At 36.3% G+C, this 288,358-nt stretch overlaps 24 protein-coding genes across 31 annotated transcripts in view; 7 read left to right on the top strand and 17 right to left on the bottom strand.

Annotated features, from left to right (window-relative positions):
• The window catches only part of LOC117781230, a gene marked incomplete at its 5' end in the record, with an annotated part of 9,779 nt that extends 5,619 nt beyond the window's left edge, over positions 1 to 4,160 (bottom strand). The window contains 2 exon segments of the mRNA XM_034617984.1: positions 2,460 to 2,595; positions 3,921 to 4,160. Coding sequence (XP_034473875.1) covers positions 2,460 to 2,595; positions 3,921 to 4,160 — 376 coding nt within the window.
• Positions 3,153 to 3,830, bottom strand: LOC117781707 (eisosome protein SEG2). The gene has a single exon (XM_034618512.1). The coding sequence runs from the start codon at positions 3,730 to 3,732 to the stop codon at positions 3,256 to 3,258; it is 477 nt and encodes a 158-aa protein (XP_034474403.1). The 5' UTR covers positions 3,733 to 3,830; the 3' UTR covers positions 3,153 to 3,255.
• A 20,137-nt stretch (positions 4,161 to 24,297) lies between the features above and the next one.
• Positions 24,298 to 26,125, top strand: LOC117781229 (4-coumarate--CoA ligase 1-like). Its single transcript, XM_034617983.1, has 3 exons — positions 24,298 to 24,441; positions 24,501 to 25,012; positions 25,078 to 26,125. The coding sequence occupies exons 1-3, from the start codon at positions 24,298 to 24,300 to the stop codon at positions 26,030 to 26,032; spliced, it is 1,611 nt and encodes a 536-aa protein (XP_034473874.1). The 3' UTR covers positions 26,033 to 26,125.
• A 50,676-nt stretch (positions 26,126 to 76,801) lies between these two features.
• Positions 76,802 to 102,898, bottom strand: LOC117782097 (transmembrane protein KIAA1109). The gene is given in 24 exon segments (XM_034619048.1): positions 76,802 to 78,029; positions 78,095 to 78,225; positions 78,309 to 78,509; positions 78,570 to 82,269; positions 82,510 to 83,430; positions 83,560 to 84,166; positions 84,361 to 85,231; positions 85,354 to 86,148; positions 86,207 to 86,262; positions 86,489 to 86,597; positions 87,296 to 87,497; positions 87,557 to 87,721; positions 87,813 to 89,021; positions 89,081 to 89,235; positions 89,238 to 89,416; positions 92,150 to 92,730; positions 94,090 to 94,210; positions 94,273 to 94,535; positions 94,821 to 95,361; positions 95,417 to 95,620; positions 95,767 to 97,406; positions 97,408 to 98,927; positions 99,366 to 99,645; positions 102,325 to 102,898. Coding segments are annotated over 24 exon segments (15,255 nt in total). The 5' UTR covers positions 102,439 to 102,898; the 3' UTR covers positions 76,802 to 77,339.
• LOC117782098 lies at positions 100,313 to 101,280 on the bottom strand. Its single transcript, XM_034619050.1, has one exon. It carries the CDS (start codon positions 101,190 to 101,192, stop codon positions 100,488 to 100,490), a length of 705 nt encoding a protein of 234 aa, XP_034474941.1. The 5' UTR covers positions 101,193 to 101,280; the 3' UTR covers positions 100,313 to 100,487.
• A 402-nt stretch (positions 102,899 to 103,300) lies between the features above and the next one.
• Positions 103,301 to 104,143, bottom strand: LOC117780516 (transcription initiation factor TFIID subunit 10). Its single transcript, XM_034617073.1, has 3 exons — positions 103,744 to 104,143; positions 103,536 to 103,685; positions 103,301 to 103,466 (listed from the first exon to the last, which is right to left on the bottom strand). The coding sequence occupies exons 1-3, from the start codon at positions 103,987 to 103,989 to the stop codon at positions 103,359 to 103,361; spliced, it is 504 nt and encodes a 167-aa protein (XP_034472964.1). The 5' UTR covers positions 103,990 to 104,143; the 3' UTR covers positions 103,301 to 103,358.
• A 481-nt stretch (positions 104,144 to 104,624) lies between these two features.
• LOC117781855 (ATR-interacting protein mus304) lies at positions 104,625 to 107,833 on the top strand. 2 transcript variants are annotated; one of them, XM_034618727.1, is made up of 4 exons: positions 104,625 to 105,332; positions 105,513 to 107,028; positions 107,085 to 107,264; positions 107,567 to 107,833. In XM_034618727.1, exons 1-4 carry the CDS (start codon positions 104,742 to 104,744, stop codon positions 107,803 to 107,805), a joined length of 2,526 nt encoding a protein of 841 aa, XP_034474618.1. In that variant the 5' UTR covers positions 104,625 to 104,741; the 3' UTR covers positions 107,806 to 107,833. The 2 variants fall into 2 exon arrangements, with proteins under 2 accessions (XP_034474618.1, XP_034474619.1); XM_034618728.1 differs by lacking the exons at positions 107,085 to 107,264; positions 107,567 to 107,833 and having other exon boundaries at positions 104,625 to 105,327; positions 105,513 to 105,547.
• Positions 107,834 to 108,273: 440 nt separating this feature from the next.
• Positions 108,274 to 116,345, bottom strand: LOC117781149 (dedicator of cytokinesis protein 7). Its single transcript, XM_034617887.1, has 14 exons — positions 116,187 to 116,345; positions 115,933 to 116,017; positions 115,695 to 115,864; positions 114,067 to 115,634; positions 113,130 to 114,005; positions 112,481 to 113,073; positions 110,752 to 111,948; positions 109,948 to 110,679; positions 109,725 to 109,856; positions 109,487 to 109,667; positions 109,100 to 109,276; positions 108,572 to 108,944; positions 108,450 to 108,488; positions 108,274 to 108,355 (listed from the first exon to the last, which is right to left on the bottom strand). The coding sequence occupies exons 1-14, from the start codon at positions 116,234 to 116,236 to the stop codon at positions 108,334 to 108,336; spliced, it is 6,195 nt and encodes a 2,064-aa protein (XP_034473778.1). The 5' UTR covers positions 116,237 to 116,345; the 3' UTR covers positions 108,274 to 108,333.
• A 13,183-nt stretch (positions 116,346 to 129,528) lies between these two features.
• LOC117780387 (T-cell acute lymphocytic leukemia protein 1 homolog) lies at positions 129,529 to 135,062 on the top strand. Its single transcript, XM_034616899.1, has 2 exons — positions 129,529 to 129,997; positions 133,180 to 135,062. The coding sequence occupies exons 1-2, from the start codon at positions 129,925 to 129,927 to the stop codon at positions 134,196 to 134,198; spliced, it is 1,092 nt and encodes a 363-aa protein (XP_034472790.1). The 5' UTR covers positions 129,529 to 129,924; the 3' UTR covers positions 134,199 to 135,062.
• A 9,341-nt stretch (positions 135,063 to 144,403) lies between these two features.
• LOC117779526 (galectin-8) lies at positions 144,404 to 146,858 on the bottom strand. Its single transcript, XM_034615754.1, has 2 exons — positions 145,069 to 146,858; positions 144,404 to 144,565 (listed from the first exon to the last, which is right to left on the bottom strand). Exons 1-2 carry the CDS (start codon positions 146,213 to 146,215, stop codon positions 144,522 to 144,524), a joined length of 1,191 nt encoding a protein of 396 aa, XP_034471645.1. The 5' UTR covers positions 146,216 to 146,858; the 3' UTR covers positions 144,404 to 144,521.
• A 104-nt stretch (positions 146,859 to 146,962) lies between these two features.
• Positions 146,963 to 150,949, bottom strand: LOC117779525 (galectin-9). 3 transcript variants are annotated; one of them, XM_034615752.1, is made up of 3 exons: positions 150,846 to 150,949; positions 148,380 to 148,495; positions 146,963 to 148,313 (listed from the first exon to the last, which is right to left on the bottom strand). In XM_034615752.1, the coding sequence occupies exons 1-3, from the start codon at positions 150,933 to 150,935 to the stop codon at positions 147,287 to 147,289; spliced, it is 1,233 nt and encodes a 410-aa protein (XP_034471643.1). In that variant the 5' UTR covers positions 150,936 to 150,949; the 3' UTR covers positions 146,963 to 147,286. The 3 variants fall into 3 exon arrangements, with proteins under 3 accessions (XP_034471643.1, XP_034471642.1, XP_034471644.1); XM_034615751.1 differs by lacking the exon at positions 150,846 to 150,949 and adding an exon at positions 149,801 to 150,449; XM_034615753.1 differs by lacking the exon at positions 150,846 to 150,949 and adding an exon at positions 148,895 to 149,075.
• Positions 150,950 to 151,625: 676 nt separating this feature from the next.
• On the bottom strand, positions 151,626 to 158,051 carry LOC117779524 (muscle M-line assembly protein unc-89). The gene is made up of 5 exons (XM_034615750.1): positions 157,405 to 158,051; positions 157,094 to 157,343; positions 155,312 to 155,443; positions 152,573 to 155,241; positions 151,626 to 152,263 (listed from the first exon to the last, which is right to left on the bottom strand). The coding sequence occupies exons 2-5, from the start codon at positions 157,229 to 157,231 to the stop codon at positions 151,960 to 151,962; spliced, it is 3,243 nt and encodes a 1,080-aa protein (XP_034471641.1). The 5' UTR covers positions 157,232 to 157,343; positions 157,405 to 158,051; the 3' UTR covers positions 151,626 to 151,959.
• A 9,786-nt stretch (positions 158,052 to 167,837) lies between these two features.
• Positions 167,838 to 206,836, top strand: LOC117781588 (transcription factor SPT20 homolog). Of its 2 annotated transcripts, XM_034618364.1 has the most exons (12): positions 167,838 to 167,985; positions 189,841 to 190,427; positions 191,077 to 191,273; positions 191,552 to 194,146; positions 194,937 to 195,486; positions 195,949 to 195,995; positions 202,431 to 202,517; positions 202,951 to 203,144; positions 203,706 to 203,931; positions 204,480 to 204,917; positions 205,088 to 205,286; positions 205,353 to 206,836. In XM_034618364.1, exons 1-12 carry the CDS (start codon positions 167,892 to 167,894, stop codon positions 205,518 to 205,520), a joined length of 5,382 nt encoding a protein of 1,793 aa, XP_034474255.1. In that variant the 5' UTR covers positions 167,838 to 167,891; the 3' UTR covers positions 205,521 to 206,836. The 2 variants fall into 2 exon arrangements, with proteins under 2 accessions (XP_034474255.1, XP_034474254.1); XM_034618363.1 differs by lacking the exons at positions 194,937 to 195,486; positions 195,949 to 195,995.
• An 828-nt stretch (positions 206,837 to 207,664) lies between these two features.
• LOC117781754 (sodium/hydrogen exchanger 8) lies at positions 207,665 to 210,435 on the bottom strand. The gene is made up of 2 exons (XM_034618572.1): positions 209,618 to 210,435; positions 207,665 to 209,146 (listed from the first exon to the last, which is right to left on the bottom strand). Exons 1-2 carry the CDS (start codon positions 210,310 to 210,312, stop codon positions 207,880 to 207,882), a joined length of 1,962 nt encoding a protein of 653 aa, XP_034474463.1. The 5' UTR covers positions 210,313 to 210,435; the 3' UTR covers positions 207,665 to 207,879.
• A 985-nt stretch (positions 210,436 to 211,420) lies between these two features.
• LOC117782295 (S-adenosylmethionine synthase) lies at positions 211,421 to 219,641 on the top strand. Of its 4 annotated transcripts, none has more exons than XM_034619376.1 (7): positions 211,421 to 211,558; positions 212,625 to 212,793; positions 215,307 to 215,384; positions 215,694 to 215,816; positions 215,930 to 216,042; positions 218,091 to 218,770; positions 218,852 to 219,641. In XM_034619376.1, exons 2-7 carry the CDS (start codon positions 212,661 to 212,663, stop codon positions 218,955 to 218,957), a joined length of 1,233 nt encoding a protein of 410 aa, XP_034475267.1. In that variant the 5' UTR covers positions 211,421 to 211,558; positions 212,625 to 212,660; the 3' UTR covers positions 218,958 to 219,641. The 4 variants fall into 4 exon arrangements, with proteins under 4 accessions (XP_034475267.1, XP_034475268.1, XP_034475271.1 ...); XM_034619377.1 differs by lacking the exon at positions 211,421 to 211,558 and adding an exon at positions 211,634 to 211,759; XM_034619380.1 differs by lacking the exons at positions 211,421 to 211,558; positions 215,930 to 216,042 and adding exons at positions 211,880 to 212,135; positions 217,049 to 217,161.
• An 830-nt stretch (positions 219,642 to 220,471) lies between these two features.
• Positions 220,472 to 226,101, bottom strand: LOC117782294 (ATP-binding cassette sub-family G member 4). The gene is made up of 10 exons (XM_034619374.1): positions 225,536 to 226,101; positions 223,818 to 224,156; positions 223,631 to 223,754; positions 223,482 to 223,569; positions 223,323 to 223,424; positions 223,090 to 223,235; positions 222,230 to 222,743; positions 222,005 to 222,173; positions 221,692 to 221,948; positions 220,472 to 221,195 (listed from the first exon to the last, which is right to left on the bottom strand). Exons 2-10 carry the CDS (start codon positions 224,026 to 224,028, stop codon positions 220,767 to 220,769), a joined length of 2,040 nt encoding a protein of 679 aa, XP_034475265.1. The 5' UTR covers positions 224,029 to 224,156; positions 225,536 to 226,101; the 3' UTR covers positions 220,472 to 220,766.
• A 3,083-nt stretch (positions 226,102 to 229,184) lies between these two features.
• LOC117779945 (ATP-binding cassette sub-family G member 1) lies at positions 229,185 to 236,919 on the bottom strand. The gene is made up of 7 exons (XM_034616300.1): positions 236,413 to 236,919; positions 232,995 to 233,112; positions 231,799 to 231,988; positions 230,678 to 231,517; positions 230,322 to 230,490; positions 230,152 to 230,252; positions 229,185 to 230,079 (listed from the first exon to the last, which is right to left on the bottom strand). The coding sequence occupies exons 1-7, from the start codon at positions 236,603 to 236,605 to the stop codon at positions 229,579 to 229,581; spliced, it is 2,112 nt and encodes a 703-aa protein (XP_034472191.1). The 5' UTR covers positions 236,606 to 236,919; the 3' UTR covers positions 229,185 to 229,578.
• A 4,385-nt stretch (positions 236,920 to 241,304) lies between these two features.
• Positions 241,305 to 243,633, top strand: LOC117782359 (glutamine synthetase 1, mitochondrial). The gene is made up of 2 exons (XM_034619459.1): positions 241,305 to 241,552; positions 242,200 to 243,633. The coding sequence occupies exon 2, from the start codon at positions 242,207 to 242,209 to the stop codon at positions 243,404 to 243,406; it is 1,200 nt and encodes a 399-aa protein (XP_034475350.1). The 5' UTR covers positions 241,305 to 241,552; positions 242,200 to 242,206; the 3' UTR covers positions 243,407 to 243,633.
• A 5,953-nt stretch (positions 243,634 to 249,586) lies between these two features.
• On the bottom strand, positions 249,587 to 250,341 carry LOC117782178. The gene is made up of 2 exons (XM_034619174.1): positions 250,204 to 250,341; positions 249,587 to 250,147 (listed from the first exon to the last, which is right to left on the bottom strand). Exons 1-2 carry the CDS (start codon positions 250,282 to 250,284, stop codon positions 249,647 to 249,649), a joined length of 582 nt encoding a protein of 193 aa, XP_034475065.1. The 5' UTR covers positions 250,285 to 250,341; the 3' UTR covers positions 249,587 to 249,646.
• Positions 250,342 to 250,394: 53 nt separating this feature from the next.
• LOC117782176 lies at positions 250,395 to 251,896 on the bottom strand. Its single transcript, XM_034619172.1, has 3 exons — positions 251,006 to 251,896; positions 250,714 to 250,927; positions 250,395 to 250,652 (listed from the first exon to the last, which is right to left on the bottom strand). Exons 1-3 carry the CDS (start codon positions 251,820 to 251,822, stop codon positions 250,451 to 250,453), a joined length of 1,233 nt encoding a protein of 410 aa, XP_034475063.1. The 5' UTR covers positions 251,823 to 251,896; the 3' UTR covers positions 250,395 to 250,450.
• Positions 251,897 to 252,015: 119 nt separating this feature from the next.
• LOC117782174 lies at positions 252,016 to 254,178 on the bottom strand. The gene is made up of 5 exons (XM_034619171.1): positions 253,089 to 254,178; positions 252,989 to 253,030; positions 252,831 to 252,932; positions 252,656 to 252,767; positions 252,016 to 252,279 (listed from the first exon to the last, which is right to left on the bottom strand). The coding sequence occupies exons 1-5, from the start codon at positions 253,900 to 253,902 to the stop codon at positions 252,069 to 252,071; spliced, it is 1,281 nt and encodes a 426-aa protein (XP_034475062.1). The 5' UTR covers positions 253,903 to 254,178; the 3' UTR covers positions 252,016 to 252,068.
• Positions 254,179 to 255,243: 1,065 nt separating this feature from the next.
• Positions 255,244 to 256,294, top strand: LOC117782177 (RNA-binding protein 7). The gene has a single exon (XM_034619173.1). It carries the CDS (start codon positions 255,317 to 255,319, stop codon positions 256,070 to 256,072), a length of 756 nt encoding a protein of 251 aa, XP_034475064.1. The 5' UTR covers positions 255,244 to 255,316; the 3' UTR covers positions 256,073 to 256,294.
• A 177-nt stretch (positions 256,295 to 256,471) lies between these two features.
• LOC117781228 lies at positions 256,472 to 266,199 on the bottom strand. Its single transcript, XM_034617982.1, has 9 exons — positions 264,283 to 266,199; positions 262,624 to 262,971; positions 261,558 to 262,051; positions 261,411 to 261,489; positions 261,309 to 261,342; positions 261,060 to 261,249; positions 260,779 to 260,996; positions 260,623 to 260,719; positions 256,472 to 258,172 (listed from the first exon to the last, which is right to left on the bottom strand). Exons 1-9 carry the CDS (start codon positions 266,197 to 266,199, stop codon positions 256,642 to 256,644), a joined length of 4,908 nt encoding a protein of 1,635 aa, XP_034473873.1. The 3' UTR covers positions 256,472 to 256,641.
• A 1,496-nt stretch (positions 266,200 to 267,695) lies between these two features.
• Positions 267,696 to 287,896, bottom strand: LOC117781227 (cadherin-related tumor suppressor). The gene is made up of 7 exons (XM_034617981.1): positions 282,464 to 287,896; positions 278,818 to 279,132; positions 278,523 to 278,756; positions 278,255 to 278,456; positions 277,901 to 278,193; positions 271,204 to 277,526; positions 267,696 to 270,863 (listed from the first exon to the last, which is right to left on the bottom strand). The coding sequence occupies exons 1-7, from the start codon at positions 287,894 to 287,896 to the stop codon at positions 268,157 to 268,159; spliced, it is 15,507 nt and encodes a 5,168-aa protein (XP_034473872.1). The 3' UTR covers positions 267,696 to 268,156.
• Positions 287,897 to 288,358: the final 462 nt, after the last annotated feature.

Here is a 288,358-nt window from a genome sequence, read left to right as displayed (position 1 = left end):
TTGGTCTATGGTAACATTTTCGTTTATCATTTATAGTTCTTAAATGTATTTTAAAAATTGTATTCCAGTTCATTTCGTGTGCATTTTTTTTCTGCTGTTGACCGCTTTTATTTATGTGTTTGTGCTTAAGCTGCAGCACATTCATGACAAGTGTTATCTCTGTTATCTTGTATGTATGCTTGTCAATTTGATTACTTATATGATCACAACAGTTAAAACATCAATCTTTGGTTTCCGTTGCTATTTTGCGGGTAAGTTTTAACACATACTCGTATCTTTTTGACAAAGTATCAGAATCTTCAATTATTTTTTAGCTTATTTGAGCTACTTCTCCAGCATGACCATATATCTCTGGCTGGCCATAATGTCTTTTGATTTGTGGCAAATTTTCGTTAAAAACATGTTTGTACCCAATCAAAGAAAAAGTAATTCTCTATTTTGGAAATACAGTCTTTTTGTTTGGGGCACAGTTTCTGTGCTTCTACTAATAACAATTCTGGCTGATCATCTGCTGGACAATCTTGATATTGATTCCAATTGGAAAATGGGCTATGCCTACTACGAATGCTTTTGGAAGGGTCAGTCTTATGCTAATAAAATTTAAACTTATGACAAAAATGTCTCATAAAATAATTTTTTTCTGCAGTGAATGATTCGTCAAGTATTCTTTATTTATTTGCTCCTGCGGCCATAATGGTTTTCATAAATATGACATTCGTTATCACAACTGTCTGGTGCGTTCACATTGAAAATCGAAAAAATCGCAAACAGCTTAAGGTACTGGGACAACACGATATAAAGAACAATATTAGGTATATTTATAGAATTATTACTAAGCTTCATAATACTATATATATCTTATGAATTTATATCTTAATTTAGATTTACATTTTATCTGCGGTTCTTTTTAATTGCATTTATGGACTGGCTTATCCAAATCGTTGTGGTTGCTTATAACCTTGGGGGCAATACACCTAAATTTGTTCATGGGGTTTCCATGAGTGTGTTTCATTGCTTTCTTACCTTCGCGGTTACCATCTGTAGAAAAGATGTTTTGCAAATACTTAAAAACTGGTAATTGCATCGATTAACTCTTGGTGACACGGGTACTAACGTTTACAATTTATTTCATTATCTTACAGGACTTCTCAAATTAAAAGTAAAATGGTGCCGATTACACATAATTCAACATCTACTTCGAATTGTTAGGACTTTTATTTTTCATATTATAATATATATCATTCAATCTTATTCTACAAAGGATTAGACAATCTGTTAATCTTCAAATGATTTGACACTCTTTAGAACGAAAGTTGTTTAATACAATAAAAAAGAGTATTTAATTATTTATAGGATTAAGTCTTATTGAGCTTATTTAAGTACAGTATCATGACGATTTATAGTTAGATGTTGTATTGAAATATTATCAAAAATAAATAAAGTATCTATGGTATATCAATTTAATTCTATATCATATATAAGTGTAATCATAGTTGGTTATAGTCTTGCATGAAACTTCATTTCATTTATGTGTTAAGCATCAAGCTTGCAAATGCAACTTTAGTCGGCTTCCAAAAGGCTGGAAGGTTTGACGAGGCTTGCTAGAGTTTCAGCGGCCGTTGCGACTGTTATTAAACACGTTTATTCTAAGTTTTCCCCAAAGCACTTTTTCATATTGCGTTTTGCCATATTTTCGCCATGTTTTGTTGGATTGCGCAAAAATTTCAAATTAAGTTGCTGCACAGCCCGGCAGCTTTAGATTCAGCTTCAGCCCAGAGCCAAGCCCAGAACCAGAACCAAAACCAGCCCCAATCCCCAATCCCCATCGCAATACCAGACAAAAGCCATAGCCGTGTATGGAGCAGTCGTAGTAGTATCCGGATTCAAGTCTGCAGCTGTAAGTGAGCAACAGAATTGCATCACGTACATGGGCAATTTGCCAGCAAAATAATACAAAACATACGCACACGCACACACACTCACAGACAGATGGGCAGACGTTGTCTGCGTGTGTGAGTGTGTGTGTATGTTGGTATCTGTGTTAAGGTTGTTGAACGCAGCCCAACTGGCCAAGTGCCTGACTGCGTAGCCTTGCAATATCAGTTTTATATCTCTTTTTGGTTTATTTTTTTCTATATATATTTTACTTTTATTTTTATTATTTGTTTCATTTTTGCTTTTTTTTTGTTTGTTTTTTTTTTTGCACAGGTTTCATGCTTGAGAATTTGTAAATCGCAGCGAGAAACAATGCCAGAGCATTAACTAAATAAATGTGAAATATTTTATAGGTATGTATGCGTTTGTTTGTTTGAGTAAATCTCTGTGTGTGTGTGTGTATGTGTGTGTGTGTGTGTGCAACTGAATATGTGCACACTCTATACAAAGAAACAGATTACTTTTCATCGCTTTGTCCGTGCTGAGCAATTAATCTTTCTCGTTCTTTTGCTCTGTTCACTTACCCACAACAATCATGTCCTCATGACCGGAAACTGTCTGGAACGAAGGCGCCTCGCCGGACACTTCGCACCGATAACGACCCGTCGACTGTAGGCTTACCGAGCGCAGGACAACGGCAATGTCCGTCGAGTTTTGCAACTGCAACAGAAAATACAAACACAAATAGATAAAAAATAGAAAGACATGAACTAAGTAAAGGTCAAAAATCAGCACGTGGGTCATTAAAAAAACGACTTTCACTTTTAGAAAAATATTTATACATGTATTTTTAACATGTGTATTAAGAGTTTTTAATGACAATTGTTGATCGAAATATTTTAAATACAAAAAAAAATTGCAAATTTCAAGAAAATATATGAATTTAATAATATATTTTACTCATTTTCCAATTCTTCAGTACATATATTTTAACATTTGAAATCTTAATTTCAGTAGCATCGTTAATTACTTTAGATTTTAAGATTTTATTTTAAGAACATGCATATTTTATGTAATAATAGTTCAAAAAACAAGAAAATATACATATAGTACGGCAAGAGTCTACATTAACCTATACACAAAAATGCATATTCTATAAAGACTTTTTCACATCATATATAAAAATTGTTTCACAACAACAACAATAATACAAATAAAATCTAAATTCACATGTCTCGATTGCCTGCAAATAACTTTAATTTCAATAATAATTTTTGAACTATTCTCAAATACAAAAAATTAATAAATAAATTGAATCCTTTTGGAGGTGAATAACTAATACTCATTTCAAAAACATTCTTTGTACTCATTCGAATGTGCTCAATGTGTTTTATGATTCACATTGTAACGCTCGAGGGTGTCATCATCGCCTTCATTGATGCCACCAACTTTATCATCATTATCATCAACATCATCATCAATAGCATCCTCATCATCCTCGTCCTCTTCATCATCATCATCTTCATACTCAGCATCATCGTCATCGTCATCGTCCATCAATGATGTTGATGTCTCAACCAATTCGCTCAATTCCTTATCATTGACTGGGAAAACACTGTCCAGTTGTTCCGGCGTGGCATCGAAATGTTCCATGGCAGCGTGAAGTTTCATTTGACTCTCCATATGCATAATGCTGTGGTCCTTGTCAATCTTGCCCAGACGCAGACCGACCTCAATGGGATTGCTTTCTGGCTGTCGCACCATTTGAGCTATCATTTCAATGGCTTCCTCATGGTTGAGCGGCGGCACTGACTCCTCCAGCGTCTGCAGCACTTTCGATTTATTCTTGGAGTACATTACTTTGAGTTCCGAAAATGTTACCGAACGTATAAGCTATTTCCTGCCTTTCTGTGTTGGTACAAGTAATTGACTTTGATGACTTTGGGAATGAAAAAGAAAACAGCCTGCCTACTCGACTCGACTCGTCTCGTCTCGAATTGAATTGAATCAGTTTTAGATGATGTTCTAGCTGAATGTTTACTCACCTCCACATCGACGCCGGGCAACGGAAACACCTGTCCAGGTGGCATATCACGTGGCACATAACGATAGAACTCGAAGCCATCTTTATACCATTTCACAGAGTACAAACTCTCGCCATCCAAATCGAATTTGCAGCCCAGAACGGCATCCTCATGTCGCATGATGTGCTTCGGTATGCGAATCTCAGTCATTGTCAAACTCTCCACATTTACTGTAAAAGAAAGGAACAAGAACAGGAGATTAGTTATTTAAAGCAGCTATACGATTAACTAACTAACTAAAAGACGATGTCGTTTCGAGCGCTTTAATAGGAATTAGAACAAAGACATTTCTTGCCTGCAGTTCTCAAGTTCTACTGCTTCTTCATCTTCTTCTTCTTGAACGAATTCAACGTATTCTCCTCAATGCCAGGCCCATAAATAACTTGCAGCAAGTGCATAAAAGTCAAGGAAATCGAAAGAAATTCGCTGGCGAGCCAAAACAATGCGCTTTTGTTTTGCCAACACAATGCCAACTAGCAAAAGAATGAAAGCTGGCAACTTGAGGCGTGCGAAACGTGACTTCTCTCTCGCTCTCTTTTTCTCTATCTCTCTCTCACTATCTCACCGCTTTTCACTATCTCGCTGATGAGAATTCTGTTGTGTGCACTCGAGACAACGAAACGAAAAGTTGCCGACTTTTAAACGCACACAAAAGCCCTATAGGTAGGCTTAGACAATTTAGGTCAAAGTTATGACACGAAAATCAAGATATGAAATTAATATTGCAGAAAAAATGAGCATGAAAGCTAAGAGAATGAAAGAGAATTTACCAATTGAACGGGGAATGCTTTAAGAATATCTTAAGCTCTTAGGTGAAAAAATAATTTGGAGAAAATATTGATTAAATCCGATAATAATAATATAGGGAAAGTTAATTGAGCATAGAAATCTCTTGTCTTATATATTGGATCTTTAGTTTCTAAACATTTTAAATTAACACATTTGCACTATTTATTAAATATTACTATCACAGTCCCTCACAGTCCCTCAATTGGTTGATGGAAATTAAGACTTATTTTTGTGAAATATTCAATAACTATAAAATTATTCTACTATATAAGCGAGAATTACAAATAGAAAGAATTTATTTTTGTAATTTAGCTAACTAAACTAATCTTTTTAATCTATATATATATAAAACTATTATTAAATAAAAATGTATCCTGCTTCATTCCTAGCAGTCTTTCTATATTGGTTGGACACTCATCAAATTAGCTAATGCAGCTTTACTACTAACTAAATTAGTTAATTGTTAATGTAAAGAGCAATCAGTATTACCAATATATCATTTAATATATATGCACCCGTCTGATGGTTGTGCTATAAATACGACACAATGCTCAATTCCAGTTGTTGGTTGTTAGCTTGGCTTTGTTTTTTGATTGTTTGCTGCGTTGGCATTTTGCTAAAAATAAAAGGCTCATTTTCATTACGTCACTGGAAGAGGAGGCATTAAAGGCATTTGACCGACCAACCAAAGCAAGCGCCAAAACGCCCGACAGCCTTTGGCGGTAAAATAAACAAGCACAAAGAACGTGCGTCGAGCACAATGCACAAAGGCAAACAGCCGCCATTGAAGTGGCGACGACGCCGGTGAAAACCAGTACCAGGACCAGGACTAGAAGCAGGAGCAGGATAAGAAGCAGAACCATAGCCGTGACCAGTAGTAGGGCGTGAACCAGAAAGATGTACAGCAAGAAGAGTTGGGATACTAAGTTGAGTCTGATCATTAAATTCAATTGTTAAATTTTAAATTGTAAACGAAGTCAGTCGATTTATTAATTTCACGAAGTCATTTCAATTTTATTTTTGTGTTTTTTTTTAATATTTGGTTTGAGTAAACTTAAAAAATGCTATTATAAAAAAATATATATATTATATATAGGAAGCTTTATTTTAATTATATTAAAAATAGCTTCAAATAATATTTAATAAATTAAATTTTAAGTGATCATCTGAGCAAAATGAACGAACTGGTTCATGCAGAACGAAACGGTACAACCCTAACAGTCAGTGAAAAAAAGAGTCGGCAACTCGTGCGCCTTTTGAGTCCAATGCGGTTTGACGGCGTCGGTTGCCGTTTGTTTTTCCTGTTTTCCCAGGGCTTTGGCCGATGTTGATGTGTTTGTTTGTGGAGAACACTTTGAGTCAAGTATTTATGACATAAAGCATGATTTAGCATTATGCACTCAAACCAAAATGCATTGCAAAAGGCGGACAAAAGTATGTTCCACTTTTTAAGGCACTCTTTGAACACTCGGCGGCTTTTTGCTTTGATTTCTCGCTCTTTATGTTTAATAAAGTTTAATTTCAGCCAACACAATGCTAAAGTGACACATGAAAGTCGCTTTTCAGCTCACTCAATTTGGCCATCAGGCTATTTTTTCAATGAAAATCAAATGCTGCTTCTAAAAGTTTTTTACAAGAGCTCAATCTGAATGCCGCAATTTGTTTTTCCATTTTACACTCAAAATAAACACGAGTCTTGCTACCTATTTGTTGCTTAACATGAAGGTTTTTGTTATTCTGACGATAAATGATTTATTTAAATTGAACAAAACACACTCTGCGAAAAGATAAAATTAACTGACCTAGACAAATGACGTCAGTGAAAATCTCGTCAACAAGATAGAAAATGACAAAAACATGTTGTTTAAAAATAATATTAACAAATACCAAGTGGGCGGCAGCATCTGAGCCAATCTTGATGGCTTGCTACCAACGGAGCGGCAATTAAAAATGGAAACCTGTCTAATTATTAAGCCAACGACTTGAAATTCCATGCAACATGATAGTTTTTTTATCCAACTGGCGCTTAATTAAGATATGATCTGAAAAAGTTAGGGTAAGGAGAAAGGGTATAACAGAAAGTGAGTTCTTAACACCCGCACAAAGTCATTCCGAAAGTTTTGCATTTGGTGTCGTGTTACGGTCTAAATACTATTACCTTGAAATAAAGTTGCCGCACAGAAGTTCACAGCTAATTATTGTTGATTTTTAAATGATTTCATTTGCATCTAGAGGCCAGATGTCAGGCACAGGAAAAGTTAAAGCGTCAACGCAGTAAGCTTGTTGATTTAAGACCTGAATCGAGTAGATCAGAAATTTCCGCCGTCGGAAACTTTTTTTATGAAATTGTTGTCAAATTCTTCTTCTTTTTTCGGCACCGTATTTTTTATATGGAGTGTATGTTAAGCCTACCAAAACGTTTTCTGGTCTACTCAATACGGTTCTTAAACCATTAACCAAGGCCAAATCCAAACTGTTAACAAATTAAGTGTCAAGTAGAGACCGTAAAGATGACAAAATTGTATATATAAAATAATAATTTTTTATTTATTTATAATAATTTAATTTCAGTAAAAGTCTATGAAGTATTTAAATTTAATTAAAAACTGATATTATAAATAAACAATTCAATTAATATAATCTATAAATTAAACAATTAACAGAAAAAAATATATTATAATAATTTAATTACAAGTAGTAAAAATAGAATTGAAAATAACTCTAAGTTTCATTATATATTATATAAACCATTATCCATCATAAACCTTTTCCGTTTTTGACCATTTTAAAAGAAAATAGAAAAAAAATTGAATCCTGTACTCAGAATTTGCCATTTAAAACTAGGATACCGAGTATACCATTTATTTAATAATTTTAGACTCACAGCTCTTATCTGCCATTACTGGTATCAAACGCAGTAAAAAAAAATCGTAAATCTAACATTTTTGATAAGAGTTATTATAAAAAAAAAAGAAACCAAGCTAAGAGAGATGTCTTTCCCTTACTCGGATTTTTGGCTTCAAAATTCAGATGCATTTGAGATGATGATTTATGCCGACTAAGGATCAGTTAAGACCGGATGCCAAGCCTTGAGCAAATAAAGATGTTTTTGCATGTTTCGAAAACGCCGGCAGCATCAGTACGCATCAATTCCGCCCCCTTTTCAGGCTCAGCTGATGGATAGACGGAGACAGACGAGCCTGGAACGTGCTTAATCTGCAATCACAAGCGGAAGTTCCTCTCAGTCTACAATGACAACAACGGCAGGCCGTTGTCTATTGTCTATGTCCCTGTCTGTGCCCCTGTCTCGTATCCCTGTCTGTGTCTGTATCAGGCTCGTTTTCTTTGACGATGAGTGCGTACTTTTTGTCTGGATTGTTGTTGTTGCTGCTGGAAATGGAGCACGTTCCTCGCTCCCTTGCTGCATTGCAGGCGCACTTGCATTTGCATATTCCCTCAGTTTAGGAGGCGAAAAACTCGAAAACTTTGCAATCGATTTGAAAGCCTGCGCATAGCAATGCAAACGACTCTGAATCTATCTCGGCTACAAAGTCAAAACTGTGTCGCGTATTTATATTTCAAATTTATTTATTTGCTTCAAGAATTGCACAAGAATTTTGCTTAAAAAAACTTTTTTGTGTGAACAGTTGTAGCATAAGAGAGAGAGCCTTTCTCTCTGTCTCTGCTGTAAAAATTCCCAAACAATATTATTCTTCATAATTAATTGTAATTGAGTAAAGCAAATTTCATCGCCCAGGTTAAATGTTCTACATCATTGCTAATCATAACGAAATAATGTCGAATATAAATCAAACCAGCTGTGACAATATACAAATTGTGATTGTCAAATTGTCTGAGGCCAAATACAACAGCACCTATTTTCTTTAATTAGGATATCAATTAGTGCATACACACATCGAGCATGTCCGTGTGTAAGTATGTGTAATAATATAATTAAAGTTTATTTCGAATTGTAAATTGGCTGATGGCAAAAAGTGCTTGCATCAACCCAAAACTGATTCATAACAATGCCAACGTATATACGAAATCGATTAATTCAATTAAATTGAAAACATCAATGTGGCGTTTTATGATTAATTACATGTACAAGAACACACCATGTTGATAGACGCCATTGGCAATATGTAAAACATTGTTGCATGCTTTTAGGCGCATTTAATTTGTTAGTTTAAAAGTTATTCAAAAAGTGTTTGCCACACAATTGATGGACGCAATTTAGTTGCAAATTAAGTAACATTCTGAGTAATTGATTCAAGAGACTTATCAAAGTATTTGCAAAACAGTTAAGCACGAGTAAATATTTCAATCAGTTTTGCTTTAATAAACTCAAAGTAGCCCTCTCAATGAATCCTGGACTACTTTTCATTAAGTGGTAGTTGGTCTGCGTGTCGGTTAACATTAGTTTCATGTACTGCCAATAAATATGTACTTCCTTCTGACTGCTTTCCTTTCACTTTGTTACATTTGACCAAGTGTGCGCCACGTTTGCTTAATTTCATTATTGTTGCTCACTTTCGTACGCGCTGGAATTTTCTGTTTTTCTTCTCATTTTCCCCTCTCACTCAATGCTGTGGCATGCGTACGTGACCTCATAATAACAAAGTAAGATTTTTATCTATAATTCAGTGACGCGCTTTCCGACCGAATTAAGTGCTGCACAGAAATCGCCGGCGCAGTTATAAGAATCATTTCTTTCTTTCAGCCTGTCTAGACGAAATTGTATTTGTCAGTAATTATTTGCCCCCAATTGAACAAATTATCCGCACAAAGCAGGAAAACTCTACTTCTTCATAGTGCCTGCTTAAATAATGAACAGAAAGTCCACAAAAACTTTTGCTTTGACAATTTCAGCATCCATTTGAAGCATTGGAAAAAATGAACATATATATATTATTGAAACAAAAACTTGTGCATGTTTATTTATTTAATTAAGTGCGACGCCGAGAAAGTTTTCTATGAGCACTCGAAAACTAGCGCATCCATTACGAGGCTAAGCAATTAAATTAATTAAATGAAGTCAAAAGAAGCTAACAAAAAATAGCTAGCCAATCATTTAATTTGTCATCCAAAGCTAATGAATAGAAATGTTTGTGCCAAGCAGGAATATTAATCAACTATATTATCGCCAGATCTGTCCCAAAATCCATCAAGAGAACTCATCGAATTGCTCTTATAAATAATCGAAATATTCCCGATGTCGTTATAAAATAATAATCTCCTTTAAACCACAGAAAGTTTTTGAGTTGGGTTTGGCATTGCGTATACGCAACGGTTGCTTTATTCAAAGATATTGTCTTTTGGCTACCAGCCTATTAGTCGTATCTGTGTCGAAATGAGTTTACCACAGCGACAAGACGCCAGTTAATTTTGTTTATATTGTTAAGTAGTTTGATGAACTTAATTAAAAATAAGGCAAACTTATTATTAATGCGCAAGCTTGGAGAAGAAGCGAAGGTCGTGCAGAGGTTTAAACATGTCACCAAAGTTTGTCGAGTCAGCTGAGATTTGAGCCATTGTGGTTAATGGATTCAAAGGTTTCTACTGTCTGTCTGTCTTTGGCAACTGTCAAAGTTGTTTGGCATCTCGTAAAAGCTCTACACGGCCTTAAATCGATTAAGTACTCGTAATCGAAGTATCAAAATGTGCCACATAGTCTTTAAGGGCGACAAAATGTGGCTGAAACTTTGTTATGCTTCGACTCTTGCACACATTTTGGGGCAGGCAACTAATATTGTTGGCTAAAATATTTGCACGCCCAAAAAGCTGAAGGCGGAGCGACGAAAACAGCAAACTTTTGGCCAATTTTTGCCAGGGCTCGTTTGGCGTTCGCCGTTCGCCGTTCGCCAAAGTTGCTAATAAATTAAATAAACATTCAAACCCATGCCCAGCCGCATTCCCCACCCCACCGCTCTTTCCCCCCCTCTCGTAAACTACTCACCGCCACAGAACAGGGTTGGTAGAGCCAGGACGAGCAGCAGGTTCCAGAACGTGAAGCAAAGTGCGGGGCAGAAGGGGCAACGACAGCAGAGACTCTGTTGCTGGCAACGTCCACGGCGTCGTCTATTCAAAGTTGCGCCCATTTTGTTGCATTAATGTGTTCCGTTGCGTTCCCTTTCCCTCGGCTTCCTCTCTCCTGCTTTGCTATGTACTTATTTTGGTTTCTCTCTTTGCTGGCTGTTTGTAACACTTTTGGTGCTTTTTCTTGGCCAACTTTTCTTTCGTCGCTTGTTGTTGGTGTTGGTAAAACTTTAATTTTTCAATTTGTTGCGGTATTTTCGGATATTTTTCTTTTGCTACAATTTGGGGCACGCAGCGTTATTCCCTTTTCCCGTCTCGTTTTTTTTTTTAGTTGTTTGCCTTGCGTTTTAGTTTGCCGTGTTTTGTTGTTGTCTCATTTGTGCAATGCAATAAATTTCACTTGACCGCCAACGAGGGAACCCGTCATCCACAAGCAAACTGATGTCCTGTTCCTCCTTCTACTCTTTCCGTTTCTCCTTCTCTTGTTACTCTTTCTTCTTCTGTTTTCTTGTTGCTTTCAGCTGTGGCCTGCGTTTTGTCGTTTGGTATTTATTTTTATTTACCATGCGCTCTTTGCTATTTGCTCTTCTTATTATGAGCTCTGCATACACACACACATACACCTATACAGTTGCAAGTGTATTCACAGTTACATTTACATGCGTCCTGCCTGTGTTTGTTCAGCAATTTGTGCTTGTCTATTTGAACGCTTTTGTTTTTGCTTCCTTTTCATTTATTTTTCAGCTTGTCTCCTTTACTTCTTCTTGTTGTTATTCTTTTGCTAGTTGCTATTGTTATTTTTATTCCTCTTCGCTAAGCGTGTGCACAAATTAATTGAAGCGTCAGCAAAATGTCAACTAGCAATCACACATATCCAAAATCCGAGCATTGATCCAAGTCGAACAGATTCAGCTGCAAAATGACAAAAAAACAAGTTGAAAGCATTAATGTTTAATACTGTCATCTGATTTTCATATTAATATTTTTAACTTCGAATATATTTTTCAAAATACCAAGAACATTAAATTGTATTTAAGAATTTATAATTAAATTACCTTAGAGCTGTAAACAGAACGAGTACATATTTCATAACTAATTTAAAAACCATATATATTTAGCTAGCAAATTTTATTGTTATCAGCCTAATTGGAAATTTAGTACTAGTAATACTTAATGAAACAATTATTATTTCTGTATTCAAAATGAAGTACAAATTAAATATATAAAATTACCGAAGTACTATGTAGTACTAGTAGCTCTCTGTTAATGGATACAAATCTATGCAGTAATCGAGCTAACAAAGGCCAGCATTAAATTCCAATGTGCATTGTTATAAATAATAAATCAAAATGCCATTGTCTTGCCTATGCAAAGCTTACGCAATTCCATATTAAACCCCAGATTAAAGCCTTACAATTGCACCAAAGTCTATGCCTCTCTTAGCGCTGGAATTGCTGTCTTACATTTACATTAACTCGATATTTAGGTAAGCAGAACTACAACAGATACTCAAATGATTTAATTAATTAATCACACATGATGGTCTAGAGCCATAGTACACACTGTAGGCTTCATTCAACTGATACTTGGAGTCACATAAAGTGGTTGTATGCTGGGCAACTCGAGGGCTCCACATAATAAACTCGATTTGGCAGTTTAAAAACCGAATGACAAACATAAATAAGTGCATAAGTTATTATTGTCTTTGCAGACATAAAAGCGAAATATGACGATAGTTCGGCTCGTATATGAGTGTGTCGATGTGGGATAAATTAAATTTACATAAAATCAATTAAACACATACTCAGTCGAACAAAGCGAAGCATAAGAAAGACATAAGCCCAAAACCCTTACACAGACACAGATATATTTACAACAACTGCAACCGAAGAAAGTTTTCAGATGAAAATCAAGTTGCGTAATTAGAAGCCATGAATAATTTTATCACCTTGTTCTCAGTTATTTAAAACGAAACTGGCTAAATGACTAAATGACTGACTGACTGACTGACTGACTGACTGACTGACGCACATGCCCCGGCCAGCTCATTGAGTGGCTTATGCAAAATAGTTGGACCACAGTGCGTATTCTTGATGCTGTCTCTATGTGTATGTTTAAAGAGTCTTTACTAAAGACAGAGCAGCTCAGACAGATTTACATAGGCAAGCCATCTCTCTGTTTCTTACAGCCTTTTGCATAGTTAATTATGTGACTAGAATCGCGTCACCTTGTTAAATATGCAAATATCCCAAGCGTAGGACTCCAACGGCCCCCAAGGACGCCTCTTAAAGGTCACTCACATGCTGATGTTGATGCTACTGTCTTGACTACCAGTTTATAAGACACTTATCAGTCTTTCACAGAATTTGAGGGAATATAGTTGACAGCTTGGCTTAGGAAAATTAAATTGCGCATACGACGTGTGTTTGCCGTAGTCTCAGTTTAAAGTTTACCTTTAAATCGTTGCCGCAAAAAAAAAGGTATTTCTATTGCTCTGTTCAATGCAATACAAAGCATGCCGCAGTGCAAACACCCTCACACACACACTTACGCACACACACACATACACACACACAAAGCTCAGTGAGTGAGTGAGCCTAAGCGCATGCTGTTATGTAGGGCAAACTCAGCTGAATGCTGAATGAAAAAAATCAGTGAATGCCAGCACAGACTGACTATCTGACAGACTGACTGACTGACTGACTGACAGACTGACTGACTGACTGACTGACAGACTGAATGACTGACAATTGTGGCCCGGTACCCGGCCATTTGTTTTTGTCCCAACCCCATGCCTACCATCAGTTAGGGCCATGGCCAACGACATTCTCCCCTTGGTTGGATTTTGGGCAAGTGATTCCCTTAAATTCAAGCGATGAAAGCTACAAAAGAGTTTCAAAAGACTTCAAAATAGGCATTTAAATAATTTAATATTTTTTTTTGGAAAGTAAACTTTATTTAAACATGAGATTCCTATTAATTTGCTCATTTTTTTGAGTTTAAGAAATATAAACAATGACATTTAATTGAAGAATTATGTGCATAACGAATGGATTCCATTTTTTAGGCTTAGTTATTACTTATTTATTATTGCAGAGTTTTTAATCTGACTTAATTAAACAATACTGCATTGATGTCAGCATATATATTTAATTTACTGATACAATAAAAAACCAAATTTTGCTGCAATTGATAAAATATTTTAATATATCTTAATTAAATTTATGTACACAACTCATGTACTTTATTTATCTATGATTTAGTAAACCTTATTAAGAACATGTGCACAGGCATTTTAATAAATAAATTGGGTAACAGGGAAACAAGTAATTTCCCAAAAATAGCAGCAATTATACTGTAGGTAATTTAATTCTGCTGCCAATTACGAAATTGGCCTCATGAAATATCGTTTTATCGTTCTACAAAAAAAAAAGTAAATTAAAAGGCATTATTTTAGTCATTTTATAGGTAGAATTTCATAATTATTATAAATTATGTTGACACCTGAGGCGCGTGTGCAAATTGTGGCACAGGACGAGTAAAAGTTCAGCTGAAATTTGTGTGCAGTGCTATTACAAAAATGTGCAGGACATTCTAGGGACCAAAACATCCCCAGGGGAAATATGGCTTAAATTGTGCGACTCATTTTAATACTCACTTTTCTACGTTTTCTCTTGCTCTCTTAGTTTTAATATGCTTTGTGGCCAGGAAGTCGACGATGTTGGCAATGAAAAGGCAGCTTTGGCTTAGACTTTTTGCTGCTTCTGCTACAGATGTTGCTGTGTTGTTGTTGCTGTTATTATTGTTGTTGTTGCCGGCAATTGGCATATTTTTTTGTTTAGCTTAAGGAAGTAGCGGACTGTTGGCCTTGTCTGGACAAGTTTAAGCTGATGTTGAAATTGATGTTGTCGTTATGTGTAGTTGTAGTGGAAGTTGAAGTTAAAGTTACACACGGGGTGCGAAGTATTTCGAGCTGGCGTTCTCTATGTGCATTATAATAATAACAAATGATTAGTTGTCACGCACGTAACGGTACTTTCGTTCATAATTTATGCATTTTAATTTGACAAGCGAAATGTGCCACTCACACACATACACTCACTCATATACTTTCACAGCAAGAGGGAAAAACAAAGTAAAATATACACAAAAGACGGCATCTACTTATGAATATGAATATGAGTACTCGTATGAATATGAATTGTACTCGCTTAGTCTTTGGGTTAAAGTTTCAGCTGCAATCCACTTATCGAGCAATTGCTGTTGTTGCTATAGTTGCTATTTTGTTTTTGTTTCGCACACACTCATATATTCATAATTTATCCATTTAACTGCTGATTCACTGACACACTCACACACTAACGAATCATTATCGTTGTCGTTGTCGTCGTCGTCGTCGTTGTTGTTGTTGTTGTTGTTATTGTTGTTGTCGTTTTCGTAGTCGCTGTCGCAATCGTCGCTGTCTCCTGTCTCGGCCTCGGAGCCGTTGTCGTCGTCTCAACCACACAGCACCAATAACCGACCAAGACTAAAAGCTTTGCTCTCCTCATTACCTGGTTTTCACTTGGACACCAAAATAATACGAGCCACGAATTGCCGAATGGCGCATCATGCTGCCAACGACCGGATATCAGGATAAGAAAAGCCGAGCCAAGTTGCCCAAAAAGGAAATACGCTCGCACAAACCTATTTCACATTGTCTGAGGTTGTGAATTTGCAAGCGAGAGAGTCAGCCAAAGAGAGAGCGAGCAACAGAGAGAGAGAGAGAGAGAGAGAGAGAGAGGAGAGAGAACGAAGAATTGAGAAAGCATTCGTGCCCGAAGTGAAGGCCGTTCAATGTGTGTGTGATTGGTGGAATTCGTCTGTGCTCTTGCCTGTTTCGATTCCATTTTGTTCCGCAGCTTTTAATTGTCAGTTGACTGTTACTATTTAAATAATATTGGGAAATTCTTTTCGATAAAGAAATTGTATTGTATAATTCATGACTTAAACTTAGAAATAAAACAAAATTTAATTAAATTAACATACATTTTCGGATTCATTTCAGAATTTGTATTAGCTATAAATGCTCTGTACAAAGTAATTTTATTTAATGAAAGCAATTTATCTCTAGGCATTTGTTTCATATTATATTACATTGAATATAAAAATATTTTTGGTTTTAAATGTAATTTTTTGAATGTGCAGGTCTTAAGATACAAATATTTTAAAATAATTATTTGTTTTTTTTTTTTTTAAATTACTTTAAGTAAATAACTTGCATCAATACACACTCACACAAATAACCAAACACACACCCACATCAGCTACAGGCTGTGCATCAATAGTTCAAAAAGAAAAAACTGCTGACTGCCGCATATTGGCAGACTGAATTCAAACTTGGCCAAAACTGGCCCACAAGCTGCGGCCCCACAGCCAAAGTTGTTAGTGCAAATGCTACGCGGAAGTTTGAAGTTGAGGCCCAGCTTTGGCTCATTGACAGTCATAACGCTGAGACGCGTCTCAACTTGAGCTAATTTGAGCGCAATTTGTGAGTAGATGGAGACAGAGAATGAATGGTGAGAGAGAGAGAGAGAGAGAGAAAGAGAATAAGAAGTGTAGAAAGAGAGCTAAGAATTTGCACTTTTGCTTAAGCACAGAACTTTATTTTTGCAGGTTGCAATGCAAACTAATTTAGTCACCTCTTTTTCTCTGTATGTGAGGCCCAAATGAAGTGAGACAGCAATGGCTAGAAAGAGAAAATGGCAGTGTGAGAAAAGAAAGAAAAAGGCTGGCAAATGAACTGAAATTGATTGCGTCAACTTTTTCTATACGCACACTGACTGTGTGTGCCTGTTTTGTTTCAAGTTTCCTCATTCTTGTTTGCAAATTGCATAAATTTGATTATTGAATTTCTTATCCATATCCTTGCTGCTACTCCTTTATCTAGGTACTCCAAGTACGTGCCGTGTACAGCTGTCGAGTCCTTTTGCCAATCGCTGAGGCAGCTAAAATTCATTTAAATCTACGCAATTGTGCCTAATTGGCGTCTGTATGCTGTATTCATGAACTGATTGAATCTCTTACACTCCACAGGCTTTATTATTTAACGTTTCAATTACAAGACAGCCAAAGGCTGACGCTGATGCTGATGCTGATACTGAAACTGAAACTGAAACTGAGACTAAACGACCAAGAGCTGACAGTTCAAAATCAAATTTGGACTCTCGGCTTATTTTGGCAGATCAGACAATGGGTCGAGTCTATGTCTATGAGACCAAAGACTTTGTCTTGACTACCATTTCAACTGAAGCAATGTGAGTGCGTAGTCATCAACGGATTTAGTCAGTTGCAGCTATTTAGCATGTAAATGTAAGGCAGTGCCAAATAGTGTATCTCAGTCTCTATCTCTCTCTCTCTCTCTCTCTCCCTCCCTCCTTCCTCTCATAGCTCCTCTGACAGTTGCTCAGCTTCCAACCATCTATTTTGCATACAAATTACTTTTCTTTATGTTTTCGTTGTGCACAGAGGCAACCTACAAAATAATTTAAATGTTTCATTTGATTACAAAATGTGCTCTATGTAATTTTAGTCCTCTTTTAATTGTGTATCCCAAAGGACAAAATATGCAATTCTTCTAGATCGAAGAGATTGCGACCATAACTTAAAAACAAACTAACATACATAACTTGATAGTTTTATTTATTTTAAGATTTTGGATGTTCACTAATATATCCAAGAGATAAGCGTTTAATTAAACAAAGCAAAGTTACAGCTAATATTTAGTATGCCACATTTTTTATTGCAATCAAAATTATACACTTTTCGCTCGTTTTACTGTCTTGCCAAGCAGTTGAAAGTGTTGGCAGCAGTTAACAGCAGCCAAAGGATGCGTCTGCCTTAAATTGTAGTTAAAGTCAGCCACACATTCATTCATACCCTCAACACACGCACACACATACACACCCACAAAACAAAAAACAAAGAAGTCGGTCATTGGGTTCACAAAATGCAGTCAGAGCACGCCCACATTTGCGTCTGCTGCTGTTAAATATTAAACAAAAAAAAAGGAAGAAAAACACGCACAGGAACATAAAGCACACTTGCACACAGAAGAAAGTGTGGTGCAGGCGACAGAAAGAAAATGTTACGAATACGATTTTAATAGAGTAAAATAAAAAGTAAAGATATGAAAGTCTGAACAAAAAAGAAATTTCGAAAGTAGTTTAGGCAAGTTTCAATCAAATTGATATTAGCTATTTGCAAAATGATTGTAAAACTTTTGCCAGTTGTTGGAAGTAACTACAGAGTACATACACACTATATATGCCCATTGTGTGTGTTGAAGTCATTGCACGCTGGCGTATAATGATTACAGGCATATTTTTACTTGACACACTGGACTCCAAGGGGCAGACAGTCCCACGGAGCGAAGTCTCATCAACAATGCAAGAGTTTTCTATTTTCTATTTTCCATTTTCCACTGCAATTATCGTTGGCTTTATGATGTGTGTAAATGCATGATGAGGACTCGCTCACACATCCTAGCGAAGGACTTATTACTCCAGTCGCTTCTGTTTTGAGTAGAGCGAACATAAAATGGCCATAAAAATAACATTAGATGCCCTGCGGGATTCGCTCATCAGACAAAACAATGCGGCAAAGTCGAGTTGAGTCCAGGCGACACACATCCGTGGACCGAGAGAAGTTTGTACTTTACACCCTTTCCTGTTTCCACTCTCTCTTCACTCCTCTCACCACCACACCTATCTCATTTCTACTGCCATCTTTTCAGTCTATTCATTGTTTGCAAATCTTCATGTGTTATGATTGTTTGTTTGATTTTGGTCGCGTTTTGTTTGCATTTGCAGCTCATTGTCTGATTGTCCCTTTTGTCTGGCATTTATTACACTCGAGCGCTCTAATCAATGTGACCCACTGATTAATGTGGATCAGTCGGAGCCACCAAGCACCACAATTGCATGGGGCGTATGTCGCGCTATTTATAAGCTTGCGGCCTGGCAAAACACTCCGGCATTCTAATGCATTGCCTTCAATGAATAATTAAGCGGTTTGCACGCATTCATCAGCTTGCCACAGAGCACATCGAACCGCAGTCCACCCCCTTTTCACCCACATTTCCTCATTTTTCCTCACACAGATGTCAGCAGCGGAAAACCACAGCGTCTTTAATTTGAGTTCTCTGTCTTTGGATGGCTGTGCCTGGCTGACTGACTGACTGTCGAGCTGCTATACGGTTTCGCTTTTATATTAATTTTTCACTGCTTCACGTGTGTCTTGTGTGTCGTTGCGTATACGACGCATTAGCCGCCATTTCGATCCAAATGCAAAGCCACCAAATTTATAGAACAAGTCGCCTATTTCTCAAGCGGAACAGCCACAAAGGAACACATTTTGTCACGTTCCCAAAAATGTAGACATAAAATAAAAAGATGGAAAAGTATAGGGTGTGAGGAAGAGCGAGCGCAAAGAGCATCAATATTTTTCGTTTACTTTCTTCTATTTGCGTGTACTTTTAATTTATTTGCATTTGCTTATTGAAATGCTGCACAAATACATAAATACACGCGCCCACAGCCATGACGCCCACTTCAAATGCCACAAGACCCAAATAAATGACAATTTATGTGCTTGCTCAACGCACGCCTGTCATTTTTATATGCGATATTTTCGGCACCAGACAAAATACTACAAAAAAAAAGTTGAATATCGAAGAAAATGAAAATAAAAATATTAAACGAATTTTAACATGCAATTTTTACCTTCACCCAACCCGCTGTCTGTCATAAATTCTCGTTATACAATTTAAAACATTTGCTAAACACGCATTTCCTGCATGGCTATGGCATAAATTTACTTTCTGGGTTGCCCAATGGTCGCCTCCAAGGGATGGGTGGAAGGGCTGTGGGTCAGAAGTGGACCAAAGTGGACACCATAGCTGGGGCCCAAAATGGCTACTCGCATTCGCCATTGCAAAGATAAAATTGTCAAATGTTTGATGAATGCGTATCGAAAATATAAATACAAACGAATACATGAAAATGAATATATTTTTGCCGTACATTTTTGGAAAAACACGAAAAAAAAAATACATTCACAAAATCATAAAAATATATTAAAACTCATTTGATGTTGTTTATTTGCGTATAAGTAAAACGTTTTAAGTTAATTTGCAATGAAAAGTTTGAATTGATATCCTTTTAGCTGTTTTATTTTTATTAGTTAGCTTGTATACACTTTCAATGGGTGCGCTTTTTTTTTAGTGAATAGTATTTTTTATTTAAATTAAGTTTTCAAAGTTTCTTTTCTTTTTATCTACGTTTCTACATCAGGAATTGCATTTCTTAAGCTCTCCTCTTCCATAAATTCTCAACATCAACTCTCCGGAATAACTTCAGGCAACTCCAACCTCTCTGTGGCATTGCCATGCCAGTTATTTCGTTGATATCCGACTGACAGTCATTTCTTAGACTGGCCGCCTGTTCGCACCTCTGCTTGAGTAAATCCTCACGCTCTAGCTCATCTTTTGGGTGAGGAAAGGCTACAATTTGGTAGTGTGCTCATTGAACCACAAAATTAGAGTGAGTTAATTTCCAGCCATCATCAACAAAGCACACATTTACAAGCACAACCATAAAACACACATATGGCCACATACAAAACACGTGTCAGCTCTCACGCATAGAAGAAGAAATTGGGAAATATAGGGAAACGGACAACGTGACGCGCTGTAAGCCTCAAAAATATATTAACACATGCCAATCATAAAAAAATGAAAAATCGCACTTTTATTAAAACAATAGACGGAAAACAACGCCTCGTTCCCAAAAACTTTAACATTACCTAATTTTTTTTAAATATTTAATAATAAATAAAAGACAAATGTAAAAAATATAACAAGTCATTAAGTCAGCAAATTTTTAAAATAATTTCAACACATCTGACAAAGGCCCAACTTTGGTCTAGGCTCGATATTACAGTCACGTTTTCGATTATGAAAAATTTTATTTCCGTTCTTTGTTGGAGCTGTTTTTTTTTTTTTTTTTGCATATATTATTATTTATTATTTGTTATTTATAGCCCGCAGACAGCGCAAAAAATAAAAAATAACCATTTTCAGCATTTGTCCAAGCTTACAGATAAAACGCTGTGGCATACTTTGTTGCGTTGCACTTTGAACGGCAACACGCGACGTATGCGTAATATAAGCCGGCAAATTATATTGAAAGAGAAAAGACGGAGATATAGAGAAAGAGAGAGATAGTGAAGTGAGAGAGAGGGAGAGATAGGGGTAGGAAATGCTGTTGAGAATTAGTATGGCCTGCGGCTTAGTTTGTTTAAACTGTTAATTGATTTTGTCTTTGAACTAGTTCTTCTTCTTCTTTTGCGTTTCATGCTGCTCTCGAATTTTGCGGTTTTTGTGCAACAGAGCGCGGTATTAGCTAAGCTGGACATTGAAACTGCTTAACTTTCATGCAATTTACAGCTAAAGTAAACTACTTTCAACTGTCTCCTATTGCCCCTTGCCACAACCGGCATAAATCTAAGGCAACCAGCGAACATTTTGCTCAACGTACAAACGACAAACAATTTTATTGTGCTGGGAGACAAACACACACACACACACACACACACACACACACATGCATGCACAATGCGATATGAGTGAGGTTAGTGGCCAGTAACAACGAAAATTGCAAAAGGATATGACTTTTCACAGTGAGAGGAAGACAGAGAGAGAAAGACAGAGAGAGAAAGGGAGGCACACACACTTGCGGTTGCAGTTTTATGCGTTGGCATTGCTGTTGTGGCTGCCACGCCCGCAAAACGAGTTGACCCCGCAACGCCCACTGTCACAGCGTAGTCTATGTACAATGAGAGATAGAGAGAGAAGGAAAGAGAGAGAGAAAGAGGGAAGATTTAGAGGGACAAGCACAGCTTGATCCTTTTTTATCTTCTATTTGATTTTCATTTTTAATACGAAAATAAGTTTAGCTTAAAATTGAATTATTTGATTTATTTTGCTGGCAAGCGAAAACGCACACACACGCTCTATAAGTACTATATATATGTATGTATATATATATATATGTGTATGTGTGTGTGTGTGTCTCTGCAAAAGTTTTCTGATTTGGTGCAGTACACCGAAAAGTGCTTCCTACAATTTGCTGGCCATTTTGTCTGCGCTTTTGACTTTGAGCATAATTTAATCGGATATTTGCCGTTGCTTCTGCTCCCATTTTATATTATTTAAGTTTATTTTGCCAAGTTGTTTGTTATAGATTTTTACAGATTCCATTTGGCCAGATAACCAACCATAAGCGCACCGACAACAACTTAAATAAATAAATTCAATTTTAAACAAAATTCGGCTTTGGCAACGCCCAGATTTCAAAATGTTGTATTGCCAATTTTCCTCAGAATGGACCACAATGAAAACAAAAGATTTTAATCATCTTAATTAGTTTACGGTTCTGTTTACAACTCAAATCAAAAAGAAACATACAACGACAAAAATATGTGAAATATAGTACATTCAAACTAGTTTGAAAAATTGCCCTGCCAAACAATTGTGCACTTGGCTGCAATTGGTTTTTGTTACATAGTCGACGTCTCCAGCTGCTTTTTGTATGTTTTCTATGTTTGTGCAACGTGTTTGTTAGCCAAATTGAATTTATGACCTGTGGCGTTGCTCTGACACACACACACACTCACAGACACACAAAGAAAGAGAGAGAGAGAGAGACAACTAACTGGTTAGGTCTGAGCAGCTTGACTTGCGACATTGTTAAATTTTTGCTTTCTAATGGCCATAAGGTGTTGCAAGTGTGTCTGTCTATCTGTCGGACTGTCGACTACTTGCTAGCTGTACTGCATGTGGTATGTGCCTGTCACTGGCTTCAAATGGTTACACGACTCTTTTTATATGCAATCTAATGGAGTTTTTCTTGTGTGTATATCACGCTGTCAGAATGGACACCTCTACAAATTGCATTGGCCCTTAGATTTATAATCTACTCAGATAAATCACTTTCCTACTGACAATGCATAATAATAACAATAATTTTATTTACTTTTCACAAAAACATCAAATTACAATAATTATACAAATTTTTTTATTTTTTAATTAAAGTGAAAAAATAAAGTGGCAGCAACAGACAGAATTTGTTTACCTGATTTAAAACATATAAGTATAAAGCAAAAATCTTCACTAACCTTTGTCTCCATAAACATTTTTTATGAAATAAATTCCATTTCTATCAGACTACAAATTAAAAAAGAAGCATTTTCATTATTTTTATTAAATGAATTAACTTCTTTTATTTTATTTACAAACCTCATTAAAAATTGTAAGTATTATCTTGCATGTACGTGTACACCCTCCATAAGTGTACATTAGCTTAGAACAATTTTCCTATCTACTAAAAATTTTTGATAACACATTAATTAATATACGAAATTTACTAACTTATCTTTGTTATTGAAATTGAAAGTGAATGGAAAATATGGCTTATCATCTTACAATATGTATGTTTGCTTTGATTAATTATAACTATAATATTATAAGACGGAAAGGGAGTTCCAACTATCTATTGGGTAAACTAAGTCATTCAAGTGATGGTGTGAATAAGTTATTTTACAAATTTGAATATTGATTAGAAACTTTCGACTTTACTGGTGTATTACATTGCCATTCATAAAGATAGCAAATAGTTTACTTTATAAAGATAAAGACTCTTCGGATAACTGGAGTGTGTAAATTCGCTCAAGGGTGCTTAAAAATCGTCATGGTTAAGATTAAATTCTAAATGGATTTACAGTCAGATTTCCATCACAAGAATTCCTCAAAATCAAATAAAAGTTTACCTTGATGTAGTGATGTAACCATATCCAAAATGTGAATTTAGTTTAAAATATTTACACCTTTTTCTATGTATCATTTTGTTATTTTTTGTTTTGGGAATGTGTCAAATTATATTAAAGCTGAAGGAGAAGTAAAAATATATTTTTTTTGTTTATTTATTAGTTCATTCCACTGGGAGACTAATAATGAGCTTGAAAGTATTAACATGAATGTTGAGAAAAACTATTATTTCTACTCGGAGCAAGAAATTTGGATAAAAGCAGGTGGAAGCCTAGAAAATATAAACTAAATGTTTAGCTAAAAATATGTCGATTTTCAGTTAGAGGAGTATAACTGTATCTATCAGTTATCTTTAGACTTACAAAAATTCCACGCCATCCATGCTGAATTTACGATATCATTAATTTTTTGCATTGAATGATATCACACGATACTCCAATATAGAATCCAAATCGCAATTGAACTTTAGACTCTATTCCGAATGCGGAACAATAGAAGATACTAATTAAAAATATTGATTAAATGCACCGCTAAAATAGAAGAAGTGATAAGAAAAGTGATAAGTGATTCCAGCATTATGAATATAAAGCCAACGTCAAATTGATAATCCTCAGCAGTTGCTAAAGTCAAGTGGTAGTGATCAGAATGCGTTTCCTGCCAGAGGTTAACTATAATCCGGATCTGAAGGTGTGGAGTGGAGTCGATGAGGATCCGATCTTTGATCCTAAACTCTCCTTGGGCGAGATCATCTTCACTGAAATGCGTCGCCATCCACAGCTAATTGCGCAAGTGAGCTAAAAAGGATATTTAAACAAGTGAACACTATTAAAATTAGGTTTCTCTCATAGATCTCGGCTACGGAGAATACCGTCTTGACCCGTGAAGAGCTCTTTCTGAATTCCAAAAGTGTTGCAAGCTATTTACGTAACATGAACCTCCAACAAAGTGATATTATTGGAATCGTTGCCAGAAATACAACTCACTCTTCTTCGGTAGCATATGGCTGTCTTTTCAATGGTCAAGCCTTCCACAGTCTTAACGTTAATCATGCCCAGGCGACTATAGAAAGGCTCTACGATATAACGAAACCCCGTGTGATCTTCTGTGATGGCGATGAGTACGAGAAGATTAGTACAGCAACTGCCAAGTTGAATGTGAAGATCGTTACTTTACGCAACCATAAACCAGGATCTATTTCCATCGAGGACGTTCTGTCCACTCCAATTAAGGATGGCTTCAAGCCTTATAAATTGGAGAAGGGCAACGATCAGACCATGGCCATCATCAGTTCTTCAGGCACCACAGGGGTACCAAAGGCTGTAACCAATTGCGGCACCCACAAGTTCTTCATGACGACCAAGTAAGTGATAGAGAATTGAGTGACCTTTTATAATCAAAACTCATTTCACACCTACCCTCTAACAGATATCTGACCACTGCTGATGTGGCGTATTGTCACAGCACTCTCGACTGGGTTTCGGGTGTGACAGCCACAATTTCCACTGCTGTTCATAGCACAACACGTGTCATTGTCGATGGTGGTTTCGATCCTGCTCTGATATTGAGCCTCATTGAGAAGCACAAGATCACTTGGTTCCTGGGCTCACCTCCCATGATGGCCATGATGGCAAATTCTCCGAATTTTGAGAGTACCAATCTTGATAGCCTTAAGCACTTCATATATGGAGGTGCGTGTGCTTCTGTTGAAGTTCAAGATCGTTTCCGTAAACGACTTCCTCGCGGTGCCATGGAGTTCGGCTTTGGGTTCTCCGAGCTGAGTTCGTCGAACTGCACTATAAACATGTACTACGATGAGAAGCCCAATGCAGTGGGACGTGTTTGCTCAGGCACTAAACTGAAGATTGTCAATCCGGAGCGAGAGGCCTTGCCACCAAATCAACTTGGCGAGATCTGCATTCACCCGGGCCACTATTGGGATGGATATTTTCTAAATCCTGAAGAAACGCAGCAAGCCCAAGACAGGGAAGGATGGTTGTATACCGGAGACACCGGTTACGTGGATGACGATGGATTCTTGTACATCTCTGGTCGCATCAAGGACATGTTGAAGTATCAGGGACTCATGTATTATCCCAGCGAAGTCGAGGATATCATCACTAAGATGCCAGGCGTGGCCGAGGTCTGTGTATTTGGTATTCCTCACGAAACCAACTGGTATGAGAATGCCGCCACTGTTGTGATAAAGCGTGGCTCTAACATCACCGCCGAGGATGTTGTCAAATATGTGGCAAATAATACAGATGCTAACTACCTACAGCTTAATGCTGGTGTACTAATTGTGAGTGACATAAAGCGTCTTCCCAATGGCAAAACGAATCGCCAGGCTGCAAAAGAATATTTCTTAGCCAATAAGAATTAATTAGACTTATCAATTGATTATCGTTCAATCTTTCAACTAACTAAAACATTTAACCATTTATCGGTTCAAATACATTGTTTTCTTTTCCTATAATTTTAAAGAGGGTACACATTTTTTATGAGTGTAGCAGATTCTATAACTGATTAGGTACGTATTTGTTGTTCAATTGCAGCAAATGAAAAAACTAAAAATATTCTAAAGCAAATATTCAAACAAATAAATATAAATTTAAATAATAATTTGTATATTAAACGACAAATAAAGAACTAATAATACAATATTTACAAATCTAGTATGATTAATAATTGGATAAAACTAGTGGAAAAGGGTATAGTCAAAATCCCGACCATAGGTTAGGTTACTGCATACTTTTAGGTGATTGTATTGAAATAATAACTTTATTAATAACTTTGGTTAGCTATTACTTCCGTTCTATTTGTCCGATCTTGCTGCGGTTTAGCGATATTATAGATAACGTTAATTACCATAAAAACTGTATTATTTAAAAACTGTGAGTGTGGTGATAGCTGATAGGTCCTGTTCCACTTTCTTGAGTATAAAGCCCACGAAAATTGTTTGATCCTCAGCATTTCCTAAAGTCAAGTCGTAGTGATCACAATGCGTTTCCTCCTAGAAATTAAATATAATCCGGATCTGAAGGTATGGAGTGGAGTCGATGAGGATCCGATCTTCAATCCCAATCTCTTCTTGAGGGAGATTACGTTTAATGAAATTCGTCGCCATCCACAGCTAATTGCTCAAGTGAGTCAAAAAGAACAAATATTTTTTAAGAAGGGCACTATGCCAATTTCATTTCTTTCACAGATCTCAGCTACGGAGAATACCGTGTGTGGCGAGCTTTTACGCAAGTTGAAATAACAACAACAAAGTTATATAACTGGCATTATTCACTTCCTCAGTAGTTTACGGCAGTCTCTTCAATGGTCAAGCCTTCCACAGTCTTAACGTTAATCATGCCCAGGCGACTATAGAAAGGCTCTACGATATAACGAAACCCCGTGTGATCTTTTATTTTACTTTACGCAACCATAAACCAGGATCTATTCATATCGAGGTCGTTCTGCTCTTCAGTTTGCCTCTGGTTTCTCCCAGCTGGGTTTCTCAAATTCCACTTTGATGAGAAACCTAATGCACTGGGCCGTGTTGTGCCTGGCATTAAACTGAAGATCGTCAAACCGAGGAACGTTCCCCTGCCACCGAATGGACTTGGTGAGAGCTGCATTCATCGCGGGAAGTGCAAGATAAGCAGGGATGGATGTACACTGGAGATACTGGTTACGTTGATGACGATGGATTTCTGTATATCTCCGGTCGCATGAAGGACATTTTGAAGCACCAGGGCATCATGTATTATCCTCTTACATTCTTCTTTGTTTAAATGTTTATATTAATACAAATATTTCAAAAAGATTTAATTTTGAAATGCATGTACATACTAGATATATCTATGAATATCATTGAACAGTCAAGACAGTTTAACAAATTACACTCATAGCCACATACTATAGATATAAAAAACCAGGTTTATATGTTTCCATTCTAGTCTTTAAAGTTTTTACTAAATTGTAATGAAGTAAGCTGAAGTTCTCAACTGATCCTGGAATACTCTCCATTCACATCCCTTAAACTCTTTCCGTTTCCGGTTGTTGGCTTAATTAAGACCAACCCTGCCCTCTCTCTCTCCCTTTATATCTCTCTATTTATCTCTCATGATATATTTGCACAATGGGCAACCGCTTGGGGGCAACTTTGCAAGTCAAGTTTGCTGGTGTCAACTAGCTGCATCAATATGTTGTCCACACCCAAAGTATCCATTGCTGGGATCTGCCATATTGTCAATGTGCATAATTTCACATCACACAACAGCAGCAGCAGGACAAGGACAAGGACAACAACGAGGATGGAGGCTCAAGTTGAAACCGAGGTTCAAAGGCAACAACGCGATGCAGATGCAACCAAGCCATTTGTATGCATTTGCTCAACTGAGCCCCGGCTGAGCACGTATTGGTGTCTTTGTCTTGGCAGCAACAGCAATGGCAGCAACGGCAGCAGCAGCAACGGGAGCAACAACAGCAACTTGAGGAGCAACTGGGTAGCTTCTGCTAACTTGCTGTGGGTGCTGTGTTTTGGGCTCATTGTTGATTTCAACACAATGTAGTGTCTTATGCCATGTGTAGAATGTTGTTGCTGCTGCTGTTGCTACTGTTGCTGCTATTGTTGCATGCAACGAGTTGGAGCTTTTGCTAAATACCTGCACATGGGCAACAACAACGTATGACATGACCCCGAACATAACCCCTGCCTAAGCAAACAAGGTACAGCATATGCACACACACAGGCACACACACACACGTAGATGCATGGAAAACAAAATGAGATGCATGTTGATTAAGTCACCTGTACACACTTTTGCAGTTTATATGAGAGAAAGAGGAAGACCCAAAATGAGAGAGACTGAGGGAGAGAGCAAGCTTTACGGATTTACCAGGAAGTTGAGTTGTTGCTTTTTATGCAGCTGCAGTTGCCGTTGTTGCTGTTGCTGTTGCTGTTGTTGTCGCTGCAACTTGCTGCTAAAAATTGCTTCATTAAGTGTTTCTTGTTAGCTCTCTGTAGCTGTGTATTAGTAACGCTTTTATGCTAATGTCCTTCGACTGTCCCCCCACTTCCCACTAATAGAACTGAACCCAAGTCCAACTAGAAACCCAGAGACAACCAGACCAATTTGACACTCTCTCGTGCAAAATATGCGTGTTTTGAGCCAGCTTATGCATGTTCTGAATGCCATTACCCTCACAATACGTGTGTGAGTGTGTGGGGGAGTGTGTGTGGGTGTAAATGTGAATAGAGTAGCAATTTTTTGGCAAATTAACTTGGCAGCTCTTGAGGGCCAATTGTGTTAAGACGTTCACTTCTTCGACTTAATTGACAACCACGACAACAGCTCGACGTTGTGCATGCTCAAACTCTTCTGGCTCTTACCGTTTTAACCTTATTCTTTATATTTGTATTTCACTGTTACAAATTATTAAATGCAAATATTTCCTGCAGTAAATATTTATGAATATATATTCATATATTAAACTACAAATTTTTAACACAATTTATGACCTCATTTCAAAAATATATCTTAAGTTTATTTTCATTTCTTATCTGATACAATAACATTTGCAACTCTATAAACTCATTAGAAATTACAGTTAACAATCAGGTGTGTTACAGAAATCTCTAGATATTTTAATGAGAAAGGTTTTTGAAAACAACCGATCGAAATGTTGGTGTTCCTAAAATGTCAGAGATTTAATATAATCAAAATTATTTTTTCCATTTTTATTCAATTTAAAGATATTTCAATTCAGTTTAATAAATATTTTATTTTGTCGAATCTCTCAATGGTTTCTTTTTTTTCAGGAACAACAACAATTGCTTTTGGGTTGCCTTAGCGCTTTTATAAATGTGTAGAACAAACCTGAATTGTTATCAATAGAGAAAACAGAAAGTTATATCGAATGTATTTGTGTATAGTATGCTAAGTCAACTATATTCAACACTTATATGATATTCGACTGTCTTCATTCCCAACAACTGTCAATTGGGCATAAAGTGTAATATATCAACCAAGATACGGCCAAAACTGACATGCACGTGTCAATTTAAGACAATCTTAGATTATGATAAGTGACTAGATATAAATAATTCACTTGGAGTAATGTCCTCTTTATAAAAATTTATCACCCACGTTCCGCTTATCGCAAAACGTTAAACGTTACGATTTGGCCGTCAAACTAAATAAATATTTTAACACAATTTGCAAGATTCCTGCGATTTACAAACAGTCGCGTCTAAATCTGAGATTTGAAAAATATAGTAAATGGGACTTTGCTGTATAAATTTAATCTAAATTGGGAACAAAAACAGAAACAAAATTGGATAATCCATTGAATCAAGTTTTAGTCAACACTATATCATTTAGCTAATATGCCCTCTATCCACTACATAGATGGTAATACATAGATGATATTATTTGTACTATTTTCATTCATTTTAAAAACAGGAAAAATAAATGTGCAAGCTCGAAGACAAAATTACATAAGCTTTCTAGTGAAAAAATCGACTCCATTGTCAATAGAATTGCAATAAATAAAAAAAGAGTTATAACTCTATAGAAATGAAAAACTTTTGAACTTACAGAACTCAAATTCTAATATCTAGCATTGAATAAATGTTCCTCTGATATCGTTTTGCATAACCTTAATCCTACAGTTATCACTGCAATGGCACGATGGTCGATATAGCAACTGTTAATTTTAGCTTTGTTGTCAGACTGTTGTTAACTGCTATATTTATTCTTGCAACAACTACAACTACTTGTCAGCTAGTTAATTTCTACAAAAGCAGAAGCGAAGCTCAAACACATATGTTCAGGCAGCGCTCCAAATGAAATGAAATGTAAATTGAAAAATATGCAGCGAGCTGGCAATCAGGTTGCTATTGTTGTTGTGTTGTTGTTGCTGCTGCTGTTGTTGTGGGGACGAGGAGGAGGACTTGTCGGTTGTTGGCTCTAATTGTCTCAATTTAAGCAGCCGCATAGTTTCAATTAGGCGACAGACGTTGCCGTCTCCCTTCCGCCGATTGTCACCTCCTCTTGGTAATTTTAAATGTCAGTGCACATATGTGTGTGTGAGTATGTGTTTGCATGTGTGTAAACGTGTGTATGCAAATTTTTAAGCTGTTTGCTGAAAATTATGCCGTCACCGCGCACAGCTAATAAAACGCGCAACAAACTACGCAACGCTTGACTGATGAGGCAGCCGAGCGTTAGCCGTAATTTATGTTGCGGCAAACCGACCAAGCGCCCGCCCATCGCAGTTGCCTCACTCATCGCGCATCATTCCTCATGCCACATGCCACCCAATCAGTCGGTTACCTTTTCAGCAGCCTCGACTGTTTATATTGCTTATTTAATATGTGCACGGTTGCCTGGATATCAAACTGCCAGCCATCCAAACATCCTTGCCACTGGCAGCGTCAACAATGCCTTTTATTGAGTTATGCCGCTCATTTGGAGGCGCCACCATAACAATGAGCTCATTGCGCCAGCATTAAATAGTGGCGCGTGTCAATTTGGCGCAGGTTGAGGCATTAGCTTTACCTGCCACGTTAGCTGGTTTAGAAAACAGCAACCGACAACTGGCAACTGCAACAGCGCACCCCGGGCGAAAAAACTATATTAAATTTCACGCCTCAGATGCTCATTTTTCGTGCCACAAAAGTGTGAGCGACACGCTTGTTGTGCTGGATTTGTAAACCAAATCAATCACCAAATTATAAATTCCAAACTGCAAATTAAATATTAAGTTATATAGAAAATAAAGCAAGCAATCGTGAGAGTTGATTAATTTGATTCCTCATTTGTTTTAAGAACATACAATCAACAAAGTTTATCTACACTAATATTAATCACACTTTAAGTATAAGAACAATGGATAAAATTGTTGTCCTTAATTTTTTCCCCTATTTATTTTACCTTCAAGTAATTAAAAAATACTTTTTTTGTTATATATTATATCAACTTGTTAACATGTGTTTTATTTATTTAAATTATATTTTTCTTTCTGCTATACCTTGAATGTTATTTTGTTATTGTGGATACATTTTTTTTAATAATTTTATACATCAAAAGTGTTTATAAAATCGATATGAAATGGGTGTACTTTTCTAAAAAACGAATCCATAACATTAATATATATAGATGATATAAATACATTCTAACAGTCCATTCATATCTGTGCAAAAAAAAAAATAGCTCTCGTGTCGCCTTATTATTTTGAAGAATGGAGTACAACTTGAAGCTATTACATTACATTATTATGTCAGTTTGTGTTCGCAAGTTTAACAAACCATCAATAGTTGTTTCTTATCACACATTTACAGCCACTTGGCCGGTTGGGTACAGTTGAGTTGAGTTGAGTTAGGTTGTGGTTAGTCTACGCCGGCGAACATTGCGTATACGTAACTTTTGCGTTTTGGCCATGTGCAGTGACTGCGCAAAACGCAGCCTAACTGGCTGCCAACGACACTTGCCAAGCAGTTTTGGGGTTCAGTTCATTTTTCATGCATTCAACGGCCACACAAAGCAACACGCCAGACACTGGACAGCATCAGAGGCAGCAGCAGAGAAAGAGGCAGAGAAAGAGGCGAAGAAAGGCAGAGAGGCAGCAGCAATGCAGCTGCTTGGCGTTTGGTTCCCTTTGTGCATTCTGGAGCGGTGGACTGGGCAGAGACTGCTTTTCATATAACAACAATATTTTATGCTCAACTGTCTGGCTTTTTATGCATTTGTGCCGGCTCAGTCGCCGCTGCCATTGCCATTACCACTGCCGCTGCTGTTGCTGCTGCTGCTGCTGCCTATATGAAAAATTATACAAAAAGCCAAGAGCTAGAGCATGAGAGGGCCAAGTGTTTGCCATGCACTTGACTGTGTTATTTTTGCGTCCTGCGCTGGTGCATAAATCAAGCTGGAGACCAGCCTTGTGTCAGCGCCTGGGATAACTATTAAAGTGATCCTTAAAGATCCTTTTTGGTAAGGCAGGCAATAGGAAACGACAAATTTGATTGAGCTGCAGGCTCAATGAGGCAGAGCATACATTGAAAGTTTCGACGAAGCAATAGAAATGTATTTAAGGTTGACTGACTTGGTCATTTGCATGCATGCCAAAGGCGTAACTGATGCCAGGGCCAAGACCATGGCCAGAAACAGAACAGAAGGCAAACAGAGCACAAATCAAAGCTCAAATGCAATTGCAATTGACTAACGCCGAAGCAGCAACTATAGCAACTACAACATCTACAACATCCTATAGAGCAAAGAGTCCGATTTCAAACAGTAAAACAAACTTTGGCAGTACACTTTTTTTTATATTGCTGTCACAGTCATCGGAAATGGCAACGGAAACCGAAACGGAAACGGAAACCAGGCTGCCCGCAGCATACCGCCCTCTTCTTTGTGTGTCACTCTCTCTCAGCCTCTCTTCCTCCTCCTCTCTCTCCCTCTCTCTCTATTGAACGCTGCAACTTGGTAACGTTGTGCTTCATATTTATTACACACACAAAACTTTTGCACATTAAAAAAGTCAAGTTTTCTTTCTTTCTTTCCCCGCAACCCTCATCGTTGCTTTGATAGCGCCACGTTTATCTTTCCAGCAGAGCTACATGAAATGGGTTTGGTTTAATTAGCCAACAAAACAAACGGCAAAATTGTCTAAAAGACCGAGTCAGCTCGCTGTATATGCTCAAGACAACGAACGCCACAATTTGCTTATAAGCACATAAATTTCTTCCAATATCTTATTAAGTTGTGTGTTTATTTTAAGTTGTTTATCCTAAGTAGTTTGAGGGATATACTAATGAGTTGAAATAAGTGGGACTTTGTAAATAAATGTATGAAAATTAATAAAATAATAAAAAGAGTACCGTTATTAAATGTATTTTTTTATTTTTTTAAACAGCATTGCGAAGCCACTAATATACGTATCACCTGTCATACATTTTTATTAAATTTACGCACAATTAAAGATCAATTGATTGTTATACTCTTTGGAAAGAAATTTATTAGTGCCATAAATATATTCAATTATATTTTACCTCATATATCTTATTCTATATAAAAATGAATTGAACTTATTTAAATAAACTGTTCAGTTTTTTTTAAATCTCAACATATGTACATATTTTATATTGACTTTTTAAAGAAAGATAAGTTTGAAGTACAAAGAAAATTTCTTTAACATTGATTTTGAAATATTCTTCTGTGTTCCAGAAATCTCTTTGTGATTTTTAAAAGAATTGTTTTTGAAAAAACCGTTTGAAACGTTGGTGTTCCTTAAATATCAGAAATTTAATATTTTCACAAGTTTTTTATGTATTTTTATTCAATTAAAAAAATATTTTAAATAAATTTAATAAATATTTAATTTTGTCAAATTTCTCAACAATTTTTTAGACATTTGAAAGCAATGCTTGCATTCAGGAAGAACAACAATTGCTTTTTAGTTGGTTTACCGCTATTAGAGATGCGTAGAATACACCTGAGTAGGAGATTTCTAGAATGTGTCTACCATGTTTGATAAACAATGTTGAACATGAAATAGAGTTTAAAGCATACTCCAATGGAATAACTTAATAAAGTTAACACTGAAGACGCATTAAGTAAGTATCTGATTGCCTACTTTTAGATGTTAGCTTAATAAAGAGGATAAGAAGGTTCACTTCAACTGGTTTTTGTGCTAACTCAATTTGCTTGTCCTTTAATAGAGCCAACAAAACTTTAGCCCAGATAAAGCTAAATAAACCCAAGATAACGTTACGGGTTTAGTTTGACGCACAGGTGGCTCAGATCCCCTTCGTTAGCTTTTTTCAGGGTTAAGGCAAACACTTGGCGAAATTTGATGACAATTACCGAGCGGTAAGTAGCTATAATGGTATGTACAACTCGTTATTTGCTTAATGCGGCAATTACGGTCTTTTGGGTTGTGCTTTGTGTTAGTGTAAGTCTATCTGCGGGTCGTCCAGGCAACCTGGCAACCCAACAAAGCCCAGCAAAACACTGACAGCTTACACACATCGAGCAAATGGGAGCACTGTCATTGGAGTGATTTTTATGCTCACAGAAACTGCAGTCATTTCTTTTGATAATGATTACCAACATGTGGTACTCATTTCACTGTTTCTCCAACTATCTCCCATTGCCATCTCCATCTCTTTCTCTCGCTGAATTTGCATATTTGCTTTAACACTCTTTATAGCATTTTTAATGCCACATGAAATTTAATGCAAAATTGTTTAAAGCTTTGTGACAAATGACCTTGAGCTAGATGAAAATGTTTAGCGTAAGAGCATGCAATACTTAATTTAGAAAGATAGAAATAGCTTGTAAGACATCTGAGAAAGATTGTAAAATTTAATGAAAACATTAATTGGAAAATGTGGTGCAAAAGTTACGAGCTTAAATTAATTTGTAAATGACACTTTATTCAATTATTATTTTAGTAATTAGTATTTTATGTTCCTTAAATAGTTTCAGGATTTAACTGACTCAAGGTATTTACCTGATATTAAGTATATCTATAAAATTATAGTTAATATGGTCTTAATGTTGATATCTAAAAATTAGGTTACACATTCTTTAAGTATCTTAAAATATATATTTTGATTTTATTATTTATATTATTTATATTATTTTCAGTATTCTCACTTAGTCTCAAATTCAGCTTTATCCTGTCGGCCACTTTATGACATCAAATTCAAGTGGCAATTGCTGAGCGGCTACTTGTTTAATTTCTGTTTAACATTACGCTTAATGCATTTACACAATAACCATGCGTTGTGGCAGATCTTCCCCCAGCCCCGCACAGCGCACTGTCCCATTATAAAGCATTGCTAATGGCCTTATAATTACTGTCCGCTTTCTGCGTGCAGCCACAACAAAATAATTGCCAAGTTTCACAAATGGTAAGCTGCAAAAAAATGTCTGGAAAAATACGAGTATATAAAAATTGCAGGGTGTTTCATTAACTAAACTAAGAAACTGCCAAGTGTCTCAGTGACCACCCTTAAAGTCGACACAGGACTGCAGTGAGAGCAAAAAAAAAATAAGTGGCAACAGCAGATGCATCCTTGGCCTTTTAAGCAGCAGCCCAGTACACAACAACAAACTTAAAAGTATAAAAAATTAAGGCTTGCCAAAGTACGAGTATAATATGAAATAGCAATATTGTAAAATTTAAGAAGCTATTTTTATACTGCTTTAAACTTTTATCAGAAATGATTTCATTTTTAATATAGTATCTCTTTTCTGAAAATAAGTGTAACTTTAACAAACTATTTATTGACACAGTGTAAAAGTATGCAGAAAACACAAGAATAAAAGTAACTTGCATCAGAAATTGGAAGAAAAGTCAAGTTTACTTCGAAATTGGAATGCCATCAAATTAAGATGCTTGTAATTATGCTTAATTATAAAGTTGACTTAGTTATTTGGCACCTTCGGCAAATATATGATATATGATATAGTGGTCCGATTTGAACCAACTTTGGTCACGATTTATAAAACCAAGTTAAATGCATATTGTATCATTGTGGTTGATATATCTCATAAAATCAAAAAAATTTTTATACTTAAACTTGATTTTCGGCCAATTGTTCCTATGGGCGCTATATGATATAGTGATCCGATCCAAAAAAAAAAAAAAACAAGTTTGATCTGCCTACATACCAAGTTTGGTGTCTCTAGCTCTTATAGTCTTTGAGATCTAGGTGTTTACACAGACGGACGGACAGACGGACATTACTATATCGACTCGGCTATTGATGGTGATCAAGAATATATATACTTTATAGGGTCTGCAAAGGCTCCTTTTTTGTAAGTACAGGTTCTAAAAAGAAGCTCGATGCAGAACTATCTAATTTAACAATGATCTCAGCTAAAAGTGTTACAACTAGAATTCCGAAAAGAAGAAATTGAAGAAATTGCCGCAGCTGCTTGTCATGTATGTAGCTTTTTAAAGAAGTGGTTGTTGTTATTGTTGTTGTTTTTGAGTCTTGCAACTCGTTTTGACGTGGAATGGTTAGTTAGAGTCTCTGACGCAGCGCCAATTTGAATTTGTAACAAGATGCGCACTCGGGACAATTTGCATTTCCGGTTGCCCATGGGTAAATTGGCTCAGTATTTTCTTTATTTTCCAGAGCTTCGCAGCGCAGCATTTTGTTGTTTCATCCGCTTGAAGGACTTCAATTCACTTTGAGCATGCTTACACGTATTTGGCGACGGTCTCTTTAAAGTGAAACCAAACACAAAACTAAATGCCAAACAATGCACTGAAGCCGAACAGGCCGACAAACAATGCAACAACAAGGACAATTGACTAAAGCAAACAACAACATTTGCTGGCAGTTTATAATTGAACTGTGTGCCGCTCGAGCGGATCGAATGCAAACGTCCGCCCGTCTGGCATGCAAAATAACAAAAATTTAACTTAATTTTCAAGCAGAATGCAAAATGCAATGCACATTCAACGAATAACAGAGGACAAGGGAAGGAACAAGGGACAGAAAAAAGGACGAGTATCATCTACATGCATTAACAACACCCTGCAGCCAACATTGACAATTGCGACAATTTCAGCTGTAGTCTGAGCCCAGGCTCAGTCTCATGTTCGGACTCGGACTCGGACACGGACTCGGACTGAGGCTCAGACTGGTGCTCATCCACAAAGTGCATCAATAAAATGTAGCTATAAAGGCTTTCATTCAGCCCACAGAGATCTGAGGCCATAAAATCTGCCCACACTGCGAATGCTTGATATGTGCTGAATGTCTCTCTTTCTTCGACGCTCTTTCTCTCTCTCTCAGTCTCGCTCGTGTGTAAATGAGTGCTTGTGCGTGTGTGGGCGATACATTGCCTGTTGTGTATACCCTTTAGAAGCAGGTGTCAATGGGGTATGTTCACAAATGATTAAACTCATCGTCATAACATAATAAAGACTCCAGCAGCTGTTGACTCTTATAGCTTAAGAGGAATGTAAAAGTTGTAAGCTATGAAATATATATTCTATTAATATTAAATAATTAAACTCAATTTAATTAATTTGATTTTAATCATTTATTATTTCGATGATTAACTATTCTGATAATTTTTAGTTGGCTTGCTTCCATTAAATTCATAACTCTTATTTGCAATCATTGATCAAATAATGATTAATATTTATTTCATTTCTTCTACTTTGCAAAATAGTTGAGCAAACTTATGAATACAGCTGAATACATTTTTATCAGGCTATAAGTAAATGTAGCCCCAACTTAATAGCCCTCATTTAAATATTATTTCGAAAACTAAATACTATTGAAATAAGAAATAAGTTTATAATATTTCAAAAACCTATATGTCACTTTCAACAAAAAAGAGTTGAGTCTCAACTAGAATTCCATTCCATGCAATTCATTTCATTATCTGTACAGGGTACGTCCTTGTTTCCACAGAAGTTTTTATTTTGGCTTTTGTCACTGCACTGGGCACAATGGACACTAACTAACTGCAATGTCTGATTTGAATGTAATGTCATTGGTTTTTCAGCCACCAATGCCCCTTGTTCCATCTCTCCCTCCTCTCCCTCAGTAACACTTTTCGCTTTGACCAACTCGCAATTGGTGCCCAAAATAACAATTTGCGGCCAGCACATGCACATACACATACACACAACACTCTTACACTCAGACACACATAGACGAATGAGTAGTTATCAATCAGTTATGCTTTGCTTTGACTTCAAGTTCTCTCTACACTCGCTTTTAACTGTTTTCTTTATGCCTGTTTATTGGTTTCTCCTTTGGCAGGTGAACACAAGCTTTATGAGCTTGTTATTGTTGTCGTTGTTCCCGAAGTTGTTTCTGAGGACACGACACGACTTTTGTGTCGCCATAAACATTTTTTTATTATTCTTGTTATAGTACTTGTTAGACTGTGGGACTGGTCAGCTTCTAATTGGATGTTCTAAATTTCATTGTTTGGCTTTTAAGCTTCAATTGTTTGCGGTTAAAATGGTCATAAATATTGAGCGTGTACATTTATTTTTGGCCTGACCCGTGGCCAATCAATAGGCTGGGCATTATAAAACCCGTTTACGAGCTTGCCAGTTGACACAATGAGTCCTTTGGGAGGCTTAATATTAAGTGTTTAAGGAAATTGGCCAGTACTTTAATGATAAGCGAAAGGATCAACCAAATATATGACCAGGCACTTCTTAAAGATTCTCAAGCATAAATCGATTGTTAATTCATGAATATTGAAGTATATATTTTATTTCAATCTTTGCTTAGGCCAATGGTGGCACACAATTTTGATGCTGCAGATTGCGCATAAGCCACGCTAACCGACAATCAGTAAATGGAGTTCTGTATACTATTTCGACCGCAACAGCAGCAGTTAACAAATTTCAGATTTCGGTTTGCAAATGTAAATCATTGACCTCTTATTAAAAACTTTAAGACCCACAAATTATCTTCAGTGCGAACTTTGAAAACTTCCTTTGCCCCAACTCAGTGAACCACAATGGCCCTGACCGGGGCTAGGCCAGCTTTTAGCCATTAGCGTACAAAAGTCAACATTTAACACACATACACATACATATACCAATACACACACACACATACTAATACACTTGCAGTCGTCTGATTCAGCGCACACTTCAAACAAAACCAAATAATCTGAATAGCAAGAAAACTTTTCAATTTGTAGGCTGCTCTGCAAAAGTCGACAAACGATTCAGGAATCAGGACTCAGTTGGATATTAAGAAGGGAATTCAGGACTCATGCTTTGGTCGACAGTCGACTTGCAGTACTTTCATTCCGGATGTTGCGTTAGATTTCTTGCGTTCTTGCTAAAAATTTACACAGCCACTTGGACTTCCGTCGTTTTGGACCGCCAACTGTACCTCACCGTAAGGCACCACATGTCACCGCACCTCGGCGTACGCAAATTCTATTTACTCAAGTGTAATTTCTTAAGTAAAAGGTAAACACTTTTAACGGCTACATTGCCGCAACTGTAAATGTAGCCAGGGCTGCCAACTGGAGAGCGCAATGCAAATGACAGTGGTTGGGTGGTTGATCATCCCCCTTCCAACCTCTCTCAAGTTCAGGCTGAGTTGAGCCACATCACTTGCAGCCTATGCTTTCTTCTTGCCATTCCCCTTCTGAAGTATTTGCAGTTCAATTTGTGGCTCTGCATCGGAAATGGCATATAAAAAAACACATTTTCACAGAATTCATTGCAAGCAAAATGTGAATCACATTACAAACTACGATTTCAAGGGTTGAGCGGAAAAAGCTCTTAACTGAACATTGTAAGCCAAAATGTGTCGTAGTGTACAATCCCAACGATAGCCATAACACGTAGCACGCAATACTTATACGTAATATGTAAACATTAATGATGGCTTTCTGTACTTCTCGCTGTACTATTTAACAGCTTGTGAAATAAACTTTAAGGCAGCTGCTGTAAAGATTTCGATTGTAGTAAATGAATACATCAAGAAGTGTTTGCAAATGACACCTACATAAAGCTAATCTGTACATTGCACACATATCTGAATGACCTATAAATGAACAATAATTTAAAATAGGAAAATGCAGGGAAATAAAAATACTTTCCAGAGCGTTTGCCGATGGAATGGGTCAATATGAATATTAGCATTATGTATTTGATTTTTACTACAATTTGCTTGTTTTGAATAGGTACAGTTTTTTTTACAGTCGAGTGCATTCGACAGACTTCATTTATAGTATTTAAAGTTGTCGAGAATGTATTATTATTTATATTTTACCTAAATTAGCATTTAAGCACAATTAATACACAGTTCCTCACAGTTGACATTGCACAATATTTTTCAACAATTTCTATACAAAAAAGGGGGCTCCGCCGGACAGACGGACATGGCTCAATCGACTCGGCTGTTGATCCTGATAAAGAATATATATACTTTGTGGGGTCTGCCTCGCCCCCTTCTGCCTGTTACATACACTCTGCCAAACACATTATACTCTTTTTTCCCAGGGTATAAAAATATTCCACACATATCTTGTCATAGGTTCTAGGGTCACGTACCCGGTAAGTTGACGATTCAATTGCATTTGTCGGATTCTGAGACCCCAGGTGCAGCACAATACTTTCTTTTTAGTACCTCCTCCTTAAGTTTCTTCAGCCGAATCCGCTGAAACTCTTGTAGCTGACATTCTGTTAGGTTGGACTTAACGAGCACGCTACACCACTGACTAAAAAGTAATACAATATTTATTCATACAAATATATTTATAATATATTATTTGATCAATAATAAAAATATTTTGACTTACGCTCTTGTCGCACATTTGCAACAGCAGCTATTTCCCTCAACTCCCCCAACAGTGCACCTCCTTACTTGTTTTGATTCATCTTTATCACATAAAATCCTGTTCCATTCTTCATTTTCATTTAAACGAATTTGACGACAGCAAGATATTATTTCTTCATTGTCCAAGGTCTCGCATGTTTGCATAGAGAAAATCAACAGTTGCAGAAACAACAAAGCTAGCCAAAGAATGACATTCTTACTTCAGAGATTCACAATCGACTAACGTCTCAAGAAAATATACGACTCCTCTAAATAATGCATTTATGTAAAATATACAGTCCCATTATTTACCGAAACTAGTTTACAAATTTTCCAGTTATTTAATTTAATAGTGCTCTGTCAACCGATTTATTAAAATAATATGGTTCGGCTCAGAAAAATAGTTATTTAACCAAATTTCATTCAGTTTTATTACTGTGACATTATTTGAGATGTCCACAATAAAGTCATTTAAAAATACTTCATAACCAAATCGTAATCATTGGCATACAATTTTTTTTTTTACTGATTTTCGAACTATGGTTTCTTGGTGAATTAATCGTAGATTACGACTTTGGGTTACTATTTCTAAATAAATTATAAATTAATACAAAAAAATCGCGAAAATTGGCATTCCGCACTGGCAAAAAGGTTGAGCTACCACGTGTTTATTTTGTATTCATTTATATTTTTATTTCAAATTTTTATGTTAAACTAAATTTTGTTCGTCTTAAAATTGTATATCAGAAATTTTGTGGCTGAAACATGCTTTCGTCACTAGACTTGTGTGTGATAAATATGTCAGGTTGTTCTTTAGGTGTGTGAGAGACTTGTTTATTCTGTCAATTCATGTTACATAACAATCTGTACTAATTTATTCAGTTCACCTTTAAGTTGCTCGTTCCCTTTTTATCTCTTTTCTCTCTCAATCAGTCTGAGAAATTTATGCCATGATCATAAATGTTTATATTGTAAGCCGAACTGCAAACAACCAACAAATAGGATTACAGTCAAAGAGCAAAACGAGAGATTGTACACCCGTATTGTACTCTTACTCGTTCATTGGTTGATTTTGTGAAACTTACTTAAATATACAGCATTCAATGAATTTTCAATTAACTTTGATTGGCACTTTTCCTTACACACTTCACTGGCCGTCAGCCTCTGTGTCTTTTTGTTTTCCTGTCTTTCTGTCTGTCCCTATGTCCTCAGAGATGTCCCTCTAATGGCCTGGCTGTGGTTGTTTAATGAAATGATGCCTCCGTTTGGGATATGCTCAAATGATAGACTTTGCGCTTGGGATTTTATGCTAAAATCGTATGAGCAAACAACATTTCTCTTGGAATTTTAAACAGAGCAACAGCCACAGCAACAGCAGCTTTGGATTTATTATTTCAGTTGGTAAATCAACAACAGGAAGGCATGTCAAGTTAACAAACACACACACAGAAACAGACAAAGGTCTGGCAAAAATTGACCAATAAATCAGATTACATATCAAAAATTAATACGACAATATCAGGTAAAGGCATCAGGCAAATAATGACTTTTCTGCAAAGGCAGACGATACAAATACAAACACAAATACAGTTAAACAAACTATTTACCATGTAAGCAGTTTAATGAATTTTACAATGTTATACAATTGCATATTTAAGAAAATGCGTTGAGTGCTCATTTTTAGTATAGTCATTTTAAAATGATGATAATGGCTTTTAAATTCACTGCTAAAATGTATCATAAATAAGAGAGCATCGGGATTGCTCATACTACCACAGAAAATGAGCTGAGAGTAATGTTTGTAATACAAGCTCGTTTTAGTATTTTCCACTTGAATAAAACAGCTTTTTTTTGTTGTCTTCATTCTTAAAAATTGTGCCGGTCAAATAAAATAAATAAATATGTACATACTGAATTTTATGTTACAATATTAAATATAATACGTTGTAAAATTTCATTTTTCTATTCATTTTGTTTATAAATCAAATGAATCCAATTTTGGACAATTCATAAAATAAGTACACAACCCACACATATTCGACAGTAAAAAGAAGACTTTCAATTAATCAAATCGTATTACGATACCATATTCGATATTCAATACGATGAAAGCACAAAAGCCAGTGCAGCCTTGGGAATGCATTCGTTGGCCCTCGAATTTTTAGCGCTTCATGCTCAGAGCGGAAAAAAATATGATGAAATGAAATAAAACTCGCACACACAAATGCCAACAATCAAAATGCAAAGCTGTTAATAGAAAAAACATATATGTATATATGCACGTGTTTGAAAAAATGGGGAAGATGCGAACGGCAGGGCAAAAGGCGGGCACAAAGAAACAACGACAAGCGCGGCAAAAAGGCTTATTAAATGCGCATAAAAGAAAACGGCACGTTTACAAAGCAGACGCACACACACACACACACACGCACGCAAGCTTTCATGGACCAAAACAAACTAGTACACACACACACACACACACACACAGACACCCACTCCACTTACATATGACCCGTTATATCCCCATAAACCCCACCCATCGTGTATGGAGCACTCGGGCGCATAAATCCGCGCTAAATGAGTTTAACACTTGGCTTAATAGTTTGGTTTTATGAAAAGCAAAAAAAAACTCAAAAGGAAAAACAACAAAAATGAGAAAAAGAAAACGAGAATGTTTTGAGCAAAACGTCATGGGAAAAAATGTTCCACAGCATACTTTTATGCGCAATAGAAAACTTGCAAATCGCTTTTTGTTTTCATTGCAAGCAAGCACTGTAAATGGGCGGGGGTTGCACTGGTTGCAGATCGGAAGGTAAGGAGAATAGAGAAGGGAAGGGAAGAGAGAGAGTCAAAGCCTTTGAGCATTTAGCTTGGCTTAGTTTGTGTGCAGTTTTGTTTTTATTTCTATTAGCAAACCAGTTGGCCGACCGGCTAGGCTAAATGAAAAACTGCAGAGAACGAGTGCATGTGCCAGTGCTGGCAAATGTGGCAGGAGCGAGGGATGGGATGTGGGGTAAATAGGAAAATGGAAAAAAACATCGCATTCAATGAACGGACGCGAGCACAGGCAAATTTGCTGCGGCCAAGGCAAATCGTTGTTAGTTAATTGTTGCAAAAGCAACAAAAATAAAAATCAGCAAATTCATTTTAAATATTAAATTTAGAACACACACAACGAGTATTGTAGTGTGCGTGTACATGGATGTGTGTGCAGGCTTGCAACATGTGGCATGCAGCAGTTAATATTTTACAAGCATTTTACTTTCAACATAATTACAGGTGGTGTGTCTACGGCAAGAAAAACTACGACCAGCTTTTGCCAAGGCACTTTGAAAAACTATTTGCGCATAGACACACACTCACACTCATGTATATATATGTATACATATTCAGACACATACATACATAATTTAGTACAGCACTTGGACAACATTAATGTGTATAGTTGCTGGCGCTGAGTGCTTCGGCTACAAGACGAAAAAGCGGATGCACCTCATGAGCTCACGAATACACACAAATACACACTCTCTCTAACATTCTCCACAGAGATAGTGGCAGTCTGCAGCTTGCAGCACCTGCTGTGCATATTTTTCAGCTAATACATATATAATTTTTTGCCGCTTTTACAATTTTTTTCCCTTCATAGCATTTTATTGCAGCCTTTTTTCTCTCAGTGTGTGTGTGTGTGAGTGTGTTGCTTGGTCGCTCAGCGTGTTTGTTTTTAATATTGTTTGCTTTAGCTACTTTATGGCTAAGTGCAGCTGCCATATCCATTCTTAAACGGAACAACTCGAATTCCAACCGATGACAACGTGCAAAATGTTCATTGTTTTTCTTAAGGCTTACTGCACTCACTTTATCTGTTTTCTCCACTCTTTTCTTACCCTTTTGGGCCCCTTTTCCTTTCTTCGCTATCACAAATATTATTCATACAAAAAGCGCATGCAAAGCTTTTATTTCAACCATAAAGCAGCTTATGAAACTGAAAACATAAAACTCTTAAAAATGTTCACAAATATTGTGGAATATTTATCAATGGTGCCCATGAATATTTTATTTAGCAGCTAAATGCAGATTAATTTTCGTATAAAATACTTTTAATGGCATCTACACTCAGAAAAATATGCCATCCTAAAATTAGGTACGACCGTACTTAAATTTATACCGTTTCGTTCTTAACATTTTTAGATTACTAAAAATCTTGAATTAAGTACAAATCGATCTTAAATTTAGAATTCTGGCTTTAACAGACTTGAATTAAACCCAAAACGTACTAAAAGTATCCCCGGAATATCTAGTTTTAAGATTTCCGTACTCGTGAAAACCGAACTTTAAATAAGATTTTGGTTCTCAACTTTAGAAATTCCGAACTTAGACAGCTTTTGAGATCATTTGAAATCTTGATTTTTTTTCTGAGTGTAATTTATATTCAGTTTTTAATATACTTGTTCAATTCCAAGGTACAAAAGTATGTTTAATTTTAAAAAGCAATAATTATTACGCAATATAATGGGTTCCAGACCTTAAAATCCTCTTGACATGCAAAGTTTATCTGAAAACCTTTGGACGTACAAATTTTAATTTTTGAGCATGAAAACGATTAAATGAAAAAAATGTATATGTAAATAAATATATAAAAAATTTGACTTTCCGATAAAAATGGACAATGCTAAATATAATTGTGGGTCTAAGAACATTATTTCAATAAAATAAACCGAACAAATCCAAATCAAATTTAAAGAAAAACTGAAAACTGTAAAGTTTTTATTCTCTGTATTTTCTAGTAAGTGGAAAAGCAGGACAAAGTTTTTTATCTGCCATTGGGCATTAAAAATTTAAAAACAACACAGTGCAGTGCATATGCGGGTATTATTCTAAGCAACATATTCGAATTAATTTCACAGATATGAACAATACATTCATTTAAAACCATCAACTTAAAAACGAAGACATATTTTAATTTGACGTAGTCTGAAAAATAGGCTGAAAAAAATCTTTGTGAAATTGATACAAAAGTGTTCTTCGGAACAGCATCCAATTAAATTTGACTTTTCTCTCTTTGTCGCTGCTCAACTTGTCTCCATTTTTTGCCAATGCATGTGTGTATGTAAATCTTAACAGCTAACAATTAAGTCGCATCATAACGAACGTTTTGCGTAAATTTAAAAACTTTTTAATGCCACACACTTGCGGGCTTTTTGAACTTCGCCTCACTGTCAGATAAGCGGCTCCAAAAGTTTCTCCATACACAAGCTACAACTAGAACTTCGAATGCGAATACAGCTGAAATAACTACAAGCATAAATGAAAAGCGTGGCAAAAAACAAAAAAGGGAAAAGGGAAAACGAGCCAAGTAACCAAACTACAGATGCAATTAATTTCTGGCCAACATTTTGTGGCCCGCTGCTTGACTCCTTCTCTTCCAGTTTGAGTGTAATCGGCGAATAGACAGTCATAAAACGTGCCTGGTTGCTATCGTTATGGCTGATCTGATGCCATTTAAATAATCACAACTTAACCAGCAAACTATCCAGCTAAACACACTCAACATAGCAGTCAGTTTTGGTCTTAGCTTTAGGCGGCTCTAATAAGCATTATGTAATATTATATTTATACTTGCTTTTCCTGGTTTTAATTATATGATTTGTAATTTTGCAAAAATTTTTAATTCTTATCTATAAGTACCGTTAGCTATGCCTATTAAGCTCAACGATTCTGTGTATATCGACGGTATTCTAGATTATTAATTGTCTACCAAATAATTTTGTTCTATCTAAATTATATACACCCATCGTCACTGTAGTCTGAGCTTGCTTAGAAAGACACTTTTTTGAAAAATTCATCGGATTCGTATGAAACTCGTTATTCAGGGGCTTTCCGGGTCGCTGATTACGAATTTGAAGTCAATTTCTATAAATTCAAAATGGCGGATTCAATGTGGTGAGTTTTTCAAAAAATCATATTTGATGGATCTCTTGGTGATAGTTTTTCTTACAGACCAAAAGATTAAGCTCTTAATGCTTAAATTATCCAGAAATATTAAAAATAAAAATTATTTCACCTGTTTACTTTATCTACAGGGTATATACAACACAGCTTCCTCCAGGCAGAACATTTTTAGTTGCTTTTCTCCAAAGCTCTGTGCAATATTTTAATACCAAATTGACAGGTCCGCACAGTTATGTGTTGCTATTGTCGTTGTTGATGTATTTGTTTCGGTAAATGTCAAAAGAGAGATGTCCTGCTGGCTGGGGCCAATTAATCACGCAGCTTGCCCCAATAGATTTAAATTGTCACATCGTTTATCAAGCGAACAGAGTTGGTGCATTGCAAATGGCAAGTGAAAAAAGTTGTATTAAATATTTAATAATAATTTATTGCTGCGATTGTAGGAGAACTATTATACATAAAACCTAGTTTAGTAATTAGACAGGTCTCTATTAAGCATACAGATTGGAATAGAGCTAATAGTGCGATAACCATTGGCAGTAATTTGTTGTTAATCCGCTTAAAAGCAATTGGAAAAACTGCTGGCAAACACCATTAATAAAATGTAGACAATTTTCGAACTAATCATGGCAAATTCAATAGCTATTTCTGCGAGCATAATATTATATAATTTATGTGGCTGACAGAAAAGCAAACGATCCACAGAAATGTATCTGAAATGCTTCAGCAAACAATGAAAACTGTGAGGAAAAGCGTTTCAAAGAGCTTAAACAGGTCCGGAGAAAATGTTTGCTGGAAATTAAAAGATAAAACAGCAATTAGTGGATCTTGTCTTAAATTTTCTAGTTCTCTATCTTATGTTCATTCAAACAAACAACATTTGTCACAATTTATGCTAGAGACACGTTTGCAGCTTATGTGGCACGTTGCAATCTTTGCAAGCTGCCGTAAAAATGTGTATTTAAATTTTGGAATATTCAAGAGGCCAAACAAGGCAATGCAATCAGCAACAAGAAGTGTTAAGTAAGCATTGTGTTTGACAGTATCGGCTGTTCCCCCTACCGAATATTCCCTCCATTTACACACACTCTCTGTCAGTGAACGGAAACGGATGTGTGCCACAAAGCAAGTTGCATTTTAGCCTCTTCCTTTGATATATGTGAATATGAATGCAACAGCAGCTCATCGCAAATATCCACACATGTCCTTCATATACGAGTACACATAATCTTACATATGCATATTTATTTATATTTCTAAGCAATTTTTCCTTTCTTATTTTATTTGAACACGTCTGGCAAATATTTGAATATTCTCGTATTTGCATCATGATGCAAAAATAGAAATTGGAATATTTTAAAAGCCACAATAAACTCTGAATACTCTGCATCTATTATGTTTTTTTCTCGAACTCGTTTCATATTCACAAATCATTAAAATATATCTCGAAAGAGTTTACTAAATTGGTTTATACTATATATTTTATCTGAATTAAGAGTACATTTTTATGTGTCAAAATCACTACTATTTAATTTTTGAATTTTATCTTCATTATGCCAGCGAAAGCTTTCTATAGATGTTTCACTTATTTAAAATCTGTAAAATTTCCTTCTGAATACAAAAGACTTAGATAGATTCTAGTAAGATAGCCTTCTTCATGGATATACACTATGTATTGACCTCCCCATGATACCGTCCCTCTCTCTCTTTATTTTTTTTTTTAAAACTTAAACGAATGCAGTTTATAGCTGATAAGTTATGTAAGACCAGCAAATTGCAAAGGGATAGCACGTTAACTGAAATCAACTTACGAGGATATTTGACTAAAGTCAAGAAAACTCAATCAGCATGGAGCATTGCTTCGTAACTTACGAGGATATTTGACTAAAGTCAAGAAAACTCAATCAGCATGGCACATTGCTTCGTAAGCAGCGCAGCGGCGAATGCAACGAATACACAATTAATTAAATAGTTTTTAATGTGAGGCAAATAAACAAAAATAAAAGTTTCGTACTTGGTTGGGTCTATCATTTTAAGTGACCATATTGCAACATAATTACGACTTAAGCTGAGAAAGACAGACAGATAATGGCAGAGGGAAGAAGATAGAGTAAGAGGAGAGAGAGAAAAATATTGAAATGATTCGCGAAATATGTGCAATAAAAATGTTTTAAATAAACGACACACGACTTTACCATAAGTGAGGTCCAAGCACTTGGCATAAATGCTTTGTACACACAACGAAAACAAACTGAAACAGACTGAAAGCCAATACATATTCACACACTTACACACATGAGCACATGTGGGCAGTTATGGGTTGAAGGAAACAGTGCTTGATGGGGTCAAAGCAGGCTTTCAGAAAGGATGATAAATGAGCATAAGAGTTAAATGCCAGAGCCAAGGCGGAGATGCAATCCAAACGACCGTCATTAAACCTGTTTTATGGTCAACAAAAGCAGCTGAAATAAAAACTCAAAGTGACTGGGACATGCTTAATTGAGCATCGACCATCGACCATCGACCAACGGCCATTGGCCATCGTCCTTCGTCATCGTACGAGTAATTGACATTTTAAATGTGAGCATTCGCTTGCTCTCAGTCAATTCAGTCAGCCAGCTCACATGGCGTATGATTGATGTGAACTCAGCTCGACAGCATATGGAGCGGCTAAGCAGCTTACAGTTGGCAGTATGCATAAGTAGCTGAAATTAAATTTGGTAAGCGCAACAAGCAATGCCCTATATACTTATAAGTAGCATGTATCAAGTACTCCCTTCTTCAGTTGTGACGCATGTTTATGAAAAATTACTTAAGCTGCAGCAACATGAAAATGTATTTTTCAACAGCGCTCAGTCTGCGTCTGACCTGCTGTCTTAAGCTGTCTTAAGCAGTCAGGATAACAAACAATACGCAAACATACACACACACACATACACACAGCACATGCGTAAGCAAAAGATGGGGAAGAAACTGCTGCAGGAATCGCAGCCACAACAGAAGCTAATAAATAATTGTCTGGTTAGCAAAGACAAAGCATAGACGCCTATATAAGCGCTAGGACAAAGGACAACAAACGGCGACGGGTTGAAAAATTCCCACAGCAATGGCAACATAAATAAGCATATATAAATCATGCATGTCTTGGTTCTGCTCTTGGGCCTCTCCAGTCGTCGTCTTACTTATGCAGTATAAATACTTAGCAACACTCACTGTTAGAAATTAACGTCTGTGACCGAGTGTTAAGCAGATATCGTAGACACATAATTTACAGACTAAACAAGAACAAACAATATAGGCAAAGGGATAACTAGAGAGAGAGCAATAAAGTCAAGAGAGCTTAACACTTGATTAAAAATTTCAATGTTCGTAATGAAATTCTGGCATTAATTTCTATAATGTAAAATATCTCATAAATATTTTCTACTTAATTTTGACGTTCAGGAAAAATCTTAAAAGAAAAAGATACCCATTTCTTAAAAGATTATATTAAAGTGACTTATAAAAAAAAAATAAAAATTATAATATTTAACTTAATTAAATATATTCTATAATTAAACTTAAATGTTATTTATATTTGTTTAGTCCAATTGTAAATAAGATTAATACATGGATTTCGTATTTAGTCCGAAAAAGCAGTTTAAATTGTAACATAAATCGACTGAAAATAATTAGGTACACAAACATCTAATGCTCACTGTATTATTTGGCATAACAACTGTTAATTAATTCCAAACCATTTAACTGTAAACAAAGACTGCCTAAAACGTGCCCACTTAAACAGAGCAGACTTATCTAATATTTTACAACCCATTTGAAAATGATACGCCAAGCAGGCACTTTAAATGACTTTAAGAGAAGTCGCGTTTCATCGCGTCACCCTTAAATAATTAGTACCAATTGTTGGTCGTCATTCAAGTTGTGTTTGGCCAGAACAAAGGGTTAATTATGCAGTCCGATTTCAGTTGTCCGAACGACAACAACATTCCAGAAAAGAGTATGTAAGCAAGACAGCTTATAAGTCAATTCTCAAGATACAAATTTAAATAATTAAATCGACACAAAGTGTTAAATTAAACTTTCCACTGATGGCTCCAATGACAGCGATATGATATGGTAAGTCGATTAAACCACATCATACCTTTATAACACAGGGTATTAAATCCACGAAATTTTCATTTTATAAATTATGCGAATGAATACGATACAATTTTTATTATCATCCAAACTGATGACTATTATATGTAGTTCAAGGAATAATATAAGGATTACTTTCATCAGCATACTATGTCGTAATTTTTAAACCGTTTGAGTTTCTTGTTCATACATATTATTAATATATTAATATATTGTGTAAACTGAAAGTATGGGTCTTATGTTTCTTTTTGTTCAGGATATCTACTGTTTTATCATCCTGTTCCAACTTGGTTTTATTTTTTTTTGATATCATTTTAATTTTGTTAAATAATTATATTTATTTTATTTTAATATTAGATTCTTAAAAGTGCTTCTAATTTTAGTAGTATTAAATTTTATAGCAATTTATTTATCCTTATTATCTTACTAATATTAAAGTTGGGCAACAAATTGAGGAACTAAATTGTCCCACAATGTCTACAACATAAAGTGCCCTTCTTGTTTCGGTCAATGCCCAGAAGCGATTTATAACTGAACAGAAACAATACTTAATTAGATACTTTATCCGGGCATTAGCCGTAACACCTATGAGAACAACAATAACATTGCAGGGAAGGCTAAGAAGTTATGGCAGCTCAGTCTGTGTGTGTGTGTGTGTGTGTGTGTGTTTAGCAAATTAGGTTAGCAAACTAAGAGATACAGACATGAAGCATTTGTTGGTGGACTACAACTACAACTTCATTAGCTAATTCAATGCGGCCGTTACGTGAGGCGATGTTCCAAGCCGCAATGCGCTCGTCGTATGCCAATAAACACAATTTTACGCTAATTGGGTAACAAATATAATTGCCAAGAGCAGCGTAATAAACCACAAACAAACAACCAATATGCCCACACACTTGAACCCACACTCACACACATACACACACACACACACATCTGCAATTGCATAAATATGGGAATTGTTGTGAGTATTTTGAGGCAAGTTTCTGCCTGTTGATATGGCGGAAATGTGGAACCAAATCAAATGCCAACCTGGCATCCATTATGACGGATCAACCTCAACAGGTTCATTAGGTAAGTATTTAGCTGAAGTCGCCGTTGACCTGGCAACCCATTGTACTACTTATACAGTAGGCTCCATTGTAATTAGCCTGTAGTAAAGGGGCATAGAAAACGCTTAGACTACCCCCTTGTCATGTGCCACATGCCACCGCTGCCTGCTTCTGCCACTGTTTGCTGCCGTGTAATGAGTTTCTCAATTCATTATTAATTAAAACCTAAACAAACTCCAATGATGAATTATTTGCAATTCAACAGGCAAACAGCCGAAACAAGTCCCTATCCTACCTCTCACCATTTCCCCTAATTTCTCCTTTCCCAACTACAAAGTGAGAAAAATTTGCGAGAAAGCCAAAGCTCAAACCAAACGTTTGCTGTTTGGTTGCTGTTTGCCTAATGCTGGCTCGATTTATTTGCATTTGCTTAATTGAAATAATTGTCCTTAATTTGTTTGTGCCTGCGAGCATCAATTTTCCCTACCTATCCCCCTTTCACGCCCTCTCACACATTATCCCTAACTTCTTTCGAATCTTACGCAATTGATTGTCTGCGATTTGTGCCGCTAATGGCGAACAAATCAATTATTTGCCAGCACTTTGGCTTCGCGCACAACAAAAATTGATTGAAATTGATTTGCCACAACCCCCAAGACAAGTCACAAAAAGCTACAAAAGCCAGACATTTACCAACTTTTGACTGCATATTTAATTTTACTAAAATTTTGCGGCGTCTCTGCATAACACAGACAATTTTTGCTCTCGTATATATTTTGAAATATTTTCTAATATTAGTCCAAAACCTTAAAACAAAACATTAATTTTTCAACTTATATTTCGCTCGGAAAGGTCTAAAATAATTCTAAGTAGATACTTTACTAATTGGGTAATGTCAATATTGCCATCTTTAAATATCTTCTTATTTTAAAATGGATTTTATTTAAATATACAATTAACGCCACAGACAGCCAAGGATTGAGAGTAAGCTCATGATCGGGTTTTGATCAGCTCAGGAAATGGAAAGAGAGCTTACACTTTAATACATGCCTTATCAAAATTCAACGAGAATTTGTAGCGAATTCGGAATAAGTTCAAGATAATTTTCAGATTACTTTAATTCAAATCAATTATTCAAAAGTCCTTAAAAAGCTCCTGATATTAAGTTCCTGATATTAAAATCTATTTTAGATGAGTCTGTGCTAATTTGAAAGCACCCCATTTAAGATAATCAATAAGGTTTTTTCCGGTAAGATGCCAAATTGTAAAAGTTCCTAGACCAAATGCATCAACCTGATAATCAGCGTGTGTAAATTATTTGCTAATTTGGAAAACACCAAAAATTCATTTGAATTTATGTTAAGTCAACAATGCACTAACAAACGCACACCCATTCCATTCAACCTCATCTAATGCAATCCCATGCAATTCAGTTATATTCTATGGGATGTGATCTGTGAATTTACATTATATGAGCTAATGCGCAGACATCAAAGCTAAAAAGCAGGAAAACCAAACCGCTAAGCACGCACTACGCCGCACCACGCCGCACCACACCGCACCAAAGTGCACCGCAGCAGCAGCCACAAAAAGAATAACACATCACGCATACGACATGTAAGCCGCATTATGAATATTTTGTTAGCTAAGCGCTCTTGGCTGCTATTTTACACCCCTTCAGCTCCGTGCAAATATCAAATACTCTTATAATCAACATGTAGCGAAAACATTGAAAATGCATTTCAGCTCATTTGATTTATGAATATAGCGCGACAGTTGACATTGCTATATTTTTTGGGTGGTTCATTGGGTTGAATTGTCGGGTGGTTGGGTGGAGAATACAATATTCGAGCTAATGCACCAATTATATCCCTGGGTTGCAGGGCATGAAAATGCAGCATGCAACATGCTAGCAACATTAGTACGTAAATAGAAATAACACCCACACTTTGCGGATATGGCTGTTTAATTGCTGAATATTATTATTATTATTGATTTTACCCATGTGCGTTACTCCAAATGCATTCAATTCGAATTGCTATTGCATTTTTCCCTTCGTTTCCCTCATATTTTTGTTGGTTTTGCAAAAACCGCAAATGTTTTAATACCCTCGACATGCCAAAGTAATGAGCATAATAGTATAAGAAATTTCAGTTTATTAATATAATTTGTAAAGGGTATTTTTGCGTCGTGATTTCGCACCAAAATGTTCGCAATGAAAATTGCACAAATTGTCTAAAATAGTTTTGGAATTGCCCGTCAAGTTTATTGTGCGTAAGCCCGCAAATGCAAATGCCAAGTGCAGCATCAGCCAAATCAGTGCAATTTAACGAACCGAATTTTCAAGTTTATGCCAATTGATTTGGTCATTTTCATTGGCCTGCCTTTCTAGGTTCGATTATTACCGCTATTAATGCCTTTTAATGAGACCTGTAGCCAATATTCAGTTAATTGAATTTATTGTGCGCAATCGTTGGCCATCTTTGCCTAAATCTATATATATCTTTGCCATAAATAATATTACTTGCCTCGATTTTGGAAAAGTGCTTCTTAGATTTTTGTAAAATTTAACATTTTATAATTACCGAAAACTTAAAACAATTTGTTTTTCAATTTGTGCGAAAAGTTGTTGTAAATATAAGAAATTTTTTATGTGTGTCAATTTATGGGCAATTTTAATTTAATAACGATTTTCCAAAAGTATATTGTCTTCATTCAAGTGTAAAAAAACTGTAAATTGGCTCCAGAAAAGAAAAAAATTAAGCAATTCGACACACTATTCAGTTTTATCAGCTTCAATACATGCCAAGTGAGCTGCATAATGGACTGCCATAGTCTTATCAATGCACTCCCATCGCCCTAGGGGCAACACAACAGATGTCCAACCAAAATGCCTACATTTAAACATTCATATGCATTCCCATGTGTTCATGTGTGTTTGTGTATTTTTCCGAGGTTCGCAAGGCAAGCAGCCAAGTATAAAACCATAGCATACTTTTCGGCTGCACGAAAAATGCTTCAAAATGTATACGTTGAATTGCGATTCCCTCTTTCCTGGCCGGAATGACTCGATGTTGTTGTTATTGTTATTACATATATGCATATATATATATATATATATAGAGCTTACTTTTCATTGTTGTACTTTCTAGACTGTGCCGCATGTTGCGCAATCAAAAAAAAGGCCGCTACAATCGTGATATTTCAGGTGCGCCACAGCTGGCCAACAACAAAAACCTCAAACTACAACAGTAACAATAACAACAACTATAGAAACAACATTGGCCACAGAACAAAAAGGAGAAGAAGTTCGTGAGCAGAACATATTTACTTACCAATATAGTGCAAATGGAATGCGGCATCATTGCTTTGTATTGTTTATATTTTCCATTCACTTATTGTCTCTATTGTTATTGTTTATTGTTGTAAAATATAAATTGATATATTTTATAGAAAAAGGTAGTAAATAATGAATGCAATCAAGCTAAACTTGTTATTTATTGTTTAAAGATTTGATACAGCCTAAGTGTGCCCAATTTATGGAGTTTTGTGTTGTTGCTTAGTAAAACAAGTTTTCTTCTCAGCTGAAAAGATTTATATGACAAATTAAGATACAGAATTCTAACAAAGTTTTGATTCTTGATAACTACATATTCATGTAATGTAATACTAATCAATAAAAACGGATTTTATTAAAAGTTTTATTAATACTATTAATTTCAAAAGAAATTTTATTTTATTTCTATATCCTTGGACTGCACTTGCCCTGCACAAATTTCTATTGAGGTGTGAACCTCACTTGCTCACTTACGAGGCGTATGCTTAATGGGTTGGTTTCTAAGTCAAATACAAATACGATAACGCAACTACTTCAAAATTAATTAACTGCCAATGGGAAACTCACTTAAGTACCAACTGTTTTTGGCCAACATTTTCCAAACAGCAGCCAAAAAATTGAATACTTTCATCACAAGCCAGAGAAATAATTGTAATTTGTGGCTGGTAACTGTTAACTGGTACCTCTATACCTGAGCTCAAGTACAAGGTAAAATCAGAACCAAAGGCAAAGGAAATGCCACAAAAATTCAGTTTTCCCAATTGCACGTTGAGTTGAGTTTGGATTAACGTAAAGTTGCCCATGTTGAAAGCACACACACACACACACTGATACAAAAATCCAGCTGAGGGTAAATCAGTTTTAATTGATATTTACCAAAGTACTTCATGTAAGCAAACACTTTTAATTTGCGTCTGATGCAAATTTCATTGCCGAAGATATTCCTGAAGAACTCAGTTTTGAGTTCATGAACCAAAAATTAAAATATGCTGTAAATTGCCAGAAAAATATGCAAAGCTTTTATAATATTGCAGCATTTTGTAATTGTCAGCTTGTATGTGAGTGGATGACTGTGTTGCAAATGAATTTTGCAACAATTTTCATTTTATTTGGCATTTCTCATTTCTCATTTTCATTGAGGCCATTTTGGTTGTTATTGAAACAATAAACCGCGATGTTCTCTCTGTGCTGCAGTGTTGACAAGTGCTCGCCGGAAAAGTAACGTTTTACCGCAAAAACTGTTCGCCTGGCCAAAGTCCAGAGCGCTGCACATTCCAATTGCACTGTCAACACTCGCACACACACACACATAGATACATATACACACAGTAGTACATCCACAAAATTGTTAACCGAAAAACTGCAGCAGTTGAGTGGTTGTCAGTGGTTGGCGCACCACTCGCCCAGCTTCTATACTCATATACATTTCTGTGTGTGTGTGCGTGGGTGTGGGTGTGGCTTTTGCGGTATTGCCTTTGCACACACATTCAACGTTAATTGATCCAACAGCAAGCAGCAATAAAGGATTTGATTTTCCAGCATGACAAAAGGCAATCCCAGTCCGTTGCAGGCTCTATCATTTGCTTTGCCAAGCCAACCAACCAGTCAATCACTCAGTCAATCAGTCAGTCAGTCCCTCAGTCAGTTAGTCATTCAGTCAGTCAGTTAGCCTCGCAATCAACTTGTGAGCCATTGCCTTGTAATTGAATTTTAAACTTTATTTACTGTTTGCTCACGGTGCGCACTGCATTTGCCTAACGCTAGACAATTGCTTCTGTTTCTGCTTCTTCTTCTTCTCCCAGCTCAACTCAAAGTGGGCGTGCCTCTGAACCACACACAAATCTCGAACAGTAACACAAATGTACTTACAGTTCAATTACACAAAAAGAGAAATAGAAAGAAAGCCCCAAAAAAAAAATACATATATTCACATTCAAGCATTACATGTTTTTTACTACACTTCGAAAAATACAACACTTGGCTGAGTTTTTTTTTTCTGTTCCCCGTTTTTCGCTGTTGCCTGTCAATCAAAAGAGCACACAGACAACACTCACAAGATGGCAGAGGTAAAGAGGAGGCGTGGCAGCGGCAGACTGAATGAGTTATGGTTATCTGTGGGCACCACGGGGTGCAAACGAACTCACAGTGGTTGCAGCCAGTCAATGCCCAGCGGGGATTAGTTCCGTAACTGCTAACCTGGTTCAGGAACTCTTCACAAATTCACAAATTGAAAGGAAATATTATCTTCTAAGTAGGTTCCTCGAAAGTCAGAATTGCTGATATTTATGATATATAGATCTTGTAATTATAAAAAGCACATCAAATGATCTGCAATAATTAAAACAATAAAATAACATAAATAAATAGGTTTGTCGAAATAATGTGCTTGCTGATGGAACGAAATTTATTAATAGGATGGTTGGGTAAATATTTAAAAACAAATGAATAATTGCAATTGGTGCTGAAATTTTGTAAACGCATTGATGAAAATATGTAAAATAAATAAAAAAGTGCAAATATATTGTAAAGGAGTTGGTAAAAACAGCTATATCTTAGAGAGGAGTTATGATGCTGAATTTTAGGTTATGAAGGGGTGACTGAATAAATTATGGTCCAATCAAAAAGGTATCTCCAAAGGGTAATGATCACAAAAAGTACTTAAATTGTTTTTGGCATTGTTTGAAGCAGTTTGTTACTACTGTCGTTATAGGTATGCAGTTGTTGGCAAGCTTTTTTTTACTTTTTGCGCCGACACAACAAAATAATTTTGTGCTGACTTATTGTTGAAATTTGTAAATTTGAGCTGAGCTAGGCTAGACATGTCAGACAGACAAGCAGACAACCAGACTGCCAGACAGATATTAGAGACAGACAAAAAGTAATTCAGATAATCACAAAATCATTGACAGTTGAGATTTGCCCAAAACGCTATAATAATAATAAATGCCAATAGATTTAGCCAAAAATACAAATAATGAAAGGAATACGTGTACGATTGTCAGACTGATTACATACGATATAAATGTCTATACATGTATCTATCTGTATACGTGTATGTTGTCTGTGGGTAAATTGTGAAGTGGAGCAAGTCAGCAGAAAAATGCATTATTAATAAGCTGTTAAATTTGCCGAGCAAACAGAATACAACGCATAAATAATTCACTCGTCGACAGTCGGGGGCAGCAAAGGGGGAAGACGGATCAAAAGCGGAGACGGGTTGGTTCAGTGGGGCAGACCAGCATGTGCCATTTTGCATTTGCACAAATCGAAGTGGAAATTATGCACATCGAATGCTGAATTTTCCAGGAGAACTTCAGTTCAGCAATTCGCAGTTCGCGCTGCATTCAACGTTTACAATATTTTGAATATTTAATGCCACAAGCGCTGATTGCTTGTGGCAGACAGACGACTAGATACCCTGGACTTTCGAATGGTCTAGCTGCCTGGTTGCCTGTCAATGGCTGTCGCTGTCAGTTGTCCCATCGTGTGGCACACAACGTTGTCAACGTGTTGTCCTTTTTTCCCTGTTGCCTCTCATAAGGCGAGGACAGCTTCACCTCAGTGTTGCCATTTTAGCTATTAAAAAGCTAGACTTAGCATTTCTGTAATTGTAAAAAGTACTCGTACTAATAAAATGCTGTTAACTTAAAAGCTGGAGTAGTTTTCAGATTGTCCGATAACTTCAATATTTAATGTATTCTTTGTACAATATATTAAGGCAAACAAAATAATAATAAGTGAAGTATTGAAATATTTTAATAATAAAAATATTTATACGATATGCAGGTGTTTTGGAGTACAAAAATGACAAACATTTTAAAGACTTTTTTAATCGAAGAGAGAATTTGAACGGGCTTTTTTATACATCATAGTTATATTATTCTACAAATTTTTTTTCTATGAACCTAAAAGAAGTTGAATGCGTTCGCACAATTAACACACTGCTCAAAATTATTTTTCAAAATTAGTTTTGAATCCAACATATTCAGGAGGGCCACAAAAATCCAAAACTCCATAAATCATTGGTAACTTTTGGGTTGCATTCGATATCTGTAAAACCCTTTATAAAGATTTTGTCAATAATGTGGTTGATATACCTACACGAAAAAGCGATTGTGTTAAAAGATCAGAATAATATTTTGTATTTTATTTGCCACATCATTCATTGAATTTTTTTGTTTTTTTTTTCCACTTTTATTAACATTTTAGCCATATAAAAGATTCTTTTTTCAAAATATCTATTTTAGCCCTTGAAAGTCTGGCATCACTGTTTTTACTTCAGAATTCAATGTGCGCAGCTGGCACTGGAATAATATCAAACTGTGTTTATGCATTTGCAATGCAGCAGCAACGGCATCAGCTTCTTCTTGTGCCACTCGAGTGCCTTGATGTATGCAACTTGGCCGCATGCAGCACAGCATAACCTGCCCCAACTCCCTCCCATCCCATTCACCATCCACACTTTTTTTTATTAAAAATTCATTTTTCTGCGTGTTGTTTACATTGACATTTCATTTATGTTTGCTTATGCAACTGCAGATAGGTTGACACACACGCACAGTCAAAGTCCTTTCGGGTTTTGCTCGATTCGATAAGTAATTGATACGGTTTTCAGGTTCGTTGCTCCTCACAGCCAACAGTATTTGGAGCAGCTGCTGTTCCCGTTAGCCAAAAGCTTAGAGCTGCCTTTATCTTGCAGCTGGTAGCTTCCCAACTCACAGCAACAAACATAAGCATAAATATTGCAGAGGATGTTGAGTTGACTTTAACTTGGTCTACTTAAAAAAAAGATACAGACTTAAAGCTAAGCGTTAACAACCATCAATTCATTCTGAGCTCCTTTTTTAACTAATTTCATCAGCGAATCTTTGACCTGCTTAACATAAGTATTAAAACGCATATGTGACTTTTCATACTCTAACGAATTAGTTTTAAGGATCTTTAATTCCTTCCTATTATTGATATTTATTTCAAAATTTCAAGTTTTGTCAGTTAAATGAGGTTTTTTAATTTAATTCTAATATTGTTTTCCAAAATATTCCGTCCATTCCACCATGAAGACTGAATAGAGGGTGTAAATTTAATATTTTTCGGATTGAGTAGGCAAAATAAAATAATATTATCATAGAAATTTGTAAAATTTATAATGAATTCTAATGAAATGAATTGAAATTAACATTAAAATTTTAACATTAATTTTTCAACACAATTTTTGAAGAGAAAATTCTTGAGCATAAACCACTAAAAACAGGCATACGTTAAATTTCATAACAGCCAGCAGCTGGCATCGACTAGGGAAAACGAATTAGACAGCGAGAAAGGGAAAAAGAGAGAGTGGGAGCTGCGGACAAAGCAAGAATTACAAAAAAGAAGTGTCAATTACGCCCTAATAGCCAAAGGATAACCAAAAAGGCCGCAGCAAAGTGTGGCATGGTTAGACTGTGGTGGCGTTGGCTTCACTTTTCGTAGTTCATGCTGCTGCTGATGTTGCAGTGGCAAGTTGCTGTTGGTGTTGTTGTTGTAGTTGTAATTGCTGTTGTTGCAGCGAAAGTGTGTGAAAAGTGAACGAAAGTGAACGCGCGGTCAGACGACGATATTATAGAGCTTTGAAGTGACCAGACATGATGACAATGCTGACGACAGCAACTGCAACAGCAACAATTACAGCAATAACAACAACAACTACAACGGATGCCAGCAAAAAGGGAAACAGGAAATGTCGCAAACACTAAATCAGTGAAGTGCCTTAGAGCAAGTGGGCGTGTGTGTGTGTGTGTATATGTGTGTTGGGCCAGGATGTGCCTTTGGCGTTGGCAGATAGCAAATATTGATGCCATTTGTGGCAAATGAAATGAAAGATCTTCAGACATTATGACGACAGAAAGCTCATAAATCACTTGTCGGAATCGCATTTTCAATTTCATTTCATCAGCTTGTCTTTGAACTTAAAGTCGCAATGGAAATTAGCAAATACACATACACACATACACACATACGTGTGGCTTGCAAAATGGCTGATTACGTGAGAGGCAGCAACTCGTGCGTGCAACAATGGCAACAACGCCCAGCGCCAATGTCAAAATTACCCGCAGACAACGCGGTTTGCTATTGTTGACAGTTTCCTGTCGTTGTTATCCTTTGTTGTTGTTGCTCTTGTTCTTCTCGTTGTTGGTGTTGTTGTTGTTGCTGATGTAGTAGTAGTTGCTCATTGTCATGCGGCTCATCAGCGAGGTTGCAAGAAAACAAAAAGGAAACCATGCGATCCGCTGACAAAACAAAAGCTGCTTGTGCACATAGAGTAGCATATATAGAACTACGTATATATGTGTACATATGGGTGTGGGTGTTGGTGTGGATGAGGATGTGGATGTGGATGTAGGTGTGAGCATGTGTGTTTGTGTGGTAGGCGTGGCCAGGGACTTTAAAGTCTTCAAGACGATTTCAGGCATCACAACGGAACTTGTTCCTCGCAGAGCAAGCCGAGATATCACACTGAGAAAAAACAACAAAAATCTGGTTTCTAAAAAAAAGAATATGGTTTAAGAAGAAAATTTTTTTTTTTTTTTTTTTTTTTTTTTTTTTTAGTATATACCTTTCATATTCTCATAGTTACAAATTGTATATTTGTTACCCGAACAATTGCCAACAAATTGAAATATGTTATTATTAAAAATATAAATATGCAGTTAAAAGTACGTTAACTTTTATATTTGGAAAGGAAATAAGCCGCTTCCGGTCTGAAAAAAGTGAATCTGCCCATTAATTTGTAATACTTTTCTATTTGTTGTAAATTGCTCGTTTGTATTTTGTCATTCTCTGTGAATTCTCTTGTCATTCTCTTTCACATAGAAAGCCGCTAAGTAATCACTTGTTTAAGCAGAGTTGCTAAGAGGAAAAAACACTTTTAGTTTGGGAAATTTTTTTCTGAAACTTAAAAGCGAACTGCAGTGTGCAGCATTAAAAATACAAGAAAGGGCAAAAGAGATGCCAAAAGGGAATGCAAAATCAAAGTATGATGACGCCAGGTGCCCAGTGTCCCATTGCTGTCTACCTGCCTGCAGTTGGACTCTGGAACAGGCCGCAATGCGGTCGCAGCAAGGGAGACAGAGTCCGTCCATTAAACGTGTCAAAAGACGTAACGCCCAAGGGATACACCTCTAGATACAGCTCGGGGGAAGAACGAAAGAAGTTGTACAAAGCAAACGAAGTCAAGTTGCAGTTTTCTCTCGCCATTGCCCTTTTCTCACAATCTCACTTTTTCTCTACCCCCCTCTCTCTCTCTCTCTCACTCTCACTCAGTGATTTTTGTATATTTGTTTGTGCGGTTATCGCGTGTTGCGCTACTCAAGTGCCCCTTTCTTTTGGCCAACTAGGCGTACCAGCAAGGATGCTGGCCAACAAATAGCTACCACTTTTTTGTGTGTATATTTCTGTGTGTTCCGTTAATGTGCAAACTGCAGCGTTCAGTGACACTCTGTGCCAAGTCAAAACATGGGGCAACAATGCGGATCTCGATTATCAGACAATTCGCTGACAGTTCTCCATGGTGAATAACTAAACAAACTTGAAAGTAAAACACATTTATAAAAGAAAATTAATTTAAATTAAATATTTTTTTTCTAGTTATGTCTTATATATCTCTGATCAAGCAAGACTCTCATAAAACTGATCAGATATAGAATTCGAATTTTCTGAAATAAGAAAAAATTAAACATCAAAAGTTATAATACCCATTGCTCGAAGCACATTGTATGATAAAAAGAATTAGGGAATTTGTGAAAATTTACTTAATATATAATTCACCTTGCATTTGTTGTATTATTTGTTCATTTTCTTTTAGTGTAAATTGATCTCAATAATGAAAGAGTGACACATCTATATATTATAAGTATAAGAAAAATAAGCTGTTACATTTATCAAACACCAGAAACGTAAAAAGTAATTTAATTATCTGGTAATGGCGCATAAAATTCTGCTGTCTAAATGGCAAGGTTGAAAATGAAATACTAAAAGATCGAACCGTTGGGGAATGAGTTTTTAATTTGAACTTTGCTCCTGCATAATTGCAGCAATGTCTGTGAATTGATGTTTTTTTTAACTGTTATGCTAGCTGTGATTGCCTGTCATATAGGCTGCCAGCTGAAGTGAAAGCACTTTGCGCTCGACTGCGGAGCAAACAACAATTTTATTGACCATTTCAAAAAGGGCCACAGGACACAAAAGGCGCCCAAACTGACTGGACACAGAACAAAAAAAACAACAAGCATAACACACAGTTAACAAACGCGTGTAATGATGCCAAACAACACACACACACACATACACATGAGACAGAAAGCAATAACAATGCCAACAACTAGACAACTATGTGGAACAAATGCATAACTAAGATTTCCTATTTCAGTTAACAATTTGAAAACAACAGCAACTGGTTTTTGTGTCAACAGTCAGACAGACGAGAAACGAGAATTTCTCTAGATTTTTAGCTGCCTCTCATTCTTCTACTCTCTCTTTCCCAATTCCCCGGTGCACTGAGCCATGAGACGAACAATGGCTAACAATATGCCATAAAAATGGAGCAGACACACATACAGAAATAACAAACAAATAGACAAACTTCTTGCAGGCTGCTTTCTAACTGCATTTTTTGTTTTATTATACCCTGTACGCATAAAGTAACTACAGATAGGTAGCTGCTATTTAAGAATATATTTTTTGACATTTAAAAGTACTTGTATAGCCAACATAACATATAACAAAGAAAAGCTATTAATAGAAAAATAAGAGGAATCACTTATATGTGCTTTACTTGGCTGCTGAGTATTTGACAGTCTAGCACACTCTATAACTCAAAACTTTAACTTGTTTTTACAGTGTGCAGTCAGAAGGCAAAGAGCTAAACTCAAAGCATTCAAACGAATTCATTTGAGAAATTGATATTAGAAAGCAATTAGTAACATTGCAAAACATCAACTACTCCCAGGACCAAGGCTCATACAATCAGTCGCAATTAACGCCTGACAGTCAGTCCTCCTCAGGGCAGGGGTAGCACATCTGGTTTGAGAGGGGATCTGGATGGGGATAGGGATGGGGATAGGGATGGGGACATTCCCTGCACTCGTTAAGTCTTAAATTTATGCCCGTACACAGTTTACTTATTTCTGATTCGCATTTCTTTTTACGTTTTACGTTTCTTTTTCACTTTTATTTTTTTGTTGTACTTCTGCTTACACGCAATTGTCATTTATCACTTTTTATTGATTGCTGTGCATTTATCAATATCCGCTTTTACCAAGTACAACAACGGTAGGCGCCCACTTGGCGTATACGTAACAACTTTTAATGCCTCTCGATGGGTCGCCAATTTTTTCATTCTTATTCTCATTCCGAGTATTTTTGTTCAAGGCATGAAATTGATGCTCTTTATATGTAAGTTTTCCTGTGTGGGCGTGAGCAAAAGAGGGCGTTACGCTTAATGTGATTATTTAAAACATTTTTACAGGGATAGGCGTAAAAGGTAAATTTATCAAGAAAATTAAGCCATTAAAGTCTTTAAAAGCAACAATTTGTTTTACGTGATCAAATGTCAAATTTCAGACTAATATATTCAGATATTAATAAGTTAAATCAATTAAATAATTGATATTGATTAAAGCCTGAAATGCTAAATAATCAGCGAATGAACAAGAATTGCATATTTTTTCAGTGGTAAACATTATAATTTAAATTTATAAAATAACCCAAGTACCTTATAAAACTAAAATAAATTTTAAATTTCCGCTCGCAGGGACGTGCGGCTACAGTCGAAAACGCTCGACAGTAGGATACCCTGTGCCCAGGTACTCTGTACTAAAAGTTAATTGATATAGGAAACCGATCTGAACCAAATTTAAAAGCTCTATCAGTTCGGTTAAGATATCTCAAAAAAAAAAAACTTTTACATACTCTCTATTGCAGCTATAGTGGATAGTGGACCGTTTTGAACAAAAATTTGGGCAGGATGTATAGTACCCAGATGTAAATTGTGTTAGATTGCTTGAGATATCTCAAAAAACAACCAAGAAGTTTTTCATACTATAACTTCATTTTCGTCCTATCGTTCCTATGGCAGCTATATGATACAGAAGTGCGATTTAAAAATAAAACAGATTTGCGTGTGGTATCCAGGATCATACATGCCAAGTCTCTAGCTCTTATAGTCTCTGAGATCGACGCCTTCAAACAGACAGACAGACGGTCAGACAGACGGACAGGACTAGATAAACTCGGCTGTTGATCCTGAGCAAGAATGTATATACTTTATGGGGTCTGCCACGCCTCCTTCTGCCTGTTACATACATTCTACTATACACATAATACCTTTTTTTGCCCATTTTTTTGGGCACGGGGTATACAAATATAATTATATTTATGATTATAGAATTTATAAATATTTTAGTGGTCTCAATGAAAAAGTTAAATATATTTATAATACGTAAAAAAACTAATTAGTTTTGGTTTATATTTTAAATTAAAATGTTCACATTCTTTTTTATAATATGTACAAAACTTTGGGATAAAAAAAAACGGTTGAAACCAATTTGATGGCTATTACATACACATAAGCTCTAACATATTAGATCTCAGCTTGGGATACAACGAGACACACAGTTGCTCCTACCAGGTTGTCTTCCCCTCCTCTTCCCCTAGGGCATAAGCATGGACAACCCTTTCGTTCTCCAGTTGCGCCCATTCCAGATTTCTGTTGGAATGGCAGCTTAAGTCAGTTGAAATCCAAGGACTTTACGTTAAGACCAACTCGCATGCAATTTAGCCAAAATGTATTACATTCAATTTGAATACTAAGCCGCTTACCAACACTAAAAGTTTGATGTGCACACAATAAACAGGATTTCTGGCTACAATTAGCATGTAAGCTGGAAGCAAAGGACACACCAGTCTATAGCCCATGCATAAAAAATGGTGAAAGGTCAAACAGAAAAGTTTATAGAGAGATTGCAGAGAGAGAAGGAGGGAGGATTTAGTAGGAGTACATGAACCTCGAAATTGGCATTGTGCTTGAAGTGAACAACCGCAAAACTGGCAGTCAAAGTCGCACTAACCAGCGCAATTAACACACAAAAGGAATATCAAAAAGGGGGCAGCAAATGCCAGGATACGAGTACATCCTGTGAGTGCAAGGACGCAGAAAGCAGCGAAAAGAAACGGATACTTATTTAAAATTTATGTAGCGTAATTACAAACGATTTAACCCATTGCTTTAGGGTCCCCAAACCCGACATCCCATCAAGCAAGCTTCACGCAGTCCCAAATTGTAGGCAATCCTTTCGAGTTAAAAAACTGAAACACAAATGGAAATGGAAAAGTACTTTTTTCGGTATCTGCCAGCTGAGTACGTCCGTTAAGCATATAAATGATGCAGGGTGGGGGATCAAAATGGAAATGGAAATGCGGCCTACCGCACTTTAAGATACTAGTCTATAATTTTTATTGAAAACAATCTCGAACCCAAAAACCACAAAAGTCGTTTGCCTTTGGCTTAAGCTTTAATTAGTGGAACGCTGTTTATTCTACCCTGTAACTATAAACATAACTACGATATAATAGGGTATTCGCATACTTTGGCAATGCACTATCTGACTGGAATGTTTAAAAAATTTGAGATTTGATGTTATCCATAAATTATTAATTAATTAATTTTCAAAATGTACATATATCATTTTGAGTTAAATATGCTAAAAAAATTACCAAATTGGAAAATAAATTTGACTAAAGGCTTGACCAACTTCAAACTTTATAACTTGGTCAAAACTGCACCGATATTCAAGGCAATATCATTTTGGTTATGTTTTGGCCTCTAAATTCATGCTTCATAAAAAATTTAATTAATTTTGTAAAAATGGTTTTAAAATATTAAAGTGTGAGAATTTACTTGAAACAAACAAAAAGACCAGATTTGCTGCCAATATTTATATCTGAATAAATATTTCAATATAAGAGATTGTCAACATTAATGACAGGTTCTCTACTAGTCGATCATGCACAACCAAATCCACTTTAGTTAGCTGGTTCTTCTCACTGTCGAGGGCAACAATTGGATATCGTTGTTTGAGCCCATTGCACATTGGGCTGATAATGAACTTAAATTATTTATACAAGAGACAACAACAAAGCCAGTCCCAAATTTATTGCATTAGGCGCGTTTTAATTACACCTGCGGCAACACATACAGATAAACCAGGGTGAGGGAGAGGGGGACGAGAGGCTAATAGAGGGGAACATTGGAAGATCTGTTCAGTCAAGAGCTGGATGCGTATAATTTAATTAGTGATACCCACAAATGCAACAAGAACAATAACAACAACCGCAACAGGCAGCAGTTCGGTGCCACGCCCATACCGCCTATATCCTAATGATTTTCATGCTTTCGCATACTAATTTCGTTCAGGTAGCCCTGGGAGGTGTCCTGCTCCTGCCAGTAAGTAATGATGGCATATTACACCATCGTATCGCATCGCAAAAAAGAAAATTACTCACCATTTGATGATGAAATTTATTGCGTTTGGTTACTGTGGGTAACTGTATAAATGGATGAGTGGGATGGTTGGTTGGGTGGTGCTCAATGTGGTGCCGACTCTGCTCTCTGATAATGAGATTCAAATCGCATGCTGATTAATGCGTCGCACAAATTGAAACTGAATCAGACTTAAAGTATTGTATTTCTTCGCTTTCTCTATACAGTCATGCCAGCTGCCAAATTGCTGCCAAATTCTAGTAATAATAAAATTGTACCTATTAACTGATACTTAAATACATAAACCTTCTTCTACAATTACATTCATGAGTGTAATTTGATTGTAGTTATTGCATGCGGTTCACATGGACTACGACTTTCTTGGAATCTCCTTCTTAAGTTCAGTTAGCTTTAGGAGAGTAGGGATGGGTAGATAGGACAGTATTAAAGATGGTCAGAGATTTAAGATTACTCGTAGATGTTGATACAACAAATTTTTCTAATCCTCTCTTAGCTAGATTAACCTATTATTAACTGTAAAGAAATTGTCTTTGATTTTTCTATGAGTAAATGAAAGTAAATTTATACCCAAGCAACATTAAACTGGTTTTTTTTCTTCTCAAGGAGGTGCATATTTCAAATTCGGAGAAACGTTTCAATAAAAATTAACTTAAAGTTGCGTATAACATTATTAAATTATTTCGTTTTTGGCAGTTGAAATATTTGAAATAATAAAATTATTATAAACGAAATGTTATATAATTAAAAAAACTTTATAATTTGTAAGCAAATTTTAATTTACTTTCAAACAAAAAATTTTCAGTTACTAATAAGAACAAAATTTAAATATGTAATATTCCAATCATTTCTCTTAGAGAAATTTTTTTTTAAGACAATAATAGTTATAAAATTTGTACAATTTTTAACCATTAAAAAAAATGTTGCTTAAAAAGCTTGATGCTGATGTTAATAAGAACAAAAATGTAGCAAAAAACTAATTTTTAAATGCTTAAAGAATAATGCTTTAAATACAAATTTCATCTGCTGCAAAATCACCAACTAAAAAACCTATTAAGCATCCCATTTCAACTGTCTGCCCACTCTACTCAACACTCAACTCTACAGTATTTACAATTTTTCACATTTTTACGCGCGTTTTTTAACGTTCTGCAGTTTGAGTTTATTTTATGCTGTTGGCTGAGTGAAAAAATAAAGAGAAAATGCCGCAGTCACTTTGTGCTAATCATCATATAAATGGTTTGTAAAATATTAGATAAGAGCCAGAAACTGTTAAATGTTTTGGAATTAAATGCGTGATTTACCCCGTTGCCATAGCCGGGCAAGCTCCTCCTGCTCGCAAGGACGCGCTGCGATTTTCCATTAAATCCTTGAACAGCTAACGCGCTTGGCTGTCGCAACCACAGCCAAGGCATCTCTGCTACTTAGATGTGACCCAAGCTGGGAACTGGGAACTGGGGACGAAGCTGGGGAAGCTGAGCTGAGGAGCTGAGGAACCATTGCCAGAGCTTATGCAAAAATTTTGTTTTATAAAATTTTCAAGTCAAGCGCCTAATCCCAACACTTATTCTTATACACTTCAATGTCTTACACTAACAGAGAATGGTACGCAGAGGGGGGTGGCTAACAAAGGAAGGGGAGGAAGAGGTGTGGCTGTGCAACGGTTTGTCTTCTTCAGAGGGTTGCGGGATGACAACGCATTGAAAAGTTTTTCTTTTCTTACCAGACAATATTTTATGACAAGTGCTGCAAAGGGGGAAGAGTGGGTGATCGGGGGTAGACTTAAGGCTGTGGCCTGAGCAGTTGGGCGTGGCAGCACATTGGCACATTGCCGGATTAGGCCACTGAAAAATTCATTCATTTGCTGCTTTACTTTTCGCGACAAAACACAACTCGCACCACCCAACCACCAAGAAAACCACCACCCACTCCAATACCCCCCTCTTCACAGCCACAACACTTCGTAATATATAATTAAGATTACAAGCTCCTTTGGTTTAAGTATTTTGAGGCTGGCAGGGCAAACAGGCTTATACTTTATGTACGTATATCTTAACTTGACTGATAACCGAGCTGCCAAAATTTATTCATGGCCTGGCGGTTTCCTCTCGGCACGCAGCCGCTTTCCAGCTTATTTGCTTGTTTATGTCAGGCAGCGACCCTTTTCGGCTACTCCACCTCCTCCCTTTACTGCTATTACTCCATAACAGTTTCTAAATTAAATTTATCCACTGCGCGATTATTAAATCTTAAGTGTGAACTTTGACCGACAGCTCTTTGCCGGCAGTTTGTTAAGCCCAGACAAAATTCTCCAATTAGAATACCAATTTAATCATCTAGCATTGCTCAGAAAGGCAAGCAACCAATCAAATGTCAAAAATTGTATTAAAAGATTTTCAAAATTTTAAATTTATTAAACCAAATTAATTTAATTTTTTAAGTGAATAAAAACGCATTAAACTAATTTTGAATAAATCATAAGTCCTTTACGAGTGAAAGAATAATTATATAAATATTCTTTCATTAATTTTTTATATAGTTGAAATATTTGTTTTGCTGACTTTTATTATTTTTCTCCGAAAAATATAGTCTAACTTCTAGCTTCAGTTTTAACCAGGGACCAAAACAGTTATGAGAAATAAGCAAAAACAAATCACTTTCATTGGTTATTAAAAGACTTTTATTTTAGTTACTTGTGATTTAAAAAACAATTTTAAAATCAATCAATAATAATAATTATTTAAAATTTTTTTACAAGTAACTATTAAATTTGTTTTATAAAATCAAGTCTTTAAAATACCAATAAAAGTGATATTTCTTTTTATTAGTCTTAAATACAATTTTATAAGCTGTTTGCAGATATATTGATAAAACAAAAAGTTTGGTACATTTGAAACAAAAATTAAACTTCTTCTTATAGTTGATTTTTTTAGATGATATTTTTTTCAATAAAGATTATTTTAAGTCCCTGGTTTTAACAATAACAACATTTTTTTCAAATCTTTAATCTTGTATTATCTTAAAGTTTTGAGGCTCTAGTCCACAAAAATGTTATAAATAATTGCACACTTTGCACCAAAGCGGATGTCACCCGACCATGCAAATTAAGTGAAAAATTACAAGGCAAATAATAATTACACACTTTGTATGCACTTCAAAGGGCGTGTGCGTGTGTATTTGCGTAACTGGAAGTGTGTCCAGGGGTCACACAATGCCATTTATGCTTGCATAATTATGAAATTACTTGCCGCCAAGTGGCAAACAACGCGCACTTCCTTAATTCATTCTTTTGTGGTTCACACTCTATTCCTTAAAGCAAGCATACAATAAAAAGTGTATATGTATGTACTATATATAAGTAGATAGGTTATCTAAGGATGTATACTTAATTCTATTCTTAAAGTTTCATTTTCTGAATACGCAATCGAAATAAAATCGATAATGACTTTTTTCCGAAGTTTCTGTATCATATTCGATATTCGATTCGATATAAGAGCAATATCAGTGTAAAAAAAAAAACATATTTTGTGTAGGTGGTGCATTGACAATCTTAACTATACATGTTTTTTTCGGTTTTGTTAATGTATTTTTTATCAACTGTAGACACTATTAGGTAAAATATATAAAAAAATATATCATATTAATATATCATACCATAACTCAAGTAGTAAGTATTTTAGTTATATTATTTTAATATAATCATTAATATTTAATATAAGATAATCATTTTGTAAAATAATCATATAATATATATAAGCGAGCAGATTAATTAGCTAGCAATGCTATCTAAGGGCAAGTAAGCTAATAACATGTTGCATGTTGCATGCTACTTATGTATAAGGACTTCCCCTTTGTAGGGCTATCAGGAAGGGGTCCGTTTGTTACGTGTGAAGTTCATTAACAGACGTCAGGCGATCACCTGCGTTGCATCATATTTCAACGGTTCGTCCTGCTGAGTCTCACACTTGCCGCACTTGCCACACTCGGCACTTGGCACTCGGCTCACACCGGGGGACTTGGCATTATAGCCCGATATGCACGGCCACTTGGCCTCCAACAATATCAAATGCCGATGGCTGGATTTTCTTATTCGACTGCAGCGAGCCATAAAATTATTATGCAAATACTGAGGGGCAAGGTGTTCGAGATAGAGTAGCAAAAAAGAAGGGGGAGTGTGCACATTAGACGCACAAGCCGTTAATATGCAAATGCATGAAGCTCATTCATAAAAAGCAAAAAAAAAGGGAAAGAAATATAAAAGCAAGCTAGCACAATTTTTCCACTTTAAGTCTGGCGTCTGTGTGGGGAGACCATTCATTTGGAAGGGGGAGGGGCGTATTCAGCCTACAAAGCTGCAACTGGGCAGCGGAAAAGGAGCACACAATTGAGCACAGTTCTTCAGTTGGGCGGATCCAACGAGCATGTGCATAGTTTGTAAGACTAATGAGCAGTCAGAAGTGCCGTTGGCTTAGACGTGACGGGGGGAAGAGGGACGGCAACAGGGGCGGCAATGGGGAAACCGTTAAGATGTTGCATTGTGTGGGTCAAGAAAAAGAAAATATGTAGGGGGAAAACGGCTTTATACAAAAACTGCAACTATAAACAATTTTCTTTCTTAGGCGGCAGAGTTTTAATTGATTTTGTTTCAAGGCAAGCTCTTGAATTCCATGATAACAATTAATTGTTTAAATTTCGTTACAAAGTGAAAAAGTAATTTTGTTAAGAGATGGAAAACTTTAATTTTGAGCTACTATGAGATGCTGATTTCTTTTTTTCAATTTTTGATGTTTGGGGTCGAAATTTTTAATGAATATTCCACAGTACTTGAATTTGCTTAGTCTGGCAATCATTTGCAATGGGAAGAATATATAAATATTACATTTGAATTCAATATGAATTAATTAACATTTATTTAATTAATTGTCATTATTATTTTATAATTGATTTATGGTCTTTCTTCAAATGCTTAAATGAAGTTCACAGTACAAAGTAAGTACAAATTGAGAAGAAGAAGAAATATACTTACTCTCTGAAGTGATTATCATTTTGTTTTTTTTTTTTTAAATCAACTTTTCCTTGTATTGGCTTTGAATTATATTAGTTATTTTTAATATTCTTCTAAAAAAATATGACCTGTCAAGAGTTCGCAATAGATTCATGATCTATCCATTTAACAAAATATATTCGATATTTGTATATTAATAGTTAATTGAGATACTTAACTCTTCGTATTAAATTTACCTCTAACAGCCCAAATCAATTAAAATAAGTCGACAATTTTTATTTTAGACTCAGCTTACTAAAAAATATACTCCCATTAATCTAAAATAATTATCTACAGTTGCTTTATTTTCTGTTGTTGTTGTTAAAATGCTAAGAAACCACTGAAAACCCAAAGTAACTCCCAGTTGAGTACAGTGGCGCATCATTAAAGTTGACAATGTCCCAGTTGTTGAGTGCTTTTTATGGACCACTTGATTATATGCGCCACATAATTGTGCTGCTAGGGAGGATTGGGGGTTGTCTGCAGCGGGTGACATACATTTACATAATTATTAGAAACAGTTAAATGTCCACAAATTGTAATCGTACTACAGCAGCAGGCCAAGCACACGGGGGAGTCGTTATTTTGGCCAGTTGACTGACTCAACTGTCCAATGGGGACAGATCGGGGCCACATTATTCAAAGTATGCGGCGTCAATGTCTCCAAGATGTTGTTGTTGTTATTTTTGTTGCCGCTGCCCACGCAATCTAAGGAACAAAAATTACTTGGCGTAATTTGTGAGTTGGTTTGCTCCTTCCAAAAGCCTTGCAGTCTGTCGCCTGTTGATGTGCGTGCCTTTGACTATGTATTTAAAAATGTGGTGTTTTTTTTACAACAACAACAACAACAACAATAAGAAGAAGAAGAAGAAAAAAGATGAACAACCACACAACATACAGAAATAAAATAAAATGTAATTTTTATTATGCTCAGTGGTTTTTATTGCCTGCTTTATCGTTCTACAAGTTCTTATTCGCATTGCCCTTGTCTTGTCTTGTCTTGTCTTGTCTGATATTTGTCTGTGGCATGTCGCTTTCATGGCATGTGGGGCATGCCACAATGGCCAAACATAGACACACACACACATAGATAAATAGACAAATGGACTTGGACATAGGCAGGCGCTTTGACTTGGCCTTTAGCTATATATTTTTGCTTTTTATGGCATTTTTATTGACTTGATTATTATGTTGCTGCTTGTTTTCGACCAACCGAAAAGTTTTCTTAGGCTCAACCCAGAGAGAAATTAAAAAATAATTTAGCATCCCTCGCTGCCCCCCTCGAGGGTCGCTGCATAAATTTAACAATGTCTGGTGGACTGGCACAGGCTGTGTCTGATTGCCTTGCGGGTAGCTACATAAATAAAGCCCAGTTGCCATTTCGCAGTTCGTAGTACTCGATATCCCAGCAGCAGCTTCTAATGACACCTTTTGCAATTTATATACGAGCTGCAATTGTTTTGACAGCCTCGGACTCATATTTCACAGAATCTGTAGAATCTGTAAACCAAAACCTATACGTATTGGCCCTCACATGCCACTAAGCAAATCAAATTTGCCAAGTGCGTACCAATAAATTGTCAAAAATTTTCTAGTTTTTTTCGCACACATCCACATTTAATTGAAAAATGTTCCGTTGCCAGACAACAGGCGCGTTGGCAATTTATGAACTCAAATGGAAATGTGAGAACTGACTCGTGCAACTTGCCAATGGCCAAAATGGCCAATAGCCAATTCACACTAAAAACTAATAAAACAGTGTCCGAGTATGAGTGCAGGTATTGTATGGCCAAATATCCATCAGTGGCATCAAATATCCACTGAACTGACACGCTTTGGTCTACGAAATCCTCTTGCTGAGAAATCAAATGTCCAGCAGTCGATACGTTGCGTATACTTTATGTAAATAAAAATATGTTGCTCATACGCCTATTTTTTTTTTAACAAACAATTAAATTAATAATTGTTTTAATATGAGCAAATATTACACATAAAGTTGAAACTAAATAAAAACATATTCAAATGTTGTGTTGAAACTACATACAGAAGACTCATCGGACTCCATCAGAGTCACTAAACTCAATAAAATTCTAAAATTATGTAATTATGAATTATTTGTATTACTTTTTTCCTGCATAATATTATCTAATTGAATATAATAAATACAAAATACTATTTAAAAAAAAAAATGAAATATGGATATTATTAAAATACAAATATGTTACGCCAGGATTAATCTGTGAATATTAAGGTTTCTGGTGATAGATAAATTATAAAAATTGTGGATTAAAAACTTCTACATTAGAAAGCTTTTGTGGTTAAATAAAATTCTCAGAAAAAGACAAACTATTATTTATGCGATTTAAAGTTCAGATTTGTACTTTATATTGTCAGTTGAGTTTAGGATTAATTATGTGTGCTCTCTGTATCCCATTTTAGTAAACTTAAAATTAAGCTAATCTCTTTATTTGGTTGCTTTTTAAAAACCCATTTTATAAGCCAGCATTTTGACTGCCTGCGGCTCTGGGCCAAATGACAAAAATTAACTGCCACAACGTCAAGATGCAAAAAAAAAGCCACAAAAAATGTAAGAAAAACAAAATACAGAAATGAAAGACCAAAGCAAAGCAGAGCATACAACGAGAAACCAAGTCTCATAATTAAAAATTAAGCCATTCGCCTATTAGTTTTAACCCTCATTAACTTTAGATAAACTAATCTCCAAAGTAAACCACTCGCATTCATGGCCTTTTGTGTGTGTTGGAGCACGCGACCCTGCCCGAGGGTTGGAGGCCCCAGAACTGCCACGCCCACACATCTCCACAGAGAGCCCGCCCATCCACAGTAAGTCGACTCTGACTCAGTGGTTAGTCCGCGCCTACAGTGCGTGAAAAGCTCATCAAATGGGAGCGCGTTCTTAGAAAAAGTCAACGAATTTTTCTTAGTCGCTTTTTTCCTTTTTTTCAGCTGGCCAAGCTGCACAAAATGATGTAGAAACAGGCCGAGCCTAATAGTATGCTAAGCAACGACAAAAAATAAAGAAGGAAAAAAAAAAGCAGTAGAAACACAAAAAGCGAAATGAACTCAGCGCAACAAGAGAAAGGAAAAATAATTAAAAACGCAACCTTGATGAAAATGAAATGTTTACATAGACACAAGCGCACAAAATAAAGAACTGTGACAAGAAAAAAAAACCATGAAATTGTTGAAAGGCTAAAAAAAAACACGAAAAAAGAACTAAGAAAAAAGCAAGCAACATTTGCGCTGCTCAAGCAGCGTCACAAAACGAAAAGGAAAAGGAAAACAAAAACGGATACACGCAACGGATGCAAAGTTTACTCAAGCAAACGAGACGAGGGGGGCGAACGTCAAGCAGGGGCGTGGCAGTTTAGAGAAGGATGAAAGGAGGGGAAGCAAGTCTAAGGCAACTGAATCGCAGAATGCAAAGTCAAGCAAAAATTAACTAGAATTTTGTTTTTCAGTCAAACAATTGGCAGTCGCTGTACAATTTATAAGCAAAATAAAGTCTCCAATCTTTTAAGACTATAAAGACTCAGCTTATAATCCAAATCTGCTTAAATTGCGCTGTCGGCAGCCAAATCTAAACAATTTTTATAAAACAAGTTTAAAATTTAAAAAGATTCTTAAAAGAGGTAAAAAAAAGAGAGTTAAATTAACTTTGTTTATAAAATTACAAAAATTATTAAGAGAAAAAACATTACAATATACCCATGTACCCGAAGAGTAACGGGTAAACAAAATTATAATTTTCTTTGTTTTTGGTAAGTATGCACTTTGAAAAGTTCACTTTATTTTCTATATAGAAACTTACACAGTTTGCTTCAAAATGTATAATGTATATATCAATTAGAGCTACTTATAGTTTAAACATTGGCTTTGCTCATGGGGTTGCACAATCTATCTGTTTACAAACGATATAATAATTAATTTATATGACAGTTATAAAGCGCTAAAATTGAGCAAATTACATGAAGCACTTGACTTTACATTCATACATTCATTTCGAAAAAAAGAACGCGAGCAAAAAAATTACAAATTTACAGTTACAACAAAGCTGCCTAATTGGCTAACATTAGTATTAATACGAGTATCTTGAGTTTAATTAAACATTCTCAAAAGAATTGAAATCGATATGCAAATTACATAATTAATAAATTACAAATTACAAAATTACATTGGCAAAACATTACTATACATTGCTGATTAAAATTATTTAATAAACATATCCAAAGAATTGGTAATTGTCATTGATGAACTGCTCTCAATGCTGGCTTATTGCCTTGCCATGGCTAGTTTGCAGCAGGTCGATGATTCTGCTTCGCATTGCCAGAATCAGATTTATTCTCGCGCACCATCAACAGCAATTGCAGCATGATGAGTGCCTCCACCTTGTCCAGTGGATCCATAAAGCCGCGTTGTAACCACTTTGGTATGGTGGTGCGGGCATGACTGAAGCCCAGCTTATTGAGTATATAATCGACGCCATAGGGTTCAATAGACTTTCCTGCCCAGGATAACAGACGCACTGTGGGCTCCAGATGCCACGTTTGGCACTCAAAGTGACGCCAATCCCGCACAAATGACTCAATATCAAAGCTGGGCAGTTGAGCATTTCCATCTGCTCCTGGCTTAGCCTGTGCTCCTCCAATATCTTTGGCATCGCTTGTAGACACATTTGCTGTTGTTGTCGCTGATGGCGTTGTTGCCGTTGTCGTCATCGTCGTTGTTGTCGTTGTCGTTGTGATTGCTGCTGTTGTCGTCATGTTTGTCGTTGCGTTCGTCGAGGTGGCTGAATTTGAATGACTGCCTTGCAATAGCTCCAAACTGCTTTTGCTTTCGCTCAGCTGCTTGCCCTGCACAGTCAAGTTCGAATTAGAGGAGCATTTCTTCTCCTTGAGGATCTCATCTGTTAAATATGTCTTCAAATTTGCTTTCTGTGAGAGATTTGGCGAGGCTGCTCGGGCGGATTGTGCTCCAATCTGTGGACATTTTTTAAATTTAGTTATAATACCTTTTTATTGGTTTTCATTATATATATACACACCACTTTCTCCTTTTCAGTCACATAGGACGTTATCAGATCGTGTAGAAAGAAGAATGCATCTGCATCCACTGTGACAAATATATGATCATCGAATTCGGTTATGAAGCTACACAATACTTCCGGTTTGGTTTCTGTAACAAAAGGGAGATAAGAATTCTAAGTTAAGTTTTACCAAAACAAAAAAATTAATAATAAAATAAATATAAACACTTACCACTTGGTTCTGGGGTGCTTGGTCCCTGCTTGTGCTCGGTCTTGAAGTGCAGCTGCAGACTGGGCAGGGCAAAGATGACCTCACGATTGTGATTGTGCTCCTGCGATTTGGCCGAGGTGCTGCTGCCCGAGGCTCTCGTTCGCTCAATGGAGTTGGAGGCTATCTCACGCTCGCACTCCAGCATGGGAAAACGGTCCACAGCTGGAAAGGAAAGTAAGAATCAATGTCAAAGAATAATCATTTCAATAGTCTGAGACTCACCATCGATCTCGCTATTGGCAAAAGCGTAATGGAACCACTCGTTGAGGGTCTTGAACTGCGGCGGAAAGATGATGTTCCTCGTGATGCGACTGACGATGGCCATGGAGTGATTCTGCTGCTGCTGCACCTCCGTTGTCTGTCCCAGACAAGAGGTGAGAGTCTGTGTAACAAGCACCTCGCTGGTGTCCTCCAGTTGACGCGCCTCGGTGGCAAAATTAATTGAAGGTGTCTTTAAGCTGAACAATGCCCAAGCCTTGGACTTGAAGTTGATGCCATGGAAGCAGGCAAGGGAAATGTGCTGACCTCGCAACTCCACGGTGCCGCCAAGAACGTTGCCATGTCGCGGCAAGCGAGTCACTAGCGATGGCACCACCAGACCAATTGCCTGAGCCAAGGGCTTCTGCCAATGCCGATGATGACGTGCATCCGTGTTGTCCACACCATTCAAATTGCCAGCTGCAACAGGAGCTGCTGGCAATTCACCATTGGGTTTCTTTTTCAGGTGCTGGCGACGCTTGATGCTCGCTGTGCGATCCTGGAGACGCGGCTCGAGGCTGGAGAAGACACGCTTCGAAGACTTAAATTGTTGCGTAAAGAATTCCTCCAGTTTGTAATACATTTTCATAAGATCCGCCGTTGTCGACTTGGAGATCATGATCTGCAATTGATCCCAACTGAGATCACCATGTATAAAGATCAACGCACGTGGCTGATCCTTGCCACAAGCCGCAGCCTGTGAGGCAGTTCTCCACTCGTCCTTCATGGCCGCGGCAAAGGTGCTGACGCGTGTCATCAGCACGGAAGTGCCCATGTAATCCAAACGCAACTCCAATGCCATAAAACTCAAGCCAAGCGTGTGATAAGGTTCCATGCCGGATTCCTCCTTAATGTGAAATCGTTTATTGATTTTATTCACCTCAAAACTGCCGCCCACAATACCACCCTTGGCATCCAACGCTGATCCTCCCAGATAGATGCCTGCATACATATTCTTGCAGCCCGTGCTGCCGATGGAGAGTCGTCCATCCGAGCGAAAATCCTTCGTTAGCCACACCACATTGCCACACACATTGCCAATGTTCATCTGGACATTCAGCTTGGTAAAGTTCACCGCAAAGATTACTAGAGTTTCCCATGCGGTTATCTGATTCTTCTCCGAAGGCGGCGTACCTGAGGATTCAGCGCTGGAGGATTTACTCAAGGATTTGAGCTTACGCACAGCTCCAAAATGTCCCAGTGGTTGTATGGCTGGCGGAGATTGCTGTGCTCCCTGTTGATTATCAAAGTCCAAACGCAGCTTATCCTTGCTGCGCCCCTCACTCGACGTGGGCGTGGCTGGTGTTGGTGTGGGCGTTGGCGTTTCCGTGCCAGCCTGCTGCTGCTGTTGTTGTTGTTGTTGCTGCTGTTGATGCACACTTAGATCTCCAAGAAAAAGACGCCTTACAATGCGACGCCTGTACCAGGCTTTGGGGAAAGCCAAAATCTCAGTGAGACGACGCATATCGTACTTAAAACTCGCACTGCCAATGTCCACAATTGTGGAGAACCTAATGACAGCACGAGATTGATCTAACGCACGCTTCGAGCTGGGCAATGGTTCAATATAAACTTTTCTACATCTTGTGATATGAAACTTGACAAATTCCACGTTAATGCTAAGGGAATCCTTGCGCTCGCTGTCGCTTAGCGGTGAGAACTGTGTCTCCTTGGACGTCTTTTTGCCGCCATAAGGATGAAAGATGTATACATTAAAGTCGGCCAGGCAACCGGTTACGCTTAAGCCACCGGTGGGCAGCTGCTGTTCCGAATGGGATTGCGAGGAGTGCGTCTGTTGTTGTTGCTGTTGTTGCTGCTGATCCTCGTCGCTGCTGCGCTTGGAACTAAATACTATGTCCAGACTGGGAAGCTGGAGCATGCACTCCACTCTGGAAACAGGCAGGCAGCTAAAGCGAAATGTGGACGGTTGCATATGGAAATAAACAATGACATCCACAGGGAAGGAAGCGTAGGTCGCATAGTTCGCTGGCAATATATCCAGATTAACTGCCGCCTGATGCGAGGGCGTGGCAGGCACACTATTCGCCGCCTGTCGCGTTGGAATCGGTTCGAGAGTTTGCTCCAAAAACTCCAAGATATGCGGCGATATGATTGTCTCCTCCGGTATGCTCTGCAATGTCATCCAGGCACTCAACGTGGCGCGTTTGTTGCCGAGACGACGTCCGCCCGTCGAGGGCGTCTGTTGCTGCTGCTCCTGCGACTCGGGCAGAGTCCGGGATTGATAGTGCAACTTGACATCCAGGCCGGGTATGTGGAAGATCGTGAGATCCGCCAGCAGCGCATTGTTGTGCGCATTTGCAGTGTATCGAAGTTTGCTCTTATCACGCTGCCGTCTGGATGGAGTTGGACTTCCCCAATCGTTGCCAATGCTGCGTTCCCGTTTATGAGTCTTGACACTGGAGGCAGCTGTGCCATAGCCCGCTCCACGTTCCTCAGCGCTGTTGTTCTCCTTCGTGTGCAGCACACATTTTCCGGAGTTCACCAACACCTTGACATCCAGCTCAAAGTCTATGTTGGGCTCTGGCTGCTGTTTCTGGGCATGCGCATGCTTGCGCCGCATCTCCACGGAGGTGCCATCCACATCCATCTCACTGGGCGTTCCATCGCCATGTCCAGCTGTACGCCAATCCAATTCATTGTCTGCTGTCTCCGTATCTGTGTCCGCATTGGGCAGCGATGTCTGCCGCATGGCATCCGTGAAGGTGACGCGTCCCACTCCTGTTTTGAAGGACGCACTCCGCGAATGACAAGAGGCGGGCGTGCTCTGCAGACTGGAGATCTCATCATTGGAGGCAATGGTGTCCAGCCGTCTGCCCGCATAGCTGTGACTGCCATTATCCAAGGGCAATTCACGTGCTGCACCGACAGAGACGCCAGCAACGCCACCACTGCCAATGTACGAATGGGAACGACTGTAATTCTTCAAGGACCGCCTCAGAGAGGGACGCTTCCATTTCTGTATCATATCACGACGGAAGTACTTATAGCAAATAGCCTGCAGCTCCTGAAGACGTCGCTCCTCATGAGCCACCGTATTATGGGAAGCTCCCAACGTGCGCAGATCATTTATAATCTTCAGCTGCTCGGCCATTTCTTTCTCCATCATAAACGAGCGCTTCTTCGAGTCAATCGTGGGATCGAAAACAAACGAGGGTAGATTATCAAACTCCCCACGTCGCCGCACATACGTATCCCGACAGCTTTGATCTCCCTCATCGCTATCCGGGGATTCCATTTGTGTCTCATCCTCCTCGAAGCCCGTGAGCATGGTGAGTGTGTGTCCCAACGAGGACAATTGTTTGCCAATGTTCACATCCAAGTGAATGTCGACGCCTTCCATTTGCCACTTTACATTCAGCAGCCACTTGGCATTCTCGCCCTTCTTTGCCGCCGTGGTCCGAGAACACACCTCAAAGGTGCCCTCGGACACAACGCACACATTCATAATGGGCTCCACACAACTGGGCTTCCAATCATCCAGATTTGTCTCGAAATCATCGGCAAAGCGCAGACACAATCCCTGGAATTTGCCCTTCGACACCAGCGACCCCGAATTACAGGCCGAGATTATTGTATTCTCAAGCGTGATGACCACCGCACCTTTGGCATCGAAGTCCTGGTGATACGGACGGGATGCATATGACTGTAAAAGATAATAGTTTCATTAGTACATATATTTAAACATTCTTTATTGTTATCTTTAATCAATTAAATTAAATCTCATAATAAAAAAAGTTAAATGCAGAATCCCTTTAAAGGCCAAAAGGTTTAGTTTTAAAGTAATGAGAGGTCAAAGTTTTTTAAAATATATCAAGATATATCAATAGTTATCATGACTGTATTATAGAGCATTGTTTTTGAGTTAAATTTTCATTATACATACCACATTATTGACCTGTTTTAGTGGCAAACAAATGCCCATATCCTCGACGGTCAATTGAAGGAATAACGTTGACAGATTTGAACTGGCAATCTGGCCAAAAGCAACACGATCGAAGACCTGTTGGGTTGTGTGAGGCGTGTGATCGTAACAGAGATTGGCACGCTTTTCTGCCCAATATTCGTAGGCGTTCTTGTAATTTAACCAGACCAATATGGCCTTGTCCACGGCTATCGGCTGTACGTAGACCAGGGGACGCTTAAGCGTCAGCAATATGAGCTCCTTGTCTTCGTTTGGCAGCTCATCCTGGAAGGCATTACGCAGACCGATGGTCGTATGGAAAAAGGCATATTGTTGGAACTCGGGTTCTGCCTCATCAAATATCACATTTCGTATAATTTGGCCAAGCGATAGATTAAAATCGATATGCGCTTTGAAGAACAATTTTCGATTGCTCAAGTCTCCCAGATTCTTGACACGATTTGACAACTGCAACTCCAAAGCTCCTGTCTCAAAACGTACAGCCGATGAACACGGCGTTGTGGCTGTCAACTGTATCCGCTTCATGGATATGTTAATGGAGAAGAGTATGCGCTTCAAGGTGGACTCCTGCACGCTGGCATTATCACCACTTTCCTCCGTCCAAAGGGGCACAGGCTTTTCACCTCCGTAAACCTTTTGCAGCACCTCGTTAATTTCACGCATGAAAACCTTCTGCACAAAGACCAAGTGATTGAGTAGATCGGTGGTCAGACATCTCTCAAATTCTCCAATCTCGGCACTGGCATTCACATAGCCTCCTTGTCGCAGCACAATTCCCTCAATACTCTCAGTGTTCTCCTGTCGATTGTCTGGAATATACTCCGCAAGCACGTGCACAGGTGGCAGTCCAATGCATGCCTCTGATGGCAGGTTCATTTCATTCTGTAAAGAAGAGATGATATTAGTTATGTTACCTTAATAAAGTGAGTACTTACAAATCAGAATCAGCTAGAGTTTGAGTTCTTATTTGGGAAAGTTTCTGTAGTTTAAATATATTACTCTTTTAATTACCTGAATTTTGGTGTTAAAGCTCAGCGTATGCGTAGGCAAATCGATGACAAACTTGGCCCTTTGCCCTGTCACGCCCATGGAACTGACATGATTCATGCGATACTGTGCCTGCAGTGAAGGTAATAAAGCTGCGTTAATGGACAAACTCTGCAGCAGCACATTGAACTGCATCACAAGCGGCTGAAGCAATCCATTTTGCTGGGCAGCCATTGGTTTGGATTGTGCCAGTCGAGCTGCACGACGTGCAGCCATCTGTGGTTGTTGTTGAGCTCCACCGGAAACAGTTCTCTCCCTCATTTCACTGGCATTCCCTGTGCCGCTGCCTGCTCCTCCAGAATAACGCGCATGGAATGGTGACTCGGGCTCCTCTGCAGTATGAGAACGCAACGTGGAACGACCTGAATTTCGCTTAACTCGTAATTCTTGAAGCGTGGATGACAATTGCTTGGAGCTGCGCGTCATCATGCCGTGTAATGCCACCGGATGTTGTGGTATATCAATGTTTACAGCACCAATGGAGAGCAGACCGCTGTTTTTATCCTTGCCGCGCTTGGAGAGGCTCGAATAGAGCGTCTGACTTTTGCCCACAGTAACCTTGACAACGGTTCTGTAAGAAAAAAACAAAGTTTAAGCCAGAGAACTCAACTATATTTTGTTTTAAATAAAAATATTACAACAAAAATTATTTCATCATTATTGTGAATACCTAAACAAATAATTTTAAAATAAAAATTATCATAATAAAAACAAATTTAGATTAAATTATGATTATTAGTTTTTTTTTATAGTTAAAGTACTTACTGCTGACTGGGTGCCACACCCTCGAGCAGCACAATCATTGCTCGTCCAACTTGACCGGTCAGGGAGCATTCTAAAGAAACTGGACGCGCCTTCTTCCGCCATGTTGCCGTGCTGTTAAGCGTGGTAATCTCCGATTCCAGCTTCAATCCGGATAGCGTAGCCAACAAACGCGTCTTGTGTATTTTGGCAACCCCAAAGACTATCAAACGGGTGCGTTCCTGCGGCACACCATCTAGCAAATGCATCTCGCGATGCTGTGGCAATGGAGTCGGTGCACTGGTCAAGTCATCGTCATCGTTGTTGCCAAATGTAGGGGCGGGTTTCTTGTGCTCATTTAACGAACTACGCTGCACCACAGTTTTGGTCTCTGGCATTGTGCCATAAAGCTCCAGCAGATGATAGATGGTCTTCCAACAGTTGGGCGTCTCCAGCAAAGGAGGCATTGCTAACATGCCCGACTTGGTCAACGTGTTGTTGTAATCGCCACTGACGCTTGTGGCGCAGCCGCCATTTAGCGAAACCTTCGATTCGGTTGACATTTTGAGTATATTCTGATCATGCAGCGATAAAGTGGGACTGTCTCGCATTGGTGACGAACTCGATTCATTAAGATTTGTGTAGCCAAGTTTTCCCTTGACGGATTTTCCCGTGGAGCGCAGCTTCTGTGCAAAACTCTGTGGTCGGTTCTTGGCATTGGGCGAAGGCGTCAACTGTATGATTGGCGTTAGGCCACTTCCACGATTTCGCGTTCCCGGCATCGTAGGCATTGTCTCATTGAACTTGTCATAGCGCTCATCCGAGAAACTACCGCCGTGTCCGCCAAAACGATCTGCAATTGAAGCAAAAGGCAACAAATCCGTTGGCTCAGAGGCTGTAAATGAATGGTGTCAAAGTATTATTTGAAAATAACCTTAAGATTTCCATTGTTATTTCAAAACCTTAAGTTGTTGAAATAAATTGAATTCTCCATAAAATATTTATTCAATAACTTACCTAAACTACACTCATCCTTGGTCTGACTTTTCTTGCTCAACTCGGGCTGATCATGGAACTCGTTCTGTGCATCCTTGACATTCTGATACATGTTGCAGATTTGATGTAACAAGCGAAGAAGCGGCATGTTAACCTGTTGCGAAATGAAGCGCACATTTAGGCTGAAGTTAATCACAGTACTCGTGTGTTTCTTGAGCTGACGACGCGACATGTAGATGACATTCTGGCGTGCCTGATCCACCATGCCATCGGACATTTTCAACACCTCCAGTTCAACTCCAACGCGTTCACACAAAAACAATGGTGTGTCCATCATAATAGAGGCACGTCCACCATTTGATTTCTTGCTCAACTTAGCTGGTTTCGTATTTGTGTTGTTTTTCTTGTCGCCCGCCTCACTGACCACAATGTCCACGCGTATTGAGTCAAAGGTGCCAATTAGCGACAAATTTGTGCCAAAGTTTTCAAGAGATGAAATGTCCGCATTGGAGAACTTGTTAATCATTTGTTGTGGCATAACGCCTAGACATGTGAGCAGCGGCTCAAAGATCAGATGAGCATCCAGCAGCTTTATAGAGTCCTGCATAATGCCATTTCGTGTCTGCGTCTGGCCAGGAAGCTTTGGTGGCGAAGGACGTGTATGTTCCTTTTCGGTTGTGTGCTCCTTCTTTTTGTTGCTATCTTGCTGCTTGGCCATCCAAAAGTACAAGTCTTCCTTATGATTCTCAGCGCCAAGCCAAAATTTGTTCACCGAATTTGTTGAGCTCAATGAACCCTCCTGCAACGCGCCGTATTCTAAATAGAAACTTGATTAAAAACGCTTTCTTGGGATTTAAGTATTTTCTACGCTTACCAAACTCTGGCATTTGCTTTTCCACAAGGCCTGAGATAATTGGCAACATTTGTATGCTAGAACGAGATGAATTGCCATGTGAATAATTCGAGACTTTGCTGTGCACTTTGCTCAGACTTTATTATCATAAGCATATTGAAGCGCATAAAACATGAAGACATATTGATGTGATGGGTTTTTATAGTGTTTCAGATATCAGGAGAGGATTATGAAAAGAAAAACATAACACAGGCAAATGGCATTAATATACAAACATGCACCAGTGATTTAACTGAAACTTACCCACGACGTGTGTGATGTATATTGGGCGATGTCGAAGTCGAACGCTGGGAAGATGGACCTTGATGAGCAGCTTCATGGGCGTAAGACATGCCACCATATTGCGTATTGTCTAAATGTTGGTAGGAAAAAAATATTGAGTATTTGCAGTCCAATTTAAATGAAATGTAATCATATATCAATTTTGCACTATTGTGGAGTTATAGACAACAATTTAATATAATAGAAGAGCTGTGTGTGAAATGATAATCGGTAATAAAATATTAACATATTGAATTAAAATTTAAATAACTTCACACACATCACTTAATACATAAATATAGCTTACATTCTGGAAAGATAGAATAGCCAAAAGAAAAAGTTGAAAGTAACATTGAATATTTGAACACAAGGCATCAAACAATATGAACTCATGAACATTTAAAGCATTTTTTTACGAGGAATTATGTTAGAAAAGTAGGAAGAAAGTAAAGTTAGACAGATAAAGAAAACATTTAAAACAATTAAAGAAAGTGGAAAAGATAACAATTCGGACTCTAAATGTAACTTTTTTAAAGGCTGTTCCTTAAGAGCATTTTTTGCTAGTTAAAGAAACAAACACGAAAACTTTTCGAAAAGTAACAACAGATACGTGCATAAGTATAACACAAACGAGAACAAAAAAAATATATATCTATACATATCAAATAGGTTATAACAAAAGGAGATAACTGCACTCCGTTAGAAGTTGCAGCTGAACAGCGTTAATCAAAGGAATACCAATGTGAGTTCGATGATGCTGTGTTTGCCCAAGTAATAAAGCATTCTCACTCTCTTCCGGATTCTCGCCGGCGCCAGCATAGGCGCCCATCTCAACATCACCTTCACACTCATCAGCCTCGCATTCTTCCTCGTTCTGCGGGAACGAGAATGTCACATTGATGGGACGTGCCAATTTATTCTTATACTGATGCTCAAATAGTATGGGATTGTACAATGTATTCTTCCACTGGCGACTGAGCACGATGATGCCCTAAAAAACGATATATTGGATTCAATTGATATTTTTGATCGATTTTAAAAGTTTCTCACCTGTCGTAGGGTATTCAGATGCGGAACCTCGCCATTCTTAAATATCTGTTCGATGCGTTGCACGCCTTCGTCCAGCACCAGTTTCTGCATTATATAGCACAGCTGACAGCTGGGATCCTCCTGTAGCGTCTTGGACAGCAGCGTATAGTTGTTGGCATACCGACTCTATAAAATATTATAGAAATAAATAAATGCAATACTTAGCTCCTCAATTTAATTTGCCATTAATAAATAAGTTCTTTCAACTGTTTCTCACCTTCTTAATCTTTGGATTGCGCTGTATTTTCTCATTATCCATGGCGTCAGCCATGAGACAAGCGGCAACTGCAGTTTGCCGTGTGTGCATTGCTTTCATCAATGATACAATTTTAATGGCTAAGCGATTGCTCGGATTCATCCAGGCAGTAATTGCTGGCGAAGCGGTGCTCAATAGATTCCAATCAAGGCGAGTCAAATCGATTTTGCGTGTGATGGGCACACATGGAGGCGCCGCAAAATTAAGCCACACGGATTTTAGTTCAATAACACAAGAAGACGTCTTGTCGGTGCCCTTGACATTTGACAGGGCCTTGTCGTAGCCATCCTTGGATGCATTGCCAGAAGCATTTGGCTTTTGGGTGCCTGCACTTGGGGCTCCACTGGCCGCTGCTCCCTTCTCCACATCCTCATCGGGCAGCGGCTTGGATGCACCCGTTGCAGAGCTATCACTAACAATGATGTTGTCCAAGGCATGCTGGAATTTCTCTTTGGGTGTTTTAGGAGTCGGTGGCTTCTTGGTTATCAGACGCCAAGCAGCTTCCGCTTTTGAGGTGGCCCCTGTGGCATCGGTAGGCACAGCTGTGGGCTCGCCACCTGCGTTTCCCGTTGTCCCCACCAGCTCGCTGAGGTTAAAGCCACCAGCAGCTGTTGCTACGCCCTCTGCACCGCCTGTCATTTCCGCGAGCTCCTCCTTGCTGTTCTCCGACTTCTCAAAGTGCGAACGCTTTACAATCTTCACTCCTACTCCTTCCAGACCACATTCAAACATAATGTAGCCAATGCTTTCGATGCCTGTGCTCTCGGGCATCTTAAGGCACTCAAAAAGAACTTTACTCTTGTGCTCCGGAATGGCAGTCACAATTACAGGCGTCTCCGGCGCACACGATTGTCCCTCTGTTTTGAGGCGACGCAACTGTGCATGAGCACGTCCAATGTCCAGTGTTATGACCAGCTCCTCCAGTTGCTTCTCGGATGTCTCAATGAGTATGGGCTCTCCCTGGACATTGTCGGGTCGCGTCTGTGATGAGAGATGCGCCAGCAATGCACGCGTTCCCTTCATGATACCGCCCTTCTTATGACTGCTTCCCGATTGTACCGTCTGTTGTATATAGACATTGTGCATGGAAGCACGTGTGGTTTTCCCCAGATGGAACTTAGTCGAGATCCCTTCCATATAGAACGTAAGTAACGACACACAGCTCAGATCCTGTAAATCAATTACATCTGTGTTTATTCAATTATAGATATCAGATATAATCCACCTACCTGAACATTATCCAACGCTGCTACGGATATAATCTCCTCCACAATCGATGACTGCAACATGGTTATGCTCACCTTGGGCAACACAATCAATCCCTGTGTCTTTGTCGATATACTTTCCTCATAGACATCACTCAAGAACGAATCTCCAGGTCCTGCAAATGGCGCTCGGTTGTCGATCGCTTGGAATTCGAGTGAACTTGTGACCAATAGCTAAGACTCTGATCCCGCTTCAGTATATTATCATTCTTCACTTTGGCTATGCATGAAGAGTGTATAAAGTTGACTACCGAGAGAAGGTGCATCGACTGTATGGTCGGTATGGCTGCCTCTACCATTCTGTAATAAAATAATATAATATAATTTCAGCAACTGAATAAACTGTATACAAAAGAAATTAAATCAAAAATTTATCATTGTATTGTATGGTATGTATTATTGTATTATTGGTATGTGCATTCAATAAATTTAAATAAAAATAGAAATAATTTTAGTCAGGTAAAATATATTTTTAAGATGAAAATGTTTGAGATTTTCTTAATTTAACAGAAAGAAGATACAATACTTTCGCAAGCGATTATTCCATTTCAACAAGAGAAGTGAAAAATAATTAAAATGAACTCCTCCTAAAGCTAGAACCGAATTATTGTATATAACATATGTGTAATGCATCATATCCCCGATCAAAGTAAACATAGATGAAATTAGCTAACTTTGTCTTTTAAATTCACTCAAATAATATAGAAATTTAAATTGTAAAATGTTGCTATTTCGGCTGAGTCTGATATTGTCCTTGTTGTCATGTTTGGCAGCATATCCAGTGGTAAGTACACATTTGTCTATAAATAATTCTTTGATAGGAACATAACCAACTAGGAGACGCAAGTGAAACGGGAAGAACAGAGTCCAGGAATTGATCCTGCCGATTATCCGGATTTAACAAATGGCTTAAGCGATGCCGAAGTCGAGTCCACGCTAAATGATCTATCTTTGGAGGACCTCAATGAGCTTAACAAGCTGTTGGATGATGCCAATAATGGTCCTATCGATTTAGAGGGTGGGTACTAGAGAGTTTAGGAATTTTCCATTAATAACTTACTTCCTTCAAAGCAAGCAAGCCTAAGAGGACATCATAGGCAGGCCAAAAAACAACACTACGAGGATATGGAGAATACCGATGATGATCTGGACAGTGCTCTGAACTCGGGCAGGCAATCCGCTGACGATAATTGCCATGACGAAGATGATCTCGATAAGGAGAAGGATCCATGCACAATGCGACCCAAGTGCAACAAGCAACCCACTTGTCCATCCACAAAACGTTGCACGTCCACCCGAAGATGCTTTACTACATCATGCAAGTCCTGGATGGTCTTCTTAACATTAATCTCGACGGTGGACGCGCCAGTAAAATGAAGTGTAAGAAACTGAACTCCAAGCCGCTGGAGGATTGTGATCCTGAAGACGCCATGTGTCTACAACGAAATCAAGATAGAATTAAGCAGCGACCAGATTTTTCCGAAATGTCACTGAATCAGGATCACAATAATATTGATAGCCTGGAGAAGCTGGCAGCAGAAGCACATCGAGATCAGTCCATGAAACAACGCAAAGATCTCGATGGCTGGCAACCCAAAGATGAGCCCTCATCAGATACATTTAATATGGATCCATACAAGGTGCACAATTTGGATACGAGCGACTTCAAGGAGTTGCAAAAGCTGTCAGGCGGTTGGGCTCACGGGAAAGTGGCCGAAGATGAAGGGCAGCCAGCTCAAAACGAAGAGGAGAGCAAACAAGGAGAAATCGAGATGCCTTACGAGCGACATCAACTAGCGCGAATGGCACATGAGCAGGCGCGCCATGAGGAAATGGCAGATGAAGAGAAACAGCAGCTAGAGGAGGTCGATAATACGGCTTTGGAAGATAATATACAAAAGAATGCGGCACCAGCTTTGGGCCAAGACGAACAAGAGGCAGAGGGAGGAGGGGAGCCTCTACTCCTGGACAACAACAACATGGCAGCCAACGATGGCGACAGGTTGGCGCCTTAAATACACTTGTAAAAATTACAACAAATCCACTTACATTTACACTGTATTTCAAACTCCAAATTCATAATTCAAATCCTGATTTGACACGTACCCGTTATCGTTGAGTTTGTTGCAGTTTTATTGCGAAAAATGCACGCGATCCATTGCGTTATGTCATTGAAACCGAAAATGGATTTATCAAGAGCGAGAATGAGCTTGGAGAGCATAGACTGCGCGCCGATAAACAACACAGCGAAATGTTGAACTATGCAACCTATCAACTTTCCAAGGATGCCAATCCTCAGCAGGATCAGCTACAATACAGACGCTTCAAGCGAGACAACAAGAAAACCGACGATGCACCTGTGGTAAGATGACTACAGCAAGAAGTATATCACAAATTAATATATATTAACTTTGGTTTTTTTTTTTTTAGAATACAAATGAAAGCTATCTAAAGAAACTGATGGACTCGTTTCCGCGAGATCAGATCAGCCAGACTAATCTCAAAATAGCCATTAGGGAGGCGAAACGTGCCCATTTACGCGTTAAACGTTGTTAACTTTTAATTATTGAATTTGTTAAATTTTTGTGACTTATATTTTCTAAGCATTTGCAAATAAACTCTTTGATACACTTGCAAATAAAAAATAACAAAGGGATGACCCAATTAAACGACTTTCTCATTTAACAGCTAAGTACTTAACACATTTCTGAATATTATTAAAGAAAATCCAATGCACGTTTATTTGTTAATTTCCCAAATGAACATATTTAGACACAGGAATATATGACAATCCTTTAATAAATCGGTTAAGCTTTGAAAAAGTTATAGGAGTTCAAAGTCGTTTAAAAAGTGTCAAGGAGTAAGTATTAAAATAATGGATGTATGGTAAAAAAATTTAACAAAATTTGAATGAAGAATTTTGGACCCAAATCATAATCTTATACCATAACATAGCAAATATAACATAAATGATGGTCATCAAAACTTTAATTTTCTAAATTAAAAAAAAATGTATCAGAATTGGAGACATACCGTTGCAATCCTTCCAAAAGCAGCGGGGTGAGGAAGACATTTAGTTGCCCCTTGAGTCTGGCCACCACGGAGGTACAAGCTGCACCGCCTTCTGCCTGCAGACTCATAAACTCGCCGTCATCGAAACCATTTGTGGTCTTATCAGTCTCTTCCTCCTTGAGTAGCACACTGGGATCCCAGGGATGAGACTTTGGACCGCCCATGAAAGTGGCCGAACTATTACTGCCTGTGGTGTTCTCATAACGTGGCACAACCTTAATCTCTCGCCAACATGAATACAAGTCGAAGTGTGGGAGCATTTTGCTACCAATGTAAGTGAGACCACCGTCTTCGTTTTCGTGGAAAAGTGGTGTGGAAAAGACATCGGGACCCAGTGGAAAAGAGCAACCATTCCAATTGAAGCATTTCACCTGCGACAAATGATTCAAATAGCTGGCCATAAGCAGCGGTGAATCAATAATGGGTCGATTGACCTGTTGATGCAAATTGACCAAAGCCACATCTTCCTGCGATGACATCGCCGAAATAAACGAGTTTGATGACAAGGAAGGCGTGCCCGAAGACGAACCTCGCGAATCCGCCTGTGAAATGGAAAGCAACCATAAAAAATTAATTAACAAATCAACAACAATAATAATAACAATATTTAATCAAACCAGGTGGCACAAGCACAAGTTGTGGGAATATGAAAAAAGTGCATCTAAATGGTGATAATCAAATTCATATCAATACACTTAAAACTAAACTATGAAATTATTCAACTTAGACTAGTTCTAAGGACATGCACAATTTTAGAACATGCAACCATTGTCAGACAGTTTTTAAATCCTTGCAGACTTTAATTTAATTTGGGCACAACTATACGTTATAAGTACACTCGATAAAAGTTATGTAGGACTTAAATCGAAATGTATTTAAAAACTATTAACAAATGTATTTCCTTTTGGGGAATACAGTCAAAAATGTTTAACTCGAATGCAGTGATAATTCCATTTGAAACCAGCAAATTATACTTGAATACTAAATCGATTTTACGGAAATGATGATCAAGATAAATAACCAGAAAATTATTGAAGAGTGCACTTCAAAAAGAAACGAGATGTAACCCTTTTGGAGAAAACAGATTCTAAAATAATAAAATGGCATGCAATTCCGGGTCCCGGTCTTTTTAGGTCATATAGAAATAACGGACTTTACTGCTCTGCAAAGGTATTTAAGCATCGGAAGGCCGAAGAATATATGTACTTATTTAATTTTGTTTATAGTACTAAAATCTTTAAATTACATTAAACATTAAAGTTATTTTTGCTAACGTAAAGATTTAAATTCAATTCGCTACGTGGTTAATTAAGATTTAGTAATTAATTGGTTTTTAATTTACTGTATTGGTTTGATTATTGCTGTTGCTAAAAACTACTCACATCGTGAACAAAATGTCGGTACTCGGGGCGTGATGAGATATTTGTTATTTTTCTTATTGGTGTGGCAAGACCGTGTAAGCGTCTCGCGTCTTCATTCTGGATGAGTTTTTTTTGTTAGTTTTTGTTTTTTATTTTTTAATTTTTTATTTAGTTTGAATGAATCGAAAGTTTAAGTTTGTGGAGAGGAATAGAATTTAGGTGTGGATTTTTTATATAGTATATAACATAAATTACAGTTGTAGAAAGTTAAAGATAGAACTTAAAGATACTTATAGAAACATGCAGAAATATATCATCATAAGTTCAAGTCTTTTAAAGAACTTTTAGCTTTCGCTGAGACGTTTGTGATTTTTTTTTTGTAAAAGTGAGACATAAACTTGGCCGCAAAAGCAAAAAAGCCCAACGCCGTTTGTGTATAAAGTTTGGAACTTGTATAATATATAATTAAATACGTAAAGACCTAACACTGAGATTGTACAATAGATATAAGTAGCTTGGTTTAGATGTGATTATTTTTACCAGTTCTGTGGTGCTTTGTGGACGTTTCGGCAGTGTCTTGTTGCTTTCCGGCGCATGAATCTCCAGATCGCTGCGATATGTGGGCAGAGTATGACTGGCATTCTCGTTCTGCGCCCCAATGCTGTCAGATAGGATAAGATAACATGAGTACTGTATTCACTCTAGAATTCACTAAACACTTACCTCAAGTCGGAGGAGAATCGTTTTTTGCCTGATAAAATAATGGAGCCATTGCCGCTGCGTTGTTTCATGGATCCACGTTGTGACATAACATTGGAAATATCCTCCTCTGCGGAGAAGAACATTTCCGATGGGTTCTCCGAGGTCAACGATATAGTGCGTTGCACCTCTCGTGGCAACTGATCTCCAGCATGCAACACAATGTCTGCAATCTCAAATTCAAGCGGATGCGAATGCGGTGCCGAGTGTGACATTTCATCGGGTATCTGTGGAGTAAGAAAAAGTATATTAGAATAATGCAAAGCAGCATGGCTAACTGAATTTTAAGTCAGAAACACAAATTAATCAGTTAATTTTTTTAAACAATTTTGTTTTCAATTTGAATGTTATACTTAATTCAATTTTTATTTAAAAGATATTTACATAAAAGACATTTTTGCTGAACAAATTAAAAATAAATGTTATTCTTATTACATTTTTCACAATTCAAATACCAATAAAAAATTCAGATAATAGAATTATTGGTATAGAATTCTATTATTCTAACTTACCTCATGCTCATCATCAATTGCCACTTCTCCCGTCAGTCTTGAGTCCGATATACTTGTCTTTGGCGGCGATACGCGAAGTCTGTGCGAATCTGAGCCACGCCTGTTACTGCTGCCGTTGCCTCCATCGACGGAATCCTGCTGCAGTTGCAGCTTTTTGGAAGGACTGTCCAGTAGACGAGAATAAGGCACCTCCACAGATGTCTGCCTTGTACAGGTGTAACGTTTACTACGTCGCTCCAAAGTATTGGGTGAACCTATGCTTTCACGTGATACGTTTCGGCTGCTACTGAGCTCCGGTTTGTCCACAGCTCCCCCGCCTATTTTAAACTTGGCGCCATCGGGCAACGAGCAGAGGTCGGACTTCTTCAAGCTGCCATTGCGCAAATCCACAGCGGGTTTATACAGCTTGCCCTTGCCATTAAAATCAGCCGAGTCATAGAGAGACACGCAGTGCAGGCTGTAGGGTGGCGTATGGAAGACTAGTTGACCCTGATGAAGTATACTCTCGCCGAAGCCAAAGTCCTTGTTATTGTTGATGATGCTGCAAAGAGAAACATTTTAAATTCACACAAATTCACAAGAGTTCGTTTACTCACAAATAGCGTGCAATATTATAATTGTCATTGACGTCCTGCGCTGTTGGCTTAAAGAACTTTTGCCCATTACGATTGCTGCCAAAGAAGGCACAGCCACCAATGCAACCACAACGAGAGATTTCCGTGCCCGAGGTGAGAGCGCTGCCATTGTTGGACCAGAGGAACCACAGTCGCTTTAACTTCGCATCATGGTCGCGCAGAAAACTAAGCAAGATAACAATTGTAATTAATAATTCATAGCTGTTACATTTAAAAAAGATCTTTTGTTGAAATAAATACAGCATAATTAAATTCAAGATTAAGTAAACTTTAAACTATTAATTCATACATAATGTCAAAGGTTAACTCACTTGTGCTGCACGAGATGCAGTTCGTGATCGGGTATGGGCAATGCGGAGGCACCTTCGAGGAGTATGGGACCGAGTGAAGTGCAGCCCACCTCCACCCAATTCTCGGAGAGCTCTGCCATCTCAGGTGCACGTTTTGGATGCGAATCTGTAAAGTTCTCACGCAGTTTACTACGTGTGCCATCCTCACGTGAATCGCGACGCTGGGAAAATGAGTTGGAGCTACGCTTGCCGGCCTTATGGCCATAGTGAGAGCTACTGGGTACATCCTGTGACTTGAGAGAGTCCTGATCGGCGCGACGCAGTTTGCCAGAGCGATTGCTACCGCTGGTGTTGGTGTTGTAGGTGCTATTTGGCGCATTCCCGGCATGCAGCATGAAGAGACGCAGCAAAATGGAGGGCAATAAACCCGATATACCCGACTTGACACGTTGTCCGTGCAGATTGCAGTTGGCCAGGCGTATGGGAGAGATCCAGGCATGCAATGCCGTCCCACTCTCGATTAGATAAACATCCACAGCATCCACAGAGACACGTGTCATCTTGTACTTGATATCCTCGGATGAAGGGCACTTGTACTTGTTTTCCTCCTTGGTTTGCGGACACAAATTGCTGGGCACACCGTGATGGCAGTTGCGCACCGTTTTCGGTGACTTTAGGCAGTTCTCCGGATCGATGGCCAGCAGTATGAGTGTCTCCAAGCCAGTGACAACATTCACCAGCTGTGGCAGTGTCAATTTTCCAGTCAGTTTTCCCAGTTGCACCTCCACCAGCCATGAATATTCGAGCGTATCCTCATCCAGGTTGCGTCCCTCATTGCTGAACATGGCATGTCCACGCACCTGAACCGCCGACAGCAACAGATGACCCTGTTGGATGTGCTGCTCGCGTCTCTGACGCTGCAATGTGTCGGATGTGAGCAGATACGAGGGACTTACGAGCACCTGAAGCGTTGTTTCATGATAACGTTTGTTCATCTCAAAGCCAAAGCGTTCAATGAGCACCACCGGACAGGGTGGATCATCTGGATTGCAATTTTTCATCACATGCGCTTGTATGTCATGCACAATAACCGAAACCATGACCTCTAAGGGTCGATACAGACGCGGATCGAAGGGTTTGCGTTTCTCCTCGGGTGCCGCTGCCTCCGATATGGATTTGTTAGCCAATTCCTTTTCTTTGGCCAGCAGTTGATCCTTGGGATTGGGCGTGGCATTTGTCTCCTTCAAATTCACATTCGATTGCTCCATGTCCGTAAAACTCTGATCCTCGCCAAATATGTTTTCCTTAAGGCTAATAAAATTACGCAATACATTGCCATAGGCCATCAGCACAGAGCTTCCAATCTCTAGTTCGACGGTTACATGATCCGCAGCCAAGGTGCCCGGATCGAACTTATTGTTTTCAATCTGTTGCCAATTTCCACTTACTGGAGATTTGCGTACTTTGGGTATGCGCATTGGACTAAGTAAAATCTCCTCCTTTTCGGGTGTTGTGATATCCGCCTGGGGATCGGGTCCAAGCGGCGGCACAGGATGATACACATATTGTATGGACAAAGCTAATATGGGCACAGCCCAGCAATCAATCCAACCGGCGCTGCGTTGACAGATTTTACGCCATTTCTTGGTGTAGAGCTCAGGGGCGTCGTATAAGCTTTCCCTCGCGGGTTAACAGTCTTGCGTTCTCGTCTATCGCTAGGATAATAGGTCGCACCGAAGAAACCTCCGGTACGTAGAGACTCAAGTCGAGACCTTCGCCGTGTATCCAGAACTTGAGTGTCACAGTCTTTGGGAGGAAATCATCAAAGGGCAATGCGAAGCTCATCTCAAATACATCGCCACAAAAGGCCAAATGATTGTTCTCCTGGTTGGCGCTGCTGCAATCAATCCAATTGTATTCATTGCACAGCATGAGGATCTCAAACTCATGCAGACGTATATTGAAATTGCATGTGTATGGCACAAAGCTGAGTATATCAGGTCGTGCCTTATCGCCCCAATCTTCGATGAGATCTTGGAAGAAGCACTTGTGCTTATACACAATAAATGCGCTCGTCTTGCAGCCGGCCAACGAAATGTTCCAATCCTGTGGTGCATTCCATTTCGTTGGATAATGTATGCGCACCTTGTACTCCAAGGATTCAAACTCCGCCAAGCTGCGATACTGTAACGAAGTCGTGGCCTCCACATGGAACAGTTGTCCCTGAATCTTTGACGTATAGCCATCTTGTAGCGTTACCCAGGGAATTGTCACCTCCACATAGGAGGCGGGGCCAACAGTTATATGCATTGCATTCGTTTCTTTCTCTTTGGAGAAGAGTATATCAATTGTCGCCTCGTTCAGCACACAGAGCGTCACATCAAATGATTGATAGCTACGTAGTTCTCCAGGTTGTGGTGTGGGCGTAACTTGAGCCTCTTTCCAGTCGGATGGATAAAAGTATTTGTACAAATGATCGCGCTGTCTATCCGCCCAGGGACCGTAGCTAAAGTCCGTGCCCTTCAGGCAATGCGCATTGATGCCCCAAACTGGTGGCGATGGTTCCACCACATCGCCATTGGCCAGCACAATCTGTACGGGCTCCTCGGGTACAACGCCTGGCTCATCCATGTAGAAATATAAATCCATTTGATTGGACATCATGACCACAAAACCTTCGCCCATATAACGTGGCGGCTCATCGATGAGACCCGTATACTTGGGGCTGGGGCAGAAGAGAACCTTGGCATTCTCCACTTTCGCTTTCACAAAGTGCATGAAGTGATCGAGCCGACAAACTGCCGGCTTCGTGCTGTAGGTGCAATGGGCTTCCTCCATGGAAATGGAGAGTGTGGTCGGGGTCAGGCGATTGCCAAAGACAAACCGACCCGAGCTAATGTCTATCTTGATCACAGGTATCAAATCACGCCATGTTGTCGCCTGCATGGCCTCAGAGTTCTTGACGGCATTCACACGTTGACTTTGCCGTGCATTCTCCATGTTCATGTTGTGCTCTCGCAGTTTATTACGCTCCTCATTGCTCAGCACATCCGTCGGTATCAGCAGCGATGGCTCTAGTCCAAAATTCTTCTCCAGCTTGTCATACAAATCCGAGCGATTATAAATATGTAGCTCGTATCCGTTTAACTGCACGGACAATCGTGTATCCGAGTGCGAGAGATCTGCAAAATATAATTTAATTCATTTAAAAATTGATTTTATACTTAATATATTTAAAACTCCATGCAAAATTATTTAATCATTTTAAAACATTTTAATTCTTGTTTTTGATCTAATTACAAAAAGGTATGACCCTATAGTTGAACTTTAAATTTATTAATAAATCATTAAAAGAAATCTAAATTTCGAATTTTATTAAAATAAAATAAAAATACGGAAAATTCATATTTTAGTATTTCTTATGCATTTAATCTTCAATTTCATTTTTTATTAAACAAATTTTATTTGATTTAAATAACAAATTTAGTTTATTTATCACATGTGAAATTTCAAATGATTAATAAAAACAAAAATATTTTTCTTAAGATTAATAGTTTAAGAACTCGAATTTTTTTATTTCTTTTTTTTTGTATTTAAATTGATTATAAATTTATGTATACCTTCGGAGACATCCTTGGGCACATAGGATCGCCACCAGCGAAATATGAAATATCCATCCTGCACGCGCATCGTATAATCATACGTGATGTACACAAAATCGCGAAACATGATCTTGCCCGCCAAAGGATTCAGCGCCACAGATCCGATCTTGAAATATGCACCCTTAATAAACCAACGATTCGCAATCTTTGTGATCAGCACTCCGATCAGACGCGAATTATAAAAGTTATTGTAGGTGACCCAGGTGATGGTGGTGAGCAAAGAGCAGAGCAGCCATATCTGTAAAAAGTAACAAAGGTTTCTCATATCATTTTAAACTAGATTTAATGTTTTTGTGACCCTCTCGAATTCAATAGTAAGAACAAAAGAACAATAACAATATATGTACAAGTATATATGTACTAGCCGTTTATTACTCATAAATTTACAAGCCTAAAAAGTTATTCCATTAGTCACAGATCTTGAATTGCGCTGATTATAAAACACATACATAAAACGAACCATTGTTTGGTATAATAAGAAATTCCATATGTCGCAAAAAAATTGTTTTTGAAATATTAAATGACTTATATATTTATTTTTCAATTGTAAAAATTATTTAAGAGTAAACAATAAATAAATTTTATTTATGGTCCTTTAGCAACACAAAAATTGAGAAAGTTAGACAACAGTATCTGCACATATGCAGAAAATCAAATACACACTTTGGCAAAGGAGCAAAACAAAACAAAAATAATGATGCGGAGTTAAGGAACTATTCTCTTAGTATTATTGAGCTTCAAATAAAAAACTTTATTAAAAAACCACTTACTTAACAACTACCAAGTTTGCTAATAAAGCATATTAGATATTTCCCAATCACAACTTATCTTTATTAAAGCGTTATAAATATTAACAATTTGTTAACTAAATAATACACATTTCCCAATAAAAAACTCAGCAACAATCAAAGTTACATATCATTTATTTAGCGAACACTCACACGCATAAGTATGTACTTATTTAGTCTAACCATTAAACTGAAATATAGGCTAAGAACCAAATTAGGTTTTGGAGGACATAGACAAAACAGATGTTAAAGTAAATGAATGTAAGAGCATTGATTAAGAAATTATGAAGGATTACTCAAAGTAACTGACTGGCACATCGCTAAAAATGGCACCAGCAAAAGTGCATCTTTTGGCCTCCTTAATGACGGTGCAGCCATGGACTTCCTTAAATATCATATTGTGACCCAGAGAACGAGCTTCATTGTTCAGCTTTCGACGGGCAGCGGGTCGAAAATAAGCACGTCCAGTGAATGGATTGACAAAGTCCGACCAATAGCCATCCTGCATGAATTCGACTGAATATTGAGAGGCGATGAGGACAAATGACTTAATGGCACTATTCACATCACTGTCGAAATATAGATTGAATATGCTAAAGTTAACCGGTTCGTTTAGCTTTGAGCTGGGAATCACAAACAGTCGTTTCATATGTGGTAGGAGCAGTTTGGGACATCGCACCACTTGGGCTCTGATTGGCTTAATGCCATTCCAGCCAACTGATTCTTGATATTTGGTCAAATCGAATTGATCGGCAGTCGTTACAAGATCCTGATAGGCCGGACCCACACTTTGAGGCATATAGAATAGATCGGAAAAGCGATTGCCCAATATGGGATACACTGGATGTATACCTAAATCCTCTTCAGGCTCCACATCCTCCTGTTCGTCCATGTCCACCAGTATGGGGTTCGGTAGACTGTTGCTTGTAAACCGACAGACCGGCTTCAAAATCACTCTCTCCTTCAGGCAGCGTATTAATGATCTCATTGATTGCATTCTATAATGTGTAACAGACGCTGATAATACCAAAATTTTAAAAACTAGCAGCAAAGGCAATTATTTGATCCAAATGTATATAAAAGATTCTTCTCTTAGTTTTAACAGCGAAAACAGTTAATTAAAATCTGCCTTAATATAATAATTTTGAATGTATTTACGTATGTTCATATAAGTAAAAACAAAGGCTGCCTGATAAAAGGACTTTTATTATTTTTATTAGTTTACTATATTTGACAATAAATTATTAATTTGAAGTTTGTTTCAAAACGATCAGCGTTGTTGAAACTGATATTGTATTCCCGTCAAAATTTGTATTTTAAAGGAGTTGCGAAAACAAATTGAAAATAGTGAGAGCTCTTTTTTTTAAAGCATCTTGAACTACACATTTATCCAAGTAATTTTGTTGACAAAGAAACAAATTTGCAATTTGTTGCTTGCTAACAAATTAAAATAAAGCAATAATAAAATCTATTCAACTTTTAACTGATTAAAAAAGAAAACAAGAACATATATGTTAATTTTTTCATGTGTAGTATAATGTTTATATTGTGTATAGTATTATGATCGATTATACTATATATGTATGTTTACATATACATACATAATTGGAATTCTAATCACATTCGTTTCGAATGACAGGTTTGATAGTGTAGCTGAGTGTGTCAATGACCAAACCATATCAAGTGATAAGAAGCATGAAATGGTTGCGATCGCGCAATTGTTTGCCAAGTGGCTGCGACTATTCAAGAGGGTATAATCTATATATACTATACTCTATATATATAGAGACATTCGACGTATAGAGACATCCGACGATGATAAAGCCGTCCTCGCCTGAATCATGCTGTCTCAGTGGCGTGCCATCGAATACCATATTAATCAAAAGGCACATACACTTAGTCGAGTAATTCTTTTCACAACATACCTAAATAAATAAATGGCATATTTGTTTATATATATTATATTAGTTTAACATATTATTTGTTCTGAGAGAGAATCAAAAGCAACTATAATAAAATAAGAAATCAAATCATAAGATTGGTTTTTCTTTGTTAACAAAATTACTTGACACAGTGTACATGTAACATACTACAATGTGTGAGAAATGTAAGTGCATGTGTGTATTTACCATGGGTGCATCGATTTTCATGTTCTCCAGCGGGACATTGTGTGATTGATTCCAGGTGCCCACTTCTGGAAAACCCAGTTTAAATCCATTTTCGCTAGTTTCCTCCACTTCCATTTTGCTGCTTTTTTCCTCACAGTTTATTGTTGATAAGGTGTGGGGAGGGGGAGATGTGTTGCTCGTTTATTTAATTATCGATTATTGCTGCGTAAGTGCATTTCATTCATTTTTGCACAATATGAAATTTAATTTACATATATATATTGCATATTTTTGGCCACACAAATTCAATTTTCTTAATTGTAAACTTATTAAACACACACACACACACACGCACGCGTATACAAAGTTCGATTTTTCCCACTTTGTATTGGAGGTCGTCGTTGTAGCAATTTTCGTTTGCGGTTTTCACCAGCTTTCATGGAAGCTGCACTATTGCCAATATAGTAATTGGATACGCGCTATAATAAGAACTATATTAAAAGTGTTTTTTAACAATTAATTGCAACTAATTAGCGCGAAGAAAATAAAAAATAATGCATCACTAGAAAACGAAAACACTCCCATCTTGTGCTGCTTCTTATAACTGAACAGCTGTTGCCAGCGATAACAACGATATCAACTTGTTAGATTTCGATATATTATGTAGGGTTGCCAATTTCGTCGGTTATATCTAATCACTTGCGGTAACTGTGACAAGTTCACCCAGATAATTGTTCGCAACAGTTTACGAGACATGTCGTGATTTAGAGATCAATTTAAATTTAGATATTGCAAAATGTTGCAAAAATGTAAACAATTCTAGCATCAAAATTAAAAAATTGTCAAAAATAAGGTGGACAATTTTTAAACTACCAATTTTGACATTTGACCCAAAATGGTTTTTATTGCCAGATTGGAAAATTTAAGAGGGTGGTAGCCTCTGGGGGTGTGACAACATTTAAGCCCGGTGGCAACGCTTTTGCCTTGAACAAAAATATTGAATATTTCTCAATTATATTTAATTTATAGTTATTTAAATAAGATAGGATTAATATTTAAACAAAGTATTGTGGCTTGCGCATTGTAATGCCATGATCTGCCAGGGCTGGCACCAAGTCCTCCATGGCCAAGGTGTATTTGCGATCCTTGGGGTTCTTTTTGTCCTGCAGATATAAATAAAAATTAAAATCTAGTTAGGATCACCGTGTTATTCCAAAATATATACAATTCACCTTGTTTGAGCTGTGTCCACTGGAGTGCTGGATGTTTGTTGTGCGCGTTTTGCAATGTTGCAAGGCATCGTTGGCAATGTCCGAGATAAACTTCTGTGCCGACACGGATATAATGCGCACAATTCGAGGATCTACTGCAGCAAAGCCAGACTGCAATTAAAGTGTAAATAATGTTTTTTCAAAACACCAAATCAATTGCAATCCTTACGCTTTTTAATATGCGCAATGTAAGCGCATCTGGCACCGTGGGCGTATAATCCTCCAGTTGTCCCAACAATTCCTCCATATCAGCGTCGTCACTCGTCGCTGGCACAACTTCGACATCCAAACTTTCCTCATCTGTGTCCGAGTCCGGCAAGGGTGCACTATCATCTCTGGTCTCTGTATCGGTTTCCGCAGCAGACACTTCACTTTCTGTGCATGTCAAGTCCATATCTTCACCATCAGAAGCCATTATTTACGTTTTATTTATTCTTCAGTACAACACAAATTGTTTCGATCAAGGTGCACAACTATTTTTCAGTCTTTTATGCCACAAATTGGTGAAAATCAAAGTACATGAATTATGTTTCCGTAAATTGACGCTTTGCAAGTTGAAAAAGTCTCTGTTGTTAAATTAGTGTTTATAATTAATACATATTTAACAAATGTTATAGAGTCTATAATATATACCAATCATAACACCAACACACAGATGTGCTAAATAAAAGATGCTGCCAGCTGACGGAAAAAAATGTTGCCAGACCAACACACTGATAGTTTAAACGTTGTTCAATTCAAAAAAAGTCCGATTCACACCCTTTTCAAAAACCATCATTTTGTGTTTTATTTCTATATTTTGAACATTAAATTTTAGAAAGTTTTCAAAAATATTTGTTTAAATTTTGTTGAACTTCAATTTTTAAAATTTTGTTTTAATTAATATATAATAATTATAATAATAAATTCCGCCAATATTTTTAATATTCTTGCACCAAAATTTAGAAAAATTAACAAAAAGAAAAAGGCATTGGAATGAAAAATGATCTAGATTAGTTTTCTAGGCTAGGCAACATTACAATGAACGGGATATTTTTTCTGCCAGGTGGCAGCGCCTATTATTTAGCGCATCGGGGTTTTGTTTTTTGGCGATTTGATTGGTCAAAAACATTTGTTAATTATGAATTAATTGTAAACAATAATTCAACAACAGAGACTTATTTCAAAATGGCTAAGCGATTTACATCAATTACCAAGCCGAATAAAAAATTAAAATTGGACGTTAGTGTTGGTGCCGGTCACTTTTGCACAAACGCATCGAATATTGCGGACTTGTGGGGAAGTGACGATGACGATTTCATCTTGTTAGCTACGCAAATAGAAGAGAAAAATCCGCGCCCACCTGATGATGGCAGTCGACACAAAGATGGGAAATTGAGCTTTAGTCAATTTGTACCTCAAGCCAATGACAATACAAGCACACAACAATTTGGAGAGCCCATGACTACAACTTCAAGCCAGTGTCCTATGCCGACTTCATCTTCATACCAGCGTCCGAATCGAGCACGGGATGATGAAATGCTGATGAGCAACATTTTATCTGAGCTTGTGGAAGATCAAACGGATCTCGTAGTGGATGGCATCGGGCAATGGACAGATTATTCAACAGGACAAGCTACGGCAAATATGCGTCAACTGGCACAGGAACGTCAACTCAAGTTTTTGATGGAACGCGTCGATGTGCTGAAGAAGGAGAATACCAAATTACAGAAGGATATCATTGATCACAACAATCAAACTCTGACAAAGGAAGGTGAGGTGAGTGTGTATAACAGTGTTGCCAACACTTCGAGGCCTAAAAAAGCTAAATCTACATTTAAAAATAGCTAGAAATCTGTCTACATTAGAAAAACTCTAGATCTGGCGAGAAAATAGCTGAGTGGGCAACACTGGTGTATAACAGAAATTAAACGATTTTAAAATGCATCCTTTTAACAGGTCAGCTTACTTCGAAATGAGTTGCGGCAAGCGAGAAAGTTGCTTCAGGCGAGTAAAATGGATAGAATTGTTATGGCAGAAGAAGCCGAAAAAGACTGCAATAAGAAAGTCGCCGAAGTATTTAAACAAGTAATTGCGAAAAACGCCGAACTGAACTTTACAAACGTTGAGTTTTCCGAGCATAAAATCCGAAGTGCAATGAACACAACATTCAGAGAAAGTCCCGTGTCCACAGTAACGGATGCCGACGAATGCCGGAATATGCTACGATTAGAAAATTTATGTATAACTAGCTCTTATGCAAATCGTAATTCTTCAAAAACCGATAAGCATTTCTACGAGTACTCCAAAGAGACACGATCGCAAAAGAAACAACGTAGTTTCTTTGAAGTGGAATTGGAGCAACTGATTTTCCATTACGCACAACTGCAGTCTCGACCCAGCGTTGATAAGGCGATTATGGAACGCCTAATTAAGTCTGTATGCGGAGTGTTTACAGAGTCTTGGTCCTATGCCCAAAGTTTGGAGTTGCCGCAACACTGTATGATGTATCCCTATCAACCCTTTAATCTGCTGGATCACAGTATCTCTATGCGCCAATCTCTAATTCAGCCCGACGCCTTGTACAAACTTGAACAAGCTGTTCTATTGCGGCGCTATATTGCCACTTTAGCGCTGATTTGCCAAGGAGAAGGCAACATATCGCAAGCATTGCTTGAAAAAACCCATGGCAATCACTCAATACTGCAAATACTCATCGAGGCGATAACCAAATTAGGTTACTCATTTGAAGTATGCGAACATTTTGGAGTCATTGAAGCCACCGGGTCGTTGCTGCACAGTCTACTTAACCATGTGATGGCGGCAAAGGTCTCTATATGCGGATCTCAGCAGGATTTACTCTTTAATTTGTTAAAGCAGTTGGTTTTCACTCGTCCTAGCCCATGGGTCTTCCGAGAACTTAGTTCTTGTATGCTATTGTGCGCTCGTCAGGATCAGCTGATGGCGAGAATGTGCATTGCCAGTACAAATAATTGTTTCGTATCAGATCGCGTTCGATCCCTTTACCGATTTGGACCTGATTCCTGTCTCATACAGGTGTACGCAGGATTACTTGAACTCTGCTTTTGGAATGATTTGCCCCTCGAACCTTGTCATTTTAAGCTCTTACTTTCGATTTGCGAAAATCATGTGCGCTTTGTTTACCAATGCTTTACATCTTTGCCTGCATTTATAATGAAAATACTTCCACTTCCGTCCATTGTTGATGAGGAAAACACCGACAAGGAGCCCTTATTGTCAACAGTTGCCGGTTTACAGTCGCATTTATTACCGAATCATAGTACTACCGCAACTGTAAATAACTCGGCAAATATATCAGAATTTACTCCGATGGCCGCACCGGATCAAGCGCCTCAGGATCATGCTTGCGAATGCTATGTAAAACTTTGCCTAAGCGTTGTTACGCTTGTTTTCCAAATGATGTATCAGTGGAGTTTACAAGAAAAGAAAACACGTATGTAATTAGACTCAATACTGCAATTAAGTTATTATAATACTTCGTCATTTCAGACATCTTACAAGTTGGCGAAATCTCTCAGATTGCCGTACAATTACTTATACTTATTTTCAGGGAGTATTATCTGCCAAGCCTTTTTCGTGATTCAGAAGAAACTACAAAACATAATCTGTATCTACTTTGCAATTGGTGGCAGGATCATAAGCGGACATTGAATTTTGAAGATACACACGGTAAATATAACATATCTTGTATGAGTACATCTTATTTCTAAAAGTTCATTATTCGATGATTGCGGTTCTCAATTGTTGTTCTAAGGTTCATATTACAACTTGCATTAAACTTTTGCTTAAAAGATTCAGCTATCGTCGACATTAGTCTAATCATAAACTAATTTTTAAACTTTTATTATAATACATGGAAATAATCAACATTGTTCATGTCGCGTAAAATGTTATCCTTTTTGAGTATACCAGTTTTTTTTTTTTTTTGTTATTTGTTGGTTTAATTAATTTTATCATTTATATTTTTCTAGTTATTTTTTTAAAGCAACTGCAGGAGTTGCAGTTTATGTTGAAGCCATTGCATCAAGAGGCAAATCTTACCAACCCCGATAATGACTTAGCCGAGTGGACTCGTATTGTTGATAATGCAGATGTAAACAGTCAGAAATATGATCCCCCAGATGTCCAATTTAATTCTAAATCGTTACTCACGTATAAAATATGTGACTTTTTTAATAGCCTGAAGACGACTGCTTACAATTTTGAATAAATAACTATAAGACTTGGAAATCAATAAAGTAAAATTCTGTACAAAATATCTTTATTTATGAAAATGGTTGGATATAAAAAGTATTAAAATGAGTTATTTGTTAGTTTATATATATTCGATTTTCTAAATATGAAGATAATACAATTGGTTAATATTTTACCGGTATATAAATGTTTAAGTGACTATCTCTAGAAAGATATTATTTTTTCTTAAGCAGAAAATATTGTAAAGATAAACATTGTAAAATTTGGTATTTGATTGTGAAATTTGGTATTTGATAAAAATTATTACTTATAATATAAGAAAATTAATTAAAATCTACTTTATTTTTTTTATCATCCATTAAATCTTCAAATAAAATAAAATTCAAAATTTATTATTTTGGTGTATTTTTGTTTAAATAGTTTTATGAAACTATGTTAATAATTAAGTTAAATGTGCTGCTTCAGAAAAAATTAATAATTTCAATATGTGTAGTTATTAATCTTAAGTAATTTATAATTTGCATTTGTTATTAATAATAAAAACTTACTTAAAATAATCCGACACGCTAGGCATGTAAATGTGTAAAATACAAAATATTATTAGACAAAGAAAAGAGTCCATAGTCATAGGTATACTTTAAGTTTAATTGTTAAAATTACCATTTTAGTGGAGTGCTTTTATTTTGATAGGCGTTGGCTCTGAAAATAAATAATATAGAAATAATAATAATGTAGTATAAGTTAAATTTTGCTCGTCTTTGGTAATTTTAAGTAAAACTTACTTTACAACCCCTTGAGTTTGTGCTGGTTTTAGTGTGATGAGCGGAGACAGTCTTTCCACGAAGCGTTCATAATTACGTTCAAGCTCGCGTTGATAGTCTTTTTGATCTGACAATATCAGATTGCGATTCTTTTTTAAAGCATCCGCACATCGCTTAGAAAACTCTCGGAAACACAATCGTAATTTATTTTGATGCTTTGTAGGAACCGTGCTGCCATCAGATAAGTTTGAGAGAAATACACTAGCCATTTCCATAGGGCCCTGGTTGACGGTAGTACCAATGCAACCCTGCAATACCATTTGCAGGATTTTTGGGTCGGCTGGCTCCTGATTCGTAGCCGCAGCTAATTCCACTGTCTTCTTTTGAATGTCCTCTATAGGTTCAAAAAATAAGTGCAGTGATTATACGATTAATCAGAAATGTATTTAATATTTCTCACAACTACACAGTGAGCCCAAATGATAAGTATGAAAGCAGGATAAATATAATTTTAAATAGATAAAATACAGATATATATATATAACAAACCAATGGCCACTTCAATCGGCTCCAACTGAAATTGAGTTCTGCTGATAACTTGGATACGAGTTTTTACGTATGGAAAATGGTTTGCTGTCGTTAGAATCGTTTTTCGCTTGCATTGCTCATGTAATTCCCCATGAGCTTTTCCGTTTTTAGTGAAAGGTGTTGAAAATATGAACCGTTCTAAAGAAGAAAAATAATTTAAAATGAAATTGAATGTATTTTAAATTAATATAAATGTTAATAATATAACTTGTCAAATCTAAATTTCACCTTTTTATATATTATTTCAATAGAACAATAATGTTAAAATGTAAATCAGTAGTGTGTTAAATTACGTATATGATGAGATGACAGAATTATGTTATTATATACTAATGGCAATTCACTTACTGATGTTAAAATTTCTTTCGAAGTAAGTTTCACGATGACGCATTTCATAAGTTTCGAAAAAGGGTTCGACATAAGTGATTTGTATATAAGCTTTTTCCGGATCTAATGTATTTGTGTCGAAATTATTTGAATCCTTAATTATATGCACAGAGTCTGGACCAAACCTATCCGCATAAAAGTTCTGTTTGGGAATACTGTTTTATAAATGAAATTATTTTAATTAATGTCATGATAGTACCTGAAGTCTGCTAAATATTTCTGGTAATTTTGTCAATGTAGGCTCTTTGTAAATGAATTCTTGTTGATCCAGATCTCCGAATTTAGCGCCGTAAAAACCAACCCGAAAGTACGTTCCAAATACTCGTTTACCCTATACAGAATAGGAAGCAAATAAAACCGTTTTTTCAGCAGTTTTCTATAATAATTTTACAAATCAATTGTAAAGATTATAGCATGATTACCTGAAGTTGTGCAATTCGATTGAATGCTTCTTGCAGCTTTCCGTGAACTTTACCGAGCTTGAGAAACTCGCGGTTCGCTTCGCAGATTGGAATTAATATTTTATACACCTCGTTCATAGCTTCGTACATGCCAGCAACTTGGAACGAATTTGATGCCTCTTCAAGTAACGCTTTTAATCCCGTCTCAGTAAAATGATTGCCCAGGCATATACCATCTTCGCCGGGACTCAGAACATCATCCGACACCGCCGACTCCATAAAAGTGTTTGGTGAAATACGCTGAAAACTCACAGCACCGACTGGCAAATGTGTTTGGGATTCGAGCATGCTCAGGTACTCGGAAACCAAGGCTGCAGCGTGTACGTAACACATGGCTGCCTCAGTATGGTTAGCACGCTCACGATGCTTTTTAGCCATGTTTTCAAGCCATGTTAACCGCAAGTCTGGATTATTTTGGTATCCTTTTGCTATTCGATTCATCAAGTCTAGCAGCATTTCTGGGTCCTCTTGGTATTCTTTCATCTTAACAGTGTCTGACAGTATCATGTGCAAATTAAACAGTAAATCTTGCACTTGCTCTGGAAAGGACGTTTCCTGTAAATCCGTATCAGACTCGGCGTAAACCAAAATTGTCTTCAATGCACGTCGAAGTGATTGCTCGCTGAATGAAGCGCTAGTGCCAACCAGAGAGCTTAGAGACATAGTTACTTGCATTTTAACACGTGCGAAATTCTGCAAAAAATAGAACAATTAAAAAAGTTTATACTATATAGATGCATATGATAGTTACAAATTTATACATACATTTCCAATTTCAAAGTTTTGTCTCATTAATAAGTACAATGATGCTGCAGCCTGGGAGCGGATACCTGGCAATTGTGATGCGCAGTGTTTTAATAGCAGAAGACACAAATCTGCACATATGTCTGTTTCTTCATCAAACAACAGATTTGGAAATTTAAAAATCAGCGCACGTTGAGATGCAAACAAATTTTGTAGAGCGAGTGTCGACTGATTGCGCGATAAACTATGCAATAAGACTTTTAAAACTGTTCCCAAAAGATTATGATGTAGATTGGTGGCTACATGTACAATTATCTCCAATGAATCAAGTATAATAAGTCCAGTTTCCGTAGCTAGTGAGCCCTCGATAAAATGACTTAGCTCAAGCTCTGGTTCACATCTGCTCATCCCATCACTATATTGTGAACGGTATGGCATTTGATCCTTGCGCCACCGAAGTTTCTCCGTCGAATTACGATCCTTGCGACGGTTAATCAGATCATACCGTGCTGAATTTGTTCCTCTAATACATTCCTCCAATTTGTCCTTGACATCAGTAGGTGCTGTTTTTCGAAAACTGTGTGTGTTAGTTCGCTTTAGAGTGGGCAATCGTTTTTGACCAGAATATTCAAAGGCTTTTAAACATGTATTCAGCACTTGCAACATTTGGTGTACACGATGGGGAGTTAAGCCGAGCAGCCAACGGTAAAGTATAGTACGCTCCAAATTTTTTAGCACCCAAAGGAAACAAGCCAATAAATGACGAGTGTTTTCTGCGTTCAGCGGTATCTTGTTCTTTGACTGCTCCGTCATGTATGAGTAAACACGACTGCCAGAGATGGCATATGCCACTTCTGGGCTAATTGTGGACGTGGCAATGGTCTGGTGTGGACCCTGATAATCTTCCAGTTGACCCATCTGATGCAAGCGATCATGATCTGGAGCATCTGATATATATTGATGCAGTTGCGAGAAACTATCCATAACTATCGAGAGCAGTGGTATGTATAGTGAAGCCACTCGAGATCGTGCTTCTGAATCGTATCGTGAGTCATGGGAAGTCAATAGATTGCGTATGCAGCTTATGGCTTTTCCATGCAATTGGGGATTTGGTACCTCCATTACAGTAGCCAAATCACCTAAAACCAGGCCGACTAGGAAGTGCTGTTGACGAAATTCTGTACTGAGGTCTGCGTGCAGAGCGCGTTCAACAGATCCCTGTAAATACAAAATGTATATTGTTATATATTTGAGATAAAATGATCTAATGTAAAACTAGAAACACTGATTAAATTGTTTAATTAGAACCTCTTTTAACTAAACAAACTGTTATTTTATCAGCCCTACGTTATTATTTGATAACTATTTAAAAAAAATTGAATCCATTTAAAATTTGTTTAAAATTTTACTTCCACTAAAGACGAATAACAATGAACGCATCATTTTAGTAGTATTCGTTTTTGAATATTAATTCTCAATTAAATATTTTTAGTCTTGGCAAAAATTGTTACCTAAATATTAATTCTCCGTTAAATATTTTTAGTGGTGGCGAAAACTGTTACATAAATATTTTGTGGAGATTTTTAGAAATTAAATAATCAACTAAAATTTTGAGAACTACTGGTATCAATTAAATTTAAAATTAGTGGAGAATAATTTTCAGAAAAATTACATAGGGACTTGGTATTTGTTGAAAACAAATCCACCTGTTATGATTAATTAATTTTCCAAACTTTGATATAATACTTACATATGAAGTCTGACTATTGTTCGATGTGGTGCTGGGAGTAGGACTGCAAGGCGCTGAGATTGTGGTGTAAGGAGTACCAAAAGGTAAATTTAAAGCAACAAAGTGTTCGTGACTGCAAACAATACGAAGAAAGTCTATTTTGTAGTTCATGAGATCGGGTGCGGTTGAGTTCCTCGACATTATAAGTTTGGAATAGACTTTAATTAAGCCAAAGACAAATCCTCGGTCCATAATACTCAGCAGGTCAAATATGAAAAAGCTTAAGCTGGCGTTTAAAGACTGAGCTTGTCTTGGATCTGAGCTATGATATTCAGCAACTTTATTGGTGACTCCTGTAACAAGTGCAGATATGTCGTCGACAAATTGATGTGAAAATCTGTGCTTCCGTTGCCCATGTAATGTATCTGAATAGTCTAGGTGCTCTGTCATGGATTTTATAATAAGTTCGAAAAGAAACCATGAATTACTCATGGCTAGATCGGATACTTTTCCATTGGCCAGTGTATATTGCAAGGCAAGCTCTTCATGCAGCAAGCATACGTGAGAAGCCTGTGTTTCAAGTCTGGCACTTAAGGATGGATTATTATCAAAATCTGAAAGTAGGAGGACAAAATGAGTATTATGTATGAGTATCATTCTGACAACCTACCAGTGCGGCCAATACTCGAAATATTATCATATAAAGCAGACGTTTCATTTGATTGAAATTCGTTATTTATACCACGTTTAGCAGCCATTGGGTGTGGTATTTTACACTGGAACTGCACATAAGTGGAAAATAAACTTTGACGTCCATATTGATCAACATCGCTGAGTAACGACAAATGTGCCGACACTAAACAAAGCACCTCAAACACGGTGGAACCCAGGGACATGGTGTGACCTCCTACTTTATGGCTAGTTACCAGCAACTCAATGAGTTTGTCTAGCACAAGAGGCAAATGCCTAACCAGCGATTCACGATTTGACTGATTTATGTCCAGCAGACATCTTTTGAGCTCAGCTTCCATATTACTCTCACCAATATGAGAGGGTATATTGCGGGTGTCCAGATATTCGCAGTTTAAAAAGAAGCGATCGAGGTGTGCATCTAAAGTGTGAATGGAAGTAACTGCACCCACACTAATGGAAAAAACGGCACGATGATTGTCCAGCCACTTAATTCCGGGAAGATGGACATTTGGTGGTATAAAGGAGTAGTTCTCCGGAGGCGCTTCCACCATTACAGGTAGATTGAAATCGCCAACTTTTAGCTTCCCATCCTCGAGAAGTGGTAGCCAGGTGTAACCGATCGGAGTCTCTACCGGAAGTTGCAGTTCATGCGGTTTTTTTTGGCATGATACGTGGTAGATAGTAAATAATAAATGATGATGCTGCTTGATAGATGCGGGCAAAGCTATCTTAATCTCGTCATAAAACGTTGGACACTTGTTATGGTAGTTGACGGATGTGTATGCTTCCGTTGCATATTCCGGACATGATGATTTACCGAAAATGGCATTGACGGCATCGTTTGGAGTCTCTCCTGTCAAAAATAAATTGTTTAGCAACTGAGAGAAGAAACAGTTTAATGTTTTCTATCTTACCTGCCATCAATTGCACACGAATCGCAATGTTTCGTGCAGATCCAGCGCGTGACGAAAAATTTAACTCTTTGGGAGATACAAAAAGTAAATTACGATAGCTGTAATGGGGATTATATATCGCTAACGGTGAAAACTCTAAAATTTCTTTAACTGGACGTGTTTTGTCGCCACTCTGTGGCTCGATCTTGGCCAGCTCCGGTGTTAACGCGTTCATAACATCGTCAACACATGGCGATATTTCCAATTTAATAGATCCTGGAATACATTTATATTTTTTGATAACTGTATTAGGCCTTTTCAGTTCAGGCAATATTTTGTACAAGTCCTCATCTTTCATTTTATCAGCCTCTTGTTTAAAAAAACTCGGTACTGTTATCGTAATAGGACGAAAGCTTTCGATAACGTTGGCGAAATCATCTGGTGACCAAGAACGACGTTTCTCCTTGCGTTCCAGAGAGCCACGCCGCGTCAATGTGCCACTCATATCGTTCGCTTTCCGCCGTAGCTGGTCGAAGCTGCTAGTCGACGACTTGCGATCTAAGCTGTTTGAGCTTGCAGCAGATGCTAGAGTTGCACTCCCACCGCTCCCAGATGAATCTCTTTCTCCAGGACAAGAGTCCTTGTTTTCAAAGTTGTCGCCATTGAAGACATTTGTTAAATATATGGCAGTCCATGCAAACGGCATGCGATATTTACCCAAACGTTCACAATAATCCATTGCATTTGACTTGACTTTCTCCCTATATTTATCCTTGTCTTCTTTGAGATATGGCTCAACAGAGTTATTGATGTCACCCTGTAGAACTTTCTCAAGGCGTATAACGAGAAACAAATCATTACTTGGATATGAAATTTCAAATATAGCGGAACGACTTTGCGTGCTAATATCGGCACAACGAACATGATTTGATAGCATTAACTTAAGATTGTCTGAATTCATATCAAAGTAAAAATTCTCGGATACCTTTTGACGCTCTTTGGCATCATATATAGCCATTGATGCAAATATAGGTTCTACTTCGAGCTCCAGTTTTAACTGCAGACAATTAACGTGTATGCGATGACCCATATGCTCAATGGGAAGCTCAGCGGGTAGCCTTCTCTCAATAATTTCATCACTTTCCGTTTCTGGATATAAAGAAAAAACGGCCTCTTGTCGATTTTCTTGGCGTCGTGTCTCATTCAACTGATCAATTTGTTCGGGTTGAACATTATCCAATAGATTTGGAATAAGCGGGTCATTAACAGATCGCCGTAAATCAAAACTAGCCCAAGAGCCACGAGGAGTTAATGTATCTGTGCAAGAGCTAACTGAAGCTAGGCTGGCAATAGATTGTCTCGAGCTTGGTGTACAACTTTCGCTCTTATCTGTGAATGTATCGTCAAATGAGGAAAAGTCCTTATCGATCTCGAACTCCTGTTGGTAAGCCGAAGGACTAATGGTTCCCCGATCAATCCGCTCGCGTGCACAACACGAACTGGAGTAATGGCGGTGTGCATACTCAACAACTTTCCAAGGACGCGTGTAACAACAAATGCACTCCTGTACATGCTTTGGCAAATCAGCGCTATAAAGAGGATATCATTAAAATCAATGTAATCATTTAAAATATTTAGCAATTACTTACATATTTTCTTTGGGTAAAATGTGTTCTATGGTACGAATTTTTCGAGGTATTATTTTTATTGTAATATCTCCTTGGGGAAAGTCCAATATGTGCTTTAAGGGATCCCGATTTATAATGTTAATATGTTGATTTAGAAATTCTTCATAGTCAAGGGGTTCGGTGAGAGAGAGCTGCGTACAAATAAAATATATATAAACTGAATAGAAATCTTTATAAAGCCACAAACAAACAGACATACCGTTGAAGACAACATTGAACCTGCGTTGAGGGCCTTCGTATGCATATGGGCAGCCATGTTCTTCCGTACATCTGCCGCCGGTTGCCTGTGGAAAAAGTGTATAATGATTAATGAATATACAATTGAGTTGCAACATTTTTAAAAATGGATATAGTTATATTAGAACACTATGTTGTGAGATTCTGCCGACTATTCGGTAAAGAAAAGGGCGCGGCGGATGCGTTTTATGTTTTTTTTTGACACTCTTTACATACTTGGACACTTTTTGTACAAATGATCTTTGTGCGGTCGACATCTTGCACATAAATTTTAATATCAATATCAATTACATGTAATATATCTTTTTAATAATTTAAAAGCAAACAATGGTCAGAAAACTGTAAGAAAACTATCGAACTCAGAGTAAACTACCCGATAAATGTTCAATTGATGACCGATAAATCGTGGTGGTCGCTCGACAATTTTATCAATAAGCAACACGGCAAATATTTTTGGTGGTGAAAAAACGATACATATCGATCACAAAAAGTTTATAAAATCGTGCCTGCACTTTTGAAAGCGCCCGAAATTTTATATAAAGTTAAATTTAAAAATTGCGATAAGCAGAACAAATGTCTAGCCATTTTTCACACGTCTATTTTCAGTTTTTTTACGCGTCAAATGTAAATTAAATTATTTTTATTGAATTTAAATTTGTATATAGGTCAATCAATGTTTCGATGTTTATTTTGAGGTATTCAGATAGATTTCTGTTGGTGTAGGGCAACTTAAAATCGAGAGCACGCTATAAAAATCATTTATTAGTGCTGGGTTATGTCTTATTTGGGTTTTTATTTTAATATTTGAATGTATTCGTATAGAGTGGTGAAGTCATACATTTTATTATTTATTTTTATTCTTTTTTTTTTTTACAGAAATCAGATTCTGCAAGACGAAACACATTGAGGAAGAGAGCTAATTGTATTGCGTAAATTTTTTTAAATTTATATTTGCCCCCACTATGTTAACGGTCAATAAGGCGCAACCCTGGGTTAAAAGGCACATAAACAAATGTGGGGGGTGAGACAGCTGCCCGCTTGAGTTGTACGTCTACTTATAGATGTGCGTATGAATATCTCATTCGAATTATTGCTCACATTTTGTCATAATTTGTCGCGGAAGAAATTAACGCGTATGGGATGCAGCGAATTATCGTGCTGCAATCCGGTCGCCTCCAAGGCGCAACGCTTGGCTATACGTTTTAACACCACATTAAAAAATATAAAGAAACAATTACAATATGATTTTAATTGTTTATAAAGGCATTTAAGTATTTACTTTTTGTTTTCTTTTTGAGTATATGTAGGCAGTTTTATAAAATTATGGGATAACTCATTTAAAAAACGACCAGCAATTTAAAACCCATACGAATATAATCCGTAAAATCTGAAATACAGAATGCTTGCAGAGTAAATTTGCATTTGAATATACTTAAATTTTATTTTATCAACGGAATTATCAACACCTAAGGTTCAATCAAGGATACAATCAAGTATACTACTAGTTTCTTCGGTTGGTATAAAGTTTCTAAGTGATAAAATGTTTATGTTGTATTCCGTATTAGCAGACTGGCATCTAACCCAATCCATTATATCTTCAACGCCCACATAAAACAGAATTGTCCCTGGCAGTCAAGTTCCTAATGTAATGCTCACAGCATGGTGGAGCTCTTGGGATGTAGGAATGTATATGTGAAGTGTGTTCCAAATCTAAAAAAATCTCTGCAACAGCTGCTAACTGTGGGTGAAAGTGAAAACGTATGGCCTACGCACAGTCGTTTTGCCGGAAACGCATGCAAATTGAAATAAACTGCCATGTGGTTCTCTTTTTGATGAGTTCAAATTTACTTAGACCACTCCATGACCAAATGATCCCATCGCTGCTTTAAGCAAATCTTAATTTAAAAAAAGTATTTTTAGCAAACCGAATTTTCTATGCTCTTAGTCATTAGTTGCCATCATACAAATATCTAATTTTTAATTTCATAAAAATTACTTTTTCCTTTTTTTTTTTAGAGGTGCGCCCACATTTGTCATCATTACATGTGTATGCAATACCCGATTTTCAAAAGCTTTACTTTACTGGTTTAAATCTTAGACTGTGTATAAATGAATTATAGATATATTCATAAGCTTTTAGAAAAACTAAAGCTTTTGAAAATCGGTTTTGGCATTCACAAGTAATGATGGCAAATGTGGTCGCACCTCTTAAAATATAAGAAAAAAACACAGGTTTAAAAAAAATTCTAAAAAAATATGTGGCCCCAAATTTTTCAAAAAAAGTGAGTTTGGTTCGTGTAATTCTCGTTTCAGATTTGGATCTTAAAATGATTCTTGTGTTTACTTTTAAACGTTAATAATGTATAATTTTTATATAAAGTTGTCAAAAATAACCAACATTGGACATTTTTTTACAAGTCCACAAAACTATTTGGAAGGGTATTCAGATTTGAAGTCGTTGTAGGCTTATTAGATTAATGAGCTGGAAATATACGGATTTTTAGACGCACGCCGGATGTTTTGAACAATATACGTTTTATATGTATCGAATATTTAACAAATGTTTGACATAATGGTTTATTTATGTAGAATCATTTATTGTACACCTTATAAGAACGATGTATAAGTTATATTTATAAGATACCTATTTCATTTTTTGAGAATTAATTATTAAATATATTCATCTATCAGCGATTTTTAGTTTGATTATTATTAATTATTATTAGAAATGTGTAACGCGAGGATACTTTAAAAAAAGTCTTACTTATTTAAGAGCAAAAAATCTTACTTTTCATAAAGAGGCCAAACCATGATCAAAATGAAATTACGCTTGAAAATCGGTTTAGTTTCGAGAAAGATATGAATGTTTGAAGTTGGTCTAACCTTTGACCTAACAGCTTTACGAGTCAACATTTTTTAAGTTATTATTTAATGTAAAGCAAAATGACACATACTCGTACAGAATATATAATATTTATTTTGAAAAAGTGTAGCAAAACCATACCGGGACAAACGGTTCGGTACCATAGAAATTATATGCAAGGGAATTAAATGTTCGATGCACTATAAAATGCTTGTTGTATTACAATTGATTTCCGATCTGTTTTTGATATTGGTCATTCTTGAGTACCAGCGTATTGTGTTGTACTGTATGTCACGTATATAATTGCAATATATTGCAGATCTTTTACAGGCGCCATGGCTATTCGGTAGCCTCTGCCAGTAATGCCTCACTATGTTATGCGTTTGAACTTTTGTGCCAAATACAATAGAAGCTGTTGGTCATTGGTTTCATTTTCAACAGACGCCAAAAGTTGAACGACAGATGCAAATGCACTCAGCGGCTACTAAGCCGCCCAGCTATTCGCCAGAAACACATTGCCAAGTATATTGTCTGCGTACAAAGTCCATTTAGTGACATTCTGACAATCTGTTGCTCTCGGATCCTCGTATATTGCTGCTTTCACGTTCTTAATATACAAACGTTCGTTCGTATGTACATTGTACAATGTACATGTGTGTGCAAGTTTATATACATATAGACATAATGAATGTATATAATGAAAACAAAGTGAAAAACTTTTCTAATTGCCTGCATATTTTTGCACGTCTGGCGCCAATTTTTTTTATTTTAACAGACCGAATGCAGCATTCGGAAATAACTCTATTTTCGTCAAGTTGAAAAAATATCCTCTATTACATTTTACAGCCATTAGGGCAACTCTCTGAGCCGTGTTAAATTGAAACTTTAGCAAGACAATTTTGAATTGATGATAAAAATCTAATGAAGAATTGCCATTAACAGACTTAATAAAATTAGAATTTATAATCATAATATGTGCAATCGTGATCCAAAAGCCACCCGTTCAGTTTTGACAATTTTTTGTTAATTTAGGTAGGATTTTTAACTATTGTGCCCATATTAAATACGAATTCAAAATTTATTATCTTCGGGAATAATAATTCGGTAATAGTCGCTCTAATTATTAAGTTTTTTCGCGCTGCTAGCAATAAGTAATGTGACAACAATCAATGAAATATGCACATGGAAAATAAAAATTGTCTCGATGGGTACTGCCCTTTAGAGTACACCTGTGAAATGTGAGATAACGACAAGGTCGCTTTGCCCGTCGCGAAGCTGGTGCAACACTTGATTGGACGACCTGTGGAAAGCACCTGACAAGTCCAACCGCATGCGGCAATTATTAGTTTAATGCTCGTCGGCAGATCAACAGTGGCAGTTGCTGGGCACCTTTCGATTGACACGATCTACACACTCTAAACACATACACGTATATAGGGGACACGGTGGGACAGCTGGTCACATCTTGCACTTTTAAGACAGCCAAAAGCATACGGCAAAAGCAAAGAAAAACGCTTAAGTACAGATGTTTGGATATCAGATCGACTGGCACGCAAATGAAGAATTCAAACCAGTTATAGCTACGGTAACAAGTGGCTTTATAGTGGCCAATGGGCTGTCATACATACATACATATACATGTATGTATGTTTTGTGGCATGTGTCAATGTCAACGCGCGGCTTTTTGCCAGGCACAGGGCACAGGCATCTGGCATAGGCTGCTAAAATTTTTGATGGTTAACCAATTTAATAGTCAGCCGTCTGTTACACATACTCATTTGGCGCCAAAATGTGGTGTCAAAATATGTATTTCCATACATCCTTGTGCCGTAAATATAAACGTTGTAATTGTATTATGTGCAATTGTTTTCATTACACTTTTGACACAGCCATTTCATAATTTTCTGTCAGTTACTGAGGCAACCTGCTGCGCGTCTGGCGCCAGCTAAATTAAAGAAAAAGTCCCATGTCTAGCCTTTTGTAAATACCTTTGCGAAATTTTAAGGGAACTTTGTACATACATTTATAACAAAAGGCAAATGTACAAATGCTCGTTTATGGCAAGGACAACAGACAATGGTCAAAAACAAGAAGGAAGTAAAACAGCAGGCAACTCCATGACAGGTACTACGAATATGTATCTTGACAGCAGGTATTTTTTGGGTGCATGTCACAAACAATTCTGCTCTTGAGATCCCTTAGGACACACGTCTATAACTGGTCGACTGTTTGAAAATCATTAAGGAAACAATTCCTTAAGAAAAGCATATTGCGGCAACATAGTTGCAAAAGTATGAACAAATGGTATATCGGTCATTTACTTCAAGACTGTCACAACTTTTGAGTTATTGGTGCAGAAATATTCTTTATGTCCTGTTCTAAATTGTGTATAAATTTCATATTTTGAATAAATTTCATGTAATAGTCAAATAATTTTTTTTACTGAATTAAAAGCGTTAAGAGGTAAATCAAGTTTAAAAAGAAAATTAAAATAAAAATTAAACTGAAAATGAAATGAATAATTAAGATTTTAATCAATATTACATTTAAATTAGTTAATATATGAGCACAGTAGATAAGTTGGTAGATTCAATTAAAGAGTACAAATAGAAAATATAGTGCATAAGCACTGAGACCACAAGCACATATAAAAACATGATCAGCTACTACAGAACCCTTTAAATGCCACAATTTGTTCCTGAATCTGATTAGTGGCAGCTTTAGCCCAAAGCGATCTCGTTTTTCGTATTAACAATTTGCTTCTGTGCAAATTAATGGTGACTTGAAGGCGCACAGTAGCCATCAAAGAATGAAAGAAGAAGGATTGTCGGCAGATCGTTCATGAAAAGTACATACCTTTAGCTTCAGTTTTTTTTTTTTTTCTTTTTTATGAAGCTTGCGGGTGTTTTCCATACTATGAAGCGTGGGAAATAACTGTGAGTTTGGGACTTATGAAAAGGAATTTCTTCTTTACCACATTGCGTGATAAGCTTGTACAAATTTAAAGCTGTGCTATACCTATCAACTGTCTCGACACTAAGTTTTATTCGTAATATTTCGGCACTAATAGCGTACATTTTGATATCTAATTGTGCATTACCGAGTCGTTTGCATGCATTTGATTGCCACCGTCGCTCTTGAATTTCGATTTCGCTTGAGGCTGTCACGTTGGAAGCTTCTGCTTAAACCTAATTTGTGCATACGCATTAAAGTTTCAAAATGAGCGTCTGATATATTTAATTATTTGATTGAGGCATGCTTTATTTTTTGGCTGTGAGTTATTGGTAGTTTGGCTTCATGTTTAATTTAAATTCCTTGGCTATTGATTATGCCTCTGCATACCGTTACAAAACCTAACTTTAACTTACCGCAAGGCCAAGTTCAAAACGTATTCCATGTGCTCGAAACATTTTCCTCAGCATGAAATGAAACTGATATTTCCCAAAAATATTCTCACGCAGGAAAAACTTGTAAAATGCTGAGTCGCTTACTTTAAACATGCCTGGCGCAAAATTCACACATTTTGAATGTATTCTGAAAGAACGTATACTTTCTCTCCCGGGTTCTGGGCACCATATGTGCAATCAGTCGCCGACTGTGCAATTTCCATGAAAAATCGCAATAGTCAAGCTGACGCCGGCCGAAGGTCGTGAGGCGGACACATGTGCGTTGCTTTATTTATTTTTTTGACATCCCCTTGCTCTGCGCACATGTGTGCCAGGAAATACATATATGTTCACATTTGTATGTATGTATGTACTCACTTCTTATACTTTGTCGCCATCGAGTCTCTACATCAACTAACTGCTTCCCATTCAATGACATTTTCATACCCTCTTATTTTTTTTTTCGTCAAAAAATATGGCACGCATTGAAAAGGATACTTTCGAGCATGTTGGCCATTTGGGTTTTTGGTAAGACAAGTGTTTGTATGTACACAATTCCATTCAACTTTTTATTGTGATTTATCAGACAAGTTACAAATGAAATTATTTTGATGAACCAGCAATAAATTACTTAGAGCATAAACAAGAATAAAATTACAAGACTAAAAATTAATAAAAGTATTAAAATTTAAAAGTATGTACATAACTTCGAAGCGTGCACGACATTTTTAATCAGGAGCACCACAACTAAAAGTGCACGTCATTTAAATACTTTTGTCATCACGCCCAACAGAAAGTCCAATATATACATATGAAGGAATTGATTGATGCTGATATATTTATCTAAAAATTACAACACATCTTTGCTTAGCCATCATAAAAGCCGAAACATCAGTCAGTCATCCAAGAAGAAACCAGATGCACAGATGTCAGTTAATAAGCTCGACCCCAAAAACGATTACAGAGCAAGTCAAAAGCACACAAAACTCTTAGCAATAATAAATCGACCCAGTCTACACGTGACAAGGTACAGGGGCTTAGGTAGAGGGTGCAGGTCGGAGCTTTTGCCACATCCCACCTACATTTATAGCTTCACATTTGAAAACTTCCTTTCAAACTTGTTTCCTAATACGTTAAATTAGGTTATGGCATAGGACTTGAAATCCACCCATGGAAAAAACACTATTCAATAAAAGATGCAAGGATTCGAACTGACGCAGACGACTACGGCTTGATATGGATGAAGGCGGACAGCGAAGGAGAGGAGGCCCCGAATGTGTTGGAGGGACTGAAGCCCTGTCAAAAATTGGTGTTATGTCATCAAAACTATTTGAATAACAAATCATTAAAAATTTATTTCTTGTCTATTTATTCACTTTCAAAATTAAATTAATTTAAATCAATAATTTTCACATTTGAAAGCAACCTTTGTTAGTTTAAGGTACATCGACAATTGACTTCCCCCCTTCGAGCAAAGCTGGATACGCCCCTGGAGAAGGTGATTGCAAGTGGTCCTTGCGCAAACAACATTGGAATGGTATACAACGTTCAAATGACACGTGAGCCGATATAAATACGGCCGGTTGTCAGGGTGTTGCTCAGCTCAATAGCAGTAGCAACAGCACATAACATGCAATCCATCCTGTGACGTCCCATGCATGAACATGTGCATATTACGAGAACGAATGAAAGTATGTATTAACATTAGGGTAGATCGATTTGAAAGGGCCAAACAAATTTAAAAATAGTTAGCCAAATTTGTAATCTACGGTCAATTCAAAGGTGTTTTCTTAGTTCTAAAATCATTTTCTAATCCCTGCTTCTTGAGTTAAAAAATGTATTATTTTTGAAATTCTTAGCGTAAATTTTTAGCATATCTTTAGTATTTTTAGTCCGATCCTGGCAATATTGGTATCAAAACTCTTGTTAGAACCAGGACTTTCAAAATCAAAGACCGATTGTGCTGAAAATATGCTTATCCTCCATGCATGGACTAAAAACACAACATTTTTCTACTTAAAAAGCGGGGACCAACAATGGATTTTAGAACTATAGTTTTTGGTGAAACATGTTGGAATTGACCGTAGAATTCGAGCTTGGGTAACCATTTATAAAAAATTTTTTTTCGAAAAAATAGATACACCCTAATGAACAGTTTTAAGCGGTTATGTGTTATGTATGTGCTTGGCGCTAAACAAAACATTTGGGGTTTATTGTTGTGTTCTAGGCGAAGCTTTTTTAACAGATATAGGATTGCTTAACTGCCATTGGCATCATCAACATCAAATTATTTCTGTGTTTTGTATTTCAATGATTGGTTGCATATTTTTTACAGTTATCGCACACTATTGGGTTTTTGTTTTTGCTTTACTTCTATTGGGTACATAAAAATAAGGGACTCTTTCCAAATTAGTTAATGTTAAAATTAATGAGAGAATTTTGAACATCGAGAGTTTTATCCAATAACTAATTACGAAACGAGCTACATAATTAACGCCAGTCAAAAGCTATAAACATTTCGCGATAAGCCGCACAAAGTCATTAGAGATGCACAATAAAGAAAAGAAACCCGAAAAACAAGTGCAAAAATACTTACTATGGAAATTCTTAGAACCCACTACTACCTGGTTTTCAAGTTGTATGGGCGGGTAAAACCCGGAATACACCAATCTGTCAAGCCGCTAGACTGACTGACAGTCTGGAAGTTGACGGTAATTATATTGAGCAGACTGAAAACAATTAGCATTTGAGACTTTACAAAAAAAAAAAACATATAAAAATAAATGGGCAGTGACCGCGTTTAACTCAAACCTGATTTGTAAGAACTACTCATATATTTGTAGGTCAAATTGACAAGTTTTGAAGTTTAATAATTTAAATTGTTGATGCTGTTTGAGAATATACAATGAATAATTTTGAGGTGCCTACTTCTCACTAATACAAAGTTAACACGCCGTTAATCCCTTTAAATATCAGGACAAAGGAAGCGAAGATATTTGACGCACTACATTTTTAACTATGTTTAGTTTCGATTGCTTAATGCAAATATAATTTTTATTAAAAAATAGACTAAAATATTTTGCTTAAATTCAAACCACAATTAACAAATCTGAGTCGAAATTCTAATTATATCTGTTTCCCATTAAATGTAAAATTCAAATAAAATGTCTAATATGTAAGATTTATGTGTCAAATAAGCTGGATCTGATATCGAAGCTTGTGAATTACTATACAGTCGAGTTTGTATAAAGTGAACTACTATTTAAATTAAATTTGCTTAATATATAATATTATTGCTCATTTAACATTCCTTTTTTTTAAATGTTGTCTAAAATAATTTTATATCTTTTTTGCCATCTGTTTTTAGTCGACGCTAAATAAAAATAATAAACCATTTGGGTACTGTGCCCAACTATGGGAATATTCATGTTTTTTTTTTTTTTTTTTTTGGTACTTACAATCATCAGCAGATCTGTTGTACATACAACTTGAACTGATGTGTTAAGGAATATTCATATATATTGCAATGTGAACTACAGTCGACTTTGGATATAGTCAACTACACTTTTGCAAGGCTTTCTCCAGGTTGTTCACAATATGACGGTTGACATGCCTAGAGTCGCTGATACATGATCAAAGCAATATTATACACTTTTTTGTGTGTATAAAATATCATTGCGACCGTGCACTTTACAGAAGCCAAATCAATAACTGCAACTTTAGCTAATTCCAGGCGAGATATAATAAAATAATACTTTGGTAATTCAAGCTGCGGTTCTGAAACTGAAAAACTGAAGTCCCGATCAAATTACTCTGACACGTACACCAACAACTTTTTGAAAGACATGTATACTATATCCTTGAACTTGCAGCTTGACAAAAGAAATGAGTTGAAAAGTTTTGCCGCGCCCACAATTTCGACGGCTATGCGGGTTGTGTGTGTCTCTATGTGTGTGTGTGTGTGTGTGTCGTGGCTTTGGCTGTGGCGTCTGGTCAAAGCAACAGGTAAACAGGTTAGCCGGCGGTCGAATCTTGCATACTTGTACGCAGCAGCGAAGGACTTCAAGAAAAATAAAAAACAGTAAGGTGGCAATAAAGGTGTGCTCGACTACGAGATACTTTATATAAAAGCACATACTCGTACTGTAAATTCTTAAATTCTAATTCTACAATTACCAAGTAAATATTCGTATTTATAAGCACAATTAGCAACGAGTTTTCTCTACACATCTAACCAACTAACTACATTCTAATTTAATTTTGGTCTGAATGGGCTTTTTTTTGGTCTTTTCCTATCCTACCGACAAGCTTTTAATATCTTTTTTTTTAAATATCCCAGAAACATTTACATCAATTTATATAGTACTGTTTGTACTGACTGCTTAAATATTTATTTGTGAAATTAATTTTAAACTGTTATTTAATAATTTTATTTATATTTTATAATTTGTAATAGTTCTGCTGATCCTAATGAAAAATCCCTTGTATATTAAAAATGGTATGTGTGTTTGATTTGCACAATTCTATACACAATTTGTATACACATGGGGTATAGGGTATAAACACGAAAGTCATCATTTTAAAGGCCTTCCAGTGCGACGCGACAACAAGCAACTCGTGCACAACGTACATCTGCTGAGAACTGATTGGTAAAAATGGTTTTGCGGCGCTGCTCAGATGTTGGCTGATGGGCCTAGCAACCAAAGGCACAGAGACAGAGAGAGACCCCTAACGATATTAGTGGCTCGTTTCTGAAGTTCTGTTTCACGATAGCAGGTTTGGTTTGGGCTCCTTAAGAAGGCATGATCATGCGAAATTTAAACATTTTCCTAGAAATTCTTTTTTTGGTCTTCTGCTCTTCGAGCCTTTTCTTGGATTCCTTGCCGCCTAAGTTGTCCCTTTTTATGCATCGCCTCTTTAAGTGTACTGATATTTGTATAAGTTCATATACATACTTATGCACATGTGCTTGTATTTATGTGAATAATACGGATGTGACGCCTGCTATCTGCAGGCATGCAATCAATATGTTTTTCAAAAAACTGAAGAAAAATGTACAAAATACCCAAAATTTTAATGTTTTAAAATAATGCAGAAAAAATAAATCAATTCCAAAGTTTATGAAGATCTAAAGGGTACTCTACTAATTAACTATTTATTTTGGTCATAAAAGATATGTAAATATTATTAATTTAGTGTGTTATACATTTAACTTAGCTTATAAAACAGATAATTTTTATTTAGCTTTTTAATTTAATTTTGTATTTATTAAATATTAATATTTATTCTATTTATTATTATCAATCAATTACATTTATTAAATCAAGAACATATTTAACTTGTTGCTTTTACTTATGTACAGAAATGTAGCATAAATTGAAACACTTTCAAGTTATTTAAAACTGAAAGTATGATACTCACACTTTTGGTCGAGGTTGATGACGCCAATGCCAACCACGTAGTTTTCACCACCACCGCATTACCGCACCACCATCACCATCACCATCATAGTTGCAGCAGCAGCAGCAGCAGCAGCATAACACATGACGCATTTGCCACCAACTGCGAGAATAAAAGGAAAGGAAAAATGAAACAGTTTTCCGGACTCGCTGTCTGTGACAGCATGAAACTCACACCCCAACTACTCTAAAGTCGCATATCTGCTGCGTGGGCAGTCCGTGTGGCAAAGCTCCATGTAACAGTGTTGGTTCCTCAACACCGCCACTACCACCAACACCATCACCACCACCACCACCACCAGCACTCAGAGTCACAGAGACTTGGGCGAGCAGATTGTGTGAAGCATCCTCAAGCTTTGTGACTACACTACACTTCACTTCGTATTGCAAACTCTTCTACATGCATCTTGATAAAAATTAAGAGTCGAGCCGCCATTGCCAGCGCCAGAGATTTATGTAAACAGCACGCGGTTGTCCAAGCTGCTGCTGTTGTTGCTGTTGTTGCTGTTGCTGTTGTTGCTGTGTGTTGCAAGCATTGCAAAACTGCAGTACGACACCAAGGCAGTGAAGAAATGACCAATTGTGTGGAATTCCACATGGCGGCGTTAAAACAGACTATTCGATGGGGCAGCATCTGCGCCACCACTATTCCACTCCACTCATTATAATTCACTTCACGCTAAGCACACAATGTGCTCGCATTATTGCAACGGTCGGTCGGTTGCTCGATCAACTTGTTTTTGGGGTCGGATATGGGAGATGGAACTAAGGCCGCTGAAATCCGCATCCGCGCACAGTTCAATCTTTTTTAAGAATACCGACTATTGCGTGCAAAATTCATTTCACTTGTGGTAGTAAACCACCAGAAAACAAGATCGCGAAACGACACCCGACAACTGACAAAACAAAATCCGCTGCAGCAACAACTCGACTCGTTTGCATGTGGCATCGTCGTCATATAGAACTGGAAGTCAGTTGAAAGTGTGCGGCATTGATGCCACCGCCAATGAGAAATTAAAATTTTACATTTGCATTTTTTGTTTTAAAATTTGTTATATAAATGCTACAATTGCTAATAATTTGACAATACGCTAGTAATTTCATAATATCTTTTAAATTTGTTGGTCTTCTGCCATTGTAAAAATTAAAACAATATACATTTTTACTTATTATTTAAGTTACGGGAATAAATACAAAATATCGATAAATGTATTTGAGACGAATTTAAATTAAGTACTAGTTCTCCTCAAGATATCCTCTATTTTACAAATTTTCATATGGTTGCGTTCTATGGTCAACGAACACTGCATAACAGTACACATATGTTCGCTTTAATTTCATTCATAAAATCCACAATAAGATGTTGCATCGAACATGTTCGATGTGCACATGATGCTCGATGTATATAGAGAATAACGCGTGAAAGAACTCAAGTGGTTTATTCAGCGACGATTTTTGTTTTTTATTTAAACGAATTTTTCTTTTTTTCTACTGATACTTGTATATATTAAAATTCATATATTAACAGTAAATTACAGTAACGATATATTTAGAAATCATATTGAAATGGTATTTAATATAATTGATAACACAACGTAATTATGCACAATTTACTCACCGATAAACATAAATATTTCTATACGATTTTTGGTCGGTGTGTATGGTAAATTTATTTATAGAAAACAACGAGAACTATTAAAAAAACTGTAAATATTTATCGCTCATGCCTAGAACAGAACTGGAGAGAGCAAATTTGTATGTTCTCCTTAGTAATATAAACACGCGCTCATCTCTAATTGCAACACAACCAGTTTGACCGCGTGTTGTTTTTAGCATGAAAGCGAGCGTGTTTGTTGGTCCTCTCAAAACGCAAGATACTCTCGTTGTGAACAGACGTGCGGTGTTGCTGGCTGTCGGACGTATGCTTAAAATATGCGTTATAAAGTGTGTGAACAATTAAACGAAAAGTGAAAAATCTGTTTAGCTTGTAATAATATTATTCCAAGTTTCATGAATTGCGAAATTCATTTATGCGAAATAGCTTTAATTCTAAGTGGATTCGCCACCAACAAGAGCTACATTCAAAAATATTTGATATCTACTATAAGGTGGTATCCTATCAGTTTTGCAAGTGAAGTTACTGTACATATAAATTATTCATAAAAAAAAGAAAACTATCTAAACCGTTCTTTGGATTACGCGCTCTTCTTCAAACAAAAATCTAGCTTAATTAATTCGCTTTAATTATGGCAGTCGTCAAAAAAGATCAACTATACATGCAGTTGAATGCAGCGGAGCTTGAAGCCATTATCAAGAAAGGTAAACTATTAGAAGACAGTTAATAAACATTTACCAAGATTGTGTTTGTACAACTGTTATGCATTTAGAAAGAATAACATATTGAGGGAATGCCACCTGTTGGCTAAGTTGAACAAAATAAATGCTATAAGAATTCTACTTTTTTTGTATTCTGAAAACTTTAATTTAAATTTTTTAATTTAACTCTCTTGGTAAAACCAATGATATCACCAAATATATAATATTGATATTACATAGCCCTCCAGTCCCCGTTTCATTTTTCCCGTTGACTTATATTTGCAATGCTAAGCAGAAAGCAAAGCAATAAGTTATAAGCAACAATTTTTATAAAAGTAACTAGCAGGAAATTGCTGGGTGGTTTCGTTAACAAGGTTAATGACAGAACTGAGTAAATACAAATTGAAAAACAGCTGTTACCATATTGTTTTTACGGCATATGAAGCAGTAGCAGCCAATTACCCATCAAAATTTGCCATGTTTCTACTTATGACCAACTAGTAATAAATCTCCGGCATTAAAACTTTTTACAAGGGAAAAGAACGTCTGGCAATGTGTTAGGCAATATCCAGCTGTGTACAAACTCTAAATAATAAAGTATAAATCATACTTTACTAATAACAAAAGGGTTTCACAAACGCACGCGCCAATACTTCTTTTTTTTCACTGTCAACCATTTTGCTCTGGAAATTTGTATAACTTATAAAATGTTATTTTATAACTTATAAAATGTAAAGCGGGGTCGCAAAATGAATCGCAGAAATAATAAATTTTTTTTAAATCCCATTTGGTATCTTTAGTTGAAACTGCATTTCTAGACATTATATAATTTACCAAGTTAGTTTATCCATTTGATAAGTTAACAGAATATCAGAGATGTTTTGAGGATACTTAACTTCCTTTAAAGTTTAAACTAATGAGTATTAACTCAAATTGGTCCATTTTTAAAAAAGTATTGCTTGTACTGTTTATGTGATACATATATTTCCTAGCATGACTTAGATTGCGTTAATTAAATAAATTCAAGTCTATTTTCAAATACAGCTGTTTCGTGCGCTTTTAAATTGATTACATAGTGAAGATATTCTCTTTTTTGAATAGATTTATTTACCTCGCATTGCTATTTTCATATTTACCAGTCAGACACGCGTCACCGTCACCGTCAGCGACGGCGCCATGCCAAGAGGGCGCCATTTGGCAATCACATTTAGTTTTTGGGATTCAACTGTCTGTCGCTCTCTGAGTTCAACCCAATGGGGTAGACTGTCAGCTACTAAAGTCTTGACTGCTGTATCCAAGACTGCGCTGAAGATACATTTCAAATATTTTGCGTTATTAATCTGACTGGGCTGGTGAATTTTTTTGGTACTTATTATTGGAACCCAGGCTTAAATCGGCTCTGCCACGCTGTTATTAAACAATTGAGCATCGACATAATTAATTTTTTTATTTTTTTTTTGCAATTTAATCGCTTGGTCAACGAAAATAAATTTTCAGTCAATGCTAAACTGTCTTTTGTTTTCATTCATAAAAAATGCAGCGTCATATTACTATAGCTAATACAAGATCATTGTCTAATGCCCTTATACTTTTCGCGTAGACAGAAAGTGATAAGCAGAGGCTTCCCACACACAGATCCCTGACAGCTTTTCAACAATCCGTCCGTATGAAGCAGACTCTGTGTGATAACCTTTGCCTGACTTTCAGTGTGAATACTACGATTTTAGCTGACTCGTACATTTGAAGTGTGCCTCTTTTAAATAGGCTTCGGCTGGTTTTCATCTAAAGCAATTCATTCTAGGAATAAAAGGCTAATTATATCTGAACGACTGAGATTATGTCTGCAATATTCACAAGACGATATTTGTGTGTTGAAATTGCATCAAATCCATACTAGGCAATTTTTTTTAGCTTTACGCAAAGGTAGGTCTGAAGAACTAGCACCAAGTAACCAAATTCGAAAATAGTCGCTCTAGAATATCATAATTGTAATTATATTGTTGTTCAAAACTAGACGCGAGTGCAGTTTCTTTATAAAATAATTATCTTATTCATTTAAAATGGATTCACTGAAAGTTTTTTGCTTACTAATGCGGAGATAGTTTTTGTGACGCGAACAGTCATTTATCGAGTTCACATTTACTTAAACTAGACAACGGCTATGAATATACGTACTTAGTTAGCTACCATTATTTGTACAGCATGTTTTTGCAACGCGTATCAGTAGTTTGAATTTCGCTCTGCTGTTTACTGGTCTAAATTTAGCAAAGATAGCAAAATATGGTTATAAATAGTTGTGTCAACATGCAAAACACATCAAGTCACATGTGTCTATGCGTGTGGCTGCTTTTGTTAAGATAAACATCGTACAAGTGTTAAAACTGGAGAATTTACACAAAAATATGCAAGTAACGATATTGCTGATTTTAAGTCATATTAATGAAGCATATTTAAAGCGACCCAAACGTCATATCTATTTTCATTGACAACAAAAAATAATAATACTTTAAATTTGTTTAAAAAAAAATGGTAAATTGTCATAATAAAGTACTAATTATTTCCAGATCGTCAGTATTAAATTTGATCATTTCCATTGCGAAGATAATTGCAAATTATCATCTTAACATTCTGAAAATTAAATAATCCGAAAACATAGGTCTTTTTATTCACATTATCCTGTGAATGCGAATATTTCGTTGAACTTCATTTTAATTCACTTGCATAGCCAACTTTTATTCGAAAGTTTAACAAAACATGCATCATTTTTAAAATAAGTATTTTGTGGAGGTCAATGGTAGACAGACTAAAAGTCTGAAACTGGTTTCATTTTCGTATGCGATGAATAACTTGAATTTACATTTTTGGAGCTTTATTTATATTTACATTCCTGCCCGACCAACCAAAATATGGCACAGTTGTTTGAGGTTTCGAAAATAAACAGTGAATGAAACTGTCGCCAGGCAAGGATTCATGTATATATATCATATATATCAACAAAACATGAGAATTTTTGCAAATATACATGTTTATTAATATGTGCCAATAAATTTAGGGTTTTATCACAATCATTTCTTGATTATAAATCGCGTCTTTAATATTTATAATAATGGAGAAATTTAACAAAATTTTCCAAATAAATTATATATCTTCACTACTAAATTATATACTTATTTTAAATTTTGCAGATTCTCCAAGTTCAAACGACCGCGACGCTGGTTTTTGTTCCGCAAGCTCTGAAAGTGAAGGTGGTGACGATTTGGCCCTGGAAAATGTACACACCGGCAGTCCTGGAATGGGGCACACCAAAGACTATGGCGCTCTGGCGGTGGAAGAAAAGTCTATTGTGCTGGTTCGCAATAAACGTAAAAGCATGGAGCCATCAAAAGTTGTGGAGTCCACATCGCTGTCAGAAAAATATTCACCAAGATCAACAGCTAATTCGTATATGGTGGCAACTTCAGGTCCCCTTAAGAAACGAATACGGTATACTTCGTCAGCTGACTCGGCTGTGATGTTGACGCCACCGTCTATTCCATCCCCGCCACACAGCCATGTACCACCGTCTGCATTGGAGCATGCGTGGGATTCTAGTCATGCGTCATCTCGAGAAATAATACAAAATCCTGCTCACATTTTTGTACGTCATCCCGGTGTCACAACGTTACATCGTAGTTTCGGTTACACAACACAACCAGAGCAGCAAGAACCGCTGGCATTGGTTGCTAAGTCGTCGCAATCCAGGGAAACTGAATCCAACGCGGAACACTTGAATTCTGATCCTCAGAATGATAAGCCTACAAAAATACCTAAAATATCTATTGAAGCACCTTTGGAAGATGACAATGATGGGGACACAGGAAAGGATGCCTATAGTAGCTCCCAAGCCAGACCACAGCAACGCAACTATAAAAATATGACTCGAGAACGGAGGATCGAGGCCAATGCACGAGAAAGGACGCGAGTTCATACGATTTCTGCAGCTTATGAGACTCTACGTCGTGCTGTTCCAGCCTATGCCAGCTCCCAGAAACTATCAAAGCTCTCAGTGCTGCGTGTGGCCTGCTCTTACATATTAACGCTGAGTCGCATGACTGGCCAGGACTACAGCTCGGATCAATCGGAGCCGTCAATTGCCGATTGCATAGAGGCTATCACTTCAACAATTCAAACCGAAGGAAAGATTAAGCGCAAAAAAGACGAGTAAAAGCCACTAATAATTTATTTTAATAATTTCTTAATATTGAAAAGACTAAATGTGACTGACTTACTACTTGGTAACTGTTTATATAGTGTCCTTAAGTGTAGCCCTAATAGTTCCTCTGCAGGCCATTGTGTACTTGACACAGCCGATATGTAACATTTAAGTCAACTTGGAGTCCTTTGGTAGATTCTAATATTTTTTAGATTCATAAAGTGGGTGAAATAAAAATGCTTATCAGATGTAACTTATATTTACGTATGATGTATGTATGTATATAATGTAATATTATCGTAATATAATATTTTTTAGCATGCAATACATGCATTGTGATCTTATTTTAAATTCGATTTTAATGTAAGAGATATACTATATTAAGGTATAGTCGAAAATTTCTTTAAGAGTACAAACAATAAAATGAAAATACAATTTTACCATTTTTGAAAGACAATAATTATAACTATGAGAAATCAATAAAGCTTATGACAATAATGGCCCTTATATAAAATCGATTTTCATATGATTTGTTTTGAGACTTACACCATAAAATAAAAACTATTAAAAGTACTATAACTAACTATTAAAAGTCAATCAAAGTTAAATTATGTGCATTGAATGCTACATACATAAATTACATTAAACGGATATAGCTTGTCTCTTTGTTTGTCAGCATCTAAGAAATTGACATTTTAACTAAGAATTGTAAAAACAATCACATAAATTACAGAAATATAAATAAATATTTTGAGTAATTATTGATATGTAAATAGAACACTGTATAACTGATAATCTCATTTTATATATGTATATGTATGTAATAAGTGCCATAAAAGCAAAAGGCTTAAATACAAAACTGACTATCATACGAAATTTGTTGTGTTTCCATGTACCTGAAGTGACCCAATACTTTTTATTTTGGTGCAGGTGCACCTATAGCATTGGAATCAAGCGGTAAAGCCCAATCGTGTAGGTAAAAGTGTTGGGGTTATATATTTTTATATGTTAAAATAATCTTATCAGTCCACAACAAGCCGTTTGATGGAATAATGAACGAAGAGTGAGATTTGAAGCACAACAGGTGCGCACAGAACGACAGTAGGCCGGTTCAAGTGCACTAAGCTTTAACGAGCTCTCTTTTGGAACAGCAGAGCTAACCACTTATCAGTCACAAAATCATATACACACATATGTATATTGGCAGCTAATCTAACCAGCGAGCACAAGGAGTTATGATATTATATTCGCATAGTTAGTGCACGCGTACTTATGACGCATTCTTATGAAAAATATGCAGTTTGTCTATTCTATTCTATTGACCATGCATCTACTTGACCCAGTGTGCAATAGTGGGCTTACATTACATCAGCTTTAAGCTCATAATAAAACTGGTTAATTAGAGCAAGCTGTCGACTGTTGTAGTGATTTTATAAAGCAGGTGTTTGAACTAATATTTTTAGTATTTACATATATAATCTTTAATATTCATTTACTTATATTGAAATTTATGGGAAGTTTTTTCAAAGAAAAAAGTGTTGGGCTTTAAATTAATTGTGACAAGCAATACAACCTGGAGATACAAATAAACTAGTATAAAATACAAGCATAAGTTCTATGTATGTACATATATTTAAGTATATGAATATGTTAGCCCAGTACTGTTATCTTATGATTAAGTCGGATTGAATTTGACATAAAGCATCCCATTGCTAGACATTGACGCGCATAAAAATCAAGTTGCAAATAATGGTTTGAATGATTCAGCAAAATTGCTATTTAGCTCGCATAGCTCATTATTTACGAGAATATTGAATACCTAACCTCGACAAAAATATAGTCAAATTCTCAGTCATTCCCATACGAGATTACGAATGTAAGCTTCGATTTTTCAACTAGGGGTTTTTTCTCACTTTTATTCAATTTGAGCAAGTATACGTTTGGAATTTAACATGAATATAAGCTGATGTAATTGCGACACTTGATTGCAGCTTTATTACGTGGAACTGAAAATACATTTAGAATAATTCTCTGCTTGTTATTATCAATTTCCTCAATGAAGGCGAAGGTTGAACTAGGTAAATGGACTGTATATTTTAATTTTAAATTAATCATCATAACTTGTAATTATCATTATACTATAATTTTAAAGAACACAAATTAAATTACTTTATTTTTAAACAAACTATTATTTTGCAATGTAAGCAAAAAAAGAAAAGTTCACTGAACTAACTCGTCGACATTCAATTAATTGAATTTAAACTCTAGTTGCAATTTATTAATGTTATGAGAAATTGTAACTGAATTTTTTTCTGCTATTGTTATCGATAAGCAAATCTATTGCTTTCTTTTCAATATTATCAGGCTGCAAATTATATTTCCAATAACAGCCTGGACTCTGCTCGGTGAGCATGCATGAAAATGATTTTAAAAGTAAAATAATTGATGCAATCATTAAAAGACATCAAAAATTAATGAAATAAATCTTGAGAGCGCATTAAAAATGCTTCACAACTAATTTATATTCCGTCAACGCAACAAATGGCAAGAACGCATGGTCAAAGAACGCACAAAATAAAGTATAGTAAGTATGAAGCAAAAAAACTTTCATCGCGCCGAAGTTTTAGTACTCTTGAATGTATTGTTATTTTCTGTTCTTATTCTCTATCTGATTCTTTACCTGTCCTACTCATATTTACCTACATTACTGATTTGAAAATGTAGTTATAGGCAGCAAACACATAATAAAACTTACTAAACAGAAAAAATATATATTATATATGTACGAGTAGTATGAAGATTTTTGATTGGGTGTTTGATTTATTTTGCCGACTTTACTCATCTTTTTATCCATATTACATATAAAAACTTCATGTAGTTCGCGTTACATATTTCGTGACAAAGTTATATTACTTGCTGCAAGAGTATAAAAGCATCGAACCAATGAATGCCGCCAAATGCCGTTGCTAACTGATATTAATAAGATTTATTTTCACAATAAAATATCCGTGGTGCTTACAGAGACACAACCCTTTTCTGCCAGTCAAAGAAGTCCATACATACATACTTAATATGAAGTCTTAAAGCACGACATCGTACCCACAAAAAATGCTTACGGGGTTTTTACTGTCAACGGAACAAATTAGCATTTGTATAAACAATTTTAAAAACTGCTTCAAGTTACTGGATCACATGTGAAGATAGCAATGAAATGTTGATTTTCACACAAATATTAGGCATACTACTAAAAATAGAATCACAAGCTTATAAACTTTTTTAAAGCTACTGAAGACAACTAAATGTATGACAGGTGTCGACATTAATTTCTAGGCTTGTGTATTCTATCTCCATCTCAAAAGCGGGGGTGTCATATTCATTATAATACATGTTGACAGGCAACAAGCGTGATTTACCTATTATATCTGAAATTAATACAACATTTGGTGAATCGACAGCTTCAGATGATTTGTTAATTAACCAAAAATGATTTTCTTATTAATACAATATGGCTAAAAATAATTCTGAGCTCCATTTGATATAATAAAAATAATCGATTGCCAAATATATATTTTATTATAAGCTTTTGTAGCTATTCTTTGATAAAATCCGACCAAGATATTTGACTAAAAACTCATTGAAGCAATATTTTAAAAGCAAGCATATTCTTTTTTTTCAATAAATCTAAACACTTGGGTATTTAAGTGTATGTTATTAAAATAGTAAATATATATATATTTTTATATATTATGTCACTGTATCTGTCAGGACTGTATACTACTACATAAATACATACTAAACACATAACACATACATACAAATATGGGAAGCTCAACAGCTGGCATCGTTTAGTTAAGAACATCGCAAAAGCAAATTATTTGCATACTGACGCCTAAATTGCACGCCAAGTCAAAGTAGCCTGGGTAGGGGCTAGACAGTGGTGGGGAAAGTGTGGTCTGTGTGCATCGGAACGCACGAAACATTGGCGACCAGCTATAGCAGCATACAATTGACATTCCTAAAATAAAACAAATAGGAATAATACAATACAGGCTACGGGATGCCCTAACCTTTATCAATTCCATCATATATATATTTGATAAAAATTAAAAACATCTTGCCAGTGTTTCAGTGACTCCCAGCTTGCTTGAGTAACAGATTTTATTGTGCATTGTATTAAATAAAACGTTGGCGAAAAATATTTTAATTTTCTTTTGAATTATATGTATGTAACTAAAAAAAAAGTTCTTGGTGTAATATCGCATATGTAGGTGAATCGATATTTTGTAATCATTTTCCACCAAATATAACTACAGAACAATCTCAGTTTTTATTTTGTGCATAAGCAAAAGAAATTTAAATACAATTACATATGCTCTTCTGTTTCTAGGGAAGAGGACACAAGGAATGCAAGGTATCTTATAGTCGAGCACTGTTCATTATTATGTTCTCACATTTTAAGTACGCGCGTTGGTCGCCACATGCATACATATAAACAAGTTATATCCATAAGTCAAAATGATGGTGAAGCCTAGGCATTGGCGCCACTCAAGCAGCTCTTGGCAACTCCACAGCAACAACGTCAAGTTGGCGGCCCATCAATTTTGCTTAACTGCCAACGACTGACCAGTGCAATGCCGGGACTGCTAATTGTGCAAGAGCAACACCTGGTCACAACACCCAGTCGGTCTGTCGGGGCAGTATACAGGTACCCGAGCAGAGCAGAACGTAGATTAAGAGTCCACCCACACAGTGTAAACTTTTGCCCTTATACTATCCAACGCCCATTGGCGAGGCGAGCCACGAGATGCTTATCAGCACACCATAATTTACACGTTTGCGCAGATGCCAACTGTGGCCAGTTCACTACTGCCAGAACCAGTCGGCCCAGACGTAATCCTAGTCATAGAGAAGTAAGAGAAGACATGCACCCAAAGGCGTAGCCAACTTTGTTAAAGGGAACGCCAAAGCTTCAAAAAATCATATTAACTTGCATGGATTTTTTGATAAAAAAAATCATTGTTAAGGCTTGTTCAACAAATCTTTTTAAATCCACCCGATTTTTGTCTTTCCTCAAATACATATGTCTGAAAAATTAAATCTCTGAAAGAAGTAGATGTAAATGCAAAGTAAAAATCGTAAGCACATAAAAAAGAATCAAGTTGTCATTAAATCTACCAAAACTACGTCGAGTTACAAATATTGAGTTTCCCTTAAACATTTTTAAAATTAATGATAAAGTTGACATTCCGCAAGAAAATCGTCAAAGATTTGACAAGGTTATGATAGTTTGAATTTTTGAAAATGTCTAATTGGAAAGGCAAGGAAATATGAACAGTGATGGAAAAAATATAACTTTGAAAATTTGATGTTGAATCAATCTAGAATTGAGTTGTCGATTTTTAATGAAAAGCTTTTTAAATAACTCGATTGATCATAAAGCAATTAATCGAGTAGAAGTACTTAAAAATCTCTTCCGCGTAAATGAAGTTAAGTTTTAATTACAACTCTAATTTTAAGTTATTATTGGTGGCCAAGGGCAATGGCCCCAAACTTCCCACTTTGACTACTCCCTTGCACGCACCGTGTATTGGCGCCAGGCGTTAGAGTATTCAAGCAAAATGTCTCAGCTCTGACCCATGTCTATGTTTTTCCACTGAAAGTGGCACTTTGCAAATGAATTACTGAGGTTTCAGTTATCCTTTTCCATTTCTTGTCGTTTGAAGTTTAGCGTCTACAAGTCGTGACAGCTCTTGTTAGATGAGTTTCTATCAGGTGCTCAAAAATAACACACAATAATTGTAGTTGCTCCTGGAAGCAAGCAACCAAAGTTTTCAAATGTCAAATAAAGTTTTAAAAGTGTTGAAATAGTGTAAAACTTATTTAATTAAATTTTATTATTTCTTGAATTCAATAAAAATTCATAAGATATATTTAAAATTAATTTTTTTATTATAATATGTTCGAAAAAATTGAGGAACACAGACATTTCAAACCTCTAGATATTTTTGGAGCACACCTGTATGTGTTTTCAATTTATTTAATGTAATTTTGAGGTTGATGATGATCGACTTCTGGTAATTAGGAACAGTTGGCTTAAAAAAATGTATTGAGTATTTTCTGACGAGCTTCTGCTTATTCGAATTGTTTTTGTTAATATACAAATTTTTGTATGGCATGTGAGTAAGTATACGAGAGGAATCTGTGCGTTTACTTTAACCCACTTTACAGAGATATTTGCAAGATGCGTAACGCATGTGCAACTTCAATATATTAAGCGGTGCGAGCTATACAAGTGTTAAAAACAAGCATTAATTGTGCAAAACCGAAGCAGACAAAATTAAACCAAAGAAAACAATTGAAACAATGTTGTCGCATTGAAATTGCTTGAATTTTTTGTTGCATCGTGTACCGAAATTTAAAGGTAGCATAAACATAAAGGAGCACGTGGTAAAACAAAGCAAAGAAATAAACACCAACTAGTAGCTGGTCAACCGAAACGCCGAAAAAGGATGTGAACGATCTGCCCAACTACCATATAAAAATATGCAATCAGTGCTGGTGAAAGATTGATCTCGAGCGATATTCCAAGAAACTGGGAGCTCGAACAGCATTCGCTCTGGTCCCAAGCACTAACGCAATGTACTTTGAAACGTTGCAGGATCTGAACTTCAACAGTTAAGGAACGAGTTTCAGGCAGTATTGTGAATTTATCGCTTACACGAAAAGACAACTTCGGCGGTAGAATCACTACGTCCATACGATAGGCAACAGAAACAACAAAATTTAAGTTTTGAAGCTAAAACAAGAAATAACAACTCCCTTGCTGTTGAGTGGTGATGATTGAATACCCTTTCGAGTATGCATTGAACTCTTCCTACTATATATAAAGTTGACATCTCAATTTAGATAAATATAAGATATCGATATAAAATCGTTTCAAGCAACTTCACTGTTTTTAATGAATAAAATATAGAGTTAAAATATTAAAATATTGCTTAATGATTCAGCTCCCAAAATTGAAATGCTCAGATGTGGCAGTAAATTATTAAAAATTTACAGTCGAAGCCATTTAGTTAAAATTAGTCCGAAATATGTAAGCTTCAATTTGAAATTTCTGAAAATTGTTTAAAAATGTTATCGAATACGACGGAAGCACTGTGGCTCATTTGGCAAAATTTGTAGACAAATATCTTAAAACAGAACCAAAACGCTTTATACGGTCAAGTATTCAGCTGTATAATTTTAGTTTGGTATACAACTTATTTATTTATGTTAAAAGACTTATTTTAAAAATAAAATACGCAAACAATTATTTAAAAAAAAACCGTATTAGTTTAGGAACGTATTTTTCAAACTTTGCGTTGTCTGTTAATTTTACGCCCTTTCTTATGCCACATAAATTTTATCAAAAAATTTATTAAAGTGTTGAGAATATATTTACTTTACTTTTAAGACCGATATCTCAAGTAGCTTATAAGTTTAAAATTTTTGCACTAACTTCTCGCAAATAAGCCATAGTGAGATGGTCAACGCTGTCAACGAATTCGAAAAGTGCGTAATTGATTCTGACAGAGGCTTACTGAAACAAACAGTAAGAGTTGACTCCACGGGATTAGCAAAGGACTGCAAGACACATATCACAAAAAGTGATTGATTTCTATACGTATCAGGTAAGGCAATTGTTGTGGCTTCTCTCAAATATCTGCGCTCCTATGCTGGATAAATTTTCGTTGACTTTTTTTTTATTTTTTTGACAGCGTGTAATTCGGTCGGCAGGCTGCTATTATTTAGGACTGGGTTATTGCGAGTGTTGTGCTGTATGAGAAACAAGTTGCATTCCGTTGACCATTTCAAACAGTTGACAGAAGCAGTTGCTGTAGCAGTGACAGAGAGCAAAACCTCAATTGAGGTTTAATTTAGAATGTTGCTGTTCCTGCCGCACTGCAGAGGTATTGATTGGGCTGTGTACTGTGAGACTGCACTACACAGTTGGAATATTGATAAGCTACTTGACGCCGCAATAATGGTAACATCGACGGCTTATTTTTTCAACTGGCTGGCTAATCGGGGGCCACTGACCAAACGGTCGAGTGCAACATGTTGTCCACAAATGCTGCAGATGGCTATATATAAAAACATTATAAGTCTCAGAATCTAATTCGAAATAATGATTTATGACAGAAGTTGCAGTCACACAAACTGCTAATATATTTGCATTCTTTTAAAATCAGTTTCTTGCACAATTTCATAGACAAACTTATACCACATTTTCCAAGTTCATGTTAATTTAAAACATGAGTGGCCTCTCAGTATAATAAAAATAATATTTAAATTATTAAGCACATTATTATAAACAGTTTACTAATTTTCCTAAAGACACTAAAATAATATAAAGTCAACCTTCAACTCATGCAACTAATAACATCATCAATGATGGCAAATTGCAGAGATGATCGAGAAATGTATAAAATGCGTAAATGGATCATCAAAAGAGAAGATGACTTCATTGAATCTGTCCAGTAGCAGCACGAGTAAACGGCATAAAAAATATGAAATTAATAATTAATAACATCTCGCAACGCCAACAAATGTATCAAGCAATATGGGGGAAGCGATACCTGGTATTAATTACCACACGAATGGAGTGGCAATCAAATGACAGTTTCTTCGAGATTTTATAAAGCAGTAGCTCCGTATTGGATGCTTTTGCTGATATATTTATTTATTTCTTATAACCCAGTATTTAAAGGCAACAGAGGCTATTTGGTTTGTGGCAATGCTTATCCGGCCGTTTGAACATCTGGACTTTAGAGATCTAAGAGTTAGAGCAAACAGATTTCTATGTAGTATACTCAGATCCAGTTTTCTATAGAAGATAACTTTTAACACCAACTTAAGTGGTTAATTATGTAGCCGAGACGTTAATTGGGTAATAAATAGTTAATATACTTAATGTAGATCCAATGACGACGCGTCAGTTCAATCATAATTACTTTTTGGCTATTATATTATTTAATCTTTAAGTATTTCAAAAATATTTATTATATTTTAGTTTATTTATTGTCTTCAAAAATTGCAAACGTTACAAACACAAAATTTATAAAAATTTTATCAAAAATTAATTTTAGCAAGTATCAGTTGGTAATTACATGTTTCTCTGTTTTCATTTTATTTTATTTAATTTTACTTTTAATATTTTTGTATACCTTTTTGTTTTTTATCTTTATGAGTGATTAAGTCCAACGACTCAAGTTAAAGATACTGGACATCTAGCAGTCGATCACTTTGACGGTATTGTTGACTTGTTTTATTTATTTTTTGTCAGCGTTTTAAATGCCATAGCGGTGGTGATGTGTACAAAATTTTTAAAACAGGCAACGAATGAGTTTATTTCGGTCCTACCATGAGCGCATAATTAATTTTGAGTTTGATTAATTACATAAAATGGGTTCAGTCAGCAAACCAGCTTGCCGAACTCAATCGAAGGCAAGTCCATCGCAGACAAGTTTTTAGTAAGGACTCAATTGATTTTGAAAATTAATGTATACGATAGTTATGAGGCATATACATAGTATAGAGTGCTAAGTCTCCCATACTGTTTACTGTTTATTTTGATAATAGGTTTTGTCTTTAGATGTACTTAGCAGTTAAGAAAGTGTCCAGATCACCCTACTTGGTAATTTATCGAATACTAAAAGTCACAGAAAGGCAAAATCACTGTCTGAAGAACTCAGTAAACGCCAATGATCTACTTCATTAATAAAAGCGGCAATGCATGCGTATCACGTCCGAACTTGAACCATAAATAATATAAATTTTTGTCGTGGCTGTGGCAAAAGAGACTTCCTTTGGCAACCTTGGGAAATATTTTACGTCTACGTCGACGTTTTCGGCTATGCCCATTTTGATCCTGTTTTTTTTTTTGTTGCACATGCCAAAACAATGTCAACTGTCTTGCTCAACACATGCAGACATAAACGTCAGTTAAGCGCAGCAGGCCGCAGACAGCATCACAAACAACTGGCAGGAGGCGACTTTAATCGATTATCATTTTTAATAATCAATTGTAGAGGACCCTTTCAGTCCCTTTCAGTCTCTTTCAGTCCACCTGCGTTCTTATTATGGACTGCGGTTGACTTGACAGCGCGTTGACGTTTATGAGTTGAAGACCTGTTTGAATTGCTCTGCACTATTTGCTATTTTAATTGCAGAAAAAATATGTACTCGTGGTATATACTTTGCGATCAATATCGTTATTTGGTAAATATTGTTAGTGACCACATTACATTTCAAAGTCAATACAACTGTTTTACTTTGGGCAAGTCCTTATTTATTTTATTTAATCGCACTTCGACTAATGCCAATTAAAGATAATATACCTGCAAAAAAAAAAAACTCAATTAGATCTTAATAAAATAAGCATAAGCTTCTCATTAGGGACTGCAAATAAGTAATTTAATTTTCTTTGATTTATTGATTTCTATCATTTAAGTAATTTTGTTATTAAAGTTATCATTTTTGAAAGAAATAATATTTGTTGGGATAATCAAAATAAGAGTTATTCCTAAAAAAATTAATAAAAACTCAAAATATAAACGAATTTAAAAAAAAATATAATAAAACTTATGAAATAATAATTATTTTTTAAGCGCAAACTAAAACTGATAAAAAATAATCATGATTTAATAAATTTAATTTTTTTTCAAACAAAATTATATATTATGAATTTCCTTGATAATTTTAACTCAAAATTAGTCATAAAATAGGAAGTAAATTAATAAAGATTAAAAAAAATTATTATTGTCTGACTGGTAAATTACAATTCAAAATTAATCATTATATTGATAATAAATCCAAAAAAATTTAAAATAGTTAAACTTACCAGATTTACCACGTGAAACTCTCGCAGTCTCAACGACAACATTCCAGATCTTTACATCCCCTCGTATGTTCACAATATCGATGTCAGCGGGATTCATCTGATGTTTGTAAGTCAGCAACAATTTGTTATTTACAGATACTTCATAGAAATTCTTTCTACAGGCAATGATAATTACAAATGCTTTTCCTGGCTTCAAATATGTATGCGTACGAGATACTTCACGATTCACCCACGCACCATTTATAAAAGCGCTCCTGGCAATAATGGCTTGTCCCACCTTGGCGCGACTATTTCGTATAAAACTAGGCCTAAATAATAACGATACAGTCGGCTGAGGCCAGATGTTAAATCCACGCTGTAAAGCCACGCTGAACCTGTGTGGCATAATGCGGACTCGACCTTCAATGCGCAAAGCTCGACCATCAGTCAGTTTTACATCATCTGCGATACGACCGTAGAATGGTAACGACAAATGGGCTTCAGTTCGAGAGAGACTTTTATGCCTTAGAAATTTTGATGGAACATCAATACGTAACCAATCCAAAGGCATAGTAGGATAATCTTTAGATTCACGATTATTAAAGGACAGAAAGTGAGTTATTGTACGGATAACACGAATTGGATACTCCGTCACGTAGAAGGTATGTATTAGAATATCGGAGACATCGCCACATACATCTACAGAATCCAACCATCTATATGGCATATGATAACCATATGTTGCAAAGTGATAACCATTTACCGAAATATAAAATGATTCGCTTGTAAGCAGCACCTGCATCCAGAAAGATTTTCCACGTTTCAATTGAAATGGCAAGTTCGATGAACTTTCTTCGGGGCCCCACTTTCCCATTAGACGAAAGTTGCGCACTATATACTTTTGCGGAAGACGTGGTCCAATCTGCAGAAGAATATCACAACTATCGTCGTTATTTTCGTCCTTCTGCCTGCTGCGAAAATCTATAGCAAAGTGTTCACAGTCGCTTAGAATTACACCGTGAAATATGAAACTGAGCCCAGTCCTTGGCGGCTCATGCAGCTTAAAGTATGTGTGCTGACCAGCGGAGCTTCTTTCCTGATAGTACATGGACATAGCATCCAAATCGCGCCGCAAGGCAATGGTCCGAGTACCTTTGTAGATATTCATTGCCTTGCAGCCGTCTACGACTGTAATGCATGCTCAATCAACAGCCTTTTCAGTAACTTTAGTATATGTGGTGTGATAGGATTTAATAACGTAATAATTTTAAACTAAATGTCAACAAAATAACAAAAAAAATTACACACAGGCATGTTTTGGTACACATTTAAACTGTAATTCGATTAAAATATATCTCCACTATTTTTCAAATCAATTAAAATATAGAATTAAGTATTTATTTAGTAGAGCCTCACAAATTTTATTTGTGATTTTTACAACCGCTAAACTTTATATCTGTACACTATATTCAATTGGTATTTTTACCTCTACTCAAAATTAAGTTGAAATTTGTCTTCCCTGAGCTTTTAGTCGAGAATTTATTGTTAATAACGAAAGATTGCTAGTGCTATAATATACGAACAACATGAACAAAATCATCTGAAATTCAACTGATTTGAAAAATAATGGAGACAAAATTTAAAGTTGTTTAATAATTGTTAAATTACTGAACTTAATAATTGGGTAAAGCAGAAAATGGAACAAGGGACTATATAGCTATTTAGTTAGGAGGAGCAGATTAAAAACTTTGATCACTGTTTTCATTTTTTCAAGTAACAAAATGTCATTTTTAATTATCAAACATCTTGATTTATATAACAAAAAAAAAAGAAGATGTATTCATAAGCATGAAGAAAAAAACACATTTGATAAATGAAATGCTTAAATCATTCGTAATTGCAAATTCAGGATATCTTTAAGCACTCTCAACTGTTCGCAGCCCGTAAGCTTTATTAGTTAAAGCTAGATTTGGCGCACTTTCAAAATAAACAAAAACTAAAAGCTTAATTTATAACATTAAGTTGCGTACAGCCCACAAATTATGTGATTATACGATGGTTACAAATATATAATTAATGATTACGACACTGACATAATTACTATCATTGGACATAATTGGATAAGTTCTTTATAGGAAAATATGTTAATCTAGAACTATATTATTGTCACTTAAGGCAATTGGATAACACAATAATAATAAGTTACAAATTTTGTTCGACTTATAGCAGATTTAAGAAACTAAAACACATCTGCGTACATAGGATTATGATAGATGCGTACATTTCTGCCCCTAATCATTGGATTATGTTCCAGGGTGACATTCCAAAGTTTTACATCGCCCTGTATATAAACCGTATCCACCATGTCTGGCTTCACGTGATACTTAAACTCGGTAATAAACTGACGATTGACATACACTTCAAAAGAATCTTTGGTGCATACAATTGCCAAGGTAAATGTGCGGCCGGGTCGAAGATTTGTATCCAACTCAGAGCGTTCCTCTTTAGCCCAACTACCATTATACCAAGCGTTGCGGCAAACTACGGCTTTGCCAATAGCCCCACTGCTAGTTTGCGAGAAACGTGGATTGAAATGGAATGCAATTATTGGATGTGGCCAAATATTCTGGCCCTGTTGCAAATTGATGTAAAACGAGTGAGGCAACAGACGTACACGGCCTTCAATTTTGATGCATCGGCCTTCCCTTAACGATTCCGGCATCAGAGCGCCATAATATGGTAGTGTTAGACCCTGATCAGCTGCACTGTGATTGCTTTTTGGCGATTCTGAGTCTGACAGTTTAGCCGAAGTGCTGATTAAACACCACTCATGTGGTATATTGACAGTCTCCTTAACATTGGCATCAACCTCATCCGTTTCTGCATCCAGTTGTACATCAATAGCTCGCGCTGAAGATTCGGGAAAACGTTTCGGATAGCTCTGAACTGTGGTACGCTCCATTTGTACATCCTCGACGTCACCTTTGACCTCTAGTATTTCAACAGCGTCGTAGGGCAGACGGTGGGGATACTCGGCAAAATGTTGACCATTTATCGATATCATGTAACAGGCGTCCGTGATAAGCACTTGAATTGTGAATTTTTCACCACGGCTAAGCAAAAATGGCAGTGCTGAAGAAACTTCTTCACGGCCCCAAACCTCGTTGACTTTCGTGTTGCGTACAATATAGTTTTGTGGAAGACGAGGATTTATGTGAAGAGCGACATCCCGTGTCTCATTGTTGTACACAAAGTTAATAGAAAATCTAGTGGGTAAGTAAATACATATTTTTAGTGAAATAATTTATTTGATTTGTACTCAGTGAAGTCACCTTTCGCAATTAACGGAGACTTTGCCGCTGAAGGTAAAGCTAACACCTTCTCCAAGTTGGCCAATTTGATCAATATGGTACTTGGGCAACGCATCCGAATATTCATAATAGGAAGTCTAAAGTAAAAAATAATTTATTTGAGTCAGTAATAAGTAAATCGATATATGTATTTATGTTACAATGATGTCTCTCTCTTTGCTCTTTCGCGCTTGTTCATTGAATACAGCAAAAAATGATAACATTGACATATTGAATATTCTAAATATAAAGGGAGCCTACTAATTACTTTGAATCAAATTTGACCCATGTGACGACTTTATTTTAATTGAGTAGTAGAGATAGGAAACAAAATTTAAAAAAAATTTTTTTTTTACTTGTCTAACTGTACACACATTAACATATTCGTATTTACACACGAGATTATATTTATCTTCTTACTTATTTTTAATTAGTGAAACATCAATACAAAAGGTTATGAATAACAATTCAAAAGTACTGCTTTTTCAACTGCTTACCTCATTTAAGCCACCCTTTTTTGGCTGATGACAACAACAGAAGAGTTTTCTACAAAGGAGCTTAAAACACATTTTATATACTTTTCCCTACTTCTTTCTATGCAAATATTTACAAACACGATTTAATTAGCTTTTCTTAAGTGTATATTGGAAAGTTATTGCCGTTTTCAGCAAGCAGAAATGTGTATAAAAAAAATAATAATAGTTTGTATATGTACTTATGCGACTAACACCTTCCACAATTTAAGCATTTATTTTACATACATATGTTAAGAAATATCACAGCTGGGTTCTATTTATTGTTTTTAATTAAAATTGCACTTTATATGTGTACATATTCAATTGTGCTTATATTTTCTGTGTTTCTGTTGCTGCAGTAGTTGCACTTTATTTTGTTTTCTCACATTTCGCGTATGACTCGCCCCAAACGTCAATAAGTAAGTTATTGAGCGACTCAAAACAAAAGAGCAAGTGGTTGAAAGCTTAATTACAACTACATATATACTTACATATATGTCAACAAGAAAACACTTGTACGTAAAGCAAACCATTATATATTTAATGGCCTATTATTTTTAATATCCTTTTATAACATAATAAATTTAATATAATAAAATATATTTATGAAATTACGGCAAAAATGCAGTGGGTGGGCCTACTTTATATGCCACCACTGTACAAAACAGCTGAGCAAAAGCTCGCAAGTTTGGAGCTTCACAAATACATGTGTAAGAGAGAGCAAGTAATCGGCGTAGAGTGCGCTAAATGTCAAATGAAAACGCAATAACTAAATCAAAACGTAAAAGAAAACGATGAAACTTACAATCCGATTTAATCGTAAAACAATACCACCCAAAAAAATACAACAAAATATGAAATATTAAAAAACACTTTGATTTTACGTACTTGAAACTCCTTGCCATCAACAATTTCGATGTCACTCAAGTAATTCATTTGCTGGCGGTCAAAATGCTCAATGGCCTGATAACACGCACCCGCCTCAATGGCTGCAAAATCGATGTCTGTGTTCCTAGCATGTTGCATGCTGTCTTCTTTTTGATTGTTGACCGGCGGATTGCTCTTATAGTGACGCAACCAGTGCTTGCGACAATGAAAATGAAACAACTGTAGCCGACACTTTGTACGATAGTAATGTAAACTTCGGGATAAATTGAATCTATTGTGCCAAAATGCATCCGACAGATCGTACAGCTCACGTAGTAGCAACGTTAATGCTGTCATACTAACGGGTGAACGGCAAGAACGTCACAATATCTTTCCTCTTGTTGTTAGATGCTATTGCGCTTACGCTCTCAATGTGCTCACTCTCACTCTCTTTCTCTCTCTTTGCATTCACTTTATGTTCTCACGTGCAATACATATGCACTTAATCACACACACATCTCCACGCATGTATCTCTCTTGATTCTCGTCAGGCAACTGCAAATAAGATGTGTACGGCACTCTTTTGATTGCTTTTACTAAAACGCGGACCGACTACCAGTCTGTCAGGTGCTGCCACTTTGTGCTAAAGTTATCGACTGCTACATACGTGTTTGTATGTTTTTGTGTATGTACAGACATATGGTTTAGTATAGGCTTGCGCTGATAACCCTATTCATGAATTTATACCCGCTAAACAAAAAATTAACTATTGCTTAAGTACGCTAGTATGTTTCTTTAAATAGAAACGTCTTATTGAAATGCTTTACATGTAAATATAAAGTTAGTCAAGTAATTATTTTGACAAAATCAAAATCTTACATATTTTGTTTGCATCAATTATTAAATTATAAATTCTTATTTTGTTTCTTATTTAATCAAAGTTATTTATGGATCTTAGAAGATGTTCAAAATGAGATTCAAAGACTTTAAATCATTTTTGTAAGTTTAATTTTATTTTGTCAAAACATTTTTTTGACCAACTGTATGTACATATGTGCGTACTCACCTCATCATCGGAGCCACAAATATGATCGTAATTACCACTGCTACTATAACAATTAGCTGCATGCTTACGATTTCCACAACAGCATCTCATTTTACTGATTTAAACTGTCAAATATTCAATAAAATTAATGAATATGTTAACAAATTAATTCTTATCAAAGCTGGTCTAAGGCACATATGTATCATTTAAGAATATGATAAAGTTGTAGATAAAAAAAATGGTATGGAAAAGCTTTTTGACAGCTTTCAGTTTGTAATAGTATTTGTAATACATGTATACACATACATATGTAATCACATTACTTACATGCACAGGTATTCTAAAGTCACATCAAAGTTTTATACTGCTGCACATTAAATTTTGTACAACCGTTGCAATTCGCTATATATTTTCGACTGATTTTTTGCTTTTCATACTCTTGTCTTTATACATACTACATATGTACATATACGTGTATGTGTATAGTTCACGTTTGTTATATTTTTACTCAGCTGCTGTGAATTTGTGTCATCCATCGCATACTCACAAACATTGAATCAAATATTCAAAGTCAAAATGTTTATCAACAAATGTAGGTATACACTTGTAAAAATTTGACTGTTAATCGATTTCAATACATTTTTATAAGTTCCAAAACTAATTTTGTGATGGTTTATCAATGTTCTATAATTTGCCTGGTTCTGTGAATACAAACCTTTCTTCTTTCGAAGTAATTTTGCAATAATAATACAAGATTCTAACATTAAAATAAACTATTTTTTTTTTAAGAAAGGTCGCATATTTAAAAAACATATAATTCGACTAATATTTAAGCATTTCGATTCTATCAATATCATTTAAGTCATGTGTGCTTTACAAAAATAATTAATGTAATTAATTAAAAGTATATTTTCTTTTTGATTCATTTTATATGTTGGTCGATTTAAACAAATCCTAAATTTAACTCTTTTTGAGTAATAGTTAAACTATTTACAATTAAAGTATGTATACACTTCTATTTATATATTAATATTAGAAGTTCTAATGTCTGCGCATATTTTATATGTCAGACGCAGCGCAATTTGTTGGTGTGTTTATTGAAACTTCTGATGTTCGTGGCAATTGCAATTCATCGTTATCGTTGCCGGGCTGAGCGAGTTCCCATAGCGTGCTGCGACTTCTGGACCGACGAAGCTTTATCGTTGCCTGGACTCTTATAATACTTGGACATCGTTTTGCTAGTGCGCGTGGGTCGATTAATATGCTCCGTGGACTTTTCTAGTTCGGATTTTAATGGCAAATCATCATCTTCATCCCATCGCTCGCTTTTCTTCTCTTCAACACCAGAGTCTTCTTCCAGAGCATCAGTTTTTGATTTATTGCGGCTTCGACGATTGCGCGATGACGATGAGCTTACGTCCATGCGCTCGGACTTCTCACTAAAATTGTGTAAATAATAAGGTTAGAAAAAATGAAGCATAAAATAAGACATCTAAGAAAAACTTTCAGAATACAACGTTTTGAAAAATCTTTATCATTAATATTAGAAAATATACAAAATTATTAGTACAATTCTCAATACAAATAATTATCGATATCGAATACTGCTAATTATCGCCTTTAAATTTTTTCTAATTTTACTAAAAACTTCACAATTTTTGTTATCAAAACAAATTCCTAATTTTGGTATTCCTTAAGTATCATTTCTGAAAATTTTTTTTGGGTCTCTAAATAGTTATTCTACTTACTCCTTGATCGTTGATAAATTGTTTTTTTCTGCAATTTTTGCCTTACGCTTGAGGAGCTCCAGTTCCCGCTCAGCAATAGCCTTTTTGTGTTCCTCCGAAGACTCGCCAGCGCCAGTCTTCGTTGTCGAATCGGCCATCTGTTTGACAGGTTCCTCTTGCTTAACGCGTTTCAATTGCTGCTGCTGTTCTTGGGCCTGCTTTAAAGATCGCTTGAGTGCACTGCGCAATGTATCACGCGAAGATTCTGGGGGTACGTCTTTGCCAGGCTGTGGTAAACCTATGGCTTCCAAAAGTTTCTGGCCTAAGGCAGACTTAACATCTGTTTTACGAACGTTTGTCGCTGTGGATTTATTCGGGATTACGTCTTTAGCAGCGCTAGCTGGGCTGGCAGCTCCATCATCGGTTGCACTTTCTACTTCTACTTCTTGATGGTTAAGATTGTCACTGGGAATAGCTTCCGCGACAGTGCTGGTAGGTGCTTGAGGCACTTCCATAACCGGCTGGCTACTTAAAATTTCAACATTTTTCGATGGAACGGAAATGGAGGTCGTCGTCGTCTTCGTCATCGTCGCCGTCTCCTTATCCTTGCATTGTTCGAGCTCAGTCTTTGTTGCATTATCTTCATTCTTTTTGGCTATTGGCATTTGATCATCTCTGCATGGGTTGTTTTCACCACTAATTTGCTCCGACGTTTGCATAACGACCTTGCGTCGCTTAATTACGGGTCGCGTTATCAGAGGAGGTTCAGGTAACTTCTGTGATGGCATCTTACATGTGTTTACATCGCCATCAGATTTCGGTGAAGCGGATTCTGTTAATTGAGGAGGTTCAGGTTCAATTAGAATAATATCTTCCAAGTTAATCGGAGCGCTCGTTGTGGATGCACTGCGACTTCGTCGAGAATTATGTCGCTGGCTCTTAGATTTCTGTTGCTGCTGTTGCTTTAACATGGAAATCAATGCCTCGTTTAGCGCATCGGCCGGATTTGAGCCAAATTGTGAAATTAACATTGCATTAATATTGAGCAATTCTTTAGTAACATGAGCAGCATTTGAAGTTGTGGTTTCTGTAGCAGGAGTATCAATAAAATATTCTGGAGGAGCACGTGACTTTCGATGTGGCCGCTTTGAGATGGAGCCTAATGGTTTACTTGGTGGTGGCTCCTGATCTGTTGGACTGGAGGGCACCAATTGTACCGATGTCTCTGGTGGCAATTTATACATAGTGCAGTCTCCAATCTTTTGCAGGTCAGCTTTGTTTTGAGTTGGACTCACGGATGGCGACGGAGTTTTAGTATTTGTAGAGGATGATTGCTTCTGCTGCTGTTGACCAACGTTCATCAAGGGGCCTAGATACGGACCCAACAGCTGCGTTAAGTCTGTATCCTGCAACAGATTGCTGTCTGACATAATTACGGCGAATTTTGAATTCTTCAATCGCGCCATTTGCTCCTCACAATTACCATTTGTGACTGGCCATTTAAGGGCCTTCAGTATTAGCATAAGAAGATCTGGATCTCGAATAACGTTTCCCAGTGAAATGGCGTCAGTAAGGCTACTCATACTGGGTGGGGAATTCGATTTGATAGCAGATGATGTTTGTGGACTTGCATCGCTTGATGATTGCGCTTTTTTTGTTGGGATTGTTGTGATTTTTTGTAATTTAGGAGGACCCTGGCGGAACTCTTCTTTCTTCTTCTTAGGAGCAGCTATAATAATATGCTCAGGAAGTGCCTCCTCGACAGATTGCTCTGATCCATACAGCGATAAGTGTGGCACCACTGTGGTTGTAACCAGAGGACGGATATCAATTTCTTCCACTGTCTGGCGTGGCTGAGATGACTTTAAAAGTGATACTTGTCCATCCCGTATGGCACTGATGTTACTTAAGGCATTTTTAAGATTACGTCGCTTTTGTTGCAGCACACTTGTTGGCAAATTGGTAACAGCAACATTGTTGGCGACTTGTGTAGTTGCAGTTGGAGCTGAAGTTGAAGTTAAAGTTGAACTGGGAGCAGTAGGTTGATTTCTGATATTCATGGCCCTTCTAATTTCTTCATCCTTGTAGTCTTTATTAGTTCTCGTGGTGATTGATGGTGCAGCTGTAGTTGTTCCAGTGATGCGGCCATGAGTCTGTATAAAATTAATAACACCCGCTGGTGAATTTCTCTTTTCCGGGCTTTTTTTCGGAATTTTGGAAAGTGACATCTCCGGATGTAAAGGCGCCAAGGAAGGCGGCTGTTGCATCGACCGTTGTGCAATAGACATTGGTGCAGAGCTGTATCGTGTGTCACCAAATACGCTATTGCGCCGAGTCGGCAGCATAAGATTGTTAATCTTTAAGTTGCCCCGATTGTTGGTAGTATATTGGGTAGCTTCAGTACTCGGTACGCACTGTGGTTTCGGTTGCTGACACATCTCGCTGTCTTTGTTAGTCTGTCGAGGTAAACTGACAACAATTTCATCACGTTTTTGATTGCCTGCAAGTGTGATGGTTGTCTCAGGCGGGCGTGTTAGCATTATGGGCTGAAATGTATCATTGTCCAAGGTGCTGTGATTCCTGACACTGTGGTTGCTTTCTCTTATATCCTGAACTGGTGTTGGATGCGGAACATGTGCAACTGTTGGAGCGTTCAGCTTTGCTGCTGTTGCCTCGCGTGCATGTTTGGGCTGCGAGAAAGAGGAAAGTACATTTTAGTGACATCAATATTTAAATAAATAAATAATACAAAGTCCATACCACTGTGCTGAGCAAAAAATCCCGAAACACACGTTGCGTATGCTTGGCTATATTTGAGAGCGAAGCTGTGGCTTCCACTTGCCGATAACAGGATTTGCAAAGTACTTTTGGCAAAGGGTCATCCTCTGCCACCTACAGCCGCAATAAAACAAAGAACATTAATTAAATTTAGGTGCATATATAATCATAAAATTCATTTATGTAAATTCTGTTAAAACAGACATAATTATTTTGTTACAATGACAACAAATCATATTAAAATTTATTCCTAACTATTTTTGCTGGCAATGGTGTTCATTCACAAATTTTTCTTACCACTATATTAAACTTACAATTAGTCAAGAAACTGTTGGGACAAAATAAAAATCACATATTTGATTTTTTTATCTAAAAAAAAATGTATTTCAATGAGTAATTAAATAAGAAATAAAATAAGTCTCCATTAAAAATGTGCTATTTTTGCAAGACAATATGTGTACATTTTTAATTTTATCAAAACACTTTTTTGACTAACTGTAAGTTGTAATACAAGTTAATGTTGTAATGAATTCCATACTAATTTCAGCTGTCAAATTCGTATTGAATGGTCTTTTTTATGATACAAATATATGAATATGTATTTTATATATGTTAAGTATGAACACACAACCTTAAAAGAAGAGATAAAAAGAACGTTGAGAATGCAGGAGCATTTATCCAAAAAAAACTGCATGCACAGTGTACACTGTATACGAGTATAGTCAAGTCAAGTCAGCTTTGAGCGCTTGAATTGATGTCACTAAACAAGATTTTTCGCTGCTTGCCATTTCTCGTTCTAGCTGGCTAGCAAAATTTTCTTTGCCTACTTTGCCCATCCGACATTAGCGCCCACACACACACAAATAATTTAAATATGTATACATATGTATGTATGAACATACAAACACAATCATAAAAAAGTATTTAGCTGTGGACGCGTGTACCTAAAAAATATTATGCATGTTGTAGCTGTGCTTTTTATACCCTGTATCCACAAAACTCGTTTAAAGGGTATAATAAAGTAGTGCAAATCTATTGAATTTCAGACATACGCTACTTATACATTAATATTGATTCTGTAGCAATGGTGCAGAGTGTCTCCTAGTCGAGACAGTTTAATTGCCATGTTTGTAAAATTAGTATTGGGGTGTTCCTGAAACAGATTATATTTATATTTTCTTTTAATTTGAAAAATCTAAATCAGTTTCAGGAACGACCCTTTTGGAAAACTGATTTCATTGTAATTTTGTGAATTTACAACAGGAATTTACAAAACACAAATGACAAAAGAAAGTGTGACAACTATTTTTCCAAGACTTTTTAAAATAGTTGGCTTGCTGAATAGTAGAATTAGACTATTACTATTTATTGTGCTTAAGCTGCAATTCAAATATTATCAGATTCGTGTTATATACATCTGGGACATTTATATTAATTTTTCTGCATTCAATTTATAGTTATTTGAATTATCAAAGCTTAAAATGCAGAAAACTTTCAACGTTATCCATTTTGAAAACAAAACAGAATGTAAACAAACTCTAGGTATGACCAAATAATGTTATCGAAATCCAATTATAATCTAATTGAAAACTTTAAGTGTGACCAGATTTTTCTAATGTTTTCTGGCCACACTGCCAGATCAGCTGTGAACAGCTGATTGCCGAAATCAAGATCTAAACAAAATTGAATCTTAATCTGTTTCAGAAATACCCCTATTATTACATTTCTTGATGTACATACATATGTTGTACTCGTGCTACTTACGTCCAAGAAGAGATGTCGGGCTATTTTATCCTTTAGTCCCAATGTTTTGAAAATAAACACACTTTCGACGACCGAATTATTTTTGCATTTCGTGTTGGCTGCACATATGCGACACAAATGCTCAAATTGTGCATCCATCTTAATAACTTGTTGATTATTCAAATAATATGTGCGTTAACAACACAACAACAAGTGTTCATATGTTTATAAAGAATGGCAACTTTATTTGGAAACCATTTTATCTGATATTCTGAAAGAAAAATACTTAGTTTAATATATATTCATATTTGTTGTAAGCAAAATCATTTTACCTGAGTTTTGTTATAGTAATCCATTCTTATTTGAATGCATACATATTAATGAATTTGAATGCGTGTCTCTCTGTATATGTATGTATTTATTTTTAACTGCACTTTAAAGAAAACTCTGCCAATCCACCAAACTCATTTCATTGCACCCGATTCACGCACTGCTCGCTTCACACACGCTTCGTTGTCATCAATTTGCACACAAATGCATATACATATGTAAGTGCGTATGTATTAGTACATACAAGTCCCCTGCTGCACAATGTGGCTTGCCTTGTTTACTATATTTTTTTATTTTTATTTTTGTTATACTATTACAATTTCGTGAAAGTCGCGAGCGCGTGAGAGAGAGCAAATGCAAAATGGCAAAATATAACAATAATCATAGCAACAAATACAGTGAACATGTGAGAGCGCGACGATCGAAGTAGAGAGAGAGAGAGAAAAAGAGAGAGTCTTGTGGTCTTCTTCTTTCACTGTTAGCATACATTCAACTAAAGATTTTTGTTTATTATGTATATTGAATTGTTGTAAGAAAAACAGCATTTAACAAGGTTTGTAATTTGATTTTTTTAGTTGTTCCATTTGTCCTTTGTACACACTACGCAAAAATTTCACCAACACTTGCGTTACGACGAACGAGCGAAAAGAAACTGAAAGAAAACTGAAAAAAACACATACATATACTCTATGATGGCTTGGCACACATACACTCTTGCATTGCAATCCACGTTGTTTTTGTTGTTGTGTACGCTTTGCGTTGTGTCGCTGAATGTGATTGTGTGAGCGCGTGTGCGTGTCTGACTGTTGTTTTTATTGCATACATACAAACAAACATACATACATATTTTATTTTGTGCTGTACGCTGTATTCATAAAAATTTTGCCTTTATACTCGAATGCGTGAGTGTCTGTGAGTAGAAATTTTGATGGCGTACAGCCAGTTTTCCGTTGTGTCGGTGGGACTGTTGTCATACATACATGCATACATATATATGTATGTATGTATGAATACCTGTATATGCACACATTTATTTTTTACATACATACATACATATATGTATGTACACGTATTTGTAAGTTTGTGTTTCTCTGCTGTGTTGCTTTATATTCTATGGAGGTTTTCTTTTTTTATAATAAACTTGTTGTTCTCTCGTATTTCGTTTCGTTTTAGCAATGTGTGAGTGTGTGTACACATACATACGTAGATTGCTGTGTGCTTGATCTTTATTTGTTTCTCTCTCTGCTTTTTCGTGTCTCACCGACATGCACCAATACCGCTGTACAAACTCACACACACAAAAATTATTCATCATTTATACATATAGCATTCCTTTTGTTGCTGCTTATGTATTTTAATATAACGCTATAATGTGCTTAATGTTGTATTTTTTTTAATGTAAACTGTTAATACTTATAAATATGTAAATGTCTTCTATATATTTGTAGGTATTGAATATTTTAAATTACGTATTAATTGATTTGTAACATGAAAATAATTAAAAAATATTTAAAATATACATTGAAAATAAATTTGTTGATAACTTCAAACATAAAACATTAGTCTAACCACCTGCGTCATAATCATGTTGATATCTAACTTTGTTTGGTTGATTAAAAATTGTCTAGGTGCTGGCTGAAATAAGTTGCGAGCCACTGTATGTTTGTATATGCATTTAAATACATACAGAGAAACACACACATGTAGAAACCACTTTCTTATTAACATTTACATGTATATTATGTTTACGTAATGTGGCTGCCATTTTAAAGTTTAATTTTTTTTTTAGGTTCCAGTTTGTATAGTGATGTTTTAGGGATCAATCAGGTATTTTGTAAATAAAAACAAGTACATTCATATGCATTTGTATACACATATGGTAAATCCCTAAGTGAAAAGATGAATGAATGCTTGGATGCGCTATACGGTACTGAAGGTAAAAGTATGTCAATGCATATAATTACATACATACAATTATATTGGCAAATAAAAGTATAGTAACATTTTAGGGATTACTGAAACGTGTAATGTAAGAAATATAATCTGTTTTCCCCACATGTGCATTTGTACTGTGTGACAATATTTATGGTTGATTTTTAAGTTTTAAATTTTTTTTTAAAATATTTAACAAATACTTAAGGAACTATTTAAATTTTAAATGATATTTGATCATTTTAGATCATTTTGAGATCTCTTTTCGTTTAGTTGCTACAACTGATTAAAAATTTTTCTAGGTGCTGGTTGAAATAAGCTGAGCCACTGTATGCATGTGAATAGGCAATTTTATATGTTTCTAGGCTATTACATACATAAGTTACCTCACTAGGTAATGACAGCAATTCGAAATTTTTTTTTATATATTTTGAATCAGGCACCGGCAAAGATTTTAATGTTTTTTTTAACGTTAAATCTACTTTAAAGATTAAACACTTTTCCAAAATAAAAGCATGACAATGCATTTTGCAGTTCAATTCTAAATTCAGTAGGTGCATTAACGAAGTCGCATGAAAGTATGCAATTCTAATACTAAACTAATCAATTCCTGCGAAATTGCCATAACACTTTGTTGAATTTACTGAAAACAATTTACAGCTAATAAGAGACACATAAATAGGTTTAGTACCTAAAATTGTTTGGGATGCTAAAGATGTAATAAATATAATTTTATATGTACTCGTTTATCGAGATCCTTAATACACTGTATACCATTTATGTGCATCTTCATGTATATAATTTTGAAAAGCACAAATATTTCAGTTTGATCTAACAATGTTTAACAGACAGAGTCTTCAACGCAGCTTATAAAGGTGTTGAAATCAAAAGAAAATTGCAATAACCTTTCATTTTTGTTTTATGCGTTGAATCGCCCGTTAAAGTGTTTACGTTTAACAAAAAGTGCAGCATACTTTGGGGCTTTGATCAAAACATACAGAACAGATTTTGTGCAAACATTTATAAAGCATATTTACCTACCAAAAATTATCGGCCCAAAAAAATTAAAAAAATGGGGGTGACAAGAATTAAATTTGGAGCTATGGTTTCTTGGTGAAAACATCTTAGAATTGTCCACAGATTACGAATTAAGGTTACTATTTATAAAATAAAGTAAGCAAATAAGTGTGTTTGTCCGTCCTTGTGAGTGCCTAGATCTCAGAGCTAGAGCAATCAAGCAGGTTAAGTTTGTTTTAAATTTTGGACACACCCGTTTAACGTTATCTATACATATCTCACTTAACAGCAGCAAATTCGGACAAGTAGAACGGCAGTAATAGCTAACCGAAGTTATTAAAAACTAAGGCAATGCAAGCACCTAAAAGAATGCAGTAGTTTTTATTAGGTAGTAATTTCTATAAAGTAGTTTAATATATATTGAAATAAGTAACGGGTATTCTATGGTCGGGATCTCGACTATAGCCTTTCCGACTTGTTTTTTTTTTTTTAACGTTTTTTATTAAATACAACTTATATAAGTTATATACATAAGTTAAGTGTAAAATCAAATATAAAAAGTAAATTTGTCTTTTATTTAAAACTTCAGTTATTATAAAGAATTCGTTTGAGAAGCTTCAAATTCACATTTTCCGGATATACAGTTGTACGGTAACTTGGCTGAATTTGCTTTTAATTTTATGTAATAAAACTTGAAAATAATTTGTATTCCTGATTTTTATAATTAAAATAAGTTTTATTTGCAATCCCTGCATACAATTGCATAAACTAAAAAAGATGACAAAATGGAAAGAAATCCCGAAAAGATTTAGTATATAAACAGGAAATATCAAAGTCCTTCAAGTAACGGTAGTATATAATTAGATATAATATCTTTCTTGTAGTGCTCCCGATCAAAAATTTTGTGCCCACCAATGATGTAAAGGAAGGTTTTTATAATGGTGAGCTTAAGATAATGGTGTTTTCATCTGACTGATCAGACGAGATAATTTGGTCTTATACGTTATAAAGGTGATGTCACTCTTTAAACAGGGACAGTGATCGGAACACATAGCATTTTATTATTCAATAGCTGCAACTAAATATGTTGACATCTTTTGGATCAAAGGATGATATTCTTTTGTGTGTCTGAAGTAGAATTAAAAGCGAATTTATATATTAATAGTTATTCTACTCTTTAAAAACAACCAATGACCAGATAAATATGTTGACAAATTTTTTATCAAAGGATGATATTCTTTTGTGTGTCTGAAGTAGAATTAAAAGCGAATTTATATATTGATAGTTGTTCTACTCTTTAAAAACAACCGATGACCAGATTGGTTACTACGCCCAGCAGCTTTTTTCTAGTTTTGGTTTAAAAGCTATGAAAGAGATTCAATCCCAGTTAGTCGTGAATTTAGCCGTTTCATCGACCAGCTTGTGCTTTTACTGCTCCCCTTGCCACTCGAATCGTGTCTACATTTCGCGGTTTAAGCTGCAGTCACAATTTCACGATTTTGCTCCAAATGTAGCGCGACCAGCGTTGCATGAGTATTATGTAAATGTATAGCATATTGGAAAGGATTAATTGTTTTTTTTATTACACAGCCCCCGGCAATATGGGGACCGGTTGCTTTGTATCATGTTGCCTACTAAATAGAATGCTCAAATTATAAGTAAAAAATGTGGATTTTATTTGCAAAGAAAGAGAATGAGGGCTGAGCGACTAAGTGTTAATTATTTAAAAATAAATGATATAATAAAATACGAACTAAAATATCTTATTGAATACAAATTTATTCATATTATAATAATAACAGTCTTATCAAACTAGATAACTAGTGAATTATAAAACAATTTGTATACTTGAAAATATTAAAAAAAAATAAAAAAAATACTATTATTTTTTAAACAATTATAAAGGCTGTTATTTATTCTTGTAATCTCGTGGCAGAAAGAAAAGAGAAAAACTATTAGTACTATGTTACAGCAATGTAATCTCTTGCAATTAACAACTTAATTCAGATCAAAAAATAAAGTTACCTTTGGCAGACGGAAGATTTAATACTCTTGCAAGCCCTGATTTCAATTTTTGACTAATCGGGTAAATAGTAGTCTTATTTAAAGAAATTTTGGTCAAGATACAAGGCAGCCTTTAACAAGTTTTAAATTTTGTCAAAATATTATAAAATTCTCCACAAGGGTATAAAAAAAATGTACAAATATATACAAGGGCTTTCGGAAGGCAAAGAAAATATGCTAGAGAACCGATTTTGCCAATTAATTAAAATAAATGCAATAGCCACTATATGAAAGTTAATATATGTACATATATTGCAGTCTTAATGGTAATGCGCACTTATTTGTTTGCAAACTACAAAATCAAAACGTCGCGGATATTTCAAATCTAACTAGCCCAGGAAGTATCGATAGTTTTTTTATATTAACAAATTAGTCACTTCCGTATTGAAAGCTGTTCTTTCAGAATAGGATCAATTTTCTGGTATCAAAAGTTGCTTTTTTAACAAAGCCTTTTGCCGAAAGGTTGACTTAGTTATTTGACGGTGGACTTAGAGCTCGTACTTTGGCAGCGACCTTGAGGTAATGAACATTAAGTGTACTGGAATTGAAATAGTTGTATATTTTGCTTTACACTGTAGCTGACTTTTGCTACAGTTTTGTTTTTAATCCGGTTTATTCAACCTATAATGTTGGGTATTAAGTATTTCTACATTGAGCTGCAGTGTGTGACTATTTTATTAATGCTGCTCTGTACTTGTATGTGTGTACAGGGTGCTCAGTGTTGCGAAAAAGATTTGTCCATTCTTTAATTTCGAACATTTTAGCTTACCAATTTATTGTGCATAACTATTCATTTATTTATGGTCAAAATATAAGCAGGCAAAATTTAAATATAAATTTAAAATAAAATAAAAATGAATTAAATTAAATGACATTTTAATATTAAAGTTACAAACTTTTATTTAAATGTTATTTATTTGTATATTTATTTAGTTGTAGCTTTATATATATCCTAATTTACAATATGAGTTACAGTACCTACTTTAATATTAATGTTTTGGAGGTATTTAAAAAACTTTAAAAATGTTTGGCTCTAGAAAAAAGTCAGATTTGAATTCTATAAGAATATACTTAGTACTTGTATTCAATAAAATCAATAAGGTAAGAGGCGTGGTTGGTCAGCTGGCTGTGCAGTGCAGCTGCCGTCATATTCTGGTATTGACTATCTGTTTTTACTAGCCATTTGTCGTAAATTCTAGTTGATAGTTACCACAATTTAAATGGAGCTGTCGTGCGCGTTCGCCTGCTCCCATATGCATAAACTACGGTAGTAGTACAGCAATTGTAGCGTTGAGAAGCCGCCCAGAAGCTGAGTGGTCGGTTGGTCGGTCGGTTGGTTGGTGATTGCGAAACCGTCACTCCACAGTGTCGAGAAGGTCAGCAAGTTGGTTGGCAACTGCCTTTGTTGTCTTTGCATTCACATTGTTGATGTAGTTTCTGTCACTGTTCTGATTTCGAATTGTTTAACTGCGGCTGCATAGTTTTTGCTACCTTGGTGAGTGGGTGCGTCTAATTTATAAAAAAGGAAATACTCATATCTGGCTTATGGTATATAATTTAAATTTAAGGTGTGACTTGATCATTATTTCTATTTCACCAATGTTATTAACTCCATTATGCCTAAGTAAAGTTCCTTAAGTATAGCTTAGCCTTAATTATTCAATCAAAGCCTTTAAAGTAAACCATATTCGGCTAATATAAAACTTTTTTACTGCAGAAATTAAGTTTTTTTTAAATTTCATTTAGTACATGTATAGAAATATAATAAATTTATAAAGAACTCTTACTTCATGTTAGTTTAAGGGGTTTACCTTAGATTTTAAATTTTGAATTAAGAGTTTTTTACCCACTTTAAAATAAAACTATACAACCAAGAGCGGAATTATTCCTAATATGTTTTTGTTCTACCAAAATGAATTTTTATCCCACTCACGGTATATTGAACGAACTTTCAAACTATCATAACTATGACAAAACTGTCCCGATTTTTAAGCGGAATGTCACTTTGATTATGGTTTGGAATCCAAATTCATTCTGCATTCAACTTTAATAAATTTCATTAAAAAATTTGTTCCCCTCTATAACCGAAAGAATATAAGCGAAATAGAGCCTTTAGCGAAATGATTGTTTCGGGACGTATCGGAACCGAAACCGGAACTTGTTCGGCTTGATTCCCTGCCTTTATCATATATAATCTAGGAAAAGTTACGTTTTTCTACAAAATAATCAAATCTATGCTTTAGGTTCATATAACCAATATGTATGTAGTTTACGTATTGCATGCATATTCCACAAAAGCTTTTTCAATTATCAGGGTCAATATATCGTGAGCTTTTCCAAACTGCAGCACTCCCATTTTCGGTCGAAGCTTGAATACAATAGATCAGTATTTCGACCACAGTAAGTAGATTCAATGAATGGCTACCATGAAGGCCGTTACAAATGTAGATTTGTGCCTGTGCTTGTCCGTAAATGTTTGTTTTTAGACTTATTATACTCTGTTCAGTATAATCATTAATAGGGAAGTTATCAAGGTTGAATTTTTAACGGTTTTGTATGTATGTGCATTATTGGTATTTTTGTCAATGCCTTAAGTGTAGTAAAATTGATTGTATACCGTAATTATGATTTGCCAGGGACTTCAATATGTCGCATTATATTACCACCTCATGCCATTCAATTATCGCCTTATTGCGCGCTCTATTTTAATGAAACCATTAAAAAGCTACCAAAGCAAAATACCAATAAGTCAATCATTTTGACTTAGAGATACCCTGCCGTGATTTTATAAAAATCTGCATTGATTTTTCTTGTTGCTGAACGCGTTATTATTATATTGGTTAAAACAGTTATCCAAACTAAGTAATTTTTAAGAAATCCCATCATGTCACAGGCTCAACATTAAGTAAATTGTTACACCACATTGTTAAAGAATAATATTGCGGTCCCTGAATTGGCCATATTATATTTTTTGAGCACATTTTTTGTGTAAATAGCAACGAAATTATTATGACTCTATGTAGTATTGTCACCGCCTATTTATGAAGTGAATGGCAACATTTGAGGGGCGCTGTCTGCATCTTTTTGCAATGCCATGTGGAACCCAAAATGACGAAAACATTTGTAAGCGTTCACAACGATTTGGAGCGTCAACTGTTGGTTGGATTTTGCAATTAAGACATTAAAGTCCATTAAAATAATTTGTTTATGAGATTGTACATTAAACTGGTTAAGTTTCTGGCGAAAATTTGACATATTTGTATAACTGGACCTTTGTGACTAAACGACTGTGTAAGTGGTGTTTGATGGACATAACGAAATTAAGTCATTCAACATGAGACATAAATAATTCAATTTTTTGTTGTTAATAATGGATTTTTCTAAAACGGTACAATCTCTTAAATTTGTAAGCATTTAAAAATAGACTCTACGTTAAATATTAAAATATATAAGAAAAAGTCACACCATAATATGTTGAAAGCTGTAAATATCGCATGAACTTTACCAGAGTCCATATGGAAGCTGAATAAAATATGACATATTATTATATTAACAAAGTGGAGAAAATGCACAGAAAAAGATTCGTGTGAAAATCATTTAAGCATATAATAAATAAATAAAAGTAGTATGCTTTGTTTAAATTTTTATGTGCATATTCAAGTTTATCTAGTCCTCTTAGTTGCCTATTCGCTTATATGAAATATTTTTGTAATTCGGTTTTGGTCGAGTGATTCGGCCTAGTTCTTTGCTTTTGCCTTTGCTTTTTGATGGTTTCACTTTCGATTCTATACATTCAGAATGTTTAGACAAAGGAATATGTTTGTAATAAAATTGTGGCACGTTTCGCTTTAATAGAACTAATGGGGATAGGGGTAATAATCAAGGTCGATAACTAACTATGAGAATGTGTGTATGAATATTCATTTATACCGAATGGTTCCTCGTCTCGTCCTATTTATATTATTACTAACTAAAATTATTACTGTGACTAACACAATATATTTTATAAGTGGTGTAACTTGTAGTGCTAAAATGCTAAACAAAAAAAAAACAAAAAAAAATAAAAATTCCTAAATCTGTAAAAATATAAATTCAAGCTAAGAGAATCTACAAGCCAAGCAAAGCTTTTGTGAATGACACATGTTTTACTCTTACTTTTAAAAGCTTAAGAGATACCAACGAAGCAATCGGCCTCGTGCATAGGAGACAACATCAACAGTAACAACAGCAGAAACAGCAGAAACAGCAACTGTGGTACTGTAAAGTAACAGCCAACCACAGTTTAGACCAAGCTTGGCACCGAAACCTGGCCCAGCTGATGACTGACTTTGAGCACTTGCTGCGCGCAGTCGTGTTTGTTAGTTGTTTCGATTAGGACGTGTTTGTTCGCTTGAGCTCACGGTAAGAAGTGTTTTGCGTACGAAAATTTGAGTATTTCAGTTAGCTAGCGTAGAAGAACATAACGAAGCTAAAAAAATCGCGTTTTGAAACAATTTAAACATACACAAAATAAATGTCGTGTCTTATGAATTGATATGTTTTGAGCTGCCAAAATCGTGAATATTGCATTCAATAAACTCACGTATAGAAAGCAGGCGCAACTGCATTTTATAGTTCAAGAGACGCGCGTGTGTGCGCGAAAAAGCAATAGCAAACGTAGATAGACTGGCTTTACGTCGAAAAGAAAGTTTTGCTAAAAAAAAACATCAACAAAAACAAAAACTTAGTTTTGTTGTTTGTTTATTTATCTTATTTCGCTTCACATTTTCTTCTCCAAACATTGACTTGCGCGCACATACTACTGCTCCGTTTATGTGTTTGTGAGCGAAAAGCGCGTGGAAAATTTAAATCTGACCACTAATCGACCGATCTTAGTACCTAGCAACGTTAACGCTAATACATTTGTTTATGTGCCGTGTTTCGCTCAAACATTTTCATCGTAATTGACGGTCATTGCAACACGACAACGAAGAAATTCGAATAAATTGTTTGCTAAAACCAAAATTAAATCACAGGTGTTGCAATCTAAGTGTATGTGTGTGTGTGTGTGTGAAAAAAACAGACGAAGGTGCGAATGATAGGGGCAACCAGTAGCGACATCAATAACAGCAGTCTTATAGAAAATGAAAATCAAACCAAGTTAAAGTGCAGCAACAGCCGAGAAAAACGCTAACAATTCCAGCTAACTGTGATACGAAAGCTTGAATACGAAAAAAGATCTAAATTGAAAAAATTGCAACATTGCCTTCTTACTTGCATATGTACGTACTACATATTTACGTATGTATGTGTGAATGTATATATGTACATATATCTGCCTTTGTTTGAAGTAGAGACTGGCTTTTTTTCGGCTGCTGCTTGTTGCCGTGCCGTTTGACTGTCAGCCTGGGCTTGCATTTTGGTATTTCAAATTCTGTGAATTAACCTGAAAAACGTAACTGCAACAGCAAGAAAATTTACAGTTACAGTTACAGTGATGCGCAATAACAACAACAGCAACATGGAGTTTTCAACACATCGGCAAAGTTTATACTGGCTTCTGGGATTATGTCTATTGTTATTCGAAACAGGTGAGTTACTGTTTAACATTACTTTCAATGAAAATCAAATGACTTAAGACACAAACTTGTTGTCGACTCGATGCTTAGTCTCAGCTGAAATATTTGATTCCTTAACATTACGTCAAGAAAGTTGAGAGCAAAAGACAGATGAAATATGGAAGCACTAACAAAATATTCTAACAGCTCTTAAACAGACTGCGAAGCACAGTTTTCTTAAGCCTTAGGTAAACACTTAACGACTGTTGTGTGTATATAGTGACTACTGTACTTTGTATCATGGATCAAGTTTAGTTAAGTTAGGATATGCTTTTTGTTAGAGGCAAACTCTTTTCCATGAGGTAACACAGTAAATGCTTATAAAATGATAGTTACTGGTCTTTTTTTATTTTTTATATAGTGACTAATATATAAACTTTTAAACATTCTTAAGATCTACAGTCCGCATAAAAGCATCGAACAGTATACGACAGCAATTTGGATACGCCAAACTCTTTGAACATTATAATTATGGAGATTTTTTTGTAGTCTGACGAAGAAATTATGGAGAATCAAAACTTGTTTTAGTTAAAGCCTGATGCTATTTTATATACATTGACAAAAAGCATGCTATTAATTTAAGCACATCATTGTCTTCATTTGAATTTTTCATATTTCCATGTTCAATCTTGAATTAGTCGTTATTATTTATAAACAATTTAATCCAGCAAAATAATTAAAACAATTTAGATTTTAAACGTCTTTATATAGATAGATATGCAGAAAGAAACGGACATGCAAAAAGGGCCTGTCATATTTCTTAACAAATTGATTAACTACAGTGAAAATACGAGTGTATTAATTAAAAAAAAGATAAATTGCGATTGTTATTTTAATTCATTGCCTGCCTTTGATATGCAAATTAACATAAGCCTGTATGTATTCTTGAAGCTGTGCTTTTTAATGTTCCTTTAATAACCAGTTTTATTAGCTTGGATATACACAAAATATACAGACATATAAAATAACCAAACAACTGAATACGTTTTGGAAGCTCTTCGATCTAAGAGTAATAAATTTGATAAGATGTATTCAAAAGATATTGTTCTATAAGTATCGAGCTCCATGGAAAAAAACTTATCAATATTTGGCAAACAATGCTTATAATTAAGTATTTGTATATTGATAATTATCAATCAGTATCAGAAAATATTTGTTAATTGTAAACTGCATAGAGTATTTGCTGACCTGATCTATTTATCTAACATACTTAAAGACGCATAATATGTAACATAATCATTTTCAAGCATAACAAACAGCCGGAGCGATTGGTCAGCTCGCTTTGTCCACTCAACCAAACGCACGATATCGAACTTATGTAAGATATGCCAATCAGTTAGCTTGCTTATGGCACAGATATTAATTGCATACATCGCAGCGACTTGAGTGGCATGAATGAATTGATGAAAGTGTTTATATACATATGTATATCTATTATATGTAACCAAATAAATTGCGGGTATAATAACTGTTCAAATTTGCAAACACAACTCACTTAATTGTTTAATTATTTTACAAATATGCAAATTTAAATTACTACAAAAAAAACTACGTAAAAGATTTTATTTAGTAATTCAAATTTTTATAGCAGTTTATAGCATATAAGTTGGAAATTGAGACTTAGATAACGAATATTTAAACCTATATAGACCAAATTTCACATAGTCATTTTAATTACAAATTACTTTCAATAAAATCACTTTTTACGTTTACGTAATTAGCTTAAAATTTTTAAAATTTGATGAAATATGTTTGGAATACTCAAGTGTAATAAGTTGAATAGAATATTTTATTGGTTTAAAATATTAAAAATACATAAGTACATACAATTTTTTTTTGGTAAGATTTAAGGTCATGAGTAAAATTAATATATAATTACGTGCATACAATTTTTGATTACTACTCTCTATTTATATGCCTTCAGTTAACTAAGCGCGGTGGTGCGCTGCAATTTTCACTTTCATTTTCTATTGCAAGTACTTGTATGTGTGTAGATTGCATATTGTTGTATTTTGAGTCTATACAACTAGGTATGTTGAGTTTTGGTTTGTTGTCAATAGTTTATTAACGTAGTTTTGTATATGTATAACTAGACAAATACTTACTGGTGACTTAATTAAAATGCAGGGAGGGGAGAAAAGAGATACAGTCCAGTACACGATCGTTGGGATCGGGCGTTACTGCATTACAATTACAACACAGAAATTCAATACATAGGTAACCCACAAGCACGAATACACATCGGATTGGTTGCCTGTGCTGTATTCAGTTACTTGTACCTATTATTATGCAAAGTACGTGCTATAAAGTTTCTTATAACTGATTTTTTCAAACATTTTCAATTTCAAAAGGGGAATGAAAGTTTGAATAGCTTTATGCAGTTAAGCTTATATGTTTCAATGTCGGCTTGATATTGAGAATAAAATATAATGTTTCCACAATTTTAAGCATATTTTAATTGTATATAAAAATTAAGCTTATGCTCAAGGATGGTTTTTACAGAGAACATATAATATTAAATAATAATATATAAACGTGAATAAAATGTGACCTATCTTTATTAATGAAAATAAGCAATTATATATGCATAAAACTGCCTAAATAACACTTTCTTGCCCTTAATGACACAATGAAATGAAGCGACAGAAATAAATGTAAAATAAAAGTGTTATAACATAAAGTATAAGAAATCTAGTGAGCAAAGAAATCTCATCATAATAATCCGAGAAGAGTGACAAGCTTTCCATTTCGTTACGTTTATGAATGTTGTTTCTTCAAATTAAAGTGAAGTCGGTTGGTTGTAAAGTATAGCGAAGCAACCAAATTAGTTAACGATTTGACTTTATTCAAGTCATTCTGATATTTTAACAACAGGTATACAAGAAGCACTTATGACTTTCACAAGTTATAGAAACTAAGCCATTCTCAACTTTTTGGGTTTAAGCTTGCACAACATTAATAAAAACAGAACTTATAATTTTTATTATTGTTTGACTTCTTAAAGCAGCTTTCACAATAAATTAAAATACTTGGCGTGCGGGAAGCTTATCACCTATTTGCGTAATTACCAATGCCAAACTAGTAATGAATAAAATTACGCACATTAAACATACACAAAACTACACAATGTCAACTATTTCACTTTTGCGGTGACGGTGTTAATGAACACCGTGTGAAACATTTGGACCACGCGGAAGGGCGTCATTAAATTATCAGATTAGCTGACAACCCGCATGCGCCAGCCTTCCTTTTTAATTTTTGTTTAAACTATTATAATTTGAGAGTTGTTGAATTTACATCCATGCATATGTATGGCGTAACGTCGCTTACAGTGCAAGTAGACACTTTCGTTTTTCCCACTGACGGCAGAGCACAACAAAAGACTTAGGCAACGAACTATTCAAACCATCCACGAACATTCAAAAATATGCACATATTATACACGTTCAATTATATATACGTATGTAGTGCAAATACTTATTATGATGTGGGAGGGTCTTTGACTTTTTACCTTTCAACAATGATGGAAAGCGGAATTGCACTTTTATTATTATCAATAGTGGAATGAAGTGCCGTATTAGCACCAAAATATCCCAATCCTAAGCCAGAGTCTATTTTTTTCTTTCTAATTTTTTATTTGAGTGGCGCAACTCACCTTGAATTACTTTTCTTTTATTTTCATTGTACGTATCCTCATGTCGTACTCGCTGTCTGCAGACAAAATTATTTTCAATGCGTAACGAGCACTCTAACAACAACGTGTCTAACCAATATATAAAAACTTTTGACGTCTCTATAAATTGTATCATGAAATAACAGCAAGTTACCTTGACTGGCACGACTGCTCCACTTTACACTCTAACACCTGTCTCCAGATTGCTCTCTTTTTTTCACTCTCATGTCTTGTAGCTAATGGTTGAATGCCTAGTGAGGATTGCGTAAAACTCTTAATTTTTATGATTATTTTATGCGCGTTTCACATTTACGGCTCGTTGCTCCGAGCATACTCTTACACACATACAATCACTAACGCCGACGGGCAGCCGTAACTGTCTCACTAGCAGGCGACTCCACACCGTGTCTTTGTAATTGATTGAATAGACTGTGGACCCAACATTCTTTACGCTTATTCGTAATAATCAAATTCGAGAAACAAATGACTTATATACCAGTGTATGATAGATATCTTCCATTACGTATACCATTATGCGAGAGTGTGTGGAAATTATAATTTATGGGCAGTCATATGTCCATATATCAACGTCGTGCTATACATATAAGACCAGACCATTAAACAATCATGCTCGTTTATTTGGCTAATTATTTGCTTTCTTCTAAGCTATTAAAAAAACTCTATTTATCAATTTGGTCGTTTGTGGCAAGAAGTTTAAAAAGCCTTCATATTTTTGGTTTTAATTGCTTACTTCATATGTATTAAATGAAATAAAATAAATTATTTTTCAACTTTGAACTAACAAGTCTGCGTTTAAATTTAATTTTTTTCTTGTTTCCAATAAAAAATTAATTAATATAAAATTTGTAATATTTAAGAGTAGTGGCTCAAAAATGCTGTGAGCTGATAAATCATAATAAATGCAACTCCGCAATATATTGGAGCCTCAGCATAGAATGCAGCGGGAATGGCAGTCAGAGAAGTCAACAGAAAGGCATTCAAGGCTGTTACTGCACATACACGTATTTACTCAGCAATTTAGAAAGGCAGTCATGCTAAATGATTTTGACAGCGTCATGGGTCTTGGGCGTGCACATGCAGCAAGGACACAGTCCAATTTAAAGCGCATAATCAGACACGTAGTGCAAAGAACAGAATAAATATTTACAAATTTACAAATAACGCTCGTAAACGTAAGATCTTAAAAGTAATGTAAATGGAAAAATCACTAAAATTATATTCCATGTGAAACAAGAATACCATTACATAATAAAATTATTTGTATACTATGAAATTTAAATGTGAAAGTCGTTTAAATAGTACAATGAAATGTCTTGTTAGCGCATAATTCTAATAAAAATCACCGAAATTATTTTCAGTGCAAAGCAATAATTTTATAACATAAATTAATAGTATGTACATTATGTTTTTTGTGTAATAAAACGGATTATGCTTCGACTGAAAGTTCGACTTGTTAAGTTAATAATGCAGCTGGTTAACCGCAAGGCTTGTTGGCCTTAAAGGCTCTACCATAAATATTTCATTGTCACCTCTGTGAGCTGGCAATTGATAAACTGGATTTTTGCAGATGTTCAACAACCTTGGTGCTTATACTTATTTTTGCTGTTATTGCTGCCATTTAAGCGATGCGAGTCAGATTCAGCGCTCAAGGCTACCAAGGGCGAGTTTTCAGTTTCGGCCTGTAATCACATCTTTGCAAGCTATGTACGCAGATAGCAGTCAACAGCATACAATTTTTCAAATATTTTAAAATGCAGCAATGTGCATGGTGCTAACCTTTCACTTTCACTTGCAACGCACACTAGATATGTATGTATACATTCATATATGTATATGTATAGTATATATGTGCTTTAGCCAATAACGCAACTTTGCTTCGACACTGCAGTGACAATGTATTTATAGATATATTATGATAGTGTCTATTGCATAAGGTACATCTGTCAGTAAGGTGCTCTATTAAGTGAACAAATGTAATGAGTTGCTGAACGAAATGATTACGCGTTAATACCGTTAGGTTTTCAACATTCAACAAATCGATTAATCATCCGAAGAGTTTGAGCTGTCAGGTTAACCAATCGCATATGTTTATATGAAATGCAGAAATCGAAATTGTGTCAGTTTTGGCGGGGTCATCAAAAGTTTATTCACATTGTATATTTGAACTCTAGGTCTTGATCAGCTGCACAGCTGGTCAAAGTTAGTGATTTGTCTTGCAATTGCCATATAAGCCAATTACCTGATGCAGTCATTCGTGTTTTTGGTTTTAGTGGTTGGTGGATGGCGGTTGGCGGTTGGCGGTTGGCGGTTGGTTTGCAACCAATTCGGTTAATCACAGCAGGAACCTGATGCAGCTCCACTCGCTACACTTTCAATGCCGCCCAAGGTGACGAGGGAGACGAACAACAAAATACACTTGGCAACTGGTTGCGATTACGACGAACAGTTTGATGACATTATGTTTAGTGTTGTAGCTTCAGCTTCTTTATTTGTTATAAAATGAATTTATTAATGCAGTTTTACTGCTTCGAGACACTGGCCAGACTAGCTTTAGCGAAGCAACCAAAATTATATTTGCCAATAAAAGTTTAAGGTGTATGTTGCTGTTCAGTTCACACAACTTACTTGTTATCATCATGCGTATTCCGAGTCATTGAACTCTGTGTCGTCTTGTTCCATCATTTGCATATACTTTTTGTTGGGCTTGTAAAAATAATTTTCATTCACAATTTAATTTTAGCTCTCGCCCAGTGTTGTGTTTCTCTGAAGTATTGAAAACTTAAAGAAATTTCTATAATGTCTTATCTAAATCAGTAACAAATCTTACAAATTTAGGATTTTTATTGACGAATGATTATGTTTGAGTTATAATTTACAAGTCAACCAATAAACATTATTATTTATCGAAAATGCCTCATTAAAAAATGATTAATCCGCGATTTTTATTTTAGCCTAATCATTATTTTTGCTCAAAAATTCGTATAACTTCATTATATAGTCATTTTTAAACCAATATCGAGATACTTATTAAATTTTTCGACTTACATATTATATGCATTTATTGATTTATTTAAAAAAATAGTTTTTAAGCAAGCAAATAAAATAAATTGTGATAGAATAGAAACAAATAATTTGACGTGCTTGTTAATTCTTAAATATTTGAATGCACAAAGTGAAGGTTACTTACGCTAAAAACTTTATGCATATACATATGCAAGAGCATTGACAAGTAGGCGTCTAAACTTGTTTAACAACAAAAGAAAATATACTATGTGTTTTTGGATTACACTTTGTGTGTGAAGGTGTGCACCTTTAGATGTGGTTTTTAGTACATGTAAAGTAAAATCATTTAGGCAGTAGTAATTTGCATGGTCATCCAACTTCTAAGCACATTTTCACAGGGGCGTGCAAAGTGTAACAAGCGTGGGAAGGTAAAACTAATCTTAATTTTTATAGTAATAATCATAAATAAGACTTACATGCTACTTCTGTGGAATAGAATTCGCAGAAAGATGATCAAAGTAGTTGACAAAGAAAATATACATTACTTGTTGTTTAAAATGGCTATAAATTTGCTATAATCTTGGCAAAGGGCGTTGAATATGTCATAGGTATCCGGCGAGTCATCATGGTTATGTATGTAGGATTTTCTGGAAATGTAAGTACTTCATCACCACAATGCTGACAGATGCAGACAATCCAAACGAAACCACTCGGTCTCAATACCCCTACAGATCTAGCAGTCGTTGTATTCACCACGCCTTCTTGCACTTTCCGAGATGCCTTTGTGCTGATTACACTCTGGAAATGTTTAACATGTTCATTGTTGACTATCCCTGTCACCTACGTTGTGCTTCTCATGTCCTGACATTCAAGCGCAAACTATGCGGAGAACATGTCTCAAATTGGTAGATATGACACCGATAAAAAATGCTTGAGCATGTTGCGTGGACACTTATTGGTTTCGCCAGTCATTGACTTGTACAGAGTATCTATATTATGCATTTTTTAGTTTGCTCAAAATAGAAATACAATTTTGCATATACATATTGATATTCTTGTTATTTGGTCATAACTTAGCCTAAAGTCATGTTACTGACTTTAATTGATCCATGATCAAGCAATGGCCTCCAATATTTTTTATTCAATATCATTGTTAACAATCAAAATATAAGTTAACTCAACCGAATTTCATCTTACTTATTTAACCAAAAAGTCTTTAAAATTGTTAGATTGTCATTCACAAGCAAACCGGATAAATATTCAAAGACATAATATTTTGAACAAATGATATCCGCTTAAGCGATCTCACTGCGAAACATGTTATTAGTCATCGAATTATTAACAGAAATAATATTAAAAAAAACCCAAATAAATACAACATGTTCTCAAAGAGAAAAAAAAGTTTGTACAGCTACCTCGTATACAGGTGAAATATCTTAATACACTTGTATTCAACACTTTTAGACATTAACATATGTATGTGAGCATTTCAAAGAATGTCCGTCAAAGTCACAAAGAGAAGCAGCGCAGAAACTTCCGACTTTAAGCTCACAATCTCAAATCAACCATACTTCTGTTAAAACATCGCCACTTTAAAGTTTAAACCTTGACTTTGGCTTTTCACACGTCTGTCTGGTACTTTTGTCAATCAATCTATTTTAATGATCAAATGTTGTTCTTTTTTGCAGAATGTAAATCTTTTCGGATCTCGTAAAATATCTGTGAAATATTACTGTATATGTTTATTCACATTTTATGAACTATTGCTGTATACAGTGCCAGAAGATGATAATAATATATTTTTGTTAATTAGTTATTAACTTTATCTATGGTCGTGGCATTTATTATACTTGCTTTTTCAATTAGGCAGTTTAATTAAATGCTATAAATTAAGCTCAATCCTATGCGAATGTAGACAAACTTGTAGTACGAGTGAATACGATGATATGAGGTAACTTAACTTTTACTAGGTTAATGCTCATTTTGTAAAACTATTTCTTAAACATCCAGTTGTTTTCGTAACTAAAACTGTTAATTATTTTGGTAACATGGAAATTGAGCCACTTTAAATTCCTCTATCTTTAAATTTGAACTATTTTTCGCAGTGTTGCTTTTAATGCTTAAAAAATAAGCTTACACCATTTATTCAATACTTTCACTTATCGACTTAAACTCCAACTTTAACATTTTATTGTAAGTGAATAAATTTGCTAAGATAAATTTGTATTTCTCTATTCTGGCACTGTTTGGTAGTACAATATCTTCAGCCGTACAAGAAAACTCAATTTTTGGATCGAACCCTTAATTGCTGCAACTAAGAGCTTTTTCGGGTTTTACAAAGCTTAATTCTTTACTATAAAATTCTCGTTATCCACACGTTAAACGTGTTGCAGATAGTTAAAAATTTTTTATACAAGAAGGATTGTAACTATTAACTTGAGCTTTGCCGCTTCAATACATTTTAAAGTGGTACTACAACTTAATTTTCACTACTTACGCTGTAAATACTGCTGCTTATGCAATTGTAATTTTTATTTTGTAAAATGGGTGTTCAAGTTCAATGGTAAACCCACAAACAGGCGGGACCTGTCTAGCTGCATGTTTTGACCACACAAAATTTGCACTTCAACTTTAGCCGTAAACAACCACTTTCCTTGCATTGGCTAATGTTTATATTATTATTGACAAAAATCTGGTTGCAGCATTGCTAATGTAAATGCATCACTACTTCAGGATTTTAGTTGAGTTTAACGACTTGTGGTTTACTGTGACCCCGATGATTTTTGTTGTCGATCGTATTGATTACATGTTTTATTTCATGTAAATTATCGTGTCTCATCTCGTTATGCTCTCGTGTCTGACTAATGAAAAGGTGAAGGCTATTTGCCGATGTTAGCTAAAGGCATTTCATACATAGTTGCTTGCTTTACTAGGCATTGTATGTCGATATTTTTTGCTGCTGATTATCGAGTTTGTCGCTTAAGTCATTCGTATATTTGATTGATTTTATTTAAGTATCGTCTGATTAGTCATACCTTAAAAGTTTATATCAAACAAAAATCGTGATAGTCACAAACTACTAAGAACTCAGCTATACGAATCGCGCTAGTAATATTTTTAGGTAGCAACAAAAATCTTGTTTGTATAGGTCAATGTATTGCAGTTTTCAGAAAAAATTATCATATTTTACACATGCAATGCGTTCTCAGCCTTGATAATATATTTGCACAATGAGAACAATAGTGACAACAATAACAAATGACGATGAACACAAAGCTTCTGTACTTTTGGCCGATTGTAAAGTAGATTACGAAAGCATCAAAAGCAAAACTTTTCAGTTAAGCAATAAATTAAGAAATATGTTAGTGTTATATTCTGTGCATCTATATGATCTTAGAAATAAGTAATAAGGTGACCGAGTAATTACTTAACATCGTACAAATTTAAAGCTTAAACCAGATTCTTTTTATCAGAGTAGTTTTAAAACATTTCAATCTCCATTTACTGTTTTCAACGACAATCGTGTGAACTAACAACCACATTGGCTATTTTTGCTTTACTGCCATATTGCAGTTGTTGTGCTCTATATTATATTTGTAGAAACACGGCTGATACGTGATATAGTTGGCCACTCCTATGACTTACCTAAGCATGGGAACAAACTCGGCACTCTGAAAGTCTCAGCTGCAAAACTGACTTTGTGTGGGATCTAAAATGCTCTAATGCTAAGCAGTTGTTGCAGTAATTTAAGCAACTAACGACAATTTAATAATTACCTGCAGTCAAAGGTTCTACACACTTAATGGGAGTATATCTTTCAAGAAACAAATCTTTTTTTTCTAAGATTTAAGTCAAGTTCTGTAACATACAAGAAAGTGCTTAGATAAAAAAAAGAAATAATTCAGCTGAAACGACATTAAAATAGATACAATTGCCTGCATCAATTAAACACAGAATTAAATTTACTAGCCTTGATTACTTTGGTGTACCATAATTGTTATTACTTTTTCGTCATTTGGACTGTCATAACTTAGCTCTTTAAATAAGGCCTTTTATTGCCATCTATCTGAGATCTGACTGCGCTGCCGACCGACTTAGAAGCAACAATTGTTTATGTATATTTTCTGCATGTTGGCGTCAAACTCTTGTTGGGCAATAGCAGAAATAACAGCAACAGCAACAACAACCGTCGCGACGTTTCGCCTTTTATGGTCTCTGGTTGGCATGCTGAGGCGTTGAGTGACCCTGAATGAGTTTCTGACTCGCCTCGAGAACGCAAACTGAATTAAATGTACATAATTAAAATGTCATTTGATTTGCTAGGTCTAGCGCTTGTATTGGCAATTCTTACTATATTCCGTTATTTTTTGAGTGCTGATTGCTGCGATTGTTAACTTCTTAAAGCTTAAATAAAAAAACGCCCGAAAGAAGGATTCAAAATAATACATTGTGAACCAAAAAGACTTTATTACTAATGCCTAGCGCACACTTTTTTTTTGCATGTGCTACAGATTTGAATCGCAATTGTTCCCAAAGTGGCACACCCAAAATATGTATAAATGCTGTGGCACCTAAATCCAAAGCGCAAGACACCGGACACAGTTGACTGAACTCCGCTCACTTTTCAATTCTAATGCCAAGACAGCGAATTTTTTGTCGATTACAAAATACATTCAAATACATAAGAAAAGATACTTATACAAGTAAAAGTGAATATATATATAGTATACATGTTTATGCCGTTAACATTCATAGAGTAACTACGTATAAAGAGTCTGGTTTTCAATTGAAATTCGCTAAAGCAGCGCCTTTTGATCGCATTTCATACATCTTATCTCGTATATACCCAAATATACTTATAACAATTTAGCCGATCGGTATATTAAAAAAAATTTCTTTAAAACTGAAATGGATTGCAAGATTAAATAAAATGCATGATTTATGTTCCTACATAAATCCATTTATTATACATTTTAGAATTAACCGTATCGTATTAGACATAATAAAATGTAAGCGCAAAATTAAAATAAAAGTATTTTAGTTTTTCATGAAATAATCTAACCTTAATATATCTGAATTTAGCTATCCGTTCACAAACATCATATATGTACATTCAAGTAATTGACGCTATTTTCTGTAATTACTTCTGTGTCTTACCTAAATCGGTTTGGGCGTGGCCTTGGTGGGTTGATGTTTTTTTTTTTTATTTGGGCGCCGCACTGGTGGGTAATTATATCGCCTTTGTTTGACTTTTGGTATTTAGGATAAGGAGTGGATTAACCTGTTGCTTATAGTTACATTGAGACTAGATCGTTAAGAAAAATCTTAACAGGCAAATAACGAAATCTAAAAATGCATATAATGCATTTCCGTTTTAAAAGCGGAATGGAAAAAACCTAGCTACTATGTTAATGAGAAGATAAAGTAGAGTGCAGACCTCTACTTTAATTTAGTGCATGCATAGCATGTAAAATATGAGCATATAATGCCGATTAACTGCTTATTTTTATTTAGCCTTTAAATAAATACTATCTACATAATGAAGTCTGTTCGAAATGCAAAAAATTATAAATTCAGATATGTATTCTCATAAGCGTATAGCAAAAGCTATTATATGTTAATTATAAGCTTAGTTTTAATATCGTGCAAAAGGTGCAACTGAAAATGCTGAAAATGCTCGTTGCTACATCACGATCATTGATTTTGGGATTAGGTCTACTGTATTTTAGCAGCAATCAAACTTTTCAGACAGCAGTGCAAGCATTTAATTTTTGTTTACAGGACCAGGTACTGGTATTAATAAAAAATCGTTACCCACGCATAACGCAGTAGCTTTTATGTTACATCAGAAGTGGCAGAAAGTCACGAATCTCCCAGCAATTTATATGTTTGTGTGTGTGTGTGTGTGTGTTGTGTGTTTGTGTGTGCCGCTACAATAGTCCAATTTCTGATACGCTCATATTTGTCTTGCTGTCATGGATAAATATAAAAAAAAATATACATACGTGTATATATATATTTAAACTAGTTTTTCATCTGTTTTGCAGATGCGCACAATAATTTGTATTTACTATATGTGCCACAAAAACAGACAGCGACAATTGGTCGCAATTGCTTTGCAATGCGGAAGACTTAAATTTTCGGCTTTGGGAATAAATGTGTGCATGGTGTTCAAGTATACTTAAATGTATATTTGGTCCAAATGAAATTCATAACGATGTGTGGTATTGACACAATTAAGTGACTTGCAATTGATAAAGAGTTGTTCAATCGGACCTTACCATCACATGAAATCGAATTTAATCGACATTACTCTCGCTTACAGTGAAAGTACTTACACATATATAATTTGACTTATTGTGGGAATATAACTGCTGTCAGTACAATTATCAACAATTCAGCTAACTTCAGTATACCTAATGTTGAATGCTGATCACAAGTTTCCATGGAAATTGACTAAAACCAATACTCCCCAAAAATATTGCCGCGCCTGAAAATTTTTCTCACTCGAATAACTAATGAATTCGATCGAAAAAGGCGTTTAAATATCGAATGGCAGGTGTCAGCTAACAAAAGCTTTAGATTTTCAATAGAAAATATCTATATTATGATTCCAAATGCATGCCAGTTAGCATATTTGGGTGTTTTGACTCACTTATTTCAATTGACGTTAAAGTTTTAATTTATAATTTGGCAATATAATTAAAGTAACAGCATTAAAACCATTTCGACTGTAATAAGCAATTAATCCATTCGCAACACTATCTGTATTTGTGGTTTATAAATTATAAAGGGTATATTTTGATTAAATAATAAATTAAATACATGAATGAAGAGAACGCTTTATCCTTACATTAATTAAGTATTTTGAAATAAGTTTCAACAAAGCTCAAGCCTGTTTATCAACATTATAGCCGGAACTGAAGCTATTTTTTACATACTGTGAAAAGTCTTGTAGCTATAATTGCTTAGCTAGTAACGCTTATGTATGTAAAGCAGCATATGCCTACATATTTGTATGTATTTATGTATATAGTATGTCTGTTGTTGTCCAGCAAGAAATATTTCCGGCATTTAAAACATGCAATTTGTTATTGTACGAGTATATTGGCATTGTAGTTATCAATTTATTTAAGCCGAACAAAAAGAGAGAGGTTTATCAAAAGAGCTGAACTACTAGATGCTGTGCACGCTGATCTGATATAATTTACTATTTTATTAAAAATATTGATATCAATTAAGCATTAAATTTTTTTTTTATTTTCCTAAACCAATTTTAAGCATGCGCCTTGAATATTGATAATTCTCATATTTTAGCCTCATAGTTTTTGCTTTCAGTGTGGGGTAGCTCCATGCAATCAGCCAATTCAAAATGATCAGTCAACACGCACTCAAAAACATATTTGTAATTTGCCAAAACAAAACCCTCAACAAGGTTTTCGCGTAACAAACTAACAGCTGGTGGGTGTGTTGAGCATTTAATTAAAAATATGAAAGCATGTTTACATAAAATCGAATACGCACGCATACTTAAAATATGTGTTCAAATTTGTTTATTGCCCGCAATGGGCAGTTAGTGTACTGTCAAAGTAGTCTAGACATTTTCCGAACACCTGACATATATATATCTCTATCTTAAGAGAGCAATTCATAAGTGTTAAATTGTGCTATGCATTATGTCGTTATTTTGATTCATTTTGCTTTTGGTTGTTTAAAATCGTATACATTATGATTAAATACAAAGCTCAATTTTAAACAGCTGCTGTTTTTAGTCTTATGCATATACATACGCGTACACACATAAATACGTATGTCCATTACAGCAGTATCCGGCAATTCAACCAAAAGGTAATAATAAGGGCATCACAAATTCAGCAGCGCATCGTACAAAATCGCTTGGTCTGCAAAGCCGACGAAGAAGCCACAAACACCACAGACACCGACACAGACACAGACACAGACAAATATGAGCACCTTGACCTCTCTGCCTCTCTGACTCTCTGTTGTTGTTGCAGTCAATGGGGCGTTTTTCTTTCAAACTTAATTGAACTTAAAAATGAGCGTCATGGCCACTGTACAGCATTTTGAGGTAAATGCAGTGCGGTGGTGCTGATACTCTTGGTTGTATGTAAATTTTGGCATCATACTTTGCCAACTTTACAAGTGTTTTCTTCAAATATGATAATTGCGGCATTAGGTTTATATTTGTGGAAAATTTATGATATGCTGGCAATTGCAATCAATCTGTAGCAAAAAAAAATATTGTACATTGACCTTTGCTTTCGACACTGAGAAAGGGAAACTTTATCTTCCATACTGTCAGAAATCCAAAAATTTAATTTTATGTTTACTTATAAGATAATTAGCTTATTGGTTCTCAACTAGTTTTTCGAATTCACAAATCGACTGCTACTAATTTCCAATTTCAACAAAATTATGAATTTTAGCTGGTTTTATTTTATTTAGAAATGCATTTAAAATTTAGTACTTTCGTTTATGTTTAAAAAAAAAAATGTTTAGTTTAGTTTCAGAAATGTTACTTTTTATTAAATCTGTCAGCAATTTTTTTTTGCATTTTTACAAAAGCAATGGAGACTTGTAGAACACACCTTAATAAAATTCTAATTAAATCTCCAAAAAGCCAATAGTCTTAGCATTACATTTAAGATTTGTTTCGCTACAGCATTTCATTCAACGAATATTGGTGAAGCAAGTCATTCGGTGTAATCGCAGTCTACTGCTACTATTGCTAACTCATTGCACGAACTTAAATCAGCAACATTGTATATATAGTCGTATAGTATATATATATATAGTTGGTTTCAGCCCACGTTAACTGCTGCAATTCAGCTGGTCGAATCCATGCGAAAGTGATCGATTTTGAAGCAGGCGTGGCTTGCCGCATTTTTAATGCGATCTACGAGCCTTGCGCCACACTGTGCCGTTGTTGTTGTTGTTGCTCTTGCTGTTGTTGCTGCTGCTGGTGCTGCTGCTGCTGTTGTCGTTGTCGCTGTCGCTTTGGTTGTCGCTTTGGCAGAAATGGCGACGTCGCGTGGTCTAGTTGTTGCAACTAGCAGCAAGATTTGAAATACACGTAGCTTGTCTCTGTATGTTGGTGAGTGTTGTGTCTACATCTTATGCAATATTCTCAGTTTGACCCACTTTTCGTACTAGTTGCTTTTATGCTTTTTGTTGTGGTCGAAGCTGGCGTTGCTGGGCAACATTCACTGTAACCAAAAACTATTTGATCGAAACGCGTTAGAGTCTTTACATTTCGACCCATAATATTGTTTGTATTTGATTCTTCTCTCGTATAAAAAAGAATAGGTGTGTTAAACACATATGTGATCTCAATAATAATTGAAACTATTCCGAATTAATTAAGAAAGAAATGTCTGCACTCTGTATAATATATTAAAGATTAAAGCATGGTAAGTTTTGAGTATTATCAAATTCAGGATAAATTACTTTTGAACTGCAATTTGTAATTTAAATAAGTGATTGTTTAATTGGGAGCGATTTTAAACCACGCTACCAGAAACAATTCAAAGTTTAAATATACGAATGACAACAATATTGTGGATACATTTGAAAGTTGGCTTCCAATTAACATTTTCAAATGCTGCAAATTTGATAAAAATCATGTGCCACAAGTGTCATATTGCCAGTCACAGCCAAGTGAACACTAAGCGACGGGCCGTCATAGTCGCCGTTGCCTTCACAAATGCTGCGTGCCACAAAAGTCAAACTGTTTGGCTGTATGCTTAAAGACATATACAGGTGGCTATTCCATTTAACTTGAGCAATCAAATGGATCAGCAGGAACTGCCATAGCAAACCGAAAAGCTATTTGATGGCTCATGTTGTCGTGAAACCACAATTTAATGTTCACCAACTAACATTATAAAAAAATATTTATAACTATATTTTTAACAAGCTTATTAAAATCGGATGTGAACCTTTTGTATTTTTTCCCAACGGTAAAAAAAAATTAAAAGAATACGATTTTTGAAATATTTGATATCACAGAAATTTATTCTACTAGGGTATTGGTTAGTTGGTCAACAAACTAGAGCATTTGTTGAGAAACAAAGCAAAATACAGATTAAAAGGAACATATATATGTATGTATGTATGTATGTATGAATGTAACAATTCAATGCTAGCCAGGAGCCTTGTTGCACAACTGCCAAAAACGTTTAAGTTAACTTTGCAGTGTAGCCAATACTGTGAGAGGGGCACACAACATCTAGCTGACCGTAGCAACTGTAGCGATATGCAGAAAACCAGGCAAAGTGCTGCCAAGCTGCATATTTCCTGTTTTTGTGGTGCATAAAATAGTGGGTTCCAATATAACTCTCACTTTTGCGCTTGCCTGTCGCAATTGTATCAGAGTCTTTAGATATCCAAATGACAAGAGGCCGTACTTTTCACGTTCCACCAAGATAATCAATATCTCTATGGGTATTCGAGCAGATTGTTTTTATGTAATTTACTTACAATTGTGTCAATATAAATTTGTTTTATTACCACATTAAAAGAACCTTGTAATATTGTGCGTGACAACTTATGTTAATTTATTAACGCACAAATATTTTAAATAAAAAATAGCTCGTTGATCAAAATACTTAATGTACATATACAGTTGCTCTCAGCTTAGATATTAAACAATTTTAATGAATTCATTCAATAAGTTTTAAGCTTAAGCAATGTAATGCCAATTTATTTTTTGTATATTTTATATGTTAATCAAACATCAAGAATCAAGCCTAGTCAAAAATGTAGTGGGTCAAATAAGCTGTGACTATATGTAAATGTAGCTTAGAAGTCAGCAATTATGGCTGCATGTATGTATTGGGCTGGTCAGTCCTCTGTCAATTCAAACGAACACTTAAACTGAGAGATTTTCAGGTAATAATACTTCGTACATGCTTAGCTTTATTATGTGCTCACATGCAACTCTTAGAAAGGGGGTGCAGAGTGCTCACAATAGACATTTGTCGTGGCTTAACACCCAGGAAGTTACGCTAACCGCGCTCGATTAGAAAGGAAAATCCCAACTGCCAACGATCGCAAGCTTCCTGCGCACATGCAAAGCGATTGGAAGTCAGCTCTCGAATGTTGGTAACAAAAGAAATAGTAACCACAAAAAAATGTATCAAAACTAAGGTTGTTGGCCAAAACTATGCCTTGAGGTATCTGATACGCCTTCTCGTTGAATTGTGCAATCGATTAAAAACTGAAAGTTGACGAATGATTTATTTATTCATCTAAGTCATGTACACTTTAGTAGTTGGACCGCACCTTGTGTACTTAAAGAGTCAAGCTGGTAACAATTCTCTTTTTGAAAAGTTGTTCTATGTAGCTAAAAAAATTAATTGAAATTTACGTTCTATGTAGCTAAAAAAATTAATTGAAATTTACGTAAAAAAACAGTTTATAAAACAATGGAAACAACAAAACAAACAAAGCAACAAAAACATTTCATGAGTATTTTGCGTTCATCTACTTCTGCATAAGCCCTAAGATATAAGCCCAACTTTGGCTCAAGCAAGTCCAACTAACTTAAATATGTACAATACATTAAATAAATCTTAACGTGAATTGACACTTTTTTATTTGACTAATGAAATTTTAACCACTTACTGATATGTATTCACACTTTAAAAGTGTAAATTCGACTATATATTATATTGTTTAGATTTAGCGTCACATGAATATTCAATATTTTTATTGAAAGAGTGCTTCGATTTCTAAAGTTCGTAATGAATTGAAACGTGTTGCATTTAAATAATAAATAATGCACAGCGGGATTTTTGGATAAATTTCGCTGTGGGACTTTAAAGTCAAAGTATGATTGTATTTGTGACAGCCATGTCTAAAAAGTTCTCTCCGATACATATACTTAAGATGTTGGCTTTTTGAACGTATGAAGTAACTTAATAAGCTGATGGTCCAATGGCCGGATGTCGTAAGTGCAATGCATTATTAAAGCCACACAAATGACAAAAAACTGTATCAATAGACATTGGGTACAATTGAAATTGTCTAAGTATTTATCGGTCTGCCTTTTTTATGTGCTGTATAGTAGTTCACTTTCAATAAAAGTCGCGTAATGTGTTGCACTTATTTTATTTTTATTTTTTTTTCAATAAGTAGAGCAGCAAAAACGCGAAGCAATCGAAACCAAAAAAAAATGAAGCCAATCAGGCTTATGGCCGAATTACTGTGCATTGCATAACTACTACCAAGCCACGCTCTAGCTCTGGCTAAGCAAAGCCAGGTACACGGGCCAGGTATACATTTTGTTTAGTGGAGCAGAAAGTACAAACAGCAACAATGAATCGACAGTTATGTTGCCAAGTGTGTAGCTAAGACAAATGTCATCCCAGGCAACAGCTGCTCTAGGCTTTTGCATGGCCAATTGCCATTGGCACGTGATTAGCTTACTTTTTGTGCCACTATGGTACTACTTTGTATATATCATTCACTCAAGTCTGTCGTTCAGAGTTGCATTTGGCACACGGGGCAGTCAGGGACTGGCATAGAGACAGAGAGACAGAAATCTGCGACGTTTTTGCGCGATAATTACACAATTTGCGGTGCGTGCTGTATGCACTGCATGCTAAGTAGATCTTGTCCAGCAGCCTTGACACGATTACTCACATGTGACGTTCAAAACTGAAGTATTAGAAGCACACTTACATGTGCACAAATAAATTATAAAACTCAAGTATTGTTCTGACTCCAAGTGTGATTTATACTAAATAAGATACAAAGATTTAATTAAACATCTAAAGTTAATATTACAATTTTTGTACATAGCCGAAAATGTAGGATAAAAATATATTTTTATAAAATTAATACAAATTTGAAAATAAATTTGCAGAATAAATTTAGAAGACACATCACATAACTAGAACTACAGTTTAAAAAATAACTGGGTTCGAACCCTGTCATGCTACAAAAAATCTGTCACTTGTTCCTGTTCTGTTAATTCTTGAAATTGCACTGAAAATGCTTTAACTAGCATGTAGCGTGCTCACTATATTAATAACGTATAAAAAAAAAGAAAAAGTTCAAAACACGGAATCAAAACGAAACAAGTATCAGTTCCCGTACGTCCCAAAACTTAAAGGTTCTTATTCGGTACCGGTATCAGTACCGGTACGTGCTAATTATGACGATTAAAAGTGATTGTAATATAATCAAACCCAAGATCTACAGGATCTTTCGGTTTGTTTTTTATTTTGCAAAATTAAATTAAATTGAATTAAATTAAAAGAATTCTGACACAAAACCATGATCAAAATGACATTCCGCTTAAAAATCGGTTAAGTTTTAATACAGTTATGACAGTTTGAAGTTGGTTAGACCTTGGATCTACCAACTCTACAAGTCCAAATTTTTGTTTAATTTGTAATCAGGAAAAACAATTTTTTAGCTAAATTAAATAAATTTAATAATAAAAAAAACAAATTTAGAAACATATACGGAGACAGTTTAGGTACAATGTTTTTTCGGTTCTTGAAAAAAAATGTATTTCGGGTACAGTTCCTGTTCCGGTTCTAAAATTGAAACGGTGACTTTCGGTTAACGGTTTCGGTCCCGGCTCCGGTATTTATCCCTGGTCTTAAAACTTTTACAGATCATACATGAAATTTAAGTTATGGGACTTTGAAGTAGTTGAGAATTGCTTATCTACAATGGGAAGTTACAAATTTATCAAGTCCAAATTTAAGCAATGAAATTTTCCAAATGATTTTTTACAAACAAAAATGAATACTCTGAAAATTATATCTAAAGTGTGGATTAATACAATATATGTATGTATACAGCGGAACCAAGTTGTCTTAACTGGCATAACGAATTAACAATTCATCTACGCCCAATTATAATGACGTTGAAAAGCTAAAAGCAGCAGTCGGGGCCTTTACATGCCTTAGAAACAGTTTGTAGCCGTAATAAAAAAGTGAATGTAAATTTGTTTTGGGAAAAGGTGTCTCTAACAAGCCAAATATATTATGTTGCTCCAAAAATATATGTAATGCGGCTATCGTGGCGTTTCATGTCTGGTCAAAAGTGCAACTTAACGGCGTGTCGCTATAACTTGTTATTGTTTGTAAAATGCTTACCTTACAATTAAGCATAATAGTCTACAGTTTTGTTTTGTATTTGTTGGTATTTGTTGGTATTTGTGCGGCTGTGTAGGTGGGTCTTAAAGCGACAGGGTACAGTCTCTCCCAAAATAAACCGATCTATTCATATATGCATAATATACTATATGACTCACATTCTAAGCTAAGTGTTTCAAACTAGAAACTGAATGCTAATCGAAGGTTGGCTGACAACGTACCAAAGCGGACTCCTTGCATAATTTTAATGTGTTGCAAGTCAGTTAATTTATTAGCTTTGGTTTTGGCTCACAGCACTGCAATATCGTAAGGCAGATATAGTTAAGTTCAACATGCTAAGCAATAAGAGTAAAAAAAACAACAACTTCCGCCCCAATTATTACAATATTACAATGTGCTTATAGATTGGGCGAGCCACTTCAATTGGTCTCGCCATTGGCTTGGGGGCTGTCTGAGTTGTGTTAAATTTGTTTTTTTTTTTTGTTTTTTATTTTTGTTTGTTGCAATAACTTTGATTGCATCGAAGTGGGTTCAATTGAATTCAAATTGAGGCTCAATCGTTTGAATTACTAATCAGTTTCAATTTTTGGTTTAAATTTTCTTAACTTTAAATGGCATTTTGTGGGTTTGGTACTGGTTTTCCATATCTTTGTCCCACTCGCTACGATTAGGTCAAACCATTTTTCGCGGTCTTCGGTATAGTTTACAATTTTGTAATTAATATTCATTCGAAAAAATGGTCTGTCACGGACTGCTGCCTTGATATTCTTCTAGATGCAAATTGAGATAGATGCAATGCTAAGAATATAAAAAAAATGTTCTTTTAAATTTAATAAAATATTGAATTTAAAGATTAATATTAAGAAGATATTCCCCATGAAATTTGATTCACTTACTATAAAATTCAAATAATTTTACAAATATTGGCTCGATCTGTTATATAAATTATTACAACGTTTTGACAGTATAATTACATTTTTAATTTACCTTCTGCAGGATGTACAGATGCACAAAACAAACGTTCATCACGCGTTACCAATTCACGCAGCTTTGGCACCAATATAAAATCAACCAGCTCAAATGGTATTAGCTTCGATTGTCCCGAAGAGTTTGGATACTATCCGCATCCCACGGACTGCACTCAGTATTACGTATGTGTATTTGGCGGTGCACTACTCGAAAGTTGTACTGGAGGTCTTATGTACTCGCACGAGTTGCAGACTTGTGACTGGCCCAGAAACGTGGGTTGCCAGCTGGTGGACAGTGGTACATCAGCCAGCTCCACAGAGGCACGTAACAAAGCACAGCAGCAGCAACAGCAACAGCAACAGCAACAACAGCAGCAGAATCAGAATCAGCATGTTCCTACCCGCATTCGCTTTGGATCCGCCTTTACCAGCCCAGGTTCTACCCAGAAGACAGTTACAGTGCCTCCGCAGTATCATCGCTCACCGCCACAGATCATACAAGCACAAGTTCAGCATATACCACCGCCACCAGAACTGCGCGTCCCACCAAATCCTGTCGTCACGTCTCGTGGTCAGCCAAAGTCACTGCTGGACTCGCAAGAAGAAATAGCCAAGGTAAGTACACAGGGAAAAATCAAAGTATTTCATAACTAAAACGACACATTTTAAATGGATTTCTTACTAAAGTCGAGTAAGTCAATCTTATTTCAAGTACGATATATAAATATTTAAATATATTTAATATTAAAATGATTTTAAAACATACTGGACTTAAGTACAATTCATACTTTATCCAAGTCATTATAACTGCAGACTTAAATTGCAATCGTGTAAACTCAATTTTCTTGAAATATGAATTATGAGCATTATTAAATTACTCAGGTTACCTAAATAAATTGTCAAAATCATTTGCGTTGGCTAGAAAAGACTATAGTTGGTGTGAAAGTAGTTAAGAAAACATTCTGCAAAACATAGAAATTTTTTTTTGGCACACAAGAACGATTTTGGAAATCTAAGTAATCGAATGGAAAAATCTGTATTTAGCATTTTACCCCAAATCGAATCTTATCTCCGAACTTATGTATAGAGTTTTATTAAGTCTAGAGTTTTACTTAATTTTCTTTGTCTTTTTATACTGTTAAGATTGTTGGCACTTGTTTAAAGAATTCTTATGCACATTTTCGGTTTTTACAACTTGTATGAAGCTTGGATTTTAGGAATAACAGATACCTAACTTTCTCTTTGTGTATTCTCGTACTTATAGCTGTATGCCGAGGCACAGGAATCCCTGCCACCAGTTGAAGAGAAGGAAAACGATCGACAGCAACGTGTTTATCGTGGCCAGCCGAGTACTGTTAGCCAAGTACAGCGGGATCGCGATGGTATCATACACCAAGCCAGCATAAATGCCATTCCAAATCATGGGAAAATTGGGTCCTACACCTTTGGGACAGCTTACAGGTAAGTTGAGTACCGTTTTACTCGTTTGTTTTAATCTAGCTTCTCATCTGTCGTCGCTTCTGAAATTACAACTGTTTCTATATTTTCAAAAAAAAAATAAAATAAAATGAATTGAAAAAATGCAAGCCTAATTTAAAATTCTCTTCAACTCATTGTACTACTCTTTTTTCTCATATAATGCATACTGCACTATCTCTATATTTTGCTCGAAACGACAACAACCAACCAACCAACAACCGACTGAAAATGCTTTTTGGCTTAAATCTGTACGTAAACAGCGAAAGCTTAAACGACGACATAACAATTGGACAAGAACTGTCACATAATCGACTTGATTTAGGCAGGAGACGCAAACGACGCGATGTCAATGGGTTAGAAACAACAACAACAACAAAATCAACTACTACCACAACAACTAAAACAACAATAACGCCAGCGGAAATCACAAGCGATTCAAATATCTCCAGCGAAGTCACGGAACCAGATACTCTCGATAATCCTCGTGAAGAAGCAAATAGCTCAAATAATTCAAATAACTCCCAAGAACATTATGATGAAGCTGCGCCAACTGTGACCCAATTGCAGAAATTCTCCTCAAAGATTAGCCAGAAACAAATCGATAAAGAAATTGACTTTAGCCATAAAGAGACTGACTTTGCTTACGAGGATGCAGATTACATAGAAATAAATGAAGATAACAATGATACTGTCACTGGAGAATCAAAACGACGTCCTCGTCAATTGCGACCTTTTCCACACGCTTCTCCTAAATGGCCAGCGAATAATTATCGTTCCATAGACCAATCGAATATACCGAAAAGTGGTTACAGTTTCGGTAGCTACAATCCATATCTTACGCCACCCAATCTACAAAGTCAACACACTAATCACAACTATAACCAATTAAGTCCAAATCTTGGCTATAAGGTTTATCCACAGCAGCAGCAACAACAGCAACATCAGCAACAACAGCAACATCTGCAGCAACAACATCAGTCGAATTTGGCATATGGTCAAAAGCCGACATTCGTATACACTGGCTACAATTTGTCATTGCCACCACCGCAGATAGAAGATGATTTTCGACCTATTGCCGGTAGTTATTATGGTGCAGCCAGCTCGACAAGTTTAAGACCGCCAGCTGGTGGCGATTTATTGCCATATCTTATACAGCAACTCAAAGAGCTGAAAGAACGTCGAAAGCAAATACAAGCTGAAAATTTTGCCTACTTTCATTTGGACAATCAACCCATTCCACCAGCCACCACTCCGCCAACAGTCTTTGACTATTATTCGACATCCAAGCCGCCTCAACAAGTAACACCAAACAATCACTATGCACAATATAGTACAATGGGTGGATTTTACAACAACAACAACAACAACAACAAGCCGGATCAACAGCCAAACACATTAAATTATCCAGGCAAACTAATATCTCAATATAGCATTGGCCAAGGCCAAGAGCCAACGCAAGGCACAACAACAGAGAGCAATTACTTTCAGTATAATATAATTGCAAACCAAAAAATGAAGGGTGTCTACAACACGGCCAAACTGAATCAAATAGAGCATGCTGTTGTCAAGGTGCGACCGCCAGTCACTCCACTGCAAGTCACGCCCAATTTTAATATTGTTTCGGCTCCCAACTTGGCAGCAATTAACAAGCCCAGCAATCTCCAGCAAATACCATTCCGGGATCTGTCACATTTACCCGTGGGCATTACGTATGCCTCAAATATCACTATACCAGAATCATATCAGACCTTTACTAAATCCATTAGTTCCACGGCAATGCCAAAGTTCGAAACAACAACAACAACAACAAGAACAACGGCCAAGCCACAGTTGACGAATTTTCAATTTAATATTAATGAATTTATGGCAAATTTGAAAGCTAGTGATCTGGCAAGTTTCAATCCGGCTGTTAATCCATTAATTAAGTACTTTAAACAGGTAAGCAATGATGGCAGTGGCAATATTCGCAATGCTGTCGTTCTACGTCGACCTGTAACCAGTACAGTAGGCAATACAGCAACAACAACGACAGCAACAACCACAACACCACGTCCTCCGTTGAGAAACAGGCCGACGAAACCGATTAGCCCCACTGTAGCCACAATATCAACGACAACCCAACGCATCCTTAAGGGCTATGAAACTTTTGTTAAGAACATACAAAATCATAATGCCAAAGACAGTTTTATCTTGAATCAATCAACAAAAAGTACAAGCACTACGCAAAGTCCCATTGACCTTTATGACGAGGATTACGATGATGGTATCGATGAAGACATGCTGCCACCGTCCCGCATGCCACCCTACATGCCCATGTCCGAGACGATGGCACCACCTCGGCCACAGACCGTGGTGACCACTGACAGATCCATCGGCACCACCACCACCACCATCACCACCCCAATGCCAGACAAGAAACGGCCTAATCTTCAGACTGGATTCATGCAAGCAACAACCACACGGCGACCTTTTCCGAACTTTCTGCAACACAATCAGGGAAATAATCCAGGCAATGGAGTTCCCGCATTCATCAGTTTTCCCAGCGACATATTTCAGGAACTGAAGCAACGTTTGCCGCAATTGCAAGTCGACAAATCAAATCAAAATAATCGCGTTCGTGTGACAAGTAGTACAGTGAGCACTACAACAACAGCTCCAGCCCGAATCCGTTACACAGTGCGACCACAACGCACACGGGGACAGCAGAAGTGGCAGGTGCAAGCTATGGATAATCCAGACCAAGGATCAGAGCAAACTCAAACCCAAAATCAAACCAAGTCCAGTGTAAACACTGTTAGTTTGGGCGGCCTGCATTTAAACTCGATACACAGCACCTCAAATATGGAAAGACAAAGGTAGTTATAAAAAAAAACAATAAAAACAAAAAAACAAAAACAAATCAACGCTGATTCTGCTGCTCAATTGTTTTTGGCTGCTACACAAATACACACATAATAAATACGACAATAACATGTATATAAATATAATTATAAAGATAAAGATAAATACAACTGCCCGACGGCATTACTGTTTATACGTTACGTTTACGTTCCGACCTTACCCATAACTAAAAGAAAACAACTATTGAAATGAAACTTACTTACAAAAGCTGTACAGTTGACTAAACAAATTCTTAATGGACTGGGCTAATCTAAAATCTCAACCGCTTTAATCTTTCTAACTCATCTCTCACAAAACTAATAAACTGTTCATAATATCTCGCACATTTAATTCAAGATTGTCATAACTCAAAATACACGATTGATGCAGAAATATTTTTTATGTTTTATTCTATATTGGGTAAAAATTTGATATTTACATCTTGTATGATTTTAATGCGGAAGTCAAAAGAATTCATGTTTTTATTAAATTGAAAACTTTAATTGCGTTTTTTGAGTTATAACAGTCTTGTAGAAAATGAGCGATATGTAATGTGATTTTAAGTTTTAATTTACTATCTGTTTTCGTTTTGCATTTCTCTTCCCTTGTATCATATATATGAAAAACTATCATTGGCATATGTATTATATAATTGCATAAATATATTTTAAATAATTGTGAATATTTGTTAATGTAAATAACTTGCGTGCGTCGTAAACTCTATTCACAACATCTTATGTGGTATGTGTGTATGTGTGTGTAAAGAGTTGATTCATCCTCACCGTCATCGCTAACGGCGCAAACAACCGATAACATATTTGTACAACCAAGCTCACAAGCTCCACCGCCACAGTTAGCATCCAATCGTAATTACTACAATACATCCATATTCAATCACGGGGTTGGCTACCAAACATCACAGCAGGCGCAACAGCAGCCACAACAACAACAACAACAACCGACACCATTCCAACAACCGCAACAACAACAGCAACAGCAACAGGCACAAGCCTTACCAAATCCCTATGATTCATCATACTATTCTGTTTACGACGACGATATTGATTTGTATAGGGATATTGAATATCAGCAGCAGCAAGAACAGCAGCAACAGCATCAACAACAGCAGCAACAACAACAACAGCAACAGCAACAACCCCAGCAATATCAGCAGAATGTGCGTCAACAGCAGCAACAATCGACTTATCGCCCCCTGGAAATATTGACAACACCAACACCAGCTCAAAGGCCTAGCTACAATAATCAGCCTGCTTTGAACTACAACACGGAATATGATGAAGATCTCAATGCGCAGGTACACTCAAAAAATGTTTACCATATATTTTTTTATAGTTATTTAATATTTATTTAGAGCAGTTGACCAAAACTAGTTAAAAGCTTAAAATTAAATTAAATCAGAAAAATTTTTTTGAAATTTCTTTCTAGTCTATATTTTTCTTAAATTAAAATTCAATATTCTTAAGTTTAGAAAGGTTTTTCTTAATCCTGAAAAAATACAGCGTAAATATAGGCATATTTGTTCCTAAGTTAAGTGAGAATTTTCTCAAATTGAAGTCTACCCGTATAGCAAATTTGTAGAACTAATACTTTCTTTTTTTTAACTTTTACTTAATTTGAAAAAAAAATTCTCAATAATTTTTATAAAATTTTAATGTTATATCGATTTTTTTAAATGTTCCAAAAAAATTTTGTCTGTGTTACTTTTTAAGCCTGTCAATTATTTCATCTTAATAAAATATAACAAACTTCTTAACAGATCGAACAGGACAATATTTACGATCAGCCCACGCGCACTCCACAACGGTAAGTGTTTTCTATTCTTATCGTCTCTAATCGCACGTCGCGACTTAAATTCCGTAGCATCTTGTTGAAAACATTTTTGAAATTATGCCTCACATGCTAACTAGCTCTCAGAGAAAAATTCTAAAAAAATCTTACTTACACGCATTTTGTATTTGACCCGACTAGTCAGAATACACAAGGAATTAATGAATGAAGAAACTCCTAAGTTTAGTTAACTAGCATGTCTTAGTATTAGCAAGACCAAACACCCACACACACACACACACACACACACACACACACACACACACACACACACACACACACACACACACACACGAAACAAATACAACACGTACATGGAGAATGCATCAAAATTTTTATACAAACATTTTCATGTTACGCACAAACAACGACAACAACAACATCTATCTGTCAGAGCCGAAGAGGTGACCATACAAACTCTAGATGTCAGATCCAAAGCATCACAACATCGAGTCCAGCAGTAACACATGATGCCCGCAATTACTACAACACATTTACCACGGAAAATTTGAGTTATGAGGATGGTGATTTTAGCTATTCGAGCTCAGCTGAAGATTACTATCAAAGCGAACGTACCCCAATTAAATCAGTGGATACGGGAGATTATTATCTGATCGCCAATGATGTCACACAGTCTACTCCACAATATAAATTGGTCCAAGGCAAAAAGTACACAACAACGACGACGGCACCAACACGAGCTTCTATCTTGAAGTCCTCGCCAGTAACAAGCAGGAGTACAAGCAAAACTACCACAACAACCACCACCACACCAACCGTTACAAAGCCACCTACAACAAAACCTACAACAACAACTACAACATTACAACCTTCAAGGTATTTTAAATGCCAAAATTAGTGAAATTCTGCATCACATAATTAAATACGTAGACTGCGTCTTCGATTATCTGTCTGTCTATTAGATTAGACTCTCTTCTTCTTGGTCTGCAATGTCCAATTGGCTTTAAATCGTTTAAGTATAAGTGCCTTATCAGATCTCATTCATTACATTACAAAAACCACATCGTTTTCGACCTTATTATACACGGAGTAGACAAGTAAACTCGACAAGAACCCATAGCTCTGATTATACTACGTAACAGTCAGATTGTAACTTTTACCAATAACACTTTTTTTTACATATGAGAAAAGTACACTTTCTAAGTTAAACCTTTTCTACTTTTTTTTTTTTTTGTTAATTTTAAATGTTGATTTTATTTTTCCTTTTTTATTGACTGCATTTTTAAAATTTTCATCAATACTCGAAAAATCCACATTTGATTTTTCTCTCTTTATAACAAAAGTTGTAGTTATTTTTTATTTTTAATTGAGAAAATTATGATTTTTTGTTTGGTTTTTTTTTTCAAATTTTTTTACTTAATATTTCTTTTATGTATCAGAAAAAGTTGTTTTGGTAAAGGTTACAAAAGAAAAAGTTTAATTTGTTAACTAGTGTTATGGCACATTCATAAAAATATTGTAAAGGTTAGCTGAAAACAACATAAATTTGCGAAATTTAGGCCAGATTAATCGCTATACATTTAGTCAGTTATTTTCGATTATATTTTGCCAAAATTTTCTCTTTTTTTAAACTTATTCTCACTTTATTTCCTTTCACTAATTCTGTCTGTCTTTCCTATTATTTTCGTGCAAAATGTACAATCAAAATCATTGCATGCATATCATATAAATGTATAATGTAATCATTATTTATTTGACGCATGGCTTCGCGATGTTCGCATGGCATGTGCTTTATATTAAGATGTACCGAAACTAAGGTACAAACGAGTCAAATTTTTGAGAACCAAAGGGTTAGTTATGTCAATTCAAATAAAAAAAAAAAAAACACACACACACATATTTACACTAAAATCAACTGGATAAGTTACTAACTTTAATGTGATTGTTTATTTAAAAACAAATATACACATTTCTTCAACAGCTCAAAAACGCATGCAAATAAAAGCATTAAGCAAAATGTCATAATCAAATTAAAGACAACCACAACAATACCACGTACCACCACCACCTCAACCACTACACAAGCACCCAGTACCACAACAACAACAACAACAACAAGAACAACTACCACTAAGACCAGCACAACGATGCCAACCCCAATCCCAACCCCTACCTATGGCTCCAATCCCTTTCTCAAATCCAAGCTACAATTTCTGGCCAAGTCTCTAGTGAATGCTGTCAGTCAATATCAGAATAGCAAGAATCCACAAACTCTGACCCAAATTCAACCCACAGTCCCCCCACCATTCCAAGCAATTAGCGAACAGTGGTCATTGATAGATGACAGTTCAAATAGTAGTAGTACTCTGGAAAATATTGAGACCATTTACGATGAAAGCCAAAATGTGCAGGTGCAGACTGCCGAGATACCCAGTAGTCGTTCTTTTGAGACGAGCACGTCGCCAAAGTTTCTTGATTTCATTAATGCTGCCGCTTATGGAACGGGTAACTCGGTTCGCACGCCCACGGAGAAGCCTTTCAAGACATCATATATCAAAGACAACACATACAATAGCTTTGGGAAAAATCAAGCGATTTCCATTGAGCAAACAAATCAAAATAAACGTATACAAAGTTTCGTGCTATCGGATGTGAAACCGCAGAGTTTTACCAGACCAGAAGCGAATACAGCCGAATTATTAGATAGTTCAAGCACAAGACGACCTAAAAACAATGCATATCATTATAGTCTACAGAGCGGATCGCACGGATTTAGCTTGAAGGCTGAGCAGTCCGAGGTGAGCGAAGAAAACGAATCTGAGCCTCTGTTTCAGCGTGAAGATCGTGGAAATAGACCCAGTACATCAACAACAACGACAACAGAAACAGCAACAGCCACAGCAACAGCAACAAAAACACTGTATACCCCGCCCACACAAGTCTATGTGAATACCGAGAGCTATGAGGATATTGTACCCACAACTTATGCTCCTTTGCGAATCTGGCGTAACGGTCGTCCAACGATTAAACAAGCTCCAACCAAAACAACTACAACAAGCGTGATTAACACAAGTTCCACAACCAAAGTGCCGACTACTTCAAGTACCAGCACGGAAAGAATCACGACCCCAGGACAAAGTTTCACAGCCCGCGCAAATCTTTTCAAGGACAATTTGAATCGAGTTACGAGCAATCCTGCAATGCGATTTGTTTCGCCCTATAAAAGTTTGGAGAGTCTATTACAAGATGAACGACTGCCAAATAATAATCTTAGAGCCACCACAAGATCACGATATGGAAATGGAGCTTTTCTTCAGACAACACCAAAATCAAATAAAAATATTTTCATTAGCACTGTGCAGAAAAATGCTAGCCAATCTATTATGGCGACTTTGACAACGGGTAATGCTCGCAATTTCAGCATAAGTGATGCTATTTTAAGCACCTTTAGTCCACAAATGCCACAGAAACCAGCGACAATAACAATCAGAACCACAACGACAACACCTTCTCCGATTAGCATTCCCACAGAAGAAGAGCATACGACTACAATATTAAAACCAACCATTTCAACTATAGTGACATCATACCCCATTCAGTTAACTGAATCTTCACTACGTCCCAGGGGACGATCACGTTATACTGCGGCAACTGCTAACTATAATTTAGATAGTATCGATGAGCCCACAACTTATGCACCCAAGTTCAAGATACCAAACAAAAACTATGAAGTGAGAAGCTCCACATCCAATCCATATGCCAGACGTAAAGTTCATCGGGCTCGAGTTGCCAATAGTTTGCGACAAATATCAGCTTCAGGACCCACAGCCAAGTCTCGAGAGAAATATGATAGCTACAAGGCAGCTCAGCAGGCTAAAGAAGCTGTTAATAGTTTGACAATTATTAATGATATTAATAAACCTAAGCACAATCCAATTGAAAATGAAACCAACAATATTCCAGCTGATTCGCCACGTGCAGAAGCTTTAATTTCGCAACGACCATTCGAAGTTAATCACAGCAATAGCATAGAACTTAATACGGAAACATCGGCTATTCCCAACGACTTATCTAGTTCTACAGAAATTGTTGTTATTACCGATCGACCGCCAGTCAAGTTTTTATATTCGAACAAATATCGACAGCAAACAGCAGAACGTACACTGGCCGAAAGTCTACAGAATGCTGGCTATATAACAACTGGAAATGGTCGAAATAAATTCCGTAATGCTAATGTCTTGGAGCAATTGCAACATTTTCTGGCCGCCAGTGATAGCGATGAGAGCGAATCTCCGCAATTTGTTGACGAAAATTCAGCACCTGGCATTAATGAGATCAAACAAATGAATCGAAATGCGATGAGGTCAAGTACAACCACAACTACAACTACAACTACACTGCCTGTAATACTATCAACCACACGTATCCCATATATGGCATCGAAAACGCATCCCTCCAAATTACACTCCCCCTTTCCCACTTTGAGCACAGATCCAACAATAAGACAATATAGTAGTACCCCAGAATTTAGTACCGCACCCACAATTTCCACCACTTCAACTTCAACCACTTCAACTACAACTGCCACTACCACTGCCACTGCCACTGCCACTTCCTCTGAACCTTTGTTTGGTCCACCAACAACTACACGAGTTTCAAGGGTTAACAATGCCATAAAATCGTCAATTGCCGCTGCTGCCGCCCAATCATCTAGCCCAGGCTCTATCTCCTCGTCCTCCTCAACCCATCAAATGACTGGGGGTAGAGCTAACAAATTCCAATATGGCAACAATAATAATAACAACAACAACCAAAACAACAACAACAACAACAACAATGCCGCTGTCGCTGTCGCTGCCGCCTCGGTCAAGTGCTCCGACAGCACACTGAGCGCCAAGTGCAACGAAATTCCCTCAAGGTATAAATAGCGAATTTCCTAATAACGCTCCTCTCTTAGTTGCTGTTTTCCACTGCATTATTATCACTCTCCTCTCTTTTTTGTTTTAATTACAAATTCACCGTAATCTTGTTCTCAACACAGATTTTAGTGTCTTACCAAACAACAAAAAACCAAAACCCAACAAACTTTATTCTTTTATGTAGCTTTCGTTTTCTCATTTTACCCACATTCACCCCCCACTTATGTAGAACTCTGGTTGTTTGTTGGCTTTCTAGTACGCCTTTATAGTAACTATTAAAAAAAAAAAAAACAACCAAAAAGGCAAAATATCTTAAAACTGTTATGACCACTGTAGTGTCCACCATATAGTCACATATAGTTTTTTGTTAATATTTAGCGCAAAAGATACAAACATAAGTACATATACTAAATATTAGCTGCTCTGTAAAATGTTGCAATAATCTACAGAACGGTGAGCATTAAAGTACGTAAACAATTCGTTACCGTTGGGTGGTGGCCCTTTTTTAACTTTTCATCTTTCTGACTGCATAAATATTATATTTATGAGTTTTCTAAATGTTTTATTTCTGATTTAATTATGATTTCAGTGACACACCTCTTGTATTTTTATTTTTACGCAAACAAAAATAGTTAATACATATCTAAAAAATATGTACATATGTGTGTATAAGTCACAATAATTAATGAACTAAAAAACATATAATTTGCACACTTATCATTTTTATTTTTTATGCACATTCTTGGTAATCTTCATTTTTGTGCGATGTATACGGCCAATAATTGCATTTCTTAAATCAAAATTGAGAATTACAAATTAAAGTTAATGAGCGACAACTTTTAAATAAATATTTTATTGTTTTTTTTAGTGTAGAACTGAATTTGCACATTTTACTGAGCATTATTTATTTAGTATTATTTTGCTTATTCCAAGTATTTCTTTATTACGATTCAACATTGAATTGAGGAATTGAGTGTCAACAGACTTTCTGTTTAAAAATTCTAATGCTTTCCGCATTGAAGGCGTTAAGCATTTGTTCAAACTAAAATAAAACCAAGCAGCTGAGTCCCCAAATATGGTATTGATCATCTTTTAAAACATTTGAAGAGTGTCACTTAAAGTCTATAATCAATATCTTACAGCGGTCTACAAAGCGAAACAATATCAACTGTAACTATTCTATCTTTGTATTATTCTCTGCTTAGGCTTACAACTCAAATCCTGCAACACAGACATATAAGTATACTATACATTTTTGGTTCTCACTAAGTTTACAATCAATTGGCTGCTGATATGAAATGCTATTTTATTCACGTGTACATACACACATAAGCATATATACATACTGACATACTACATAAATACATACATGGGTTATTGAAGTAATTAATAACTAATTTAAACTAATATCTTACTTAGTATTTGTGTAGCAATTGTCCATAAAATTTAATTGGCATTTCGCACGAAATAATACTATTTACATATATTATTATTAACATGTGTTTCAATTTCTTGACACGATTGAATTTAGAAACAATAATAGAAACCGTGGCAGTACCATATACACCAATCAGGATCGCGATACTGTCTCCCCTCCTAATAGAGGAACCCATCCACCGTAAGTATCTACACCCAGAGAAAAATGAATTATAATAACAAAAAAAATATACAATTTTTCTATATTGCAATTAAATAGATTGATTTAGTGAATACCATATATATTTTAAAGTTAAAATTTAATTATATTTAAGGATTCGCCAAATTACATTAAATCACATTCAAAATAAATATATTTTGTATTATTTTTATGATTTCATTCAACATAAAATTCCACTTATTTATAATTTATTCAAATATTCGGCAAAAATGCATATCAAAGTAAAAATATATTTATAAAGATATATATTTCTTCATATTTAATTCAAAATTATCAATCGGTTCTAGTTCGTCTGCAGTGACTAGTATTTCGATAGGCATTAGTCACCAAAGTGTAAATATTAAAAAAATTAATTAAATATGTTAATTTTTTATAATTGATGTCAATCCAACAGGAGAACGCGTCCGACACTAAAACCAGCTGGCACGATTGTTTCAAAGGCGCAAGAGTTTGTAGACATTTACAGATATCCAGCCACACGTCCGGATCCTCTATATCCACAGCCTACGCCGGATAAGACGGCCGCGAAATGTCGTAAAGATGTATGTCTACTGCCTGATTGCTATTGCGGGGGCAAGGATATACCCGGTGAGTTCAATTTATAGCTATATTGTTGACTACTAAAATTCAAGGCAAGCTTGACAAATTAAACAAATTGTTGCTATGCAAAAATGTCTCAAAACTGAACTTACTCTACAAAAATATATATAGGTGGTTTGAATGTATCGCTCACACCACAAATTGTATTGATAACATTTGATGATGCCATCAACATAATTAATATTGAGCTCTATAATGAGATATTCAATAACAAATCACGCAAGAATCCAAATGGATGTCCTTGGCGTGGCACATTCTATCTATCGCATGAATGGACGGATTATGGCATGGTACAGGATATGTACTCTGATGGACATGAAATGGCCTCGCACACGGTCTCGTAAGTTGTTGAATATTCGATTCCAGTCATCTGTTTATCAGTCAATGTCAGCCAAAGAAGCATCAGCATCAACAATGTGAAGCGTCAACCATATTCCTTTTGCCTCTATATGTATGCTTGGTTTAAATTCTTATCATGTGCCCTTCTATATTCTTTCTCTACATTCCATTCATCCACCACTTCATCAATATTACCGTCATGGTTGCTAGGCGAACTACCGGTTGAAAGTATACCTCAAATTGTACTCTTGACATTCGATGACTCTGTTAATGACCTGAATAAACAATTGTACACGGATCTGTTCGAGAAGGGACGCGTCAATCCAAACGGCTGTCCTATCACTGCAACATTCTACGTCTCTCATGAATGGACTGATTACAGTCAAGTACAAAATCTATACTCCGATGGACATGAAATGGCTTCACACACAGTTTCGTAAGTAGCCGACTTTCGGCATCTAAGACTAGCACAAAGGATCTATAGCAGGGATCGTAAATACGAGTTATGAGTTTTAAAAGAACAAACCTTAAAAAATATCTGGATAACTAAGTAAACCTTAGATATACTATTTTTGATGGGGTATTCCTTAAATTTATTTACCTTAAAAATAATCTTATTTATTATTTTTGATTAAACTAACTAATGAGGATTAATACCAATTTTTTTATTCAGATCAAAAAATAAGTGTTACGTCTTGATAACTTGATAAAAATCGGCTAATAATTTTAAATTTATAATTTTATAATTTTTATTTTAAAAGTAATATTAATTATGATCCCTGACAAAAATATACGATAGCTACTAATTACAATATAATGCCTACTTAACAAACAACTACTTCCTTACAATTAAAGCACCACTATTCCATTCTCTCAGATACATTGGTATTAAGATCACACTACTCTTAAAAATCTTACTAATCTACACATATGTTATGTTCGTTAAGAAATGATCAGAGTTCTAATAACTACTTCACTCTACAGTCACAGCTTTGGCGAGCAATTCTCGCAAAAGAAATGGACCCGGGAAATTGCCGGTCAGCGTGAAATACTTGCGGCTTATGGTGGCGTGAAGCTATCCGATGTACGCGGTATGCGTGCCCCTTTCCTTTCAGTTGGCGGAAACAAAATGTACAAAATGTTGTACGACTCCAATTTCACATACGACTCGTCAATGCCGGTCTATGAGAACCGCCCTCCATCATGGCCATACACTTTGGACTATAAAATCTTTCATGACTGTATGATACCACCATGTCCGACTCGAAGCTATCCGGGAGTTTGGCAAGTGCCAATGGTTATGTGGCAGGACTTGAACGGCGGTCGCTGTTCCATGGGTGATGCCTGCTCGAATCCCAGTGATGCAGAGGGTGTAACCAAAATGATTATGAAGAATTTCGAGCGTCATTATACCACCAACAGGTACGAGAAAAAACTATTTGCAATAATAGTTTCTACATATAATATGTACTAAGGCCCGTTAGTACCAAATTTTCTTTTCTTTGTAATTCAAATTATAAGAAATATTTTATAATATGCTTGTGGTACCAAACATGTCCATTTCAATTTCGCTTGATTATATTTTTTATTAGGGCTCCCTTTGGATTGTTCTACCATGCTGCTTGGTTTACCCAGCCGCATCACAAGGAAGGATTTATCAAGTTTCTCGATGCCATAAACGCAATGAAGGACGTTTGGATTATAACCAACTGGCAAGCTCTACAATGGGTGCGTGATCCAACACCCACGTCGAGAATTAACTCTTTTCAGCCATTCCAGTGTGATTATTCGGTAGGCAATAGCTTCTGCACACTCTAAGTACAGCATTTTAACATTTAACGCTTTATATGACTTAAGGATCGGCCCAAGCGTTGCAATAATCCAAAAGTGTGCAATCTGTGGCACAAATCGGGCGTACGATATATGAAAACCTGTCAACCCTGTCCCGACATCTACCCATGGACTGGAAAATCTGGCATACGTTCATCGCGCATCGACAACGAAGTTGAAGAAACTCAGTCGTAAAGCCTTAAACAGAAGTCTAAACGGCCCGATAGTAAAATCCACGCTTAAATACACCGTTCATTTAGATACGAATATCTATGCAGAAAATGTTCAATTAGTACTCAAAACCTTTTTTGTTATAGACAGTAGGCCAAAATACGGATTCACTCGTAAATAGTTCTTCGTCTTCTTATAAATACACTATAGCTAATTCGTTGAAGGGCAGCAATAAATTGATTTCACTTTTTTGGAGCATGTTATTTAAAATTATTTATTCCCTTATATTATATGTATGTGTACTGTATATTCCTATAGTTTGCTACTTGTATGGAATTCTCTATTAAGTAGTTTCAAAACGCAATATTATTATAAGTTACTTACATAATTTTAGACAGTAGAATAAAAACTATTAAGAGGTATATCTTGTGTTTATCAATTGAAAAGTGTACACACAATATTGAACCCATTTCCCTTTAGAATATTTTTAATAGTTTGTTAACTGAATTTGTGAGAAATGTTTGTAAAAATAACGTGACATTGTCATTAATTAAGCACCAAGCTTTCATAAATACATTCATCTAATCATCTAATGATCTTTTATATTATTTCCTTGTATATACTTAAGGACAATTCACTTTGGAATTCGGTGAAGGGGTTTTTAGCCTAAAACCTTTGGGTGTATTTATAACTCCTACATAATTTGTAATTTTTTTTTTATATACCAACTGTTTCAACAATTTCTTCAGTACATAATATAAAATTACAAAACAAAACAACAGATAAAATCTGACTTACTTACATATAAATTAAACCACAATTCACTACATCGATTACTATTACATTTTATAGTACGATTTATAGCATTAATGCAGAAAACTAGATAATATGATTCAAGCAATGTGAATTTACTTTATGGGTATATATGCATATGTACATACTTACTTATCAACATCTGAATATTAACTTCATGTCTATCAAGTGCATACTATAACTGTTAACAACTAATGAGAAATTTGGCAAGTATAACAAATTCATTAAAAAACCATCAGCCAAGACCTCAAATAATCAGCCTAGCTAATAGTTTAAAAAGTAAGTCACATGTGAATACTCTTTCGAAAGTATTAGATGGATTTGTAATGCTGCAAACTTAAAATGAGATATGATTAGGTTAAATGACTTTATATTTTAAGTACAGACATATTTAAAGTTTGTGTAGCTGAACACAGCGCTAAAAATTTAAATTAGCAACGAGTGAATAAGTATTTTGTGCTAATGATTGTAAAACAAAATGAGTACCTATAAATGTGTGTAATAAAATGATAAATTAATAAATATTATGTACTTGCATTTTCACTGATTTTTCTGTTATGAGGATTTGGATTTGGAGGTAGTAGAAAAGATATAAATTTGTTGTTATTTATTAATTCTTCTTTATGTGTACACAAATGTATATACGTACATACGTAAATACGAGATATGTCAACACTAAAACACCAGTGCATTTCCGATAATAGTGTACCTATGTACTAATGTGTATTCTTCTTTAGTAGTGTTCCATTTTCGACCCAGTATACCAGCTTAGATTCGAATTTTTACCAGCTTTGGTACAAATGTATCCATCTTGGTACAAATGTACCAGTGTTTGTTCAAGTGTACCAAAGGAGCACCTTGAAATTCAAAAGTAGAAGTTGAAATTAATCGGTTATTTATTTTGTTTACGTAGAGACATCTAAGCCCCACATGTCATCTTATCAGTTGTCTTTTTTGAAAAAAAAAATAAACATGTTTGTATATTGAAATTTATTATATGTATCACAATTCATTTCGCATGGAATACAAATATTTTTGGTTTTCATAAAATTTATACACAGCATAAGTTTACAACAATAATTTGTGTATATAATAAAATATTATGTACTACCTGATTTTTGTAAAGCTTGACAACGTTTCATACATACTTAATCCACTTAAACGGTTACCGAAATAAAGGATATTGAAATATGACAGCATTTGAATAATACGTAGTTAGAATACTGCTTGAAAAGCAAATAAAATTAGTTAACATAAAATTGCATAAATAATATTCTAAATTAATTAACTTAAACAAACACAGGTCTTTACAATTCAATTTACCACCACCAAGCAAACAAATCTACATAAATTCATAAAATAATACATAATACAATTTAGAGTGTAGAGACAGTATTCATTTTCCTACCCAAAAACAATTGCACTTTAACACTTTTGTAATAATACATACGTACATACATTTTAAGGTATGTAGTTAGTAGGCCTCACTATGCATTCTATGACTATGTATGAATTTTGGCCACTTAGATGCTTTTACATAGATAGTTACTAAGTTGATAAGCCGCTAAATTTAAGATCGGGTCAGATTACTCTGACTTGTGCTGGCCGATAGACCCATCTCATCATCTGATTCATCAGAATCTAGAGGACTAATGCGTATCGCCTGATACCACTTGTTAGTCAAATCAGCCATTTGGGACTTGCACTCATTAAGCTCCTGACTGTTGAATCGACGTGTGAAAAATGGAATAAAGTACTTTCGATCCAAGCGGCCGAAGCGATCTCGAGCTTGCGTAAACGAGACATCCTCCTCCTCAGTTAGTTCAGACAAATGCTCGGAATCGATGGCTTGGCCCCATTCCCTAGTCTTTGAGAGAGATATGGACTTGCTGCGCTTTCGACTCGTAGAACGTGTATACGAACTTCCATTCGATGAGCGCACAGATCCACGTGCTCGACGTTTCTTGCCAGGCTTAAGATACTTTAGCAGCGGCATAGTTGATCCACCCAGAACGAGCGTGGTGAATAGTACAATTATCAGAGTCGTTGTAATAATGACGTGTCGCTTTTCTTGGCTGTCCAAATGCAAATGCAGTGACAGCGCATAGGAAATGGCACCTCTTAATCCTGAGAACCACATAATAAACTGCATTTTATTGTTGATTTTGTGCTCCCGAAACTTGTTGACCAAATAGGCTAGCGGGAAAATGTTACAGGCGCGTCCAATGAGACACAGCACAATCGACCAGATGACGAAGGATAACTCGACCTGGTGCTTAAATGAAAATATAGCCAGTCCCAGATAAGCAAATACGCAGGTCTCTGCAATAAACGCCAAAGTACGCATTGTCTGCTGCATTGTAATCTGAGTCACAGTCGATAAATTGAAATGCGTGTAATGTGACATGACGATGCCACAGAATAATATGGCCATAATTCCACTCAAATGAATTCCCTCGGCTAAAACGTATGGTGCATAGGTAAACATCAGCATGATGGCAAACTCTAAAGATGGATGCTTCCGCAGATCAATGTGCTTGAGCAGTAATGCTGATATCAGTGCAAATATCACGCCAATTCCAGCCGATGCAAAAAACATCATGCAAAATGTCTTTAAAGCGTTCATCATTGCTTCGCCTGTGTTTGCGTCCGCATTCGCATTTATTGTGATGGATGCTGTCAACACAATCGATATCGCATCATTCAATATGCTTTCGCCGAAAACCAACATGTTCAAAATGGGATCCACGTCAAGGGCATGGAAGATAGCCACAGTGGCCACGGGATCCACTGCTGAGATAAGTGATCCAAATGCAAATGATTCCGAAAAATTCAGCCTAAAAAGGATGTAAACAGATTCATTAGAACACGAGTAAAAATGCTACAGTTGAGTCTCCAACCTAATATACCAATTACTAAAAAAAAAAGGATTATTATAAATTATTATGGACTTGAACTTATCGAATTCGAAATTAATCTCTTATTGTGAATATTAATTTCTGGATTTTCTGATTTATAAAATAAAAATTATCATTATTTATGATATTTTGGAAATATTTAAATATGTTGGTTTGATTATTAAAAAATTGTTTAAACAAGTAACAAGTGAATACTCTTCTCGAAGAACATTTTCCAAGAAGTGATTTCTTTTATAAATTTTAGTGTTGTTATTACGCTTTTTTTTCTGTGATATACCTTTTAGACTCAGAGATGCCCCTTTCTTTCGGTTAATGAATACCATAAACCCTTGCACTCTATCCGAGTAATATTCATACACATATAACAAATACACAAGTTCTATAACATACCGATAGGCAACCTCAGCCATTCCCAATAAGTAAATCCCAGCGCCAATTACCAAGGCCGAAATGGTTGTACCAAATATAGCAAACACCAGAATAGAGCCAATATTTTGGAAGAAATTGCCTTTGTGGAGATTGTATCCAGACTCGAAGATGATAGGTGGCAGAAGAACGAGAAAGAAACCCATTGGAGAGAAGACCTCCTCCCGTTTCCAGCTGCCGTTTTCACCAGACATCACATTCAGCGAGAGTCCAATGAATGCTCCAAGAAAAACAACCACTATGGATTCGGGTAAATATTGAAAGCCGGTTTGAAGCATCGAGTGGATCAGAAGTATTCCCAGCATTATCACACAAATTACAAAGAATAGCGACAGCGACGAATTGTGCTCCTGTTCAACAGCATGGGAATCGATTAACGATGGCTCCGTTGCATTCAAAGGCGGAACTGAAGGGGTGGTCACATTTGCGGTAATCCCACTACTATTTGCTGTAACATTGCTGCTGCTGTTTACATTTGTAGCATTAACAATTGTAGTTTTATTCTCTGGCGTGGCAATTGTTTGCACAGTGTTCTCTTTGGTATCTTTGTTCGCATTTTGCACATCTAAAGCTGCAGTTTTTGTTGTTGTTGTTGCTGCTAATATAACAATAACAATTACTGCAATCGCTGTCCACAAGTGGCCCGGCTTCTTTTTCATATTTATCCAATTTTTTTACACCACACGAAAACAAATTTATTATTTTTGTTTAACGAGCCACAAAACACGTCATGAACAGCTGTTCTATCAATCGGTATTTTACCACACTGGTTTCCGCGGAAAAAGAATGGTATGCCTGAATAAATGTACACACAAATAACTATACAGTGGCTCACTTTTTATTTTAACCAGTTATAACAACTAAGCTAAAGAAAATATTAAAACGAACGCCGGTTGTTAGTTTAATAGATTAACCTATTAAATAATATTGCATTGATTTATTTTTATGTATTTTTAATATAATCTTTTAAGCAACTTAAAACTGAAAAATCAACGAAAAGTAATGCACGTTTAACTAATGTTGTTATCGGCCTGTAAACAATGCTATTAATCATCAGTTTTCAAAATTTCCTTTTCAATTTACGAGAATTCTAAAATGTCAATTTATGATAACCCGCGCAAGGGATACGGCTAGATGAATTTATAATTACTTAATACAGAACACTATAGTCACTAGGCACAATAATTCCTTGCCAATATAAATATGTACATATTTATATATAACTATATATATATATATATGTATTTGCGCAACTAGCAAATCCATCTAGGGGGTCAAAATCATTTAAAAGATAATGGAGGTTGTTTTTTCAGTTTTTTTCAAAAGATTTTTGTATTTATTATGCAGAAAGCAGATTACCGAACGCCTTGATCTTGTTCGACCTTATTTTGTGATTAGCATGACATGAGCTTTCTATGGTTTTTTGTTTTGTTATTGAAACAAACAAAAAAAATTCCAAAATTGTTGTCATGCTTCCTTTTTCTATATATTATTTAACGTAGGTATTTTTTACAGACACGTGTTCTTCTATTTTTCTAATATAATATTTTCAAACTACTTTACGTAATAAAGGGACAGATAACATTCAAATTTACGATTTACATACATGTGTACTTGTAAGGCAGAAAAAACATCATGGGATCATTTAAATAGTCAATCAACTCATTTTTACAGTGTTCCTTATACTGATAAGAGTTATATTTCGCCTAATCATCTTTCCGGATTGCGCTACAATAGTTTATAAATAACATACGTTTTCAAAAAAAAATCCTCAGTAAAGCGTTGTTCGAGAAAAAGTTAACACCAAAAAAATAAAGGAGTCTCAGCAAAACGCAATTATTCATCGTCAAAAATAACAAAAACATTGGTGGAGTATTTTTTGTAAACAGACAACAGGTGGCGCATGTAAGTGTGCAGTCTTTAAAATATACTAGTTTTTGTATTGAACGACCATTCGACACAGTGGCAACGTTCTGCCGCCCACGACAGTACCAAAACAGCTGTTTTTAGAATCAGCAGGAAAAAACGTGGAGTTAGCTTCGGTACGGTAGGAGTGCATTAGTAGCTCTAAATAAGAGAATCAACGTGAGCCCCAAAAACAACAAGGTACATTTTATACAAATATATGTACGTACATGTGCACAAATTACCACTTTGAGCGATGGAAAGAGAGAGAACTTTAGTTCTCTCTTTTGACTGACGTCGCAACGTCGCCATCGTTGTCCGAAACGCTTCGCGGCTATAAATTCTGTGGCAGGCAAAAAGTGTGCGCTCTTTTTCTACAAAACCGTAACGGAGATAGGACGTGCGTGCTAGTTGCGTTTATTTCATTACCCGTCGGCTAAAATACTTATAAGAACCAATCTGTGTACACTGCCCGCCCCGAGGCCATATCATATATTTTCTAACAAAGAAAAAACATAAGTTCGCTAAAATTTTTTTTTGAATAGATCTTTGCGTTTTCAATCGCGCGTGTTTATCGGTGTGTATCTTCGTTAATGCTTATGTACATACATACATACAGTTGGTCAACAAAGTGTTTTGACAAAAGTTAAAGTAAAAGTTATGCATTTTTGATTTATTTGTTATTTAATTATTCTTACCTATAGTTCTTACAAATAATGGAAAATAATTTTCATTAAGTCTAACAATTTTTGAAAATAAAGAAACAAAATTGTAATTTTTTGATGTTGTCCAAATACTTTCTTGAGTAACTGTGTGTACATTCATTTGTGTATTGTTGCCATCGTGTGTGAGGTTTGCAAAGGAACGCAGCATAAAACGTGAAATTCGTTTTGTGATTATATAAAAATGAAACTAATAACATTTGCAATACACTGTGCAAAACTGGCAAACACGAACACACGAGGGAACAACAATATGCGGCGAAACATTATCGTGAGAGTTGTGGGGAAAATCAATTTGTTCGCATCATAATAAATGAGTAAATGATTGTTTTGTTTTTATACAGCATACTTTAAATCAACTTCAACAACAAACATTCAAAATGCCGCAAAAGACAAATGGACACGGCGCTGCCAACGGCTTCAACGGCAGCAATGGCAACGGCAATTCCTATGACATGGAAGATGGACAGACATTCCTATTTACTTCCGAATCTGTAGGCGAGGGACACCCAGGTGAGTGTTCATACATAAATATGTTTGTAAGTTGCATGCACCCAGAAATACATTCATATTAAGTTGCTTAATTTAGCTGCAGACTGCATTAAATATGCACACAAAAAAAGAAACGACGCCGACCTCCTTATTGCATCATACAATACATGTGTACAAATATACACATACATATGTACATATGAGTACATCCTAAAGATACATATTTACAAATGGCGTTGCATTTGTTGTTCTACCTGTGTCGCCAACTACTAACTAGCAGTGCTTTCCGGCTATAACTTTTAATGTAGATTATTACATTCATTAAATTTCAATGTGATCTGCTTAGTCAGTAGCAGCAATTCTACCGAAAAACGTGCTTGTTTACCAAAGCAGTTGTTAGTGTGACCAACTTCAATTTAAATACCCATACCAATTGGCCGGTGCTTAACTAATTTGCAAAATACCGCATAATTGTATAAACATATGTATGCATAGCTTGTAATTTGAGCATGCGTGATGTGTTAATTTGCACTTATAAATAAATATATATGGGTACATATATATAACGAAAACCTTTGAAAACATTTGTTTATACATTCATCTGTATGTTTCAAATGCCCAACAACTTTTACAGCTGGTCACTCTTTCTCTGCTTCGACTGTTTGGTTGTTGTTGTTGCTACATTGAGGCTGCCCCGGCAACGTGTTATACTTACATACATACATACATATGTACATTTGTATGAGACTGCGAATGGACTGGGGAGCTTGTGCACACAGCCACACACACTGCGACATGCGCGCCATGTGCTTGAACTGAGTGGTGCTCTTTCAAGTTACCGGTTCTCTTAAGGCGCTGATCAAAACAAGCGTAATTTATCTATGTACAATTGTAAAATTGTGTATTTGAATGCATATGCAAATATGGCTACATACGAAATGTACCAATGGTCTAAGGAAATATGCATGTACCGAATGTACCAATGGTCACTAAGGAATTCACATTCAAATACTATTTTATGTTATTTGAGACCAATTTCCAATCTACGCATTTATTTACTTCGATTGCGAGGCTTATCATTTTTGCAAAATAGGCACCACGTGTTTTATTTGTGTAAAAAAATCTCGCCTACAGTATGTCAAGTAACTGTTTTGACTAAAAAAAGTAAATGTTTTTAATTTTTTTTTTTTAATATTTGGATCAGTATTAATTTTTTGTTGTGCTTTATTAATTATTAATTTATTAAAACCCAGTTAACCCGAGTGGTACTACATACATATTTCTTTACTTTTTTTTTTTAACTTTTTCTAAGCATAAGCAAATATAAAAAATAAGATTGTTAAAAATTAAAAAAAAAAAAACATGAAGAAGGAACTTTTATGTTTAAAAAATAAAATGTCAATAATTTTTTTTTACCAACTGTTCATTTAGTGTAGGTTCTTACTGGTTATTTCATTATTACATACATATTTATACTTATGTACATTTTACATATATACTTACTTATGCTCGAGCGATAAGAGATAGCAACCTTCAATTTCTATGTGATAAGTTAATTATTGCTTTTCCCTCTTTTTGAAGCTAATTACATATGTCAAGTAGGCTTGGAAAGAAATTTTGGTTTATTAATGGGTGTAAGTTTGTAATAATGTCATAATTTGAGTAATTATGCTAGGTAAAATTTATATTATCTTTGTCAGGTGGGACAACGAATATCCTGATATATAAATTCAGAATCAATAGGATAGAACTAACTAATAAATCATAGAATAATTACCCAGATCATCCAACAAACAAATACCCGACATGATACAGCACTTTCGTTTGCGTTTTTAAAGTCATTTTGGTATTCGATCGCATGTCTAAGGCAGGCTTAGGGTTATCAGCATACGGGACCCCAAAAATGAGAGGGTGGCTATTTCTTTACACTAAGATTTTTTATATACATATGTATGTATATAAAAAAAAACAACAAGATTTCTAAATCGAAGGCGATGCGCCATTAAAATGATTCAACAGTTTTAATACTTAATCGTTTATTGAATATTTAAAATATGGCTATTAAATAATTAAGTTTGCTTAGAAACTCTTGTAAAATCAGTCATAACTTGTATGATTAAATAATTGATTAAAGTTTTGTCCATTCTGGCATATCTTAATGTCACTCATTTAATTCATAAACTTGAGGATATGACAGACGTTATTCTATATTATTATTTGCACAATGGCGTCGACGATGCTGACGACAGTATCCAAAAGTTTAGTAGGGTTGAATTTCGCTGGCAATCGCAAAATGCAAATGAAAATAAACTCCATGCCCCCAGAATTTTAGGTGGCGCGTTCAATCGGGTGGCGGGTTTCGGGACTTGGGGTAACGGGTGTCTTCGGGTTGCGGCAAATCGTCACCAAAGCGAGTTTTCAATTCTCGTGCCTGTCGTACTCCTTGTGATAATATTATGTTTAAGTCTGTATTCATACTTCATATTTGCATTTGTGACCGTAATCACTAACTAATTTTCTAAATTTATTTGTAGACAAAATGTGTGATCAAATCAGTGATGCTATCTTGGATGCACATCTAAAGCAAGATCCCAACGCAAAGGTTGCATGTGGTAAGAATAAATACATAGAAGAGTTCATGCAGGTCGGTGTGAGGCATGCAGAAATATGTTCATCTCAGAGCTTAACAAATTATCTTAAGTGACTATATTAAAAGATAGATATTTTTAAAAGGATAAAAGTGTAGGGAAAAATTTCCCTTAAGAATATAAAAAATTTGTAAACAAAAATAAGTAATGAAGCAATTATCTTTGAAACAACAAAGTGAATTGCAGGTATATTAATCTCGAAGCCATCACTGACGTTGCATGATTTTGCATTACTTTGAATATGATTTACAAATGATTTGATTTCACATATAGAAACTGTGGCAAAGACTGGCATGGTTCTTCTTTGCGGCGAAATTACATCAAAGGCAGTGGTCGACTATCAAAAGGTAGTTCGTGAGACGGTTGAGCATATTGGCTATGATGACTCCTCGAAGGGTAAGTGTTTGTAGGCTTATCATGCAGTTGAGATTATTTTTATTTATGGGCGGGTGTCAGGAAAGATTGAATATTAAACGCAATACCATAAAAATCAACTCAAAATTAAAAAGGTTTCGATTGGAAGACGTTGAATCTGCTCGTTGCCATTGAACAACAATCTCCCGATATTGCCAACGGTGTGCACGTCAATCGTGAAGAAGAGGATGTCGGCGCTGGTGACCAGGTATAAAAACAAGCAATACAGTACCCTTAATTAAGCGATTAAGTGATGAGCGAAGAGTGTGTGCTGTGTGCGTTCGTTTGTTACGTTTACATTCCGTTTAATGTTATTCTAATTCGTGTGTTTCTCATTTTTACTTTGCTCACTTGATAATGGTCAATCAACAAAACTCATAATTTATTTGTAGTAAAGTTATTACAGTGTATTTTAATTTAGATTAGATTACACTAAATTCAATCCAATCTTCAGATAATGGAAAAATTTATGTCCCCCATTAAAGCATACTAAGAATTCATCTTTTGGGTGATACAAGTTACGCCGTTCAATTCAATTTTAATAAATTTCCTAAATCATTTCAAATGAAATGAGTACACTTCATTTAAAAGTTCCATGCCCGTTCATACTTAAATAATCAGACTGATCATGTCTATGGGTCTCCCAAAGAGCAATGTGATTATATTTAGATTGCTGGGAGACTACAAACAAATTGACTTCGTTTGGGGCTCAGATCATGACATCCATTTTCAATATAATATTTTTGGGATTCTAACTGCATAAATACTCATCTTAACAAATACATTCAGTGTATATCAATGTGTTTATTTTTAAAGAAAACAACATATAAAAAAACTGCATGCGGCTTGCCAACAAAAGAAATCGTCAAAGTTTTTCCAGGTTTCAGATGAAAGCGATAAAAATATCAAGAATTATATTACATCTTCAGTTCGAATTGTTAAGTCAGCAACGTGGGATTTAATGTTGTCTTTGTTTAAGTCTACGGATTCGCCACATTTCAAACGATTTATGTATAATATTAAAGGGGTTATATATCATATCATAAACATTACTTATCGACATTATATCACTACGTATTTTTCAACTGTGCTGCGCTCTCTACTTTTTATTTCTTTCGTTCCATATGTCGAAACAATAACGCAATACACTAACAATATATGATACCTAAATACCACAAAAATTCGCAAACCGTTTTTTAAAAACGTTCAAAAAGGTTTCGATTATAAAACTTGCAACGTGCTCTTGGCATTGGATCAACAATCGCCCGAAATTGCTGCCGGTGTGCATGTAAATCGCGCTGAGGAAGAAATCGGTGCCGGAGATCAGGTGTGAACAATAGAAACAAGTACAAATTATGCCAGTCTCGGCTAGCCGAGTTTCAAATACCCTTTCCAAGCATCTGCATTTTCTTTTTCTCTTTCTTTTTATTTTGGTTGTGGACCTTTGTCATTTCATTGCTTTCAAATTATTTTATAGGAAAGGGTGTTATTATAATCAGTTGTACAATTTTGTGTTTCATTTATATTATTCTTATTTATATGCGTGACTAATCGAGAAAATGTGTAGTGCATAAATTGCATTGCTATTAAATTGTCTTTCAACTCAAGTACAAAATTCTGTAACTTGCGAAATTGCAATGCTGTGTAAAAAAAGCACACTAAATCATCAAAAATACATTATACTATAATTAGTAATAAACAGATATACTTGTTTGACAAAGTTATGCTCGTATGATATCTTTTGGCCTTTTCGCATCCTGCTTTTTCGAAATATCATCAGCATATGCATATATTTAACATAAACAATATTTTGTGTGGTATATATAAGTTGTTAACCTTTTCATAACCCTAACCGTCAGAGTTCATTTTTTTTTTTTAACTATTAAACAACATTAATTTATATTTCATTTAATTGTACTTATTTAACTAACTCTGACAGTGGTTATTATACAGAGATCGTAACGATTATGATTTTTAAAATAATAATTGCTAAACAAAAAAATATTATCTTTTTAACAAAGTAAAACTTAACTACTTAATAAAAAAATTGCAAGAAACCCTTAGAAATTTTAAGAAAACATTATTTCAGGATACAGTATACCCCATTAAAAAAAGGGGATCTCAGTTTACCTTAATTATCTAGGATTAATGTTTTAAAATTCATAACTGTTAATTGCGATCCCTGGCTATTATTGTAAATTTCGTTAGTCAGCCCAATAGCTATTATAACTAACTCGCTCTATCAATAATTTACAGGGTATTATGTTCGGCTACGCTACTGATGAGACAGAAGAGTGTATGCCTCTAACGGTTGTGCTTGCGCACAAACTGAACGAAAAGATTGCCGAGCTGCGTCGCTCGGATGTGTTCTGGTGGGCTCGTCCCGATTCCAAGACACAAGTCACCTGCGAATATTTATTTAACCAGGGATCGGCTGTACCCAAGCGTGTGCATACTATTGTTGTATCCATGCAGCACTCTGAAAAAATCTCGCTGGATACTCTTCGTTCGGAGGTTATGGAAAAAGTGGTTAAAGTTGTCATTCCCGCCAAATACTTTGATGCCAATACCATTGTACACATTAATCCCTGTGGACTGTTTGTCATTGGCGGACCAATGGGTGATGCTGGTTTGACTGGACGTAAAATTATAGTGGACACATATGGAGGCTGGGGTGCACATGGCGGTGGCGCATTCTCTGGCAAGGATTTCACAAAGGTCGATAGGTCAGCAGCGTACGCAGCACGTTGGGTGGCCAAGTCGCTAGTTAAAGCCGGCCTCTGCAAGCGCTGCTTGGTGCAAGTCTCATATGCTATTGGCCTTGCCGAGCCACTTTCGATAACCGTCTTTGACTATGGAACTTCCCACAAATCACAAAAGGAACTACTGGACATTATCAAACGCAATTTTGACCTCAGGCCCGGCATGATAGTAAAGTAAGTGATGAATAGTCAATTTGATTTTATATTAATATTGTTATACTCGTATTAATATAATCTTTGATTTATACTATACAGAGACCTGAATCTGCGCCAACCAATTTACCAACGTACTAGCACATACGGACACTTTGGCCGTGCTGGTTTCTCATGGGAGGAGGCGAAGCATTTGGAAATCAATTGACTAGACGCTGAAAATTCGTTGCCACAGTCGCCGTGTGCTAAAAGATTGAGGACGATAACAAGATCAACAGAAACAGCAACAGCAACGTAATTTTTAGTTTTTAGTTTAAAAAATAAGTGAGGCCAGCAAGCAATAGGCTTGGCAGCTTTTTAGACTTTCATTTCTAAGCTAGAAACTCCCTCTTTAAATTATACATGTGTATGTATGTATATGCAACCATTTATACAGCTTAATTATATTGGGCATTTTTGCCTATACTTACAAAAGCAGGCTCAAGTACCATTTCAAAAGGTTTTATTAGAAGGATTTTATGTTACACATCAGATATAATTTCTTATCCGTTTTTTGATTGTAAACAAAAAAATATATTTAAAAATAACGAATATGCACATATTCTTAATATTAATATGTTGTCTTTTGTCGAAGTTGGTATATAATCAACATTTTAAACAACCTACTAATTGTACATTACTTACACTTTCCAAGTTTTGTATTTGCCGTATTTTCCTTTACAAAAATATATTTTTAAAATACATGTTAACGTTTTAAAATTATTATTTTCTGTCAAAAAGTCAAAAACACCTTCCTGTGCTGCAATAAAGAATGTAGTTTTATACATGCATACAAACATACTTTAATATAAATATGCCAGTTTATGTGTAAAATAGCTTAAATTCGGAACAATGATATTTGTAAACTTAGCTATGGGATCTTAACTTATCTGTATGATTGTATGCCAGTTACAATACAATATATAACAGAAACTCCGCAATAACCCTAATGTATCAAAAATGGAGAGGTTCGGTGGATAGCTTGCTTAAATATATGTTTGCTAAAAGTAAAATTATTCTTGTCATTTTGAACTATATATTTTTTTTTAAATTGTGATTAAAATTTTTCGGAAACAGTACAGTAGTGAAACGTGTTGCCACCTGTTATGAAAGTTACCTTTCATAAGTTTGTAGAAAATTGACCGATCTTCAAACAGATTTCATTTTGATCATGGTTTGTCCTATTAATTCTTTCTGTATTCAAATTTAATTTATTTCTTTGAACAAAATGTTTCCCTCTGAAAATTGGTTTCGATAACTATGGTTATTCAATTATTGCAAAATAACCAAAGAATTTCAAATTTAAATGGTTATGTTAACTAATGTTATGTTAACAAACTACTTTAAAAGCAGATAAAACTGGTTTGATACATTTAGTTAGCAGTGAGTGTCACAGCAATCAGGTTATTGGTTGTGTGCAAGCAGTGTTGGAAGCACTTTTGCCAGAGGCTTAACACCTGCGGCCTTTATTTTTTTTTTCGGCGATGCCCTTTTAGATCGAGCTCCAAGCTGTTTAGTTTATGTAAAAGTAATAATACCTTGCTGTTATACCAGCTATAATACCAAGTCTGCTCTGAAACCACTTGAGAACTCCCCAAAGTATGCAACGTTTTCGTTGGTGCATCGAAAATGTTCTGAAAGCGTTGTAGTTGTAAGACACTTAAGAAAGTACAGAGGTCTCTAAGTTTTATCGACTGATCCGCATGTTTCATATTATTTGGTTTTTCATTCAAGGAACGGTATAAAACAATTATACTTGACAACCGGTATTTTATGTGTATTTCCAAGTATTTATAAAATATTATATCAAAGTAAAACTAATCACAAGCTCTGCTATTTAAACCTAGTTGCGGTAAATGGCATTAAAAAATTTGATTGTGGATATGTTTTAACATATGTTATGTGCATAGGTAAGTTTACAACTTTATGATTATTATTATATGTATTCTTATTACATATTCATCACCGAAAAGAAGAGCTAATAATTATACGATGTGAAATTAAAGTGCTTTGTCAACATTTGTAAGACATAAGTGCCGATAGGATTTGCCTCCGTTTTTTTTAACCGTCGTCGTATTAAAATATAAGCGGCAACGGTAAAGAAAATATAAAATCCAATTAAACAGCACACTGACCATAAATAGTTCATGTTTTCAAAGCCGAGAAACACCAAAAGAAATTGGGATTTCTTGAACATGCAAAACATTTCGGTTTCCTCACAAATTGTATCGCCTCTTCCATAATCGTATAAAGCAGCCACAAGGCCTTCCATGCCATGGCGTAAGAAACTGAGCGACATAAGAAATCGCATGATGGGAGGGACGTAAGTGTCCTTTCCGTATCCAATCCCATGGATAGAAAGCAAAATGAGTGGAACAGCAAGAACAGGTCCCATGAACATGCCATTCTAAATTTCAGATAAAATAAAAAATTTACGCACATTAATACGGTTTTTTTTTAATAATAAAAAAAATTATAATAAAAATTCAATTTTTTGTAATAGAAATAAGGAAACCAAAAAAAGGAAAATTATTATTAGCAAATTAAAATTAGAAAAAAATGGGGAAGACAACATTTTTGATTATACAATAAAATCCCTATGGATTTCTTTGACATACGATAATATGATAGATAATATCTAATAGATATAAGATGTAAGACAAAGACAGAATAATTCTAATATTAATTAAATAGATTTGTCCAAATTAATGAATAAACTCTGAATGTTTTTCTTATTTCAATAGCCCAACTTTTTTCCAGAGTATTTTCAAGTTGATTGGATCTAAGTTAGAATTAGAATTTCCTAATTTATGCTTCCTTTTTTTCATCGAAATGTAGTTTTCAATGTTATTTAATTTTAATGTAAGAATTACAAAAACATATGGGGTATCAATAACACTTACCACCAAGCTCAACCGACTGGATATCAGTAAACCAAAACTGTCCGAGGTTAGAGCCGTTAGAAATGCGATAGTAAACAACATGACGAATCGAAACCATTCAAGCGGTTGACTGGACATTAAATACACAATGGATAAATAAATGACGGCCAGGACAAACATTAACGGCAGTTTTGCAGAAATCATGGCCGCAAAGTATGAGCTTAATCGGTACCATTGATTAAAGTATTCACGCTTTAATAGTTTTATCTCTGTCGGAACTGAAATCATAAGAGTTTTAATAACAAAAGCCTTATTTATAAGTTTAGATTATTACATTGTAATAACACCGGCATCATTGGCAAATACAAATAGGCTATCACAATGGTGAACATAAATCCAAAATTAAATAGAGCCTTTGAAGCGTGACGTCCCACTCCCAAATAAATGCCACCAACAATCAGAGCCAGAATTATATTCATGTAGAATTTAAGTTTTATATGCGACTGTAAAACATAATAATTAAATGATTAGTTTCCTTATTAAGGTATTTCATATTTACTTTATCCCGCCACATTTGCAACATCATTCGCATGAGCAGTAATTTGTACTGCATCCACCAACTTGACTTTGATATCAATAGCTTTGGATTAAGTTCTTCGTCAAACTGTTCGATTTCATAGCACGAAGAGGCGCCCGATGTTGTATCCGATTTGGTAGGTGTTTTTTTGCCATCTTCCACTGGGGGAGACCAGCGTGTAACTTTTCCATTGCTTACGGCTTCCACCATTTGATTATGATAGCTATCTCCGTAATCATGACATGCCACTTCAATTATAAAGTCTGCAGGATTGTAAGTTAGTGGACAGGATAGACCCATGTATTGCATGAAGGGAACAATGTTGGCTCCGCATCCTTGATAGATGCACTGTCCTTCCGCGAGTACGTAGACTTTGTCAAACATATCAAAAATCTTGGCAGATGGTGTGTGAATTGAGCAGATAACGGTTCGACCGCCGGATGCTAAAGTTTTCAGCAATGCAATGCACTGTGAACCAGACAGATCGTCCAGTCCCCTGAAAGAAAATTAAGCAAGTAAGAATGCTAAAGCTTAGAGTGCTCGACTGTTCGAAAATGTATATAACTTTATCGAAGCTCTCGATTAATGAATTTTAAAAATGAGCATGAGCCTTTCATGTCCTGGGTTTGTTCATTAAAATCTTTAGTTTGACTTTATTTGCTTTTTGGAAATAAGTTATACAACGGAAAAATATAGGAAATAGAACAAGAACTTTGGTGAATTACAATTGGTCCTATATTTCAATAAATTCGATTCGCTTAACTCGATTCATCGTCAAAAAAGAATTATTATTAGGTATTTGTCTAACAGGTATGTAGGTATATATATTTCAGAAATCTTACGTTGTTGGCTCATCCAGAAAAATAACGGGTGGGTTGTTAACCAATTCCAGTGCAATGGAAAGACGCTTACGCTCCCCGCCAGATATCTTGTCTGTTTTTGTATTCTGAGCACCTTTTAAACGCAGCATGCTCAAGATTTCATCAATCTAGTTTAGTATTGCAGTTAAAAAAGGATTAGAAGGACTATTATTGTATATTCTATGGTATTTGCAATTTTTTTTTATCAGACTTACCACTTCTAGTTTTTGATCTAATTTTAACTCGTTACCCAGTTTTAAGTTGGCCGCTAAGAGCATCATTTCGCCAACGGTAAATTGCTGGTCCATGACATCCGTCTGCATATTATTATTTAGATAGTTATGCTTATTTTAATAAAATCATGCTAGTTTTACCTGCATAATATATCGAGACATTTTCCGGAAGATTCGCATGTCACGCGGATTGTTGTTGACTAGTATTTCTCCAGATGAACTGACAGAGCTTTAAATAAATTTATTTAACTAACTGTTAGCAGTTTGATTAAATAGCATTGCACACTTACCCGAATCCCGCAAGTAAGTTTAATAACGTTGTTTTTCCTGCACCGGAAGGTCCAATAATTGCAGTCAGCTCATGAGACCGAAACTCACCATGAATGTCACGTAAAATTTGTTTTGTTTTTGATGCTGAGAAGAAAGGAAATTAAATATCAGGTTATATTATAACTAAAATTCTATCGCTTCACTTACCATTTATTTTATCGGGCACTTCAAATGTTAGTCCTGCAAACTCCAAGTTAATTGCTGGCCACGCAGGCAAATATTTTAATCCATTCACTAAGTGGTAATCATCTGTGTCAGGCAATTCAACGCTAATGGCATTAATATCACTGCTGTAGTTGAGGGAGCTTCCACTCTGAGAATATGTGGTGGTGCCCTTAACACCCTGATCAATTCCCATTCTAAATTTCCAGAGATCAGATTTAGTAAACACCGAAGAACATTACTAGTCCAGTTGAGCTTAGCTTCCGTTTCCCATTTAAAATTGTAAAATTGGTTTTACTGTAGCCAGAGATCCGCTCTCACATACTAAAGCATTATAAAAAAAGATAATTAAGTCGCATACACTGATACAAAATCGTTGTTCGAGACGTATTTTTAGGACAAAAAATTCTTATCTCTTTATATTAATTATAAGAATTTTTTTTTAAAAATGCGTCGAAAGTCGAAAGTTCTTAAAAATGGAGGAAACATATTTATTGAAAGCAAGGCTGCAAACCGGTTCTGAACCAAACCTCGTTGAACCGGTTCGGTCAGGGTTTTTCCGCAACCCTAGCCGGAACATGAACCAAACCTTTATTATTATCTACGCAGCGAATACGAACTTGAACGAACCACTTTCTTAAATATAAGGTTGGGTTCGAAAAAAAATAATTAAATTCATTTTCTGCATTTCTAATACTGCACAACTATTTAAGGCTTCGAAGAAATATTATATAATAATAAGACATCTTAAAGCTTGCTTTTTTTATAAACTTTTTATTTTATAATTACTTCGTTTAAAAAGCAAAAAAAAAATTTTTATACAAAACATTTGTTTGTATTAAATTGACAAAAGGTTCGAACCCGAAGGTTCCGGGGGTATATAGACCGGTTCGCAAACCAACCTACGTCTTGCTCTATGGCTCAAACAATCGAATTAAACCTTTACCAAAATTTTGGTGGTTTGCAGCCTTAATTGTAAGGCCACTGGTTTTTTGCTCTTATAATTTTTAAAATTTTTTTTAGTTAAAAAAAAGTAACGATTATATTATTAATTTTTGAAACCAACTATTTGCCCGATCAAGTAGCAATCACAAAAGTACAAAATATATCACTGATATTAGTAAACGCATATTATCATTAAGTGAAGACGCAGTTACTTGATATCTCCTAGTCGAGCAATACTTTCGTGCTTAGGGCATTCTTTATTTATTTCTCGTAGTAAGCAGAGTACAAACGTATAATTCAATTGGTTTGATAACCTTTTGTGTGAATTGAGAAATGTATTGCTTACCATTTGTATAAAAAAAAAAAAAAAAATAATTTCAACTTGTCTCTTATTCAGTATTTAAAATATGTTTCAGATATTTATTTTATTATTCACTTTGATGAACTTTAGCTGGCATTTAAGTTATCACAACATTATAATTGTTGCAATTAGCTAACGTTTATTCTCATAAATTGTTTTTACTTACTGTTCTTACTATCAACCAACTTCGTCTCAAGCGTTTTTTAAAACGTGTGTTTTGTCTCAGTTTTTTAATTTAAACAATATAATTAGGTTTCAAACTGGTTATTTATGAAAAAAAAGGCTCTGTTAAGATATATATTTTTTTTTTTGGTAATTTGAAACAACTTGTTTCAGAATATTAAGTATTAATAATGACTGTCTGTTGGACCGTTGTCATATAGTACATGATATTTACATATTTAAAAAAGTTAGTAGGTACACATACTCCAATACGATGCAGCTGTTCACTTTAAATGCTCAACACATACTGGCGATCCCAGAATATATGCGGGTATCAAATTGCTCTCGTGTTTCACTTCAATTAAACATACGCATTTATTATAATTTCTCTCTCGCTTATGAAAGCGACTCGTCAAGCCTTTTCAAAATTTTGCACTGAACTCAGCTTATTAAATTAATTTATTTGCCTTGCCCCCTGTTGAATGCTGAACGTTTGGAAAAATGAACTCAGATTTTCAATCGATTTCAAAGTAATACTCGCACTCGTTCGTGTGTGACTAACTGACGGACTAAACGCGACGCGACTGTCTGTCCGAAATGTTCTGGTGGTGTGCCAACGAATAACAGATTGTCGGAACTTTGAGTGACTGAGTATAACGTAGAACAAATACTTGATGAGAGTATTACAATTATCACGTTGCGCTATGCGAGCTTCAGATAAGCTGTTCGGCACTCATTGTAGCAGAAACATCAGTTTTCAAGCGTTATCAGGCAGTGTTGTTTAGCTGCAGCGGAAATCGTATTCAAAACTGTGGCACTCGCTAACCGATTGCACAGCCCTTATGCTGTTGACGATGCAACTTGTTTAATTGGTTTATCGGCTGACAATAGTTTACTCTAAATTAAGCTCATTGATAAGAAGCTTTATGTACATAGAACATATATTGATATTCATATGTAGTTATAGGCAGTCAATGTTTAATGCTATTAAGTGTTTTAAACAAGGATAATAAAAATTTAAATGGCATTAATCTAAAAATTGCCTTGATATTTTTTGTTTCAAAGCTACTATCATTAAAAATTATTTTAGCTAATTATTGCACTATGAATGTTTTAATATTTTAAATTCCTAATTGAATTTAGGAATTTATGCTTTCCCTTTCTTCCATCTTTGTTTAAGGTACCTTAAATTGAATTCTTTGTTTTAACTTTATTTACACATTAAAATGAGGTATCGCTTGCCCTGTACACCTTGATCGCATACATGAATATTCATTAAATTTTTGAGTAAGTTTATTTTTACTTCTGGTAGAATATGTATTTGTGTACATGTATTCTTAAAACTCAATGTTCTTACGAATATTTGCCACGCCATTTCAGCTGGCATGTTCTCAAAGTATTTTGGCAGTTCTCCTAAATAATTATAAATATTTAATAATTTTACGGTTAAAGATGTTAACTTTTAAGTATTTTCTACTTCACTTCTTTTGCTTCTATTTAGTTGTTGTTGTTGTATTTTTTGTACATTTAAAGTCTGACTAATGGCCCATGCGAATTCAGTGAAGCGACGAATGTTGAACTTTGTGGTGATTGGCCTATATACTTAAATATTTACTTACGCGTGGATAATTAACAAATCACCTTTGTTTGCTATCAAATGATATTGAAATATCACTGTATATCAGGAACCAAACAGATATAGAAACAAAATGTAATTAACTACATGAATTAAAGCAAAGTGTCTATTTTAGTGGTCCCTTATTAAAATCTACGAAAGGATCATAAAATGAATTTATAATTAATTTAACAATAATAATTTAAATAATTTAAATATCATAGTATACATTTTACACACATTGTTTTAAGAAGTCGACAGACTTACGTCGTCGTCAATTTCAATCAAGTTCATTGATCGGATTTAAACACACTTTATGGGTTTCAGTATCACAACTATATTATATGCATACATTTAATTTAGATATTTAAAAGTTCGCCGACACAAGCGTTGAGTTGCACTGCACTCACTCCACTTTCTATTTGAGTGTGTATTTGTTACTGCTGTGGATTTCCTCTCTCTTAAACACTGTGTAGCGGGCGTTTTATAGGCATGCAACAATATCGGCGTCGTCGACGACTTGTTGCACCGAGAAACGAAAATGTACTGAAAACAAATGGAGAAAGAATAACAGAGTGGCGGCCTGCCAGACGACAATCATACATGAACAATATACATACATACATATGTACATGCATGTACGAATGTACGAATGTACATACAGTACAAATGCACATGTACGCACACGAAAGCATGTTGCGCACTTAAAATGAGAAAAAATGCACTCGAGTGGCAAACAAAGAAAATACTTAAAGAATTCTTCTAGGCATAGAGAGAACAAACTACCTTTAAATGTAATGGTGTAGAAAATCAAGTTTATTTTTAGTAAGACTTGAATGAGCGAGGATAGGGATCTCGCTAGCAGAAGAAGGTAAAAAGAGCTTCATATTTTAGCTACATATGAGAATGAACTCGAAAGCTTAGTTATTTTTTTTAAGCTTATCAGCGCTGCAGACATGTTTATACAGATGTATATATGTATATCTTTGGCTTTCTTTCCGACCTACCACAATATGCTTCGGCATTTGCAGCTGTTAATGATAAGTTCCCAGCTTTTATACCCGTTATTTTGAGAAGAGAAGGGTATATTGTACTCGCTGCAATATTTGTAAAAGGGATAAGGTGACATCCTCGACGCTTTAAACTATGTACATATATTCTTGAAAAGCAGCCGAGTAATATAGCAATGTCCGTCTGTCCATCTGCCCGTTCGAATGTATCTCAACTTAATGTCACATTCGTTTTTATAATAAGCACCTAAAATTATGCAATCATTTTTATATCACGTGCAGTCTTAAAATTTATTGATTTATGTAATGCATATCCAAATTTAGTATCGGGTATCTCATAGTCGGACTCGACTAAAGCGTTCTTGCTTACGTTTTCCTGTTGCTCTCGCTCTTAATGTCAACTCATCGTGCTTTCTGCCTTGTTTGGCAGCAATCATTAAGCGGTTGCCAAGCAACCTGAAATCAACAGCAACATACATATATTTATATATACTCGAATATATGTTAAACTATAACATTGGAGTGTTCGTTGCATGTCTGAAGCCTGTAATTTTAACTATTTTACTGTTTACAATTTTATTTTATTTACTTTCAGTCACAAAAATGTATCTGGTAAACGTAATTATTATGTATTTACATTGAAATACCAAATATTTATATATTGACACAGATCTTGAGTGTCTACTACGCTGTCGACTCTATCAAACCAAAACTGGCTACCCAGAAACAAAAAATCACAAAGCTACTTGTATGTGTCACCAATCAACTTACATTGTTTTGTAATTGTAATTTTGTTTTTGCATTTTGTATATATATATATATATATTTGTGATTAATTTCGCTAGTCATCGCAACTGCAGTTGTAATTTTCATTATCTATTAAAAAACTTCAAAACAATGAGTGCTTTTTTTTAAAATAACGTCGAGTATTTAACTGATACTAATTTCTGTCGCTAGATGGTGCTTAACAAAAGCTTAATATCTTTAATTGAGAAAGCCAACTGGTAATAAACATTTGGTTAACTGAATATAACAATTAACATCAAGAACTCATAATTAATTGACTGGTTAGATTAGTTTTTGTTGATGTTGGCAATTGAAATTTAAAATAAAAGATCTTGAGTACAATTTTCATTATATTTTATTGAACTTCAATATACAATAAAAAGTAATATAAAATATTTCCAAAAGCATAGTCCCTCATTAACATTTATATGTAAAATTTGTTCATGTAAATATATAACATCCAATACAAAGTTTTTAAAATGGCGTTACAATAATACGTTTATACTTATCGTATTTGGTTTTGTTATTACAAATTTTTTTTTTATTCTGGCTTACAAGTTTGATCAGAAAGCCTAAATATTTTTCCTTTGAGTGTTATACGTAAAGTTGATAATTTGTATTTATTATTTTTTTTTTAATGTTACACCTTTTTGTAACTGATGCGGCTGAATTAAAAATCACACATGGTAAACCCTTAACAGTGGTCCTATCACACTTAAACTAAAAAAATGTTGGAAATACAACTAAAAATGAAGCTATTATACAAACATTTAATAGACTTAAAGTGAAATATTAATATAAACAGATTTGGATAAACATACACACAGAAAGCTTTTAAACCCAAAAGTCAACATTACGTTGGATTACTTAGCGAGTGGTCTTGAGCTTCCAACGCAAGAAGAGGTAAGCTGAAATTCGCAAAACCACAAAAATGACAATCAGCGCTACAATATCTAGTGTAAAGTTTGCGTTGACCATGTCCAATTCCTCCAACGTAGTGGTGGGCGATTTAAAATGACAGTAGACTTGGGAGCACTTGAGCTTCTCACGTCCATAGCCATAGGTAGCCAAAGCCGTTCCCTCGAAACCATATCGAATATATGAAAGATATGTGATCCATCGTAAGTAAACCGGTATAGCGTCAAATGAAACGAAGAAGCCGGAGAAAAGCAGGAAGGGCACCGACATAACTGGAGCCAGGAAAACACCATTTTGAACGTTCATAGCAGCGCCGACGACGAGGCCAACAGACTGAGCCACAAATGAAATCAGTAGACAGGCTGATAAGAACATGGAGAAACGGAATAGTTCCCAGGGCTGTGAGGTATAGAAATATACTATGGATACGTAGATAACGCAGAAAATCGCCTGTAACAAATATAGCAAAAAAAAAAAATATTATTAAGTTAATTGGTAAAGAAAATAAATAAAAACGCTTACCTGGAATGGTAGATCAGCAACTGATATAGCTAAATAGTATGACTTAAGAGAATACCAGCGATTAAAGTTCTCCTTTAGCAGTACTGGCATTTCAAGTGGGACTGTAAACGTTAAACAATATGATTAATATAATTAATGATTCATTAAATACCAACTCATCGTCAACTTACATGACAAAATAGTTATGGTCATGGATGTGTACATCAAGAACAACATGTTGAAGAACAGAAAACCCAAATTACTGAGCACCTTAGCGCCATCATTTCCAATATCGTAATAGAGAGCTCCGATTAGGAATCCAACCAGCAGATGGGCAAACAATCGCAAATACATAAGAGTCTACGAATAAGAGCAAAAATAAATTGCTTTAATATAATAATAATACTTAATCATATGATTCCATAATTTTTTTAATCTTTTTTAACTTTTTAGCATTCATTTCAAATTTATACACAAATAATTTAAAATTTTTTATTCAAATCAGATTTCAAAATTTGTATACGTTTTGATATTTTGTTCAACATACCCAATCGCGGTAACTGAAAAGCAGTGTTCTCTTCAAAACCACCCAAAACTGATGGAATTGTGAAGTGGGATAACGCTCTGGTGACATTATCTCCTCCGAAAGCAGAGCAGTTGTACAATTGTCTGTCTTTTCAACGTCAATCATGGCATCTCCCTTCTCGTTGGTGGAAACCACTGTAGATGAGCTCAATCCGTTCGTTTCCTTTACAATGTCGTTAACCATACCGTTAAGTAAACCATTATTCATAGTCAGATTTTCCTCGTATTTGCTACCACTGACGTTAGTCACATCGTTCTTATCCAAAATCGCCTTCAAATTTTGCACTTTAACCAGATCGTTGCGGGCCTTCAAACCAGCATAATCAGCGGACGATCGAATGTCCCGTTTGCCATTATCAATGGCCTCGACCAATTTGCGTATGTGATCTCCATGTTCTCCGCATGACACCTCGATAACATAGCTAGCTGGGTTGTGGTAGCTGGGACACTCCAAGTTCAAAGTGGACAGGAATGGCACCAGCTGCTTAGTGCTTCCTTGATACACGCACTGACCATCGGCCAGAGTGTAAAGCTGGTCAAACATTTCAAATAGACGAGCCGATGGCTGGTGAATAGTGCAAATGACAGTTCGGCCGCCAGCGGCAAGCATTTTCAGCAGATGAATACACTGAAAACATGTCGAACTATCCAGTCCAGATGTGGGCTCGTCAAAGAACATTATTGGTGGATTGCTAACCAACTCCAGGGCGATTGACAGACGCTTCTTCTGACCTCCAGACAAATTACGTGTCATCGTGTTGCGGTGTTCGCTCAAGCTTAACGTTAGCAGAATATCGTCGATCTGAAATCCAAAAAATAAACTTGTTTTTACAATAGTTTTATGACGAGTAATGATATTTGAAACTCTTCATATCATTTATAAATAAAACGTGCCATATCATTGTTTAAAATAGACAATATGCCATATAACAGGTTCTTTTGTGTGTTAAAAATAAATTTCGTTACATTTTGATAAATTATTTTTAATTGACCATTTCAAATTTCGTAAGTAGTCTTTTGTTCAGTTGACTGCTGTCTAGACGTAGAGTTTCAATTTGCACGGTGTGTTTTCTGTTTATTTACCATTGAATTCTTTTCGAGCTTTGTGAACTTCTTGCTAAGTTTTAAATTCGTTGCCACTGTCATTGCTTCCTGGACAGTTAAATTTCCGTGCAATTGATTATCCTGCATAATGTATGCAGACAGTTTACGGAAGGTACTCAAATTTCTTTCTGAACCATTCATGGTGACACTTCCTTCGATATTTGTGGTTCTGGAAATTAAAGAAACGTAAAACTTTAGAGAATAAGCAATAACATAAAGAAGAATAACATACATTTCCATAAATTAATACATTTAAAAGTGTCATCGTGTTCAAATCATCAACCACTTTCAATCCAGTTATAGGATTTGACGACGAGCTAATCGGTAAAATATTCAGTTTCTTAGATCATACGATCTGGAATGTGCTTTGATTGCCAATCCGTCAGCTCACACAAAAAGTATTTCAAGTAAATATATACCTACACAGTATGTCAAGCAATTGTTTTGACAAAATAGAAAAATTGATCATATTTCTTATCAGATTTCAAAAATAGTTAAACTCAATCGTTATTATTATTATTTTGTGTTGAACTCGTTTTAAAAACCAAAGGAACTTTAGCAAAATAAGCAAAGAAAATAAAACACCAAGAAAATTATTTTTTGTTTTTGCAAAATAAAGAATGAAATCGTATATTTTTAAATTTTGTCAAGCCAATTTCTTGACTAACTGTATGTATGTATGTGAATATGTCTCATGTACTCATGTATTTTCATACTAATCACTCTAAGCATGAGCAAGATAAGTTCATAGTTAGGCACATATATTTGTACATATGTATGTGTGTACAATCAACACGCGCACGTATAACTGACAGTCTAAGTCTGCTTACTTATAAACACATTTAACTATATGTGTGTTTTGCGAGGTTGTTCCAAAGTTCAGCTGGGCGGTAGCATTTACCCAATCCCTTTGATCAATATTACGAATGTTGTTAATAAAATGAAAATTTAATAATAAAAAAAACCGCCGATTACTTGCCGGAAACATAAGTTTGTTGCGATCGACTGAGCTTTATCATTCATTCAAGTAACTACTGCTATATAACCATTTGTATCTACATTTTCAATGAATCGTTGAGTCACTTAGAATTAAGAAGGAATATGCTTAGTTTCGAATGCAATTATAAGCAGAATACAATGACTTGCTCAACTATCATGGTAATTGGAAAACTTACTTGTATCCTGACAGAATATTGAGTAATGTACTCTTTCCAGCTCCCGATGGTCCCATTATGGCAGTGAGCTCTCCAGATCGCAATTGTCCACTGACACCTTTGAGAATTGTCTTGGAATCTGCAATGAAAATGTATGTTATTATTATTAATTTTTAGTAATGCTTAAAATAACTATTTTTATATACGATTTTTGTTGCTCAATGACAGTCGAAGAGCAGCCACTTAAACTAAAGTATGTAATTATCAAGTCTAATATCAATAAAAATAAATACAACACACAAAATAAACAACAATCGTGCGGTCATTGGCTTTTCTCGATTGTGTTGCCCTCGACAATTGAGAGGTTAAAATATTGATGAAAGCTTGCCAAACTTTGTATAGTTTTCTATTAAAAATATATACAAGTATTTGTAAGCAATAATTATTAATATTTTTAAAATATAAATTATTATTTGCTACATACTTCTCAAAAGTTATTTTTGACAAAAGTTTGCTGTTCATTTTGGTTAATGTTGAGTACGGACTAGACATTAGTAACTGATAAATTTACAAAATAAACATCTTGTAATCTCTTAAATAAATGCTTTGATGCTCTTTAAAAGTGTTGCAAAATAACTTGATATAATAATTTGATTGTTTTTTACAGCTGCGGCTAAGCGTCATTGCCCGAACCTTTCATTCAAAGTACACATTTCTTTTGACAGCTCACTTAATAAGTATGTTACACACTTAAGCAACCTGACAGCCTTGTCAGTGAACCTCGACAGAGATATAACGACTAGAAGACAACATATCCACTCCGACTGTGCAATATTTTTGCATTTAAAGTTTAAATTATAAGTGAAATGTTGGCCAGCCGGTTGAGACTGTTGGTAATACTCGTACTTACAAATGCGACACGCATGGCGAAGTAATGCCAAGCGTAAAGGTTAGTTCATTATAAATCAAGTAAATAGTATGGTCTGTCAGTCAGAGTTTTCCAAGTTGCAGCCATGTAGTGTCTTTTTAGCCCAGTAGGCAAAAGGCTTAAGAGGCTGCGGGGTTTGCTTTTGCTAAGCTTTAATAATTAATATTGTTATTTAATTTTCAACTTCTCTGTTATTTAATATTTGTATTATTCATTCATTTTTTTTGTGTATTTATCTGTAAGTTTTGCAAAATTTGTCAAAAGAAATTCATTTACTGCAAAGAAACGGATACTGGGCATCTAACAGTCGAGCACTTTGATTGTAGCATTCATACTTGTTAAAAGAAGCAATTGAAAGAGAAACACTAAAAATTCGCAAGGCTGCAGCTATAATATTCTCTATAGCGGCATTTGTATACCGTGTGCCAATTAAAAATGTGCATAGATAAACAAAATCAGATGGAGGCATCTGCGATACCAATAAAGTAAATTCTTGATCAACAGTAGCATTCGAGTCGGTATATTCATGTGCGTTTCCCTCATAATTTGAATTTAGTATGCATCTATAAAAAAAAGAAGCAATTTACAAGCAGAATTTTAAAGATGTACCCTTGAATTGCGGCCAACACATATTATTATGTATCTATGCTATTTTTTAACAATCGGACAATAAACAATAAACTGTTTTTTATAGTGTGAGGAGTCAATGTGCCTATACCCATATTAATGTGTGATTGTGTATAGGGTATTTTGGATATTTTACTTCAAAGTATCGCCGTTTGTTACTTAAAGAAAAAAGTATTTTGAAATGTTTACTTTAGAATCACATAATTTGCATGCTTGAATGGATTCTGTTGAATCATCATTTACCATCGCAATTATTGTATTTATTTGGCCAAGAATTTGTGGCACGTATGATACTTTTGTTTGTATTTCAATACTCTATAAACAATGTAGGTATCTATAAGGGTAATTCTGAGCTCGATGTGCTAAGAATTCTAAAATAGATATATATAATTTGCAGTAAATTGTCTTTCTCGACCTTTCCATTAAATGCGTGTCACTGGCATCGAGTATTACTTATTTTTACAAAACATTTATTAAGCTATAATTAAGTGTGGTAGTACAAAGTTTACGATCTCTCCGTTGTACTTATACAATGACTGATTGACAACCGGTTACGATATGAAAGGGGTTTGAGGTTAAGCAAATCTTCTTAGCTATTATCCCACTTTGAATTGAATTACTGTCCTTAATGACAAAATATGCTATGAATGTAAAATGGGGAATGTCCAGTGCTTATCAAAAGCACTTTGAGGCCTAGCAATTACGGGGCTGAAGTTCGTAACACGTAGTACTATTATAGCAATTAATTTACTGTCACCTGAGAACAAAAGCAGCTGTGTCGACCACACTGTGAGACTCTAGGAATACCTGGTAAATTGATATACATATAGGTAAGCTTATGTATGAGTATATTGATACACATTGCACTTATGTACCTATGAGTTGATTGAATATATTTATGACCTGAGTTTTATCAGTACATGCATAGAATATAATTAGTAGGGTCGACTACAACTGATGACGTAAATGAAATTATTTAATCAAACCTTTGCACAATGTAAGGCTACGTTCGATATAATATATTTCGTTTATTTCGAATATTTCTTTATATAAATGCACACTGATACAAACATTTCTGTTCCAGATGCAAGTATAATTTCGAGAGCCAGAGAGATTACATATTTTTCTTTTAAAACTACCTTAGTTACAAAAATTTAAGATTTTGTCTTAAGAATCGGCTAATTTTTTGCGGTGTATCTCTATGTAATTGTAGAAATTATACATATTTATAGAAAGGCAGCTTATTAACGAAAAGCATATGTCCGATGTCTCCTGTCCATCTCTGCTTTAGCTCTTATGTACACATGTTTCTCTCTGCTTATATACTAATGTTTGTATCTGTGTATATATGCATACACATATACATATGTATATGTACTATACTTAGTATGGCAAAAGCAGGCAGACATGATTCGCATGTGGAACAACATGTTGACTGCCCCCAAACAATTGTCCGGGGGTTAATCGGAACGGGGTTTTTATCTATACACTAAGTACCAAGGTGTCTATAATTACTCAGAGCTACAAATGACCACCAAGTCCAAAGTTCCAGTAAACTTTGCCCAACAGTGCTCAAGCGATGTGGCAACGCTGTCGTACAATTGCTGATATAGATGAGAACAAAGAAAACAGAAACTCGTACAGAGCGCATCTGACAAAAACAAAAGCAGAAATGGATTGAAGAGAGAGAGAGAGAGGAGAAACGAACAGTGCTTAATAAAAGCAAAATCTTATTGGAGAGCAGCTAGCCTCATTAAATATATCTTATATTGCCATTTATAACGAAATTAATTTAAAAATAAAACAGATGCAACTGAGTGCATTATAATACTACTTAAATTTGTTGATTACTATATTTTCTTAAATTAATAATTTAGTACTTACTGCTTCCGCTGCCTTCCTTGACGCGGTATGTCAAATTATGGAACGCCAAATCCACAGCAGGTCGTTTGGGTAAATGCTGCAGGGTTTTAGGCTGTGCGGGCACAATCTGAGCCTTGAGTTGTCCAGCACTTCCATTTCCGCCGACGCCCAATCTGTTGTCATTTAGAAGATTTTTATTTTCGTTCGTAACCATCTTGCTAATCGGTTGTTAGCCAAGAGCTCTATATATAAATATTTTTATACTATGGAAACTACAAATTGTAGCCACATGTATCACTTTTATCGTTATCACAAATTCCTTTTCTTTATTATATGAATTTTATTTTCTTTTGCTCCGCTATTGCATAGCCACCCCTTCTATATTCCGAATTTCCACCACCGTCCTCAGGTCGCTAAAGAAAATTTTCCACCCGTTTCGTATAACACACGGCTATTCTGGCTTTCGAATTTCTAGTACTAGACACGGTCGCGTCGCGATCACAACTGAATGCGTCGCAGTTGTGGGCAATGGAACAAAGCCAAAATTCGAAACGAGCGAACACTCACCACCACACTTACAATTTATACACCCATACAGCCAAACAACTGCTCCACTGCTGACGCAAGTGCCTTAAGCTCTGAGGGTGGGAGCGCGATGGCAATAGACTGCCTGAGTTCTTACTCTCTGATTGAGAGAGGCGCTCTGCGTTAAATGAGATTCCCCATAGCTTAATTGATCGGTTCTCAGAGCAATAGTATATTCAAGTATACAGATTGCTTTATTGTTTGCATACCGCGGAAATATCTACATATAATAGATACAAATGAATCTATGTATGCTATAGATTGTACATGTGCTTTATTGTTATAACTATGCAAGTTTATTACTGACCAGCTAGTATCAATCGATTTATTGGTCAGGCTCATATATGTGGTTCGTTAATAATTGATTAATAAAAAGCATACCAATTACCTTGGGAGCTACTACTGCTTTTATATGCTTTGGAAAATACTTCTCGTCTAGGGAAAATACAATATTGATACAACAGGCATATATATATATATATATATATATATATATATATATTTATATATATATATATATATATATATTTATTTATATATATTCCCTGTCCTTCAAAGTGCGCCACTTTTGTAAGTTAAGGTGAGGCACTCGTTTCACTTCCAATCATTCATGTTGCTTATCAAATATACACGTATATGTATATATATGTATTATATAAATTATATTTTTTATACATACACATTATAACATAGTACATTTACCATTATTTTTTTTTTTGCACTCCAATAAATATGTTTGTTCACTGATAACAACATTCAATTCAACACAGAAATTAATGTAGAATTTAGTGGTTTATTCATTAAAGCGCTTTTCGTTTACTCTTGCTATTTACTTACAATTATCGGTAATTGTTAGAGATAAAACAACAAGTAATAAATAAATTTGTTTGTTAATTAGTTTCTTGAATGTTCATTGGGCCAAAAATTCGGTTTGTTTAGTAAAGATTCTAAAAATGGTTTTAGAGAATGTCCCTGAACACTTTATCGTCCAAATGTTGCTATGTTCATAAACTTTGATTTTCACCAAATTAAAAAGATAAATATAACATTCTTGTTTGACAGTAATTATAGTATATTATACTTGTATTCGCAATTATAGTCTCGTAAGTCCATTTGGTATGAACCTAGAACTTTGTGGAAAACTAAGTTGGTATTGAGGGTAACGCAAACGACTTCTGTACATACGTAGCAAATGGCAAAAACGGACTTTGATATTTTTTATTATCTGTACGATTACCAACCAAGCTCATGCCGTTATATGTACATATGTCCAGTTTGATAATTGGATATTACAGATAAGGTCTATTCTTGTTATTTATGGGAGCCACATTTTATTACTGCTGGATGGTAACAAAAACTGTTAGCGGTCTTCACTATGATGTGCCTTTTAATTGTTTTTTTTTATGGCATGCGTTCCCTTTTACTTTTATGCACTAAACTTATGTTAATATTTCAATACATAAATGCTTTTAGCTTGCTTATGTTAGCTTGTTGAACTTGATTTCATCAACTAAAAATGTGGAAAAGTGTACATTTTATGCGAAATCCACAATGTGAAACAGCGTTGTTACTGAAGACTTTCAACACACACCCGTAAACATTGCAAATTGCAATGGAAACAAACCGGTTTTGTGTATTTTCAAGACTTGCATAAAAATAATTTTCCAAGCGCCGTTCACTATATTAGTCAGTTATTTGTTTCTCTATTAGTACTTATGTTATTCCCTAAGAGTTTTATTGAAACAATTGTGGTTGTCCACTTATGCAAATAGTATAATTTTCCTCGTACTGTGGATGTTCCCCATACACACTTTTGCACTCATGACTTTTAGATATAAAACCAGTATTAATGAAAAACGGGTTTTTTTATTAACTTGTTGAACCTTACTTTTAGGCTTAAGCTATAAAGGTCATTGCTAATTTAATTACACAGAACATACACAAATATAAATAAATTACCTGCATTAAGCAAGCATGCTAAATATAAGTAAATATGTACAATTAAACACAATTACTTACAGATTGTTATTTTCTAAAAACTGTTCCAAACTATAACCATCCATAATTTTCTTAATGAAAATTTTTTCCAAGACAACTAAAGAAAGTCTTTTACATCGTTCGTTCAGTTCTTTGTTTTAGTTTGATAGCCTCATTCAACAAGTGTCTGATTCAGTTTATATAAAAACTGAAGCACTTTTTCTTATCGACGTTAATAGCAATTGCATAAAAATTATTGTACTTTGAAGTAGCCCTAACATTTGAGTTTTTAATGTTAAAAAAAACTAAGACCGGCAGCCACTGGAAACGATTCCACACAACTGGAAAATCATAGTACGACTGAAAACAAATTGTGCAGCAATTGCAAACACTCACACTTACACAGAGTATGGTGGAAAACCATACTCACACTTATGTACATATAAAGACAGCTGTTTTATTGTGTGGGAAATAACAACTTGAAGCTTAGCCAAAATTACGTCAGGCAGACTGCGATGTAACGAATACAAGAAAAGCCACAAAATACACACAAGTACATATACGTATGCATGTATATTTCAATGTATCTACGCTGTGTTTTTATGTATTTTAATACCTAACGAACAACAGTATTTCTTTTCATCGTTATCAATTTAGTTTTCCGAACCGCATTTACTTGTTTTCAATAAATTGTACATAAGGAATAAAACTCAAGTCTAGACTGTATACTCTGTATACTGATGAATAAACTGAGAGCTATGAAAAAAAAATTCTAATATTTTATATCAATGAATATGCTTCCTTTAGCCTGCTATAATGTTTGTATACTTTCATTTACCTCTAGTAACCTTATTTGTTCATGTTCAATGAGTACAGGGCCTTGCAGGGGAAGCAACTGTGATCTCAGTAATATGTAGCATACTTTCAGGATGCAACTTAAAAATGGTGTGGCAATTTACGGAATTCAGAAATATTGAATGCGACAAGAATTTCCGAATCTTTTTATTTAAAAATATATGGAAAAATTTTAGTGCAACATTCGGAAAGCCGCTGTAGAATTTATTTCTGAATCTTATTATATAGCTTATTATATATAGCTTATAAATAAATAATAACAAAAAAGATTATTGTATAATTTTACCATCAATAAAGAAGCCTTTTGAAAAGTAAATTTTTCGGAACCAAGTTTGTTTACCCTTTATAAGGTTTCAATTTGGAAGAGGCGACTGTATCTTACTCTGGAAATCAAGAAGTCTTATCGCAGAGCACTTTGAGCTTTGCATCCCACAAAGCACAACAATAACAGCTGGTACTGTACATACATACGTACATATTTGCTTATGCTGATTACATTCGGATGTATGTATATACATACTGAATGTTGTTTTTATGTAGACATGGTATGCTTAGCATGCAGCACGGGAAAACATTTAAATGGACTTTGTACCAACGACGTTCAGAGAGCTCTCTTCGGGATTGCAAAGAGAGAGCGCATGTGCCATACGTAATACTATCAGCAGGCACCTGCTGCAGTTGTATGACCTGAGACAGTGTTTACAGTTTGATAGAGGTCAAACGACAACATGATGGCGGCAGTGGAATGATAAAATAAGAGAATGCGGGTAACAGGGCAATTGTTTGGATGTTGATAGTATATGTATAAGGCGTGAAATGAGCGAGAGTATGCGCATTGGGCATATGCTCTCTTCGTGTTTACATTTTTTTGTTTCTCCAGACTAGTTTGTACAGTGAGCCCCACATATAAGTAATCTCTGGGAATCCCGTAAATATTATAAACTTTTATTTTTTAATTTTTTAACTCAACAATTTGTGTTTACTCTTATTTTTATCTGAATAAAAATATGATAAAAAAAATAAAAACAAATTTTTTTTTTTTAATTTTATTATAATAATTTCAATTTGTTAACAAGATCAATAAATTATTTATTTTATAATTTATATTTTAATATTATTAGTTGCATTTAGCTATGTAGTTGATTGGATCATATTACAATACGTTTATCATTGGTTTTAAAAGTATTAAGACAGAGTGTACGATATTAAAGAATTCATCAAACAAATAGTATCTGGCAGCCTTAATTTAATGCTTGGACCCTACAATATACATGTCACTCAGTTGTTCTCGGATATTGCGATGACACTTGAGTGTGAGCACACTTTGTTGTGGTTCTCTGTTGGTCTCTTTTGGTATGTGTAGGAGCTGTGTATGTTTTGGACACGCTCTCGTTGGTATCACTGTAGGACGCTTCGTCACAGCCGATGCCGATGGCTTCGTCACTGCTGCTGCTGCCTTCGTTTCGTTTTTACCGCGCCGTCGACTGAAAATGCGATAAAGAAAAATTGAGACTGGCGAGCCAAGCGAGAAAAGTGAATGTTGTGTCGCGAATTGTATTCACAAACCTTCCTAACCTCGTATAGGCTGGGCGTCCCAAGCAGTCGTTCTGCAGCTGACTACTGAACTACTACAAAACTGAAAAAAAAGAAATAACAGCGCGCAAGTTCGGTGAAGGCAACCAAGAAGAGAAATACAAAATTGAAGAAAAAAATATATAACTGTACAGTGCGACTAGTGCAAGTTGTAAGTTGAGCAAAATCAAATATAAATGCATACAAAACACATGTACATACATACATAGACTTTATGCATGTTTGTAAATGTAAAGAGTTCAAGGGAAACTGGACCAGATCGAAAGTAATTGCAATTATATTCAGTGCAGTCAAAATCAAAAGTGAAATTTTGTAACATTAAGATGTCATCTTATACGCAGCAGCCTCAGAGACAGTACCTAGTCATTATCCTTGAACTTCATGTATACACATATACATACACAGAAAACCAAATCCGGGATTCCTTTATAAAATCAATTACAAACAGTGTCAAAAGTTCGAAGATCTCGGATATTGCTAAGTAAAATAATTAATTAAAACTCATTTGTTTTCGTTTGTTATTTAACACAAATTTTTAGTTTTGCGAAAACTTTTTTATTTGTTTGTCTAAAATTTACGTCGAAAACCAAAAATTTCTAAAGTTGTTGCAAAGTTTCCTTAAAGTTTCTTTTTTTTTATTTATTTAAATTGTTACCCTTAAATACGACTTTCTTTTCGCTGTAATAATAATTTTAAAATAAAAAAAAATCAAGAATATTTAAATTGATTTTTAGATAGATGTTTCTCCACCAATATAAATAAACTGTAAACATATTCTTTTTTCCACTTTCACCCAAGCATCACAATGGCATTCCGTGTTGCTGGACTCTTTCTAAAAAAAGAGCTTACTGCTCCCGTTAAACAGCAGTTGCGCCTGCTGAGCACTTCGAACGCCACCAGGGCTCAGTTTTTAAGCAATTCGCCCAATACAGCGCTGGACAAGAGCATACTCCAGCGTTATAAGAATCTTGAGACTCCTGCGAACCGTGTGCAAGCTACATACCTTTGGATCGATGGAACAGGCGAGAACATACGTCTAAAGGATCGCGTACTTGATAAAGTACCCAGCTCAGTGGAGGATCTACCTGACTGGCAGTATGATGGCAGCTCAACTTATCAGGCACAGGGTGAGAACTCGGACACAACACTAAAGCCGCGAGCCGTTTACCGTGATCCTTTTAAGCCTGGAAAGAACGACATTATTGTCATGTGCGACACTTATAGTGCCGATGGAAAGCCAACGCCCTCAAACAAACGTGCTGCCTTCCAGGATGATGTTAATAAGATTGGCGATCAGGAGCCGTGGTTCGGCATTGAGCAGGAGTACACACTGTTGGATGTCGATGGTAGACCCTTCGGTTGGCCCGACAATGGTTTTCCGGCACCACAGGGACCCTACTATTGTGGTGTAGGTGCTGATCGTGTCTATGCTCGCGATCTTGTGGAAGCTCATGCTATTGCCTGCCTATACGCTGGAATCGATTTTGCTGGAACAAATGCCGAGGTGATGCCAGCCCAGTGGGAATATCAAGTTGGTCCTAGCAACGGCATGAAAGCCAGTGATGATCTCTGGGTTTCACGCTATATTCTCCAGCGCATTGCTGAGGAATACGGCGTCGTTGTCACCTTCGATCCCAAGCCCATGGAGGGACAGTGGAATGGAGCGGGAGCTCACACAAATTTCTCGACAAAAGCAATGCGTGCTAATGGTGGCATGAAGGCAATCGAACGGGCGATTGAGAAATTGAGCAAACAGCACGAGCGTCATATCAAGGCATACGATCCCAAGGAGGGTAAGGATAATGAGCGTCGCCTGGTCGGTCGTTTGGAAACTTCCAGCATTGACAAGTTCTCGTGGGGCGTTGCCAATCGTGCCGTTAGTGTTCGGGTTCCTCGTGGCGTGGCGACAGCTGGCAAAGGTTACTTTGAGGATCGACGTCCAAGTTCCAACTGCGATCCTTATGCTGTCTGTGGTGCGTTGGTGCGTACGTGTCTATTGGAATAGGAGAATATTTAAGAGATTAACAGCACTTTGTGGGCGTTCAATTTTCAATGTAAATATATACACAAATATTATACAGAGCTGAATTTGCAGCAGCGTTTGGTCCATCTGTATAACTTGGGCTATTTTTCGATTTGAGTAAAATTAAGAATTGTTGCTTGTGTGTAAGAAGACAAAAAAATATATTGTGAGATGAATAAAGTGGCTAGATTCTAAGTAAAGCAAGCAAACGATAAAGCAAAAAGTGAAGTTGAAAAAAATACCGAAATAATGTTCTGCCATAAATATGTTTAACAAATTATGTATAAATAAATATTGCTTTACTCTTATTTTGTAATTTATGTAATTTGTAAAAATTAGTTTGGATTATTTTGATTGACAAAATTATTTATCTTATGTATGTACAACACATGTAAATTTATTTTGTTTATTAATTATTTTTTTATTTCACATTTATGTACATACTTCTGCACGCTTGTTCAAAATCCAAGAGACTCGCTTTTAAAAATGCATTTTTATAATTGTTAATGTTATTTCTTTTCCATTTTGAAAACTAGCTGCGTACATTCGGAACAAAAGTAAATATACCAAAAATAATGTCACATGAATCGCAAAATGAAATGAGATGACCTTATTCAAGATACATATTCATACAATCGTTTGTAGGCTCATGAGTGCCATATACATACATGAGTACACACGAATATATACTGAGTACATGATATGTCAGTTGTTATTGTATACAACATGTTAAACAAAATAAATTTTTAAAAACTAACGTAGGTTGTTAATCACTGTTGAATTTCAATACACATCAAAATGCATATAAATACGTAATATCAACTATCCTAAATAAATAAGAAATGTATTTCTTTGAAAAAGTCCTCGATAAAATTAAAATTAAAATATTCAACCATGTATAATATTTTTCTTATTTGTTTTTCTTTTAATGGTGCCGGGTTGAAAAAAGAAAAAACATTTCTACGTGAAAGTAATTGACGATCGCCTGGTTGTCATTGCCCTGAAAGAATGAAAAATGTGGGCTTTAATCAAGGAAAAAAATACATTTCTATATACACAGAAATCTACAATATGTTTATATATAAGAATGATTCAATGCAAAACATACGTTGCAGTTGTGCACTTTATTTACTTGGTCGTGCATTAATGGCAGGGCTTAGCATTTCACAATCAAATATTGATTAGCGCTACAACACTTCAAGTACAGCAGCGGCGAAGTGACCTTAATCGGATGTAAAAGGGTATTCACTCATTTAGATAACCAAGCCAATATTTGAGTAAACAACAAAATGGTTGAGCGTTGCACTTCACCTTGAGGTGACGACATTTGTGACACTTGCACTGACGATTAATGCGTTAGCACAGCTTGTTTTTCTCTTGCTACTGCACAGACCCAGATATGGTCGGGTTTTGCAATTTCCTTCCCTCTATCTGTTTGTTTTTTTACTATACAAATATTTGCTCACATGTTGCAGTTCGCGATTTTCTTGTTTTTTTTTATTACTCTATTGCATACACAAATATAAATACGAGTACTAGACACTTACAAATACTACCTAAGACTGCAAGAATGTATGTAACTATGTCGATTGTAATCAGTTCACCAGCCATCGGTTTATTATTAAAATCACAAAATACACGTGTTGCAATATTACTAGATCATAAATATAGTATGACTTATATGTACACAGATTATTTTAAACTGATTTTTAATATTTTCTTTAATGTCTTACTTCCCACATGCATTTACAAAAGTTGCAAGTAAATAGTTGTACAAATACATGTTGGAAACTTTTGGTTTGATAAAGCCTTTTAACGTTACTCAAGCAAAAAAAAACCTGTCAGTTTTTAAAATTCCATAAACAATCGTAAGTATATGCCTAATTATGAACGCAATACGCTTGATTTCCGCACCAAACGCTATTTAAATGAATGAAGTTTATTTATATGCGAATAACTAGTTTTTATATGTTGACATCTTACAATGCAGGTCTTTCGAGATCAACTTCTGTTCAAGCTTGTCCAATTAAGTTTTTCTTTAGAAGATTTGCATAAAAATGAAACGAGCTACAGCTACACACATTTAATACATGTATACTTATATATTCAGAGTCACTTTGAGGTTCCACAAGTGACTCCACAACATGACTTGGTATTCATAATATTTTTTCTATCATATCTGCGCTGCAAGTAATACAATGTATTTCGTATAATTGACATTTAAAGAATTTAAAATAATTTTTTATGTAACTAAGATAAAAAAAAAATTAAACAGGTCTTCAAAGCCAAAACGAGATAATTTACTAATAAGTCTGTTCACTTATAAGTTAATTTTCAGAAACAGAACGATTTCCGATGGTCAAACAGTCGGTCTTAAAAATTATTTGGGCAATCGATCAAACAGGCTTTAAATGAAGTTATAAACGCGTGAAAAACGTTAAGACAGACCGCATCGTATTGAACAGAAAATACAATAGGCATTAACAAAATTTTTGTATGCATTTGTTAATATTTTAATAAGTAGACTAATTAGTACTTCGCCGACGTATAAAGTCCACACTTATTTGATAAGCCGGCTATCAAATGTTTTTGCTTTACGAGTTTTCGTGATCTGCGCGATACGACGACGCTGCTTTCCAAACTCGGTCAGTAGATGACAGAATGAAACTATCAGGCATCGTTATCGGGCTGTCATAAATCATTTGTTAAATTCATATGGCAAAAAAAAGTTAAGATTCAAAAATTAGATTGATTTAATCCGAAAAATAATAATAGAAAAGAAAAAAAAATTTGTTTATTGAAATAAATATTAAACATGAAATGGCGCACGCTCTCGATGCGTGATAGTGAATTCAGCTTGACCGTAAATTGTTTATCAATGTGTAGATAAAATGACTCAGAGTAAGAATTTATCTATAAATACACACTTGTACTAACTACATTCTATATAAATATCAATACAACATACCATCGATTGCAGAGGTACTGGAAGAAATCACACTTCCCTTCAAGCATTATCTGACTCGTTAATTGGGGCAGTTGTAAAAGGAATACACCACAGAATTTACCGCTAATTACTGATATTAGGTAATAGTATTCCGAATAACTGGCTACGTCACACATAATAAAAATATAAATATAAAACATGATTATGGTGGTGTCGCTCTCTTTGCTGGTGGCTGTATATATATATATATATATATATTTTTTTTTTTATTGTGTCAACTGGCTTTATCAAATGCCTATTCACCTGCCAATTACGATTATGGTACTTTGGTCATAAAAACACTTGCTTGAGTGCTTGAGGAATTATGGTCTACATATGCTTGCGCTCAAGTGGTCGTGCAAACTTAATCTAAAACAGCGACATTAGCAACGAGATAAATGTCTAGGGATAGGAATATAGTACAATGGTGTTTATATGAATCTTAACTATTAACTTTTTGTTTCAACTACTATTAACTATGTACCACCTTCATTTTGTGGTCAATTCTTATTGGTCACGTAGCTAATTTATTGAACAGTTTGAAAGTTTTGTCATTATCAACAACTCAAAATGATTTATTTCAAATCGAACGACGAGAAGATACCCTTTTCTTAATTCTTAGACGCATTGAAAGTAGGGTATTTAATGTAGGCAAAGCTGCAAGCCGTTTCTGAATCGAACCTTGCAAAACCAGTTCGGTTCGAGTTTTTAAGCAGCCGGATCATGAGCTGAACCATTTTAATTATTTACCCTACCAAAAGATTCGGTTCGAGTTTTTAAGCAGCCGGATCATGAGCTGAACCATTTTAATTATTTACCCTACCAAAAGATTCGGTTTGAAAACAAAATATAACATAAATCTTATGCTTTTCTAGTATTATTTAACAATTCAAGACTTCGAATAAAAATAAGTGATATTAAAATTTCAAATAAATTTAAATTATTACCAAAAATTAATAATTTAATTGATTTAATAAATGAAGAAAAAATTAAAGCAATACATTTTTGTTTGTTTAACATTAAACCAAGGTTCGAACCCCAACTATGGTTTCAGGGTGTACATAAACCGGTTCGCAAACGAAACCTAAGTCTTTCTCTATTGTTCGAACCGCCGAACCGAACCTTTAACAACATTTTTTAGTTTCCAGCCTAGAATGTAGGGAAATCTATTTTCCAATGCATTGCCCTTTATCAAAGACATTTGTCAATTTTGTGAGGCTTTGCAGCAGTCACATGAAAAACAATCAAACATATGTTTCTGTAACATACGATTGTAGTACAATTTCCTTTGCGCTTATTTATCAGTTATTTTATATACTGTACAAGAAACAACAATTAAGGTCGTTACAATTGAGCTGATCGACTTTTAGATGCCTAGTACAGGTAACTTCGCAGATGTTCAACCAACATAAATTAAATAGAAAAAAATATTATAATAAAAAGTAGAACAAAAATTCAAAGAAATAATTAGCCGCACAGCTAAAATACATTTTAAATCTCAATTTGAAATTCTTTTACTAGTTTTTTAATATACACAATATTTTAATAATCAATATAAAAATAACATAAAATATAATGTTCATACGGACTGACGGGCAATGTCACAAGCCCAATAGTCTATGTACCCGTTAAGTACTGGGCTAAAAACATATTTGACATTGGGCATGGCTCATCTTTGGACTACGCCAAAAAAGAAAAAAATAAACACTTCAGGTATTAGAAAATACATATTCATGTTTAGTGCCTACTTGTAGGTATTAAAATGTATTTGTATAAGCATGATGAAAGAGAATAGAGTATAATTTGCCCACTCTCACTTAATAGGTATATTGCACTCATGTTCGACTTTGACGATAGCATTCTTGTCGTATACGCAGCACACGCGAACCGATTCTTTACGTCATCGGGTTCGCACGCGTCTGACAAGTGATCTTCTCTTTCTTTGGCTGATTAGCAGTGTTAACCACACAACACAACAAAACACAACAAACACCACACAACAAAGAGAGACCGGCAAGTTGGAACGCATCTACTTGTGTATAGTTTATCATCTGGGGAATTTCTGCCGTTGTCTATTATATTTTAATTGTCGTTTTATTTAGATTAATAATTCTTGTTATATTTATAAATTAATTTTCACCAATTAATACTGATAGAATGGGTCATTACTTCATATTTATGAAAGAGTTTAAGTGTATTCAGTCTAATGAATTTTATTTATGTACACAAACATACATATATGTATATGATCATATTTGTTTGATCATGTACCACACAGTTATTTGCTTACAATTTTGTACTTTACATGGCTGACCCATTGTTGATTCTTTTCGGTTAAGGAGATTAAAAATGAAATTGTCAGTGTATTGTTATTGTTCTTGTGGACTGATAATGGAACCCCGATAAGCGCACTTTTGGTTTGTTATGTGTGGGCTGCAAAGCTAAAAGCGACAATATCAATATATACATTCATGTATGTATGTATGATACATACCATTAATATGTACATTCCAAGTTGACTGAACTACCCGATCTCGATTCGCAGAACGTTGCGTCTTTGTATTTTTTAAAAAGATAAAATGATTCATTTACAGGGCGCATTCAATCTACATTGTATCTTTCTTTTGTACTTTTGATGTATCTATATAAATGTCCAAGTTCAATTAAGTTGAGTTCGTTTACAGCTGAGCTAAACTTCAGTATGAGAGAGTGTGGTAAGAGCGCCCCCTATTCCTAATAATATCAATCAAACAATAATATGTATAAAGTATTCGTAAATGCGCGTCTCATTACGCAGACAAACATCAAATTGGAAGACATAAAAAGGCGAAGACAGCTGCTTAATCACATAGACAAAGCCCAAATTTTGTGAGATGTAAGTACTGGCTTATTACATTTTTGATATAAGGATTCGTGAACCTCGCAATAATAAATTAAACTGATTCCCCCAAAAAAGTGATGTACACTTTCGTTCCATATTGATTTCTGTTCACAGCCTTAAAGTATGCCATGATTTTTCAGGGAATCGAGTCTTCACGTTAGAGTTAAATTCAGGGTATCAGCTTCTGCTAATATTAGAGCGATTATTCCAGTATATATAATTAGGCTGTTACCATTTTAGAGGTATTTTAATCTATACGACCGCAATAAATGTACAGATGTAAAAGGGTATTTTTTATTTTTAAGGATATTTTTTTTGCAAGGGTTAAATTAAATCTTTTTATAACAATAACAATTTACTCATTTTTGCCGCAACTTCTTTTTGTAATTCTGCCATTCAAGTAATATGTAGACAGATGGTGCAATTTTCCGTTGGACGTCTCTTCAGATAGGGATCCCATCACAATAAAAGTACCTTTGGCTTGGTACATTAATCCTAGAAACGGATTTTTTGGATTTACGCGCATGTTATTCATGACATAAACCCCTTTATTAAGGGGACAGCTGAATGTATAGTTGCTTTGCTTCAACATGTTCTCTTTGACCGGCTTGAAAAGAGGTACGGCATTGAATATACTTTGCATGGCACATAACTTGGTAGTTACATTGTAAATGATACGCTTCTTTTCTTTGGGACCACGCTGTTCAATTAATAGACTTGAGATTGGTGACACAATTGGCTCATTGATGGTCGTAATTGATCCAACGCCATCTTGATTGGAGAATGTCATATTTACTATAAGCCGTGGGCGATCATCTGTCCAGTTGGTGTATATAAAATCCACATAATAGCAATTCTATATAATTTAAGTAATTTATCTTATTGAGAACACAAATACATATAGATACTTACATCTTTACAGTAAATTTCCATTTGAATAGACAGAAATATCCATACTGTTGTAATAGCCGAAATATCGCTTATTAAACGCATAGTGCTCTGATATATTTACTGACAACTAGCCTAGTCAACAAACCCTTTATATCGGTCGTGTATTATTGATGACCACAAATAACAAAAAAAAATATTTACAAAAACAATTATCACGCCTCATTAAGAAAAAATTATTATTCAGATTCGAAACAAACCAATTACATTATTATAATATTTCAAATTTCTGTGCTAATCGCAAAATTTCGCCTAGTTTTCGGTGCACACGTTTTGAACTCGTATTCTTTAATACCTGAGATAGATCGAGGTCTTTCTCTGCGGATGTGACATCATCAGCCAGAATGAATCGGGTCATGAATATAGCATGGGGCACTTGAATGTAGGCAATGCGTTTCAATTCAGCAAGGAACCTGATAAAATATCAAAATTGTAATTCGAGTCTCTAAAGTATATATTTAAATGTAATGTTACGCTTTGAAACTATATGCCGTTGTACTTGCACCCACTGCGCTTAGAGTTTTGATAAAGACATCATGGTAATTATGTAGCAAATGCTCATAATTATCTTCCAGTACACAAGTTGAGATGCTTGTCAGTAAAAATGATATCAAATCATGTATAACAGAATCATACTGGGCCGTTTGGAAGTCGATTATTTTCAATTGTGTTGGCTTTCCAGTTGGGTCTGTAGACATAAAAAAACATTAGTTTTATGCCATGATGATACTATTTACTCTATTTTTAATACTATTTAAAAACTTACCATATCTGAACATGAGATTCATCGTCCAGAAATCGGAGTGAATGATACTATTAAATGCATTACTTTCATTTGGCGGTGCTGCCAAAAAACTAAAAAATTCGTTTGACAGCATCCTAATGCGTTCCACCATCATATCATCGTTATTGGTCACTTCTCTAATATCCGCTAATGTTTCTGCTATCATCGTTGCCTTTGACTCTGGTGCGGCTGCATGCCAATCGAATTTTCCAAAGTATGGTCTAACTTCCGTCTCAAAGAGCTCTGGTTTCTTTAAACGCAAAGCGATGGACAGAGCATGAAATTCCGCCATATATTTAAGGGCCAATTGTGTGTGAGGCAAGTCAAAGGGATTCATCCGCTGACTCGGAACATAACTGCTATCCCGCAAGTCCTCCAATACCAAAATAGCGTCCTTGTCTACTGCCTTGGCGTTAGGAATTAAAGAGATGCGTGCGCCAAAGTAATCCGCAAACCCGTCAAACTGCTCCTCCCTAGAAATAGCCGCCTCATTTTGTAAGAGGGATAGTGCTGGCGCCAATCTTTGGTATATAGCATTCTCAACCAGGCACGTGCGTTCAGGTTGAATAAATTCCCAGTACTTGTCGTCTGTCGGAGGCACTTTGGCCACGAACCGCTTGAAATATAGATCGCCAGAGGGTCCCTGTATTTGTGCTCTTACAGAAATCAAAACACTTCCATAATTATCACCCGGCTGCGTCAAGTTGCTTACATCGTAGTCATGGAGACTATCGCCATTTAGAAATGGCTTAATTACCTCAGATAACTCCAAAATTTTTGGCGGATAATTATTATCCATGTTGATGTCACGACGTGGCGTTCTCAACTTATTACTCTATCATATTATGTGTCGGTTTTATCAAACACTTCAACAATGTTTACCACACTTTATCTCGCTGATAACTTGTAACTGATAACAACTTGATTCTCTCTCTCTCTCTCCCTTATACTAGTAAGACTGTTAAGTATGTAGTAAAAAAAATAAAAGAACATTAAATAATTTAAATACATATTAAAATATATTTGTGACTAAAATCGTTGTATTTCAGTAAAATATGTTAAACTTTTTAGACAGCCGAATAATATCACTTATCCTAGCCATGATATTTTCTAATCCTCGGTTTTTGGTTAAAACAGTCAAATCAACATCCTTATAGTCAGTTGGTAACGTACTGTTGTCGGCCAAGATAACCTTTGTCATAAAGAGGGCATGTGGCACCTGTAGATGCGCCACTCGGTCGACTTCATTTAGGAACCTGCAAATTCAAATAATTAATTGGGTTGATTCATATTTAAACTTTATCCGAAAAGAGTTACGACAAACATAATGTCTTTTTCCCTTTTTCTACTACTGTTTTTTTTTAAGCTAACATTATCTAACATTTACTCATGATTATCTAGAATCAAGGAGTGTCTACGAATAAATATTGATAGGCTTGTTTAAACATCCAATAAATGTAATCCTTATCGATTTTTTTTGTCTTTTGTCTTGATTCACACAATGAAAAAAAAGTATATAACTAATTTCTGAATCATATAAAAAAACTTTGAATTCGTATGTGGTACCATTTGAACTTAAATCTAATGGTATGGTTGTTTTTATGTGCATGTGTATGGTTGTTTTTTACTTACTCTTCATAGCTATATTTAGTTGTATCCACATGCACTCTGCGCAGTGACTTTATGAATGCTTCGTAATAAATCCGTAGAAAATTGTAATAATTTTCCTCCAAAACCATTGTATCTATTTAATATATAGAGTTAATGATGTAAATATATTATATCTTTAACATAGGAAACAACTTACCCACGCTCGACAGCAGTAAAAAGATTATATCATGGACGACAGACTCATATTGGGCAATTTGGAAATCCACAATCTTTAATTTTGCAGGAACACCACTGTCATCTAAAAACCATTTAAGACTATACACACTACACATATACCATTTGCCAGATTCTTACCATACTTAATCATCAAGTTATTTATCCACAAGTCCATGTGAACTATAAACATAAATATTAATAAATATATATGTCACATTCTATAAATGATAAACCTTACCTATGGAAGTCCAAGGTCCATCCTGAACGTCTTCAGCAGCATTAAATTCGTCATAGAGGTCCAATAGTTCCTGAGCACGCTTCACATCGCGCTCATCGTTCTTGGTAACTGTCATAATATCTGACAAGGTTTCAGTGTTTAACACATTCTTAACCTCAGGCGACATATTATCACTCATGTTAAATTTTTTAAAGTACGGCCGCAAATATTGCTCAAAAACTTTCGGCTTTTTAAGACGCAGGGCCATGGGCAGAGCGTGATATTGTGCCATATAGTGCAGAATGAGGACGGTGTGAGCCAGATCGTAAGGCTTATGCCTGTTGCCAGGTTTGTAGCCGCATACCGTTACATTTTCCTGAACCAATACTGCGTCACGATCCACTTTGGTAGCTTCTGCAGAAAGTGAAATACGGGATCCAAAATAACGTGGAAAGCCATCAAAGAGTTTTGTTGGCAACACTCCAGCCTCGAGCTGTAGCTTTTCCAACTCTGGGGCCAAATACTTGTAAACCGAATTTTCCGTAAGGCAAGTCCGTTCTGGCTTAAATAGTTGCCAATACAGATCGTTGGTAAGAGGCGGCAATTTGGCAATCAATGGCAATTCCTCAACGATACCATCAGTTTTCTTTATTTTCGCATCGATAGTCAGCATGATACTGCCATAATTATCACCGGGTTTGGTTAAATACCGACTTTCATATGACACGAATTTAGCACCTTGCAAATAAGGTTCAATAATTTTGTTTAAATCAATTATTTGAGGAACTTCCGCCATTTTAGCGAAACTAGTTTGTTGTGTAGTTAGTTCACTCATTCACGCCGACTAAATGAAAATTTGAAATAGAGGTCCAATTGCTTTTCTAGACGCGGTTCTGCACACAGCTTTTTTTTTTAACTAGTGTATGTTAAGCAAGTACACATATTCATGCATATCAACATGTGTCGGCTGATAATAAAGAATGATTGTGTACTTTGCTGCTGTATGTATTGCATTAGAACGCGTCTAGCTCAAGCAAAAACGAACAAAAATTTGCTCAATTTATACTGATAAATAAATGTAGAATTGGTGAAGACGAGTACTATTTTCATTTTAGCTTGTGTTTCGTTTGCGCCAATTGTACCCCGAATAAATAGTGTGTACTTTTGATGTGAATTGTCTCATCATGATTACCAGCAATGTGTTGGACTCGTATCTGTTGAATAACTCAAACAATCGGGACAGTAGCGGCAACAACAATAATCAGTACTATCAACAAACGAATATTAACGATTTTTATGTACCCTACTACACCTTCTCAAATGCAATTATTTTTATATCGTCTGATATACAATTAATTTAAATATTTTTAAATATCTCACAAAGTTATAAGTAACTAAGTACTGATAGCAACAGATTTTATTTTTGAAATCAATCAATTATAGTTCATTTTTGCCTTTTTTTTAAATAATTTTATTTAATTGCTTGACGAATTTCAATTTCTTTTGAAATTAATTTGATTTTTCCTGTTTATTTTTTTATTTTATAAAAATAATTTTTATTTATCTTTGTAAAAGTCTTATTAAAAACCAAAGTGTTTAAACAGGCCTGATCCGATTTTCACTTCCTATTTTATCGAATTTTAAAAAATTTAAATTTTCACGTTGCATTTGGGCTAAACATTTTAAAATTATATTTTATTACTTTATTGGACTTAAATTCACCTACTCAAAGTGATTTCAATACGCAAAAAATTTTCAGATTGACATAAGAACAGGTTAAAGATTTTCACTTCCGAAAAATCTTGAAAAAAGTGAAAACCGGAGCAGGCCCGATATTCTTGATTAGATTCGCAAAATAAGTATAAAAAGCCAGAAAAATGTGATTTTATTTTTTGTTGTTTATATTGTAATTGCTATTAAAAATTATTCATTTAATTTCATTGCTCAAATCATATATTAAAATATATTATATACATATTAATCTTCATATAAGTATTATAAACAGTTTTTTTTTTAAATATATTTTTTTTTTTATTATTTTGAAATTGTTTGTTGTACTACTAAAAAAGTATGCATTTCAATTTTATTATGCTTGGTCACACTCTTTTCATGCTCACAAGTTGGCAGCCTTTCACACAGTGTTGCATGCAGTGTTATCGAAAAGAAGAAGAACAAATTGTTATTGTGTTACACGCTTAACGACTTTATTGTTAGTTATATTATTTATAAATAATAATAATAAAATATCAATGGATAACTATTTGGCGGCCTTTCAAGAGCAGCAGCAACAAATGTGCAATGCCGCCTTGATGAATGTGTATGCTAACTTGGCAACTACACATGCTATGAATTTTTCTGGTGGTGGCTACATTGGATACGGGCCACAAGTTGGACCATTGATGCAACCATTTAACGGTGCAGAAAACGATGATGACGATTGTGAAGATGATGATGAAGACGAGGAACAATCTCGCACCTTGTTCTGCAGTAACTTGGACGAACGCGTGACAGAGGAAATACTCTATGAAGTATTTCTACAAGCTGGCCCTATAGAGAGCGCGCGTATTCCTTTGGACAATACTGGACGTCAACGGAATTTTGGCTTTGTTACATACCAGCACAAAAGTGCAGTGCCTTATGCAGTTGAGCTTTACCAAGGCTTAGAGCTGTTCCAAAAAAAGTTGACAATCAGGCAACAATGCCCGGATAAACCGAAGAAATCTCCGGCCTCTCAATCACGGATTCATAATCCATTTTCAATTGATTTGGCTCCCACAGCGATGCCTCTAAATGCTCGTCACAGTATGCATGATAGCAAACAATTCGATCGCAACTCTGGTGTACAAAATAAGTATAATAGCAACAATGATGTGAGACGACGCAGCGATAGTGCCGTCATTGATCGCAAACGGGCAAGACCACATCAACAGCAGCAGCATAACAACAGTGGAGGCAATCGGAGATCTGATCAACGTTATAATCATGGCAGGAGAAGATTACTCTAAATGAAAGTTAGAATGTCTAAAGAATGGCATTCAATTCAAATGTTACACTTCTTTTATTAGTCTGTAATACAAATACATATAAGCGTAGTTTAAGTACCGCTAGATACATTATGTGTCTATATTGCATTTGAAGCAGTGGCCATATGTAAATCTCAATAATCTATTTTTCTGTAAGCCGCACTGTACAGCTATAATATTTCAAATAAATTAATTTACATGAACCGAGTATGTACATTTAGTAGAGCACAGTAGCTACATACAGATTCGGGAATAGTGATTCAATCTTTGAATCAAAACCATTAACTTAAAAAATTGTATATTTGCTGAAGTTTTTCCAGCACTAAACAATTATTACATTTAGTTAAGTATTTTAATAAATACTAAATCCTTTTGGTCTTTTTCAAAATGTTATCTATTATTTTCTAAATGATTTAAATTGTTTTATAATGAAATGGAGATATAAGTTTTAAATAATTGTGTAGTGCTGGAAGTTTCAACTATGTTTAATAATTTAATTATAATCAATTTGAATCCCAACTCCCAGCTCTGCCCACAAATATGTAAAAAGCTTAGCGAGTTATGCTTCTTAATGTCTTCTCCACATTTCGATAAGTTCGCGCCGGAATAACCTCTAATAGCAATCGCTGATAGCTGGCATGCTCCGACAAGGCACGGAACAACGATTTGGCATAGCTGCGCGTCTCCAGGCTGCCCTCAAGCAGAAGATTCGCCCCCACCATGAAGAATTTGTCACGGCTTTCACGAGCCATGGCATAGATGCGATCGCTGCCCAAACGCTCGACTAGTCGGAACAATAGTTTAGCAGTTGTTGTCCTCACCAGGGCATTTTGGTGTTGAGCACCTTTTGTCGTCAATATATTGAGTACTTTTGGCGCTTGCAAGTGATCAACCATAGACTCCAGGGCACGCGTTGCATCAGCTCGCAGAAAGCGATTGGTATCTGCCGTACGATGGAGTAAAGCACAAACCAAATCATCGCATTCGACCTCCAAGGATTTGCACTTTAAGGTAAACAACTCGGTTGCGGCCTGACAGGCAGCACGAGCCACTTGGGAGCGTAAATTGCGAACGGATCGGGTTAGTTGAATACACGTCATGTGCATGTGACTGTCCAAGAGATCCGAATGATAACGAATCATGCGCACCATACTCTTGAGTCCCGTCATGTTCACCTCCCAATTGCTAGAATCTAGCTGATCGAATGTTTTAATCAAGGCCTCGCGTGGCTTTTCAAATCGAGACATGTTCGGTGGGAACAGTTCCGTCTGGGACATTTTGATGGCCTGCTTCACTGGGGAGACGCGTCGTTGGCCACGTAGAAAATATGATGTCTTTGACTTTTGTTTTAGCGGTGTATGCTGCACTCTTGCAGGTAATTTTATATTGTCGAGTTGTGAACTATTATCCGTTGTGCAGATACTTGTGTCCATGGAGCCTTGTTTCGATGCGGGTCGTGCGCCATAGAGCGAGTCCAGTGAGATGCTTCTTGAATGTATGGTCCTCTCATCCTTTCTGCTGGATGAAGCTTGCGATACTGTTTCCGCAGGCTTTTCGTTGTCCTCTATTGACTTGGTCTGTTGTTTCGATTCGAGCTCATGCTGCAGTTCCTCGACAACTACAAAACTATTGCTACTTTCAATCTCCTCTTCAATGGCAAGTGATTTGATGGATTGTGCCCGTGACATTTGTGGTGTACCATCTTCCAGTTGTGTCTTTATGCTTTCTGTTTTGCTGTGCAGACTGTTGACGCTTTCGTTGCGCTTCAAAACGGGCTCCTGAGTTAGCGAATCCGTTTCATCCTCTACGTCGTCAACGATGAGATCTCCAAATTGCTGCTCCAAGCTGATTGCTTCCACATCATTCCGACTAAAATTCTGGCTTGCAGCCTGTTTATCCAATTCGCAATGACTGCTATACGATTTAGCCGTGGCTGTTGACTTTTGTGAGTAACTTGTTGACTTGACTGATAAAGGGGAACCATCTCCATTTAGTGTTATAACGTGACCTGGTGTGGATTCGACCGCCATGGGTTGTCTTGATGTGGTTGTTGCCGGTTCACTTTCTGGCTCAACCTTTAACCTGTATGAAGTAATGATAAACAATTAGTAAATTCATCAATCTGTCAATAAAAATTATATATGAGTCAGAAATCAAATACGTTATGTTCATTATGATTGTATAATGTGCATATTTTAATCTATAAGCATTTGATTTCAATCAAAACAGTTTAAAATATGTAATATTTATAAAAATAAACGAATAAAATCGAATGGATAACAAATAAAGAATTGTAACGTTTCAAAGTCCAGGGGTTATCAACAATTAATTAAATGGCCTAACATTTGTTGCAAAAATTGGAGAAAGCACAGAGAAACACAATCAAAATTTTATGTGATAGTCTAAGAAGATACAAGAAAATTTAAGGAATGCTGTACTGAAATTAATAGGCAGACAAAGCGAGATTAAAATAAGATTTAAAAAAGAAAATTCAAAAAAATTTCCTACATTCCAAAATTTTCTAGAAAGTAAAAGCGATTAACCGGCTGCTAATAAACCCATGAAAACTTACAAATCAAGTTGGGGGTACACCTCATCCACAAGAATCTTATCAGCTGCCTGCGGCGAATGCAGTACTTGCAACGTCACGTTATCAACCACATTCGTATCACTTTTAGCAATTGGAATCGATTTTCTGTCTTGCGTTTTGTTTTCACATATACCACACGGACAAAGACAGCGATCATAGGGTATCAGACTTTTTACCCTTTCTAGTATATAATCTTTAGCTGTGTAGAATAAAGAACGCAGTTGCCGCAACAGATTTGCGGGTCGACCGCTACAGTAAAACGCATTTTGCATTTTATTTTACTTATTAATTGTTTTTGCAGTGAATGCTCTAAGCAGAAAAATACATTTTATTAATAAATACTTGTTAACTGTTGTGGCCACTGTTTGACTACTTTGACCACTTGAAGCAGCAACGTCACTTTACAAACTGTTTGTAACGCTCGTGTTGACCACTTCTTTAGTGTTTAGTCTCCACACACAAAGAGGGCAGAAATGCCGAATCCACAGCTATACACAGCGGTCTTTATTTCCATTTCAGGAAAATACAACAACAAAAGTTGCAAATGTAAAACAGGACATTGCGTTTTCCACTCTAACCGAACCCCCCACCCACAAACACACACTCAGATACAGGCTAACAAGTAAAGAAAAAGGAGCACCCCCAAACCCCCGGCCCAATAACGCCAGCCGACGACGTTGATGACGAAGAGTTAGCCATTGGTCTGGCTAACAAAAGCACTGGTGGTATTTTCAGTTTAGCTTTCTCTGTTAAGCGAGTCCCTTCTTAGTCATGTTCGGGTTTCTTCGTGTGATTGTGACGAAGACGGACCAAAGGAAAACAGCCAAAGTTGGCTAAGTCGACACATGTGTGGCCTATAACAGTATTGCATGAACAAAAACATAAATATTACGAATCACCGAACTCTATTTATAATTTTTTATGAAAACTTCAACAAGTTTTAAAACTGTGGTTGCAAATGTTAAAGACGGAACTTTTTAAAGGGGTTGAAAAAAGTCAAGCAATAAATTGAAAAATCTTAAATATTCCTATTTATTTCTGGATGGGGTAGCCTGAAAACAGGATAATCTTTTATTTTTAATTTTTATTGTAAAAATTAATGTTTGCTCTTATTTCTTATGAAAATAATATTTTTCCTAATATCATATGATATCAAAATAAAAAATTTCTGTGTGTGAATTCCATTTTTATTTACATTTTTGATTATAAATTTTGAAAAAACGACTTTATTTTTATTTATTTATTATAATAGAAACTGATAATAGGAATTATTCTATAAATTCAAAATTAAAATAAGTATTTAATTATTATTTTATAGTTTTTAAAATCATTCATTTAATCATTACGATCCTTGCTAATTACACCACACTTATAGTTAGAGCTGCTAATTAACACTATTAATTTCAAAGTCGTCTTGTCCCCTATAATTGTAGTCATTTTTTTAAAGAAAGGAAAATTGATTTTCTCGCAGAAGACAGTTGAGAAGCGACTAGGAATGAATGACATAGTAACTGGAATAACACACAATAAGCAGTGGCCTCAGCAAAAGGCAGCCCAATGTCCATCTACAGTGGTCATTTGAAGGTTCGCAGGCATTTCTGGCCATCCTGTTCCTATACCATAAATGGCCCTGATGAATGTTTCAGCGCGCATTTAAATTATTTAGGTTAAATAACGGAATGGTTTGGCTTTTATGTGGCACCTTTAAGGCGACAATGTTGTGTACCAAATGCGGGGGTAACCCAATTTTTGGGTTACAAGCGCGACAAACTCATTTGCTGACGCTGCCAGTCAATTTATTGTTATTACTTGACTTTCGTAGTGCGATAAGTGCGGAATCGGGAGAATGTATAGCCTTAACGATTTATATTTGCAAACTTTTTTTTTTAATACTCAATAGTTTAACCTCACATTTTGCCGGTTTTTAACATTGTTAACTCACTTGGATTTAGCAGTGCTGGTCACATTCCTGCCTACTCCTTGTGAGGTTTCTAATCCTTGGTAATCCTGTTGGATTGCATCATTCACCTTTAAATTAACTGTTGATAAACAAGATTGAAATGATTAACTTGGCACAGCAAAACCAAAATTTACTCACCCTGAGATTGACTGACATTAGCCATCCAGTTTTGGTGGGAAATAAAATGTTGCGATTTGGTCGGTGGCTTTTTAGGTCCCTGCTGCTTTTCTGTTTTGTGCGGTGCATAATTTATTTTTGAGTACATTGAATTTTCAAAGCTATAGGGATAAGGAGTTTGGTGCACATTACGCATAAAATTGGTGATGAAATCCGTGTGTTGCCTCATTACCGGAAACCTTGGAAATAGATGCGTTAAAAGTTTAATTATTTTTTTACATTTATTTTTTTTTAGATTCTACCTTGAATTCTGTCTGACTAATCTTCGGTTAATAGCAGCGTTGCACGGTGTCAATTGTATAAAACTCCCACTACCGCTTCCACTGCCACTACTGCATGTTGTTGTTGTGCTGTCAGTACTTCTACCATCCACGGAAGATTCAGAATGTGCCTGGGCTACCAGGCGTCGATCAATGAAATTGCCTTGAATAACTGCAAAGATCGAGACGCATTAGTATATAAATAGTAAAGAAAAACCTGTACTTACTTACCGCTAGTACCATAGTTTTTCTTTTGAGAAAAATCCTGTCAATATTTAACTAGATTAGTACAAATCGTTATATATATTACTTGCAATATTTTATGCAACTTACATGCGATGGTCTAGACATGTCCAAAGTTTCAGGTGGTGAGTGAAAAGAATGCCGATGCAGGTTCTCATCAGTATGAAAACTGAAATATTTTATAAACAATTTAAATGATATATTTATAATTTATTGCAAATATACCAAACATCTTACCTGTGGCTTGTTTCAGTCCCAATCGCAGTCAAATTTTCAGTTTCTCTGCTGTCCTGAAGAGTTCGTGTTTTATTTGCCATGTGACGCCTTTTCATGGACTTCGGAGAGGCTGAGCCTTCACCTTGCCTAATCCAATCGACATCTGCACCAAAACGCGTAGTGTCAATCTGATCTGTTTTATGGAACATGTATAATACGGCTCCATCAGGTTTTATAATGGGCAATTGTGGGCGTGACAATCGTGTTTTTACAGCCATCAACAAAGCAGGTCCTGATTCTACACTTGCTGCAACGTCTTTCACAATTTGCAAAACCTGGTCCACCGATGATATATCAGCGAGCACGGCAAGCACCTCTAATGCCGCCTGACGCACTCGTCGTTTCCGGTTGAGGGCGGCATAGGTGACTTGTACAGTCAGGATATTAATGTCAAAGCATGTGCCGGGAAATGTCATCAGTGCGTATATAGACATTTGTAAGGCATGATCACGAAACTGGGTTATAAGAGAGGAATTTTATTTTAATAATTCTTTTACTAACTTTCAAGGTGTTATGATTTAATAATAATTTAAAAACAAGAAACTTTCTGAACACAATTAAATATCAATAATTTTTAATTATTTCAAATTCTTGAAACTTAATTTATTGACAAATGTAATTAATTACAAGTAATCTATATACTTGAACTAGAAACTAAAAAGATTAAAGAAGGCTTTTTGTTTTAAAAAATATCACAAGCAATCTTACAAGGTATACCTCAAGTGTTGTGTTATAAATATATCTTGATTGATTAAATCGGTCGAAAGTCAAGTATAGAATTTTGGTATAGAAAGCTCAAAAAACAACAAAGACTTGTATACTAAGCAATTAATTCGTAGTTTAAACTTTCACCTCAATTCGAATTCCCCCCGTCCCCGTCCCACTGCATGAACTGTTTATGTTGATGTTGTGAAAATTTCAACCTCCTAGCTCTTACCGTTTGGGATCCACAATGATCAGTCAGTGAGTCAGTCAGGTCAAAGAGTTTTACATATACATATGGACGATGTAGTTAGCATCAACTCACCTTGGAGCTCTTGGCATGTAAGTATTCCGGCGCTGTCAATTTGGAGACAATTGTGCCTGCAAGTAGACGTTGCATAAGTGCTTTGCACACTCGATTAGCACCTGCACTTCCTTGACGACAGAGTCCTGACAGTATCAGCTGCGTACGCTCCTCCAAGTTGTCCAACGGTAGACGAGAAATGAGATTCACTAATAGCTCACGCTTAAGCTCAGCTACCTTTGTATTACGTTCGGAGGAGAGCAAAGTGCGGAGCAGACTATCCAAATAGGGTTGCACTTGTACCAGGTTAGCTGATGAGCTAAGTGCTATCTCTAGTTGTGTTATTCCTTGCAAACGATTTCGCCAGTCCTGTAAGAAATGTTTTATTACCAAATATCATTATAATAATTGCAGCCATTGTTGCTACTTTTTTGTTGAATTGAAGCACTCGTAATTGAAAAAGGAAGCGAAAAAGTCAACGGGAACGTCACTTTAAATGCGAGTAGTTGTTTCAAATTTGACCCATACTTCGTAAGAGGTTTTCATTCGCGCCCTTTTTTTGTTGTGGTTGTTGTTGTGGTATTCTATACGCGCTATAATTTTTGTTAATGTTTTATTATTTTTGTGCTTGTGGTGACCCAGTTGTTGGCACGCTCTGGCACACTCTCTGTATCCCATTCCAAATTAAACTGCGTTTCTTATTATTTTTATCGTCGTACCTGTATCCCCGTACTCGTACTCGTATGCATGCTGTTGGTGAGTTATTGTTGTTGCTTTTTTACCAGCCACAAATATCGCGTGCATTTAAATGATTGGCCGGCTAGCTGAACTGCGGCACAGGACTCATTGGCACTCTGCAGCGGGTACCAATAACACATTACACATAGCATGCAACTGTATCGAAAATGCTTAAGAGTTTTTCTGTACACATTTCCACTACCCAGAGGCACTACGTATGCTCAGGTGGGGTATTCCCCGTAGAAGGGCTGACTTACCCTATTTATACAACATTCCTTAAAATCTTGAAGTCAGAAAGCTAAGTGTATTCAGCTGTCATGCTTAAATCAGAATACTGCTCTTAAAATCAAGTTAATTTCAGGTTCCATTGAAATTAAAAGGCTGTCAAATTTGTAGCACCAGAACTAATTCAAAACTTTGACTAACGTTCTCGCAAAAATCAAGTGAAAATGTTTGACTTTTGAATTGTTCACGACATAAATTAATAGGTCAATGGTGGTACTGAGGGGTGCACATAAAAGGTACAGCTCCCCCAATGGCCAGCATTGTTCTGACTGCCATTAATATGTGTATTGAAAGTTGGGGTGATGCGTGTCGTGTACGTAATAAATTTGGGTGGCCATTATGAAGGTAAAATTATGAACGCATATGAAATTGTATATATCCTACTAACCCAGTTAGCCGGTTAGCCATTTAGCATATACAACGGTCACTGGCAATGGGATAGCGTGCGTTACAATTTCACTTTTTAATTTTTACGAACAATGAAACTAACGATAGAATCCCACTACAAGATATTTCGAAATAGGTTTGACAAGCCAAATAAATCGAGTAGGAGATGGAAGTGCAATTTTAGAGCAGCGGTGCTTGTGCGTCTCGCTGGCGCCATTTACAAAAAACAACAAAAATCCTTTTCACAACTAAACCAAACTGTCAACATACCCCTGAGCGAAGGTCCATTATAGTTTTATAGCTGACAATGTCTAGATCTTCCCAGCTATTTGGAGTTGAGGGTGGATCCGCGGACACCACGGTGACTGCTATGGGAGAAGGAGTTACTGCATCATTTGCCATACACTCGCTGCGTCGTAGAGAACGAGGCGAGGGATCGGAATCACGCTGAAGATTATGTAACACTTCAATCTCTTTATGGGGTACTTTTGGACTGACGTTGCTGCTACCAGCCGGACTGATACTGCGACTGCGATAAGCAGGAGAATTTGATATATCTCGCTTTGGCGATGTTTTATTACAGTTGATTGTGGTCACGTTGGGTATCGTCGATATCGGTTCACTTGGAACGCTGTGACTGCGCTGTGGAGACTGTGCACTTCGTGCTCGAGGCAAAGGTTTTGTATTATCGATGGGAATCTCCAAGGTTAATTCTGTCATTCCATTATCACTGGCTGAGCTCACCATATTCTCTGTTTCTCTCTGCTCCTCTGGTGATGATGGTGTCGATAAAGTTTTATCCATTGGATTGGAGTTAACGCTGAGTCTGTTGTCATCTGTCACTATATTCTCAATGTTGTTTGCAGAAGAAGCTGCATCGCTATCGGGTGTACGCATTTTTACCACCTCTCCACCAAAAGTAACACGCTTTAAGCTGCGAAAAGGCGTTCCCATTGCCGTTGCATTTTCAGACTCGGGATCCGCTGTGTCATCTATTTCCGAGTCGCTAATTATTTGCAGAATGCCAGCATTATCTCGTATATCTCGCTGAGAGGAGGCGCTAACCAATGGACGACACACAAGCTCCGTTGTTTCCATGATTGGACTATCTGTCTCCTCGGTCTCAGTGTCCGCTTCAAGGATGCGCATTGTCAGTGTATCATCGTTGATTTTGATTTCCGTTTCCATAATCACCTTGCCCTTTTCCGGTAGACATGCAGGAGTCTCAGGTGCTTGAGAAATATTGCTACTGCTACGCCAGGTATATTCACGAGGAAGAGCTCGCCAAGCACCTGCATTGCCACTGGCAATTGAAGAAGGTTTATTTGATATCAAGTATACCTTACACAGATGCTTGTACAGCGCCAAGGCATCGTTGCCTTCTATGTCCTCGAGATAACTTTCAAACTCTTCTAGTCCCAGAAGTTCACTGATTTTCGCTAGCACTTTCAGTGTAATCTCCTGTTGGTTTTGGTGACGTTGCAAGCGCTGCATTAAACGCTCTATAGAGTGCTTTACAATGAAGTCACGTTGTGGCGTGTGCAAAATCGATTGCAATAATGCGGGCAGTGACAACAGGACACCGCAGCTGAGTCGCTCATCAAATGTTGTCTGTTGTTGTTGGCTTAAGCCCGTGTCCAGAATCTGCAACATGACAATTTCGGGCATTTCTGTTTCGGTGAGATAGACTCGAAGACAGTCCAGTGCTCCCTTTCGTACCGTTGGTGCCTGATGACCAAGGTTTTTAATTAGATCCCCTAGGACAAGCACACTGTGCTTGTCCGCTCTTGATTTCATCACCACAAGAACATCGACAAGGACGCGTAATGCATGTTGCCGAACCTGCCACTCTGGATCCTGCAATCGCTCGTGGAATTCGCCATACATTGTAGCCGGGCAAATTGTTTCCGGCAAGCGACGCGTACGTAAAACATGTTCCCACAGTGGGGTTAACTGTACGGCGCCCACTGTTAGCTCCGGACGGCGTTGCATTTTATTATCACAGACACTGACAAGAGAGTCTCCACTGCAATTTGATTGATGGTTGTTGTTGTTGTTGTTGTTTTTATCCTTGCTATTGTCAATGTCAACACTTGTGTCACTCAAGTCATAAATGACACTTTTATTATTTTCAGTGTGTCCATTATTTGAAATTGGTTTGCGGTCAAAAATTCGCTGAAAGAACATGACGAGTAGAACGTTCTCAGCTTATTCTTCCACACAATAATCGTTTTAGTTACCAATGCTTTGGATTATGCATTGTATTCTTCACTTGAATTTATTTAATTTGAAAAGACACTTTCTTTAAGTCGCAATTACATGGAATACAAATCCATTTCAAACTGTGTATTTTGTATTTATTTTTTACTTCTAGTTTACTTCAGTTGCCAGCAACGACTGCAACGTTTGGCTGCCTGACGTTTCGTTTTGTATTAATGCCGCAAGTTGCATGACGCGACGTAATGTGGCAAATTACCCCAGTATTTATAGATGTGCTCAGTGCGCAGGTCACAGTTTTTTTCTCTCTTAGGAAAAGCAAAAAAAAGGGCCGCTTAAGTCAAAAATTTTAACTGTATAATCAACAGTTTGGCGGCTGTAAATCAGAATGATAAGAGTATTTTTAAATTCGTATCAAGCAAACTCTCCACAAGGTAAAGGTCTAGTATCAAACGCATATTCAATTCCCAAAATTTCTGTTTTAAATACAATTTTGTGACGATTATATTAACTTTAACCAATGAATTATTCTTAAATAAATAACTAATTAGTTTTTTTTCTATTCCCTCAAAGATTTCAGAATTGTAATAAGGTATCAAATCTTGACCGGTTTCCTTGCGGAATATAAATTTTATCAATATTTGGCATTTAATTTGATTCTACACCAGTGGTGTCGTTCATTGGAAAATGTCCTTTGTTTCCATACTTTCCCATTAAAAATGGAAAAAAATTTGATGTATGTAACTCAATCTACTATTTGCCGATGAATCAACAACTGGATTCCTTTTTTGTATTTTTACACTCGATTCGCAGATTTAATATACTTTACTGCAATTATTTTTTATATGCGGAGCTTTTATTTATTTGTTGTAATTTACAAAATATTATAGCTAAATTTCTTGAATAAATTTATTTGAAAGTTATATAGACTAATGCAGTTTAGTATAAATGCTGGTGAAAGTTACAATGTACTTAAATGGCAATAAATAGAGTAGCTCAATTTAATTTAATATAGCACACATACAACATAAGTACTACACATATACATACATATAGACTTGTACTTGGATTAAGAATTAAGAATTATTATGTATGTGCATTGGCTTATAAATTCTATTGGCATATGCAAATCAGTCAGTGCATTTCCCTTTTGTTGCTTATGTAAGTAGGAATGCACTTAGGATGTGTAACCTTGATACAAGGCGTTAAATTGTGTTTCTCTTTTTTAGTACAATTACAAATTATAAATATTAATGGAGTGGTTAAATTGAGTCTTAATCAAATCATCCTTAAGGTTTCGTTGTACATTACAAAGTCAAATGGCGACACTTAACACTAAGGAAAGAGTATAAAGTTTTACACAAAATATACAATATTCGGTACCTCATATTGATTTCTAATATTTTTTGTCAGAATTGCAAATTAAAGACAATAAAACTGTGAATTAAATTTTATAAAGCCAAAATATTAATAAAAACATTCAGAGTACATAAATAATTAAAAAATATATTTCATTAATTTGAGGAAAAGGCTTCCATTGTGCGAGTCTCTGTCGACGGAAAATTGCCAGAAAAGACCGAATTAAAATTCGAAAGGTTTGACTATTAAAATTGTATGACGATAAACCGATTAAGATTAAATTTTGAAACAAGGTACCACACAATATTTACTCATTGAATTGAGATAGATTTAACAGATCTAATAAAATATTATCAATATTGGCTTATCATTGTTTTTTCAATAGCATTTTTTTCCTATTTTTATTTCCCTAACAACATTATTCCTCGTTTGGTTTCCTAACTTTTATTTTCAAACTACTTGCATCCTAGTTTTGTTTTCAAATTTTTGATATTGTTAGTAGTTTTTGTCGACATTCTTCTAGGGAATCCAATACATATATATACATAGGAGAGAGTATATTCGAATCTCACACATACTCCTCTGGTGCTTTTTGTACATTGGGTATACGTAGAGTAGACACAGGCTGAGATGCCTGTTGCTGTTGTTGTTGTTGCTGTGGGCTTGTTGTGTCGGGAAGCTCTGCAATATCCTTGAACACGCCCATTAGATTTTCATAACTTGGCCCCCAATTCAGCAAGTACTCCCATCCCAAGGTGGTGGCAGATGGTGAAGCAGCACCGCTGGCCTTTCGATAGATGCCACTAAGATGATTTGCCAGATCATCATCACTGGCGACAAGTGTGCTTAGAGAGCCACGAAATGATGACTCGAACCCTTCATAGGCATGCGGTGGTATGGGCGGAGTTTTCACTACATTTGGATTCCTGGCGGGATCTCCACTTAATGCGCGTGCCACAGGACTTCGGCTATCGAGCATGCTCTTACTGGTGGAGTACTTTCCATCGCCGCTTAAGCTATTGTTGTCGTACTCAATTTCCGAGCAAGTGAAGCTATCGTTGCCACTCTCATCCGTCGAGGTTGAGCTGTGGGCATCCACATCTCCGCCCAGCGATAGATGCAGAGCACCGCCGGAAACTCGGGGCGTTGGCGCTTCACTGCTCGATGAAAGATCCAGAGTAGACACTAGACTACATGTTCTCGGTCTGGCATTAAGCCGCTCAATTTCTTCAGCGGTTAGACCCGCTTGTGGTGGCGCCACAGATTTCTGTCGACTGGCACTTGAACTCTGACCCGACATTTGGGACATCACTGGACTGTTGAGGCTTCGCTCGCTGTTGCTGTGAAGTGCATCCTTGCCCACACCACCTGAACTGGAGGTGGTAGCCAGAAGTGCGCTCTGTAACGGTTTCCCCGAAATGTCATGCAGGGTTAAAATTCTCGGCTGCTGAGAACTCAACTCCGAGCTGGGCGACAGGCGGGCCAGTGGTGTAGTCTGGTGGGTGCGAGACGTACTGGTCGATGCTGGTGGTTGCTGCCCCTGATTGGGCACACGTGGCACAAAGGGGGCGTTGACCGCGTGCCGTGGTGAATGGCGATGCTGTTGCTGAGCAGCTGAGCTCTGATGCTTGTGGTGGGTATAGGCGGCAACAGGGGGCGTGGTTGCCTTGTACTTGCGCATGCCACCCGCCTCCCGGTATCCCTTGTAATGATATACAATGTCAATGTCAGACGGAGCAATTGAGCTAGCATTCTCCAAGTCATAGTGCTCCGGATACTCGGAGCCCATGTCTACGGAACTGCCGTGGTCAAGTGGATGCAATGGATTAAGCGGCGGTATGGATAGATGATGCTCCTCCCTGATTGGTGGACTTTTGCCAACAACTTCACGTTCAATGATGTCCGGCCGTTGTGGACGCTGCTGAGGCTGCGGATGATCCGAGCTATTTGGTAGATCACTTCGTTCCTTAAACTTCTTGGTGATAAGCTCCGGTCCCGTCAAGTGATGACCAGGTGGACGCATATGATCGGTGGCACCTACAACAAGTGGTGCAGGACTTTCGCTTGTGTGGATACTACGTGCCAATACATGATCTGCCGCTTGACTTTGGGGCACAGCAGCTGGAGGATGTTTGATCTTGAATCCGGGTACACCACAGCTGAGACTGCCAATCTTCTCCTGCTTGCCACGGAAACGATAGATAACATAGGAGCCAAATATCGCGCCAACCAGTATGACAAAGAACACAATAACCAGTGTGATGCCAATACTTAAGGGATCGGCAACTTGGGCCGCATCCACACCGATATCCGCTCCACTGCAACCCAGCTCGACTTTTCCATGCTGCTTCACTTCCTGGAATATGCTGCCGGATCCGTTCAGCGGCTGCAATTCATTGTTGATTGTAAAATTGGCTATGCAGCCGGCAAATGGTTCGGCATTCAATTGACTATTGGGCGCACCACCGACACTCAGCGTAGTCAAATACGGATCGAGAAAATCATGGACTCCGGCAACATCCAACTCATCTCCCACCTGTCGTCCGTCAATGAGCAGGTGCAAGGTACGGCTCTGACTGTGTAGACTCACATTATGCCATTTGCCATCGTGCAGCGCTTCTGGCGTCGGAACTGTCATATTGATGGACAGCTGATGCTTGGAATAATAGACAAGCTTTCCGCCCAGCAAAGAGAGAGAGGTGTACATATGATTAGTGGCAGCATATAAAATCAATCCCTGTGACTTGTAAGTGCGGAAAATCACACTTAAAAGTTTTGGCGGTTCGTCGTAGGCGGTTGTTACTGCACTTGCATTATGTATGGAGGTCGAGTGGCGTTTGGAGCGTGTGGACCATGCGTTCTTTCCATTGTAGAGACTATCCAGCAGTTGCATGCGACGATATTGCTCAGAGATTTTAAACTCGAGAAAACTGCCGCCACTTAGAGTAATTGGTTCCAGTGAATTGGCACAGTCAGGGGATTGCAGATGACCACCGCATTGGCATAGCGATGTTGACCAGCGATCAATACACTGACCAGCATAGTTGCCACATCTTTCGACTGCCAAAGATGGTTGACAGGCCTGTTTATTGCAGCCAGGTGTAATGCCATGTTGTTGCACTGGTGAACTCAGATTCAAGGCTCGTCCATTGATCGATACGCTGTGAATGCAGCCAACAAGATCATCACTATGTATTTGACCAGGACGCTCCAGTACCGGATCGGCGGATGACAGACCTCCAATCAGAAGCGGCTGCTTATTAAAGTTGAGAGTCCTTCAAAAACAAAAAGATCATTTCAACATATTAGAATATGAAAACTTGATATTTCAACATTTTAATCCGGCTTTAGACGATTTTAAACAAAAATAAAAAGTGGCAACATCTGATTTTACGCGTTAATTATACTAATTATTATACGTTTTTAAATCATTTTATTTTCGAAAACGACATCTTTCCTTGTGTCAAAGTCAAAAGTTTTGAAAATAAAAGAAAGGGTTTAATAAAATAAAATTAGAAAGTAGAGTTCATTCAGAAATCAAATCATGATCAATAAAGCAAATTTAACAAAGTTTTCGGAGTTTGAAGTTTACTCGAAATACTGCAGTTGACTTACCCAACAGGACCGACAACGTCAGCATAGCAACTGGAATCCCCGGGAGTGCATTCCGCACAGACGTCTCCAGATTCCGTGCATTTGGCGACACTTAGCGACATGACGCGACCATTGCGAGTGGCGGTAACTTTGTGCCAGCTGCCGTCGGCCAAGTTAAGACCGGCCACAGCTGTACTTATGGCAGTACGCGAGCCACCCGATGAAAAGTACGCCTGTCCCTGCACTAGTTCTATGGCCAGAAAATCTGAACGTCCGCCAGTCTGTAAGCCGTAGTTGTAGACCAAAAGTGCCGTCGATTTAGTTGTGGCAAATACAATGGAAATGTCGTTAGTGGTGGGATCCAAAGAGGGAAAGCTCATGAAGGAGAGCGGATCAAAGCCGTAACTGAAACGCTCGCAATGACGTCCATAGCGACCAGAAGGACAGCTGCACTTATAGCTCGGTTTTAAGCTGACGCACAAGCCACCATGTAAGCAGGGATTTGGACGACACGAGTCGGGAATACTTTCGCACTGACTGCCACGGTATCCAGGTCGACAAAGGCAGTAATACGAGGCAGCATCTGGACTGCGTTGGCAACTGCCACCATTTCGGCAAGGGTTTCCCCAGCAGACATCGCTGCGTTCCCTCTGACACTGTTTGCCCTCACGATTCGAAGGACAATCGCATTGAAAGTCGTTGCCCAGGCGTCGACACTGAGCCTGACCCTGACACGGACTGGGCACACAGGGATCTTGTCGTCTAGCACACTGCTCACCCGCATATCCCTTGGCACACTGGCAAGTGTAGTCGTGAATGATACGAGGACCACTGAGGATCAATGCAGGACTATCCACAATACTAAAGTTATTCGTATCCAACAGTCGAATCGTAGCACTACACACACCTCCATTGGCACACACTTCAGGTCTACTGCATGGCTCGTATCCGATCACCACCTCCGAGTGCAGCAGCTCCGATAAAGCGGAACGTTTCTCCCTTAGACGCTCAACAACATGGGCTGGCTGTCGATAGCCAAGCTGAGATGTACGCACGACTAGGAGGACTTCGACATCTGTGTTGCTTGTTAGATTTGTGTTCACATCGATGAGACTGTAAATGTGCAACTCTTCGTTGGATGCAAAGCGTGACTTTAGAAGCTCCAACGTCGAATGATAATGATGTGTTAGGAATTGAGCAGCTGACATATTCCGTATCAAAATTGGCACCGTGTTGACAATCGTCATATTGCTGTAGATGTGAAAGCCCACAGTCACATTTGAGCTGACATCGCCGTGTTTTCCATCGTTTCCCATTACATTATAGGCATATGAAATGGGACTAGTTACCGATGTTGTGTACAGGTCGCATCCACTCTTAATGATCAATTGCCCGTTGCCCTGCAAACGACAGCGATAATCGCCAACAATGTCGACATCGTTGGGATGCACATCGGCCAGTTTAATATTCGATGGCACATCATTATTGAAGATACTGACAGCAACATGAACCGTGCGTGATGTGGAGGGATTATCATTCTGATCCAGCACCTTGATAACTAACTTATGTTGTGTCTGTTGCTTGGGACTACCACTGTCCTCCGCTTCAATAATTACTTCCAGAATGGGCGTCACTTCTCGGTCGTAGCTGGCCGTGGACTTTACCAATCCAGTATACTTGTCGACAGTCAACCAAGATTTGTGCTTGCCTCCAACGATTTGATAGGTGAAGGGACCTCCGTTCTGTGGCAGGTCTGGATCACTTGCTGCTAGTGTCATGATCGTTGTTCCTGGCGGCTCATTTTCCGATACGTAACCCAGTAGGCCTTCAGCGGTAAATGTCGGCCCATTGTCGTTGATGTCATCCAAGTCAATGCGCACTGTAGCTGTGCCCGTCTGCGGTGGTAGCCCTGTATCAATTGCACCGATTACCAAGTTAAAGCGAGCAATATCCTCCCGATCCAACAGGGCAGCGGTGCTAATCTCTCCAGTTTCCTCATCGATCTTGAAACTTTGCTTAATATTCCCATTTATTATGGAGTAGCTAAATTGATTGTTCTGTGTACGAACGTCCTTGTCAATGGCCTTGACCGTTGTCACCATGCTGCCAACTGGCGCCGACTCCAATATTGTAGAAGTATAGTAACGCCTGACAAACTCCGGCGGATCGTTGCCATCCTGAATGGAGATAATGACTTGCGCCTCATCCGTATCATTGCCTCGAATGCTGCCGTAGTTCTTTGCCATCACACTTAGTGCAACGCGATTTTGCGTCTCGCGATCCAAATTACGGGTCACATGCAGTTGACCCGTATGGGGATTGATGCCAAAACCTTTGTCGTTACTTGAACCCACCAGCAAATAATAGATACGTCCATCTTCACCGCTATCTTTATCGGTGGCCTGCACCGATCCCACGGCAGTGCCCACAACCGAAGTTTCCGATACATCAAAATGGAAAACTGGTTGCAAGAAATGTGGATAAAATTCATTGACACCCAAGATATGCACATGGAGAATTGCATAGCTCTCCATTATAGAGTCGGGATTTCTTGCTTTGATGTGCAGAGTATAGGTACGTCTCTCCTCATAGTCGAAACTGGCGGCGGACAAAATAGTTCCACTTTTGGTATCGATACTGAAGAAGTGATGATCTGCGTCACTGGCCAATAATGAGTAATGGATGATGGCGTTCTTCGGTGAATCCTTGTCGGTGGCGTGGGCCAGAAACACAAAAGCACCCACTGGTTGATTTTCCGCAATGTAGCCATGGTAGTCCGATTGATTGAACAGCGGTGGATTGTCATTGACATCGGTTAGGATAATCGTGAGCGTGGCAACTGCGGACAGCGGCTTGTAGCCTAGATCCTCCACGGTTATGTTCAAGTGGTAACCCTGCAACAAATCGTAGTCCAATGGTTGCATTATGGTTATGGCTCCGGTTCGTTCATTTACACTGAAATCCCCACGTTCGTTTCCACCCGCAATGGCGTAACGCAACATTCCGTTGGGACCACTGTCTTCATCCGTGGCCCTAACTGTAATGATTGTTGATCCAATTGGCTCGTTCTCCGGCACAATCACTTGATAACTAAGTGGTCTAAATATGGGAGCATGGCAATTCTCATCCGTCACAAACACAACGACTCGAGTTTGATCCGACTGTGGTGGAACACCGCGATCGGTAGCTCTGACATTTAGCTCAAAACTTGAGTTGGCCGGGACAGCAATGCGTTTAATTAAGGTTATCCAACCGTCGTGCTTGTTGATGGAAAAGTATGCGCTCATATTGGAGTTGGAGTTGGAGTTGGAATTGGAATTGATGAGTGCATAATCAATCTCTGCATTGACTCCCACATCATTATCATCGGTTGCGTGAACCTTGACAACACGTTGACCTGGACCGGCATGCTCTGGTAATGGCGATAGATATTCCACCTGTTCGAATTTTGGTGGATTATTGTTAGCGTCCACAATGTTGATGTTGACCAAGCACTCGGAGTACAGTGGTGGCTTTCCATTGTCAGTGGCCAGAACGTTAAGTGCAAACATATTCTCCGGCGAGCTTACGTACTGCGAGTGCTTGTACTGAATTTGAGATTTACTGAAAATCTCACCCGTAGCGGGATCGACACTGAAGATCGGTGATGGCGATTGCAGCGAGTAGGAGATCACCGAGTTGGGTCCCTGCTTATCCCGATCCGTGGCTATGATTTGGCCCACAAAGGAGCCCGCATTCTGCAATTCCGGAAAATTGAAGCTGTAGAAACTGTGCTCAAACTCGGGTGCATTATCGTTTTGATCCTGAATGCTGATCGTAATAGGAGTCTCGGCACGCCAAGCTCCATCCGAGGCAACCACTTTCAGAATGTACTCATCCTGCTGCTCCCGATCGATTTGTCCTGCCACCGTTATGTTACCACTTGCCGGATCAATTTTAAACTTTTCACCCGGATTCGAACTAAATGTATAGGTGGCATGTGCATTTTCACCCAAATCCAAATCTGAAGAGGTCACGCTGATAACCCAACTGCCGATCTCGGTGTTTTCAGTAACATTTAGCGAATATAGACGCGTAAACTTGGGCGGATTATCATTCTTGTCCAGCAGATGCAATAGCACACTTGCCGTACCCGTCAATTGAGGTACACCCTGATCGACGGCCTCCACGACAAGTGCATAATCACTGATCTCCTCTCGATCCAACCGCATGGTTGTGTATATTTCACCAGAGGAGACAATTTCAAAAGTACCTTCGTAGTCATTCTTCAAACTATAGCTGACCTCTCCGTTCTCTCCAGAATCTTTATCGTTCGCCTTAATGGTCACAATTAGTTGTGGCGGTGTTTCCTCTTCCAGAATTTCAGCATTGTAGATCATTTTCTCCATAACTGGCGGGTTATCATTGGCATCGGTGACATTAATTTTCAGCAGAGTCACGGTTCGAAGACTTGGTCTATCGGAGTCGGCAGCTTCTACCCACAATTCATACTGATGGGCCAACTCGTAGTCTAATCCCTCTTGTCCCACACTCAATACACCACTGTTAGGATCAACTGAAGCAGCTTGAGCCATATTTCCACCGGCTATTTTATATCGAATATTGGCTACAGAACCCTTCTTTGGAGATGTAGCTGCCAATTTGGCAATACGTTTTCCCGGTTGTACATCTTCAGGTAGAGTGAATTGTGTGATGGGCATATAGGAGAATACAGGAAAGAGTTCAGCAGGACGAAGCTGGACCGTGAGCTCAGCTATCGAACTGTGTGGTATTTGTCCTTGATCTGTTGCTTGGATGTTTATGTTGTAGATGACGTCCGCTTGGGGTTTATTTTTCTGCGTCAGTTCCAGCTTTGTTCGTATAACTCCTGTAGTGGGATGAATCTCGAAATACTTTTGATCCTTGCCACTGATATTATAAGTAAGCATGGCATTCAATCCCTCATCCGCATCTGTAGCTCTATCGCCGAAAACAAACTCTCCAATATGTATCTTGTCTGGCACAACAACGTTAAAGGTGGCAGCCTCAAACTTGGGCATATTATCATTTGTGTCTCCCACAATTATGGTGAGATTCACTGAAGTCGCTCGTGGTTCGGTTATGGAGCTGTCCTGGGCCATTAAAGTTAGGTGATAAACACATATGCTTTCGCGATCCAATACAACAGCCGTAACAATTTCACCCGTGTCCGTGTCAATGTGAAAGTGCGACATGTGTTCACCCAGTAAATTAAAACGTATCTTGGCATTTGGACCAGTATCCTTGTCAGTTGCATTGGCCAGCAGGACCAATGATCCGATGGGAAGATTTTCTTGTATGGTGGCTTGGTAATATTGCAGTTCGAAAACGGGATCGTTGTCGTTAATGTCCTGAACCTCAACTCGTACAATCCCAGTATTAGACAGCGGTGGAGATCCCGTGTCCATGGCCACTAGGGTTAATATGTATTCATTTTGCAGCTCCCTATCTAGAGTCCTAAGTAAGACAATTTCTCCCGTTGAGGCATTTATTCGAAACAGATCCACGTTGCCTTCCTTGAGAAAGTATCGAACTTGTGAGTTTAGAGGCGGTGTATCAGCATCATAAGCTTTCACAGTCAGTAGATATCCATCGTTGGGTGGTAATGTGTTTTCCATAACACGGGCTATATACGGAGAGTCTAGGAACGTGGGCCGATTATCATTTATGTCGATTATATTTATGATCAGCTCAGCAGTATCACTTGCACTTTCCTGGGCACCACAATCCTCGGCACGCACTGTCAAAACATATTTCGCCTTACGCTCGTAATTCAAATTCTTGGCCACTCTTACCACACCAGTATCTTCGCTAATACTAAAATCCCGATTCTGATCGCCATCATATATCGAATATCTCACACGACCATTGTCACCCTCGTCCATATCTGTGGCAGACACTTGAAGAACCATTGCACCTATGCTGGCATTCTCGGCAACGGATGCTGAATACTGCTTTGGATCAAATACTGGAATATTATCATTCTCATCGAGTATGCTGATCGTTAGCTGCGACTGTGTGGCAAGTGGAGGATCTCCACGATCCCGTGCTGTTATATTCAAAACATAGCTATTTTGAAGTTCTCGATCTAATGCATCGGCAACACGCAATACGCCATCTGTCGGATTTAAGGTAAATTGCGGAGATTGGGCTCCATTATCTACATCAATGGAGTATTCAATGTAACCATTGCGTCCCTCATCGTTGTCGACGGCTTTCACTGTAAATACAACCGTGTTGATGGCCACATTCTCCATTACCGATGTCTCGTTTGGGGAAATAAACACGGGCACTTCGTCATTGACATCTTTGATAAGTATGGTTACCTGTAGAAATAAAAGAAATTTGAAATTAGGACTACTTTTAATTGTTTCTTCTACTTCAATGATCCAATTGAAACAGGTTTCAGCTTAAGTGAAACAAGTTTCTTTTTAATTAGGGCTTGTCAAGGTACAAACTTAAATCAAACCTAGATCAGAGTGAGCATCTTAAATTGCACAACTCTCTCAAGCCTTATCCGGTTTTACACACAGATAAAAACAAGATTTTTCTTCTCGGTGTATTTTTATAGACAAAAATTTTTAGCTTGAGATAAAAAATCTAGATCTTAAGACCTTTTATCTAATACAATTTCGTCAGCAAGCAAAAGATCTTAAAAATGGAAGAGAAATAAATATGAATCTCTGCTTTGGTAGATTACCTGTACTGTCGATGACAATCGCTCTTGTTTTTGATGAGACAAAAGCTCATTTTCCTTATGTGTTCTATAAAATCGTCGAGGTGAGCGATATTTCAGTTTCAGCTGGGTCTCCTTAAGTTCATTAAAAGCGGCAAATTCATCGGCGCAATCGCGAGCAGTAACTGTTAAAGTATAGAAACTACGATGCTCCCGATCAAGTTGACGACGAGTGGATATAGTTCCATTGCTGTTGATCTCAAACTCGTTGTCCGCATCTCCGCCAGTTATACTGAACTCAATTAGCCCATTATTGCCTGAAAAAAAAAATAGATATAATTATCCCATTTATTTAGGATCTTATTTAGACTGTCTTACCCGAATCGATGTCTTTGGCGGATACAGTTACCACCTCCATTCCCAAGGGCACATTCTCAAATATTTCACTTGAATAGCTCATGGGATCAAACAATGGTGTATTATCGTTTAAATCAAGCACGTTACAATACACAGTGATGGTATTTGAGAGGCTAGGCTGTCCATTATCTTGGGCTTGCACAATTAATATATAATGCTGAATCTGTGGGCAGAAAAGTAAATTAAAATATTTTCAACTTCCCAGTTATTGATAAGAAAAATGCCTTACTTCTTCGTAATCCAATTTCGCTGTTAAAGTAAGCGTTCCAGTCTGTGGATTTAAGCTAAACACATCGTTGCCCCAATCGGAAACAACGGAATAGGACACTTGGGCATTCTGAGCCAAATCTGCATCTTTGGCCACAATTTCGCCAACCTGATAACCCCGTGGTGCGTTTTCTGGTATGTCAAAAGAGTAAACAGTCTCTTCGAACACAGGCGGATTATCATTGGTGTCTTCCACCTTAAAGTGCATTATCTTTAGATGAGTTACCGATCAAAAAACACGTGCAAAATATGCTTACTTGAATGACTACATTAGTTTCCGTATACTGAACTCCATCACTAACTCTCACTCGGATATCGTATTTACTCTTTGTTTCACGATCCAACGTATCTTGCAATTGTAGCTTGCCAGTTGTTGATTCCAGAGAAAATTTACCATCATGTCCGTCCGTTAGCAAAAAAATCATACTGCCCATGGAGTCCGGATCCGGATCTGTAGCACGAATTGTTGCTATAGTGTGCCCAATCTCCAGATCTTCGCTTACAGTGTACATCAGCGGTGTATCGAGAATCTTGGGCGGGCTGTCATTTTTATCCAGAACACTTACTTTCACCTATAAAAGAAACACGGCGCATCAATAATATATATTAATTAGTTGTATATTTTAAAGTGATTATAATAAGTTGCTGGTTTTAAACATTGAAATATGGTAAATAAAACTAATTAGAGATTTATGCGTTTGCAGTAAGACATTTTAAATCATTGATGGGAAATAGGTACCATAGCCTCATATAAGATACTCGAATGATTTGAAAAACATGTTTTGAAATTCGATACACCTATGCGTGCAGCATGCACTCAGTCAATCAGCTAGCAATTCATTTAAGCTTACAAGCAATACCAAATTGACAGAGACAACCATGCTTCACAATAAAAAGGAGAACAAGGTGCAGGATTCCCGTCACGACACTTAAGTGCAATCCTTTTTCATTTCCTCTGCTGCTCGATTTCTAAGAATCTGTTCATATATATATATATATATATATATATATATATGTTTAAATAGTTTAACAAGTAGTTGCCTTCATTTAAACTACAAATTCCTGCTTTACTAATTTTATTTACCACTATGCAGACTGAAATTTTAGTAAGTTCTTAGGAAAACATATTACACTAATTTAACAGTTTCTCTTGGTAGTTACTGCATCCGCTACCATATACTTAATCACAATGCAATGGCAGCACTCTACAGGCAGTTAATACATATTTTAAATTAACGCATATCCAAAAAAAAAAAAAAAACATGACAATCGTTTTAAATCAAAGAAACAATAAAATTGATTGAAATACTTTTAGCACGCAAGCTGCAGACTCATATATCTGTGTACAGTGTACGAGTATGTGTTGGTATGTATGCTGGCATGTATGTAAATATACACAGAGAACAAATTCAAGCACTTTTAACTTTAGTTCTTACTTAAAGAGAAATTACTAAAGACAAAAAACTCGATCTTATCGATCTGTAATATTTTAGAAAAAGCCTGGAACCAGCAGACTCTGTCATATTTAAACATGAAAATCAATAATTTTTTGTATAATATTATATTTTTGATACAACATGTAAAATATATATATAAAAAAAACCATTAATTCTTTTTCAAGTTTAAAAGTTTAAAAGCTTACTTGAAATATACCATTATTTTTTTAAATTGAAGTACAATTTAATTCTAAATTGTACTTGATTTATTTTTCTGTTCTCTGAACGCTCTCAGCCCCAACCTCGAAATAATAAACAGAATTACGTCAAATAATTTTTTCTAAGATAAAGCCTCTAATTTCAAAAATGAGCTCAGAAACTGTGTAGACGGTTTCGTTTAACTGTAAGGGTACAATATGTAAAAAAAATTCAAAAACTTTTCTTATTAATAAAATGCTCAGTTTCAATATTTTCACAACTATTGTATTTTATTTTATTAGTAATCAAACGTACCTTTTAACGAAAAAAAATAATAAGTTAAAATGATTTCTTTAAGTTGTATTAATTCAAAAAATCTCAAATTTTTTAATATGGAATTTAACGCGCAAAAAATCACATACCATGTACATTGTACAAGTCCAAAAAAGGTACCTTTAAAAGCTACTGAGAGACTTTAAGCATTTGCAAAAGGTCAGATGTATTTATAAGCAACAGTCAAAAAATTTTTTTTTATTAAAAAAGGGATTAATTTTTTTTAGCAATTGTAATTAAACAGATGAGTGCCTTGAAGCACTAACAGACTTTTGACATAAATTTTAAGAACCGCAAATACTTTATTTAAGACAGTTTGAAAATAATATGATAACGTTTTTTTCTCACTGTGTACGCTTGCTGGAACAAGCGATGCTTTCAAGAAGCTGCACAAAACTGGAACTTCGCACATTTGCATGCGTACATTGCTCGCATACCTACGCATACAGCGTGTCAGAAGGGAGGGGAATGCGGCATGCGACATGAGGGAGCCTAGCAGGGGGTGAAAAGGGGAAGCAACACCAATGGTTGCCTGCCAACGCCAAGAGGAAAGCAGGAAAGCAAACGGCGAGTGTCGGCCTGGCATGGAATCAACATTGTGAGGGGCATAACAAGACGTCGGAGCCGTCGAGTCGTCGCGTTGACTCACGGGCCAGAAAATGTGTGTGTGTGTGTGTGTGTGTGTGTGTGTGTGTCTGTATGCAACGGCCAGAAAACCCAAAGATGTTTACTGTTGTGAGTTCTTAAACTTTTTTTTATTTTATACTTTTATTCATTCGTCTGGAAACAGGTCGAAGATTTTGCAGTTGTTGGCAACAGAAATGCGACTGCGACTGTAATATGCGCTGTAGACGCAGCTACTGGTGGATTGTAGGGATCGCAAAACGAAATACCTCTTTTGGAGCCTTGTAGGGTATTCCCCCATAATTAAAGGCAACTGCCAATGAAACAACTTATATATTATAATTTTATCCCTGCGGCCTATTTATGCAGCTCTTTTGGTTGCCAAGTATTTTGGCTTTTGGCTGATACAGGTATGATTACCTACAATGTTTCTCTCCGCAAAGCGCCGCATTCATTGAGTAGAAAATACATGGAAAACGGCCAACGCTGCGTTGTCTGATGATTTGCATTTTAAGCCCAACACACATGCTATACATACTTATATATGTGCATATTTTCATGTTTTTATATATCCATGTGCTCTTTGGCTGACCGCATCTCGAAAGCTCTCTGCTTTGTGTACAATCAACATTTCATATCTGCAGCAGACATTAAAAGCGCATTAGTGCGGTCTCAACTTATACTGATAAGCCCTTAAAGCAGACCCAATAATGTCAGACCCAACAACAGCCACATTCACATGCACAGCTTCAGGAACAGCCACATCCAAAGTGGACAAAAGTAGGTTTCACATGCACATTATATACAAAGAAAGAAAGGTTATTTTGATACCCTTGTAGAGTCAAGAAATAAGAAAGGTTGATTTTAAACCTTTCAACTGATGGTTTCTATAATAGCTATATAACATACAGTATATATAGGATGTAAAAGAGAATATCAAATACTGTCATTGGACAAGATATCTAAGCAAACCAAAATGGGATAGGCTATCAACGACTTAGAGTTATTAGTTACATACATTTAGGCGCTGTCATTTCTCTAAAACTCTAAACAGCCATTACTGCCGTTCTATTAGCCCGATCTTGTTGCAATTTAGGAGGATAATAGATAAAAAATAAAAAATAAATAACGTTATTTGCTAAAAATAACGTCATATCTTTAGAATTGGTTCATAATTGATGATTCTAATTTCTGCTGATTAGCGCTCACGACGAATTATGCGGACTGACTCTTTCTTCTCAACTTGGGTTGCTGTAACACTCTTTAGAGTACTCCGCTTGCAGGTATAAAAGTGGAATTTTGAAGAACATACCTTAGTGTGAGCGGTTCTTGGCTTTCCGCCCAGTGCGATGGCATAGACGTCTACCTCGTAGGTTGGGGGGCCAGCTTCACGGTCCAATTCCACAGCCGTCGATAAGATTCCCAGTTTAGCATCAATATCGAACAGACGATCAACTTGCACACGCATCTCACTGTTGCCGAATCCGAATCCTGTTAGTCCTGCGGGCGCAGTGACATTTGTCACAAAGTATTCAATCTCAGCGCCCGCGAGTTGTGCGTTTACTGTTAAAATACTCGTACCGATCGGCTCGTTTTCGAAAACCGAACCAAATAAGACGTTATGTTTCTCGAAAACCGGCTCATCACCCCGACCATCTTCTGGTCCCGGCGTTATAATCGTTATATACGTCTCGGTACTCTTGCGTTCACCACTTGCCTCGTCCGTTGCCTTTAAGGTCAGCTGATAGCGATTATCCTGAACTTGAATTGCCTGTCCCAGTGTAATTATTCCCGTATTGCGTTGCAGTTGAAACAGTTCTTGATGGCCGCCAACAATCTCATATGTGACCAGGCCGTTACTCGATGAATCTGCGTCGCGTGCCAAAACTTGCATCACATGACCTCCGATGCCATTGGTCAATCTTGGTAGAATGGCTGCATTCATTGAAACAAAGATGGGAGCATTGTCATTGATATCTTCGACAATGACCGTGATCAACTTTTCGGTGGACAACTGACGATCTGAGGGTTGTGCCTGATCCGTAGCCACAACAGTGAGTCGGAAATTGTCTATGGACTCGCGATCAATTTCACGCAGTGTATATATTACTCCCGTCTGTGTGTTGATACCAAAGTGTCTGCCACCTGTTAACTCTGGCTCTTGCCTGCTAATCATGTATGTTACCTTACCATTCAGACCCGAGTCCGGATCATCGGCAATTACCGTGACAATTGGCGTTTTTAGTGGTATACCTTCTTTGATCTGTCGCACGATTGCCGTGCTTGGAAATATCGGTGGATTGTCATTGTCATCCACAACTATAACGTTATATAGTACTGTGGTGGAAAGTGGAGGAGTACCACAGTCTGAGGCAGTGATGTTTAGCGTGTAATTTGTGATATCTTCGTAATCCAGTGATTTATGTAGATATAAACTGCCGGTGGTGCTGTCAATATGAAATGTATCTCTTCGATTCCCCGCCGTAATACTGAAGACCACCTGACTATTGACTCCCTGATCTGCATCGCTGGCACGGAAACGCATTAATTCAGTTCCAGTGAGACAAGTTTCCAATACGGAAATTTCACTGCTCGACTGGGTAAACTCCGGCGCATTATCATTGTCGTCCAGCACTGTGATGGTGATATTTGCCGAGGAGCTAAGAGGATGTTTTATTGCCGCATCCCGTGCCACTACGGTTAGATGATGAATTTCCTGAGATTCCCGATCCAATTTACGCGATAGGGTTAGCTGCCCTGTGGCGCTATCCAAGCTAAACTGATTTCCTTCGTTTCCCAACGACAATGTATAGTATACATCACCATTGAGGCCTTCATCCGCATCCTGCGTAAAGACGTGCATAATGTGTGTACCCTCGGGGGCTTCTTCAGAGATTGTCACTTGATAGGGAGCTCGCAAGAATTCTGGCGCATTATCATTAACATCCGTGACAATTACCTTGATCTTGACCTTATCATGCAGTGCCGGGATGCCATTATCCGAGACCATGGCCTCCAGCAAGAGATAGTTTGATCCACCGCTATTTATATTGCGTTCCTCATCGTCGCTATTATCGACACCACTTCGAGCACTTCGCACCAAAGCTTCGCGATCAAAGGGTCGCAGGGTTTTGATGAATCCATTATGTTTATCTATTTTAAAATCTTGTGACGGTGCGAGTACACTGAAACTCAATTCTGCATTCCTACCGATATCGCGATCGACGGCAGTCAGTTTGCCTACAAAAGTATCCGGTGGTGCGTTCTCGGCGATATGAAAGGTAAATGTACTATTTGTAAACTGCGGTGCATTGTCGTTCTCATCGATGACATGTATGACAACTGGAACCACTGAAGATCGTGCTGGAATTCCAGCATCATTGCAGGAAACTGTGAGCGCATAATAATCGCGTTCCTCGCGATCTAGAGGAGAACGAACAAACAAATAGCCATCGGGAAATACGCCAAATTTACGATCGGAATTGCCTTCAATGATCTCGTATGAAATGCGTCCATTTGCACCCAAATCATTGTCAGATGCAGCCAAGGCAAAGAAACGTGTGTTGACTTTTGTGGTCTCCAAGAGTGAAGTCTCATAGGATGTATGATCAAATACGGGAGTGTGATCATTGACATCGGCAACGTACACGGGAAGCCGAAGTCTACTGCTAAGCGATGGTGAGCCACCATCAGTGGCCATTATCTCCACATGTAAAACAGTTCCTGGCTCTACCCTAACCGGCTTCTGCAGGTAGAGCACACCTGTGGCACTGTTAATGCGAAACTGTTGATCTGGATTATATGTCAAATTGTAGCTAATGCGACTGTTTACGCCCGCATCTCGATCTCGTGCACGCGATAAATAGATCTCCTGACCCACAGCTGTATTCTCTGGCAACTGAATTGAAGTCTCTGAATCTCGATCTTGAACGAAGCTAGGCGCATTATCATTCAAATCAAGAATCGTGATGTGAACATTGCATTTTCCGTAGGCAAAAACCGATCGTGAAGTGGATCCATCCGTACTCCGGGCCACGACAATCAGTTGATATTGGGCCTGCACTTCTCGATCAATTGGACGTACAGTCGTTATGCGGCCACTGCGTTGATCAATTGCAAAGTTCTCCGCTCTGTCGCCATAAATAATTAAATACTCTACGGCTGCATGGCTTTTTACTTGCACATGACCCACCTCCTGACCGATCTTAGCTCCCTTCTGATCTGGATCCTCGACAAGCTGAAATTCATAGCCATTATGAGTGCTAAAGTCGAGTAGCTCCGTTTTCGATTCCAATACAATTTCCACAATAGCATCCTGAGCGCTACGTCTCTCGCCAGAATCTCGAGCAGAGATGCGCAGATTGTAATATGATTTTTTCATCGGTTTGCCATGCAACATAAATATGACAGCGCCAGTTTTGGGATCGACACTGAAAACGTCTTCGCCACCAGAGATCAGGCTGTATGTAATTAAGGCATTATCACCCTCGTCGCGATCAGTAGCCGTGACATTCAACAGAGTTCGCATACTATTTTCCCCCTTTTCCACGGCTGTGTCTTTCAATGTGTAGATGTAGTGCTTTGGATAGAACTCGGGATTATTATCGTTTACATCGGCAACGATGAGGTGAACAGTAGCCGTTGCTGATTGTGGAGACGGTGCGCCCTGATCGCGTGCGATCACAAAAATTTCATAATTCGCCATTGTCTCACGATCGAGAGTTTTGCGCGTCATTAATTGGCCCGTTATGGCGTCGATCGCAAATTGTTGTGGATACAGTCTATCCACACTGGGCGCCAACGAATATGTAACCGATCCATTCGTGCCCTGGTCATTGTCTGTGGCAGATAACAACGCGATCAGAGACTGTGGGGCAACATCCTCGCTTAGGGTAATTTGGAGTTCCTGCTGACTAAACTGTGGTGCCTCATCGTTCTCATCCAGTATGGTGACCTTTAGTTGAGTGTACGCAAACTTGGGATTAGGACCGCCATCACGTGCTGAAATACTGAGTTCAACACTGCCTTGGACTTCCCTATCTAATGCTCCTGCTGTCACAATGAGCCCTGTAGTGGTATCAATGTTAAACCACTTGAGCTCGTTTCCAGATAGAATTTCATAGTAAACTTGGGCATTGACACCGGTATCTTCATCGGTGGCTGCAATTGAGGCAACAAAACTGCCCTTTGGCGCCAGCTCACTAAGCACAGCCGAGTACTCCGACTTCTCGAACACTGGCTCATGATCGTTTACATCGTTGACGTCTATGATAAGATATGCTATTGCTGTACGTTCCGGCGATCCTTTATCCGTAGCTACAACTGTCAAATTGTATTTGCTGATCTCCTCCCGATCGAGTACTCCATTCACTCGAACAATATGGAAAAGTGGCGTCTTCTCCAAACGGAAATGATGTAGCTCATTGCCTGATATAATGCGAGTGGTTGTCTCTCCATTTAGACCATCATCCGAATCGATCACCGATACGGCAGCAACAACCGTTCCGTTGATTGCATTCTCATCGACGGTAGCTACGCTTCCCGTGGGTGGAAAGTACTGAAATCTTATGATGGGATCATGATCGTTGGTGTCCAATAGATTGACAGTCACATAAGTGCGTCCGTCTTGACGGGGAGAGCCGTGATCACGCGCAAATACTGTGAATACGCAACTCTTTTGGGCGTGACCTTTTCCCATCGGTTCCCTTGTTTGCTGGGGGCAATTTAGGCGTTCTGTTGTGGATATCACACCTGTCTCGGGATTAACCGTAAACTGATGTTCTGTTTCAGCCAAGTAGTAGGTGAGCTTGCTATTGTCACCTAAATCGTTATCCGAAGCCATCACCTGAAGAACTGGCGAACCAGGCATAACAGTTTCATTTAAAGTCACACTGTAATCGCTGTGATCGAAAATCGGAGGATTATCGTTAACATCCAGAATGGTAACGTTAACCTGAAGGAAACCCAGTCGAGGTGGAGCTCCACCATCGCTTGCCGATATATTTAGTTGATAGCTACCGCGTGATTCGCGATCCAAATTGCCAGTTGTCTCCAAATGTAGATAGGAGGTATCCCCGCTCGGATTCGTTGTTGTGACCAAACGAAATTTATTATCCACATTGCCATCGACAATTTCGTAATGATCAGTCACACCGTTCTCGCCAATATCCGCATCTGTGGCCGCATCGAGAAGCAGACGAGTTCCCGACACTGCGCTCTCCGAGAATGAGACTGCAATGCTTGGCTCTGGAAACTCGGGTGAATTATCGTTGATATCGAGCACTTTAATGCGTACTTCGATTGGATATGTTGGCTGTGAGGAGAGCACAACAAGATCGTAGTGACTGCGCATTCCCTCCCGATCAAGCACAGCATTCGTCTTAACTTCCCCTGTAATTTGATCCAATGTAAATTCCCGCGGTGGCTCATTGAATCGGTAAGTGAATTTGGGCTTGGTTGGAATGAAACCCACCAGTGTGCCGCGTGGTTGTCCTTCAAATACTTCAAAATCAGCACTAGTATCTACGGCACGGGATTGCATTTCTCCGGCTGGAGAGGAGCTGCGTCTTCTCGGAAAGGCAGCATATTGTTCATATGTGGTGGCATAACTGCGTCCGCGAGGGGCGGCTAATTCAAGTGTCGAACTTCCGTCTGACGCTTGACATGACACATGGCAAGTGGCTAGCACGATCAGCTGCAAAAGGATCCCCCATCTTTTTTTGCGGATCGAGAGAAGCGAGTGCATCTTCTCTGAGAACCTTAAAGGTCTTGGCGCGATTCGCAGATTTTCTTTCATTCACTTAATTCCTTACTTTGTATTGTTTTCATTAGCAACGAACTTTTGTTCTTGTATTGGTTGAGTATTGGCGTTTATTTTCAAACACGTCATGTTTTTTTTGTTAGATCTTCACAATGACCTGAAAAGAAAAGGAAGAAAGGGAAAATTAGCAATGCTTCAATAAAAATAAAATCAGAAATGGCGATATCGAAAATATTTGGATAAATATTTTGATTATGTTTCCGATTTGAATCAAATTTGATTTTGCATACAAAGTTTGAAGTCTCTAACTCTTATTGTCTCTGAGTTTGACGCGTTTAAAGTTTAAACAGACGTACATGACTATATCGAATCGGCTGTTAATAATGATCAAGAACATTTAAACTTTATGGGGTCTGACACGTCTCCTTCGGCCTGTTACATACATTA

This window comes from Drosophila innubila (assembly GCF_004354385.1).
Source record: "Drosophila innubila isolate TH190305 chromosome 2L unlocalized genomic scaffold, UK_Dinn_1.0 4_B_2L, whole genome shotgun sequence".
Classification (NCBI taxonomy): Eukaryota; Metazoa; Arthropoda; class Insecta; order Diptera; family Drosophilidae; genus Drosophila; species Drosophila innubila.
This window is presented reverse-complemented; position numbering and strand designations above follow the sequence as displayed.

Bases quoted from the DNA above. Each gene is read 5' to 3' on its own strand.
- LOC117779945 (XM_034616300.1), bottom strand. From the start codon at position 236,605: ATGGTTACGAACGAAAATAAAAATCTTCTAAATGACAACAGATTGGGC. The intron at 231,989-232,994 runs GTAAGTTTTCCA...TTTAATTTCCAG, and splicing joins AATATTCTGTCAGGATACAA to AACCACAAATATCGAAGGAA. The intron at 230,080-230,151 runs GTAAGCGTTTTT...TATTTGTTACAG, and splicing joins TTGCTGATCTACCATTCCAG to GCGATTTTCTGCGTTATCTA.
- LOC117779524 (XM_034615750.1), bottom strand. From the start codon at position 157,231: ATGGATGCACAATTTGAGCATTTGTGTCGCATATGTGCAGCCAACACG. The intron at 155,242-155,311 runs GTATGGACTTTG...TCTTTCTCGCAG, and splicing joins ATTTTTTGCTCAGCACAGTG to CCCAAACATGCACGCGAGGC. The intron at 152,264-152,572 runs GTAAGTAGAATA...ACACAATTTTAG, and splicing joins AATTTATCAACGATCAAGGA to TGAGAAGTCCGAGCGCATGG.
- LOC117782178 (XM_034619174.1), bottom strand. From the start codon at position 250,284: ATGCGTTTAATAAGCGATATTTCGGCTATTACAACAGTATGGATATTT. The intron at 250,148-250,203 runs GTAAGTATCTAT...TAAATTATATAG, and splicing joins TGGAAATTTACTGTAAAGAT to AATTGCTATTATGTGGATTT.
- LOC117781227 (XM_034617981.1), bottom strand. From the start codon at position 287,896: ATGCACTCGCTTCTCTCGATCCGCAAAAAAAGATGGGGGATCCTTTTG. The intron at 278,457-278,522 runs GTAAGGCATTTT...TTCTGCCCACAG, and splicing joins CGAAATTGGATTACGAAGAA to ATTCAGCATTATATATTAAT. The intron at 277,527-277,900 runs GTAATCTACCAA...TTATTTCTACAG, and splicing joins GATTGTCATCGACAGTACAG to GTAACCATACTTATCAAAGA.
- LOC117781588 (XM_034618364.1), top strand. From the start codon at position 167,892: ATGCGCAATAACAACAACAGCAACATGGAGTTTTCAACACATCGGCAA. The intron at 167,986-189,840 runs GTGAGTTACTGT...TACCTTCTGCAG, and splicing joins TCTATTGTTATTCGAAACAG to GATGTACAGATGCACAAAAC. The intron at 203,145-203,705 runs GTGAGTTCAATT...CATGGTTGCTAG, and splicing joins CGGGGGCAAGGATATACCCG to GCGAACTACCGGTTGAAAGT.
- LOC117781754 (XM_034618572.1), bottom strand. From the start codon at position 210,312: ATGAAAAAGAAGCCGGGCCACTTGTGGACAGCGATTGCAGTAATTGTT. The intron at 209,147-209,617 runs GTATGTTATAGA...CATCCTTTTTAG, and splicing joins ATGGCTGAGGTTGCCTATCG to GCTGAATTTTTCGGAATCAT.
- LOC117780516 (XM_034617073.1), bottom strand. From the start codon at position 103,989: ATGGCTTCTGATGGTGAAGATATGGACTTGACATGCACAGAAAGTGAA. The intron at 103,686-103,743 runs GTAAGGATTGCA...CTTTAATTGCAG, and splicing joins CATTGCGCATATTAAAAAGC to TCTGGCTTTGCTGCAGTAGA. The intron at 103,467-103,535 runs GTGAATTGTATA...TTATATCTGCAG, and splicing joins GTGGACACAGCTCAAACAAG to GACAAAAAGAACCCCAAGGA.
- LOC117782294 (XM_034619374.1), bottom strand. From the start codon at position 224,028: ATGGGAATTGATCAGGGTGTTAAGGGCACCACCACATATTCTCAGAGT. The intron at 223,425-223,481 runs GTAAAACTAGCA...AATAATATGCAG, and splicing joins TGTCTCGATATATTATGCAG to ACGGATGTCATGGACCAGCA. The intron at 221,196-221,691 runs GTAAGTGTTATT...TCTGAAATTTAG, and splicing joins CCAGTCGGTTGAGCTTGGTG to AATGGCATGTTCATGGGACC.
- LOC117781229 (XM_034617983.1), top strand. From the start codon at position 24,298: ATGCGTTTCCTGCCAGAGGTTAACTATAATCCGGATCTGAAGGTGTGG. The intron at 24,442-24,500 runs GTGAGCTAAAAA...TTTCTCTCATAG, and splicing joins ATCCACAGCTAATTGCGCAA to ATCTCGGCTACGGAGAATAC. The intron at 25,013-25,077 runs GTAAGTGATAGA...ACCCTCTAACAG, and splicing joins AAGTTCTTCATGACGACCAA to ATATCTGACCACTGCTGATG.
- LOC117782174 (XM_034619171.1), bottom strand. From the start codon at position 253,902: ATGAGTGAACTAACTACACAACAAACTAGTTTCGCTAAAATGGCGGAA. The intron at 253,031-253,088 runs GTAAGGTTTATC...TTATGTTTATAG, and splicing joins TGGACCTTGGACTTCCATAG to TTCACATGGACTTGTGGATA. The intron at 252,768-252,830 runs GTAAGTTGTTTC...TATATTAAATAG, and splicing joins TTTACTGCTGTCGAGCGTGG to ATACAATGGTTTTGGAGGAA.
- LOC117782098 (XM_034619050.1), bottom strand. From the start codon at position 101,192: ATGCAATCAATGAGATCATTAATACGCTGCCTGAAGGAGAGAGTGATT.
- LOC117779525 (XM_034615751.1), bottom strand. From the start codon at position 150,136: ATGACAGCATTAACGTTGCTACTACGTGAGCTGTACGATCTGTCGGAT. The intron at 148,496-149,800 runs GTACGTAAAATC...TTTTTACTTTAG, and splicing joins TTGATGGCAAGGAGTTTCAA to ACTTCCTATTATGAATATTC. The intron at 148,314-148,379 runs GTGACTTCACTG...CTTACCCACTAG, and splicing joins GTCTCCGTTAATTGCGAAAG to ATTTTCTATTAACTTTGTGT.
- LOC117782359 (XM_034619459.1), top strand. From the start codon at position 242,207: ATGGCATTCCGTGTTGCTGGACTCTTTCTAAAAAAAGAGCTTACTGCT.
- LOC117781228 (XM_034617982.1), bottom strand. From the start codon at position 266,199: ATGTTCTTTCAGCGAATTTTTGACCGCAAACCAATTTCAAATAATGGA. The intron at 261,343-261,410 runs GTAAGTTGCATA...AAATATTGACAG, and splicing joins ACATGTCTAGACCATCGCAT to GATTTTTCTCAAAAGAAAAA. The intron at 261,250-261,308 runs GTAAGTAAGTAC...CGATCTTTGCAG, and splicing joins GAAAAACTATGGTACTAGCG to TTATTCAAGGCAATTTCATT.
- LOC117781149 (XM_034617887.1), bottom strand. From the start codon at position 116,236: ATGTGCAAGATGTCGACCGCACAAAGATCATTTGTACAAAAAGTGTCC. The intron at 111,949-112,480 runs GTAAGTATTATA...TTGTATTTACAG, and splicing joins ACAATAGTCAGACTTCATAT to GGATCTGTTGAACGCGCTCT. The intron at 108,356-108,449 runs GTAATTTTAACA...TTACATGCCTAG, and splicing joins AAAAGCACTCCACTAAAATG to CGTGTCGGATTATTTTAAGT.
- LOC117782177 (XM_034619173.1), top strand. From the start codon at position 255,317: ATGGATAACTATTTGGCGGCCTTTCAAGAGCAGCAGCAACAAATGTGC.
- LOC117781855 (XM_034618727.1), top strand. From the start codon at position 104,742: ATGGCTAAGCGATTTACATCAATTACCAAGCCGAATAAAAAATTAAAA. The intron at 107,029-107,084 runs GTATGTAATTAG...TCGTCATTTCAG, and splicing joins TTTACAAGAAAAGAAAACAC to ACATCTTACAAGTTGGCGAA. The intron at 107,265-107,566 runs GTAAATATAACA...ATATTTTTCTAG, and splicing joins GAATTTTGAAGATACACACG to TTATTTTTTTAAAGCAACTG.
- LOC117780387 (XM_034616899.1), top strand. From the start codon at position 129,925: ATGGCAGTCGTCAAAAAAGATCAACTATACATGCAGTTGAATGCAGCG. The intron at 129,998-133,179 runs GTAAACTATTAG...TAAATTTTGCAG, and splicing joins TGAAGCCATTATCAAGAAAG to ATTCTCCAAGTTCAAACGAC.
- LOC117779526 (XM_034615754.1), bottom strand. From the start codon at position 146,215: ATGAATATCTACAAAGGTACTCGGACCATTGCCTTGCGGCGCGATTTG. The intron at 144,566-145,068 runs GTAAGTTTAACT...TTTTTTTTGCAG, and splicing joins AGTTTCACGTGGTAAATCTG to GTATATTATCTTTAATTGGC.
- LOC117782295 (XM_034619376.1), top strand. From the start codon at position 212,661: ATGCCGCAAAAGACAAATGGACACGGCGCTGCCAACGGCTTCAACGGC. The intron at 216,043-218,090 runs GTATAAAAACAA...AATAATTTACAG, and splicing joins ATGTCGGCGCTGGTGACCAG to GGTATTATGTTCGGCTACGC. The intron at 218,771-218,851 runs GTAAGTGATGAA...TATACTATACAG, and splicing joins AGGCCCGGCATGATAGTAAA to AGACCTGAATCTGCGCCAAC.
- LOC117782176 (XM_034619172.1), bottom strand. From the start codon at position 251,822: ATGGATAATAATTATCCGCCAAAAATTTTGGAGTTATCTGAGGTAATT. The intron at 250,928-251,005 runs GTAAGTTTTTAA...TTATGTCTACAG, and splicing joins GAATCTCATGTTCAGATATG to ACCCAACTGGAAAGCCAACA. The intron at 250,653-250,713 runs GTAACATTACAT...ATATTTTATCAG, and splicing joins ACGGCATATAGTTTCAAAGC to GTTCCTTGCTGAATTGAAAC.
- LOC117781707 (XM_034618512.1), bottom strand. From the start codon at position 3,732: ATGTACTCCAAGAATAAATCGAAAGTGCTGCAGACGCTGGAGGAGTCA.